Raw genomic sequence first — 288,358 nt, forward strand, 5'->3', positions numbered from 1 at the left:
CCACGCCATGACGACTTGCCCCAGAAAGAGAGAGAGAGAGAGAGAGAGAGAGAGAGAGAGAGAGAGAGAGAGAGAGAGAGAGAGAGAGAGAGAGAGAGAGAGAGAGAGAGAGAGAGAGAGAGAGAGTGAGAGAGAGAGAGAGAGAGAGGGAGAGAATTCCAGACCATGCAAAGCATAACCCCCTCCTCCATAGCCCGCTCTTCCCTGAGCTCTGATACCAATGTAAGACCTAGGGTAAGTGAACATGGGATCCTCCTCTCTACTGTCCCTTATATAGGCTAGCTCCTAGCACTTGTCCTAAGCGGATCCCCAGTCCGCACTGGTCCAGTCCAGGCCCTTGGCCTAGGTCCCTGACCCCCTAGGTTGGGTGTTGCCCCATAGGACCCTTGTCCTGACATATAGATTTCCCATTTACCTTGTTTACGAGCTTCATGGATTTTTTTGAGTTCACTTGCTTTGGCCTTGTAATGGAAATGTCCTATTAACTTTGAGAGTAGCCGAAATTAGAGAAGGTACTTTTGTGAAATTACTTTGTGAGCATAGAGGGTGAACTTAATTGATGGTAGCAATATAAACACAACATTTAGTTAGCTTGGCAACAATAGTTTTGCAAGAGAGAGAGTTTAGAGAACATGAAAACAGTTGAGGACCAAATTTATGTGGAGCTGCTCCCCCTCCAATAGGCATTTGTATTATAGTTTCTTCCATCAAGAGAGACTTGGTACAATACAATCTTTGTGTTCCTTGTGACCTAGGTGATGCAATGAAGATGGAAAGCTTCATACATCACGAGCATAACATAAAATTTGTAGAAAGCATTAACTATCCCAAGCCTCAGTCCCAAGGCCTCAAACACCTTCGAAGGTGGGGAGAGCTAGCGAGGAATGAGGGTAGGGAAGAGGAAGAAGAAACATTTCATAGAAGAAAGAATTAGTTCCTCACTTATCATCACTCTTCTTGCTAGCATACCTAATAGTATAGTAATGAAGATCGAGAAGATGGCAAGCTTAAGCATTGAAGCATGGCGCTTGGTTGGATTTGCATTCCATAACCAAGAGTGTTGGTGTAGGCTCTCAACCTCTCTAGTTTCTTAAAGAAGGAGAGGGAGCTCTTGCACTTCGCACTACACACAATGAGAGTGTGTGTGTGGGGGGGAGAGTATACCCCTGTTAGAAGCTGGACACACCCTTCGGAAATTGACTGCTCGACAGATTATTATTTTTTATAATTATTCATTTATTGAAGAAACCATACATTTTACTTTGTAAATGTTGAGACTTACAGAAGTTTCCAGATTGTATCCCAGTTTTGACATTTAGATTGAGCAGATGGTTAAATTGGAACATTAACCTTAATGAAAAACCTTTTGTCATTTTAAAAGAAGTTTGAAGTCTGTGAGTGAGCGTATTGTGTACGAGAAAGAGTGAGAGCTTCATCTTGACGCTACGCGCGCATCGTGGTCAGAATCGAGTGCGAAGAAGTGCAACGTGTTGCCCCCGACGAGAGCTATGCGCCAATACCTACATTGCGCGCGTACGCTCCGGTTTTGCGAGCTCCATCTACGAGCTTCATCTGGTGATTCGGTGAGGATACGTTGTCCGATTTTGCATCGCAGCATATCCACGTGTTTGCATTGAGTAGAGCTACACATTAGGCACTTTAGATTTTGGAAAGGAAGACCTGAAAATTTCGGTCAGACATCCTACGTGATTTTGCACTGGTTGTTTTGGGTTGGGGTTTTGGTTTATAGACCTTAGGGAGAGCGACCTATTGGTGTTAGTAGGGTCTCCTTCAAGTTCTATGGTGTTTCGAGATTGTTTGATGGGTGTTCGGCTCTAGAAAGCGTTGTAGGAAGTTTCTTCTTATGCACTCTTGAAGGCTGTAGCTTCGACATTGGGTAGAGACCTCTGTAGGAATTAGTTAGGAGTCGGTCGAGTGTAGATTGACACCCTATGCTTGCTTCCACACGCCTGCAGGTCGAGATTCTTCCTTAGATCACAAATCTTTTCAAGTGAGTTCTCGCTGTGCTGACGTCCGTCGCGGCGTATCCGTCCAACATTGGTGCCACTGCCGGGGACGAAGACCTTAGGTAGGTGACCGAGACTAGTCCTTGAGGATAGGGATTCTTTGGCTTTCCAAGAGTCTCGTTTTAAATTTAGATAGGATCAGAGGGTGGAGGACTCTCTAGGTCTTAGAGGGAGTCTAGGGAGTGTGTGTCTGGCCTAGATCCTTCGACTTAGGTAGACTGAGATAGTTTTAGGTAGACTGAGATATTTTTAGGTAGATTTAGGTAGACTGAGATAGTTTACTTAGTTTAGTTGAGTTGTGAGTTGTTGAGTAGCAGTTAGAGTGGTAGAAGCGGTGAAAGGAGAGCTAGAGAGTTCGGAGAGGCCAGGAAGCAACCAAAACACCATTATCACCATTTCACATGAGGAGTAGGAGTAGAGTAAGTAGGACATCATGATTCAGGATCTAGAGCACTTCATACATGTATACTTGCTTGTTAGAGTCATCACAAGGTTATAAAAGACGCAAAAGTGTATTTGAAAGCTAAAGTGAAGTCCAAAAGTTACTGTGAGTGTTTCTGATAGAGCTGCAGAGCATCAGGAGCATTTCTGTCAGGAAAAAAATTAATTTTAAGCCAAGAGACATCCTATACGTAGGATGTCTACAGGCTAATCTGGTGGGAATTTTGGAATTTTGAGTTGACCAGTGTGTTCACAAGGTAGGTTTTACCCTATTTTCACCTGGAAAGTGGAAATTTGACCATATCTTGACGTGATAAGGCCCGATAAACTGAAATTGCCAGAGAGCCTACCCAAATTGTGTCAAGGCATTATTTTAAGACCAAAACCATAGGATGGCTGCATGAGCATGATCTGCATGATATATTGAGTGACTGAGAGAGGTTTCATCTCATTTAGGTGAGCAAAATTGGGTTCTAAGCAGACTTTAGCACGTTTGACTGAAAAAGGCTAGAACAGCTAAAATTGGAGACTTTTGAAATCCAAACCAAAATCTAAACATACCACTGGGTTGCTGACATCAAGGGGAAGCTGTGGGCCAAGTCTGGGGTCAAACAGAACAAAAAGACATCCTACGCCTATGTGATTTTGCACTCCAAACCTAATTTTGAGCATACCAAAGTGATCAGCACCTCAAGAGGAGACTGTGCTTTGCATTTGAAGCTATTCTGAGAAAAACGACATGCTACGCATAGGATGTCTAAAGCAATAAATTGAAGCCAGATACTGACTGTGGACATAGCAAGGTGTTGTGTAGCCTGAAGCGAACCTCCTAGTCAATTTTGGTCCAAATTGGGGTTAATATGACTGATCAAGACCAACATCAGGCTGTCGGAACAGATTTTTGATCCATTGACCAGCTTATGTGTGTCCAAATCAAAAAGTAAAAACAGTTGTGGACTCAGCACATAAAGGGAAATCCATAGTGCAAGAATCCAGGGAAAGAAGAACAGGAGACATCCTACGCGTAGGATGTCTATTGGGGCTTAGTGAAGAGAAAATTTGACTAAGCTTATAGAGTGAGGTTCCATTTGGCTTAAGGGTTCCAGAACTTCTTTCAGAAGTGAATTTGGACCTTGTTTGACCTTTTGATGGAGCAAAGACTGAATTCAGACTTTTCACGTAAATTAACCAACATCCGAGGGGAAGTATAGTTCCAGATTAGTAGACCTAATCCAGAACATCAGTATTGTATAAAATACAGTAGTGGTTGAGGTTAACTCTCCAGTTATAACAATCATTACTAAGAGCATCTCTAGCAGTTAAACGCTTTGATTCGATTGCCGAAATTAAACGCTTGTGTACATGTATATTTGGCAGCAAAGCAAGAAGTTGTGCGGAGACTGATCCTTTGCCAGGTGAGTGGTTGGATTTGTGATAAATTTCATTGCTAAGTTTGATGAATTTAAGATCAAGAAGATACATTTTTAGAGACCAAAAGGTGGCAAGTGACCAAGGTAGCTTAGTGTCCACCGAGGAGAGTGTAACTCAGGCAATGCTAGATCCACTAGCACCGATTATTAAGGAGGGTAGTGATACTGACACTTCATCAGAAAAATCCTTCTTCATGATGGGTAGTCAACAGCCAGGAGGTTTCACCTATGACGGACCAATTCCAGGAGGAAGCACCTCCCTTAATCCTTTGAATGATTCCAATTTCACTGTGATCTTTTTAGAAGGAACAAACTCTAGGGGAGCCCTAGTTTATTCTGACTATCGAGGACGTAAGTGTATTTGTATTGAAGAAAGACCAGCTCAGAGACTGGAGATAATTCGAGTCTATGATGATGGAGATAGATTTCGAGACAAAAAGGGGAACCACTATCTAATAGTTAGTAACCCTGACGATTACAACAGATATAGAGATAACATGGCAAAGGGGAAAATGGTTTCAGAAACTCAAGAACCGCCTCCAAACATTGATCGACCTGGAGCAATTTTTATGTATGATAAGAAAACAACCAGGGTTTCAACTTATAATGAGAATGTGGGAATTTACAAGCATGAGAGCGAGGGAATGGTCTATTACTTTCGCTGCAAAGAACCATACCCAAATGAGTTAAGCAAAGACAAGGTTCTTTACTTATTCTCTTATGAAATCGCTATGGAGAAGGATATAGTTTTTGTTGATAGGTACGGTGTCGTGCTGTGACACGTACATAGTGGGAACGCATGCTACAAGATCTATCTTGTAACTTTTTAGATACATAATTATCTTTCCTATAATGTACATATGCATATTTAAGTATAATATTAAGCCTTTTATCTCACTCTATTATTTTTCTCAAGGGTAACCTATCCTTACTTTACCATCAAAAAATACTATGGGAAAACCTCAATAGCTCCGCCTCTTTAACTTGGGGCAAAAAGTATTGATTCTTTATTTCTACTATCTCATTATCATCTCACACCCTAGCTAGATCCTATATCTAGGGTAAACTCGAATATATATATATTCTATGTATTTTTTATACTTTCTTATATTTCTTTTTAAATAGCTACTAGGAGGGAATCAAATCCTAGTGGGACACTAGGTGGCATGATTTCAAAGATACACTTATTTTAATGCATTATTGCAAGCATGATTACAAAACTTTGTCAAGGAGCAATGTCATGCTTTCATATGGCATGAGGTGTCCTTTGAAATTAAATGAAAGTCTAGGCTAAGGGGACCACGGGAAGACTTTTGCTTCCAGAAATGGACCCTATTTTGATGAATTTTTTACACAAGGTTCCAATCCAAATTGGAAAATGATTTTAAAATGAAAATCGTAGATAATGAGCTGAAGTTTCTGCCTATATTTTTACTTTTTTATTTGGAGCCACGGTTGAGGAGATATGATCAAAATACTGGACCCCAGTCTGTCCACATCATGCAGGGACAGCTCATTTCCAACTTTTCCAATTCCTATTCACATTGGCTCCTCTCTTCTTGTGTAAACCCTTGGGGGTTCCCTTCACCTATAAAAGGGGACCTTTTCTTCCTTGAAAAGAACTCAAGCATTCAAGCCATTGATGAGAGGAATTCTTGAGGGAGTGAGTAGTAATGCCTAATTGTACTTAGCCATTAATATAAGCCTAAGCCTACACTTTCTCCTAGAGGAAGACTAGCCATCCTTGCATGCTATCCTTGGAAGATCAACTCGAATCAAAGAAGGGCGTGGAATTGGCGTATCAATCAAAGTTGAATTCTCCCCTCTTCTTCTCTCTCCATCAATAATGGTGCCGAAGGGTTTGTCAAGTAAGATGTGTTCTACATTGATGTTTTCTTGATTTCTTGTTGTTTTCATTTTCATCTCTAATCCAAAATATATATATATATATATGTATCAAGTAAGATGTGTTCTACATTGATGTTTTCTTGATTTCTTGTTGTTTTCATTTTCATCTCTAATCCAATATATATATATATATATATGTATCTCTACAGATAAAGAGAGAGCTATGGGGTATGGTTACAGCCTTGAAAAGTGGGAAAGAGTACCTAATTGGTGCATGGGTGGTTGTAGAAACCGATTGTCTACCACTTCTTGGGATGATTACAAGCTGCTCAACTCCAGACATTGCTATGTTGCGATGGATTGCCTACATTAAGTCCTTAAATTCTGAGTTTAAGCACATTGCAGGTAAAGACAATACAGTGGCAGATATGCTATCAAGGGCAAGGTATGAAGATGATTCACAAATGATTGACGAGGGAGATGATGTAGGCACAAAGTTCTATTCTATCTCTCATGTCAAAGGTAACAATGTCTGCATGACTAATCTACTTGAGTCATTCTTGAAAGAGCTTTATGAAGGTGATTGGCTTCTTATTGGAAGCTACTTGAGTACTCTAACAAAACAGGATGATTGGTCTGAACAAGAATTGAAGAGGATACGCAGGAAAGCATATGGGTACTTTTTGAGGGATGGTTACTTGTGGACGCATCCTAAACAAAAGGGTGCTACACCACAAAGGGTTATATGTAAAAAAGAGACTCAAGTAAAGCTCATGCAAGAGTTTCATGAGAGTTTATGGGCTGGACACAAGGGTGTATGGGAAACCTTCTCCAAGTTGAAAGAAAAATACTGGTGGAAGGGTATGTATAAAGATGTATCTCAGTTTGTAGAAACATGTGTAACTTGTCAAGTGTATTCAAATGTTCGACATCGTGATGGATTGCACCCTACATATCCACTAGACATGCACTATAAATGGGTTGTGGATCTAGTCACAATGCCTCTAGGACTCTGGCAGATGAGATACTTGGTTCTTGCACGAGAGGACCTAACTAACCAGGTTGAAGGAAGAGCATTAAGAGCTAAAACTACAGAAGCTGTGTGTAAATTCCTTCTTGATGAGGTGATTTGCCGTTATGGTTGTGTGAGAAAAATCACTGCAGATAGAGGTGAACTGGATGCCGAAGAAGCAAGGGCGTTCTTTTCTAGATTAGGAATCAAGCTTTCTCTTACTACAACTTACAATCCTGAAGGCAATGGAAAGAGTGAAAGAGGGCATCCTCCTATCATCAAAGCTTTGGCCAAGGCTTGCGAAGGAAGAGTTGGTGAGTGGCCAAAACTGTTACCATATGCCTTATGGGCTGATTATACAACATATAGCTCAGTAACTGGCTACATGCCTGCGGAGCTAATGTATGGTCAAAAGCCAGTGATGACGATTGAAGATACAATTTCCACATGGAATGTACTACCTTGGCAAGAGGGGCTTAGCAGGGAAGATCTCCTTGCACTGCGTATAAGGCAACTACAGAGAAGACGTGGAGGCATTGAAGCTGCAAAAGAACGACTCAAAAATGCAAGGTTGAAAAACAAGGACTACTTTGATAAGCGACATCGACTCAGGGGCAAAGCAATTGACAAAGGTGACTGGGTTTTAGTGTATGATACTAGCCTTGATAACCAGCACACAGTCATGCGTAAGTTTTCAAAAATATGGTTTGGACCGTATGTTGTAAAGCATGTGCAAGAAAATGCTACTTACAGCTTGTCTGAACTAGATGGTACAGAAGTAAAGATTCCCATTGCAGGAAAAAGGATCAAAAAGTTTAAGAGAAGAGGAGACAATGATCCAGAAGATGTTAATGAGGAAGAAGAGCAAACCACAGGTAAAGATCAAAGTGAAGATGAAGATTTGGAATCATCCAGTGAAGAAGAAAGCAAGGAAGATGTACAAGAGGGCTGATCTTACAAAGAAATAATGTGGCACATACCGGAGGATATGCAGGTTTAGAGGGGGTGGATGTCGTGCTGTGACACGTACATAGTGGGAACGTATGCTACAAGATCTATCTTGTAACTTTTTAGATACATAATTATCTTTTCTATAATGTACATATGCATATTTAAGTATAATAATAATCCTTCTATCTCATCCTATTATTTTTCTCAAGGGTAACCTATCCTTACTTTACCATCAAAAAATACTATGGGAAAACCTCAATAGCTCCGCCTCTTTAACTTGGGGCAAAAAGCATTGATTCTTTATTTCTACTATCTCATTATCATCTCACACCATAGCTAGATCCTATATCTAGGGTAAACTCCAATATATATATATATTCTATGTATTTTTTATACTTTTCTTATAATTCTTTTTAAATAGCTACTAGGAGGGAATCAAATCCTAGTGGGACACTAGGTGCCATGATTTCAAAGATACACTTATTTTAATGCATTATTGCAAGCATGATTACAAAAATTTGTCAAGGAGCAATGTCATGCTTTCATATGGCATGAGGTGTCCTTTGAAATTAAATGAAAGTCTAGGCTAAGGGGACCACGAGAAGACTTTTGCTGCCAGAAATGGACCCTATTTTGATGAATTTTTTACACAAGGTTCCAATCCATTTTTTATTTGGCGCCACGGTTGAGGAGATATGATCAAAATACTGGACCTCAGTCTGCCCACATCATGCAGGGACAGCTCATTTCCAACTTTTCCAATTCCTATTCACATTGGCTCCTCTCTTCTTGTGTAAACCCTTGGGGGTTCCCTTCACCTATAAAAGGGGACCTTTTCTTCCTTGAAAAGAACTCAAGCATTCAAGCCATTGATGAGAGGAATTCTTGAGGGAGTGAGTAGTAATGCCTAATTGTACTTAGCCATTAACATAAGCCTAAGCCTACACTTTCTCCTAGAGGAAGACTAGCCATCCTTGCATGCTATCCTTGGAAGATCAACTCAAATCAAAGAAGGGCGTGGAATTGGCGTATCAATCAAAGTTGAATTCTCCCCTCTTCTTCTCTCTCCATCAATAATGGTGCCGAAGGGTTTGTCAAGTAAGATGTGTTCTACATTGATGTTTTCTTGATTTCTTGTTGTTTTCATTTTCATCTCTAATCCAAAATATATATATATATGTATCTAATCTTATCTCCTTAACCAAACCTATCTCTCTCACTCTTAGTAATTCATCCTCTCTACAAATTTTAGGTTCTCCTTGCTACAGGTACATCTCTCCCCGCAGTATCCTTATTTCCTACGGGCAAGAATAGGACTTGGGAGGGAAACTTCTCATCTCTTCACTTCTCTCATATCTACATTTTTCTCATATCTACATTTCTCACATACTATCCTAGATGAACAACCCACATGATGATCATTTCTATCGCTTTTACTATGTTCGATCTATTAGAATTAACGTATGGATTAGCCGTAAAATACACTTTCAACAACGTATAGTGTTTCTCTTCGGCCCTGAAAGGCTCGATGAAATACTTCTATCACCGGATCCCATCATACTACCTCTCATAGACTATAATTTTTCTTTTGATGTAAGCGTAATTATCTTGCTATGAACCAAGAGGATTTGTACACACAATTAATCCCAATCACTAGATAAAATATATATATTATGGTAACCACAAAACTACAATTCGAAAGAACAATTCGTAGCCTATTTGGTCAGCCAAGATTGAATGCCATTAACTCATCTATTAACCCTTTCATATTACCCATGATACGATATGACCATAGCCTTGATGTTTTCATCTTCGTATTGTTTTGACATTCTCTTTTGTGTTCTTTCTGTGTGTGTGTGTGTGAGTGCAAGAGAGAAAGAGTGAGTCTTCTTTGATTGCACTTCTTTCCAAACCCTAGTCTTCATGGCATCTATGGTTTAACTCCTTCATATAGTTTTAATTGAGTTCTCTCAAAAACTCTCACAGCCATAAGCCCGGTGCTTTCCTGGCAAGACCGCAAATTTCTCGACAACAGGTGAGAATACCAACGTATTCTCCCAGAGGAGGTAGAAAGGACAACAGTTCCATGAGAATCAACATATGTCCCCGATGAAGTGCCAAGAGCCACCTACACCCCTAGCAAGTTGACAAATCCCTTTTCAGAGGAGTATGATGCGACCTCACATTCCACCCAACCGCAGACACTCAACAACCAAAACCAACGAGCAACTCAGCCATCATTGCAGGCATGGCTTCGACAAAGTGCAACATTAGAGCAAGACCAGAATCGAGATGGTTATCAAGCGGCACGAGGGCTAAGGGATTTACAAGAACCACCACTCTATTCGCGGTATCAAGGAGAGAGTAAGCCAAAAACTCAAGGATCAACAGAGCCTGGGAGACCACCCATAGAACGAGCTCGAAGAGATGAATCATCTCTTGCAAGAACTATTAGAAATTATGGCTTAGGAGCACCACTGGGAGAGGAAGGAGCCTACTACAGAAGACCAGAGGAGGTATATAGATTGGGATGAGGAGATCCAATGATGAGATTTGTAGACCATCATAGAATTAGACCTTCTCAAGTGCAAAAATGGGTAAACAAGAAATACATGGGAAACAGAGATCCTAGAGATCATGTAGCAGCCTTTGTACGTGTAATTAGAGCTGAAGAGGTGTTATACTTCCCTACCCAATTTGCAGGGTTTGGACTAACCCTAGAGGATGAAGTTGCTACTTGGTTCGACTCTGTGGAGCGTAGAGACTTTGAGTCTATGGAGGAGGTGTTTGACGAGTTTATCGAGGAATTCTCACAAAGGTGGATAGCTCATAATACCGTCTCACAAATCCATAAATTCAAACAGAAAGACGCGGAATCCGTGCGAAAGGCAGGCCTAAGACTAAAAAGATATGTTAAGTTCTGCCCTGTGGAAGAACTGCCAACTCAGTCCAGACTTATTCTTATATTTATCCAAGGACTAAGGAATGCAGATCTCCAGAAGGACTTACATATGAAGAGGAGCACAACGTTGAATGAGTTAACTAAAGAGGCTCTTTACCTTGTAGACAATTGTGCAGTCTACAAAGAGGGTGAGTTCAAGGATCTTGACGACAATTCATCCTCACAACAAAGTGGAAGCAAGTCTTCTAAGACAACACCAAAAGGAGAAGTAGTTGTAAACCAGGAGCAGCTTGTAGAGGAAGTGCTAAAAAAGATTAACTTGTACGCCAAACCCCAGGCTAAACAGCCCAAGTGGTGTGCTATTGAACAAAAATAGACAAACCATGGGACGGAGGAATGTTATCATAATAAGGGATATGTGAGAGAGAGACCTTATGCTCCCCAAGCTCAGGTAACATCTCCTCAAGTTCCATCGATTCCTAAGTATCAAGCAGGAAACCTACCAGGACCTGTAGGTGTCAAAAGACCACAACCAGTGTTGGGACAACCCCTACCAGGTTTACGACCAGTTGGCATAAGATACACACCAACAGTAACCGAATGAGAAGAGAAGGCTTTGGTGCCTATGCATGCATATTATGAAGATCCCAATGGATATTCGAGAGATCCTGCCTATTATCCACCGAAATAACCCTCGACACCAGAACCATGGAGCATGATGGGAGGTGCAGGACCACCAACAGCTGCACAGGCAGCAGAAGAAGGAAGATATAGCTTGGATGAACGAACATTGTTGTTCATAGCCAACGGAGGCATGGGCAGACAGAGACATGCATACCAACAAAGAGGAGCTCAAGGAGCACCTCAACAGCCTAAAGGACCTTGCTACAAGTGTGGTGGAGACCATTGGCTAAGAGACTGTCCTCATGATGAAATCATTAGAGTCAACGCATATTGCACCGAGTGTGGAGTTACTCATATGATTCTTGATTGCCCTAAGAACCCGAGCAAAGGAGCAAAAACTACCTCAAACATGCTAGAAGCAGTGCCTTCCAGTGGAGGGTCAGAAAATGAGACAATCATACCTATTCAGGCAGTGACACGAGCCCAAGCTCAAAGAATGAGGAACGAACCCATAATTGAAGAGCCAAAAACCGATGTCCCAAGTTCAGAAACGAAAAATCAGAGAAGCACTTGGAAGGCTAGAAAGGTGCGTATGAAAGCCAGGAAAGAACGAGAGTAAATTGCTGTCTCCTAGGAGTTAAAACACACAAAGGATAGATTAGAGCAGTTAGAGGATCTAGCTAGCTTAAGCTCACACACCGCGACAACCATAGCACCCAAGGAAATAGCAGAACCCAAAAGTGCAAGATCAAGAGGATCAGTACTGGCAGACAAGGTAAATGAGCAGTTAGATGCACTTCTAAAAGCTTATGAAGCCAGACTAACACTACAAGAGGTTGTGTGCTCTTGTGATGCTCTTAGCGACGGAAATACACTGGGTTTTTATAACCCCCGGCGTCGCTATAACCGTCGCTAAAAGCGTCGCTACGAGAGCGTCGCTATCTGCGTCGCTATCTGCGTCGCTATCTGCGTCGCTATAGGCGTCGCTATATAGCGACGCTCATAGCGACGCAGATAGCGACACTCTCACAGAAGAGTATAGCGACGCATATAGCGACGCTACAGAGCCATAAATAGCGACGCTTATAGCGACGCCTGAGAGAATATTTTTTTGGTGGCAGGGCATTCAATGCCCTGCCACCCATCAACCATATTGTACTTGATTCACTTTTTAAAAAAAGTGCAAAGGTAAATAATAGACCCAAAATAGTCACCCACAAGACGCATTGTTTGCAAAATTGACAATTGTACACATCATAGACAAACTGAATTGATTGGCAAATGTAATAATGACAATTGTACAACATCATAGGCATAAAGAATTGATTGGCAAAAGGAATTGCGGTGACAAATGTAATAATATACATGGTTCAAAAAGACGTATAAAATCCGTCTCATGATACATAAGCTATGAGAAACCCTAAACTAATGCTATCTAGCTACGGCTAAACTGACGTCGTCTAATCAGACGTCTCATCGCGTCCAAGCGGCGTATCTGTCGGATTCTGCAAAAAAAGACAATAAGACAGTTTTCAGTAAATATAAACATATAACGACATTTATAAAACAATACAAAAAATAAAAAAGAGTAAACCCTAATACTAACCATGCCGCCGCGAGAACTGAGAATGTCCATCAGGGCGTTTAAGCCCTTCCTGCCTGCGTACTCGCGCTCGTACGGTGTGGGATCACGTCCTGTCATCGACCACTGTCAAAACATACAAAGATTTCATTATGTTAGAACTAAAAAACTCATAAACCCTAAACTATCGAACATGCATAAAGAGCAATGTGAAAAGACTTACAAAATCGGCCTCAAATGATGCCCATCCACCGCTCCCCAAGTGGTGCGAGCTCCCTGCCTCTACTCGCGCTCTGGCTGCATCCTTTTGTTGCTTCCACTTGTCGGGATTCTCGCGCGCTGCTTTCTTCGCATTCTTCCAATCTTCTTTGGCCAGCCAATCTGGCCTATTCCACCCATTCTTGATTGCTTTTTGCACTTCAGAACGCTTGTGTTTGCAGTATTCGCGCATTCGAATCTTCATCAGGTCTTCATTGAAGCGCTGATCCCGTGTTGGAACGGGAAACTCATCATGAAGTATGCTAATGACTCTGTTTTTTAAATCACTTGGTACTTCACTCCATTTGTTTAGTATATAGTGTCTAAACAGCTGAGAGCAAAGACCACGCATGCGCGAGATCACCTTCTTGCCGTCATCATCCATGATGATGCCGCCGCTGATGTCGACGGAGTAAGGCAAGCCCTCTGGCCGGTGACGCGTGAACCTGGGTGTCCCGGCAGGGGTCTCTAGCGGCGTGTCGATGGGGGTACGGACGTCAGGTGTCTCCACCGGCGTCTGGGCCCCGAAGCGAGGAGTTTCGAGTGGGGTGGCTCCTGGCGGAGTAGGTAGAGGTGTGTAGCTTCTAGGAATAGTCAGCCGTGCAAAACCTGGCGTAGATGGCGATGCTGTGGCTGGTGTGGGGGCGGGCAAAGAAGGGGAGGGTAAAGAGCCTCGTCGAACACGAGGCGGTGTGGAGGCATCGGTGGCGGAATCCCCACAACAACCGCCACCGCCACCACTAGAGCGCCGGTGTCTAGACGAGTGTGACGCTCGTCTCGTCGACGCCGAAGCTTCGGAGCGCGCCGAATGCTCCGAAAGAGAGGGAGATGCGGATGGTGTAGGAACGCGCGATGATGCGCCAGAGCGATGACGCTCCACGTACCACTGTCTCTGCTGCGGTGACAAAGAAGAAAGAAACTCCTCATCATCCATACCTGCATTAAACACACGAATATTTAAACTTAATATTGAATGAATAGAGTAGACAATGACGCAAAGACCATTAAATACAATGTCGTAATGACGCATATAAATACAATGACGCAATGAATCGAGTGGTAGAAGAGGCAAGTCGAAAACTCAGAATTTTCAATCAAAAGATGTGAGCGCGAGTAGAAAAGAGCGTTACACACCATGGAAGCTACTTAGAGAGCTAGAGCTTTTACAGCACGGAGCAAAATTGTTCAAATACAATATTTGTGGCTTTAAGAGATCTCTCTCTCATCCTCGCATAACTCAGCATAACTTCCTATATCTATATAGAGCTCTCCGTTTAAACACATATCCTCTGTTTCATTTTGTAGCTCCTCTGCATGCACCCCATATAGAGTAGTAGCATCTTGATGCTCGTCTGGCACCACCGCAGCGGCTTCTGATTGAGCATCTTCTCTGATCTCCTCCATTGATGTCGTTGTGATTGGCACATGGTAGCCTTCATACGTCCTTGCACTACGAGGGGCTACCTCTATGACGTACCACCAGTTTGATGTAGACTTTGTAGGATGAAATACTACCTGCCAGAGCCACATAACTTACATGAGAGCTTTCAAGCACATAACTTGTAAAAGGGGGATGTTAACTATTTATATACTTACTTGTTCACAATGCTCGGGTAGTACGAAAGTGTCTCTTAGGTCAGTCCATTTCTTAGTAGAATCCACCTCAAGAAAACCAGACTCTCCTCTACGCACAGTAGCGTTTCGACCCTCCATGATTATCTTGAACCATTGCACGTCGAACAAGTCGACAAAAAATCCTCTGTAATCGATCCTCAAAATCTCTTGCAGCGTGCCGAAGTAAGTGAGTTCCGCCACCACGGGATCTGCATCAGAGGAACGTCGTCGACTAGACTGTTCAAATTTTGCCATGATTCCACAATCTTGAGTAAAACGCTTTTTGTCGATTCGTTCCACCCTAAAATGTCGACCTTTACACCATGCTGCTGTGTATGACTTATACTACAACGAACAAAGATTATGAGTGGCCGTTCAAACGTTTATAAATAAAGTCACTTGCTAGTCGTACATTGCAAACTTACCTTGGTCGCGCAACCCCGAGAGTACTCCCACTCTTCTTCAGTCACTTCGTCACCGCATTGTTGTGCGCTTTTCAATTGGTTGTGCAACCATCTTAAGCTCATGAAGGTTGGTAGGCTCTCCAGAACCGCTGGATAGTGCATCGGTGGTCGTCTTCCCCGTCTCCACTCGATTCGTGCCCTTTGTCGCTCTTGCTTTGCATCCTCATATTGTGAAATCCACTTTTGCATCACTGGATTGTGAAGCATGCAAAATCGGTTGATTTTAGCCTCTAGATCTTCCGTAGTAGGAAAATGTAGTAGGAAAATGTTTCTCAAACATGCACACAAGCTCCGCAGCATTTAGTTTGGCGAATGGTATGGAGTCTACGTCGATCTCCTTTTGTGAGATCCATTGCACCAGCTTTGCAAGTTTGTAGATTGTGTTACGGATGTCGAGAGACAAACATCCCTCAATGGCAACCGGTAAAATAAACTGTAAAGTATGTGCAGCAATGATATTAAAGTCCACATTTTATGCAATGATATTAAAGTCCACTATGAACGTACCTGACACATTTTATGCCAATCGTGTGACTTCAAACCGGTAAGCTTTCCTTCTTTAGTAAAACACGTTCGGAGCGAGTGCATTACGCCAGTGGGGGTCCGCAAAGATCGAATGGCCTCTTTTACTTTGCGTTCTTGGGCTCCTGTGAAAATCCATGGTGCTTTAGGAAGTTTTATCGATCCATCAGACGCTGTTTGCGGCCAATATTGCTCCATACGATCCACATTTCTAAGGTCAACTCTGGCTCCCAAAGTATCTTTCTTGCCGGTCAAATGGTCCCAAAGTAGATTACCCACATTCTTGAATATGTGCATTGGATCGAGCAAGTGATTGATCACGAGTCGGGGCCAGTATGGTAACTCGTACCATAGAGATAGTCTCTTCATCCCTGGAGGCAATCCGTCATCGCACATCTCCTTCTGCTCTAACCATGCTTGTGCAGACATCCTTGGTGGCTCTCTTCCCAAAAAGCCGTCGCGTAACACATGATTCTCCGGAAGATACGCTTGATGACCTTCGTAGATTTGCTTCTTCAGTGAGGGTGCCCTACGTGCATTCAGTCTAGGTCCACATGTGACACATGCTCTGTATCCGCTTGTTTGAAGCCCTGCATGTATACACATGATAATAGATCAACTATGGGAAAAACAAGATTTACAGTGTCTGAGAGAGGAGTGTCAATAGATCACCTGAGCATTCTGTTAGCCCGGGATAGTCATGCATGGTCCACATTAGAATACCTCTGATCAAAGCATTCCGTCGTCCTGTGTGTCGGCTCATATCCACCACCTCTATGCCAATCCACAATTGTTGTAGCTCTTCCAATAGTGGACGAAGATACACATCCATATTCCCCACTTTATATCGCCCTGGCACAATCAAGCTTAGCCATAGGTGCCCCTTCTTCGTAGTCAACCACGGGGGAATGTTGTAGTTGACGATGACAACGGGCCATACACTGTAAGATGTTGATCTTTGACCAAACGGATTTACGCCATCCATAGCCAGGCCTAAGCGCAAATTTCGAGCTTCCCTGGCAAAATCCGACCATGTTCCATCTATATGTTTCCAGGCTGCGCAATCTGCAGGAATTCGTAGCACACCATCCGAAGATTTATTCTCCTCATGCCATGATGCTAGGGCGGCCATGGACTTACATTCGAAGAAATGCTTGATGCGAGGAAGCAAAGGAAAATGTCGCAAAACCTTTTGTGGAATTTTTGTCCCGTGGAGATCTACTCGATATCTTTCGGAATCACATTTCGGACACTTCTCCATGTCTGTGTATTCCCCTCTGAAAAGAATGCAGTCATTAGGACAAGCGTGGATAGAATTGTAATCCATCCCCAAGTTTCGCAAAATCTTTCTTGCTTCATCTCGGGAATCTGGCATCACATTGTCAGCTGGTAGAATGTGCTCTTTCAGCAATCTACACAACATAAAAATATGATACAGTCGTGTAAAAATCTATCAGATCATTATACACCATGAGTTCTATTAAAGTAAACTAATTGTAATAGATCACCTGAAAAGCGCTGTGACGCTAGTGTCACTCCATCCAAACTTTGCCTGCATGTTGAGAAGAACCAGGAGTGCTTTCAATCTAGACATACGTGCTCCATTATACAATGATGTATCGGCTTCACTTTTCATATCATCATAGATAAGCCTTTCTGAATCCATGATCGTCTCGATCATTTCATCAATCTCGGGCTCAAACATTGTCTCGTTGGGAATGTGCTTTGCATGATCATCCCCCGAGCTGTCAGAGGCTACATCTTGTGGCCTCACATATGCTGCTTGACCAAAGCGCCTGCGAATACGTCTATTGGGTTGCAAGATTGCTGCTTGTTGGCCAGCGTCAGAGTCCGACGAGTTATAATTGGCAACAACTCGATCTATAATAGATGGATCGAACTCGCCAAATTCGCGAACGTGCTGCAAAGAAACACGTCTTGTCCGTCGCACAGCATGATTGCATTGATTACAAGGACATAAGACCCTCGTTGAGAGATAGGTGTTTCGGTTGGACGGTCCCACATCCTCGTCGCTACTCATAATGAGGATAAAAAACTTATAACCTAGACAACAAATTTAATATTCTATTGGCATTCTTTGTCTTATCTCTCTCTCTCTCTCTCTCTCTCTCTCTCTCTCTCTCTCTCTCTCTCTCTCTCTCTCTCTCTTACCTCACATTCTCTAGTCATGTCCAATCCCCGCACACCTCGGTCTAGAGGTGCACGGAGATCAGAACCACCGGGTTATAATCTCGTCTTTATTGGTCAATACCTATATTTGTGGGTACAAGAAATCTAGACACCCACGTCTACATGATACTGCATGTAGTGGACAAAATCCCTTTGCCTCTTCTCTAGCTGTAGCACTTCACTTCATCTTAACATCTTTTCACAGTAGATCTTTTCACTGTTCGTCTAACTCTAAACCCTAAACCGTAATTAATTCTTGCGTGGACTCGATCTAACGTAAATAAGCGTAAATCTAAATAAACGTAAATCTAACTAAAAATAAAGCTAAATCTAATTTAACGTAAGTCTAATGACTAGAGGTTGTCTAGATGGTCATTGTGTCGGGGATGTAGTGACTCTTGCCGCCCTGAAGATCCACCTTCTTCCCTATCTTCTGAAGACATTTCACCAGTACTTTTGGATCGACGGAGCCCACCATGAGTGAAGGCAGCAATACCCTATATTCCATTGAGGGCTTTCTTCACCCGCTTCATGCAGGCATCGCAGTCTATGGAGACCCGCATCTAATCTAATATAACGTAAATCTAAATCTAGCTTAAATAAACGTAAATCTAGTTAAAAATAAACCTAAATCTAATTTAATGTAAGTCTACATATAACCTAATCTTTAACGTCTTTTAAGATAGTTTCCTACGACGTTATAACTCTCTTCTTCCTGTGTGTGTGCGCGTGTGTGGATGTGTGTGCCAATAAAAAGAGATAAATGGTATAACCTTTCTATCACCCATGCCAAGTATGATAGATTGATTATGCCATTTCTCTCTTGAATAATAGGTCTTCAGTTCAACTCCTCGTCGGCTAGATCTTTAGGTCTTTTAATTTTAATTAGTTTCCTACGACGCTCCCTTAGTTTCTCTTTCTTTCTCTCTCAATGTGTGTGCGTTTTTTTTGGATCGTATGCATGTTTTCTTTCTCTTTTCCTCTCTCAATGTGTGCGTTTTTTGTTTATGCATGTTCTCTCTCTCTTTTCCTCTCTCAATGCGTGCGTTTTTTGTTTATGCATGCTCTCTCTCTCTTTTTCTCTCTCAATGTGTGTGCATTCTTTGTTTATGTATGTGTGTGCGTTTTTGCACTCTCTCTCGCTCTCTCTCTCTCTCTCTCTCTCTCTCTCTCTCTCTCTCTCAAAAACACTATGTGTGTGTGTATGTGTGTGTGTGAGAGAGAGAGCGAGGGAGAGAGAAAGAGGGGAAGGGAACATGAGAATGAGGAGAGGGAAGGAGCATACCTGGCTCTCCTTCCTCTCCTCGTGTGTGTGTGTGTGTGTGTGTGTGTGTGTGTGTGTGTGTGTGTGTGTGTGTGTGTGTGTGTGTGTGTGTAAAAGAAAAAGAGAGAGAGAGAGAGAGAGAGAGAGTGAGGGAGAGCGTTACCTGCTCTTTGCTTGAGGGCGCCGAAAAACTCAGATCTGAGATCTGAGTTTTTGGGCGCGCTCGGTTATTTTTTTTACCCCAGCTGGCGTCGCTATGAGCGTCGCTATAAGCATCGCTATGAGCGTCGCAAATTTCTTTGTAAATTTGCGACGCTCATAGCGACGCTCATAGCGACGCCGGGAATTTTTTTTTTTGAGCGTCGCTGTGTGAGCGTCGCTAATGTGAAGAGCCTCTTGTAGTGTAAAAAAAAACCAAACCCAAGAGCAAAGATGGATGACTTATCCATATGCTGAAATAGAAAAACAGAGGTTGAAAATGTGTAGAAAGATGATTGAAACAACTCAATCTTTGATAGAAACCCCGCTTGGTAAACCTGCAAATTGGCATGAAGTACCAGCTCCAACCCCTATCAAACCAGCTTTAGAGGAACAAGTAGAAACGAAGGAAAGACTCACGAATGCCTATGAGTCTAGGGGAGAGCCTATCATAGTGCCAAATACAACAGATGAGGCAAGTGACGGGTTCCAGCCTAAAACATTGACAGAAATGGGTAGGGATTGTAACGGTCTAGATGATCTATGGAAGCAAATCCGTAAGGCCAACGAAGCTAACAAGGAGAGTTACCACATGAACAACACGAAAAAAGAGAAAAATGAGATCTTACCTCCTATTGAAGAATTTGAGGCAAGATCACAAATGAACTTTGATATACATTCACAAGGGGGAGACTAGGGGTCAATTAGTTCGGGGCACAGCCAACCAGACTCACTAAAAACTCTACCCTCTTACCTAGGAGAGTACGAAGCCAAGTCTGAGGTGAGAGCAATCCCATCTCAAAGACTGTCTTCTAACAAAGTGATGGATTCACAAGGGTTGATTGAGTCATTGTCCACTCCTGTAGCATGCACAATCACATTAGCCGAACTCCTGAGGTTACGACCAAACATGTGGACCACAGTAGGAAAATGCCTAGAAAAATTTGGAGTGAAAGACCCCACCTCGAAGCTTCAGGAAGGGATCAGAGAATTGGACAGGCCTCAACTAAACACTAGGCCAGTACCTTTAAACAAGGTTGAAGAGTATTGCGCGGAAGAAGATGGGAACACCACGCTACCAGTAGAATTCCAAGGAGTAGTTTCCGAAGCTATTCTTGATAGTGGAGCAGGAGTCGCTATCGCCACTAAGGAAATCTGGAAAAAATGGGGAAAACCAGCTTTGAGAGCTACCAGAATGAAATTGCAATTGGCAGATGGGTTTATGGAGAAGCCTCTAGGACTCTTAGAAAAACTAATTGTCACTTCGTGCGGAATCGAGTATAAGCATACATTTGCAATAGTCGATTTCGACAAAAAGAACAATTATGAGATCATCTTAGGAAGACCATTCATGAGACAATTAAAGATGGTCCAGGATTGGGGTTACAACCACATATACCTCAGACATTGAGAGACAACAATCAAAATACACCTGAAAGACCATAGTTACAAGGATGTGAACCAGACACCAGTGGAAGAGTTTGATTCAGCTACAGTCGCAGGATCGAAACTCCCAGCACGTCAGGGCAACAAAAAGAGCTATGGATGTGCAGAGCTTCACATTGTGGGAGCTTAAAAAGAGAGGAATGCATCTTAGAAAGAGAGATTGAGGACAAGGATTATGTTCCGGAACCTTTTCCTGAAGATGCCTTGGAACCTCTGGAATGGGAACACATACTAGCAACATTGGATGTCTGTACCATTACAGATAGTCCAACAACGAAATTTTGCTATAAGGATGGCTATGATGTGCTACCCTATTACATGGTAAGCCTTATACCAGGAGGAGATGAGATGGTAGAACCACCAGAACAAGAAGAGTTTTATAACTCCTCTGAGCATTTGGAGGTAAATAATGATGCAGATAATGAGGGTTCAGACAGCTCAAGTGAGCGTGGGGAGAAAACAGAGAATATCGAGTTTTATGATTTTGCTAATCAACACCCTAGACGCCATGAATGCTATAGGAGGAAACGAGCAGAAAACAAAATGAGAGAAAACCTGATGCCCAGGATAAAAGATAAAACTCACTATCTAATGCTTGTAAAAGCAGGGGATTGTGTAAAAGATCAAATATCAGGAAGATTCTCAAAAGTTCAAAGGGAAAGAACGCGAGAGGAAATAAGACAAGTACGAAAAGCTAAAACCGAAACAAAATCTTAAAAATCTCAAAAATAAAAAACAAAAACAACAAAAGACCCAAAGTGGACCAAACTGGAGTGTAAACAGAAATACCAAGAACTAAAACGGTCTTTACGAGAGGTATGGACTACTGAGGTAGAAAGTGATGGTAAAGGGGAGTCAAAAAAAGGAAACATGAATGTACCATCACACTATCCAAAATTCACCATCCAAGACACAAAAATCATAATGACACCACCAGTCAGGGAAAGAACAAACCAGGAATCTTATGATGGGTCGGAAAATGCAAAATGGATAGACCTCGCTGAACCAGAAGAGAAGCCTCATCCGGTCTATATAGCAACCGATTTAGAGCCTGAAGAAGAAGAACTGCTAACACAACTTCTCAAGAAGTATAAAAATGTGTTTGCATGGTCCTACAAAGATCTCAAAGAAATTGATCCATCGATATGCCAACATACAATTCCTTTGAAATCAGATGCAAAACCTAGCAAACAAAGTCCTTATACATATGATGACACATTTGCTAAACGAATCAAAGAGGAGATTGACAAGCTGATGGATGTTGAATTCATCTATGAAATCAAACATACAGATTGGGTGTCACCCATTGTGGTAGTCCCGAAGAAGAACGGAAAACTGAGAGTGTGTTTAAACCTCAAAAAGGTAAATGCGGCCACCATAAGGGATAATTATCCCTTGCCGATTACAGAACGTGTACTTGAGAGGTTGGCCGGGAAACGGGCTTATTCCTTTCTAGATGGGTTTTCAGGATACAACCAACTGGCAATTGCAATAGAGGATCAACACAAAATAGCGTTTGCCACAGAATGGGAAATTTATGCGTATCGAGTTATGCCTTTTGGATTAACTAATGCCCCAGCTACCTTTCAAAGGTTAATGACGCATGCGTTCAAAGAATATCTGATATCTGAGACTATTCTTAGAAATATACATGGATGATCTTTGTGTACACTCTCTTCTATGAGGGGAACATATTGATCATTTTCAAAAGGTATTTGAGAAATGCAGAACATATCGAATCTGTCTTAACCCGGAAAAGTGTATTTTTATGGTTAGGCAAGGCCGCATCTTAGGACACATTGTCTCAAGAAATGACATAACCACAGACCTAGACAAAATCAAGGTCATAGTAGACCTACCGAGGCCTACTAATGCAAAACAAATGCAATCCTTCATGGGACACTGCGGATATTATCGAAGATTCATATATATGTATGCAGTCATCGCACAACCTCTATATCATTTGTTAGTCAATTTCGACTGGACTGAGGAGTGTGAAACTTCATTCCAAAAACTGAAGGAAAACCTTATATCAACACCTGTAATTAAAGCACCGGATTGGGAAAAGATATTCCATGTTCACATTGATGCATCTGCATATACAATCGGGAGTATTATGGCTCAACCTGGAGACGGAACAATGGATTTTCCAGTTTGTTATGCAAGCCGACAGTTAAACAGTGCGGAAAAGAACTACACAACCACCGAAAGAGAGGGGTTAGGAATGATTTATGATGTAAAGAGATTTCGGCATTTTTTGCTCGCAAACAAATTTGTGTTCTTCACAGATCATCAAGCTCTTTTGTATCTGGTAAATAAACCATGCAATACAGGGAGGATTGTACGCTGGTTTATTATATTGCTAGAGTTTGATTTCACAGTGGTAGTCAAAAAGGGTAAAACTCATCTACGGGCTGATCATCTTTCAAGGATACACAACAGGGAAGCTCTTGATGGAGTAGATGATGACATACCAGATGCTTATCTTTTCAATATTGAAATGATACCCAAATGGTCTCAGGAAATTGTTAGCATTCTTTCCTTTGGAGGTAGGTTTGATAACACGGAAGACAGATCCAAACACCAAACAATTCGACAAACAAAAAACTTGTAGGATGGCTGTACATCTAGGATCGGACCAAATTCTACGATTATGTATAAATCCGGAAGAATTCGAGTGTTATCTTGAAGAAGCGCATGTCCAGGATTGTGCATTTTATTGTTCAACAATGAAAACAAGCCAGAGAATGAAACATTTAGGGGTTTATTGGCCAACTATATACGCAGACACACATGCTTATGTTACCAATTGTACTACATGTAGTGCCAAATGACCAGTGGATCACGCTACATTGTTTCAGGTAAACATTGCACCTGCATGGAGTCAATATATCATTGATTTCTTAACCACAAGGACGTTTCCTAAAAACATAACAAAAGCACAGAAAAGAGCTATAGAGCTAGAGGTTCGTGACTTTCTGTTAATTGGGAACCAACTCTATAAGCGAGGAAAGGACAATCAACTTAGAATTTGTGCGAGTGAAAGTGAATACCTGCTGGTTCTAGAACACACACATGGAGGCATAAGTGGAGGCCATTTTTCAAGCAATAAGACGGCAAAAATTTTCTTAACCGCAGGAATATGATGGCCTACATTACATATGGATGCTGAAGAGTTTGTAAAGCGTTGTGATGCTTGTCAGCGCACCAAGGTGCCGATAAAGAGAGATGAGATGCTGATGGGGGCTTTTCACAAGCCAAGCTCCCATACCCCTCTTCTCTCGTCCCCACCCCATGAAAACCCCCTCTTAGGGAGGGAGTGATAAAAGACATTGGAAAAAGTAAGAAAAAAAAAAGTATGATTATGTATATATATGAGAAAGGTAAAATAGGCCACCTCATGCCTGCGGGGCAGCCCATTCCCACCTTGCCTCCTTTTTCTTCACTGTTGCCCCGCCGTGTGTCCCTTTTCCTCTCCTCCACTCAAAAGGTCAACCCCCTCTCTCTTCCCCTTGTCCTTTCTCCTTTCTCTCTCCCCTCAAGCTACCCCACCTCTCACCAATAATGCATTCTAACTCACCAATAATGCACCCTAACTCACATGCAACTTACCCTATCTTCCAAAATAGTATACCCCACCCCCCCTTTCTCTCTCCTATCATATCCCATGACCCAAATACCCCCCCCTCTCTCTAAAGGGCGCCATGTCTCTTGTCTTGTAGCTAAATAACCTCCCCCACACTCACACACACTCAGTTTCACTAAAAAAGGTGTCCACAGACCCATCCCCACCCGGTGGTTACCTGATTTTTCTTGTGTTCACACACATCTGCACACAGATTCACCTCTGAACACACTCCTCTCTCTCCCCTCTTGTAATTACTTTATTCTCCATGTCACCTCTCACTTTTTTTCATCAACCCATCTCTCTCTCTTAGTCTCTCTCTCATGAGACTGCTGTTCTGGCACATATACACACAGCCAGACAAGTGGGGCCCACAGTCACATGGCCTATGTAGATAATGATTTCTTCATTTCTAAATTCTAGAATTTCTCCCCCCCCTCCTCCCCTATATAAAGAGGGGTCACCATCACACAAAAACACACAACATCACCAAAGAACACACTATGCACTGTGTGTGCCTAGTGCACACACACACACCCACACCATCACCATCACCGCAATCACCATGCTTGTCTTGAGCATGACCTCTACACCCTTGGCTATGGAAGATGAAGGGCAACTAAATGAAGGATGATGGCCATAATCCTCGTGCGAGTATTCGCCATCAACTCCCACCTATCCGCCATGTGCTCTACCACTCTCTCCCTTCTCATTCCCCTACCCTATGCTCCCCATTTCATCGCCTAATTCTCTAAATAAAGCTTCAGGTTTTGTGAGTATGTTTTCTTGCAATGTTTTGCCCATGTGAGGTGTGCGGAATCGCCACCTAGTCTTGTGTTTTGGAGTGAGCTTGTGTATGTGTGAAGGGTGTGCGGATTCGCCATCCTTTTGTGATGCCTAAGTACTAAGCTGCTATACCCCCTCCCTCACTCTCTCACTCTCTCTCTCTCTCTCTCTCTCTCTCTCTCTCTCTCACTTGATCTCATTCCCTTTCCTTTTCACCATTACTCCCAAGCATCCATCTCTCTTGGATGAAAACTTTGTTATGGTGGTGTGTTGTTTGCGTCCTAGCCGCTGAAGCTAGGTGGTGCCCCCTGTTTGCTTTACCATGACAGGCTCGAGGCGCGCCATTCGGTCCCGGGTATTTTAGAGGCCGTCGGGGTTCGGGGTTCGCTTTGCTCCCGTCAATGCCAATACGCCCAATGATGAAAGCATGACATTGCTCCTTGACAAAGTTTTGTAATCATGCTTGCAATAATGCATTAAAATAAGTGTATCTTTGAAATCATGCTACCTAGTGTCCCACTAGGATTTGATTCCCTCCTAGTAGCTATGTAAAAAGAAATATAAGAAAAGTATAAAAAATACATAGAATATATACATTGGATTTTACCCTAGATATAGGATCTAGCTAGGGAATTGATACGATCTGGAAGCTTATAGCCCGGCTCATCGATTAAAATATCCACTTGGAAAATAGAAGTTGCAATATTCTTGATTCATCAAAAGAACAAGTGTTTTTACAATAAAAGCTCTCGAAAAATGCTACATGGGTTAGCTTGCTACTAACACATGTACATGGGTTATGGTGGCCATACTTCCCATGGTAGTAGTTGACACAGCCTTGAACGACTATACATAAGTCGGAGGATGTTTTTGTAGGGGTTAGTGCTACTTGCCGGTCTACATGTGCAAGTGGTGGTTGCTACTAGTAGGCAGTCAAAAGGTTAAAACTTGAAATAGGGTTTCCACGAGCCACTGTAGTTCACTATATGCGAGCTGTAATTTTCTTGGGTGGTTGTATTTTGCATTTAACTAGACAATGGTGGTTGCTAGCACTGCTGATGTTGTTGCCAACGCTGACATTTTCCATCTTGCTATTGTTACTCACTAATGAGGGTGTCCAAGTAACTCGGACGCCATGTGCATCTAGAGGCATGGTTAGCCAAAAGGAAGCTCTCTGTTGACTTGCCCTTGTCATTTTTTTTAACACCATGGAGGCGACAATGATAGCATTTGTTTCACAGTCTCGTGTGTGAATTCATTGTTGCTGTCCAAAACTGCTATTGTCCAAAGCCTATTTCCATGTTTCCTATCCATCTTGATACACATACCAAGAAAGGAATTGCATCTCCCAAGTCCTTCATAGAAAATTGCATGCTAAGTGACTCATTTAAGATGGCATCGTATCTTTACACTTCCCGACAATGAGCATGTCATCAACATAAAATATCAAGATGATAACCAATTGTGTGATTTGGAATCTATATTTTTGTGTATCTCTTTAGGGGCATGCAAGAATGCCTCACATCCAAATACACGTAATTGCTCATAGTTTGGCTTGTTGCCATTTCACATCTCCTACAGAATATTATAGTTCAATGGTGTACTAGGCAAACAATTGCTTATGTAAACTACTTTCATACCAGCCTCTCCCCAAAACTTTGGATGTGTGTTCACCAAAGACAACATTGTTGTGACTCTCTCTTGGGTTGCCTATTCATACACTCAACAATGCCATTATGAGTAGGTGTGTATGCTTAGTAAACTGGCATCTAATGGTTTTTTTTCTACAAAAATTCTTGAACTCATTGGAGATGTACTCTCCCCCATTGTCAATTCCTAAAGCCTTCAACTTCTTTATCTGAATGGTTCGTGACCATTGTAAGGAATTTTTGAAAAGTAGCAAAAAAAATTGTCCTTCCTCTTCAAGAGGTAGACCCACACCTTCCAAGCAGAGTCATCTATTAATGTTAGGAAATATAATCGCCCCCCCCCCCCCCCCCCCCCACACACACACACACACACACACAAAGATGTATGCAACATAGGCCCGCATAGATCACTATGTACCAAGTTTAGAGCATTCCATAGCTCTCTATTCAATGGGAAGTGGTAATACTAGTCTCTTTGCCATAAATGCAATGCTCAAACAAACTAAAATCAAAATAAATTAAGATAGGTAAGTAGCCCAAACTTTCATTCCTTTCTGACTTATATGACCAAGTATGCCACAACTCAGTAGAAGGAATTTCAACAAAATAAATGGAATTCTCTTTCATAGAAGAGACATACAAAGAGTACAGTGAGCCTTAATTTTGACCTTTCAAATTGACCAAATTTCCCATGAAAATCATCCAAGAACCATTGCTAAGAATTGTAGTATATCTCAAATCATCAAGCTGACCTATTGGCACTAAGCTTTTAGTCAACTTTGGCACATATTTGACACATCAAAGCATTGAAATTGAGTCCCTTAGATGTAATCTACAAAAACAATATATTGAACTCACTTAAGGGTGAACTAATAGTGCTACCCTCTGTTATGTTCAAATGCATGAACTTTTTCATGATAAGAAAGACTTTGTTTGAGGCACTCTTGCATCCCAAGCTGCACATAATGACTCACATAATTCTTTTGTAGTGGTCCTGTCCATAATGCAAAGAAAATAGACTCACCCAGGTGCAAGCGAATGGTCGCCATAACACAAGCATTAAGCTCCTCCCACTAATCATCAGTGTAAACACATTTTTTATGCCCTTTCAATGGCATTGCAAGGCTCTTATTGACCAAGACATCAAGCATACGCTGCTTCCATATCGTGAAGTTTGTGACATCAAAGTTTTTGATATAATACTCTTCTTTCAAAAAACGATCTATCCATAAATGACAAGAGAAAATGCAAAAGAATGAGACAAGGAATTTATGGTGAAAATTTGTGCGGAAATTTTGGCAGTATCCTTCAACCAAAACTCAACAAATCAATGCATAAACTATAAAAGAGTGCAAAAAAGGCATCAACTGCTCAAAAGAACCATTGAAAGACTGCCAACTTGGCATCAAAGAACCTACACTCTTTTATACATATCCTATGGTGAGGCCACGACCTAATCCACCTTACACTGGGTATCTTGACCCTCAATGTTGAGTGTTAGGGTTTAGGACATCTAGCCAGACACTGACTGTACTAACCTTATCTATTCTTTTGATCATTTAGAACAATAAGGAGAGGTGAAAGGTTAATTCTCACGATGAGCTCCACCAACACTCTATGTCTGCTCTTCTTCTCCCTCACATTGCACATGCACTATGCACTTGACAAGTGTATTAGAGCTATTGTGGTGTATCATTGCCCTATAGGCCCAAATTCAATATCTCATCGATGAGAATGCTCAACTCAAGCAATGTGTGTGCAAGCTTGAGGATACAAATGAAGTAAAGAGCAAAGCTATACTTTTCAAAATCACACAAGGTCAAAGCCTCTCTCATAGAGAATATCAAAGAGAAGCCCAAAAAGAAGTCCACAAGGCAACACACAAAAAGAACGATGTCAAAATTCAAGCAGCATTACAATAGAATTGGCTTCAAGGATCTCTTGGCCCTAAGGTTAGGATTAAGAGACTCCACTTGCCATGGTGCATAGATGGGAACACTCTTGAGGATGCAATCTCTAAGCTGTGAAAACAAGTTGTTGAACATGTGAATTGATACTATTAATCTCTTTCATGTTCAAGCGCATGAGCTTTTTCATGAGAAAGACATTGTTCAAGATACTCTTCCACCCCAAGCTGAGCATAATGACTCCCATACTTCATTTGTAGTGGTCTTATCCAGAATGGTAAAGAGAATAGACTCACCAAGGTGCAAGAAAATGGTCGCTATAACACAAGCATCAAGGTCCTTCCATTGATCATCAATGTAAACACCATCTTTATGATTTTTCAATGGCATTGCAAGGCCATTTTTGACCAAGACATCAAGTATACATTGCTTCCATATTGTGAAGTTTGCACCATCAAAATTCTTGATATAAAACTCTTCTTTCTCAAAATGTAAGGGAGCAAGACTAGGAATTTATGGCAAAAATTTTGCAAAAATTTTGACAGGGTCTCCTCTATACAGAGATCAAAATCGCAACCAAAAATTTAGCAAATCAATCCGTAAACCATAGAACAATGTTGACAAGGCATCAATTGGAATGTACCATTCAAAAGATCTATCAAAAGAATGGCAACTTGGAGTCAAAGCACCTATACTTTCTATACATATCCTATGGTGAGTCCACGAGTAGGGATCTCGAGCAACCTAATCCACCTTACACTGGGTAACTCAGCCCCCGATATTCAACTTCAAATACCTCACACAAAGACCCTCACAAAAATCTATGCAAACAAGATTAGCCACAATCTTAGGAAGGGCTCTTTTGTACTGAGTCTTAGAAACAATTGAGATTGCCAAATCAAGACAAAATCTACAATGGTATACAGTGACAATATCCCTAACATAGTATGCATGAATCGTAACACTCATTGGTAAGTGCAGGACATGCACTCAAACAAGCACCCATAAGAGTGTAGAGATTAAATGCTCTCGACAGAGCATAAGACAAAGCATAAGCACTCTCAAGTCTTATGCTCTATCAAGATATTAAATGCTCGTGCAGAGCATAATCACTCTCAAGTGCTAATCACACATAGACCATAAGATAGAGCATAAGCACTCTCAAGTTCTATTCACAGATAAACCATAAGATAGAGCATAAGCACTCTCGAGTGCTAATCACACATAAACCATATACATCCAAATTTCCACCAGAACTGAAATGCCTGTAAACACATTTCATAGCCAAAGATACTTGAAAATCTTCTATGTCAAAAGAAGTTGTGACTATCCTTGTGCATGTAAAATTGTATCGAAGAGTTGCCTCTGAGAAGCCATCAATGGATATGCATAAGCAATCAAAGAAAATCAGCCTCTAAAACCACAAAGAACATATATCATGGCCAAGAATACATATGGCAATCCAAAATTGCTCTAAAAAATGCTTGGAGAGCTCAAAACACCTATGAATTCATGAAATCTATTCCTAATGGTAAACTATAACCTGCCTCCCACTATCGACAAGATCTCTCTTAGTCTTGCTCTTTGTCAATGCTGTGGTCATTCACCGATGTCGATGTCAGGTATCATGCTGATGAAAATGCCTCACCGATGTCAAATGCCAAAAGTATCTCTCAAGAATCGCTATGCTCATTGCTTAAGACACGGAATGGGAGGTGTTTGTGTGTTCAATGCCCAAAATAGCCGCATGATACCAAGAGTTTGTGTGTATGTGTTTTGCAAAAAAAACACCTCCACCTCTATTCTTGCTCTCTCAAGGCTGAGGATGGCCAAAATTACCGATGCTTGGTCTGTAGGCCAAGAGTTTTCCTCTCTCTTCTTTTGGTTTGTGTGTCTATGTGTGTAGCTCATTGTTGTGTGTGTGTGTGTGTGTGTGTTGTTAGGAAATAAGACGTAGCTAAATAGATAATTGAGTAGATTACTTAATGGAGAGAGACAGATTTACATACACGAGATTATAGAGTAGAGAGAGAGAGAGAGAGTACACACGATATACGTGGTTCACCCAATGTGGGCTATGTCCACGGGAACGCAGCCACTCAATGGTTTTAGTACTTCAAAACAAGAAGTAGTTTACAAAGGGATTATACCCTTAATGGAGCTCCCGCCTTGCTTCACTCTCACCACCTCACACTCACCTTGTTACGTCAACTTCACACTCTATGAAATGTGTGTAGAAATGGCCTCCTTTTATAGGCCAAAAGGGCTGCCCTCTCTCATGAGAGGCAGCCATGTGTAGCCGCCCTTGTGTGAATAAGTCCAAATTGGACCCTCCAATCCGTCCATGTGTGGCCGCCCTTGTGTAGAAAAATCCGCTTTTGAATTTGGCCACCGGCCATTGACTTTCGACCACCGGCCACCGGCCAACCAACCCGTCAATTTCCGACCACTTTCCGACCGCCAGCCAACCATAATATTCCGGCGAAAAAGAAATATTCCGGCGAAGGGAAAAAATGTCTCGGGGGCTTCCGTCCCCGAGGCCCCTAAAGTTGCCCCTGATTTTTGACTGTGAAAATTTTGGTTTCCGGTGAGTGATTTACCTTCACGCACGATGGCTTCTCCTCATAATGGGGGCCTTACAAATGTGCGCTTTTACCACAGAAAATTACAAGGGTAAATCAGGCTCCATACTTAACAATCTCCCACTTGGAGAGTGATCTCCAAACCAAACCTGTGAGTGCTTTCCATTCTGGCTTCTTATCCTTGAATGCCGATTGAAGATGAGCAAAAGCTCAACTTCTCCTTGTTGACCACCTTTGTAAACATGTCTGCAGGATTTTCACTTGTATGCACCTTTCCTAACTTTAGTTGTCCCTCTTCCAAAAGAGTGCGTATGAAGTGATATCTCACCTCAATGTGCTTTGTCCTTGAATGAAAGGCCGAGTTCTTCGCAAGATGGATAGCACTTTGGCTATCACTGTACAAGACACAATTGTCTTGTTTGAATCCAAGCTCTTCTAAGAATCTGTGAAGCCACAGAATTTCTTTGCTTGCCTCCGTCATTGCTACATACTCTGCTTCCGTGGTAGAAAGTGAAACCACTTTCTGCAGCTTTGAAGCCCAGCTTACTGCTGTGCCTCCAACCGTGAACACATAGCCATTAGTGCTCCTTCGAGTATCTTTGTCACCTGCCATATCTGCATCAGCATACCCTTCTAGAAAATTATCAGTTCCTCCAAAATACAAAGCATTTGTTGTTGTCCCTTTTAGATACCTAGGTATCCACTTCAGAGCTTGCCATTGCTTTTTACCTGGGTTGTCCATGAACCTACTCACAACTCCCACTGCATGTGCAATGTCTGGCCTTGTCCAGACCATAGCATACATTAGAGAACCTACCGCTGTAGCATATGGAACTTTAGACATATAGGCTATCTCCTCTTGTGTCTTTGGACACATATCCTTAGTTAGTTTAAAGTGACCAGCCAAAGGTATAGAAACTGGTGTAGAAACTTCTTTCAAACCTGGTAGAAGCTTCTTTGTTTGAAGGATTTGCATTCCTTTGGCACTCATATGCCCAAGCCGGTAGTGCCACACCGCATTGTCAACTTCTGTAGTTGCTGCACAACTGAAGGTTGCGTGCTCATAGTACACAAGTAAAGTGTACCGACCTTTTCTCCCTTGGCAACCACCAAAGATCCCTTTGAGATCTTCCACCATTTATTTCCGAGTGCAATGTTGTGACCTTCATCGTCCAATTGTCCTGTAGAGATCAAATTTTTTGCGAAGAGAAGGAACATGACTAACATCTTTAAGCTTCCATTCATTTCCGTTAGCAGTTTTGACAGAAACTGTACCTTTGCCGACAATCTCACAAGCTTCATCATCTCCCAAGTATACATACCCAAAATTACCTTTGGTGTAGTCTTGGAAATGTTGCTTGTGTGGTGTCGCATGGAATGAAGCCCCAGAATCTACTATCCAGGAATTAGACACATTGTCTAATGAGAGAATTAGAGCATCTTGTTCTACTTTACCTGCCACATTGGCCTCCGATGTTGGCTTGTTGTCTTGAGACTCAGTCCCCTTCTTCTTCTTGGACCAGCAATCCTTCTTAACGTGGTCCTTCTTGCCGCAGTTCCAACATTCAAGAACTGACTTTGTGCGTGACTTGCACCGTCTTGAGCGATCACCACCCTTTTGGCTTTTGAACCTCTCCTTAGGCCTTCCTCTTGTTTCCACTAACAATGCAGCACTTGATGATTCTCCTGTGCTTCTCCTTCGTATTTCCTCGCTTAGGAGAACACCCACAACATCATCAAACTTAAGAGTATTTGTGCCAGAAATAGAATTACTTACAGCCATCACAAGGCTATCCCAACTATCCGGTAGAGATGATAGTATAAGGAGAGCTCGCACTTCGTCATCAAAATTGATTTTCTCCGATCGAAGTTGACTTATGTTTGTGTTAAAGTCATTTAGGTGTTCTGCAACTGAACCATTCTCTGCCATCTTAAAATTGAACAAGCGCTTCATAAGAAATACCTTATTGGATGCCGATGGTTTCTCGTAGAAGTCCTCAAGTGACTTCATCAAGTCCTTCCTGGTCTTCATCTCCGAAACATTGAAGGCCACCGTTGACGCCAAGCTTAACCGGATTGTTCCCAATGCCTTTCGATCAAGGACAATCCATGCTTCATCTACCATCGTTGCGGGCTTCTTTGCAAGACCGCCTAGTGGCAAATAGAGGTCCTTCTGGTGGAGATAGTCTTCAATCTACATCTTCCAATGTTGGTAGTTTTTGCCGTTGAACTTCTCAATCTTGAGCTTCCCTTCCTCCGCCATAACTCCCACTCAATTCAAGGAATCCTTTCCTTGAAATAATTTAGCTACGAGCAAATCTTGCTCTGATACTAGTTGTTAGGAAATAAGATGTAGCTAAATAGATAATTGAGTAGATTACTTAATGGAGAGAGACAGATTTACATACATGAGATTATAGAGTAAAGAGAGAGAGAGAGAGAGAGAGAGTACACACGATATACGTGGTTCACCCAATGTGGGCTACGTCCACGGGAAAGCAGCCACTCAATGGTTTTAGTACTTCAAAACAAGAAGTAGTTTACAAAGGGATTATACCCTTAATGGAGCTCCCGCCTTGCTTCACTCTCACCACCTCACACTCACCTTGTTGCATCAACTTCACACTCTATGAAATGTGTGTAGAAATGGCCTCCTTTTATAGGCCAAAAGGGCTGCCCTCTCTCATGAGAGGCAGCCATGTGTAGCCGCCCTTGTGTGAATAAGTCCAAATTGGACCGTCCAATCCGCCCATGTGTGGCCGCCCTTGTGTAGACAAATCCGCTTTTGAATTTGGCCACCAGCCATTGAATTCGGCCACCGGCCACCGGCCATTGACTTCCGACCACCGGCCACCGACCATTAACTACCGGCCACCGGCCAACCAATCGATCGATTTCCGGCCGCCATCCGACCGTAATATTCCGGCAAAAAAGGAATATTCCGACGAAGGGAAAAAAAAGTCTCGTGGGCTTCCGCCCCCGGGGCGAAAAAGTTGCCCTGATTTTTTACTGTGAAAATTTTGGTTTCTGGTGAGTGATTTACCTTCACGCACGATGGTTTCTCCTCATAATGGGGGCCTTACAAGTGCGCTTTTACCACAAAAAATTACAAGGGTAAATCAGTCTCCATACTTAACATGTGTGTATGTGTGTAGCAGTGCACACAAACTCTCTCTATTGCACTATAGAGAGAAAAACTCACTGATGCTACAATCAATTTTCATCTCACTGAATTTTCATTAGTGCTTGCTCATATGTACCATGCAACAAGCTTGCATAAGTATATAGGTTTTTAGCTACAAATTTATGCATGATGGCTCCTATGAATTTATGCACAAGGGTGCACACATGTTACATGCATGGCATGCTCCTCATCATGCATTTGACAAGCTTAAATACTGATTGGCACTTTTTTTTTTTAACATAGACTTTTTATGATGTTTTGGATATGGATGTTTGCTTCTAGGCATAGATTTTTCCCCTGTGGCCAAAAAAACAACTCATTTATGATTGAATCACCTCATTCTAAACACATGCACTAGATGATGGCTGCATGGTTGTGAATCATCGCACACACACATCTATGAATAGTCATTTTTGGAAAGAAGTATTTCAATAATGTTTCCTTCAGTGGTCTAATTATAGGTGGCATTTGTTGTGCCAATTGTTTATCCATTTTTAGTCAAGCATTCCATTGCTCTATTCTATTGGGTTGTGTGCTTTAGCATATGCCTTGCTATGTACCAACTCTAGTCTATTGGATGCTTAGGTGGTAGAAATCATGTAGTAACATGTAGAAAAGAGACCGTGTATATGTACCTATGAGGGGCATTGTCATTTCTAGATGGTGTGGATTCACTTAGACTTAGTAAAAGGGTGCATAAAAGGGCCTAAAAGAGTACCCAAACGTTTGTTAGTGTATCGGGGATGATTTGAATCCTCTTATGGTGTCATGCATGATGCTAGATGAGATGCCTACTCTAACTATGTATGATGAACCTCTTAATACTCACTTCTAATCAATCTAGCTGTCATTTTCTATCTACACTCTACTCCGATTTTCTTTGTGTGATTAAGCTTGTGATTACCATGATATTATCATAAATTCAACACTCTCTAAGGCCCCCCTAGTCCCTACAAATGGCATCAAAGCCATTAGAGGTGATTAGCATCTCCCAATCATCCATTAAGATCCCTATGCTAGCTCTGTGGCATCTCTTTCCTCTTGCTATTGTGATTGAATCAAACCTCTTTTGCATTTTCTTAAAAGCTATACTTTTCAATTCCATTTTTTCTTATTCCTCCTTTGATGGGATACATACACATTGTGTGCCAGTACCCACATTAAGGTGTAAAGTAGTAAAGGGGAATTGTATAAGGTTTTATGTCTTTAGAGTTACCTTATTTTTTGTGCTCAACCTCCTCTTCCAACCATTTGATTAATTTCTAGTGTGGGTATGTGGCTTCCCTTTGCCAAGTCAGAGTCAAAAGGTCACTTTCGGGGGCCTCCCACAAGGAGCCTATGTGGGGCAAGTGGTCTAGGCCACCAAATATAGGCGATTGGCTTGCCATTGGGTCCTCCTATGGTTCTGCTTTCAAAAGATCAACCATTTGATTAAGTTCTAGTGTGTGTATGTCTCTTCCTCTTCCAAGTCAAAGTCAAAAGGTCACTTTTGGGGGGACTCTCACAAAAGGAGCCTACCTGGGGGCAAGTAGTCTAGGCCACCCAATATAGGCAATTGGGCCTATGTTTGGACATTCAAAAGGTCACTTTTGAGGGGACTCTGATGAGGAGTCCATGTAGGGCAAGTGGTCTAAGCCACCAAATATAGGCCATTGGGCCCTTGTGTGGTCTTGGTTTCAAAACCACACTTTGTTTTGAAGTGGGAGCATGGGTGGGATGAGTGTGACAACGAACTTTAGTTGGGCTTATGTTTTGGGTCTACAAGGGATTCTCACCTTTGCAACATTTTTTGGGCCACACGTGGATGCAATCAAGCATTCAAAACATTTCACTTTCACTTTTAGTCCTGCAAGGATTCCCTCTCACACCTAGCATTTTTTCCACAAGCCTAAGACCTCAAGACCTCCCTCCTCCAAAGAGGAATTTTGTTAGCGGGTTTCCATGATGGATGTTTGTAGCATATCTATTTGCACTAACATAATAATGTCAATAGTCAGGTAAGTGACACAGATGTGACACAAAGACTCTTTGAGGGTGTCGACCTCAAGAAGTGAACCTAACAAGAAAACACATCAGCTGATCGCAATATCAATCTATGTCCTTTCTCACCACTCTTGGTCATCACTTTGGTGCAACTAAGGTTGGTCGATGTTACGCTCGGTTGGAGTTGGTGGGTAGTTGCGACGAAGTTACAACAGATGAGTTTTTCTGTTTTTGTGGTGCATCGTTTGAGGGCACAAAAATGTTCGATTGCAAAGCAAAGGATGTGAGCTAAGGTTTAGAACCACAGCTTTTGGGGGATTTTACAGAAGGGCAGTTTGACATGGGAGCAAGAAAGTGAAGCACATCAAAGTGAGGGAAAAAAATGATTTTGTTAAAGCTTTGAAGGAGAATTTTTTGAAGTTTTCTTTGGGGAGGGCACCTAGCAGTGCAACGTGGTGCATGGTAAATCCCACATGCAAGAGGGATGGCCACAGGTTGGTGATATATATATTAAATCAAACCATAGTTGTGGTGTATCAAACGGAGAGAGAGGGAGCTCGTAGAGCATGGCTATGGTGGCACCACCTCCCTCTTCGCGTGGGTGCATGTGGGTGCTACGTGGGCACTGTGGAGGTGGTGGCAACAACCGCTCGCTATTTTTGGTGGTGCATTTTGTAAAGTGTGAGCTTTGTCCTAATGCCTGAGTGAAGGAGGGAAGAGGAGGAATTATCCCACATGTAATGGAGTCAAGCTGTAGAGCTACTTAAAGCTCACTGTCATGAATAAACAACACAGTTCACGTTTGCACTACATGCTTGTCTATGGTGCACCTGTGCTAAGCTAAGTCAATACTCAAGATCGTGTTTATGAGTCCAAGCTAATTCTATCTTGGAACCTAATTCACTTGAGTCATAATCTTGCTTATACACACTACAACACTAAATGAAGATATCAACGCGTATAGATCGACGGCCATGCTTTTCCACGCATATATCGACGACATTAGCGGGCGTCGCTATACACGTCGCAGTGTGCGTCGATATACGCGTGGGAAGGCTTTTATTTGCGACGCATATATCGACGCGTATAGCGACGCAAAAACTTTTGGGGGAAAAAATTGAAACCCGCGTGCAGGGGCCATTTTCGCCTACTCGGGTCTTGGCCGAAACCTGTTGCGCAGGTATTATGTCCATCTCCACCCTCCCCAACCCCTCTCTCTCTCTCTCTCTCTCTCTCTCTCTCTCTCTCTCTCTCTTTCCTACACGATGTAGAGGTAGAGGTAGAGAGAGAGAGAGAGAGAGCGGTGTGTGTGTGTGTGTAGAGGAAAGAGAGAGAGAGAGAGGTGTGTGTATGTGTGTGTGTGTAGGAAATAGAGAGAGAGAGAGAGCGGTGTGTGTGTGTGTAGGAGAGAGAGAGAGAGAGAGAGAGAGAGAAAAAAAAATGTGTGTGTGTGTAGGAAAGAGAGAGAGAGAGAGAGAGAGAGAGAGAGAAATGTGTGTGTGTGTGTAGGTAATCAAAGAGAGAGAGAGAGAGAGAGAGAGAGAGAGAGAGAGAGAGAGAGAGAGAGAGAGAGAGAATTAATGTATGCTTAGGAAACTAAAATTAAAGAAAAAAAAATTAAAGAGAGAAATGAAATGAAATGTTATATTAACGTCTTCGAAAGGCCAAAGTGACCTATGAGACATGAGACAAGAAAGTTACAATGTGATGGATCTGATACAAAGTCAGAGTAAGAAGATGACAAAATAAAATATTATGGAATCCTAAACTATTGGGTGTGGACTAAACGGCTAAACGAGCTAGTTGGGATAGGAGATCTCCTCCATGGTCAGTACTCTGACCGGGTGTTGTGCATGTCGAGCCAAAGTGACCTAGCTAGATCCTCTGATGCAGCCTCTGTCAATGTTGTGTAGTCCTCCGCAGTCGTGGGCGTCTAGATCTCCCTAGATCAGTCGCTCGTTCGATCATTAGAGAGATAGGGAAGTAGAGAGAGAGAGAGAGAGAGAGAGAGAGAGAGAGAGAGAGAGAGAGAGAGAGAGAGATAGGAAAGTGGAGCTCCAGGAGTTATGGCAGAGAAATAGAGAGAGATAGGAAAATAGGGAAATAGAGAGAGAAAGAGAGATAGCGAGAGCGAGATCGAGAGAGAGAGAGAGAGAGAGAAAGAGAGATAGCGAGAGCGAGATCGAGAGAGAAAGAACGAGAGATAGGGTACGTAGACAAAGAAGAAACTATGGAACTAAAAGAGGCAAAGGGGTTTTGCCTGCTACATGCATTGCCATGTACACCTGGGAGTGCACGTATGTGTCTACCCATATAGGATTTGACCAATAAAGATGAGATTTTGACCCGGTGGTCCTGATCTCCGTACACCTCTAGACCGAGGTGTACGGAGATTGGGCAAGACTAGAGAATGCGAGGTAGTTTACATTGTGAGGAGTATGTATATATATATATATATATATATATATATATATATATATATATATATATATATATATATTAAAACAATATTCATAATCATTGTAGATGGCAACGTCATCAACTATCATGGAGGAAAAGATTGCATGCTCGTGCACGCTCTGCAAGTATCAAATCTTGCGCAAGCGTAGGATATGTAATGAGCATGTGCAAAAGTATGGAGAGTTTGCTAGAGAAACCGTACAGAATCTGCGATACGACTCCTACGGAACGGGCATTGATTTCCGCGACATAGCACCTACATCTGAGAGAGAGAGAAAAAAGATTATGTGTGAAGGTCCCGACCAATATAGAGCCACGGATGGAAGCAAAAAAGGGCTTACAGACAGAAGACGACAGCATGGAGGAGATGTTGGATGCCTTCTTCCAGACAAGCGAGGAGAACGCGAACGAAGCAGCACCAGAAGCCGTGCGCCTATCTCTTGAAGACATGTTGAGGAAGTTGGCACATCAACCAATCTATGAAGGCGCCAAAATATCTGTGCTTCGTACTTGTCTGGCGTTTTTGAATCTTCAGTCACTGTACGGGTGGTCTGATGCAAGCGTCACTGCTTTGTTTAGGTACGTAATTTACAAAAGAGATTTTTCGATTGCAACGGTGATGTGCTCGGAGAGATTTTTAATTTAATGTGGCTTAACTAGGTTATTGCGGGAGCAACTTCTCCCGGCTGGCAATGAAATGCCCCCCTCCAGGCCAGACGCAAAGCAACTTCTGACCTCCGTTGGCTTGGACTACAACAAGATTCATGCATGTCCAAATGAATGCATTCTTTTTTGCAATGAATTCGAAGATTGTCTGTCGTGTCCTAAGTGCGGAGCAATGCACTACAAACAAGATGCAGTTGGCGAGACATTGCCAACTAAAGTGTTGCGGCATTTCCCTATTATTCCTAGGATAAAAAACATGTTTCGTTGTGGTTCCATTGCAAAGTTGATGCGGTGGCATTCTACGAATAGATCCACTGACGCAACATTTAGGGTGCCCGTCGATTCGAAGGCTTGGAGGCACATTGAAGATACCTGGCCACATTTTAAGAGTGAACCACGCAATTTTTGTTTGGGCATGGCAATGGATGGAGTCAATCCATTTGGCTTGAGAAGCTCGTCATGGAGCGCTTGGCCTGTGTGCCTTATCAATTACAACCTCCCGCCGTGGCTTGCTATCAAGAAGGATCATTTGATTTTAAGCTTGATTGTACCTGGTAAGTTCAAGGCAAAAAACATGGATATTTATCTAGCTCCACTAGTTGACGAGCTCCAAGAGTTATGGCATGGGATCGACATAGCAGATGCATTGAACCAGTAGGACAACAGCATGTAAGGATCCATGGACTTCTTATGTGGGCTATGCATGATTGGCCAGGATACGGAGAAGCTTCTGTTAATGGTTATTGATTTACAAAATTCTCGCTATTCGTAAGCCCTTTGCCTTGGCCTGATTCATGCTTTGATATATGCAGGACTAACAACTTCGGGATACAATGCATGTCCAATTTGCGGGCAATCTTTGGATGTGCGCTATTCTACCTCTCTTCAAAAGATAATTTATCAAGGCCACCACCGTTATCTTCCAGATGCCCATCACTTGCGCGAAGGCCAGCTTGGTCGCGTCAAATGTCGTCCTATGCATGTACAAGAGTGGCGTCGCCGATGGGAGCAACATGAGGGGCAACCTGTTCCAGGAATGAAACGTTTGTCCATTCTCCATACGTTGCCGTACTGGGGTGATCTACTAATTAACCATTTGCTGGATCCAATGCATATATTCAAGAATGTGGGAGAGCTCCTCTGGAAGACAATCATGGGAATGAAAGACAATCGAGCTTCACGAGATGATTTACAGTCGGTTGGAAAGATGCCAGAGCTGTGGCCTTTCACCAATGCAGCTGGTCAAACAAAACTTCCAAGAGCACCATGGGTATTGCTAAAAAACGAAGAGCGACAAGTGAAAAGGGTGATTTCAGAGTTCAAGACGCCAACAGGATATATGCGATGTCTCAAGACAACATTCACCCGTGACGATCAACTGTCAGGGTTGAAATCGCACGACTGGCATAAGTTCTTGCAATTCATTCTTCCAATTGCGATCAAGGGGTGTTTAACGAAGGAAGTGCGGACCTGCATATACAAGATTTCAGAGCTAGTGCGGTGGATCTCTTCCAATGAGATACGGGAGGAATCTATTGCAGCCGCAAGGGCTAACTCCATTGAGGCAGTTTGGACTGTGGTCGCATGGAAAGCATTTCAAAACACAACAAATTGACAGCAGAAGAAACACGTTTGACAGTGGGGTAATGGTTAGTTTCATGCAAAAGAGCAGGGCCAGTGCTAGAGACACGAATGAGAGCACTAGCAACCTGGATTACTGTGGTCTGGTGTCAGATATCCTGAAAGTAAGCTTCAGGCGGTTTGAGATGTTTTTGTTGGATGTGAAGTGGTTCAAGGTGATTACTTCTTGTCGCAATGCAACGGTACGCAGAGATGGAAACAAACTTGTGCAAATAGATTCTACAAAGGTTTGGACAGATGCGAGCGACACATTTGCTCTCCCCGAACATTGCGAGCAAGTGGTCTTTGTACCGGACCCTCGAGAGCGACAGTGGTGGTTTGTGGTTCAGGTTGCTCCAAGAAATAAATAAGTATTTGAAGGGGAAGATCTCTTGGAGGAAAGTCAGTCAGACGACATCCATTTGGCCGTGACATTACGTGAGATGGACGAAGGTATGGCAGAGGAAGCTGACAGATATACGCGGGATGACGCAGACGAGCTAGAATTGACACTTGTAGATGAAGATGCAATGGATGAAGACAATCTGCCAGAATGAGTTGGGGCAGAGTTATGTTTGCAATTAGAGATAGATGATGATACGGTGCAAGATCTTATCGATGATGCCTCACTCGTCGAGGCCTAGGCCTGTAAGTGTTTGTGTGAAGACTTTGATTTAAAAATAAGCTTAAAGTTAATTTAAACAACTGTGTTTTGACGCTTTATTTTACTTTCTTTGTGCAGGACTTTAGTATGGCAGACGAGATTCCAGATCCCTCTTCCATGAGTGCAGATGCATTCCTGGGCTTCGTTACACGGATGACGCGTGCTCAGATGGCAGAGGCTTCTCAGTACTGGGTAGCCAGAGGCACGGGTACTATGCCTCCGGGCTTCACACCCGAGGGTCCGACGCCTAGGGGGGGGACGCCTACGGGGTTCTGGACGCCTATGGGTACGACGTCTTCTTCTCCCATCACGGCCGCTTCGACACCTAGGTGTGGGGCAGAGGCGGGTACATCCTCATCTCCACAGCACAGGCGCACTCGCCGATCTCGGCGATCTTCAGGTGGAGGTGGTGGTTGCTGTGGAGGAGGGTCCACAGATGCTTCGACCCCTGCTCACTCACGACCCCGGTCCTACCAAGGCACACCCCTTGACACACCTCTTGGCACACCTCGGACACCTTGGGGGGCACACGATCCTAGTGCCTCCAAGCTCTATACTGTACGGGGAGATGGTTCTGTTGACATGGATAGAGTCGGGACTGAGATGCAACAGCGGATTCGCCAGCTCGTGGAGCTGCAATTTTCGACCAGCATTCTGACGTCTTGGGATCAGCAAGAAAAGGAAAAAGTCACTTACATAGTGGAGACCATCCTGAGAGAGTACCAGCCTGCTCCGGGTTCTTCCGTTGTTCTAGTGCGGTGGATCAAGGGTGTTGCACGGGACACCTTGAAACATCGACGAGATGCGGCTCGAAAGGCTTTCAAGACCGGCTCGTCGAAGCCTTCGGCCATCCCACAGAAGACGTGGCTGCAGATCAAGGAGGATGAGCGGACAGCGGCCACGCGGTTCAGACTGCAGCGTGAGGCCGCGCAGGTACGACAGATGACTAGGGGGACATCTCATCTTGGCAACAGAGGCTTCGACACCTTTCGCTATGAGTTTGTGAGTTTCTAATCCAATCTTAACTATGGCATTTTTTAAAACACGATGAATCATGTATTCTTATTACTTTGATTTTTGTATAAATGCAGAATCTTGCGATGCATCGAGCTCCGACACGCGAGGAGGAGTCAGATGGATATCGCAGAGGTATCTATGAAGTACTAAATGATCTTGAAGCTTCAGGAGAGCCTGTAGACTGGGAGGCCTTACAGTCTCGCTGATCGCTTGAGGTGAGACGTTAATATGTGTAAGTTGATTTAATTAAGTCAATATATGTGAAGTAATATCAATACTAATTTTGTGAGTTGTCCTATGTGCAGGTTGCGACGCCTAGTCATTATGGACCAGATTTCATATATATGCTTTGTGAGACACAGACACACTTCTGTGTCTCTTTTTTGTACAAACAGTTAGAGTTCAGACAGTTATTGTTTCCCTTATGGTTATGATTATTGTCATTTTCATTGTATAGACAGTTATTGTTTCTCTTTTTGGTTATGCTTATGGTTATTGTTAATTTTGTTTATGGTTATGGTTATGGTTATCTGCATTATGGTTTTGATCAAAGTGGTTATAGCCGGTTATGGTTTTAAGTTATGGTTATGGTTCGTTATGGTTATGGTTCGTTATGGTTATGCTTTTAAGTTATGGTTATGCTTTTCAGTTGGTACGGTTGTCTTTCATTGGCCTTAAATCTCATGTGAGATCCTACATGGATAGCATGTAGGAGGCGTATACATGATATGGTTTTTTTTGAAAAGTTTATGTAAAAACAAAGGGAACTCTGCCGAAATTTTTGCGCGCGGGAGCATGGTTGATATTTTGGTGCTGCTCACTTTCTTGGGCAGAGGGCAGGAAGTCTGGTTGTGGCTATGTCCATCTTTTAACTGGGCACAGACCAGGCTACCTGCCCTCTGCCCAAGAAAAAAAATTTCTGTTATGGTCGTCGCTATGCGCATGGCAATCTGCGTCGCTATATGCATGGCAATCTGCGTCTCTATACACATCTATACGTGCGTCGCAAATAGCGACTGGTTTCACAGTGATGAGGATAGCGACGCGCCGCGTCGATATCTGCGTCGATGACACCTTATTTTGTTGTAGTGACACTCACACACTTGCACTATGTTTCTCTTTCATCTACCATAGCTAGCATGATCCCATTCCAAACAAGTGGTATCAAAGCTATGGTGTGCTAGCTAGGTTATTACCATGCTTTTGTGTTAGTATGATTATCAGTCTTTAATTATCATTAGAATTTCCATTAGATTTTTGTACCCTCTAATCAATTCACGACTAAGCTATGTGTGGGTAAGTTCATGGTGAAAGTCCACTGAGCCACTACCCTCCATAGCTAAGTCGAGTTTGATTAAGAGCTCCTTACACTAAATTATGGTTGATTTTGCAGTTATTGCATCCTCGATTGATTTCACTAAGTGACTTTTAATCTACATAGCGTTGAAGCCACACTCACAAGCTACCGAAGAGCTCTTAAGCACCTCAATTTGAGCTCAAGAGCTCCCTCATCCCTATGCCCATATTTTAGTACTTAAAATAGGTGTGTGTGTGTGTGTGTGTGTGTGTGTGTTGTGTGTTTTGTGGGAGAAGCCCTGCAAAACCGAGATGAAATATCTTCTTTTTGAACTATTCCTCACATGGAGTCCATTGGGCCCCTTGGCTTAGCTCAAACACCATAGTTTGGTGCGGATTTGGAAGGTTGTGGGTTCAATGTGGGCTCTCTTAAGCGAGCTAGCCGGGTGGCTTCCTGGCAGCAGCAAATTCACCTTTTTTGACGAAGGCAGGTCCACTACCGACTGACTGGTTTTCTCAAAGGGCGTCCGGCAACTTTGTTTGTGTAGGCACTAGCGATTGACCGCGAACGGTGGCTGTCTCCGATCTGCCGGCCACGCACTTCACCAATGCACCAAGTTGATTTTAAGGACCAAAATTGATCCTAGGCCCCCCTTCTCATGTCGCTCCACTATACTTCCCATGGGCCTCAAGAATTCCTGTTAAGCGGCCTTTCTCATAGAGGTCGAAAAGGGCCCATATTCAAAAGTTGTTCCCACCTACAATGAAACGAAGGCAACTAAAGCATTCCTATAAAAGGACAAACTCCATAAGGTCATTTCAGAGGGGTAGTCTCCACTTCCGTAAGCCTTTTTCAAAACTCCTGTAAGCATCATCAACGGAAAATTCCAATGAGCTTCACCTAGTAAAGCAAAGGGCACTACCTCCTTGTGAAGAGGAGCTTCACAAAAGGAATAGAGCTTTACTAAAGGAATTCTCACTCTCACTGTCTCATTCTCTCTGTCTCTAACTTGCAATGAAATGAACCCAACTAAGTACAACAACTTCGAATAAGTTTCAAATTCTTGTGCACTGTGTAAAGAGGTAGACATTGGCTAGGAGAGTCTCCTAAGCTAAGACCCCTCTATTGACACAAATGGGGAACAAGGGAATATGCAAATTCAACTGGGAAGGGTTTTACACCTAGAAAACAAAGTTAAGAGGATACCTCATGAAAAAATGTTTGTGGTTTGTCATCATCACTAGCTTAGATCAACAAGCCAAACCCGATGGAGAGCACACTAGGGCATCCACACTCATAGTATGCACGCAAAATTTGGCCAAGGATGAACAAGCATTAGGAATTATCATCACTTCATTCCATGACAACTATGTGCATTTCATAGACAAATGTAAGCATGCACATGAAGCCTGGCATGTCCTAGAAAGTAATGTTGGAGTGAGGACCAAAAGAAGTAAAGTTAGTCTCAAAAGGCAACTTTACAAGGTCATTATGACTGAAGGGAGGACATTGCTAACCTAGTAAATAGGTTTAAGAGCATTGTCATGCAGCTCACTTACATCCAAGTAAAAGCACCAGAAGACGACAAAGTGGCTGTACTATTAAGTGCACTTCCACCTTATTATGACCACTTAGTCACAATTCTTGAAGAAAAGGAACCCCCTCCACCTTTCCAAGATGTCATCAACTCAATCCAAGCTAGAGAAAGAAAGCAAAAAGATTCATTAACATAATCAATTGGGGCTTTTGTCTTCACATCCTTAAGGGGAAGATATTCACCATCAACATCATCAATTGGAAGAAAGTGTTATGAATGTGAAGAATGGGACACGCAGTGAAAGACTGCTACAAAAAAAACCTTGTAACAAATGCGGTAGTAAGAAGGGACACCCTCCTTCTTGATGCTACTTAAATGGAGGCAGTAGCAGTGGAGAAAGAAATAATAATAGAAGCAACAACAGAAGCTACAAAGGAAAGAGACCTAAGGAAGGATCAGCTCACATGGTAGAAGACAAAGAAGAAGAAGAAGGCAAGAATAACATTGTCTTCTATGATGACATACTTTGACGATTCAGCCTCTCTACTTGTAGGGGATGACTTTTAGTTTCCTGTGTGGTTATTATCATCCTGTGTGGATTTTACCATCCTGTGTGGATACCAACTTATCATCCTATGTGGATATTACATCTTCAGTATTTTGTGTGGATTTTACCATTTTGTGTGGATACCAACTTATCATCCTGTGTGGATATTGCATCTTCAATATTTTGTCTTAGTCCAAACCTCAAGGGGAGGATTGTAAAGTGTGAGCTTTGTCCTAAAGTCTAATTGAAGGAGGGAGGAGGAGGAATTATCCCACATGTAATGGAGTCAAGCTGTAGAGCTACTTAAGGCTCACTTTCATGAATAAACAACACAGCTCAAGTTTGCACTACATGCTTGTCTATGGTGAGCCTCTGCTAAGCTAAGTCAATACTCAAGAGTGTGTTCATGAGTCCAATCCAAATCTACCTTGGAACCTAATTCACTTGAGTGATACTCTTGCTTACACACACACTCACACGCTTGCACTATGTTTCTCTTTCATCCACCCTAGCTAGCACGATCCCATTCCCAACAAGACCACATGTAATGGAGTCAAGCCATAGAGATACTTAAAGCTCACTTTATGAATAAACAACACAGTTCAATTTTGCACTACATGCTTGTCTATGGTGAGCATGTGCTAAGCTAAGTCAATACTCAAGATTGTGTTTATGAGTCCAAGCTAATTCTATCTTGGAGCCTAATTCACCTGAGTGATAATCTTGCTTACACACACACTCACACACTTGCACTATGTTTCTCTTTCATCCACCCTAGCTGGCACGATCCCATTCCCCACACCTTTTGGCACTTTTTGGTGGTGGTCTTGGCGTCCCTTTGGGGCCAGTTCATGCGGAGGGTGCCCACGGTCCCCCTCCCCTTTTATTGTGGTGTAATGGTAGCTTACTTGGGCCCCACTGTGCCGTAAGCCACCACATGAAATGATAAGCAAAGTCAGCCGTCCAAAAGTGGCAATTCATGTGCAAGCATGTAGGAATATAGACGGTTGTCCAAAGGAGAACAAGTTTGCTAAAAAAGGAAAATCCACCCCATATAACTCCCCCCTTGCCGTTTTGGAATAGCACAGGTGCTTAAAGTTGAAGGGGGAGTAGAGGAAGCCTTGTACACAATTTTTTCTCTTGAGTTAAGCACCAATTGCTCCTTGTTGTTGTCAATTTCCTTGGCCCCCATTTCTCTTCTCCATGTTTCTACACTTTGGTGTTTGTGTCAATGTGTGTGATTTCCTAGCCCTGTTTGTGGTGCGGGGAGAGAGAGAGAGAGAGAGAGAGAGAGAGAAGTGTGTTGTGTGTTGGTGGCATGTACAATTCAAATATTGCAAGTATTGCATATACATTGATTTATTGAGGTGTGTATACGTGGTGTATGTTGTGGAAATTGAGGAGCATCTGATTGCTCGTTGGTTTGATCAAGAAAGGTGGTTTCTTCCAAAAAGAATTGATGGCAGCACGAAACTACGGGCCGATCTTCATCAACAAAGAAATCCAGGAATGGATGGCCAATTTTGATTTGTACATGTCGTATTTGCATATGTCAAATGAAGATAGCAAGATGCAAACAATTGTGATGTTGTTGATGCGGGGCAAAGTGAAGGTATGGTTTGATGCTTTAGAAGGAGAACCCATGTTGATATGGCCGGTCTGTGGGCTCATTTTTTGCAGGAATTTTGTAAGGAGGTGTCCCCTGTTGATTTGGATGCAAGGTTGAATTCTTTAGGGCAAGATGTGAATGAAGAATTTGGTGTTTTTCTTAATCATTTTTGAAAGAGTGCTGGACAGATTTTGCAGCCACTATGAAACTAGCCAGTGGGGAGTACTTCAAGTTAAAGAAATTCATGGCGTGTGTGCATCCCAAAGCTCTAGAGGAAGTGGATTTTGAGAGCCCAAATAATTACAAAGGTGCATTTGTGATTGCACAAGCAAAGAGCAGGAAAATCAAGAAGAAAATTGAGCAAGGTGCATTAGGATATGAAGCGATGGCTCCCAACCCACTCCACAGTCCAAAAGAAAAAATCCAAGTGGAGAATCAAGAAAATTGGGGAGTCACAACTATTCCTCAACATTGGGTACATACTGCTCAAAATTAGACTGAGTAGATGCAAGAGCTTTTCTTAAGTGTAATGGACAAAGGGCAACCCAGAGATCTGGAAGAGGCAAGGCTAGCCCTTTGCCTGGAAAATGCTACAATTGGGAGAAGAGCTTCACTATGCTCTACTTTACCTGCACCCATCAAGGGAGAGAGGAGGTATGTACCCGTTATTATGAAGAGGTAGAGGGCAAGCACATTTCAATAGTCAAAGGGAGAAGTAGACAATTTGAGAATCCGATACCGCCAGCTTTGCCAAGTAATAATGAAGTTCCTAGAATTAGTACCATTGGTGTGGATGTTTTGGAAAACAAAAGAACACAATGTGAAAGGGAGACATAGACTTAACAAGAAATGAGGGCTTGTAAGGGCAAAGGGGAGGGGAGGTGAGTGAAGGCAAAGAGCAACTAGGGAGGACAAGCAGAAGAAAGCATCATTGAAAGCTCAAGAAATTGGATTTCTAGCTAGGGCGGGGCCATCCAGAATATGACTTGGTGAGTGATGTCCAAAATCAAAAGGTTAACGTTACATTTGGTCAATTGATTGCATTGAATCCCAAGTTATGGAGGGAGTGGTCTACCAAACATGTGTTTGGTTGAACATAAATGTTCAACAAGCGGTCTCGACAATGATGGTGTAGTTAAAGTTGATCGATGTTATAAAGGGTGCAAGGCAAAGCTATGTGTGCTTACACGTACATGCTTAAGTGGCAAGATACATATGAAAGGCAAGGGTAGGCAAACAGTAGTGTGTGTGTATGCTTTATACGGTTTTTTGGGCCAATGTAATCTTCTAAGATGCCTATCAAAGATGGATGATCAAAGAGTTCAAAGTGTAGAATGGAAGTCCTAGAGGTGGTCCTTCAAGTGCTCTTCGAGCTGGTCTAGACGACTGATGAATCAAAACTATAGAGTGCAAGTTATGGCAATTGTCAGAAATTGCTAGATGGATAGTCAAAGAGGATGTGAGTGCATGGTCTTGAAGTGCTTGGCTTGTGGTGCATGTTGGTCTTTTTGGATCGGTAATCGGAGTTCAAACGGCCAAGTTATGGACATTTAAAATTTTGTCGGGGGGTAGGTCTAAGCCAATGCGGTTGCCTTGTTATGCATGCCCTAATTTTTGTTTTTTTTTAATTTCCAGGGTTTGCAAAGAGAGCATCATGTGAAGCCCATAGGAAGTGATGGCACATCAACTGGGGTCACATGCATCAAGTTACACTCGGTTGGAATTGGTGGGTAGCTACGGCGAAGTGACAGTAGATAATTTTTTCCCTTTTTGTGGTGCATCATTTGAGGGCATAGAAAGGTTGGATTGCACAACACATGATGGGAGTCGAGGTCTAGAACCATAGCTTTTGAGGGAATTTTGCTGAAGGGAAATTTCACATGGGAGCAAGAACTTAAAAAACAGGTCAAAGGAAGGGGAAAAAATGATTTTGTTGAAGCCTTGAAGGAGATTTTTTTGAAGTTATTTTGGGGAGGGCCCGTGGCAGTTCCATGTGGCATGGGAATAATCCCACATGCAAGAGGGATGGTGGTGTATATGTTAAATCAAACCATTGTTGTGGTGTATTAAAGGGAGAGAGAGGGAGATCGACTATGGTGGTGCCACCTCCCTCCTTGCATGGGCATACATGGGCGTTCGTAGGTAACGGAGGCATTGGCGGCATCTTGTTGTTGTTGGTAGTGGATTTTGGTGTTTTTAATGGTGTTCTTGGCGCCCCTTTGGGGCCAGTTCATGTGGGGGGTGCCCACGGGCCCCTCCCCTTTTATTGAGGTGTAATGGATGCTTACTTGGGACCCACGTTGCCATAAGCTGACCCCATAAATAGGAGGGATAACCTGCATACAATAATAAGAAAAATCAATACATCCAAAAGTGGTTGCTCATGTGCTAGCATGCACAAAAATAGACGAGTTTCCAGAGGAGAACAAGTTTGATAAAAAAGGAAAGTACACCCTAGATAAGGGGCCCCTCTTTTAATGTTTTGGAGCAGCAGATGCATAAGGTTGAAGGGAGAATAGAGGAAGCCTTGTACATGTTTTTTGCCCTTGAATCAAGCACCAATTTCTCCTTGTTTTCAACCCCCCCCCCCCCCCCCCCCCCCCCCCTCCTTTCTTCCCATTTCTCTTCTTCATTAGTTCTATGCTTTGGTGTTGGTGCCGGTGTATCTGTGATTTTTGAGCCAAATATCATGAAAGAATTATAACTCAGAGAATAGACCTGCTACTTTGGAACCATGATTTACACATAGTACAACTACACTAGCTCAAAAAAAAAAGAGTACAAATATATTAAATATGTGGTGTCTGGCTAGGTGGGCACCTGTATGATAAAATCGTCAAACACCCCCCCCCCCCCCCTTCCTAGTTTGTGTTGTCACTTGACACGACCACGTGAAATCTTGTCACGAGGATTGTCTTCAGGTTTGTCATTAAGGTTGGTACTTAGCATTGAAATTTCTTTGTAGTTGATGACACTCCCCCCTTCCTTGACTGATTTATATCTGCTATGTTCTAGTTGATACATGAGTTGGGCTTCTATTGTTGAGGCAATTTTGCAATTTGTTATGCATTCTCCTTTTTGTTGCCACTTTTGGTCGTGCAAATGACTACGAGTGTTGCCCATATTTTTGGAACTAAGCCTCTTTGGGTCGTTGAATTTATGATGGAAAGGTACACTACAATGCGAGTCCTTTGTAATATTTCACCAACTTTGAAGCACTATGTGAGCTCCTTATGATTGTTTCTGATATCTCTTTTGCTGAATTTGTCATTGCTTATCAGTTGTTTTTGTATGCTATTCTTTGACTTGCCATTGTTTAATGGAGCTTTTTTTTTTCCCTTGAAGATAAGAGTTGCAGTTGACAAGCTGAAGGGGATCGGGGAGCACCACAGACGGAGAGTGAGAGAGAGAGAAGGAGAGACACATACGATGTGGGTGGGGAGACTCAAAAGAGTGAGCAGCCCCCTATACACTTATGCTATGTATAAGGTATACAAGTCAGTGGGCGCCTAGACTCTGGGCGGCTGGGCAAGGCACAGACGCCTATACCCCAACAACCTCCCACTTAAAGGCGATTGTGCCTTTAAGCAAGGGAACCTAGTCTAAAGACTACAAAAGGTGAGAGAAAACCGCTCTCAACCGATACCCACTGGCTGGCTGTGATCGTCTACATCCGGCTGTCCTACTCCCGTGTAAGTCCATACACCACCAGACGTACCACACACGTACTGCAAGTATGTACGCAATACCTGCATATCTCCCTCGTGCACTATGCCATCATCAGTCAACAAACGACTGACAACCCCAACTGCAAATGCTCCCACTGCAGCTGCGATATCCGGTCTCAAGATCAACATCTCATACATGAGACCACCGAATGCCGATGCAATGCTAATGGGCTCTGCTAGCTCTACGGAGCATGCATCAACATATATATCCCTGGCAATAGGCATCTCTGACTGACAAGGCGTGTCAGCCACATGCATCTCTTGATTGTCCGCAAAAGACGCATCAACCTGTCGTGCAACCTCATAGCAAACCAGCTGCTCTAGGTGTCTGCTGGAAGACATATCCTGCACAACTATATCCCCATGCTCACTGTCGAGCATAGAAAGGAATGATTGCATAATCGCTGATGTCTTGGCCTCCTCTACAATCATCCACTGCAAACATGACCACTCAATCTGCTGTGACTCACGAGAGCTCTCATGCTCTAACTCCGTATGCATAGACTCTTGCACAACGTCCTCCTATCGTGACTCACTAGAGCAAGACCGCTCTACCTGTCTATCCTGCATATAAGTATCTCGCACAACTGACTCTCTGCTTTGCTCAGTCACTAGCAAAGCATGCATGTCTGACTTTGTCACCTCTCTGTGTGACTGCTCAAGTCGTGCCCCAACTGTGTGCACAACGAGCTCACTACTCTGCACTCCATGCAAAGCATCCTGCAACCCATGAGCAAAAGAGACTCGCCTACTCTCTCGCTCTCTACCTGGCTGCATGATCACAGAGACAACACCGTCTCTCGCGTGATCCACATGTAATGGGTAACCTGTACCACTGCTGGCACCTCTCGCAATCACTAGCGAACCCAAATGCATCACAAAATCTTGCTCTCGTAGAGAAATCTGACATCCACAATCTCTAAGCTGACCAATCGAGATCAAACTCACTGTCAAATATGGTACATAGCGCACATGTCGTAACAAGTAAGATGCACCACTCGGTAATGACAGTCTCACATCTCCTGCACCTGCTATTGCATGCACCGATCCATCGGTCAAATGTACACTGCCAAGCATCCCACTAGAATAGCTACAAAACCATTCACGATGCGGCGTGACATGAAACATAGCATCTGCGTCTAGCAACCACTGCGAAGGGAGTGCACTATCCACATGTATAGCATCTCGTGCATAGCTCGAGGTAAAAGTGACATCCCCGTCACTAGTATACTCCGACACTACATCTTCATCAACTGTCAAAGCAACTGAGTCCATGGCATCACTACATACATCTCTGAGATTGCCATGTCTCCTATGATGTCGCATACGATGAAAACAACGCCGTCTAATGTGTCCAGAATGACCACAATACCAACATGTCACCTGTCGGCGTGCTCGTGAATGTACATGTCTCACACGAGTCCGTGATGACTCAGATCTATCATACATATCATGTAATCTGCGCCAAAGTTCTCTCGAAGTAGTCTCATACATAACAAGAGCATATACAGATTCCGCAAGGTGCAAAGAGAGCGTAGATAGTGCCATTTCCTCTAGCTCTTGCCACTGATCGCCAGACATGTTTGAAGGTCTACCTGCATCACCACTCAATGGTCAATGCAACCCTCGCTGTGTCAATGTGTCAAGCATACACTCTCTCCATGCCGCAAAGTCTGACCCATCAAACATGCGCATCTGTGAGAGGTCACAATCTGATCGATCACATGTCTCTGCCATGAGCACAATGTAGCAAACTAGAAATCAAAACCACCTCACCAACAACACCTGAAAACTGTCTACCAATATGGCCAGAAACACAATGTAAAACCTGTGAGACACACTCCAAAATAGAGCTCCCACAATGTCAATACAAGCCTCGCATGCTCTAGTATCACACTGCAATCTGTGAGCTAATCACCAAGCCCACACTGTGCGGTATCGATGCATACACACGCACAAATCTCCCACCTGCAGAGAACGCCGCACGCAAATGCTAAGTGCAACCCGCAATCTCTACCTAGATCGCATAAATGATACACATAAAACTCCTGGGAAAATTTCGCCAGAGTTTCGACGCACAATGGCTATCAACACAAAATAACCATTGTCCTGCAAGCTCAATACAATGAGCAATCAATGCGCATCAAACTACACTCAACATACATGCATAAGCTCTGCAAAACTATGGCAAACAATGCTCGAGATCACAAGACTCTCTCACCCGAGAGCAAACCACTGTCTCAAGCAAAGAAAGATACACAACTCCTCACTCTTGCGAGAGTGGATACAAAAAACACAAAACTGTGTCCAAACTGACAAAACCTGTCAAAGTGAGAGTAAACACTCGATCACAAACTATGGCGAGAATCTGGGAAAAATCCGATAGAATTTCCCCTGAAAACTGAGCAAAAAACTCAAGTACAATCTCTACCATAAACCATAACACTACTCAATGCCAATGAGTAGAAATGCCAAAATGGCTCCACATTTTCACATACAATGGCAATCCGCACTCAACGTACATCAACGGAGTGACCACGCATAAGCAAGCGCCAAAAGATTTTCAATCCAGAAACTTATTCAATGCGAAAACAATGCTCTCAAGAGAGCTCACCGGCACTTGAAAGTGCTCGTCAAAATGCATGTATAATGGGCATCAACCATGCGCCATAACCATATGCAAACCATCCGCAAAGACCATGAATCCAAGCACAAAATCACTGCCAAAGTATCCTGTGAAAACCAGTGAAAGAAGCTCCACCTGTGTGCTCCAAAAAACTGTGTCTCTCAAGAGACTGCCTCGATGGTGTGTAAACACCTCAGTACTTCGTTGCCCAAGTCTACCAAAAAACCCTCAAACCACAAGCTTAACACAAGCTGCAATTGCATCTTCAGCTCAGAATTTATGCACTCAACTTCAAGCATCTCCCGTGCTTCCAAAAGTGCATCAAACTCGCACACAATGCGACAACAGAAAATCTGGAATTTCTGTATACAGTCAATCTGAGCTGAATATTAGCAAAACGGTGAGGAATTTGCAAAAAGTTTCTTTTGCAAAGTTGTAGACCACGTCGAAACGGATTGGTGAAGCAGATAGAATTTTCAAATCTGCATTCTACAAGGAGAAAAACGAATCTGAAAATAGTGCTGCTGCGCACACAGTTTTAGGGCAGCACATTCACTTACACACAGTCTTCCACACTCCTTTCTGAGCTTCCACAAGAGCATACATCACGCTCAACTGAGCTCACAAGCTCCCATTGCATTCTCACAAAGCTTCCAAGCTTTCTTAATCTCTCTACCGTCGAGAGCGAGCGAGCTATCGCCTCGAAGCTCTCAAAGCGGTCGTGCTCTCCGCGGTCACCATAGCTCTGATACCAATTGAAGGGGATCGAGGAGCACCACAGACGGAGAGTGAGAGAGAGAGAAGGAGAGACACATACGATGTGGGTGGGGAGACACAAAAGAGTGAGCAACCCCCTATACACTTATGCTATGTATAAGGTATACAAGTCAGTGGGCGCCCAGACTCTGGGCGGTCGGGCAAGGCACAGACGCCTATACCCCAACACAAGCATGTGGAGACATGTACTTGTTGCTCTTATTTTTTGACAATTGATATGGGTAGCAATTTGCTTACTGCTAGTACTTTATGTAGAAGAAATATATACATGAGGATAATGATGATTGTTCTAGATTAAGGTCTAAAACCTAGATGACCAAAGGGAAAAAACCCAATGGGAGAAAAGTGCCTTTGGTATATGCTCTCACTCGATTTTGATAAATTGGACTTTAAGTACTTGCTCATGCAAGGTGAGTGCTTGGGAGAAACAAAGGAAGAGTGTCTAATTGAAGTGTCAATTATGGGACATTCTATATGCATATGGTAAATTTAACAAGCAAAAGCATGCAGTGTGAAAGATGGAGTTCATGGATGCTTCAAGGAAAAACTATAGCACATGTGACATCAAAGGATGTCACAATAGCTTCCACATTTCCCAAGAATGGTTTTGGATGTAGAAGCTTCTCCACTCATACGTCATTGTGCTTAGTGCGTGAGTGTCTTTTGGACTTTGTCCACTTCACCAGACTTAAAATATATAGACTTCGACTCCTATGCTCCCCTATACCAGCATGAGTGAGATAACATAAATATGCTCAACTCTTCTAACTTGAGCAATACCTAGAATAGCTAAGACTCTTAGATCATAGAGAATATTACTTGAGGCTTTGTGAGTAGCACCTAGCTCATTTAGTGGCTTAGCTTCCTAGCTCTGACTCTTATGCCATGTATTTTTAATGGTAACTTGGATGTATCTGTTCAAGGCCAAAAACCCAATTCCATAGGTTCTTGAGATTTAGACCTCTTTCATTGTTTTGTTCTTTGGATGCTACCATTTTGTCCAATAGGTTAGCATACTTTTTATCCTCTTGATTTGTTTATTGTATGTTGAGCCGTATATCGATACTGCTTTGTGAAACAGGTTCTACAGCTATAGTAGGGATTGATTCAGCCTTTTCTTTATCCCCCATGAGACGCGGTTGTAGATGTTTGTGGGCTCTCTATGATTGAATTTCCAATATTAGATTCTCAAGCCCACCATGTTTTATTTGTGTGATTTGATGGACTCTAAGATTTTGTACCCATAACTGATTATTAGAATTATATGCTTGTATACACAAAATCAAACACTTTGCCTCTTGGCCATTTGAGTGCTTCTCCAAAAATTTTCTTCAAAACCTTCATTGGAATTTACAAAAATTGCAAAAAGTTATAAAACTCGGGTCAAATTTTGGAAAGTCAAGCCCTAACTTTCACAAGGCCTTTAAGTGTGATTATACATTCTATTTAACTCACCCAAGCTATTTCTGGAAACCTTGTAAGATGTTCTGTGTGTTGGTATGGTCACAACCTAAATCTGAGCTTGCTGACAATGATCGCGGTCATTGACACTGGTGAGATTTTTCAGTCTAGACCCCTTGCCAATTGGCCCCTCTCTGGTGAGTTTATATACACCCTGTATGAAGTGTTTTGATGCCTGTTGGTGTTTTTTTGGCCCAATTATCAGTATTTGGCTTTAGAATTTAGCTTTTGGTTGATTGTAGGGTCTTTTACTTGTCCAAATGAGTCAAGGAAGGTATATATGGGATCCTTGTATTGCTAGGAACCAACTAGAACCAATCTGGCCATTGGTTCTAGTTGCCATTGGTTTGTTTTTTAAGTTTTGACACTTCATGTAGCTTCTCTATCACTTATATAGACTGTTGCACCTATGAATGACATGAAATTTTGAGGTTTATCCTATCAAAAGGCAAATTTTTTCTCCAAGTCTCGTCACTTAGGAAGTTTTGGATCTACCCAATTTCTAAACCTTTTTTACCTATGGAAAGTGGATTTGGCAAGTACAGAGCTTGAGGATCATGATGGTATGCTGTGAAGATGAAATTGTATCGGGTGCGAGCAGCCGCGATTGTTGACACTTTGATGATATGTTTGGACCAGGATTTGTTCTGTAGCTTCCCTACTTCTTGTACTACTCAATGACACCCTGCACCACCAAAAATGACCACTTAAAACTGGTTTAGATAAGTTGGTTCTTCAACTTAGCCCTAGTTGAAAAAATGTTCTTTTGGCACATCTGATGGCTTCAAAAATCAACCAAAACTTCCAGATTAGTCCTTTTAAGGTACATGCAAGTGCACAAACAAGAATTTTTCAATTTGCACTTCCAATTCTCAGGTTATGCACATTTCTTGCATGTTCAGTCACTTTAAGCTGTCAAAAGTCACAATATGGTACTCAAAAGCAACTCTGACTAATCTATGCAACACAAAAACTAAGTCTTAACCTAAATACTACTCATATCTCTAACCTAAAATAATAAAGCAACAAAACACAAAACAAAATAAAATAAAATGAAGTGATAGCGGGGTAAAAGATAATATAATTTTTTATTATGATCACAGCTTGCGCAACCACCTACTAGACACAAACTACGACAAGACTCAAAGCGTGGAATCAATGCACAATACACTTAAACCAACAGCTAGGGTCATCCTAACATATATGGTAACCAAGGGAGAACACTCGACTCCTTAATCTACCTGAGAGCTCAGCATGCCTCAATGACTCTCCTACCTAAAGATAAATATAATTAGCAATGACACTCTGGGTAAAGAAGAACCTCAATGTGACTCCTCCACTAGTGTAAGTCCTACGTCCTTGAAAACGGGCACCAATGTTGGCGGGCCTCCGCGATCGAATGGAGTAATCTAGGGAGAACTCAAACTAGCATAAATATGACAATCCAAGGACGTAGTTGACTCGATTACTGCATGGAAATGTTGAACGCAATGTCCATATGACAATGCATTCAAGAAAAATCTGTCGCTCTCAAGCCAGGAAGCAACTAATGGGATAATGCCTAAGTCTCCTATGCAGTCTATCTCTCACTCTCATGGTCTTTACAGTGCCAAATGAACTCCAAATGACATGAAACTTGAGATTCGTAATCTCTAGGCTACAAGCAATAGGTTCCTATCAAACCTACAAAAGCCATCGTCAGGTAGGTGACAAACCGTGACTGTTTCCACCTCTTACCTTCACCAAAAATGACGAATGAGGAGCCGTTTGGCTTCATTTAGGGCCTACTTACCTCTGTCCATTATTAGTTTCACTTAAAACATCATTAACAACTCACAAAAAGTAAATAAACACACGAGGCGACCTAGAGCTAATATTGCTCATTGCGTTACACACACGCACTCAAACATAGCACACAAGACATGTACAAGATGCTAAGAGAGAGAGGAAGCAGCACAAGAAGTTTCATTAGCAATGCTCACATGTAAAAAGAGTAGTGAGTGCACCAACGTGCCTCATAATATCAAACTTTTGGCTTATATACCCATGGTTAAAATTGGGTATTGGCTCGGAAGAGATAATTATTACAAAAAATGTGGTGGACTAATCTATCTAGACTCTTATTAAGTAAATTGTTTTTTTCAAAAAGATCAAATTTTGATCGAGTTCATGAAGGCAAAAATGAATAAATAAGTAAATGATTTTTGTTGACTAGTCGGACATGGCATGAGCTGATCCTTTGCTTCAACAGCTCTTATTTTAATTTATTTCTTTATCAAATTCCTCCTAATCCCATCCTTTCCTTCAGAGCCTACCAATTGTCTTCTCTTACCTTACAAAATTGTGGGGATAAATTCAAAATTGACCCCTAGGATAGTAAGTCGTAACCACTTGAGGCCAAACAACTCGCTGCTCCTCACACTACTACTTATATTGTGCATGTTCTTCTTCATGCAATTAGAAAACATATGGGGAAATAATCTGCACGAAGCACATGCACAAAAATCATGGGAAAATAGACCGATGATTACTTGGTAAGACCCCAGGGTGTTCACTAAGTAAAATTTTATTATATAGATTTTAATTAACCCTTATATCCCTCTTGTACACATGAAGCCATAAATTAACAAGAAATAAAAATCCCTTATGCTGAATGCACGTGCTATGTTACATATACTTTAGTAAACTCCCCGAGGGTAAGACTAATGAAGTTCTAATGAATTTTTCTAGTTTCTTGAGCTTACAAATGGCTGCTTGGCATGATCTAGGACATTGCCCTTGACAAAAAATCACATGAACAACAATAAAAAGAAGACGATTATGATAAACAACGCTTGCTTTTGGTTAATTGTTTATCAAGTGATACATGGCAGGATGGTGACACCAAGATACATGGGCCGGATGGTGGCATCAAGGTACTATTGGAGGGGGCAGTGGAGGGGGTGGTGAGATTGCAGCGAGACAACTGGTCGATTGAATGGGGTTGAGGTGCTAGTCTAGGTTGTTGAGCAAAGGTGGTATGGCCAGCCTGAGCATGTATATTGGGTGGTGTAAGTGAACCCCCCTTCCCTCCCCTCAAGAGGCAAGGTTGTTGAGCAAAGGTGTATGGACAACCTGAGCATGTATATTGAGCAAGTTTCAATCTGATCTTGTGATCACAAGTGAAGATTGCAGATTGCTAACTGTTGGTAGAGCACTCCCAAAACATTTTCAACACAAGAACATGTTGAGAGTTGGTTGTTATGGTTTCATCCCTCAATGCCTCTCTGACCTTCAGAGCCCATCAAATGATTGTTGGACCCTACTCAATTCACAACTCACTAGAGCCTATGCACATAGTCACACTGAATGAACTTGACAAGGGACGTCCCTAATTGAGTAACTTGCTAGAAATCTTGCTTTACGCTCACTCTGTAGCAGCACAAACAAGTGATTAATAGAGGAGTTTGTAGGTAAAATGTCATGTGTTGGTAGGGAAGTCCCCAATTGAGCAACTTTCTAAAAAGCTCGCTTTAGGCTCACTCTGTAGCAACACAAACAAGTGATTAATAGAGGAGTTTGCATGCAAATTGTCATGTACAGGGAGAGTACAATGATTCAAAGCAGTAAATGTGACAACCATTGGATCTTGAGCTATTAATTCAATGTTTACCAAGTTAGGGTTTCACATGTCATGGATTATAGATGCTTTGTGAAACTTGTGGGATTTCATGATTGAAAGGAAGGGACTAATCATGTGTAAAAGAATGCTAATACAAAAGATGTTGTGAGAGATTGAAAAGTAGCTCTTTGGATGAGGAATATAATTCCTCTAGTATAAATCAGCCTTCAATTGGACGAAAAGGCTTTCTGGAATTATCATTATAGAGGAGGATGGAAATGGATTATGCATGCCTTTCAGCACTTAGAAAGGTGAATGTCGATGATGGGTTGAAAGCATTAGAGTCCTTGTCCCTTGTTTTAAAGGTCTACATAGAGTTGGAAGCCAACATCGGTTGTTCTCACAAAGTGTTGGTAGAGCTCATCATCGACCTCCCCCAAAAGAGTGAGAACTAGGAAACGTTGGTCAAAAGTCTCAATCAGGATGCACACTACGCTTCCTAAGTACTTTATCTAAAGCTTTTACACCCATACTCATGCTATTATTCCCCCTAAAAGAAAGACTATAGACAAGGAGAAACACAAAAGTAAGCATTGATTCAACCTTCCCTCTACTTTTTGTCCTTGATGACAAAACAGAGATCTGTAATAGGGGCAAGTGAGCATGAAGCTAAGATGAAAGAAGAGGGAACGCAAGGAACTCCATTGATCAGCCACCTATAAAGATATTTCAGATTCCAGATGATACATTCCAGATATCATCAAAGGACCATACTAAATTCCATAAAAAAGAAGCTTTGTTTGATATGTATGCCAACTTTGGTGCCCTTAGAAAAACACATAAAAGTTCCAAGCATGCATACACACCTAGACTATCACTCACACACACACACACACACACACACACACACACACACACACACACACACACACACACACACACACACACACACACACACACTAAAAGCATAGACTTGACAAAGACAAGTTGTAAGAGGGTGTAAGAACATGGAAGAGAGGATGTAAACTTAATTAAGGAGTACACAGCAAACATAGAATAGCTTAAGAGAGGAGAGATGGAAAATTGAGAGCATCTACACAAGAAAGGTCTAAAATCATAGCCCCAAACTCCATGGCACCTCTCTTGTGGAGTCAGTATTTGATCATTTGATTCATTATTGGTGCCAAAATTGGAGGGCCCTCTTTTACACTTTAGTTCCACTTTAGTTATGAGAGTGTATACATTAGTTATTGCATGACCCTCTTAGGGTGGATTCTCATTGTCCTATTTACAAAGAAGCCATAGTGGCTTATTTCTAAAATACTGTGCTATGATAAAATTACAGAGAATTATTATTTGACGGTGCCTCCTTGTCAACTCCTAGAGTTCCAATCTACAAACCATCATGCACTCACTGTTAGTAAAATTCAAATAGACAATACATAATTAACCATTAAGCCAGCTATCCCAATTGCAGCTAACCACATGCAACAAGAGGGTGCTCAGTCTCATAACATCCCTCCCACTAGGGATAACAAACTGTCCTCAGTTTCTCACTAAAGAATCAACTAGACCGCGAGTGATGGAAAGTACGGAGAAGGCCTGGGAAGTTGCCAAAAAAAAAAATCAGGCATCCATTTGGCATCCTCTTAAGGGTGGCCTTTAACGGTCAAAAGATAGTGGTTATAAACCATGCCAGTGCGTGTGGTGGTGGTCTCATGATCAACTATTTGTGCAGGGATGAGTTGTTCTTCTTGGTCCACAAGTGAAGGTGGATCCTCATAAATGTTATGTGTAGGTAGGGTCCTCTGAAAGGTCTTAAAAGACTAATGTGGAAAGCATTGTGAATGTGCCAATGTGAAGGTAGGTCTAAACGAAATGAAACATCATTGATCACATCAGAAATTTTGAAAGGACCATAAAAACGAGGAGCAAGTTTAACAAAATCATTAGTATCAACACTTTTGATCCTTCGTTTTTCCATGCAAAGCATAACATAATCACCTTTTTGGAATTTGCGTGCCTTGTAATTATCATGCTTTGTGTAAAGTTCTTGTGAGTTTTTAATGGAAGAATGCACACTTGCATAAATATCATGAAAATTAGCAGTAAAATCACCGACAGGTACAATATTGGAAAGACGGGAAGCAGAAGTAGGCAGAGAATGACCATAAACAATTCCAAATGGAGATTTACATGTGGTAGTGTGAGTGGTGTTGTTATATGAAAACTACAGAATTATGCAGATAATCATCCCATTCTTGGGTTAAGAAGAAACATAAGCTTTTAACGAGTCAATGATGGTGCGATTAGTGACTTTGGTTTGACCATTAGACTCAGGATGGAATGCATAAGTAAAATCAAGTGTGGTTTTAAGATTTTCAAAAATAGTAGTCCAAAAAGCACTACAGAATTTAAAATCTCGAACAGATATTATAACTTTAGACAAACCATGATGTGAAAAGACAACTTTAAGAAATAGAAGTGTAGCTTGATGTGCTGTGAGTTTTTCTTACAAGGAATGAAGTATGCTTGTTTGGAAAAAATGGCCAATGAATGTCCAAATCAATCATGCTTGTGAACAGTGAGTGGAAATCTTGTGACAAAATATATTGAAATATGTTGTAATGGAATTAGCCTATTCAATTTGAGAGTAGCGGAATTTAATGAGAGTACTTTCAAGAAATGATTTTGTGAGCATAGCGGGTAGACATAATTGAAGATAGCAACATAATTATAGCAATTAGTTAACTTGGCATGGATAATACTTTTGCAAGAGAGAGAATTTAGAGAACATGACAACAGTTGAGGACCGGATTTATGTGGAGCCGGTCCCCCCTCCAATAGGCATTTGTATTATGATTTCTCCCATAAAGAGAGACTTGTTACAATACATTCTTTGTGTTCCTTGTGACCTAGGTGAAGCAATGAAGATGGAAAGCTTCATGCATCACCATCATAGCATAACCTAAACTTGAAGAAAGCTTTAACTATACCAAGCCTCAGTCCCAAGACCTTAAACACCTTCGAAGGTGGAGAGAGCTAGCAGGGAATGAGGGTAGGGAAGAGGAAGAAGAAACATTTCATACGAGAAAGAGCTAGTTCCTCACTTATCATAACTCTTGTGCTAGCATACAAAATAGCATAGTAATGAAGAAGAAATAGATGGCAAGCTCAAGCATTGAAGCATGGCTCTTGGATGGATTTGCACTCCATAGCCAAGAGTGTTGGTGTAGGCTCTCAACCTCTACTTGCTTGGAGAAGGAGAGGGAGCTCTTGCACTTTGCATAGTACACAATGAGAGTGTTTGTGAGTGTGTGTGGGTGAGTATACCCCCTAAGCACCCCCCTAGCTTGCTTGGGTCGACCCCCCCTTGTAGCTCATGCTTGAAGCTCATTGGACCCCTCCAGGCCTAGCCAATCACAAGAAGGAGCCATTACAAGCAACATGGGTAGCCTTGGGACAAGTGTCCCCCTTTCCCCTTTGAGAGAGAGGACTTGATAAATGCAAAATCAATTAATTAAATATCCTAAATTATCATTGGACCCCTTGGGTGGCCAACCAATTCAGGCACACCATGAGGGCAACATGGGGAGGAACTTGACAAGTGTCCTTGCTGCCTCTTCAAGCTGGGGCTTCCCTTGTGTGTGTGTGTGTGTGTGTGTGTGTGTGTGTGTGTGTTCTCTCTCATCCCCCCCCCCCCCCCCCCCCTGTAGGCTCGCCCCCCTCCTTGTAGGGATATTTTTGACTTTGGATGAGCAAGCCCCTTAGTCATCAAGCATGACTAAGCACTTGAAGTAGGGGGTGTTCCCACAAGCATCTTAGGCAAGCTTCTCAAGGCACCTCAAGCACCTTAATCATGCACCAAGTCAACCACCTCAAGCATGGAGCCAGTCAAGCACCTCAAGCATCTTAATCAAGCACCTCAAGCATGACAAGCACCTCAAGTAGGACAAGCACCTCAAGCACGACAAGCACCTCGAGCTTGGGCCGGGTTCCCACCTCAAGCTCAGCCCTAGCTTACCTAAGGTCAAAGGACTTTTACACACATTATTGGAGGTCTTCAATGAAGCTAACCCTAAGGTCTTATGCTCCATTGGTTAGCCTTGCTCTTGATAGACCATCTCCCATTTGGGCCCCTTTATTATTGGCCCCGTGTTGAGATAGATCTATAAACACATATCTATATCTTAACACTTGTTCCCATTTATTCTCCCACATTAAGTGATCAATTTAATATGAGAAAATCATTTGGGTTGGTTAGATATTAGATTTTATGACATATGTTCCCTAGGTTTTTAAAGAATAGGGAGAGGGTGTAAAAGTCCCAATTTCTTACCTGTTGTTGCTTTGACCTTTTGACAAATTAAACAAGTTGAAACATATTGTTTAACATCAGTTTTCATAGTAGGCCAAAAGAAATCACAACATAAATTTTGAAAAGTAGCAGCAAATCCTCTATATCCAGCATAGGGTGGTCTGTGTAACTCTTTTCAATGAGCAAGGTACAAAAAGGTTTAGTTACACACACTTTTTATTTGAAATAAAGAAAGTTTTCTTGAATAGTGTATTCCAAAAATGTGTGCACAGAGTTCTCAGTCATATGCAACCAGGTGGTTTTGAAGTCATCATCTTGTGCATAACTATCAGGCATTGAATTAAATGACGGTACCCGTAATGGTTGATAGACTATTAAGAGAGGGTCTTCGGCTCAAAGCATCACGACAACATTCTCCTTCCCTTTTTGGTATTGAATGTTGGGTTGAAAATTTTGAATGAAGGCAGCCCACTTAATATGTATATCATCTATTAAAGTTTGAAACAGTAAATACTTGATACTTTGTTGATCAGTTTGATGATTAAATCAGTATGCATAAATAGTGTTTCCAAATTTTCAAAGCATGTACAACATCAGTCAACTTTTTGTCATATGTACTAAATTTTGCTTCAGATGGTTTAAACTTACGACTTTCAAATGCGAGTGGGTGGTTATCTTGCATAAGAACTACATCGGTACCTTTTCCACTAGCATCAGTGACAATGACAAAGAATGGTCTATCAAAATCAGGCAATTGCAGTACTGGTGCATTTATCAAAGCATTCTTGAGTGCATCAAAGGAACTTTCTTGCAAATCAATGCATACATAAGGATAATGTTTCTTTAAGGAGAGTGAGGTAATGAGATTTATAAGCAAAGTTACGCACAAACTTCCTGTAATAACTGCATAGACCAATAAAAGAACGAAGTTCATGCAAATTTTTGGGTGTAGGCCATGATTGAATGGCTTCAATTTTCTTATGGTCTACATGGATTCCCTTGTCTGATACAATGTGTCCCAAATATTCAATTTCACATTGGAAAAATGAACTCTTTTTAGGATTCAGATATAAGTAGTTGTGTGCAAGTAGTTCAAATACATGTGTTAAATGCTCTTTATGTTCTTGTTTTGATTTACTAAATACAAAAATGCCATGAAAGAATACAATCACAAAATCTTGATGGTCAGTGAAAATTCTGTTCATCATGCGTGTGAATGTGGCTGGTGCATTTGTCAAACCAAATGGCATGACAAGAAATTCATAATGTCCCGTTTGTGTTCTGAAAGCAGTTTTGTATACATCTTGATCAAACATTTTGACTTGGTGATCCCTTGATTTGAGGTCAATTTTGCTAAAGATGTATGCCCCTTTTAGTTTATATAATAGATCATCCGCTCTAGGAATAGGAAACCTATTCTTGATGGTGATCTTGTTTAAAGCCCTATAGTCAATGCACATACAAAAAGTCCCATTTTTCTTCTTAACAAGAAGTATTGGAGCTCCGTATGGTGAATTACTAGGTCTTACAAGTCCTCGATCAATCAAGTCAGTGATTTGAGTTTGTATCTCCCTGTGTGTAGTTGGATTTACACGATAAGGTGCTCTACAAGGAGGTTCACTACCCGGTATAATATCTATATTGTGATCTTCTGGACGTGAAGATGGTATTCCATGTGGTAGATCATGCATGAAACAATTTGAAATTATGAGAGAAAATCATCATGTGAAGAGTTATGTGAGGTTTTTTTTTATTTCAGTAAAATTTTGATTTACCAACACTAGATATGTTTTCCCTTGTTTTGCTAGTGTTGCTTGGATGGAGAAATTTTTATTTATGAGTGAGAGACATAGTACGTGTTTTATAATTAATCGACGGATCAAAATCATGACGAAATGGAATTCTCAAAATCATATCAAGACCATGCAATGGTGCTACAAAAAATGTACGTGCTTGTGTAAATTCACCAATGCAAACTTCAATAGTGACTTGGGTTTTGCAATTAAAACGTTGATTATTAAAAACAGTTTTGACTTTGTGAGGTGAAGAAATTTTAGAGAGAGATAGTTGTTATGATAACTGTGCATAAATAAAATCATGGCTACTACCATCGTCTAAAGAATGGTGACACTTTCACCATTGATTGTGCCTTGCACTTTAAACAAAGTTGAGGAGATATAGGAGTACCTGAAGATGAATTGTCATCGTGATCATACTCAGGATCATATCCCTCATCGTAATTAGCTTCCACTTCATTGTTGTCGAGATTAGCATCTTCGATGAGGTTAACAGTAGCACCGTTGGAGCGATTGTTGTTGAAGGGTTATTGGCTTGGATTTCGGTTGACTCCATTGGATTGGCCATTGCTCTTAGCGGGACTTTTTGGATACTTATTTGCATAGTGACCATATTGAAAACATTTGAAACACTTCACCTTTTTATTACCTTAGAGTTTTGAGCAGGATGTTGGTTGAAGAATTTTGGTTGCCTCGTTGTTGCATGTTGTTGTTGCTATGAAGTTGAGAAGTTGTAGCAGAATTGTCAAATCTGCGTCTCTTGAAAAAGGTACGGCTTTGATGTTTGTTCTTGTCAAAGTTAGAAGAGAAAGAAGCACTGTTGTTACGGTTAGTGTTAGCAGTTTGTTCGGTGTTAGAGGGTTGTCGACCTTTCTTCTTCTGCACATTAAGGGCCAAATTAATAACATTTGACAATGAATCCAATTCAAACATATCTACCTTAGGACCAATTTGTAGTGCTAAGCCAGATATATATTTATGCTTTAATTTCTTGCGCCTGACATGTTCAATAGCTTGCAACTGAATTAATCAGTTCAAAAAACGATCAGTATAGCCTTGGACATCTTCATTTCGACCCTGTCAAATTAAATCCCAATGGCATCGTGCTTTAGCTTTATACTGTGTGGGCAAAAATTGAGGTAAAAACAACTTTTTGAATGCATGCCAGGTACGTGGTCTTTTCCCGTGTTGTTTAGTGGCATTCCACCACAATGCAGTGCTACTAATGAGATGATTTGATGCACATTTTACCATTTCACGTTTAGGAAAGTTTTTATCTTGAAAATAATCATCTAATTGACTAACCCATGCTAGAATCGTGCTAGCATCTTTAGTGCCATCAAAATCCTTGAAAGTGAAGGCTTTTCTGCTAATTTTGTTTTGCTTGGGTGCCGGTGCAGATTCTATGCATGCAAAATGCAATAATTTATCTTGAAGCTCTTGCCTTTGCATGCGTTCATACGTGAGAGACTGTTGCAGATTGGCAAGTTGCTCAGCAATTGTGGGTGCTTGTGGAAGGTGTGTCATGATTGCTTGCTTTTTTTTTATTAAAAAAAGCATTTTGAAACTTAAAATGGCAATATGGAGATTTTTACAGATGTAGTATGCAAAATAAGTGAGAGAGAGTAAAAGTAATGACAGAAATAAAATGTACTTAGCTTAAGATTGCGTTGGCATCCAGTTCAGAATGGCGATGTGCAAGGAAATTGCCAAAAAGGTGAGTGGCCAGACGATTGGTCTATGAGTCGGTCGAGTTCGCGGCGTCCAATCTCCCATATCCCAAAGATAATGGCAATATAATTGGCAATTTATGTTACTGTTCATTGTAAAATTGAATTGGCAAAAACAACGGTAGTTGCAAACGGTGTAGCTCGAGCAAGCTTGGACAAACGAGGTTGTAAGAGCTCAGAATGATATCTATATGTGTGTGTGTGTGTGTATACATATATATTTTTTGATTAGTGGTTTCGTGGTGTAGTGGTTGGCACTTTGGAATTTGAATCCAGCGACTTGGGTTTGGATCCCGGTGAGACCTTCTTGCTGGAGTGGTTAAGGAAGCTGTCCCAAGATTGATCTTGCCAAGGTGAGAGTTCGAACCTTCTTTGAAAGGGTGCGGAATCCATCAAAGGACAATAAGGCCCAGAAGGGATTCCTTCGAAACGGTATGGAGGTTAATAGGCGACCAACGATCGAGGCTAAGGAGCTTTAGGTGAGGAAGGGGTGAATGGGTTTTAATAGGTTTTTGTTTTAACCCTTGGACAAAGGGCGGCCATTCTTCTTTTTTTTAAAGCCCACCTTTTAAACCAAAAGGTATGAAAGCAAGGCAGCAGCGAGCAGTGGAAGATGCCGACGGCGCGAGAGGGAGAGATGGATAGGGCGGCTTCTGTAGGCCGTTTTAGGCTTCGAGGCAAGAGAAGATGTTGATGGCAAGTAGGGGGCGCTCCTTTGACACCTCCCTACACAATTTGGTGATGGTCACTTCTAGCCAAGATGTGTGTGTAAGCCGTTGTTCCCACCCATTTGTCTCTCCTTATTCCTTCTCTTCCTTTACACCTCCCGATGCCGAGTTTCTTGTCTCAACTTCCTCTCAAACTCCTTCTAAGCCTTCCCAATCTCATGCCCGAATCACCGACTTGATTCAAACTCCTCAACATTCAAAGTCTTCTCAAATCCTTCTTTGAAAACCCTCGCAATTTCATCTTAGTTTACAAAGTCGATGTCGTTGATTCATTAAAAAATTGACTTTGATTGCCAATTCTTTTGAACCCAAGGCTCTTTCAAATCTTTAAGTTCCTCTGCTTTCTTCGACTCTTGCTCTCTCTCGCCTTCACAATCGGCAAGAATTAGCCATTAATAAAAATTTAAATTGAGCATACCGGATCTTGATGTCGATAATCAAATTAATTTGTCAATTGATCGCCGATTAGCTTTAATTTGCAGATTTGATATTGCCAATTGGAAAATTCCTCTTCGGATTTGAAAATTTGATTGCCGATTTCCTCGTACTTGAGGCTTTGATACCACTATTGGTAGGAAGGGGGGGGACCGATTGCTTAAAACAATTCAATACTTGCTCACAAACATCACCATCAACCTGTCAACCTCTTTCTCCAATTTCCAAGCATGCACACATACCTAGACTATCACACACACACACACACACACACACACACACACACACACACACACACACACACACACACACTAAAAGCATAGAATTGATAGAGACAAGCTATAACAGGGTGTAAGAACATGGAAGAGAAGATGTAAACTTTATTAAGGAGTAGGCATCAAACACAAAATAGTTTAAGAGAGGATAGATGGAAAATTGAGAGCATCTACACAAGAAAGGCCTAAAATTATAGCCCCAAACTCCACGGCACCTCTCTTGTGGAGTGGGTATTTGATAGTTTGATTTATTATTGGTGCCAAAATTGGAGGCCCCTCTTTTACACTTTAATTCCACTTTAGTTATGAGAGTGGTACACATTAGTTATTGTATGACCCTCTTAGGGTGGGTTCTCACTGTCCTATTTACAAAGGAGCCATAGTGGCTTATTTCTAAAATACTGTGCTATGATAAAATGACAGAGAATTATTATTTGGCGGCACCTCCTCGTCAACTCCCAGAGTTCCAATCTACAAACCATCATGCACTCACCTGTTAGTAAAATTCAAATAGACAACACATAATTAACCATTAAGTCAGCTATCCCAATTGTAGTTAACCACATGTAACAAGAGAGTGTAAGAACAGGAATTAACCATCATTTAAAATTCGACAGGAATTAGCCATCAATTAAAATTTTCATTGAGCATACCGCATCTCGATGTCGATAATCAAATTAATTTATTGATTCGTCAATTGATCGCCGATTAGCTTCAATTTATAGATTTCATATTGCCAATTGAAAAATTCCACTTTGCATTTGAAAATTTGTTTGCCGATTTCCTTGAAGAGGCTCTAATACCACTATTGGTAGGAAGGGGGGCAGGGGGACCGGTTGCTTAAAACAATTCAACACTTGCTCACAAACATCACCATCAACCTGTCAACCTCTTTCCCCAATTTCCAAGCACGCACACACACCTAGACTATGACACACACACACACACACACACACACACACACTAAAAGCATAGAATTGACAGAGACAAGCTGTAAGAGGGTGTACAAACATGGAAGAGAAAATGTAGACTTAATTAAGGAGTACCTAACAAACACAGAATAGCTTAAGAGAGGAGAGATGGAAAATTGAGAGCATCTACACAAGAAAAGCCTAAAATCATACCCCCAAATCCCACGACACCTTTCTTTTGGAGTTGGTATTTGATACTTTGATTGATTATTGGTGCCAAAATTGGAGGCCCCTCTTTTATACTTTAGTTCCACTTTAGTTATGAGCGGTGCACACTAGTTATTGTATGACCCTCTTAGGGTGGATTCTCAATGTTCTATTTACAAAAAGGAGCCATAGTGACTTATTTCTAAAATACTCGGCTATGATAAAATGACAGAGAATCATTATTTGCCAGCGTCTCCTCGTCAACTCCCAAAATTCGAATCTACAAACCATCATGCACTCACTGTTAGTAAAATTCAAATAGACAACACATATTATCCATTAAGCCAACTATCCCAAACCATCAAAGGCAGCATGCATATGGTACGTTTGCACAAGGATTGTGGCAACCTTTTGCTTTCGCCACAACTCCTTTATCTTGTAGTTGCAAATGAAGCTTTGTAACTCTACCAAAATTGGTTGATTGCGCTAACTACACCTCTCTCTCCCTCATCCATTTTGCCCTATCACTCTTCTCTTGCTCTATGTTCTCAGTGCACTCAAGAACATTAGACAAGCCCATTGTCATCACCCAAAACACTGACGTCGTAACATGTGAATGCGTCTTATACCACTTCTCATACACACAAGTTATAATCTTCAATTTCATGTCAGTTAAATTTTTCATCATTATAATGTTCTCTATTTTAAGTCTACTAAATCATGTCTTCTATAGTAAGGCCTAACAAGCAAAAGAATAGTTAGTAGTTGGTCCTACCAACCAAGGTCCAAGTCTTTTATGGCTATGAAAAGCTAATAAACGTTGTTGAACCTATTAGCTTAACGCTTTCTGTCGGAAGCGCACGTCATGCCAATCATACCTGTGAGCTCGCTGCTGCTTCTCTGCACGCTAGTCCTCCTCGCAGGTTTTTCCTCTTCCCCGTTGAGAGAGAGAGAGAGAGAGAGAGAGAGAGAAAAGATTACATAAACACCTTTGCATAATATATTGCATGGCCAAATGGTAGTGGAATACACTTATCATACCAAACAAGGGCTGGTTATGATCAATTGGACTTAGAAAAGGCTTTCGATCACTTCCATTGGTCCTTCATGGCCCAATTAATGGAGCAAATGGGTTTTAGGCCTCTAGTTTTGCAGCTTATTTATACGATTGGCCGAGGTTCCATACCCAGAGTGATGCTTAATGGAAGGGTTCAATATCCAGATTGATGCTTAGTGGAGGGCTCCGTTCTCCATCTGCTACTCATTTTGGCACGGGTGTCTATTAAACCCTTTACTATTTGCCCTTACCACGCATCCAATTCTGACAATGTTATCTCACTTGGCTGTCAATGGTGACATTGTGGGTTCGACTTTTCTTTCTCCATAGCAATTGGTTGGTAAAGCCTTAGCTGATAACACCTTTATGTTGCTGAGGACTAATAGGAATGATATTTGCCTAGCTATGGAGATTTGGGAAATGTTTGCTTTGGCTTTGGCTGCGTATTAACACCAAAAAATCAACCCTTATCAGTTGCACTCAAAAATGATTTGATGGCAAGGAGAAGTGGTTGCACGAGGTGAGATCGCTAGACACTTGGGATACCCCGTGGGTGTGCAAGTTTCATCCCAGCAACGTTTAGATCAAGTCGCATTATGGACAAATTTGTGCTTTGGAAATCACAGCCTGGGCCATTTTATCAACGTCTAAAGGTTTCTCAATCCATCAAGTTGCCTATGATTTCTTTCCATTTGCCAGTGCTGCCCTGGTCAAAGCTCTTTTGCAAGAACTTACATAGTCTACACGGTTTATGTTATGGAAGAAAGATGCTAAACGACTAAGGTTTGCTTAGATTTGATGGAATGAGATATGTACGTCTACAAGAATGGGCGGTGGAGCAACCTTGAATGTAGAGGCTCAGATTATAGCTCTTCATTGGCCACCATTTAAAGACATGGGAACTTGTGAGCAGCCTTTGGTCTCTATAGCTAGATGCTTCCTAGAAGATGTGGGTATATCAAATGACAAAACTTTAATCCCTGCATTCCAGTGGCATGTTCTTAATCACCCTTGGTCACTTGTTTGAGCAACTTGTTATCAGCATGGAGAGCCTTTCTGATCTCTCTCTCTCTCTCTCTCTCTCTCTCTCTCATGCCCAGGCTTTATCCACCTCGGTGATCTCTCTTCTCCATAGGTGCCTTGTTCATGTATGTGGCATTGTAGGTGTTCTAGATTGGAGTCGAGGCGTCCACTGGATCACGAGCCAGTTCTTGTCGTCTGTTGTCACCTTTGACATTCACCACCCCTTCCCGCTCCCCCAATAGACTTTCCACCAACTACTTAAACCAAAAGCATTTGCTCTTAAAATCCCACGCGTAAAAACAACAAAATCTGCTAGTGCAAATTACGGAAATCCGTACAGCCTACCGCATGGCACTGTAAGCACAAAACATATGTTTGTACAATCATGCCATGTTAGCAGTCTATATTGCCTTGTCACATCAGCACTCAACGCGATTTACGGGATTCCTCTAGAGATCAAGCTTTTTTGGTTTCCTTAGGGTTTTAGACCGGTGCTTCACAAGTTCTTTAAGTTATAGAGTTCAGTTTCTTTTCTAATCGGCCATTACTCTTCCAATTTGGGCATGCCACGCCATCCCTTTGTGAGAGAGAGAGAGAAAGAGAGAGAGAGAGAGAGAGAGAGAGAGAGAGAGAGAGAGAGAGAGAGAGAGAGAGAGAGAGAGAGAGAGAGAGGGTGCCACCGCCAAGGCAGCGCCTTTGTACTAGTATCTATAGTGCTAGATAGAGATTGTCATGGGGAGGGCACCACATGCCAATAGAAAAGAACATACTGAACAGACTTTTAGCACTTCAATAACAACTGAACTGAAAGAGAGAGCACATGCGACAAGGAGTGGCGGAATTTGACCCCAGAGAGTACTGGCCCCAAAACGTTGGCGCCCCTTTGGGTATTTCTTTATATTGCTTCAACTAAGTACAATGCAGATACTCCACTCCTTGCACCTTCACATTGAAGCATGCCAGAGAATGAGCCTTCTACACAAATTAAAAGCCCTCGGCCTTGAAAAGCAGTTACATGAAAAGCAGTTAAACTCAAAAGCAATTGGTCCCAAAAGTACTAGTGCCAAAAGCTGCCAGCGCGGTTTGCGGAAATCCATACAGCTGTCCCGTCAGCATGTCAGTGCGAATTGCGAACGTCCGTACAACTGCCAGGTTAGCATGCCAACGCGAAATCTGGGATTCCGTACAGGCTACCACGTATCAGTTTTTACGCTTTGTGTGTGTGTGTGTGTGCGCGCGCGCGCTGGAACGGAGGAAGCAAACTTTCTCCCCCGCACGAACCCCCTCTCTGCGTGTGAGTTGGCCCCCGCACGTTCGCAGCTGCTAGCATGAGCAGCTAGTCTCTGGAGGTCTCCTCGCTGCTCCTGCTGTCGCCCTCGTCAACAGTGTTGGGTAGCCAGTAGCCTCTAGCAGTTTTGTACGCGTGTGTGTGTGTGTGAGAGAGAGAGAGAGAGAGAGAGAGAGAGAGAGAGAGAGAGAGAGAGAGAGAGAGAGAGAGAAATGAAATAATATATTTACGTCTTCAAAAGGCCAAAATGACCTATGAGACCATCAGATACAAAGTGGTGAATCTAATACAATGTCTGAAGTACAAGTACAAAAAGTACTAAATATAAAATGTGAAAAATGAAGTGTGAAGTGTGAAATGTAGAATAGGCCCTCAATGACACTCTGGGTGTCATGCTAGAATGCCTCTGATCCTCTGCTGGAGTCTCCGTTGATGGAGTGTGCTCCTGTGTCTCGGTCGTGGTCGTCTTGATCTCCCGAGCTCAGTTGCCCTGTCAATGAGAGAGGATTTGTGTGTGTGTTGCGGGTGTGAGCGTGTGGTGTGTGTGCGGGTGAGCAGTAGTGCTATGTGTGTTGGGTGTCTGGTGGTGTACGGGTGTGTGGTTAACCTTCTGCCGCTTGTCTGTCGCATGAACCTGCCTGTGCAAAATCTACCCTGCGCAGGCTCTATGCAGTGCAGCGGTGGCTCTAGAGTGCTCTCGCCTGCACGCGACCCATGTTTCAATTTGTGAGAGAGGGGTGTGTGTCAGTGTGTGTGTAGCAGGTCGTTTTGCATTAAGTGTGTGCAGCAGCGAGGGGGAATTTTTTAGAATCGTGTGCTGTAGGAAGGCTTTTCGAGGAAGTGTGTGCAGCAGTGCTTTTTCAGAAAGTTTGTATAGAGGAGCAGGGGTTTTGTTGTTTTCTCGTTTTCGGGTCTCCTAAATTTATTATATAAAAAAAAAGTGTGAGTGTGGTTTCTGATGCATGGAAGATCAGCCTTGGCAACAACAAGACACAACAGAGCGGCCCTAGCGTTAGCAGATTCCACAGCAGCAAGACAGCAGATCCATAGTGCTAGCAGATTTCCCACAGCAGACAGAATTCAGCTCTAGCGTTTTTGGTTTGTAGATCAGCCTCGGCGTTTTGCAGATTCATCACGACAGTTTCAACATATAGATCGGCGTTTTCAGTTTTCAGCATCAAGACTCCGCAGAACAAGTCCCAAACCTCGCAGATCTCACCTTCCCGCAACAGATCCTCGCCGCACGGTCAGATCCCGCGTAGTTTGCAGTTTCAGCCTGGAAAACGCAGATTTCAGCATCTGCATTTTGAGCGCATCGTCGTCATCGCCGTCGTCACCGACATAGAGTCAGAACTCAGGAGATAAAGATCTGCAGATTTTAGCCATTAGCATTTTTAGATTTTAGCCAGTCTCGTCGTCGTCCTCATTGTCGTGAACATCGTCGGCAAGTCCAAAGCATTTTAGAGATTTGTGCAATCAATAGTAGACCGCTCTCGCCATAGAGAGTGGGGCCTTCGGAGGAGGGTTGACAACTATTCTGGTGTCGTATTCTTCTCTTTCTATCTCTCAGTCTCAGCAGCTTCATTTACAGTGTTCATCCACTTTGTTTGTGTCCATTGCACTCTCTCACTAAAGGAACGGAAGGCTCTCCCTTTCGTAAGTAAAAGGAACCTTGAGCACAGTTCGGAGCACTCATCTTGAGCAAAGTTCAACATTCACTTCCGCTGCACCTTACAACCTTGGTGTGAACGCAAGGCAGCCAAGGGGTGCGCCCGCACGAAAGAATAGAGGTCGGTTAAGAGAAGATCCTTCTCCAACACAGATTGCAAGCTAAAGAAAGACTTCAAGAACCTCAAGAACTCAAGGACTCAAGAACCCAAGAACCCAAGAACCTCAAGAACCCAAGTTCCTTGTGAACTTAAGAACCCAAGATCTTAGTGTATGGTCATCACCCGAAGCGGAATGGATACTTTGCATGAAGGTGGTGAAGAAGAATTTTTCCCACCAGGAGGTTTTTCCGACCCTCCCCCTTCCCCATCTACACCACGGTTTGCACCAAATCCGATGGAGGCTTTGGTCAAGTCGATGATGGACATGATGCTACAACAAGAGGCGCAACGCGCTACCTTGGAGTGCGAGCGCGGTGGACGAAGGTTAGCCTTTGAGCGTGAGCGTGAGCACGAGCGCTTGGCGGCCGAAGAAAGACGAGCGGCCTTGGAGTTAGAGTGTGAGGCGCAGAGAGACCAATGCATGCAAGAGTTGGTCCTACAGGTACTTACCTCGAAGCCCGAGCCGATCAAAGATTATGTAGTTCATCAAGTAGCAGAGACTCGAACTCCAGCAACCCCGTTACAGAGAAGATCACGTTCACTAAGTATGACGATAAGATGGATGCTAGTGTTATTCATTCTTGGTTGCATCAATTTAATGCTTATTTTGCGATAACTAAGAAGACAGGGGATAGCAAGGTTTTGACGGCAACCATGTACCTTGCCGGTGATGCCATTAATTGGTACCACGCATGGCAAGAGACACAGTTGGCCGTGCACCTAGAGGAAGCCGACGAAGGCGCGTCCCTTTTCTTCAATTGGGCCGACTTTCAAGACAAGCTCAAGGCGCGGTTTATGCCACCACAGTACCTAGCACGGTTGAAAGGCGATTGGCGCAGTCTCAAGCAAAATGGTTTGCCAGTTATGTCTTTCTCTAATCGTGTTTTGCAGCTCAGCACCCAATTATGCAAATCGGATGATGAGCGCAAGGACGCTTTCATTTTCGGGTTGGACGACTATATCAGTTTTGATGTCGAAGTCCTTGACCCAGTAGATCTCAACAAGGCGGTAGCGATTGCCCTCACGCAGGAGATGAAGCACAATAAGGGAAAGCGGAAGGAGAACAAGACTTCTCAAAGTACCTCTCAGACTCCTCAGAATCCTCAGAACGGTAAGAATGGTAACGCTTCTAACCAATCTTTCTCTAGTCTCTCAGAAAAGAACACTCACAATGAATCTAAGGGTAAAACTAACACAATTGCTAAACCTAAGCTCACTCCTTATGAAAAAGCAGCACAAGGAAATTTAGGAGGATACATCGTCAGAAGAACAAAGCATTTATTCTAAGGAAGGTCAATGTTATCACCCACATCCTCTGTTAATGCCATAAATGAGAATACGAGTGTGACCCAAGTTTCTCATGATCCTCCCATTGATGAGTCTCTCATTAAGTGTTATGGTCATGTGAAGGGTCAGCGTTTTGTCTTATTGTTTGATCCAGGCAGTATGCATGATGTGATTAGTGACTCGAAAGAGCCCGCTTGGAGGTTAGCAAGACATCTCCTTTTGAGGTGTCTGGCTTCGCTTCTCGTATGGACTCTCTCATCACGCAAGAGTGCTTTGATGTGTTGTTCACTGTTCAACAAGCGTGCTTCCGTAGAAAATTTGTAGTATCTCCTCTTTTAAGATGTGATATGCTTTTAGGCATTCGATGGTTTCGTGAGCATAACCCTCGAATTGATTGGGTAGCCAATACTTTCACTTTCAATACCAAAAGTGACTCTCCCATTGTCATTCATGGGGAGGAAGTTGTTCATTCTTCATCTCTCATTTATAATGTGTAGGCGAAGATCAAAAGAATCAGGAGAAGGAGACTCTCTCAGTCTTTTCTTCTCCAACGCACAACATACATGTTTTGCATGATAAAGATGTGATTATTTACAATGATGACGATTCGCAGGATAAAAATGTGATTGTTCACAAGGATGATGGTTTAGTTGATGCTTGTTCTAGTGAAGCTAACCTCATTGCAGATTCAATCAATCACGAAGAACCAATCTTGGCTCTCGAGTCAAGGTCCAAAGAACCCCCACAAGAAGTATTGTGTGTGCACATGATTAGTCAGTACGCATTGTTTGAGTGTTTCATTCGTGATGGTTTCCTGTATTTTCGTCACCGTCCTTATGTGTTCCCTTTTCATAGGCATGCTATATTGTACGATGAACACGATTCACTCATGAATGAGCACGAATGTATGCGGATTATTCATGAAAAGATGAAATGTTGGCATTCAAGGTATTCACATTCCATGTCTCTTCCTTGGCATGACACAATCTCAGAAAGAGCACAAGAAGGATTGAGCATCAAGCATCGACATTTCCATTGTGATTTGCCACAGTTGATAAATTATAAAAAGACAAGTTTCGAAAGACTATAATTTTTCCAGTCACTTTACATGGAATGGGTATGTTCATGTTTTTGTGTTGGAAGTGGTTTTAGGAATTTTCCTCCTCGGAGATTCTTGAAGAAGGTAGATCCACGACTATAGCTGAAGTTGGAGCTTTGACGCAGCCACAAATGACTTTGTGTCGCTTTCGGCGCGGCCCAAAGAAACAAGCGTTGTAGACCTTTATGAAGTTCAAGTATCGCATGACCCACGCATGAGAGTGGGCCGGCGAAGAGTCCTTCCCAGGATTCCAAATGCTGTTGGCGATCTCCCTCGACGCCATACAATTCGGTATCAGTACCTCACTTTAAAAAAGAGGGGATGCCACGTGCACATCTAACCCTATGTGCATGTGGACAAGCTACTTCATTCACAGTGTATATCCACTTTGTTTGTGATCATTTGCACTCTCTCACTAAAGGAACGGAAGACTCTCCCTTCCATAAGTAAAAGGAATCCTTCAGCACAGTTCGGAGCACTCATCTTGAGCAAAGTTCAACATTCACTTCTGCTAGCTCCTCAAGAGGAGAGATCCTTCTCTCTTCGACAAGAGAAGTCTCCACATCAAGAGGCTATGGACCAGATCAAGCGGGAGCTAGAAGAGCTCACTACTATGCAGGAGTCTAAGGCTACGGTCTGGTGTAGCTCATGTTGCTGTCTAGGGCGTCCTCCACACAAATGCCCCTTTTGGGCTTATTGCCACCTTTGTGAAAAATCTGGACATGAAGACAAGGATTGCTATTACCTAAAGGGATTGCGGCCACTACATCAAAGTCTTGCTCCTACTCTTCAACAAGGGTTGGCACCTGCATCCAACATGGTTTCCCCCTATGGCCATCCAAACTACATGCCACCTTTGGTGACTACACCCCCTATGAAAGGTATGGAGAGCACTTTTCCATCTCAGAGCTTTTATCATGCTGATGCTTTCTCACCCCTCAGAGCTTCTACACCTCAGCCTCCACCTCCATGCAACAGGCACCTCCATGCAACAGGAGCAAAGACCACCTCGTCCCCGACTCGCCCCGTCCAATCGGCCCATTTTGTGCTACAGAGGCGGGGAATATGGGCATTACCAAAGCAAATGCCCCTTGCCAAAAGGGTTGATCCATATTGTACCAAACAGCATATAGAACAAGATTTGCACGTACACATCGATCTGTATGTGACCTTTTTTGGTTTTTAAAGAAAATGTATATTTGTGCATGGGCAATTTGGCTTCGTGAGTATTTTGGGATACTTGGGTGTCCAACCTCGAGTTTTCAAAGCTTTTCCCTCTATAGTTGAATGTCACACAGAGAATCTTTCGATGCAAAGTGCTCAAGCTTCTTTCCTTTGTACATTCTGAATCATACCATACCAAAAGGCTCTACTAAGTTGGATGTTTTTTTGGGTAGGCACTATGATGAGCCTTTTAGAGGTGACTGAATGTGGTACTTCCATTTTAAGCTTTTAGTGTTGTTGTGATATTGGTAGCTCTCATTTGACGACGTGATAGGTGTCTGATGTGTTGCACAATAGTCAAGCTTTTGGCCCTTGGGATCTACTTGAATTGTTTGATGTTCTTAAAGTACTGTATCTAAATGTCTTTTGAAATTGTTTCAGATTATAGTTAGTTTTTTTTCCAATGGTACATATTTTTGCGTAATTAAAAAAAAAAAAAAAAACGGGACAAGGTACAGTATGTACGGATCCGTACAGTACACATCGTACACATCAACCTTGACCGGGATACTATGTGCTTTCCATATCATTTCATGATGTGTCTAGATCTAAGTTACAGTCAATTTTATCAAAATAGATATGATTGTTGTGTTGTTCTTCCTGCAGCCAGAGTGATACATGGAGCAAACACCTTTGATAAACAATGCGGAATTCTGATGGAGGATGAGCTTGGAGACTGTCATGGACAGTACTCCAAGGTTATAGAACCTACATTGTCACCATCACATCTACAAGGTTGGCTTTTTTTTTAAATTTCTGTTGGTGGAAGCTGGTTGCCAACATTTTCAAATAAACAATTCTGGAGTTCACTTTAAGAAGGCATAATCAATTCTCAAAACGTTTCCATTAGGGAAGGGATTTTCTTTTATTCTTGGGAGAATTACCAAAAGGCCACTGAAGTTTTTGAAAATTGCTAAAATACCCCCTCCAATCTCAAAAATCCCTAGAATACCCCTCATAGTTGGCAAATTTTGGGAAAAAAATCAAAATGCCCTTAAATTTGACCTAGGATATTTGATGATATTGTGGGCTTATGGGATGATAAAATTCAGTATTCATAGACACAAATGCCACTATATGAGCTCATTATTGAAAAGTTTTGTTTAAGGCTCTTAAAGACACATCTCTATTATCAAACGAACAAAATATGTGTAAGTTGGAGCAATTCATCCAAAAGGAGGCAAGGGTAATTTGGGATTTTGGAAAATTTTAGGGGTGTTGTGGGAATTTCCACAAAATGCAGGGATATAATTTTCCCTTTTTTCTCTTAGTGTTAAAAAGTTGTTTAAGATTTGGTCACACTTGCTTGAGAAGTTTCTAGGATGTGTAAGATGATGCAGACTCGTTTTACTGTAGATACTCTTTAGACACAGAAATCAAGGTATCCATGTTGGAGTTAAAGATATAGTGCTCATGACAACCGTGTAGCACTTCTTATACTGTGGATAAACGAGATACATTACAAGTTGGTTGCTTGGTATTATTGCAATGGCAATATGCTGTAAATAGTCATTGCATGATTGTGTCCTATCTTACAGTATGAGGCTCGTTTGCTGTAACCACTGAACTTAAAGTATCTCTCAAATGTTCAGCTTTGTGTTCATGCACAAGAAAATTCTAAGGTTTGCTCTATGATTGGTTGGTGTAGATTTGCCAGGCTTTACCAGGAGCATGTACACAAGAGATCATGCTCTTATCACACCAGAAAGTCAAGTTTTTTCTTCTTTACCGGGCTGGTTGATTTGCTTCCTTCTTTCCCACAAATAATTATCATTATAGCAATGTAAAGAGATTCGATCAGTGAAGTATATTGTATCTCATTATCACTGTTTTCTTGATCTAGGCAGAAGACAACTGCAGCCTACTTGATTTCTCCAGCTATGGGATCCCATTTTTCCATGTACCTTGCAAAGATGGAAGGCACGTCAAAAGATTTGATTAGCTCGTGCGTCATGGTTGAGTTATTGTGGTTTTTCTTTTGATTTGTTTATTGACAGTAGCTACCTATTTCTTTCGCGGCAGCTGATTCCTTATCTGGCTTACCTGCAATCGATGTAGAAAGGTAGGCATTAGAATTACAGTAGACTCATCTGTAGTGCCTTCAAATGTTTATGCAATCAGATTAAGACATATTGAAAAGGAAATTCTATCTCTATTTTGTTTATTTTTTAATATTCATTGCTATAAGCTTTCAATCCAGGTTCATTTTTGTGCTAAAAGGTGATGTGATGTTGTTTACAAGCTCGGAGGGATCTCAAAAGCTTTCTGTAAGTGTTCGGTTAGGTAGAGGTAGAGAGTCCATTTAAATTAGTTGATTTGGTGTTAAAAAGAAATGTGGCATGTTTATGGCTTTCAGGTGGACTCATTTGTTTATCTGCCACCTAATGTTGCACATTCACTGCAATGCAAATCTTCTGCAGCTATTCTAATCTATGAAAAACGGTATGATCGTTGATTATATAAATGCTGAGAGTGCTAGGTAAAGTTGCAAAAAACAGGATGCATATAAGGGAAACGTACAAAAAATTTCTACAAAGACTCATTTTGAGTCGAGCTATAAAAAACTGTCACGTACAAAGAATCAATTGAGTCAAAACTTCTGTAGAACCCAATTCACAAGTAGAAACCGGCAAAGAAGAGCTCGGAAGTTTGTAGACAGATATCTCACTTATTGTAGCACAAGTTACAACTATGTGTTCTATACTCTCAAGTACAGTGGGTCACTCTAGCAGGATGCAGTGAAGTCACTACTCATAATATATACATAAAGCAACAGCAAAGAGTGCAACACACTGAAGATTGAGAACGAACATCATAGACTATACACCCGACGATTGCTTACACCCCAAGACTGAGACCGAACACCATAGGCTACACCCTACCATTGATTACACCCCAAAGACTGAATGAAACAAGACCATGTAACTGATGTGATGAAATGTCTACTCTCAATACATGACACAAACGCAATGTCACTGGTCTGGAATAGACTCAGCTCTAGATTGAGTTCAATACCAGGAGAATGGAGAGGCTATAAGACGACTGAATTTGAAGATAGGGTAGGGTGATGCCACTGTGAAAGACAAACACAGTGCAATATTGTTCATCTCATGACCTCTATGAAAAGTAGATTTTGCATTGATTTCAGGATCCTACGCTGATGTGCAGGGTGATAGGTATTTCGCACCTGACAGGTGTGCCCATCAAACTCTAGGTCTACTGATCCAAGAGTTGTCGGACAGCACCACTGGCACCAACTGAGCACGGTCATAGAAGAGATAGCCTTCATGGGTTGCTTGCCTGTAATTCAATCACTTCCCAATGAGATGGAAATTGAAAGGAAACTGCAACAAAACAGAGACTATGTAGAAGACGACAACTTGCAGGAGACTGTACAAAGTGGAGGAGACCACCTGAACTAGTGTCGCGTGTGGGGTGGAGGATGCAAAAACTGAGAGGAAGTAACCTGATTAGTGAAGTGGGGCTGAGAATGATGAGGACGGAGAGAAGAAACTAAGACTTGCTGCCAGGCTGACAGGGAGTTTAGCTGAGAGCAAACTTTGCATAAAGAAGCAGCATGTGCCAGTGTGCTAGAAGGGACCCGTCAAGGAGCGCCTCTGTGAGAAAACACCATAAGACAATCCTCTGTTCGAGAGGCAATTTACACGTCCACATGCTTTGTAAGATACTTTTGAGCAACGGAGGGTTTGTGCAAGTGCCATAACTGATTGCCATGCCTCAAAATCTAGGACGGGCGAATGAGCAAGCGATATGCATTGGAAGCAGTAAGTGCATGAAAACCAAAGGAGTAGCCCAGACGATCAAAACATCAAACATACAGGCACTCCGCAATCCAAGTGGAGGAACTGGCTATAAAGGTGTAAGAAGCTGAATAATAGCTCTGCATAGTGACGCATCCTCAAATACCTTTTTCAAAAAAGAAAGAACCATACTATCCGGAGTGACCACATCATCAATTGTGGACAAAGTAAATGCATTTTATGAATAAGTCAAATGTGATTGCCAGCCATATAAAAAGAGCGAACGAAGTGACTTTGCAAAGTTGATATGTAGACCAGCAGCAAGGCCATATAGTGACACTGCATCCATAGTTGTTTTGCAGGTAGCAATTTCACTGCCCCCCCCCCCCCCCAAACCAACACACACACACTTTTTTTTGTAAATCTGCTTTGATTAATTTACAAGTGGGAAACCTCAAAGCGAAGAAAACCCACGAAAAGAAAGGGATACAAAACACGGAGTACTATGAGGCTCCGAAGGTTAGAAACAGTCAAAGTAAATCCTGTAGGCTTAAAGATTGATGTCTCCAGCGTCATAGGCGAAATGTAGTGCTTGACCAACACACACACACACACACATATTTTTTTTTGTAAATCAATTTGATTTAACTATCTGTGGGAAACCTCAAAGAGAGGAAAACCCACCAAAAAGATGTACAAGGAAAGGAACACAACAGTGTTCGGCGGTATAAAATATCTAAAAGCATTCATAAGAAAGCTGATGTATCTCTGCTGTGATATCACCAACTTCCAAGGCAAACCGCAAAGACTGTGGAAGGGAAATCTTGAAGAAAGGTAGTGGATCTGTATGAATGCGATGGAACATATAGCCATTACGCTGCCGCCACAGGCTCCAGTATGCCCAAAGCCTGACCCACATGAAGAAGGCTGCAAAGCACTGCAACGCCGGCGAGAAGATACCGAAAATCCAAAACCGCTTATGGAAGACCGTCGTGGGAAAACGTAGCCGCATACATGCAGAAACCCGACGAAGAAATTCTCGAGTGACACAGCAATCCCACAAGAGGTGACAAACATCCTCCTCGGCAGATAAGCAACGGACACATGATGAAGAGCGGATACGGCGCATCCTAAGAAAGGTACCCACTGGGAGCACACCAAGTAAACACCGCCAAAGAAACAAATGCTCTTTCAACGGCAGACGACTTTCCCATAGTGCAGATATAATCCTGCGCCACCAAATATCTGATTTATGCATGTGCCAAATAGCGTTGCAATGATCAGCAATCCATGGACGAGGCAGCAGAAGAGCATATGCCCGGCCAGCAGAAATATCTCGAAATGGCATTTCCCCAAGCTTGCAGTCAGACATGCGATCACCATCAGCCAAAGGTGAAACCGGCAAGAAACCTGTCAACATTTGTTGTAATTCTCTCCAAATCTGGTGATAGTGCATGCCCAATCCAAAGCGGCGAGCGGCAAATGGAAACTCGAAAGTGAAACCATCTGCATCCACCACATCCTCAACCACTCGAATGCCACGGCAAGAGAGGAAATACGCCTGGCGAGGCGAGCGGTCAACCAAAGTAAGAGAAAAAGCCCGACTCCAATGAAGACTCCGCACGAAGCGAGTTTCCTTCCCTCCGAGCATTCCATGAAAGATGAATCGTAACCTGTTTCCATGCAGAAAGCAAGGTGGAAGAAAGTGGGCATCCAGGAATACGACCATCCATCTTACCAAATACTGCCTCCCACATGGATGATTGCCAGTGACCAAATGAAGATGTAACCACATGCTGAGTCAAGTGTGCAAACATAAGAGTCCAAGGCTGAGATTGTTGCACAAGTGTAGGCAAAAGCATAGCCTTCCTAGCAATGACATGCCTACGCAGGTCCAAAATATTCAAACCACCAAAGCGCTTTGGTGTACATAGTTTTGCCATCGATATCAAGCGCAAACCTTTTTTGCGAGCACGCGTTCGCCACAAATGAGACAAAATGGCCAACATGAGAGAGTCAAGACAATGACGGGGCCAATGCAACAATGGCAAAAAGAACTGAACATATGCCACAAGGATACTATGAACAATTCGTAGGCGAACATGTAGCGGCCAGGTAGAAAGCTTCCAGTAATGCAGTTTAACATTCAGGCGATTCATAACCCAATCCACTTTTTGTGTGTGAGTAACATTCCATCCAATTGGATAACCCAAATGCCTAGTGATTACATTTGGAGGAACAATCTCTCCTGGCCACAACAGAGCATGCCATTCACAAGAACGAAGCGGCAGAAGCTTTGATTTACGGAAATTGACTTTAAGACCAGCCGCAAGCGCAAACATTTCCAAAGCGTTCATAATCTCTTGAACATCGTTTTGCTGATTGCGGGGCATAAATAGCGAGTCATCTGTATAAGCCTGCCCAATAAAAGTATGACTTGATGGTAGCTGCAAACCATGAAGACGATACGCAGAGGTCAAGTGATCAAGATACATCAACAAAGGATGAGAAGCAATTGTATACAGCAAAGCACTAATAGGGAAACCTTGCCTAACCGAACAACCAAGCGGCCATGATTCTGTCAATTCCCCGTCCAGGATGCCCGAAGACGTACTACAATCATACAAGAAATAAACCACATTTGCTAACTTAGGACCAAATCCTAGACATCTCATTGTGGTAGCAATGAAGTCCCAATGCACAGTGTCAAAGGTCTTTTCAATATCAACTTACATGATGAGCACATCTTGTTGCATATTCTTCGCATATTCCATGCCAATCATAAGATTGGCCAAATTGTCCATGATTTGACGACGAGGAATGAAACCATACTGAGCTTGATGAAGTCCTGTAAACAAATAGTCCTTGATGCGGTGGACCAACATTTTAGCCAAAATCTTGTATATCACCGGCATCAAAGTTATGGGCCGCCAATGAGAGAATTGCTCGCAAAGCGCTTGCTTGGGCAACAACTTAAGTAAGCCCTCTTTCCATGAAATTGGCAGATCCCGTTTTTCCCATACCACATTTATCATGAAGACCAGGGGTTGTTTAAGGGCATCCCAAAACGAGAGAAAAAATTCCACATTAAGTCTGTCCCAACCAGGAGATCTCCACCGGCCCAATGCAATCAAGGCACCATGCAATTCAGCGACAGAGAAAGGATCCTCAAGGCATTGTGTCTCTTGCGAAGACAGGATCGGACGAACATAAGAAAGTAACAATTCACGCGCTTGACAAGATGCCGAAGAAGGGTGAGATGGGGCAGCAAACACCGTACGGTAATGTGAAACCATAACCTCAGCCAATTCCTGCTTCGAAGAAGTCCAAGCACCCGAGGGAAGCATAACCTGTTTAATCTACTACGAGACTCTCGAATGATGCAATTGCTTAAAAAATTTCTTCGAAGCACAACCTTTATCCATAAAGGCCTGTTGTCGGGCACGCGTCTGCCACTTAGCAAGCTTCCTCTTATCATTTTGCTGAATACACACTTGAGCTTCACATAACTCCGTCATCTCACAGTCAGACAATGGGCAAAAATCAGCCAGCTGATGTAATCGTCGACTAACCTGTTTCACATCACCGACATTCTCCCGAATACGCTGCATATGCTGCCTACCATAGTCAGAAATCACAGTTTGTACTCTCATGACAAAACGATACCAAGCAGCATCCAAATCAATATGCATTTGAGCCAACAGCGGGGGAATAATATCAGCAACCATGTGACGAAAAGCTTCATGAGTAAGATAGGCATTATTAACATGCAACAAACGTTTCCTGTGAAGAGGCCGATCACAAAGAGACTGACCAAAAGACAGTGACAGCAAAAGAGGATAATGATCCGATAACTGCAGAGCATAATCTATCCTCATGTCACATACAAATTCATCATACTGTTGCCCATTAAGCAAATACCAACGATCTAATCGTGCTCTGTAAGAGGAATGATTAGCATGCTGAAAGGTAAAACCAGAGGCATCAGGATGCAAAGAAGGCCATATATCAATCATTTGGGCAGAGGCAACAAGAAGATCCCAGTTATGCTTCTCCGCAAGCAACATATGCGAGTTTCCTGTGGTGCTGTCAAGCAACTCAGGAGTATTATTGAAATCTCCACACAAAAATGCATTCGATGTCCATGGGTGAGACGAGATTTCTCTCCACAAAGCAGCTCTTTGCCTAGAGGCCGTATATGCATAGGTACCGCCAAATTCATGAACTCGACCATTCAACAAACACTGTACAACCATCCACCGACCATGCGGATCATGGTATAACAAAACAGGGTGAAGCTCATATCGAATCATCATCAATATACCAGAGAAATCTTGCAAGCCGGCATACGCAATCCAATATCCGGCAAAATAGGAACATTGACCAGCAAACTCGTGCCGATTGTGCTCTTGCAAAACAACTATGTCTGCCCTACATGTATGTACATAGTGCCAGGTCATCCGCCATTTGTCCAGGTTGCATAACCCACACACATTTTATGAGATGCATTTAATATGACTTTGCATTGGAAACATATGTACATAAAGCAACAAATTTCAAAATCCAGTAGAGGTGCCCATAGACACGTCTCCATCCACTGCATCCGTGCGAGGACCCATACTCTGAGTCAAGGCAGGAAACATGTCCATAGTGTTCACATGCGATGTGGAAGCCTCACCAAGGAGTACATCTTTGTAAGAGTGCATCGCTTTATCCCATTCATCAATCAGCGTGCGATTGTCATTGCATGGAAGTTGCTTAAACGATGCATTCTTGTTAGCATTAACAGAAGGAACATAATTACGAGCAGAAAGTGGCGTGCGAATCTTCAGTGCTTTTTTCGGCACCACCGATGTATTGACATCCGCAGGTCCAACATTTTTGCCTTTAACAGCAGTCCCAGTCCCAAGATCAGTAACTTGTTGTACCTTGCCTTTCCCTTTGTCCACAGTCGAAGCCACTTTAGCAGTAGAAACTCCACTTCGCTTGGCTTCACTTGTGGGTTTTCCAGTAGCGAGAGAGGTGGACAAAGGAACAGCAGAGGGAGGGGGTTGCAAGACCGGCTCTGGACATTCGGATTGCATATGACCAAATTTGCCGCATCGAAAACAAGAATTCGCAAATTTTCCCCATTTAAGTTTAAAAGGGCGCTTGCCTATCCATGGATCACCTGAGTCAACCATAATACCATTAGGGGTAATCTTATCCGTGTCCCAGAGAATACAAAACCTGTTGGTATTCGCATCCAATTTTGGAGGACAGATAACCTTCCCAAGATGCGCAGCCAACAACGGCAGGAAATGTCTCCACGTGCGAGGGAAATCAACAATTTCCACCCACACCGGGCATTTGTGACGAATAAGACTCTGGTAGTCTTTAGTGAGTGCCCACGGGAGAACATGTGTCATCTGCGTATTAACAAAGAGGGGAGACATCTCAAGCAAAAGATTTCGAGCTTCTATATCTGCGAGAAAAACTTCATAAAATCCACGCGCCCCAAAGTAGATACCATGGACAGCTTGCCGCTTAAGGAGAAAATTGATCCATTGGCCGACATCTTGCGCAGTAGACATTTTCCCCGGGAAAAAATAGAATAACTGCATTCATAGCGTACTGCGCAACTGGGTCCATAAGATCCTGCACAGGAATGCGCACCTCAAGAGCAGGCGCCTGACCATTCCATGCCTGTCGAGCCTCCTCAAAGTACACACACACACACACACACACACACACACACACACACACACACACACACACACACACACACTGGTATACTGTTCATAGGTTGTACTTTTTTTAAAAAAGAAACTTCCCAAAAGAAACCCCCCCCCCCCCCCTCCCCCCCTCCCCCCCCCCTTTGTTGCTCTTTTGCCTGGACCAGACTAGGTCCACTTAAGAAATGGCATTAAAAAAGTTGAACCACTAAATTTACTACTACCGGGGGGCCTAGCCCTTGAATGTATTATGATATTCTGTACTTCTGGAGAGTCAAGCGTGTTCAATGTCGTTTGCTTTTATGGCGTAGTGGAGGTGGCTTTCTTCCCCCCCGACTATCGATCGCCATTGATGGCCATAGGCATGTAGCTCTATGCTATCACACACTCATGGTGGAGTGCGGCCTAACTCTCTCGTTACCTTGGCACAACATATGGACAAACCGGCCTCCTCCTGCTATAAAAACAGGTGAGGGGGCATCTCTGCCCCTTACTTAGCCATTGTGTTTGTGTTGAGTTATTTTGTGATCGCCTACTATCTGCGTTACTGCCAAGGAGAATGGATCTCACCACGCAGGTGACTCAGGTTTTTTCTTACCCTTGCTGAGTTAGTTGGTTTACTGCACTATGTTTTGCTTGTCTGACATGAGTAAACACTAAAAGGCATTATCTTAGGAAAGGTGGTACTACCTTATGCTTGTTTCAAGCACGCATACTGTGCAATTAAACCTACGGCTATGTTGTTCTTGTAAAATGTTTTACAAACGGATTTTTTTGTTGATATTATATCAAGGAGCTTGATATGGTAACCTAGGGCATGATAACCCCCGCCTGTTATAAACTGACAAAGTATGGTATTTACATCATGTATGAGTTGCTCATGACCTTGTACTGGTTAGGTCGCCTCTTATGGGTTACTATCGGGGGCTGTCTGGCTCTGCATACTAGGATTGGCTGGCACATCTTGGGCTGGTCAATGGTAAGGAATGGATGTAATGCTGTGGCATATATTGGTGGTCAGTGGGTGTTCTGCTTCTTTGTATGGAAAGATACTATGGGTAGTTGAGCTCATTACTGCATATGATCTTATGAATGGGTTCTTACCATATACAGGCTCTACCGAATCTCTGTGTAACTGTTTTTTTGAAAAGGGTAGTTGATTACTTTGGTAAACTGTCGGGGCCTATCGGCTCTTCATATTATGTATAGTTGGCACCTCTTAGGCCAGTAAAAGAGAAATTGGCTGGAATGATTTGGCATACATTGGTAGATAGGCTTTTTTCTGCTGTGCTTTTGGAAAGGAACTATGTGCAGTAGGGCTTAAAAGCTGCGATATGATATTATAGATGTGTTTCCTTTTAAACCATTGCAGGGCATTACCGTCTGCATGGTGTACCTAATTTCGGCATGACTGGTTTCTTTCTCAGAAAAATGGGGTTCTAATAACCAAGGTGCTGTTTAAATTTGCATTGCTGTGGCTTCTCACAGTCTCGGCATAACTGTTTCTTTTTTTAAAAAAAATGGGGTGACTCCTAGATTTTATAGCAAAACTGAGGCACTAAGTACTCTTTATCACGGTGCTTGCTCACATTCTGAGGAAAGGATCATGATCTATATTTGAAAATAAAGTTGGATATAAACCAACATTTTGGGTTTGCTTATGGTTTATGAAATGGTTCTCTATTCAAACGGTTGGTGAAGGTAAGTATATGGCAGTTTTTGGCTTCAACAGAAGCTCGGAAAAGAGTATACCTAGCAGTCTTGCTACTTTGCTAACCGGTTATGCTAGCATCTTATTGGTGGTTTGTTTAAAAAAAAGTGAGATAGGTATCATCCTCATTTGATGCCATTGGTTGACAAAAAGTAAGTCGGATTTCACATCTCCTTAGCTAAAGTGTAGCAGGGCTACAGTCACTTCACCGGACATACAATTGGACAGTGGGTTACACTGGGACTGGTTCACATTGGACGGACCCTCTCGATGGACCTCTGGTCTGGGAGTGACACGTGGTAGGGTACCTACCGACGACCGATGGTGGTCTAGCGGACCTCGTGGCCAGGTCACCACATGGCTGACATTTAGGAGCCGTTGGTGGCTCTTTACGGTGGTACATATGAGTAGTAGCTGTCGGTTATCGTAGGATCTTCTTCACCTTTGGTCCAGCATCGTTCTCGTGGGAGCAGCGAGTCTTACACAGAGCACTGCTTCACCATCCCGGCACATCTGAGCCTCGACACCCCATTTGTACCTGTGAGTCCTGGGCTGGAGCTGAGTGTGGTGCCACGCCAGAGTCTGTACATGGTTCTTTGCGCTAGTCGAGTCCACATGTTCTGGTCCACTGTTGTGTCGACGTTGTTATCCATTGTTTCTGTGTTTCATTCTGTTTGAGAGAGTTTCCATCTGTTTGAGTGAGATTGTCATGCACATTGCATTGAGGGGCACCCACACTGTAGAGATCACGACACATTATCTGCGCTACAGGTGCTCTTATTTTGGCGATCACGGTGGGACCTCAACTAAAGTCTCACTCTGTTGAGTAGCTGGTTTCTTCGCTTCGCCTGTGCAGCTTGTTGGTCTGGTCGAGTTTCACCCTTGACAACTTAATCTAGCTGGTCTAGTCTCTCGCCTAGTTGGTCTGGTCCTCTCTTGCCCTGGTCCACCCAGTCCTCGTCTTGGTCTAGTCCTTCTCGTCCCTGGTCTAGTCCCTCCTCGTCCTGGTCCAGGCCAGGTGGTCTAGTCACTCGCCCTAGTCTAGTAGAGTCTAGACCAATGTTCAGCCAAGTGAAGGTTGTCTTGCCCAAGTGAAGGTCTTCTTGCCCAAAGCTTGGTGGGGTTGGCGGTTACTGCATGACACATACAAGGAGGTCTTTGGAGCGTCAAAGTGCACTACTGAGTCCTCTGAAGTACTACCACAGACGGCGTCAACCCTTGGTGCCCAGTAGAAGCATATCAACCCCATCACCCATACCTACTCATACGGCTACCTCCATTCCTTCGACCGGTTCTACATCCTCTAGGTCACCTTCTCCAGTAAGGCTCTCCCCCATTTTGTTACAGCAAGTTGGTGAGCAACAGACTCAGGAGCAAGAGGCCATGGAGGAGCTCACAAGTGTTCTGGCAAAGGTGAACATCAAGTTCCCTCCCTTAAAGGTCTCTCCGCAGAAGATGCAGACGACCATGCTCGGAGGTTTGTCTCTCTTTGCAGAGGTCGTGGCCTCAACAGAGAAGACGCATACCTGGTGCTCTTCCCGTCCACCTTGGATGGTCTTGCAGATAAATGGTATAGTCAGTTTGCTGAAAACCACTTTACTACTTGGACCATGTTAAGACAGCAGTTATGTGAAGCTTTCCGACCAGGGGATTATCAAGAGAAGATTCTAGATGAGTTGGCCAACCTGTTGCTACAGCCCAAGGAGACATTTGCAGAGCTCATGACCAGAACAAGTCCCTGGTCGCCAAGCTGCCTTAGCAACCAGGGGAATTCATGGTGAAGAAGTGGGTAGAGAAGGCTCTACCTAAGACTTCTCAACAAAAGCTCAGAGAAAGTCTCCGTCCTGAAGTCAGTCTGGAGGACTTTGTTGCTACTGCTACTAGAATAGAGGGAGCAAGAAGGCAGTTCACTGACTCTCCTCAGTTAGATACTCTCGTGGACAGTCCATCAGACCCCTTGACATCTTTAAGAAGGGAACTGGAAGCCCTAAAGTTACAGCGGGCCCTTCACGAAGAGAGATCCTTCTCTCTCAGACAGGAGAAGCCTCCACATCAAGAGGCTTATGATCAACTTAAAAGAGAGTTAGAAGAGCTCAGGGCTGAGCAGGAGACTAAGGCTATGGTATGGTGTAGTTCATGCCGCTCTCCAGGACACCCTCCACAGGACTGTCCCCTTCACTCTTATTGCCACTTCTGCGAAAAATCGGGTCATGAAGATAAGGATTGCTACTATATAAAGGGATTGCACAAAATACAACAAAGTCTTGATCCTACTCTCCAACAAGGGTTAGCACCAGCATCCAACATGGTTTCCCACTACAGCCATCCCAACTACATGCCACCTTTGCTCAATACCCCCCCTATCCAAGGTATGTCAAGTACTCTCCCGACTCAAAGTTTTTATAATGCTAATGCCACCTCAACCCCTCAGAGCTTCTACACTTCAGCCTCCAACTCTATGCAGCAACCACCTCGTTCCCCGTTTCGTCCTTCCAGTCGGCCCATACTTTGCTACAGATGCGGAGAATATGGGCATTATCAGAGCAAATGCCCTCTGCCAAAAGGCTCTTCTCCGTGCCAACTTTGCCCTGAGGCTCAGGATCACTACACTAAGGATTGTCCAAAACAACGCGTCTCTACCTCTGAGAGCCCAAGTCAGAGCCGACCCGAATTCACCTTTCCCAAGATAAATTTGATAGCAGTTAGTACCAACCCCAAGCCACCACTTTCTGCCCATATGATTGCCTCTCAAGACAAGTTGCTTGTGGTAGAGGAGCCAGCTGGTGTCCTCACACGAGCTCAGAGGGCAGCCCTCGGCCTCAATCTTCCAGCAGGTACAGCCCTTTCCTCCCCAATGCCTACACCTCCTCCAGCAGCTGACATGCCATCCCCTAGTGCTAAGAAAGGATCTTTTACTATGCTCTCCGATATTGATGGGGCTTTCTTAGAAGCAGTTGCTGACTTACAAAAGATCAAGGAAACTGAGAAGACACTGATCCCAAGAGAAAAACCTACAGCAGAGACTATATTGAAGAATACCTTTCAGCAAGTGTCATTGTATGACATGCTTCGACTAGATGCGAGTTTCAGAAGTGACACCCTTGCAGTTATTCAATCACTTTACCCTGGAGCAGGTCCTAGTGGCGGGCACCTCCCAGTGCGACAGTCAAAGTCCTATATGATATCCAATCCTGCTGCTCCACTCATTGATTATAGAAGCCCTCGCCTGACAGTGTCCGTTTTTGGTCGGCAATTCTCAGGAGTGACAGTGGATGGTGGATCTGGCATCAACCTGATGCCCGAGTTCACTATGTTAGCTCTAGGTCTACAGCCTACTCGCCCTGCTCCCTTCACAGTTACATTGGCCGACCAGCGGACAGTCTACCCAGTGGGCATAGTGGATAATGTGCCTCTGCAGGTACAAGACTTTACTTTTAACTTGGATTTTGTGGTGGTTCGTCTTCCCCAGGTTGAGGGCGGATTTCCCTTGCTTATTGGAAGACCATGGCTACGACACACTAAAGCACTCCACGATTGGGGAAATGATGCAATGTGGATACATAATTCTGGCTCCTCGATGCAACCCATTCTCTTAGAAGGTGGTATGGATCCCGTGGTGCAGCAAGTTTCTTTGTCAATGGAAACCAAACCTGAACAAGAACAGCCTACTACACCTGAAGGGTCAGATGAAGATCTGCTGGAGTGGTTAGAGGCTACCAAATCTATGCCTTGTTATGGAGTCTCTATTCACTCTTTGCATGAAGGTACACCCTCTTCCATTGTTTCCACAGTAACTAACCCTAATGAGCCACTTGAGCCAGCTCAAAGGTTGAAGGCCTTAGAAAAAACTCTGGATGCGCCCTCGGGGGAAGTCTTTGAATTTGGTGAGCCTATGGAGGAAAATAGAAGTGGGAAGAAATCTCCTCGACAGAAGTTCACCCAACATCAAAAATCAGCCCCATTGGTGTCTGCTTCTCCCAGGATAAAGCTCCCTTCACAGAGCTTGTCCTGCTTGATGAATTCCATTCTCTTTATAGTTGTCCTGCTCATAGTGGCTGCGCTCTGTAGCATCTCCTCTTTCAACCAGGGGACCATGGATTTCATCTACTGCCCTAACCCTCCCCCTCCCCACTCTCGCCCCTACCCTCCCCCTCCCCATTCTCGCCCCTACCCTACCCCTACTCGCCCCTACCCTTTCTTGCCCTCGCCCCTACCCTATCCCTACTCGCCCCTACCTACCCCCTCACTCCCTCTCGCCCCTACCCACCCTCTCCCTCCCCCTACTCGCCCCTACCCACCCCCTCACTCCCTCTCGCCCCTACCCACCCTCTCCCTCCCCCTACTTGCCCCTACCTACCCCTCTCGTCCCTACCCACCCCCTCACTCCCTCTCGCCCCTACCCACCCTCTCCCTCCCCCTAACCAGAGATACATACTTCTGGCTCCTCGCCCTACCCTACCCTACTCGCCCCTACCCTTTCTTGCCCTCGCCCCTACCCACCCCCTCACTCCCTCTCGCCCCTACCCACCTTCTCCCTCCCCCTACTCGCCCCTAACCACCCTTTCTCTGCCCTCACCCCTATCTAGCCCCCCAACCACACCTTTCCCCCTCGCCCCTACCTAGTCTCTCCTCCCCCTCCCTCACCCCTACCTAGCTACCTAGTGAGCATATCACTTTGCTGTGGTGTACTCATCTTGTTCCAGTTGGGATTCTTGGACTACGACCCTGTTTGCGGTGTTACTCGGGCTTATGGTAATCCATCTTTTCGAGAAGAGTGTTGTTGCAGAAAAGTATGGCAAGGTTCATCTGCAACTGCAAGCAAGGACCAGGCTATGCAATCATACATACTGGGTTCCTACTTAGTACAAGCTTAAGGCGATGCAATCAAGAAAGACGTACGGATGCAGTAGCTAGTGGTTTTCCTTCACAGTTTTTCAGTATTCCTCTCACCGAGACGGTGAGCGGTCTTGTGGCGGGTAACCTGTAGCAGGGCTACAGTCACTTCACAGGACATACAGTTGGACAGTGGGTTACACTGGGACTGGTTCACACCGGACGGACCCTCTCGATGGACCTTTGGTCTGGGAGTGACACGTGGTAGGGTACCTACTGGCGACCGACGGTGGTCTAGTGGACCTCGTGGCCAGGTCACCACATGGCTGACATTTATGAGCCGTTGGTGGCTCTTTACGGTGGTACATATGAGTAGTAGCGGTCGGTTATCGTAGGATCTTCTTCACCTTTGGTCCAGCATCGTTCTCGTGGGAGCAGCGAGTCTTACACAGAGCACTGCTTCACCATCCCGGCACATCTGAGCCTCGACACCCCATTTGTACCTATGAGTCCTCGGCTGGAGCTGAGTGTGCTGCCACGCCAGAGTCTGTACATGGTTCTTTGAGCTAGTCGAGTCCACATGTTCTGGTCCACTGTTGTGTCTCTGTTGTTATCCATTGTTTCTGTGTTTCATTCTGTTTGAGAGAGTTTCCATCTGTTTGAGTGAGATTGTCACGCACATTGCACTGAGGGGCACCCACACTGTAGAGAGCACGACACATTATCCGCGCTACATAAAGGGGTACCTTTGATACCATGTGTTTTAATTCTTAAGGTAAGTATATGGTTACTGAGCTATGGCTCTCGAAATAGTTTTGACTCTTAATGGACTTCACCATGTAAGAAAGTACACTATAAACACTCATTTGTGAAATAAAGATTGCTAAAAATACCAGCTCTAAATAACCGAGCTTGTCTAAAGTAACTAAAACCTATAAGATGGACATGGATAACAACTGATATGGTCCATTGATACCTGTAAAACACATCCAAGGCTAACTGAATTGTTGTCTTGTTTGGATGGATGCAGGTAAGGACTCTATCTTATCTTGTATGGCTTTCTTTTCTTTGGCAAGTAACCTTTCTGTAATGAAATACTCACTGAGGAACGGGGAAGTTCTTTTACTTCTAGTCTTACTGAAGGAGGATCTCTTCCTTACAATCATTGTACCTAAATAATTCTAATACTGAGTTATTTTTGTACATATCAGTTCATTATTCCTTGGCCAGCTGTCTTTTGAATGTAAAAATTCTATTATGTTTTATTAGTTAAGATTTAAACAGCTACACACACATCCTATACATAAGGTTTCTTCTCTTCGAGGGAAACTGGGATACTGGCCTAGGAAATTATCTTAGGAATGGAGCTCTAAATTGGACCCACAGTCGGTAAATCCTTCATTGGTAGACTGGTGTTAGGTGGCCCCTTTTAGACTCTTTTTCTGGTTCCCTGCTCACGGCTACCATAGTCTCCGACTTTGCCGGTTGAAGGTTTGCAGGACCAAGTATACTTTACAATTTAGACACTTTGCTAATCTTTATGTCACTTCTGTTTTAAGACTGGTCACGTTATAGAATGACAACTCGCATGAGCACTAATCACAACTCTGAGAATCATGCAAAGATTATTGATCAGATTAAGCTTTACATTAAAAACCAAACACCAAAGAATGCCTTGGCTACTAGAACTAGACCTTTCCTTGCTAGGAAAGCCAAATTATGTATTACATAATATGGCAAGAAAAAGTAAACCTGACCTCATTGTTTTTGCAGACTTTTGCCTTATCTCAAGGATTGGAACTTACCTCGGAGCCCCTCTCTATGGCCTCCTCTCTTGTCCTCAGATGTATTAGCAGTTTGGATGCTTCACAGCTTATTTATGATTCAGCTCTTGTCTCGGATAAAAAAATATCTATCTTACATATGTTATCATTTAATGACTGGGTAAAGATTTTGGCTACATTGGACAAAGACTCCGTAGAAGGTGTTAACTTGTTGACCCAATATATTTCTCAACTTCCTGTCCTTGCTTCACAATATCAGCAAGAGCTTGCCTAGTTCTCCTCTTCTGGAGCTGAGCTGTCAAACTTCCTCAGAAAACTCTGTGGGCGTAATCCCTCGTTTGTCTGCACTCCAAATACCTCCTCCATCCCTCCAACCAGTGGCGTTTTCTGTAGAGATAGTGCAACACTAGAAGCAGTAAAAGAATTCCAAAATAATCTTTACTCCCTCAATGATGTTAACCTCCTTGAGATGGTACCAAAAATCTCTAAAGTGTTCCCTGCCTTACCAATAAGACAAATAGAAATTGAATCTCTCAGAGTTTACCATCAACTGTGGGTTCTACCTAACAAACCCTTCCTAGCCCCTATTCTTACTGAAACTTGGGTGTACTTGGCCAATCTCCCTGCCTCAACAGTGGAAGATTGTAAACTCAAGATTCTTAAAGGTGGCAGTTCTTGGACAAGGGAGAACTGATTAAAGCACCCTTTAATCTTCACCTCATCGACCACTCCAAATGCCCCTCAAATGCTGGATTGTACATACGTACTAAAGGTAGTATGGAATTTGCAAAAAGTAACCCAGATTTCTACACAGAGTCCATCTGGAATATCTTCCGCCCCTATGTGAAATGTGCTTGCAGGTTTCTTGACCCCAAAGCTACCTGTGAATCAAGCATCATGTGGTTTGATCATGCAATATGGTTTATCCTCAACCATTTGGATCTGTTATTCCCAGAGAAACCAGTGGACTTTCATCTATCCCTCATCTGCTCTTGGCTTGGTAAGCAGATTGTGATTGCACAAATTGCCTTTAATATTTTCCGTGGTCTTATGCATGATATTTTGAAAGAGCTTAAAGCAGATGAGCCCGGTCTATACCTCACCACTTATGCTAACTTTAAAGGGGTCAAGTTCATCACTAATCTGCTTAAACCTTGTATTGAAGATGATGATTCTCCTGCTCTGAAAAGAGCCAACTCTTTAGCTACTCCCAACTCCTTCACCTCATTTTTTACACCTAGCTCCTCGTCTAATCGAGGAAAATCTCGTAGCTTTACAAGAGGGAGAGGCAGATTTCCTGCAATCAGAAACTTCCCTGAAATCTAACCCATGGATATATTGCAGGTCTCTACAAACCCATGTGGAAGAAGAATTCTGAGCAAAGATGATTCGAATTGTGATGCTATCTACATATACTGTCTGTTTCACAATATCCTTCTCGATTGGATCTTACCAAAAAATCTTTTTTGTGAGTGCTTTGACTTATTTTTTTGTAATCAACTTGCTTGCAAAGCAGCTCGGGATCGAGTATCAGGTAAAGAATTCTGTCATACTAACAATACGCCACAAGATATCTCTAACAAGATCTCTTAACATTTAGGACACCCTGGTTATTCTCTTAGTAACACTAGGTTACCTGTACTATTTCCTACATATAAATTTCACAAACATAAATTCAAATGGATATCTGATGCCTCTAACTGTATCTTCACAGATATCACCAACGATATTACTCTTTGCCTTGATATTATTCTCACAGAATTTGAACTCATTTGTGTAGAGAAGCAGAGAATCTGCAAGGATGTCCTAAATATCCAATACAATCCTATCTGGTCAACAAAAAACGCTACAGAAGTCACACTTAACCTTCCTCAACATATCTTCCACATCTTTACAGCTGATATTACACAATGCTATGAAAACATTCCACTTAGTGGAGATCTCGGCCTTAAGACTGTTTTAGCTAAGGTTATTAATTTAGCCTTTTCCAATGCTAAAAAGAGAAAGTATCATTTTATCTCCCTATCAGATGGACTCAAGCATCTCACCCCATACACCCTCTACACTTCAATGAAACAAAGCTCTGCTCCTATATTTTCTGATTGTTGAATAACTGCACTGCTATTGCAGGCGGCTGTTGCTTTAACCAATGCCTTGGCATCCCTATGGGCTTCTCTTGCTCACCACTTATGTGTAACATTTACCTGGCTTTTTTCAAATACAAATGGTGTTTTAAGAATATGGAAACTAACCATAAAATACTTCCATTATTCAATCATACTTTTAGATATATGGATGACCTGCTTAGTGTTAACAACAGAATGTTCTCTAAAGAGATTGATCTGATCTACCTCCACTGCCTAAAAATTGAGCCTACTTCCCTTCCAAATAATTCGACTGTTGTTGAAGACTTTTGCAAATCAACCCAATTTCTTAACCTTTCAATATCCCTTCACTCCCCATCTACAGGTGGATATGACCTTAGATTTATATGGAGAAACGATCTTCTTAAGCTTCCTCATATAGAATTCATAAAAGACGAGCAATAGGCCATACAAAGCCTCTATTTGCTCTTGTATTGGCCTTCTTTACTTAATTTGCTACTCTTCATCTACCTCCTCTTTGGCCTGGGAAGAGATATCTATACCAATTAAAAAATACTGCTAGAACGGATTTAACCATAATCAAATCCGGAACACCATCATACAAGCCCTCATTCGGCATAACTGGCCTGGACATTGTTTCAAAAAGAGAGTCTCATCTCTCTCATAAGGTAGTAGGCCCATACACAATGGGCCTACTACCGACCCATTGTGTGTGGTGCCTGGGTTAGGGCGGGTACACACACACACACACACACACACACACACACACATATTTTTTTGGTAATGCTTTATTACCAATGGGAAACCTCAAAGAGAGGGAAAACCCACCAAAAATGGAAAAGTATACAAACGATAAAGGCTATGCATCAAGAGTATGCATGCTAAAGCAGAGCTCTAAAAGCAGGTGAAGAAGATCTCGAAAGTGTTCAAAGATTCGTCACATTTTCCTCAAGAAAGCTTGAATGTAGCAAAAATATCCGATTGAGGCTGACGAAACATTGACTTGTTTCTGAAGTTCCAGATACCCCAAAGTAACTAGAAGCGTACCCAAGTGAAAAAAGAGTTATAAGATCTTAGAGAAGCAGGAAGCACTCCAAACAGCCAAAAGTGCTTTCCAAAATGCTAGGAGGGAAAACGTAATCTCAGGGATAGAGTGACTTTGCAAACAAAGTCCCTAGTATGCTGACAATGCCAGGGCAAATGAGGAAGAGTTTCAGCATGACTAGAACATCTTACACATTGAGTTGATACAATGTGACGGGCTTCGAGGTAACATCCAAGAAGTAATACCCTTGTAAGGCCTCTCCATAAGAATAATCTCTCTTCTAGAGAAAAACCGCTGTTCCAAACTTCTCGCGGCCTTTCCCACGACCAACATGTTGAATTATTCATGTTCCATAGTGCATTGCAATGATCAGCGATCCAAGGATCAGGCTGCATTTTTTGATAAAGATGTTTAGCTGAGATTTGCATGAGGGAAATACCCAGAATACGCCAACCTTGATCCCAATCATCAACAACAAGAGGATATATTGGTGAAAAGGGAGATAGAAACTCCTGGATAATGTGCCATAAAGACCTATAATGCAATCCAAGGCCATATCTGCTCACAGCATTTGGAAACGAAAGCACCCAACCCTGATCACATCCTCAATTGTCCTTACATTATTTTAAGAAAGGAAGTAAGCCTTATGAGGATGTTTTCCAGTCAGAGCTTCGGAAAAGATGGCACTCCAATGTATGCTTTCAAGTCTCAAAGAGTAAATTGTGTGAGCATCTCTCCCATGCCAAGTAATAAACTTTGTGACCACTTTCCAATCTGCCAATAGAGAATAAGCAAAGGGATATCCTCGGATATGGCCCTGAAATCGCCCAAAAAAAACCTCCCAAACAGACGTCTGCCATTTTCCTAAACTACATGACGTCAGTCGCATACACATTAATGCCAACGTTTGTGTCCAGGGTTGTTTTTGCTGAACAAACTGGGCAACAGTCACTTTCCGTGCCAAAACATGTATGCAGATATCAAGAATGTTCAGTCTTCCATGTTTTCTTGGAGTACATAGCTTCTCCATAGACAATAATCTCAGCCCTTTCTTTTGCTGATTTGTTTTCCAAAGCTGCTCCAACATTTCAGACATGAAGACATCAATTTTATGCTGAGATCAATGGATCAATGGAAGGAAGAATTCCATATATGCAATGAGGATTGATCGAACAATTTGAAGCCTCACATGCAAAGGCCAAGTGTTTCCAAAAGTGTATCTTTTGTCGTATCTGTTGCAAGACCCAACCTGCTTGCTTACAAGAGGAAGCAGACCATGCAAATGGATACCCTAGATGTCTGATTATATCATTGGGAGAAATCACTTCACCTGGCCGAAGAACTGAATGCCAATCTTTCTTCCTAAGAGGGAGGAATTTGGATTTGCAAAAATTCTCTTTCAATCTGGTTGCCAATGCATACAAATCTGAAGCATCCATAATTGCTTTAACATCATTAGGAACATTTTTAGGCATAAACATTGGGTCATCAGCATATGCTTGTCCCGTGAGATGGTTACCTGATGGAAGAATCAAAGCATGCAATTGGTCTGTTTTTGTCAAGTGATCCATATACATAAAAAGAGGATGCATTCCAATTGCATACAACAATGCACTCAAAGGACAACCTTGGGGAACCGATCGACCCAAAGTCCAGGCATCTGTAAGCTCACCAGCAATGATTCATGAGGATTGACTGTGCTCATACATCTAGTAAACAACATTCCTCATTTTAGGATCAAAGCCCATGTCACGTGACACATCTAACCCTATGTGCACGTGGACAAGCTACAGCATGACCAGGGTTTAGTTCAGTCAAGTCAGTCTAGAATAGGAAGTGATCTGGCACTTTTGTGAGTCTGTTCGTAGACCGTGCATGTCCAGACACTTAGATTAGATGCATATCCTTTGGTTGCACACAGCATGACCATCAGATTCCAGTCAGATCCCATCAGTAGCATTTTTATAGTGCATAGACCTATTTTCCCTATTTTTGACATTTTTCACTTATTATTTTTAAGTGACTTTTGTTGGAAAGTAGGTAGGGCAATTTTGCTAAGTTTGTATAAAAGCAAACCTAGCGCTAGCACTTTCTGGCAGAAGAGGCAACAGGAGCACATGCTCAACAGGCAACTTCTCAGCAGAACCCCCAAGAGGCCTAGCGTTTTTGGACCAGATCAGCCAGCATTTTTGGATCTTGTAGATTCCTGGCGATAGCAAGAAGCAGAAGCCCCAGTGTTAGCAGATTCACCGCAGAAGCACCATTTTCAGCCTAGCGTTTTTGCCTCAACCTGAAGCCATTAGCGTTTTTGCAAACCTTCGCGACAGAACCTCCATTAGACTCAGCGTTTTCAGTTTTCAGCAGTCAGACTTCACAGTAGAACCCCCGAACCTCGCATATCTCACCTTCCCGCAACAGATCCTCGCCGCACGGTCAGATTCCGCAAGGTTTACAGATTCAGCCCGGAAAACGCAGATTTCAGCATCTGCGTTTTCAGCGCGTCGTCGTCTTACCGTCGTCATTGACATAGAGTCAGAATTCAGCAAATAAAGATTTGCAGATTTCAGCCCTCAGCATTTTTAGATTTCAGCCGTCTCGTCATCGTCCTCATCGTGTCGACATCGTCAGCAAGTCCAAAGCATTGTAGAGATTTGTGCAATCATAAGTAGACCGCTCTTGCCATAGAGAGTGGGGTCTTCGGAGGAGGGTTTGACAACATCTCTAGTGTCGTATTCTTCTCTCTCTATCTCTCAGTTTCATACACCTTCATTCAGAGCGTTCATCACTTTGTTTGTGTCGCGCTGCAACCCCCTGCCTGCTCGTGTCACCCCCTGCTCACGCCTGACCCCCTTGCTCGCACCCTGTCTGGCCCGCCCCTTCCTGCCTGCTTGCACCCTGTCTGCCCAGCCCCTACGTGCTCGCGTCACCCCCTGCGCGCTGCCCCCTGCAGCCCCGCCCCTTGCGTGCTGGACCCCCTTGCCCCTTGCTGTTGCCCCCCTTCGCGGATGCTGCCCCTTGCATAAAGGCTGGACAACAGAAGCTGGTGGTCAGATACGCAGGCGGAAACAATGCAAACAGAGTCATCATACGCGTAGACGTCGGCAAGAGCGCACGGGCGGCATCATCATACACGTAGGTGGCAACATCATTCACACAGGTAGGCGCTTTTATTCCATACGCGTAGGAGGGTTATCATACGCGTAGGTCAACAGACACCATACACGTAGGTCGTCATTCTACGCGTAGGTCAGGCATCCTACATGTAGCTGGGAAGACATCATACGCGTAGCTCAGCTGGGCATCATACGCGACATCATACGCGTAGGATTCAGTGCAAACTTCTGTGTGCGAAATGGTAAGTGAGCCCGATACATCTCTTGAACAACAAAACATGGAAGCAATCTCTCCTACAAAGGACATGGAAGCCGTCAGTGTCTCACCTGTTTGCAAGTCGCGAGCAAAGGCAACCTTCATGCTCACGAACAAGCGGATGGCATAGATGGAGAGGGAAATGAAGGAGTGGAAAACAGAGATGGAAGGATGGTGGAAGGAGAAGGCCAACCTCCTTCAGGTGGTCTTCAATGAAGGCGCACAATGGAAGAAGGAGAAAGAGAGCCTTAACGAAGAAATACAGACACTCAAAGAAGAAGTCTCAGCCCTCAAACAGGAGAACCCAAACGCCGAGATACGGACACTCAAAAAAGAAGTCTCAGCCCTTAAACAGGAGCTTGCTGATAGAGTAAGCTGTGGACTAGAGGAAGGCGAATTTCAGTCCTCGGTAATAGATGAAATCAAGGAAATCAAGGAACAGGTAAGGATGATCATAGAGGAAGAGAAACTGAGTGTGTCAAAGACATCTTCATGGGCGGAGATGATAACAAGGACACAAAAAAAGGCAGACGAGGCCGAAAAATGGATTGAGGTCGCCAAGAAAGGGAAAGGTCAAGAAACTCCTTGTACACCGACGCTTATCAACATGACCCTCGAAGAGGAACAAAGAAGGCGGATGCGAGCACTGCATGTGAGAGTGACTGATCTCAAGGACATAAACAATGTGGAGAAAGAGGTCACAAGCCTTACATCCATGATGGGGATGGAGAAGCCTCTACACACAAAGGCATGGAGGGTAGGTAAGAAAAGTGATGGCATGGGAGAGTCTTCAAAGTGGAGAGCTCTCATACTACGCTTTCCCTCGTTGGAAGAGAAGAAGGAATTCTTGAGGAAGAAGCCTACTCTCAAAAAGACAGGTATTTTCCTCGGTGATGACCTGACTCTCTCACAGCTCGCACATAGGAGAGAGGTAATGCCAGAGATTACAGCGGCAAGGGAGAAGGGGAAAATGGCCTTCTACAGAGATGGACGGGTGGTGATTTTAGAGCGGCGCACTGCATGACGGTGCGAGACATATGGGACCACACTGAAGATGGCTACCTGGAATTGTAATGGGTCTATGAGGTTGGACGTGGGTGCATTTGAGGACAGTTTCAAAGACAAGGATATTCTATTCTTCTCAGAGACTCATTAGGCCCCTGGACAGGTGATGCCACATGTGGTGAGATACAGATGGGAGACAACTCACAGGACAAATGCGAGATCTGAGCATGGGATTTAGAGGTTCAGGAGTAGCAGTGCTATTCAGAGAGGAACTACAACCATTATTGCATATTGTACAAAGAGATGATCATGCTAGATATATGTGGGTGAGACTGAGAGCTGACACAGGTCGATTCCTATATATTGCCATATGTTACTTTCCTCCCAGTACATCAGTGTATGCTGCATCCAGAGGGTAGTCGCCTTTCTCTATACTAGATGATGACATATGGGAGTTTTCTAGGGATGGTGATATCATTCTCCTAGGGGACTTCAATGCCCGAACGGGCAACTCGCAAACAGTCTTCTACGACACTTCAGATGAGATGCTTAGAGAGCTGGATGTGGGTGAGTTGGGACTTGACAGATGCTCAGATGACAGAGAGCAGACGGAGTATGGGAGATACCTATGGAAATGACGACTACACATGGATTAGCTGTACTTAATGGCTTACAGCGATTTCCTGGAGCAGCCGATTTCACATGCTTTCCACACAGACATGGGGCCAGTATAGTGAATTATGTTATGACACAACCGAGCTTTGTCCCTTGCATTCAGGATTTCACAGTGGGAGCCAGGCCAGTGGGCATAGCAGTAGATCATGCTCTCTTGACATTGTCCGTCAAATTTCAGTATAGTACAAACCAGACATCAAGAGGCAGGTCACACACCCGCTATACATTTACACCAGAAACTGATTTCGTTTATACAGAGGAGATCTGGGACCGTCTATTGGAAGGCGCAGCTGGCACAAATGGTACAGGCCTCTCAGTAGAGGAGTACACCACTCTACTGACTGAGACACTGCATGGGGCCGCATCAGTGACATTGTAAGGATTCTAGTCGCTAATCCTTAATTAAGTACTTAAAACTCATGATTAAGACTTAAGAAACTGAAACTGAACTTAGAACAAGACTTAGAAGACTCTGTGTTTGATTGATTGACTTGTTGAAAACTGAGTACAATAGGCTCCTTATATAGGAGACGAAGAGACACAAATGAAAAGACACGTCTCATGGTGAAGAGACGTGACTTTAGACGTAAAGACACATCCTTTCGGCGAAGAGCTGCAACCATTGGGTGAAGAGTCGCACCCGTAGAGCGAAGGGTTGTGACCAGTCGTCGAAGGAGTGTGGCTTTTGGCGAAGAGGCACGTCTCTTGAGCGAAGGGTCGTGACCATCCAAGCGTAGGGATTCTCCTTGGCATGGCACTTTGCGTATCTGCAACTAGGAGTAGATGTAACGCTGTTAACATAGTCACAATCGTGACAGGCATATCCACACACTCAGCCGGGCAAGAGACGACATTCTGAGAGCATGCCCCAGAATATTTGGTATGATGAGGCCAGCTTCAGAGGGATCTTCTTTAAGGAGTCATCACTACAGACAGTCTCGGATTGCTTTCTGACGCCTTGTGCGACGGAAGAAGCGAGCTTACCTAGCTCAGATGGAGCGAGACTTATATCAGATGTTCTTGAGTAGGGACTGAGGAGAGGCATGGCGACTCTTCCATGAGCACTCCCCTCCCACAGTGATTACTTCACCTGATGTGTGGGGCCAATATGCAACATCATTATATACGGTTCCTGGACAGTAACCCCTTCCAGAACCTACCAAGCCTTGCCCAGCTACGAGCACTTTCTTTACATCTGAGATGGTACAAAGGGCCATTGACAGGATGAGGACCCAAAAGGCATATGATCATGACGGTCTAGTAACGGAGCACTTTATACATGCCAAGGATATACCGATGGAGGTTCTCACAGTGTTGTTCAATCGTGCCATGTGTGAGGGATTACCTGAGACTTGGAGGTTGTCTAATATTGTGCCCATCTTCAAGGTTGGTGACCCTACAAAGCGTGGGAACTACCGCACTATTATGGTTGGACACACATTGGCATGGTTGTATGCATCTATTCTGGAGCAACACTTGAGTAATTGGGTAGAGGGCGAGGGTGTACGAGCAAAGGGTCAGGCTGGCTTCAGGAGGGGTTTCTCTACTCTTGATCATATTCTGACACTTAGGGCCATCATTGAGGAGGGCAGAGCACATGGGAGACGGATCTACTGTAGCTTTGTGGATTTTTGCAAAGCATTTGACATGGTACCAAGGGCTCGATTGATGCGCAGATTGCAGGAGATGGGGGTGCCCATAGAGGCGATTTGGGGGATTATGGCTTTGTACAGATCAATGATGGGACATGTACGCACTCCGGAAGGGATATCTGATTTAGTTCAGTCTACTATTGGAGTGAAAAAGGGCTGCCCATTGTCTCCTACTCTATTTGGTATGTATGTTGATGAGGTGTCTGATTACATTGACAGAGATGGTGACAGGGGTGCCCAACTGGCAGGGACGTGGATCCCATTGTTGCTATATGCTGATGATATTGTGCTGATATCTAACTCACCAGAAGGTATGCAACGACATTTGGACGCACTACGCAGTTTTGCAGAGGATAGTGGATTGTGTGTAAACCTAGGTAAAACCAAGGTTATGGTGTTTAACACCACACCGCAATGGGTCAAGAGATCAATACCTACTTTCAAATATGGGCAGGAGATTGTGGAGTATACAGATGCATACACTTACCTGGGGATAGTCTTTACTGGGCCGAGATTTTCTTTGAGATGAGCAACAGAGACTAGACTAACTAGAGCTGGTGCGGCTCTGGGAGGAATGGAGAGGATGTGTTCGCAGGTTCAGTTCCATGAACCTAGGACAAAGTTATGGCTCTTTGATACTTTGGTTGCCTCTACTTGGTTATATGGGGTGCAGGTTTGGGGACCTTCTGTAGGCCAGGATGGTTGGAGGCGTATGGAAAAGCCCCTGGTATCTATGATCTCTCGGCTGATTAGAGCCAAGGTTTCTGTACCGCATGATATCATTCGAGCGGAATTAGCTGCCCCTCCATGGAGATTGATGCGCTTACCAGATCAGTCTCCTTTGTACACAGTCTGTGGGATACTACCAGAGACAGATATGCCAGGGTGGCTCTAGAGTCCTCCAGACAATTAGCTCTTAATGGGGATACAGCATGCTGGTATGCACAGATGGCATCATGGTTTCAGACACATGGTTTCACCATGGACAGGTTGCCTCCTTTTCAATACTCTCTACAGGCACCCTTGAGGTCTTTGACGCGGGTAAAGATTAATAGACTCATTCGTCAGGATCTGATCCAGCTGGACACGAGGAGGACATGGATAGAGCCGATACAGGAGTTGGGCACAAAGATGGCTTTCTATAGAGAGCATCTGTCATGGATGCTTGAGAGCCAGTCGCTGCCAAGAATCTAGAAGTTTCTGGAAAGCTCTAGAAAGTTGAAGAAGGATCTAGAAGGTTCTAGAAGAACTAGAAGGATTAAGAAGTTTCTAGAAGCTTGGAGAAGATTCCGGAAGAATCTAGAAGTTTCTGGAAAGCTCTAGAAAGTTGAAGAAGGATCCAGAAGGTTCTAGAAGAACTAGAAGGATCAAGAAGGTTCTAAAAAGATTCTAACCTCCTCAAGAAGAACCTAGAAAGTTCTAACCTCCTCAAGTAACCTCCTCAAGCACTAGTATAAATAGGGGTCTTGGGCCACAAGACCCTCAGTCTTGCCAACACCAGTTGTGAGGCTCCTATGAGGAAATCCCTCTTCTAGTTCTTATGTTCAAGTCTTGTCCTTGCAATCAAGCCTTGTCTTGTACTCAGGTCATGCATTCCAAGTTTTGTATCTAGCTCTCTTAATAAAGTATTAAGTCTTATAATCAATATTAAGCTTATCATCAAGTCCAAGTTCTTGTACATTGTGAGCGCCTCCTCTGTTAGGTGCAACGGAATGATTGTTTGCGCTTTGCTCAAGATGAGTGCTCCAAACTTTGCTCAAGGTTCCTTTTGTTCTTATGGAAGGTAGAGCCTTCCGTTCTTAATGAGAGGATGCTATGATTACAAACAAAGTGAATGGACACTGTGTGTGCAAGTATATGAGACTGAGAGATAGAGAGAGAAGAGAGATACGACACCAGAGACGTTGTAAAACCCTCCTCCGAAGGCCCCACTCTCGTCGGCGAGAGTGGTCTACTTTTGATTGCACAAAGTGGTACAATGCGTATGCAATGGACTAATGCAACCTGGGACTATGCCGATGACGACGACGGTGATGACGACGACGACTTTAGGGCTGAAATCTGTGGTCTTCTATCTGCTGAATTTCGGGGCTGTTTCGGTGGCTGAAAAGGACTGTTTTGGCTGCGTTTTCGAGGGCAGAAAACGGGGGTGTATCTGCAACCAATTAGGCTGAATCTGCTGCGTTTTTATGTGCTGTTGAATCTGCGTTTTTGAATGCTGAAAATCTGCGTTTTTTGTGGCTGTGGTCGAATGCTGAAAACGCTGATCTGTAGCAGGTCTGGGACTGCGTTTATGGCTGAAAACGCTGCCACTTGCAGGCTTTGCTTGTGATAGCAAACGCTAGGGTTGGGGCTGCCTGTTGTGGGGGAAAACGCCAAGAAGAAGGGCCTTGTTGGCGATGGCCTGCTGGTGGGAAAACGTCAAGGGTGACGAAGGTATGGCGATCCCAAAACGCTAGGGCTGATGGGGGTGGCCTCACCAAGGCAAGCTTGAAGAGGGTCTTGTTGAAAGAGGGAGGGAGTACCTGTTGCTTGAAAGCCTGTTGTGCTCCTTGCTCATCTGCCCAATTGTGCTAACTTGGGTTTGCTTATATATTAACTTAGCAAAATTGCCCTACCTACTTTTGTTGGAAAGTCACTTAAATATAATAAGTGAAAAATACCAAAATAGGGAAAATAGGCTAAATGCACTGGAAAATTCCCCTGACTGAATCTGATGGATTCTGAAGGGAATACTGATGATCATGCTATGTGCAACCAGAGGATATGCATCTACACTAAGTGATTGGGCATGCACGGTCTACGAATAGACTCACAAAAGTGCCAGATCACTGCTATTCTAGACTTGATTGGACTGAGTGAACCGTGCTCAGGCTGTAGCTTGTCCACGGACACGTAGGGTTGGATGTGTACGTGACATGCTCTTGTTCTCTTCTAGCTCTATATGCGCTCATAACAGTTTGGCAAGACTACCATCTCTTAATCTTCTCAAGCCATCATGGAGCCGACGATGGAAGGTCTCATGAACGCATTGCAAAGCATCCAAGCTCAGTTACAAGAACTTCGCGAGAGTAATGCTCAACTTCAAGCAGGGCAACCCCTAATCTTGGGACCGGTGCTGCAAGATCTTCAACGTCAAATTCAAGAGCTTCAAGAGACAAGCACACATCAAGCACAAGCTGCAAGATCCAGCTATTCTCAACAACATAAGAAGGAGCCGAAGGTCAGCATGCCTGAAAAATTTGATGGGACTAGATCAAAGTTTAGAGGTTTTTTCCAACAAGTGCATCTCTTCATTCGAATGCAACGAGAGCGTTATCGAGATGATGCCTCTCAAGTAGGCCTTATTGGGACCCTTCTCTCGGGTACGGCTCTCTCTTGGTTTGCTCCCTTACTTGAAAAAGAATCTCCTCTCCTTCATGACTTTGAAGCTTTTGTGCAGGAGTTCTCTGCAATATTTGGGGTTATTGATAGAGCAAGGGTTGCTGAAACCAAACTTAGAAATCTCCGCCAAGGATCAATACCTGCATCCGTCTATGCATCCAAATTTCAACAGCTCACTTGTGATCTGACTTGGCATGAGGAATATTTCATTAGCCAATTTCGGTGGGGATTAAAGGATGATGTAAAGATCTTTTATTGACTATGCCAAAGGTTCACACACTAAGCGAGTTCATCTGTCAAGAAATAGAATGTGATAATCGGCTATTTGAGAGGAGACAAGAGAGGCGTCTTGGGGTAACATTGTGACCCCAAACAAAAGTGACACATAATGGCTACACACCTCAATGAATCAAGCATTGAGCCCATGCAAATTGATTCAGCACGGTTTCAACCTCTCTCAGCCCAGGAGAAGCAAAGGCGACACATTAATGGCTTATGTATGTATTGCGGAGAGCAGGGGCACATAGTTCAACAGTGTCCAAGGAAGAGAAGGATGAAGGTTCATGGTGCAATGGCCTCAACGTGTTCGGGAAACATGGACGTCCAACCCCAATAGAGACCGACCGGTTTGACAAAAGACAAGAAAAAAAAGGTCTCTTTCTTCCCGCTGATTTCACTTCAAGTTTTATGCTACCAGTCAAGATCCACATGCCAAGTAGGCACATGGATTGTGAAGCATTACTAGATTCATGCGCAACGGTGTGCTTCATGGACAAAGAATTTGCAAAAGAACAAGGCATACCACTTGTGGAGAAGTCTAGTCCAGCAATTGTAGAAGTCATTGATGGTCGTCCCCTCGCTTCAGGGGATGTCAGGTATGAAACTCGCCCCATAGAAGTAACATTGCAAGAGCATGTTTCAAGAATAGCGTTCAATATTATACAAAGCCCAAGCAGTCCAATTGTTATTGGGCTACCGTGGCTTGAATTACATAATCCTGACATCGATTGGAGGGCTCGGAGAATTGAACCACGAAAAGTCCAAAAGAAGAAGGGGAAGGCATAATAGGCCTATATATCTTGGAACCAAGGTCTTCATGCGTGCAGCCAAAAAGTATCCAACTTTCCTGATATTTGCAACACCAACCGACACGTCGACAACAAAAATCATGGAGGCATTGCCACGTCAATATCAAGATTACAATGATGTTTTTGAGAAGAAGAATGCAGACCTCTTACCGGAGCATCGACTATATGATTGTGCTATAGAGCTTCAGGAGGGAACCCAACCCCTTTTGGCCCAATTTACAAGCTATCTCAAGATGAATTGGTAGAATTACGGAAAAATATTGACGAGGATCTTGCTAAGGGGTTCATACGGCATTCAAAGTCCCTAGCAGGAGCTCCAATACTCTTTTTAAAGAAGAAGGACGGAACTCTCCGGATGTATGTGGATTATAGGGGCCTAAACAAGATCACCGTCAAGAAAGGCTATCCCCTTCCCTTGATCCCAGAGCTTCTTGAGCGCCTTGGCAAAGCAAGAATATTTACAAAAATAGATCTTCGTGGTGCTTACAACCTAGTCAGAATCAAAGAAGGCGATGAATGGAAAACAGCCTTTCGGACAAGGTATGGCCACTTTGAATATACCGTCATGCCATTTGGTCTCACAAATGCCCCACCTGTTTTTCAACATTTAATGAACGATATCTTTCGGGAGTATTTGGATTATTTTGTGGTAATATATTTGGATGATATCTTGATATTTTCAAAGGATCAAGAAGAGCATGAGCACCATGTACGATTAGTGCTTGAAAAGCTTCGTGCATCAGGATTATATGCAAAGTTGGAGAAGTGCTCTTTTCATCAATCTAAGGTGGAATTCCTTGGTTATGTAATTTCTGAAAAGGGACTCTCCATGGATCCAAAGAAGGTTCAAACCATCCTTGATTGGGAGACACCCACCCCGCTAAGAGATGTTCAATGTTTCCTCGGATTTGCAAATTTTTATCGTATCTTTATACAGGGATACTCCAAGGTGGTTACATCACTCACAAGGTTGACAAGCCATAATAAGTTTGTCTGGGACTCAGGGGCCGCGAAAGCATTTCAGACTCTCAAGCAAGCTTTCACGACCGCACCCATTCTAATTCACGCAGATCCTACAAAGCCTTTCATCCTAGAAACACACGCTTCAGATTTTGCCCTTGGCGCTGTTCTATCCCAAGTAGGAGAGGATGGTCGAGTACATCCAGTGGCTTTTCATTCCCGCAAGTTCTCAGTTGCAGAAATCAATTAATGAAATCCATGACAAAGAGCTCTTAGCAATCATCGACTCCTTTGACACTTGGCGTCACCTACTTGAAGGAGCTCCTCATAAGATCACTGTCTATACAGATCACAAGAATTTGGAATACTTCATGACATCCCGCGTCTTGAATCGTCGCCAACAAGCCAGGTGGAGTGGTTTCCTATCAAGGTTTGATTTTCTTATCTCTTATAGACTTGGCCGTCAACAAGCTAAGCCAGATGCCTTATCAAGAAGATCCTACCTTGCACCTAGAGAAGGCGATGCAGCATTTGATCAACAACAGTCAGTGATTTTGAAACCTGAGCAGCTTAAGCTAAACGCCACCATGAGCCAAGCTCCTGAAGATTCTACTTTTCTTTCTAAGGTGAAGACGCAAATTGCCAAAGACCCACTTGCTTAGAATATTAGACAACAACTACAAGGACAAGAGGTTAACGAGGACTTTCAAGAAATTGATGGACTAATTTACTATAAGGGTCTTCTCTATATTCTGCCAGGACCAACACGCTTGGAGGTACTTCGGCAACGGCATGATCTTCCATTAGCAGAGCATTTTGGGGTTAATAAGACAATTGAGCTTCTCTCCCGTGACTTTTGGTGGCCTCAAATGTGGAAGCTTGTCAAGGAGTATGTAGGCACTTGTGACACTTGCAATAGATCAAAGACCCCTCGTCATCGTCCTCATGGGTTACTCCACCCCTTGCCCATTCCAACCAAACCATGGTCATCCATCTCCATGGATTTCATTGTAGAGCTACCCTTGTCACAAGGATTTGACTCCATTTTAGTAGTCGTGGATCGGTTTACAAAAATGGCACACTTCATTCCAACCACTAAAACCATCACCAGCGAAGGTACAGCCAAACTCTTTCTACAACATATCTATCGTTATCACGGATTACCGGATGACATAGTTTCTGATCGAGGCCCACAATTCATCTCTAGCTTTTGGAAAAGCTTATTCAAGCTACTCGGAGTATAAATCAACCTCTCCTCGGCCAATCACCCACAAAGTGATGGACAAACAGAGAGAGTAAATCAAGTTTTGGAACAGTATCTCCGCTGTACTATCAATTATCACCAGGATAATTGGATCGAGCTCCTACCGCTAGCAGAATTCTCCTATAATAACAGTTTTCAGGCCTCCACCCGTCACACTCCATTCTTTGCTAATTATGGCCAACATCCCAAACAGGATATCCACAGGCACTATCAAGTCAAGAATCCAGCTGCTATTCATCTTCACAACAATTATCTGCAATTCACAAAGAACTTACGATTCATATCAAAGAAGCTCAATCCAAGTATAAGGAAAGTGCAGATCTCCATCGCATGCAGCATCCAAAATACAAAGAAGGGGATAAAGTGTGGCTCCTCCGACGTGATCTGCGTTCATCTCGTCCCTGTCAAAAGCTTGATTATCGAAGGCTTGGCCCGTTTAAAATTATCCGTCAAGTCAATCCAGTCACGTATCGACTCCGATTGCCCTCATCCATGAAAATCCATCAGGTCTTTCATGTCTCAGTCCTAGAACCTTGTCACACATCTAAGATCCAAGGAAGAGCCCTACAACCAACTCCTCCGGTTGAGATTCAAGGACATGACGAATATGAGGTCGAGAAAATCCTAGATTCTCGAGTTTCGCATGGCAGGTTACAGTACTTGGTGCATTGGAAAGGCTATGATGTTAGTGAACGAACCTGGGAACCAGCACACAATCTACAGCATGCATCTCTCAAAGTCCAAGAGTTCCATCAACAACATCCATGGAAGCCCAACTCAAGGAACACCACAGCTCCTCGTGGAACTCGTCGCTAAAGGAGGGGGTAATGTCATGGATGCTTGAGAGTCAGTCGCTGCTTGCATCATCACCTATGTCATCGCCTACATCATCGCTAGAAGGCTCTAGAAGAATCTAGAAGGATCTAGAAGATTCTAGAAACATGGAGAAGATTCCGGAAGAATCTAGAAGTTTCTGGAAAGCTCTAGAAAGTTGAAGAAGGATCTAGAAGGTTCTAGAAAAACTAGAAGGATCAAGAAGTTTCTAGAAGCTTGGAGAAGATACCGGAAGAATCTAGAAGTTTCTGGAAAGCTCTAGAAAGTTGAAGGATCCAGAAGGTTCTAGAGGAACTAGAAGGATCAAGAAGGTTCTAAAAGATTCTAACCTCCTCAAGAAGAACCTAGAAAGTCCTAACCTCCTCAAGCACTAGTATAAATAGGGGTCTTGGGCCACAAGACCCTCAGTCTTGCCAACACCAGTTGTGAGGCTCCTATGAGGAAATCCCTCTTCTAGTTCTTATGTTCAAGTCTTGTCCTTGCAATCAAGCCTTGTCTTGTACTCATATCATGTATTCCAAGTCTTGTATCTAGCTCTCTTAATAAAGTATTAAGTCTTATAATCAATGTTAAGCTTATTATCAAGTCCAAGTTCTTGTACATTGTGAGCGCCTCCTCTTGTTCTCTTCTAGCTCTATACACGCTCATAACAGCATCTTCTCCACCTCACAGGGGATGGGTTTGTGATTCGACCTAGCTATATGGACATGCATCTTTCTCATGGTTTGCGTTGTGCCATTGGCCAGATACGCACGTCCTCACATCAGCTCGAGATTGAAACTGGCAGATTCAGAGGGACACCAGCAGATAGCAGGATATGCCGCTTATGCCATCTAGAGCCAGAGATGATAAGCATGATGATTTGAATGATAATGATGAACATGATGATTTGGATGACAATCACAAGCATGATGATTTGCATGATCACGATGTGATTTTGCACGAGAATGATGATTTGTAGGAAAAAGATGTGATTGTTCACAAGGATGATGGTTTAGTTGATACTTTCTCTAGTGAAGCTAACCTCATTGCAGAGACGATCAATCACAAAGCACCGATCTTGGCTTTCGAGTCGAGGTCCAAAGAACCCCCTCAAGAAGAACCGATCTTGGCTCTCGAGCCTAGATCCACAGAACCCCCACAAGAAGTATTATGTGTTCGAATGATTACTCAGCACGCATTGTTCGAATGTTTCATTCGTGGTCGTTTCCTGTATTTTAGTCAGTGTTTTTATGTGATCCCTTTTCCTAGGCATGACATATTGTACGATGAGCATGATTCACTCATGAATGAGCACGGATGTATGCGGATGATTCATGAAAAGATGAAAAGTATGCATTCAAGGAAGTCACATTCCATGTCTCTTCCTTGGCACGACACAGTCGTAGAAAGAGCACAAGCAAGTATGAGCACCAAGCATGGGCATTTCCGTTGTAAATTGCCACAGCTGATTGATTTAGATCAGAAAGACAAGAGTAGACCCCATTGTTTGCATGGATTTGATGAACGGTTTGGCAATACGTCTCTATCTTCATCTACATTGCATACACAGTCTTTAAAGAAGACTAGAATTTTTCCAGTCACTTTACATGGAATGGGTATGTTCATGTTTTTGTGTTGGAAGTGGTTTCAAGAATTTTCAGCCTCAGAGATTCTTGAAGAAGGTGGATGCATGACTATAGACGAAGATGAAGCATTGAAGGAGCCACATATGATTTTGTGTTGCTTTTGGCGGGGCCCAAAGAAGCAAGCGTTGCAGACCTTTATGAAGTTCAAGTATCGCATGACCCATGCATCAGAGTGGGCCGATGAAGAGTCCTTTCCAAGATTCCGGATGCTATTGGCGATCTCGCTTGACGCCATACAGTTCGGTACCAACACCTAAAAGGAGGGGATGTCACGTGACACATCTAACCCTATGTGCACGTGGACAAGCTACAACATGACAAGGGTTCAATTCAGTCAAGTCAATCTAGAATAGGAAGCGATCTGGCACTTTTGTGAGTGTGTTCGTAGACCGTGCATGTCCAGACACTTAGATGATGCATATCCTTTGGTTGCACACAGCATGACCATCAGATTCTAGTCAGATCCCATCAGTAGCATTTTTACAATGCATAGACCTATTTTCCCTATTTTTGACATTTTTCACTTATTATCTTTAAGTGACTTTTGTTGGAAAGTAGGTAGGGCAATTTTGCTAAGTTTGTATATAAGAAAACCTAGCGCTAGCACTTTTTGGCAGAAGAGGTAGCAGGAGCACACGCTCAACAGGCAATTTCTCAGCAGAAACCCCAAGAGGCCTAGCGTTTTTGCTCCACAACATAAACCTAGCGTTTTTGGACCAGATCAGCCAGTATTTTTGGATCTTGCAGATTCCTGGCGATATCAAGAAGCAGAAGCCCCAGCGTTAGCAGATTCACCGCAGAAGCACCATTTTCAGCCTAGCGTTTTTGCCTCAACCTGAAGCCATTAGCGTTTTTGCAAACCTTTGCGACAGAACCTCCATTAGACTCAGTGTTTTCAGTTTTCAACAATCAGACTTCACAGTAGAACCCCCGAACCTCGCAGATCTCACCTTCCCGCAGTAGATCCTCACTGCACGGTCAGATTCCGTAAGGTTTACAGATTCAGCCTGGAAAATACAGATTGCAGCATCTGTGTTTTCAGCGCATCGTCGTCTTACCGTCGTCATCGACATCATCATTGACATAGAGTCAGAATTCAGCAGATAAAGATTTGCAGATGTCAGCCATTAGCATTTTCATATTTCAGCCGTCTGGTCGTCGTCCTCATCATCGGCAAGTCCAAAGCATTGTAGAGATTTGTGCAATCATAAGTAGACCGCTCTCGCCATAGAGAGTGGGGCCTTCGGAGGAGGGTTTGACAACATCTTTGGTGTCGTATTCTTCTCTCTCTATCTCTCAGTCTCATACACCTTCATTCACAGTGTTCATCACTTTGTTTGTGTCCATTGCACTCTCTCACTAAAGGAACAAAAGGCTCTCCCTTCCGTAAGTAAAAGGAACCCTTGAGCATAGTTCGGATCACTCATCTTGAGCAAAGTTAAACATTCACTTCCGCTGCACCTTACAGCCCAAGTGTGCCATAGTTACCTTATTTGCTTTATTGATTCATCTAGTGTAACTTGATGCAAATTTTTGAAAAATTGCTTTGAGGAACATCCTTTATCCATGAATGCAGCTTGCCTTGCCCTTATCTGCCATTTCCTTATCTTGCAACGATCATTAGTCATCAAATAGGACCTTGCTTGATTTAATTGCTGGAGTTCCCCTTCAATCAAAGGTCTTACATTGGCTAATTCATTTAATTGTTGACACACATGTTTTGCTAAAGTAAGGTGCATAAACCACCTCCCATAATCTTCAATGACAGATTGCATTCGCATCACAAAACAAAACCATGCATTATCGGGATCTAGACATGTTTGATTTACCAAAGGAACAATTACAGCTTCCACCATCCATCAAAAAGCTTCATGTGATACATAAGCATGATTTACATGTAATAACCATTTCCTTTGGAGGGGAGGATCATCCACTGGCATACCAAAGTAGGGACCCAACCATAGAGCACTATGATTCGATAATGAGTAGTCCACCCACATCTTACATACAAAGTTATCATATTGTGATGCATTCAACATGTGCCAACGATCTAATCTTGTTGTGTAAGAGACAATTGTTGTATGCAAAATGGTAAATCCTGAGACATAAGGCTTTCTATGCTATTCTTTCGTTAGCGAGCATATGAGAGTGACTAGAAGTATTATCATGTGACGATGGAGCATTATTGAAATCGCCTGCCAAAAAAGCATTGTGGGACCAAGCATAACACATAAAATCTGCACAAAGCTAAGCTCTTTGCATAGAAGCAATATAGGCATAGATCCTAGCAAATTCATATATCTCACCATAATGATACATTGTATTACTATCCAACAACCCAATGGATTAGGGAAGGCAGCCACAAGATTCAAGTTTTGTCGCGCTAGTATTGCAACTCTGGAATACCACAAACAACCGGCATACATATCTCACCTACAAAGTGAGAGAAAGGGAAGGATCACGACTACAAAGAGAGGAAGGCTCAAAACAGTTCAAAGTGAAGGAGATTGATAATGCCCATACTTTATGCTTTGACGGAGCCTATCAACGCCAACAAGACAAAGCAGCAGGGGGGATCCTCATTTTAAACCCACAAAAGGAGGTAATGGTTAGAAAAGGTATCACTCTACCCAATGTTCACTCTAACAATGAGGCTGAGTATGCTGCTCTAACCCTTGGGTTAGAAGAATGCAAAGAATTAGGCATACAAAGACTTATTATAAAAGGTGATTCTTTGCTAGTGGTCAGGCAAATCCAAGGGACTTGGAGGTGCAAGAATCGTACATTGTTTGAGTGGCTTAGTAGTGTAAGAGCTTTGATGAAGGGTTTTAAAGCAACACAGGTACAACACATTGTGAGAACTCATAACAAGGAAGCAGACTTACTCGCAAATGAAAATCTTCAAATGGCGGTAGGAGGTGTGAAACTATATGAACCCAAATATCAAGGTCAAGAGGAGCTAAAAGACATTATCTTCTTTCTACAAGCAGGTGAGTGTCCCAAACACTTAGACAAGGTGCAAAGACATAGACTAGTTAAGAAGGCCACACCTTACCAGTTGATAGGGGATGATTTATATCACAAAGGGAAAGATTTGGTCTTGAGGAGAGTACCAGGTGTGCAAGAGATAGAGAAAATTCTTCTTTCATGTCATGATGATGTCTGTGGTGGTCACTTTTCTCAAGATATTACAAGTAGGAAGATTTTACAAGCAGGGTTTATTTGGCCGAGCTTACATCGTGATGTCCAATATTGGTGTAAAGCATGTAAGCCATGCCAAATTGCTGGGGATAGACGACTAACATATGAGCCTCGAGTCCCAATAATATCTTATGGCCCTTTTGAAAAGTGGGGTGTGGATGCAATAGGTCCCCTACCTCGTACTTCTACAGGGAAGGTTTTCATCATCATGGGTGTTGACTACATGACACGATGGGCGGAAGCAACAAGCACAACCCGAATCACAGCTGAAGAGGTATCAAAGTTTATTTTTGATCATATTTGTAGTAGGTTTGGAACACCCCTAGAAATCTTATCAGATCGAGGCCCGGGTTTTAGGGCTGACCTTCTGAATGATCTCTTGAGGAGGTTAAAAGTGAAACACCTGCATTCCACACCCTACTATCCTCAATGCAATGGATTGGTGGAAAAAGTGAATGGAATGATATGTAAGATCATTTCTAAACAGGTTGTGGACCGGCCTAATGATTGGGATCGCCATTTGACGGCTGCTCTTTGGGCGTATAGGACATCTTTCAAGGTATCTACCCAATTCACCCCTTTTCATCTAGTTTATGGACAGGAAGCACTTCTCCCCATTGGTAGAGCTCTCAAGCTTGCGCGTTCTTGCAAGAGTGGCAAAAAAACCAAAGGAGGTTCTACATGAAAGGATCTTAGATCTCCAACGACTTGAGCTAGATAGAGAAGAGTCCATTGATCACTACATCACCAAAGCGACAAGCCCAAGGGATAAAATCAACAAGAAGCTCAAGGGGAAAGGATTGAAGGAAGGTATGTTGGTTCTTCGCTATGATAACCGACTTGATACTCGACTTGACAAAAAGTTTTTGCAAAGATGGGAGGGACCTTTCATGATAAAAACACAGTTTGGGAATGGTAGTTACAGATTAGCAGATTTATCAGGAAAACTCCACAAGACCAGAGTCAATGGATGGAGATTAAAGCCCTACTTTCAACGTATCAATCCGTTGATAGGCAGTCATCTGCCTACATCGTCTAAGCTCCAAATTGGCATGGCTCCTTTCGGCTTGGCAAATGCTCCACCTATTTTTAAAGCTTTGATGTGCAAAGAAGAACTAGACTTGGAATCTGAACATACCCAAGGCAACCCTCCCATCTCCGATTTATGGGATTGAGGTAATGAAAGGCAGGTCTAATGAAGTAAAAGAGTGCATGACACTCCTCCTATTGAAAAAAAAAAAAAAAGTGGAAAAGGAAAAATGACAAAAAAAAAAAAGAGAAAAAAAGAAGAAAAGAAGCAACACCGTCCTCCTAAAGATATGAATATCTCTAGGCTTGGGGGAGGGCTAATATGAGTGGCATAAAATGGTAACCATCTTTTTGCAACATTTGTCAGCCTACTCAACGTCCTCTTCCTCATATGTGTATATATTTTTCTATGCTATTAAGTTATCTAGAGTAAATTCCCCCTCTTCGTTTAACCTTTGTGGCGACACATACATTATACTCTTCCCAAAAATGTCACCTTACTCATATATTTATATTACCACCCTTTTCTTTTTTGCTTTGTAAATAGAATAAGCATACAATAACCAACTATATACCCCCAAACTTTCTTACCTCTTGTGAATTAGTAGTAGAAAAATAATATATCCATCTTCCACCCCTTATAGATAAATTCCCATGGAAATCAACTCTCCACTTGTCTTTACCAAAGATTATGGTCCCTCTCTACAAGTCTTCTATGCCCCCTACATAGGTGGCCCAATATCTCTTAAGAATATACATATAGTTTCTCTCCTTTCAAAAAGACTCCAATTGTATATTCTTTTCACAAGCAAATAATATTGGGCCCTCCTCTATTTGTTTAAGTATCATAGCCTTTTGAAAAAGCATGATTCCCCTTGGATGCATACAAGCAAAGGGCCCATACAAGAAGACTTTGAAGCAAAAGGTTCCCTAGCCTAGTGTGGACCTTCCAAACCGAATTCCTTGGTGCATGGGCGTGAAGAATAGTCCAAATTCATATCAAACATGTTGAGAAGGTCAATTTTGCCTTTTGAAGCATGTCATTCCGAGCTACAGGTAAAAAGTTATGGTCAAAATAGTGTAAATCTGTCAGATTCGCAGCAAAAGGGAAACTGTAAATCAAGTAAATCAAGAGAGTGAGATCTTATTTTTCCCCTACTCATCTTCTAGAAGAGCAATGAGTGTTCAAGGTTACTTGCATGTGATGGGACCAACCTAAAGATGCTTTCTAAATGCCAAGACAGACAAGTTGAGATACCCCGCAGGAGCCACCCGTAGGGCCTCATGGTGGGGCCCACCTACATTATGCACCCCTATGGAGCCTTCACGGTCTAAAATGATATTTTTGGTGAATAAATAGTCCCTTTTATGTCCAATATTCAATGAGTGGTCAAAGGACACTTAATTAGGTCCAATCACTTACTCTAATTAAGTGTAGCATAATCCCACTCCTACACAACTATAAATAGCCCCCCTTGGAGAGACTCAAGGACACACACACCTATATTTTCAACTTCATGTTGTTTCTTGATCAATAGTAGAGAAAACCCCAACTCTCCCTCTTTCACATCCTCCCTTCTAACCCTCCTCTTTGGAGGAAGTGCAACTCTATTCTCCACTCTCTCCATTCTACAATCTCTTACTCCATCAACCCAATAAATCATTTGTAGCACCTCAATAACTTATAAATACATCATGATCTCTCTCATGGTTATGTTAATGATCATGAAATCATCTTCAAAAACTTTCAAGTGTCGCAATTCGTGATGGTTAGCCAGCGTCTGTCCTCCCCTTAAAAGGTGTGCGAGAAATCAAGTAAGTGTTCTATTCTCAATTTACCATTGGTTTGTTTCTCCACACTTATTCAATTGGTCTAAAGAAATTTCTCACTCCAACTCTCTTTTGCTTCATTACATATGCATGTGGCTACCTCTCATGGTGATTTTATTTGTGTCACGGCATTGCATAGATGGAGATGAGCTCTCTATGCAAAGTGTGTTAGTTTGATATAAGTGATTCTCTTGTGTGTTTGAGAGGCAAGTCTTGCGCGCATGATTTTTTTGATGAGTGCTTGAGAGAGGAAGAGTTTGGATGTATTATGGGTATTCTTATGGGGAGACGGTGAATGCTATTCCACAAATTGCATATTTCATTTTGATGCACGGCATTGGGTTGCATAATCGTTGATGGTGTTCAAGTGTCCAAAGTGTATATAGAGTAAGGGGGTTTTCAAAGTGTGTTGCTTGGGTGGGTGAGTGCAAGTGTTATTTTTTTGATTGGTTTCCTTCTCCACTCCCAAAAGAAGGTGGTGCCCCAAGTAGTGTGCGTACCTCTTTACGAACATTTTGTGAGGGTAGGCCCATTGGTTTGGGTTTAGAGGCCCCATTTCAAAAAGCTCGCCCTCACCTGCTTTATTTAAAGGTGAGGGTGCATCTCTGCCCCTCACTTAGTTTTGGTTGTGCTCTGCGTGACTGCTTGAAACTTGCTACTACGTTTTTGTTGCAAAGTATGGAGCTCTCTACTCAAGTTACTCAGGTCGGTCACTGCTATTCTTTGCTTCACTTAATGCATACTTAGGTCTCTTTCCGCATGGGTTAACACTTTGAGAAGAGGATGTTTTGTTGATTGTATTAGTGATCTCCTCCTGATAGTTCTGTAAAAACTGGCATGGGGCTTTTTTACAAATCTGTTTTATTGCATATACAAAAATTATGGATCTTTACAAAAGATGTAACCTATTGCAGGATGGCGGGTTTGGTGCCCTGATTAACTAAAATAGAGGGGGTGTGTGGTGCTCTACCCTCCGCACAAAAACTTACTGCTGGTTCTGCCGGATTGTTTACTGTCATGATGACGGAACGTGGCTTATATTATATGGCCATAATGGCGCATTTGAGAGGTAGCATGAGGCGCTTGCTCTAATACTGGGTTATGTTACTCCTTGATGAAAATCACATATGGCCTATCATACCATGACATGGTGGCTATGGTAAATGTCACTGGCATTATTACTGGTTAATGTTTTTTAGTTGCATAGTACATAAAATTTCTGTGGTCCTCTTTTTGAAATAGCTTTACTGACTACTAATTTCTCTTGAAAAACATTTTGGTTTCCTACCTTATCAATGGCTGCACCGCTTGTTTGGGCTAAGGCCTTTTTCTAATAAACTGGTACTGACAGGTTGTTTTGGTATACAAACTAATCTATTTGCAGGCTGGCCGGCTAACAGGTGTTGCCTTGATTACATGGGCTTTGGTTTTCTTTTTGATTGGTTGAACCATAGTTGGAATTGGATGAAGGGGGTTTGGTATTCCACCCTCTGTACACCGATTGTGTGTTTTACATTATGCCAATATACGTTAAGGCTGTTTTTGAGCATACCTTGCTATACGTTTTAGCCTGCCCACTAGTGGTTGATATTTTTTTGGTATTATGGGTAATTACTGTCGGCATTTTAAGAATGATGATTTTTTTTTATACTACTTTGACATCACTTTGGTAAGGAATGCTACTTGAAATGCATTCGGTTACATCTTTTGTAAAGATCCATAATTTTTGGCCAATATACTGTTTTTGTGCTTTAAACATGATATATGTTTTGTTCATGGTTCGGAGTAAGGTCTGGTTTTTTTAGTAAACACTTCTTGTTACTTGGAATGCTTAAGAGAAGTATATGGTAAATGATGTACAAGGTAAAGGATGATTTGAAGTCCATGATGAGTTTCTAACCTAAAAAAACTAGCTTGAATTTTATACACAAACTGTAATTAAAACTTCATTTGGTGGTGCTTTCATAAACTGATAAAAATTGATGAAAATATATGGATAAGGGGACTCTGCCACTTGGATTAGAAGGGGTGGTGGCCCTCTAATCAAAATGATACTCTTTGACTAAAAAAAACTTTGGGATTCTTTTAGGTAATTACAAAAAAATATATATTTCCTAACTTTGGACTTAGCTTGTAAAGTTTTAAAATTTTTATAAGATGGACATAGATAACAACTGGTATAGTCCATTGATACATGTAAAACACATCCAAAGCTAAGTGAATTGTTGTTTTGTTTGGATGGATGCAGGTAAGGACTCTATCTTATCTTGGAAGGTTTTTTGGACTTTGTACTTAAATGATTCTAATACTGAATTTGTTTTTGTATTTATCTATTCTTTGTTCCATTGCCAACTGTCTTTTGAATCTTAAAGTTCAATTATGTCTTATTATCTAAGATTTAACAGCTAGCTATACACACACACACTTTTCTTTTTTTTGTAAATCTATTTGATTAATTTATTGGTGGGAAACCTCAAAGCGAGGAAAACCCACCGAAAGGGTAATATACAAGGGGAAGAACACAGAACTACTAAGTTGTACAGAGTAGCTAGAAACATTCATAGGAAAGCCGATGTATCTCTGCGGTGATATCACCAACTTCCAAAGCAAAACGTAACGAGTGCCTGAGGGAAAGCTTGAAGAGTGGAAACGGGTCTGCATGAGTACGATGAAACCTGTAAGCACTACGGTGACTCCACAGGTTCCAATAAGCCCAGTATCTAACCCACATAAAGAAGACCGCAAAACGCTGTAGTGTCGGGTGAGAAAATGCCAAATATCTAGAATCTTTTGTGAAAAACAACCCTAGGAAAGCATAGCCGCATATTGGCCGATACATGGCGAAGGAAGTCTCTAGTAATGGAGCAATACACACACACACACACACACACACACACACACACACACACCATCTCTCACAAAAAGAGAAGGATGCAAAACAATAGATTGAAACAAAATGATAACCTCAAAATGCCAACAAAGCAAAAGAAAAAGAACTTTCAATGACTAAAACAGAAAGAAAAGCCAAATATTGGGAACTAAAAAGAACCTTAAATAATTTTAACCCATGAAGATGGAATCAGCGAGTGACAAACATGGGGCTATAAGTGGTCCATTGCATTGTAAGAAATATACATTACAAGATCAAAGAATAATTGTAGAGCAACCCACGAGACAACACAACGAACCAAGAAAATCCTATGACGGGCCAAAACATGCCAACAAGATTGACTTGGCAAACACACACATACTTTTTTTTTTGTAAATCTTGGATTAATTTACAGATGGGAAACCTCAATGTGAGGAAAACCCATCAAAGAGATCAAATGCAAGTAGCACCATAAAAACAGACGTTCCTTGAGAGGCAAACGACTCTTCCAAATTGTAGTAAGAGCATTCCTGCACCATTGATTTGATTTGTGCAAAGACCATAATGCATTATAATGGTCAGCTAGCCAAGACCGAGGCAGTAGAGACGCATAAACCTTGCGGACAGAAATGTCAACAAAAGGTGTGTCCCATAAAGTCTAATCCAACATGCGGCATCCAGCTGCCAACGGTGGAACGGGCAAGAAATCAGCCAACATGCGCTCAAGCTCACCCCAAAACCAAATATAATGCATGCCCAAACCAAATTGTACAGCTACTTGAGGATAACGAATCAAATTGCTATACATGTCGACTACATCATCCATCGTGCGCACGCCATGACAAGAAAGGAAGTAAGCCTAGAGTGACAACTGATCTACAAGAGTAAGAGCAAAAGCTCGGCTCTAGTGAATACTTTCCAGGCGCAATGAATTCCCATCTTGTGGTTGGCTACCATTCCATGAAAGATGAGCCTCTCTCTCTCTCTCTCTCTCTCTCTCTCTCTCTCACACACACACACACACACACACACACACACACACTTTTTGTGTAAATCTTGGATTAATTCATAGATGGGAAACCTCAACGTGAGTAAAACCCATTAGAAAGATCAAATACAAAGAAGAACACAAAAGTGTTCTGAAAGGGGAAGGCAATTAAAGCACAATAGTAGAGCTATAGGACATCCACGGATATGTCCCCAATATCAAGTGCAAAATGTAAGGATTGCCCAAGTGAAATCCGGAACAGAGGAAAGGGATCCACATCTTGCTGATGAAATATGCGAAAGTTGCGTTGGTGCCATAAGGACCATAGCGACCAAAACCTGACCCAGGTGAAGAAGGCTGCAAAACACTGAAGGAGATCCGAGAGGATGCCAGAGAGCCAAAAACGTATGTGGAAAACCGCCAATGGAAAACGGAGACGCATGCAGATGGATATGCGGTCCAGGAAGGCCTTGGTAAAGCAACAATCCCAAAGCAGTTGTCTGATTATCTCATCAGATGTTGAACATCTGGCACAACGAGAAGAGCTGATGTGGCATGCACTAAGGAAGGTGCCAACAGGGAGAACTCCCAGCAAGCAGCACCATAAAAATAGACGTTCCTTGAGAGGAAAATGACTCTTCCAAATTGTAGTAAGAGCATTCCTCCACCATCGATCTGATTTGTGCAAAGACCATAATGTATTACAATGGTCAGCCAGCCAAGACGGAGGTAGGCGAGAAGCATAAACCTTGCGGGCAGAAATGCCAACAAAAGGTGTCCCACAAAATTCAATCCAACATGTGGCATCGAGGAGGTCATAAAAATTCCGAAAAACGACGAGCTGCTCGGCCGCTGCTGTTTGCTGCCCCCGGCCATCGCTGAACACCCCCCCCTTCCCCCCTCGCGCTGCCTCCCTTCCCTGCGATAGTGCTGTCCGTCCTTGTGCGCAACCCGCCTCTATCTGCCTCCCCCGCTTGCTCCTCTGCCCTTACGTGCCAGTCCTCCCGACCCCCCGCCCGCTGCCTCCAACCCCCCCCTCCCGCTTCTTCCTTGCGCAACCCCCCCCACCCCCCCCACCCCCCCCGTGCCGTCGGTTTCTCCTTGCGCCTCGACCTTGAGGGCTTGTCCTTCACTCATTGGAGTTCCTTAGAAGTCGTGTGGTTCTTGTCATTTGCCGCACTCACAGCAGTAGACACAGATGGAGGCTCATGCTTCGCCCGAGAGGGACTCTCCAAAAGACCCCTCGCCCGACCCTGCAGAGCCCACTATCCAACGTGCTCTCTCGTCGACAGAGCAATTGAGCCTAGCCGCAGAGGTGGAACGCCTCCAAGTGACCTCCGTCATGTGCAAGATCATTGGCACCCGACCTAGTAGAGGAGAGGTGCGTGATCTCCTCCAGGCCCGCCTTTTAGCAGAGGTGGGTAAGATCCTTGATGCTCAGCTTCTCGGGCGTGGCTACTAACCAGATAGAGTGTGACTCCCGAGATGGCGTCCAAGGTCCTTGCGATGAGCCCCCTTGCCATCCGAGCAGTTCGAGCACACATTCGACAGTGCCGTCATGGTTTTGATCCAGCTATCGACGTTCTTGTTGAGGAGGCAGACCTGCCTATCTCAGTTTGCTCCACGGCCTGAGGAGGGAGTACCTTTTGCTTTTTTCCAAGATAGGCTCAGAGATTGGGACTATCCTAGAGACACCTCGCATTGCAGCCTCTGTAGCTTCCAAAGCGGCCAGCATTTCCACAGTACACGTTTTGGTTCGGGACACCCACACTCTCTCGAAGGTCATCCTACTACCTCGGGTGGATGGTGTTGGTTCTGTTAGAGCGGGGAGTATTCGGGCCTCCCGAATCAGTGTTTTATTTGTCGTTAAATGCGCCATCTTGCAAAGGCCTGTCCACGGAGGAGACCCCGACCTTCACCTCAGGCTCAGCCCCAGCCTCCAAGGGCTGGCCAACAACAGCAGACAGAGTCACAGGGTACTTAGGCAGAGCCGCCCTTTGAGCGTGGGGCTCAGGCGGAGGAGGGCTGGCAGTAGGTTCGGCCTGGCACTCAGAGTGGTCCCCAGTTTTCAAGCCAGCAGCAATGGGTTCCCACAGGGAATCGTTTCGGCCCTCTTCAGCAGGACGAGGTCCGAGCTCCACCCTCCACCTCAACCTCACCTCCGATAGCCCCTCCCCCCCGAGTTCCCCTCTGCCCTGTTTGGTTATGCAAGCCCAATATGTCAAGTGTCTAGCCCGTGGGAACACTGTTTATAGCATGCGGATGAAACTTTAGTTACCTTTTTTAGTTTGCATGGCAAGTATTGCTATATATTATAAGTTTTGTTTTACAAAGAAAGAATGAATCAAGCATCGCGTGTAGTTGTTATTCTTGTTGAGTATCGACTTCTCTCTCTCCTCTCTAGCTCTTGTTTTGCAATTCTACTCTTCTCCTCGCCATGGCACCTAACCGACTGTACCCCCCATAGCCTCGCTCCCATGAACTAGTATCAGAGACGCTCGGTCTCTACTTGAGTCGACACGGCGCGAGAGCAGCCGCTTATGTAGAGAAACAGGAGGAGATCGACCTACAAGTTTTTGCCCGTAATCAACAACAGTAAAATCGCCTTGGCCTAAGGAGCAATTTTTGACACTGGCTGCTCTCCTGGTTCGGTCTCCTCAGCCCGCTGCGAGCAAATCTGTCATCCACACCATCGCCGCCACTGCTTGTTCGTCTGCTCGTCAAATTTGGTTGTATTTCACACTGTCTTTTACATTTGCCAACCTAAATTAACCTTTTAAGCAAGTGGACAGTCACCCTCCGATTCCGTGCTCCGTGCTCGATGCTCATAAGCATAAGTAGATAAGCAAGGTGCAGATTGCGGTAGGCGAGCTACCTGCATATCAAAATGCAGCCATTGGAGATCTTGTTGGTGACAACCAAGAACTTAAGCAAAGCTTTTCAAAACGGCCTTGTCAACTACGGTGGTTGTAGCCTTCAAGGATTTGGACGAGCGTAGCAGATAAAGAGCTATACTTGTCTTGTGCACATTTATCTTGATATGTATGCAAATATTTATTATGTTCAAGGATTATGACATGTTCGAAGACATCGACAATTGCAAGAACAAAGAAGAATCTGCTTCGAGCCAATCTACATCGACATCATTTCTGTTTTGTCTTATTTCTATGACACTTTTTCTACAGTTAGTTGTTGTCTTGTCACACTCAATAAAAGTCTTGTACGGGTTATAGACACTGCCATGAAAATAAAAGGTGGTAAGATTGCCCTTTTGTTGTTTGGTTGAGTTCTGGTTTGTCTCACACTGATGGTTGTTTGAGAGAAGTACACACACACAGCTATGTTCTTGTCAAGAGGGGGACTTCTACTCATGGTTTCAGGTGATTGGACTCTGCCATGGTCTGTATCAAGTCCATAGTCAGTGGTTTGGGCTTGAGGGGGGGGGTGTTGGGTATACAAGCCCATTATGTCAAGTGTCTAGCCTGTGGGAACATTGCTTATAGCATGCAGATGAAACTTTAGTTACCTTTTTTTATTTGCATGGCAAGTATTGCCATCTATTGTAAGTTTTGTTTTACAAAGAAAGAATGAATCAAACATAGCATGTAGTTGTTATTTCTGCTGAGTATCGACTTCTCTCTCTCCTCTCTTGCTCTCGTTCTGCAATTCTGCTCTTCTCCTAGCCATGGCACCTCACCGACTACACCCCCCATAGCCTCGCTCCCATCACCCCCCCCGGCCTCCTTCCTCCTTCCTCCTCCCCACCTCGCCATTCTCCCTCTGCCGCTCCCCACTCCTCCACTCCTCCTTCTCTTGATAGCCCCCTTGCTTCCACATCTCCTCCCGCTCCTACCCCGTATCCGACCCAGGGGGCACGACCATCCTGGCTGCTAGGAGATCTCTTGGCAGCGCTTTTGCCACGAGTTGCTTGGTGAGAGAGGGATAGCCTTTCTTGCGAACCCCCCTTCTGGTGCAGACGTCTCCCTTTGCAGCAGTTCCTCGTGGATTGACGAGTTCCGACATTCGTTGTTGGTGGGACTTCTTTGCCTACGACTTTACACATTTTCTCGGCAACCCTTCACCAGACTTTGAGGCAGTTTGCTTGAGAGTTCATGTACTGTTCCTTGCAGCTAGAGGGATAGAGACTCTGGACTCGGCGGTTGTCACGTGACACATCCAACCCTATGTGTCCGTGGACAAGCTACAACACGACAAGGGTTCAGTCACTTCTCTTTTTGTCACGTGACACATCCAACCCTATATGTCCGTGGACAAGCTACAGCACGACAAGGGTTCAGTTAGTCCAGTCAGTCTAGATTTAGAAGTGATCTGGCACTTTTGTGAGCCTATTCGCAAACCGTGCATGTCGAGACACTCAGTGTAGATGCATATCCTCTAGTTGCACACAACATGATCATAAGCATTCCCATCAGAATCCATCAGAATCCTTCAAGCAAATTTTCCAGTGCATGTAGCCTATTTTACCTATTTTTGACATTTTTCACTTATTATTTTTAAGTGACTTTTGTTGGAAAGTAGGTAGGGCAAATTGAGTAAGTTTGTATATAAGCAAACCTAGACTAGCACTGTTTGGCAGAAGAGGCAGCAGGAGCCAAGCTCAATAGGCAACTTCTCAACCAAGACCCTTGGTGGACTTTCCTCCAAGCAAAGACATCATCGCCAAAGACCCCCTTCCCTAGCGTGTTTCTCATCAGCATCAGCCTGGCGTTTTTCATCATGAGGATCATCGCCTAGCATCACAGATACATAGCGGTTGCAGCAGATCTTCACCGCAAGGAGTCCCAACACTAGCGTTTCCAGATGGAAGCCCTAGTGTTTTGCAAACCAGATCGCCCTCCCTTCCTGGCTGGCGTTTTTCAACAATGAAGCGACAACAGATTCAGCCCGAAAAGACCGTCAGTTTCAGCCCTTAAGAACCTCAGTTTTCAGCCCTAAAACCTGCAGATTTTCAGCGACAAAGATCAGCAGAATCAGCCCCAAAACCAGCATTTTTGGATTTGCAGCAGCTTTCAGCCCATAGCGTTTTTGGGACAGCAGATAAAAGATTGCAGATTTCAGCACTTAGGTTGGTTTTGCCATCCCCGTCGTCATCGTCGACATAGCCTAGACTTGCATCAGTCACATGCATTCAGTTTGTGCCAGTTTGTGCAATCAATAGTAGACCACTCTCGCCGACGAGAGTGGGGCCTTCGAAGGAGGGTTTTACAACGTCTCTGGTGTCGTATCTCTCTTCTCTCTCTATCTCTCAGTCTCATACACTTGCACGCACAGTGTCCATTCACTTTGTTTGTGATCATAGCACTCTCTCATTGAGAACGGAAGACTCTACCTTCCATAAGAACAAAAGGAACCTTGAGCACAGTTCAGAGCACTCATCTTGAGCAAAGCGCAAACATTCATTCCGCTGCACCTAACATTGGTATCAGAGCTTTGGTAGTGTTCTGTATCACTCAAGCACAAGAACCACATAATTTTTTTGCTTGTTGAGGTCGCACGAACGCTTGGGCGTATCGTGTTTTTAAAGAGTGACAGGAATCCCAAGAAAGAAGGGCTTGTCCAACCTCCCCTTGTGCCTCTTTTCACTCATTGAGAGCGGTCCGTGCACTTAGCAGCCGGCCAATCGACGTGAGGTGGGAAAAAGCAACCTTGGTGTGAGCGCAAGGCCACCAAGGGGTGCGCCCGCGGAAAAGAGCAGAACTCGGGTGAAGAGAAGATCCTTCTCTAACACAGATTGCAAGCGAAAGAAGAACCTCAAGAACCTGAAGACCCGCAAGAACCTCAAGAACTCAAGAACCCCAAGAACCAAGACTCCCAAGAACCCAAGTTCCTTGTGAACTTAAGAACCCAAGACCACAAGAACCCACAAGCCCACGACTTCAGAATGGTCATCACTCGAAGCGGAATGGATACTTCGCTTGGAGGTGATGAGCATGAGAGAGGCGAAGAAGAATTTTCCCCACCAGGAGGTTTTTCCGACCCTTCCCCTTCCCCATCTACGTCAAGGATTGCACTAACGCCCCGGAGGCTTTGGACCAGATGTTTATGGAAAGGAAGTTAGAACGCGAAGCACGAAATGCAGAAAGAAGGGCAGAATTTGATCGCGAATGCAAAGAAAGAAAAGTAGAAATGGATCGCAAACACGCAGAAAGAAGAGCAGAAATGGAGCGCAAACACCAAGAAAGAATGGCAGCCGCTGTCAAAGGAAAGAGCGACCAACACATGGAAGAGTTCTTGCGACTCTTTTCTCAAGTGCCGGCAGAGATGCAAGAGATTCAGGAGACGGAGACTCTCTCAGTCTCTTTTTCTCCCAAGCATGACACATAGGATTTGCATGATGATGAATTGAATGATAATGATGAGCATGATGATTTGAATGACAATGATAAGCATGATGATTTGGATGCTAATGATGAGCATGATGATTCGCATCATCAAGATGTGATTTCTCACAAGCATGATGATTTGCATGAAGATGATGTGATTGTTCACAAGGATGATGAGTTAGTTGATGCTTTTTCTAGCAAAGCTAACCTCGTTGCAGATTCGATGAATCACGAAAGATCGATCTTGGCTATCGCGTCGAGGTCCAAAGAACCCCCTCAGGAAGTATTATGTGTTCGCATGATTGATACGCACGCATTGTTCGAGTGTTTCATTCGTGGTCATTTCCTGTATTTTAGTCAGCGTCTTTATGTGATCCCTTTTCCTAGGCATGACATATTGTATGTTGAGCACGTTTCACTCATGAATGAGCACGAATGTATGCGGATTTTTCATGAAAAGCTGAAAAGTATGCATTCAAGAACGTCACATTCCCTATCTCTTCCTTGGCATGACAAATTCGTAGAACGAGCACATGAAAGTGTGAGCACCACGCATGGGCATTTCCGTTGTGAATTGCCACGGTTGATTGCTCTAGATCATAAGAGAAAGATTCGATCTCATTGTTTGCATGTGTTTGATGAACGGTTTGTCACTCCGTCTCTATGTTCATCTACATTGCATACACAGTCTTTAGAGAAGACAAGATTTTTTCCATTCACTTTACATGGAATGGAAATGTTCATGGTTTTGTGTTGGAAATGGTTTCAGGAATTTTCAGCCATGGAGAAGAAAGAAGCATGACACTCGACAAAGTTGAAGCATCCAAGGAGCCACATACGACTTTGTGTCGCTTTCGACGCGGCCCAAAGAAGCAAGCGTTGTAGACCTTTATGAAGTTCAAGTACCGCACGACCCACACATCAATGTTGGCCGGCAAAGAGTCCCTTCCAGGATTCCGGATGCTATTTGCGATCTCCCTTGACGCCATACAGTTCGGTACCAGTATCTCACTTTGAAAAGGAGGGGATGTCACGTGACACATCCAACCCTATGTGTCCGTGGACAAGCTACAGCATGACAAGGGTTTAGTCAGTACAGTCAGTCTAGATTTAGAAGTGATCTGGCTCTTTTGTGAGTCTGTTCGCAGACCGTGTATGTTCACTTTGTGTAGATGCATATCCTCTGGTTGCACACAGCATGATCATAAGCATTCCCATCGGAATCCATCAGAATCCTTGAGGGGAATTTTCCAGTTCATTTAGCCTATTTTACCTATTTTTTACATTTTTCACTTATTATTTTTAAGTGACTTTTGTTGAAGAGTAGGTAGGGCAAATTGAGTAAGTTTGTATATAAGCAATCCTAGACTAGCACTATTTGGTAGAAGAGGCAACGGGAGCCAAGCTCAACAGGCAATTTCTCAAGCAAGACCCTTGGTGGACTTTCCTCCAAGAAAAGACATCATTGCCAAAGACCCCCTTCCCTAGCGTTTTTCTCATCAGCATCAGCCTGGCGTTTTTCATCATGAGGATCATCGCCTAGCATCACAGATACATAGCGGTTGTAGCAGATCTTCACTGCAAGGAGTCCCAACACCTAGCGTTTCCAGATGGCAGCCCTAGCGTTTTGCAAACCAAATCGCCCTCCCTTCTTGGCTGGCATTTTTCAGCAATGAAGCGACAACAGATTCAGCCCGAAAAGACCATCAGTTTCAGCCCTTAAGAACCTCAGTTTTCAGCCCTAAAACCTGCAGATTTTCAGCAACAAAGATCAGCAGAATCAGCCCCAAAACCAGCGTTTTTGGATTTGCAGCAGATTTCAGCCCATATTGTTTTTGGGACAGCAGATAAAAGATTGCAGATTTCAGCCCTTACGTCGGTTTCGCCATCACCGTCGTCATCGTCGACATAGTCTAGACTTGCATCAGTCACATGTATTCAGTTTGTGCAATCAATAGTAGACCACTCTCTCCGACGAGAGTGGGGCCTTCGGAGGAGGGTTTTACAATGTCTCTGGTGTCGTATCTCTCTTCTCTCTCTATCTCTCAGTCTCATAGACTTGCACGCACAGTGTCCATTCACTTTGTTTGTGATCATAGCACTCTCTCATTAAGAACGGAAGGCTCTACCTTCCATAAGAACAAAAGGAACCTTGAGCACAGTTTGGAGCACTCATCTTGAGCAAAGCGCAAACATTCATTCTGCTGCACCTAACACATTTCCCCTATGTGGCAGGGACCAGCCTGAGTGGCCTTTGAACTCCCAGTGTTGGAGTGGCTGCAGGCACAAGCCCTCGATTTCTCTTGCCACATGGGAGACCTAGGGGTTACAGACCTTGTTGAGACTCTGCGGCGGTTGGCCAAGTTCTCAGTGACACCTTGAGACTCAGCAGGATATAGACACAATGTGGTACACTTCTTTGCTGACACGCAGAGCCCGCCATTGTATGTACACATACATGAGGACTCCTGGACAGAGGAGGTTGCCATGCGCACGACTCGTTCTTCTTGGGCCTGGGCTAGACACTCTTTGCAGTCACGTCTATCTCGGGGTTGCTTGGATGCAGATTATTTCTCACCCAAGCCAGCCTCGAAGATAGCACGGTTAGCTGTTGCTGCAGTATCAGCTCTGTCCCTCTCCATGAGGATCATCTCATGGAACGTGCAGGGATTGGGTGGGCCCCAATTTTAGCGCCAGAGGGTTCGATTACGTCAGGAGCTTTAGCTATGCCTTGCGGGAGGAGAGATGTCTCAAACTGCTGACATGTCAAAGCCCTGAAGAATGGAGCCACTGTGCAGATCACCAACCGAGGGGCCTAAACCCTAAGAAGAATAAGTAAGAGAAGAAGAAGTCCTACAACCTTATGGGGACCCCGTCTGATGGGCCCCAAGTGACATAAAGGATTAAAATAGAGTAGGACCCGCACACATGCGTAGCAGCTGATGACGTGGCAATTTCCGATTTTTTTGCTGACAGTGCTGACGTGGCATATTTTTGCAAAAGGCGTCGACAGTGCTGACGTGGCAGTTGTACGATTTTTTTGTTTTTTTGTAAATATGATTTGATTAATTTACAAGTGGGAAACCTCAAAACGAGAAAAACCCACCAAAACAAGGTCACATACAAAGAGAAGAACACAACTGTGTTCTGTGATATAAAATCGCTAGAAGCAAACATAGAAGAGTTGCAAGATTTCCAAGGATATGTCCCCAGTGTCAAAGGCAAAATGTAACGATTGCCTTAACAAAATCTTGAACGAAGGAAAAGGATCCGCCTCATGTCGGTGAAACATATGGAGATTACGATGATGCCACAGGGACCACATCTGTAAGGTGCAGCGGAATGAATGTTGTATTTTCTCAAGATTAGTGATCTTTATTGCTCAAGGTTCCTTTTAGTTCTTAGGGAAGGAGAGAGCCTTCCGTCTTATGGAGAGTGCTATGATCACGAACAAAGTGAGTGGATATTGTGCGTGCAAGTGATTGAGACTGAGAGAAGGAGAGAAAAGAGATACGACCCCGAGGGGTTGTAAAACCCTCCTCCGAAGGCCCCACTCTCGTCGGCGAGAGTGGTCTACTTTGATTGCACAAAGGTGTACAATGCGTATGCAATGGACTGATGCAACTTGGACTATGCGGATGACGACGACGGTGATGATGACGACGACTTAGGGCTGAAATCTGGGATCTTCTAATCACTGAAATTCGGGACTACGGTGGCTGAAAATGACTGTTTTGGCTGCGTTTTCTAGGGCTGAAAATGAGGGAACTTCTGCAACCAATCTGGGGCTGATGTGCTACGGTACCATAGGCTGGAAACACTATGTCTCTGCTGCAGATTAGGGATGAATCTCAAAAACGCGGATGTGCTTTGATGCTTGCAAAAACGCTAATGCTGATCTGGGGAAAAACGCTAGCAAAGCTGATTTGGAAAACGCTAGCAAATGGGACTTCTAGCGATGCTGGGGATCTGCTATGGCTAGGATGGTGAGGGTGATGGCGATGGTCTGCAAATGAGAAAAATGCCAAGAATCTGGAAACTTGCCCGGCGAGGATGGGGATCCAAAAACGCTGGGGGTGCTGGGGGGTACTGCTGAGAAGTTGCCCGTTGAGCGGGAAGCTCCTGCCGCCTCTTCTGCCAGAAAGTGCTAACTTGGGTTTGCTTATATATTAACTTAGCAAAATTTCCTTACCTACTTTTGTTGGAAAGTCACTTAAAAATAATAAGTGAAAATAACCAAAAATAGGAAAATAGGCTAAATGCACTGGAAAATTTCCCTGACTGAATCTGATGGATTCTGAAGGGAATACTGATGATCATGCTGTGTGCAACCGGAGGATATGCATCTATTGCTAAGTGACTGGGCATGCACGGTCTACGAATAGACTCACAAAAGTGCCAGATCACTGCTAATCTAAACTGGCTGAACTGACTGAACCCTGCTGTGGTGTAGCTTGTCCACGGACACATAGGGTTGGGATGTGTCACGTGACAACATTGACCAAAATCTGACCCAAGCGAAGAAGATGGCAAAATGTTGGAGGGAAGTCGGAAGAATCCCAAATAGCCAGAAACGTTTGTGGAAAACCGCCGAGGGAAACCGAAGATACATATAAGTAGAAACACATCTAAGGAATGCAGCTACAATCCCAAAGCAGATGTCTGACATTCTCATCAACAGCAGAGCAACTGACACAACGAGAGGAGCTAATGCGACGCGCGGCAAGGAGAGTTCCTACTGGAAGAACTCCCAACAAACAACGCCAAAGAAACGGACTCTCCTTAAGAGGCAAGCGACACTTCCAAATCACAGTGAGAGCCTGTCTCCACCATCTTTCAAATTTGTGCAAGGCCCAGAGCGCATTACAGTGATCAGCCAACCAAGAGTCTTTCACAAGGGAAGCATAGATATGTCGGGCAGAAATGGCATTCATAGGAGTGTCCAATCCTACATACGACAACCACCTGTCAGCGGTGGAACAGGGAGGAAAGCAGCCAGCATATGCTCGAGCAGGCTCTAGATCTGACGATAATGCATGCCCAACCCGAAGCGTGCCGCTGCCTGAGAAAAAGTAAGTAAATTCCCAGAATGAATCCACCACATCATCCAGTGTGCATATGCCACGACCAGAGAGGAAGTATGCTTGACGAGGCGATTGATCAACCAGGGTAAGAGAGAACACCTTACTCCAGTGAATGCTTTCCAAACGTAACGAATTCCCATTTGTTTGTTGCGTGCCCTGCCAGTAGAGATGATCCGTAACCTCTTTCCAAGCAGAGAGTATGCTAGAGGTGAATAAGCAACCAGGAACATAGCCATCCATTTTGCCAAACACAATCTCCCAAAGGGAAGTCTGCCAACGACCAAAAGCAGGAGTTGTAACATGCCGACATAGATCAGCAACCATAACTATCCACGGCTGAGATTGCTGCACAAGAGTAGGCAATAACATTGCCTTCCTCGCCAATGCATGCCATCGAAGGTCCAAAATATTCAGCTCCCGAAGACACTTCGGAATGCAAAGTTTCTCCATTGCTAACAAACGGAGGCCTTTCTTATGAGAACTAGTGCGCCACAAGTGAGATACAATATTAGACATAAGCAATGAGAGACGGGAGCGAGGCCAGTGCAACTACGGCAAGTAAAATTGAACATATGCCATCATGATACTTTGCACAATACGAAGATGAACATGTAGCGGCCATGTAGACAGTTTCCAATAGGGCAATGTGACATTCAAACGTTGCATGACCCAATCAATTTGCTGTGTATTAGTTACATGCCAACCGATAGGGTATCCTAAGTGCCTGACCACCACATGCGGATCAAAAATCTCGCCACGCCACAGAAGACGATGCCAGTCACAAACATTCAAAGGCAAGAGTTTGGATTTGTGAAAGTTAACCTTAAGGCCTGCAGCCAAGCCAAATGTATCTAGTGCCTGCATTATTTTACGCACATCATCCTGGTTATTGAGAGGGATGAACAACGAATCATCAGCATAGGCCTGTCCTGCGAAATCTTCCCCGTTAGGTATTTTCAGCCCATGAAGACGACCGAGCGAAGTCAAATGATCCAAATACAATAACAAGGGGTGAGTGGCAATGGCATACAAAAAGGCGCTAAGCGGGCAACCCTGTCTCACAGAACATCCAAGAGGCCAAGGTTTTGTCAGCTCTCCATCAATAAGGCCTGAAGATATACTGTGAGCATACAAGAAGTATACCACATTGACCATCTTAGGACCAAATCCAAAGGCCCGCATCGTGGCAGCAATGAAATCCCATTGTACCGTTGGAGAGGGGGAATGGGGAACACACCCGACACACACGCAATGGCCCCTATATAGCTCAGGATATTCACAGCACCCCTGTCCTCTCGAAAACACCTTCAAAGAAAGCGACTCACACTAGCAGGGCCTCGTCTGCACTGCGCCCAACGCACAAACACTCTGCACAATCCTCAGACAGCTACCACACCGATCTTGCCCGCTTCTCTCACTTCCACACCTCGACACCTCTCTCTCTTTCTCTCTCACACACACAGGGGGCCCGGGGGACGCACACGCTCACACACACCGGCACCACACACCCTGGAGACGAGCAAAGAAGAAAGGGGGGAAGGGGGGAAAGACGACGCTAAAATCGGCAATGACAACTTCTTTACACACCATATACAAAATTCATATGGCCTGCTCTATGTCGCACCATGGCCATCACCAATCCGTACTAAGGGGCATACACATCCCTTGACACTTGAATTTGTCGGCACACACCTCGACAAAAAACTTCATTGTTGGCTTCGCTTCGACAGAAGCCGTTTCCTCTTGGCAGCCCTCGTTGGCTTATTCTCTACAGAGCTCTTGCTCTCCAGAGCCGCTTCACGAACAACGCATCTCGGCTTCGACCGCTGAGCGCGAGCGAATGGAGATCTCCTTCCGCCTTCAACTCCCCTTTCTTTTTCCAAGCCAAACAACTCCAGCGAAAACTTGTCGAAAGAACTCCTTCCTTCTTTTTCCCCCTTTGTTTCTTTTTCAAGGCAAAATCAAAACATACTTTTTTTGGCAGTGGCGCCTCTCAATCTAAGCTTTTACTTTCTTTATTTTTTTGCCTTTGCTCCTTATGGCTTTATAAGGCTTACTTGCTCTTTTTTTCCCCCAAAGTCCAGCCACCCCTTTGCCTCTTTTATTACAACCAAGAAGTTTTAGTCTTCGTTTCCCATGCATCGGTGCTTTTTACGCACATGCTTGCCGGCCACCCCTTTGGTTCTGCCATACCAAATTTCATCTCGGCGAAGCCATATCCAGCTATCTCACATCCTCGAACAGCAACCCCTAATGCTGGAGAAAAACCCGACCCACCTTTTTTTCCCTGTGTCCGCGAGCTTGGCTTGGAGGTATCCTGACGTCCACAACTCTGATCAGCGAGCCGTAAACTCTGGTTGACTTTCCATATTGCATGCCACTTTCTAGAACTCTCAGAGACCTCCACATGGCACGTCCACCAAGACGGTCACACCATGCCAAAACTGCCCCCTGACAAATGTTCATCGGCCCATAACTTGCACATCCGGACCTCGATTGACAATCCGAAAAGACTGGCATACTCCACAGCTCAAACACTTCACGTATTCACTGATCCCAGTTCTTGTCGCCTGTCTGTATCTACCCTGTCCGTCGAGGTCTGCAAAGCCTTCTAACTTCGGACTGACATATCTTTCACACCGTGGCCCCGTTTGACGAGTCATCTGGACGGGCTCCTAGAGCATCTTGAGCACTTCATTCTAGGGCCTATCCCCACACTTTGGACACCTTGACGTGCCATCTCAATTATCCCAATTTGGAGGCCCCCTCTGGCCTAAAGAACCACTTTGAGCATACATTTCCGATGCCACTCTCCTGCCCAAGGCCTTCATACCTGCTTTAGCCCTTTGCTATGCGCTTGCTAACACCCATAGCTTGGCATAGAGCGCGTTCTCGCACAGACCGACTTTGGCTGCACCATCATTGCCCACCCCCTCGTTGAACATTTATGTTCAACCACAAACAGGCTTATTGCACTAAAAAAACTTCCACACCAAAACAAACTCTCTGTACGTCACAAAACCACCTAACATATGTACAAAACCTGGCATCTGCTAACCGCTGCCTTTGTTCATGCGGGTTGCCCAACCCCCTGCTTCACAACATGGACACCACCTGGGTCAAAAACTTGGCACTGGTCACGTCCATCCATCTGTATCAGGCTCACATAGTGCCACATCAAGGTATCTTGCCAACCATCTACATAAGTTTCCCTCGGCATACTTTCACTACTCCCAACATCCGTAGGCATACTGTCCAGTTCTTCCAAGAAAACACCACCGAATGCATCACTACTTCCATCAGACATATTGAACATACCATGCCCTCCCTCCCAACCATATAAAGTGAGATCCTCCTCAAGCAAATCCTGCACTTGCTCGACAGCCCCCTGCACAGCTGCGTTTATCAGCATCCCCTTCAACCACCATATGCAAACTTCCTTTGACAGCTCGAACAAGTCTACACCCTTGGACTTTTCTTCATGTTCAAAAGGACCACTCCGCTTAGCGGGAAACTCTTTTAACATAGGCACTCCGGTCACTATTGCTTCCATATTCTCCTTCGTACCTGTCTCTGTCGGTACCATCATAGCAGCAGGCTTTTGCTCTTCCAAAGAAACTGCCAACTGGAGAGGGATAGACCCTCGTATCACCTGCATTTTGGTCAAAGCTTTCCCAGCCATCACCTGTGTCTCTTCATCCATCTCACCCACTGGGTCATCAAAACCCCAATCAACCTCATCTTCAATGCATTCCTGGCCAAAAGAACCTGTATCCAAGGCCCTACCCGTGAAATCCATATGCGATTGTGGCTGCTCTTCCCTTCGACAAGTATCCGATGCCTCGCCCTTGCCATGTTCTTCAACTTGTTCTTCTTTCTTAGCCACAACAACACTCTCTTTCTTGGGAAACCCTTGTATCTGTCGTACAATCAAAGCACCTTCCACAACTACCTTGATGAGCATCATCATTAGCATGGTGCCACACAACACCCTCACCTGCATGTCTTTATTCCCAAGCTCTGATGCTATCACCTGCTCATCCTTTATAGCGGCAATCACCACATTCTTATGCGCACAATAGGGTAACTTCACCTTTACCAACATAGACCCTTCGGATTTTGTCTCCCAGCTCGTATCTCTATCCTCCTCGCTCGTTTCCCAAAAACTCGAGCTTGTAGCCTCATCATCTTTACCATAGGCCGATTCGGCACCTGCATCATCATCCTCTAGCTGCTCCACAAAAGTTGGACCATCATCCTACCCACTTTCGTCATCTAACCCCAACTTTTCTGCACCTACCATTTGGCCACGATCTGTTACCCTTTCATACAAGCACTCCACAAGAACAGGCTCCACCTCTTCATGTTGCACTGGACACTTGGCATCTGCTAACTCTTCTACACACAAGCTCTCTTCAATACAAGGCTCATCTTCGTTGACGAGCTCCTCCACAAACGGCATAGACGCTTCACCAACAGGTAATTCCCAAGGAACATAGTCAATCATTGGCCTTACTCTAACAGGCTCCACACTTGGCATCACTGGCACCATCCTCGACGGGCCCATAGAACAAATTGCTGCTTCAATATGCACACAATCTGTAGGCTTTAGCAAGCCTAACTCCAGCTTTCTTTTCATTTTCTTGCTCTTCGTCCGGGCAACCTTGACTGCCTCGGCATAAGTCTTTGGCTCTTCATCATCGACTTTATCTCGAACTTGAGGACACAGGCAAGCTAGGAATTTCTCCAGCTTGAAACCGTCCGCATTGACCACTTGGGTGGTAGCAACCAGATCACTCCAACAAGCTTCAAACTTATCAACAAAAGCACCAAAATTTCCACTTACTTCTTGTTGCAGCCCTTTAATCTTTGCATCCGCTTCAGCACAGCCGACACCACTTTGTGAAACTTGCAGAGAAACCGCTCTCGAAAACCAACCCAATCCTGCTTACTTACAGCTTCCAGACCATCAAACCAAGCTTTTTCTTTACCTCGCAGCACCAACGGAACTGTCTCCATCTTTTCTTCATCACTCCACATTTGCAATGACAGAATAAATAACTCGAAATTTGCTAGCCACTCATCCGCATCTTCTTCACCGCTGAAAATTGGGCCAACACTGCCACATTTTTGCTTATAAACACATCACCAGGGAGCATTCAGTGTGCTCCTCCGTGGAGGCACCAGAAGATGGAGAGGGGGAATGGGGAACACACCCGACACACACGCAATGGCCCCTATATAGCTCAGGGTATTCACAGCACCCCTGTCCTCTCGAAAACACCTTCAAAGAAAGCGACTCACACTAGCAGGGCCTCGCCTGCACTTCGCCCAACGCACAAACACTCTGCACAATCCTCAGACAACTACCACACCGATCTTGTCCGCTTCTCGCACTTCCACACCTCAACACCTCTCTCTCTTTCTCTCACACACACAGGGGGGGCCCGGGGGACGCACACGCTCACACACACCGGCACCACACACCCTGGAGACGAGCAAAGAAGAAAGGGGGGAAGGGGGGAAAGACGACGCTAAAATCGGCAATGACAGCTTCTTTACACACCATGTACAAAATTCATATGGCGTGCTCTAGGTCGCACCATGGCCATCACCAATCCGTACTGAGGGGCATACACATCCCTCGCCACTTGAATTTGTCGGCACACACCTCGACAAAAAACTTCATTGTTGGCTTCGCTTCGACAGAAGCCGCTTCCTCTTGGCAGCCCTCGCTGGCTTATTCTCTACAGAGCTCTCGCTCTCCGGAGCCGCTTCACGAACAACACATCTCGGCTTCGACCGCTGAGCGCGAGCGAATGGAGATCTCCTTCCTCCTTCAACTCCCCTTTCTTTTTCCAAGCCAAACAACTCCAGCGAAAACTCGTCGAAAGAACTCCCTTCTTTTTCCCCCTTTGTTTCTTTTTCAAGGCAAAATCAAAACATACTTTTTTTGGCAGTGGCGCCTCTCAATCTAAGCTTTTACTTTCTTTATGTTTTTGCCTTTGCCCCTTATGGCTCTATAAGGCCTACTTTCTCTTTTTTTCCCCCAAAGTCCAGCCACCCCTTTGCCTCTTTTATTACAACCAAGGAGTTTTAGTCTTCGTTTCCCATGCATCGGTGCTTTTTACGCACATGCTTGCCGGCCACCCCTTTGGTTCTGCCATACCAAATTTCATCTCGGCGAAGCCATATCCAGCTATCTCGCATCCTCGAACGGCAACCCCTAATGTTGGAGAAAAACCAGACCCACCTTTTTTTCTCGGTGTCCGCGAGCTTGGCTTGGACATATCCCAACGTCCACAACTCTGATGAGCGAGTCGTAAACTCTGGTTGACTTTCCATATCACATGCCAATTTATAGAACTCTCAGAGATCTCCACATGGCACGTTGATAGACCGCTTTTGGCGTGTACAAAGTAGCGTTTATATGCATGGTCATATGTACAAAAATATGTAAATACATGCATTTGGGAGCTTTGCAAAGTGGTTTCAAGTTCGAAAAAAGGTGCAACGTGTGCACATTGTAAATATGCGTGCTTGCGTGTCGGCAGTCGAGTATATGTACATGCTTGGATAGGGTATCGGGGCCTTGGATATGGTTCTAGGTGGCTTATTTTGGCTCTATATAATGTGTTTGAGCTTTCTAGAATGTAAATAATGCAAGTGACAAGTGTGGGTACTGTCATCCCGCTCGAGAAGTTTGACACATGCGGTAACTGTCTATTTGCGGCGCCTGATCTGCGGTGATACGTGCATCGCCCTAGAAGTGGTCAAAAATGGAACGTGGGGATGTGGAAATGTGCTTTGGGTATTGAGGATCAAGCGTGCGAAATTTGGTGAATTTTGGAGTCTGTTTGGGGTTTTTGCTGCGAAAAATGCCCGCCAAGGGTCAAAACTGGCCAAAACTGGGCCAAAAAAGGTCAAAAAATGGTCAAAAAAGGTGTGAAATGGCTTCAAATTGCCACATCACTTACGGTGCCGTGATGGTCCAGGCTGAGGGAGGACTTTTAAAGAGCAATATCAACACTTTCACCCCTTTGTGTGTGGGAGGGAGCAGGGTTCCTACAGGTGGTCTAGTGCAATCCCGTTGCGTTCGCGTCCTGTTTTCGAGTGTGTGGAGGAGTGAATGAGAGCTTTCTCTCTTCAATTTTGCACTTGGGAGAGTCTATGGGAGTTCTGAGGTTTCCATGGATGTGTGTGTGCAAGGAATTGAGGAAAGAAGGTGCCATTAGGGTTGGCGCTACTCCAAAGAGTTCAACAGAGTGGTGTTTGGTGAAGCTTTTGCAATGGTTTGAGAGTGGACTTTCGTGGCTAGAGTTTTTGGTTTTTGATGGTTTTTCTTGTATATTTTGGTCACTATCAAGCGTGATTTCAAGTGTTGATCACCTCGACTCACCTTGTAGTGTCTGCGGGCAGGCAAGGGCTTGTAGGTCGAGGCGTTTGGAGTTTGAATTGAGCTTGTGGGTAGAGTTTTTAGGGAGCTTTTGAGTGATAGTAAGTGAGGTGAGGAATTCAAGTAAATTCCTTGTGTTGTGTTGAGTTGTTTGGGTGTGTGAGTGTGCGCACAACATCTTTTGCTCCATCAACGTCCACCAAGACGGTCACACCATGCCAAAATTGCCCCCCGACAAATGTTCATCGGCCCATAACTTGCACATCCGGACCTCGATTGACAATCCGAAAAGACTGGCATGCTCCACAGCTAAAACACTTCATGTATATCCACTGATCCCGGTTCTTGTCGCCTGTCTGTATCTACCCTGTCCGTCGAGGTCTGCAAAGCCTTCTAACTTCGGACTGGCATATCTTTCACACCGTGGCCCCGTTTGACGAGTCGTCTGGACGGGCTCCTAGAGCATCTTGAGCACTTCATTCTAGGGCCTATCCCCACACTTTGGACACCTTGACCTGCCATCTCAATTATCCCAATTTGGAGGCTCCCTCTGGCCTAAAGAACCACTTTGAGCATACATTTCCGATGCCACTCTCCTACCCAAGGCCTTCATACTTGCTTTAGCCCTTTGCCATGCGCCTGCTAACACCCATAGCTCGGCATAGAGCGCATTCTCGCACAGACCGACTTTGGCTGCACCACCGTATCGAAAGCCTTTTTAATGTCTACCTGCATCAGAAGAACATCCTACTGAGTATACTTGGCATATTCCATTCCAATCAATACATTAGCTAGATTATCCAAAATCGGGCGATGAGGAATAAAACCATACTGCGCGGAATGAATACCAGCCATAAGAGGTTCCTTGATACGGTTCACAATGATTTTAGCCAGAATTTTATATATAACCGGCATAAGAGTTATGGGCTGCCAATGCGAGAACTGCTCACAAAGCGCTTGTTTGGACAATAGCTTCAGCAAACCCTCTTTCCAAGACAGTGGCAAACACTGTTTCGCCCATGCAATGTTCATCATGTAAAGCAAAGGTTCTTTCAGAGGCTCCCAGAAGGAGATGAAAAATTCCACAATGAGCCCATCCAAGCCTGGCGAACGCCATCTTCCAAGAGCAAGCAATGCTGAGTGCAATTCATTTTCTGTAAAATCCGCCTCCATGGCCAAAGCATCGTGAGGCAAGACAATTGAATGCACTGCAGATAACAAAATGTCGCATGCATAAATAATTCCAGCAGAAGCTGCAGGGGGGGCGGCGAAAACATTCGTTAAATGTGACACCATGGCATCCGCAAGCTCGCGCTTTGAGGTTGTCCAGGCTCTAGGTCGGAACATAACCTGCTTAATAGTTTGAGAAGCCTTGGAATGATGCAAATGCTTAAAAAACTGTTTCGAGGCACATTCCTTGAATTCACACACACACACACTTTTCTGGGAAAACTTAATTTCTGTTGACTAGAGGAATGTACAATATATGGCCACCCAAGATGGGTAAACCATGCCAAAAAAGTAGAAACAGTCATATAAAACCTCAACTGCTCAAGTGAGATGTCTCCCAAATGGAAGCAATCACGATGGAACTGAAGGAGCTAAATATAGAAGTATGGACAAGGTAAAAGGGAAGAACTTCTGCCATGGTGGAAAGCCTGCTCAAGGTGTTTGCATGTATGATAAACAGCCCAAAAAGCCCAGAATCGCACCCATGCAGGAAAGTACTCGTACGCACGTGCACACACCCAGATTTATATGTGGAAAAGTGTGCATGCACTCAGCAGCAGTTGTGAAAGCTGACCATCACCACCAAAATGGCGCTTCAAATGCATAATTAATGTGGTGAAATCACGTAACTTGAACAATAACTATTCTATGATCTCAAGGTATCAAAGAGTGGGAAACGAAGATCCTAAAGTGATCGCTGGAACAACCAATGCACAGCCGCTTCTAGAAACTCCAGGAGAGGTGAGGGAAGTCTTCATTAGCCTGCCTGATTATTGTTGTCCTTTTTAACCTTGGATCTCAAATCTTTATTTATGCTTCAATATCTGTGTTTGGATTTTTTTTTTCAATAAATGAATGAGTGAATTTTACTCGTGCTCAGGTCTTTGTGCTTCGCAAGCTTCTGCCAACAAGTGAAGTTTATGACTTCAATATCCATGTATTCTCTGAACTTCTTCATCTACCTTTTTCTATCATATTAAGAAGCTCGTAACTGGATGGCGTCCTAGAATGTTTGCATACTTTCAATAATGTATGGGAAATCTTGATTGAATTGTTGTCTTGGCTTGAATTTTTTCCATTCCTTATGTTCATAATTGAATTTTGCAAGCTAGCCCTTGGTAGTTGCCAACCAAGAAAAATATATTATTTTATGGTCTTGTAAGCTTCTCAACAAATAATCAATAACAGGGTACATAATCATGCCTATCAAGTCTTAATGGAATATGTTTGGCCCTTTCTCTTGCCTGCTACCCTATATTAGGTTGTGCTAGCTATCTTTGTACTACGAAATGCTATTCTGTAGTCCCTTTCAAATTGTTGCAAAGATAATCTCCTAGAGTCTCAATTTTGAGAAACTTCCATCCTTTGATGTTTTAAGTAGTTTCAAGATTGTTATGAGTGTTAACACAAAACAATAGACCGATTCTATTCGATATTTGCAAGCTCAACTGATTCTATTAGCATTTCACATCAAGTAAAATGTAAGCGCCATTGTGCATATTTTTGTTTAAGGAAACCACTTCAATGTAATGTTTGTCACGGGCCTTACTTTGTTGGATGTGTACTTATAGGTGATGGATTTTGAGCCTGGGGACTTCTTAAATGTAAAGGTGAGGATTTTATCAAATTATTCATGTCTTACTATACATGTTAAAGAGCATGGAACGATTAAACATGTCCGCTATGAACTGTTTCACATTTGCCAAGAAACCCTCAGCTCTAATTTTCTGGATAGCACTGATATCATTCAGGTGCAGTCTTTTTGTTTGAAGACCTCCTTTTGACTAACTTAACCTGAATGCCTCTGGGTGAACAATCATCGAGTCGGTTCTGTAAAGTGGTAAGTTTTCACAAGGCTTATAATTGGGTGGAATGGCGTTTTGATGGAAAGTACGCTGTAGCAAGAAGTTTTTTTTTTCGCACAATGGATCATAAGCATCAATGCTTTTGTACATTTTGCATCAATATTGTAAGCGTCATTTCCCCTTTGCAGATCGCTGCCCTTTTGCTCAATGATTTCTGTTCTTTGCTGAAGCTCTCCCTGTTTTCTAGAGAGGCCCTATTTCTCAGCTTCAGAGCATGCAGCTCTGTCGGAGTAGAGGGGAGAGGAACCTTTTGATGCTAAGTATGTGAATCTCATGCCCCCATGTCCTATCTTCTTAGAGGCAGACATGGACAATTTGCGGTCGTATCAGTTTATCCTGCCAAAATCAACTGGGATCATGTGTGTTAAGATACCTATGCTTAGGGTTCAGAGATTGGTTTCACTTGGTTGCAGCCGCGGGACAGTCTTGTAGATATCTTGGTTTTCACATGTTTGTGCTGGTTCTAGTTTTAATAATGCACAAGCTATCATTTTCATGCTGTGAGAACCAGAGTGATAAATTAGGTGCTTTGCTTGGTTAACTGCTTCTTGCTGTATGTGGCACTTCAATGTTCTTTCTCTGCTGAGACATTTGTGCACATATAGAATAGAAACTAATCATTAATGAGAAGACAGATCTTGGCTACCGATGGGGCACTTTGGCCTTGACCAGACACTATACATGCTTTTGAGCCACACCCTCTTTGCCTCTGGTTGCAGTCACTTTGTGGATGATTTGGAAGGCCTGATGCTTGCATGTTATTAGCGGTCAGCCTTCCTGTCACGGGAGACGGGCACCACGTGCCAATGGAAAGGAAGAGACTGAACAACTTTAAGCACTTCAAATAACAACTGAACTGAAAGAGATGCACGACACACGAGACGGGGAATGGCGGAGCTCCACCCCAAGAGAGCACTGGCCCCAAACGTTGACGCCCCTTTCGGTAGTTTGTGACACTTCACGCCGGCAGTTTGTGACACTTACATTTCCACGGATACACTCAGTAGTATCTGGACAGAGCTACTTCACAGTCCTTGCAGTTAGTGAGATACCTCAATGGGCCCCTCCAGAGTAGCAGGAGAGCATCGTCACGCTTTCTTGGCACGGTGGCCAGGGACTTCTACATTCCTTACAGTGTTAGAGGATCGGATACCTGGCACTATTCGTCACCACACTCGTTCATTTTGTACGACTCCTACATGCCACCATGACCTAGGAGTACTTGTACATTTGTGCTGATTTGTATGGCTCCTTGAGGACAGGCTGACCCTAGCATCTTTAAGTACCCACAGTACTTATTAATACAACTCTGTCTTTTCAGGGGTGGGCAACACTAATGTAACGCTTGAGATACAAGTCGAGATTACCTGGACAGCTGAGAACATCCCAAAACTTGATTGCACTTTGATGAAAATGAAACCATTACATCGGTTTTCAGAAAAGGTTATGAGGAGAGAGTAAGTATGATAGCAATCGGTAGATACACACCAATTATGGGGAATAGGTAGAACTTGTTGTAAAGCGAGAACAGGATGAAGCTGGGCAACTCTTGTGCTTGGCTCGCTCTTGGTCTCTACGCTTCCACCCTGCACCTCCGCCACAACCAACAACCACCAACAACCCCCCCCTCTTGGGGCCTCTCCCCCTCCTGCTTCCCCTCTTACTGCCCTTCGCTGCTATCGGTTCTTTAGTCCCGGAGCTTGTACTATGTCCCTTCCATTTCCTCGACTGTTGACTTTGCCCTCGTCCTCGCCTCTCGCTTCGACGTAGCAGACACAATGGTGCCAGGCAGGGCCCAGTGGATCACCATGCAAGTTCAAGGTAGCCTTGTAAGCTTCTTGAGCACCCAACCAAGCGAGTGCATGGGCTGAGTTTTGGTCACACATTTTGGAGTCATTGCCTTATGCAGAGCAGTGGTGCATTGGGGGTGATTTCAACATGCTTGAGGACCCTATGGATAGGATTGGGGGACAGCCATGCTACAATACTTGGAGCCAAGTTGGCTGCTTGAGAGCATTGTGTATGACTTTGAGGATTTCGTATGTATGGTAGTATGTAGACTTTCTATGGACTCGAGACAGCCTCTCTTTCTCTCGGTCAATGAGAGCGTAGAGTAGGAGTGAATCTATCGTGGATTGATCGTTTCTATGCTGCGATCGCATCTATGGCATGGGCGGATCATTATGCATTTTGGCAAGAACTACTTTCTCAGATGATGCGCTAGTGATTCCGATAGATAGTGGAGTGGCAGTTTGATGCTCCACATCCTAGAGAGGATTCTGCTGGATATAGAGCTCCGCGAGCAGGTTGAGGCTCTTTGAACAGCGAGTATGGACACCCTAGGCAACCTTGCTGCTCAAGTGGCCACTGTCCTTGTGGAGCTTAGTCGTTTCTTCCTCCAGGAGTCAATAGTTTGCTTGGCTGGGGCCTAGAAGGAGGGGAGTGGCTCCGATGGGGCATTGCTTCTCTATAACAGATGCAGGAGGGTCACCCAAGTAGCCCTTGGATGGAGGATCGGATGTAGTAGGCTCATCCGGAGCTGATTTTCATTGAGGAACAGTGCCACAAGTTTGCCTTCCATCGTCAGGCATCTTAGTGGACCTAGATGGAATACAGAGTTACTGTCAGCGAGCTCGATGATATGCATGCAATTGCTATTGAATTTTACTATGAGTTGCTCTCAACAGAGCTACAGTCGGAGCGCCGAGATGCATGCAGAGATTGGGTGTGGGCATAGATGTCTTGCTTGCTTCACTGAGTAGATGCGCCAGAGGATTGAGAGCCCACTCCAGCCAAAGGAGCTTCAAGAGGCTCTCAGGGCATTCCTTCGTGATAGCTACCCAGGGGAGGATGGGTTTGTTTTTTGATTATTGGGAGGTTCTTGGTCGAGACTTATGTAGTGCATACCAGCACATTCTGCACGCTGGGGAGATGCGAGATAGCATGAGCAAGGGCTTTATTTATCTTATCCCCAAGGAAGGGGGCTCTTTGAATGAGATTCGGCAGTGGTGGCCCATCACGATATTCAACTTAGCCTACGAAATTCTAGCAAAGGCTCTAAATTTAAGAATACAAAGATACACAAGAAACAGACAGGCTTTGCCAAGGAGCAAAGCATCCTTGACAACAATTTCACCTTCTGGGAGGTCACTCTCTCGCTCGTCTCCGAGGAAAGGATCTTGTGGTGCTCCTTCTAGACTCTGAGAAGGCCTATGATAGAGTTGACTGGGACACTATGTGCATGATGGGGCTTTCAGAATTCAGATGCTTGCATTGGAGGGGTGTCAGCTCTCTATGGATGTGTGCATAGTCGGGTGCTACTGGTAGGGAGAAGAGGGGAACACTTTATGCTCTCACGGTCAGTATGACAGGGATGCCCTCTTTCTCCCTTCTTGTTTCTATTCTATGCTGAGGCGATGAGTAGTTTTTGATTTTGCATAGATTACAACTACTTTATTCAAAGAGATGACTTTTTGGATATGAAGTTTGTTGATGACTCAGGCATGTTTTTGGAGGGTCAGGATGCCAATTTTCATAGATGTGAACAGACTCTTGAGGTGTTCTTTTGTGCATCGGGAGCATTGATTAAATGGTGGAAGATAGTGGCATTCTGGGTTCGTTGCCCAATTGGTCACTTGGAGAGGGCTTTAGGTGGATCCCCCCAGGGACACTAGTACGATACTTGGGCTGTGAGGCTGGTTTGGAACTGTCACCAGAGCAGTAGATTATGCCTCTCCTATTTATCTGGAGGAAATTGCTCCATTGGAGCTCGACACAGCTCTCAATTGCAGGCAAGGCTGTAGTTGCCAACCAGGTGCTCTTGGCTACTATGTGGTACTTGCTCGATTTTCTCGAGTTCTTGTACCAGCCAGTTGGAGAGGTTGATTAGAAACTTTTTGTGGTCAGAGAGGGACACTGAGTCCGCTCGGTCCAAAGTTTCTTGGCCGGTCATTACTACCTTGCTCAAAGGGAGGGCTAAGGTCATAGTTACCGGGGAACGCGTTCCGCAGGCCCTAGAAGGCCGGAACGCCGTTCCCTCCCCCTCTGCCAAGCTGGAACGCCCCGGAACGTTTTGCCGTTCCGGGTGACCACGTGATACCGGAACGGCCGGCCGGAACGGCCTCGGAACGGCCAACTCTCAAAAATGGGAAGAAATAGGCAGTTTTTTGCAAATTTGCAATGAACATTAGGTGTTTTTTTAGTGTGCAAGGACTCAAAAATTAAAATGCACCCCCTCACACCCATTCCCTTCTCAAGCATTATTTGGGTGTTTTTTTATGCCTCCCGTTCCGGACCCCTCGCCGTTCCCCCGTTCCGCGAGGGTCCCCATCGCCGTTCCCGTTCCGCGTTCCGGGTAACTATGGCTAAGGTTCATTGACCCAGCATGGCATAGTAGAGCTCTCCTTGGAAAGCTCATTGTCAAAGGTCTCCTTCTAGGGGAGGATCCCTAGAACTCCCCTAGAAGGAGCTGTTGCTTCACCGGATTCGTGCCTAGGTCCCACAGATGGGAGGCCCATGGAGCCCTTCCACTTGCTGGATTTTCACAAAGATGCACAAAGTGGGCCTGAGCAGAAGATGGGAGGACGGTTTTTCTTTCAGCTTGCTTCGGTCTAGGAGTAGCTGCGGAGTGGCCTTGAGCAGCATCATCCCACACTCATTGAGGAGCGCTTGAGATAGCCACTTACATGGAACCCTTTGGTCACACAGAATGCGGTCGGATGGTTGGTGGCCAACCTCATGTCTCTTGGGGTCCCATGGCAGAGGGTCCAGCCGACACTTTTGGGGACTCGTTGCAGTTTACAACACTTCTTGAGGAGGTACAAAGCCATTGGTTGCGAGGAGAGGGCCGCCTCCACAGAGTCACTATTGAGGCACCAAAGGTGGCCGAATACTGTTTTCAATTGATTGTTGTGGGCATCAGTGCTTGTGAGATAGACCCAGACCCGTCAGCTCTTGAGTGAGGACATTGGCGATTATGGGTGTGGGAGAGCTGCCCCCTGGTGCGAGTGCACTGGGACCGGGGGGAGTGGTTTTGGCGGGATCTCTTTACTCCAGCCGATCACTTTCCAGTACACAACACGAATTGGACGTCACATACGGACAGCGCAGAGAGAGATTCGTCCTGCTACAGCAGATCATTGGTAGGAGCAGGGTCTCACGACTGAGTTCTTGGCAGATTTTTGGGGTCGTCCACGGGACACTAGGCAGCCAAGGGGACTCACTATGTTCCAGTGGCTTGTTGCCCATCGGGCTAATATAGTAGGGAGTTGGTTGGTGCACAACGGTCACTCTGCTGCATGTACCGCGTGTGACCATACACTCAAGACACAGAGACAGTGTCTATGAGATGGCCCCATGGCACAACAGGTTTGGTTACAGATTCTTTGATTGATGCCTGTACTTTTGATAGCTAGCCAATACACTTGGGGTGCTGCAGCTTGGTCCACCCTTACGCCACCTTAAGGGCCCAACATTTCCTTTCGAGATGGCTTCAGTCAACATGATGACTGTGATCCCAGAGGGCTTGCCTAGACTCCAGCCCGCCACAGAGCTTGTACTCATGCTTGGTTGGGAGCTCATCTACAGCCTGACACTTTGGTTTATATGGAGAGCCCGGTGCTTCTATATCTTCGAGGCGCGACCACTTGCTCGGTGGAGATTGTACGAGACATCTGGCTAGAGCTGATTCACACACTCAGGGGACAGTCTGAAAGGCTTCAGGGTTGCGACGAGGGCCTTCCTTCACCATGGCTTAGGGGGCTCCTAGATGGCACTACCGCCACCAATGTGGTTGTTTCCTCCTCCCATACCTTGATTTAGCCATCATTGTACATATCTAGTCTTCTTTCATTGGGAGAGTCTTCCCACTTTTTGATGTAGCCCCCTTGAGTAGGGGCGGTTTGTAGCCCATTGGGCAGGTTTTTTAACTACTGGAAGGATCTTTTTCTTGGGAAGAACAAGATAATTCAGCTTTACATATGACATTACATTTCAACATCCCCCTTAAGGGCGGATTAAGATCCCCCCTTCAACAAGCTACAAGAGGTGTGTCCAAGCACCAATCTCGTGTGAAAATCTGCCCAATTGTTACCTGTTAGAACATAGATGAGTCGAATGAAATGATGGGCTATAAGTTCTATAAGAAAATGGTAACTGATGCAAACATTTTTTATTTTGGGAGAAAATTTGGGGCTCTCCAAAAGAGCAATTGCCGATTTATTGTCAGCTAGAGGCTAGGCAAGCACTAAGGGGTGGATAAACCACATTCATGTTGACATTACTTAAGCTAGAGGCTAAGTAGTCAGCAAGGGGGGTGTTGAAGAAATTGTGTGATGCCTATAGGGAACAACCTCTAGAGGAGGAGAGAAAAGGACCATTTATCCCGGATGTAAAGCATCTATGCTACTGGCCTATATGAGTCACTGTCAAGCATCAAGCTCTTGATTCTGATGTAAGTATTGTGTGTTTAGCATATTCAGCTTTTTGTTGTTCAGTATCTGCATCTTCTGTGGGCAGTCCTTTGAAGGTAGGAAACTTGATGTTAACTCTTGCAAGGATGGAAGTAGGTCATCCTCCATTGCAGTCGTAGGAGGAAGAATAGACCCACTGGATGGAGATTCCAGAGGGGTGGGAAACAGGGAAGGGGGTTCTGGGTGGAACCATTGACTTCTTGAACGACAAGTAGAGTCACACCTTGGTCCTGATCCTGCAAAGTTGCCTTGTAGCTAATCAGCATTCTAAAATTGTTATTCGTCAACAAATAGTGGTTTTCCAGTGAGATAGGGATAGCTTCGTCAAGTTCATCAAATAGTGGTTTTCCAGTGAGTTAGGGATAGCTTCCAGTGAGATAGGGATAGCTTCGTCAAGTTCATTCCATGGGGACGAGGTAGTTTAGTTACCTATCAATAAAGGTGTTCCCCTGACATGGATGCTGGCATCTGAAAGTATTTCTGATTGGTTGTCTTGGTCTCCATCGTTGAAGCTTCCCTTTGTGAAAACATTTCGACCGCATGGCTCTGCTATGGTGTACCCTTCAATATATCTACATGGCTCCTTGTCTACTTTGTGGCACTCAACCATGTTTATGGCTAGTATCTCATACAGTAGAATCTAGATGCACTCGGAAGCATTTTGTAGATAGTAATCCAGACTGATTTGTCTTCTTTTATACTTTACATAGTGGATGCTTGTTTTATGAACATATATACTAGATTCTCTCTAACGATTACTCATCCTCTTGTTGAGAAGTAGGAGTAAAATTGTTTTTGATGTAATTCTTTAACAACTTTCGCGAGAAAATCAGTAAGGCATTCTACCTATTTGACCATTGGTTTTTTGGCTTTTAGGAAGTACATTACAATCAGCATGGCCTGTTGATGCTGGAAGGTGGTGGTATATACCGACTTGGAGATCATTGGTAGTTGTCTACTTGATCTGCTAGTGACAAAAGGCTTCTCTGCTTTTATAATGATTGCTGTTAGTGGTCTTTGCCTTTTAGAAAACTTAGAATGCCCTTTGCAATTTTTTCTGTGTATCTTTGTGATGATTTCATAATGTATCATAAATTTCTTCCTGCAATGCATCTTTGGATAATTTGAATCAGCCTCTCATACTTCAAGGGAAACACACCACACATATATTTAATTTTCTAGCTCTGGCCTTATGTTGTTAGTTTATGTGTAGATTGTGTAGCGGAGACAATGTGTCGTGCTCTCTATAGTGGGTGCTCCTCAGTGCAATGTGTGTGAAATCTCACTCCAACAGAATGAAAACACTGTAGACAATGAATAACAGAGCAAACACAGCGACTCAACAGCAGAACCTGAACAGCATGGGACTTGACTAACATAAATGAACTAAAAGGTGGGCATGGGAACTCCTTCGACACCTAGTTTAGGTTTGGATGTGACACATATTAGATATATGTGTGTAGCCATTTGAAAAGGCACCTGGAGATATGAGCTGCTGGATATTGCCTATGAGACCTTTTGTACATAAACCCTTTCCTTTTGTATATGAGAAATAACATATGCTGTATAGGTATTGTACTTTTTTGTATTGCTGAGTACTGCAAGGGTGCACTTTTCTTTATCTCTCTCTCTCTCTCTTCCCCTCTCTCTCTCTCGCTACTGTATGAAGCCATGGCTGCTCTAGCCTTCAAACCTCCTTAAGCTTCACTGCACCTATCCACCCGATTCTAACAACCGGTATCAGAGCAAGGTCTGCTTCACGCTTCCCACTCCCATCTCTCTCATGCAGGCCCTCCAAGTCCAAGCAAAGGATTTTTGAATTAAATCAAGGGGAATCGGGCAAGCCAAATCGAGCAAGGCACTCAATACTGAGTGTGTTTCGGCTGCAGAAGAACGAGCTTGCAGGCTTGGAAGAAAGCGAGTTGCAGCGCTAGGAAGTTGAAGCTTTCCGGGCAGCACTGAACGAGTGTCATTTTGGAGAAAATCGAGTGCAGAGAATTGACGAGCAGCTTGTCAAGCAAGTCAAAGGAGTTTGCAAAGCTCCCTCTCCTGCAGCAAAGCAACCATTGCTCTCCTCGGCAGAGCTGCACAAGGAAAGCCTTCAATTCAATTGCCATCTGCATTATGGTGCCCTGTCCCAGCTGAGAACTTGTCAAAATCCTCGGCCTCTTTTTTATCGTTTTTTGTTTAAATTATAAAAAAAAAGGAGGTTTTATTTTATTCCCTCTTAAAGACAGGTTCCTGCATGCATCTTAAGTCGCTATATATAGCCCCACCTTGGGAGGCTTTCAAACATGCATCTTACCTTCTCTTGCAATGTTTCCCACTTGCTTCAAGCTCGAAAGACCACAAAGAGCAGTCGAAAGGCTACTCCAATAACTTCAAAAGCAACTCTTGACAAAACGTTCAACGAGATTCAAAGGGGGAAATTTCGACTTCAAAGCTTCATCTCGAGCAAGCATTCAAGGGCAATCTTGTTAACCGAAAAAGAAGCTTGGCTAAGCATCAAAGCAAAGCACCACATCAAGCTTTGAGCTCTTATTCTTGTATGACTTTAACGGGTACTTTTTCACTTCAAGGCTTTAGTGAAGGGGTGCTTCTCAGGAGAGAAGAGTGACTTCACAATCGAGATTATCAAGCTTGCACCTACATTATTTTGTAAATTGGGCAAGACACTGCCATAGAGAGAGTCTCTATATCGATAAGACCAAGTCCCTGGCATCTTTCATGAGCGCTTGCACCATGAAAGAGAAAGGAATCATAAAATTTAATGGGGAGGTTTCCATACCTGGCAAACTAAAGTAAGGGGATACTTAATGAAGAAAACATTATGGGGCGTAGTAAAAACATCTCTCAGTGATCACGAGGGCACACAAACCAGGGCCTCTACTGCATTCAATCAAAAAAAAGATGAACAGGCACCTGACATCATAATTACTGTACTCGATGATAATTATAATTACTGTACTCGATGATAATTATGTACATTTTTTAGATAAGTGCACACATGCATACGAGGCCGGGCAAGTTTTAGAGGAGAATTTTGGAGCTAAAGCAAAATTAAGTAAAGTTATCTTGAAAAGACAGCTTTACAAACTTACTATGCTCGAGGGGGAAGACATAGCCAGTTTGGTCAATAGGCTTAAAGCATGATTACACAATTGACCTACATCCAATGCGAAGTAGAAGAAGAAGACAAAGTTGCAGTCCTTCCAACAACGACCATATAGTCTGAAGAAAAAGAGCCAACTCCAACACTTCAAGATGTGGTAAGCTCGCTTCAAGGAGAGGAAAAGAAGCAGAAAAAGTTCATTTACAGCGACAAACGGAGCTTTTTTAGCAAAGGTAGGGCAGTCGTCCATAGATTTCATATTATCTTCCATAGTTGAAAGTGCTAGGAATGTGGTAAAATGGGACTTATAGCTAAGGACATCTATATCAATAAATTTTGTAGCAATTGTGGAAAGAAGGGGCATCCTCCTATTGGGTGCTATTCAAAAGTTCAAGATAGCAGCGGCAACAATAACAACAAAGGCAAGAAGCCAGTGAGAGAGGCAGCTCATATAGTAGAAGAAGAAGAGGCTGAGGACGAAGGGGAAGTTTCTTTCGTTTTACAGATTTACTTTGAAGATCCGTTTCTACTTTCTCTAGTTCAAGGGCAGGTATTTTCATCAACTTGTGTGCATAGATCTTGTCGTCCTGTGTGGACAGTGTCATCGTGTGTCGATAATTGGGTTTTCATTATGTATTACATACCCAAGGGGAGGATTGAAAGGTGGACATGGGAACTACTTTGACATCTAGTTCAAGTTTTGATGTGACACATATTAGATATATGTGTGTAGCCATTTGAAAAGGCACTTGGAGATATGAGCTGCCGAATATTGGCTATGAGACCTTTTGTACATAAACCCTTTCCTTTGTATATGAGAAATAACATATGCTGTATAGGTATTGTACTTTTTTGTATTGCTGAGTACTGCAAGGGTGCACTTTTCTTTATCTCTCTCTCTCTCTCTCTCTCTCTCTCTCTCTCTCTCTCTCTCTCAGGATATCTAGCGGATATATACTTTGTACATTGATTTGTCTCATAGGCCAGTTCTCTTTGGCCTTTTGAAGACGTAAATAAAATCTTTCTTTCTTCTTTCTCTCTCTCTCTCTCTCTCTCTCTCTCTCTCTCTCTCTCTCTCTCTCTCTCTCTCTCTCTCTCTCTCTCTCTCTCTCTCTACTGTATGAAGCCATGGCTGCTCTAGCCTTAAAACCTCCTTGAGCTTCACTGCACCTATCCACCCGATTCTAACAATTGGTATCAGAGCGAGGTCGGCTTCACGCTTCCCACTCCCATCTCTCGTGTGCAGGCCCTCCAAGTCCAAGCAAAGGATTTCTAAATAGAATCAAGGGGGAATCGGGTAAGCCAAATCGAGTGGGTCAAGAACTGCAATCGACAGCAAAAGAACGAGCTTGCAGGCTTGGAAGAAAGCGAGCTGGAACTATAGGAAGTTGAAGCTTTCCGGGCAACACTGAGCGAGTGTCATTTTGGAGGAAATCGAGTGCAGAGAATTGAAGGAGCGTCATTTTGGAGCAAATGGAGTGTAGAAATTTGAGCAAAGCACCAAGAATCAACGGGCAGCTTGTCAAGCAACTCAAAGGAGTTTGCGAAGCTCCCTCTTCTGTAGCAAAGCAACCATTGCTCTCCTCGGTAGAGCTGCACAAGAAAAGCCTTCAATTCAACTGCCATCTGCATTGCGGTGCCCTGGCCAGCTGAGAACTCGTCAAAATCGTCCACCTCTTTTTTATCGTTTTTCCTTTAAACAATTAAAAAAAAGGAGGTTTTATTTTATTCCCTCTTAAGACAGGTTCTTGCATGCATCTTAACTCGCTATAGCCCCACCTTGGGAGGCTTTCCCACGTGCATATTACCTTCTCTTGCAATGTTTCCCACCTGCTTCAAGCTTGAAAGACCACAAAGAGCAGTCGAAAGGCTACTCCAATAACTTCAAAAGAAACTCTTGAAAAAACGTTCAGCGAGATTCAAAGGGGAAATTTCGACTTCAAATTTTCATCTCGAGCAAGCATTCAAGGGAATTCCCGTTAACTGAAAAAGAAGCTTGGCTAAGCATCAAAGCAAAGCACCACATCAAGCTTTTAGCTCTTGTTCTTGCATGACTCTAAAGGGTCCTTTCTCACTTCAAGGCTTTAGTGAAGGGGTGCTTCTCAGGAGCGAAGGGTGACTTCACAATCGAAATTATTAAGCTCGCACCTGCATTATTTTGTAAATTGGGCAAGACACTACCATAGAGAGAGTCTCTCTATCGGTAAGACCAAGTCCGTGGCATCTTTTCCGAGCGCTTGCACCATGAAAGAGAAAGGAATCATAAAATTTAATGGGGAGGGTTTCCATATCTGGCAAAGTAAACTAAGGGGATACTTAATGAAGAAAACATTATGGGGCGTAGTAAAAACATCTCTCACTGATCACGAGGGCACACAAACTAGGGCTTCTACTGCACTCAATCAAGAAAAAGATGAACAGGTACTTGGCATCATAATTACTGTACTGCATGATAATTATATACATTTTATAGATGAGTGCACACATGCATACGAGGCCTGGCAAGTTTTAGAGGAGAATTTTGGAGCTAAAGCAAAACGAAGTAAAGTTAGCTTGAAAAGATAGCTTTACAAACTTACTATGCTCGAGGGGGAAGACATGGCCAGTTTGGTCAATAGGCTTAAAAGCATGATTACACAATTGACCTACTCTAATGCGAAGTAGGAGAAGACGACAAAGTTGCAGTCCTCCTTAGTGCACTTCCTTCCAACTACGACCATATAGTCTGAAGAAAAGGAGCCAACTCCAGCACTTCAAGATGTGGTAAGCTCGCTTCAGACAGAGTAAAAGAAGTAGAAAATTTTATTTACAGCGACAAACGGATCTTTTGTAGCAAAGGTAGACCAGTCGTCCATAGATTTCATATCATCTTCCAACGTTCAAAAGTGCTACGAATGTGGTAAAATGGGACATATAGCTAAGGACATCTATATCAATAAATTTTGTAGCAATTGCGCAAAGAATGGGCATCCTTCTTCTAAGATAGCAGCGGCAACAATAACAACAAAGGCAAGAAGCCAGTGAGAGGAGCAACTCATATAGTAGAAGAAGAAGAAGCAGAGGACGAAGGGGAAGTTTCTTTCATTACAGATGTACTTTGAAGATCCGTTTCTACTTTCTCTAGTTGAAGGGGAGGTATTTTCATCATCCTGTGTGGATAGATCTTGTCATCCTGTGTGGATAGTGTCATCGTGTGTGGATAATTGGGTTTTCATTATGTATTACATACCCAAGGGGAGGATTGAAAGGTGGGAATGGGAACTCCTTTGACACCTAGTTCAAGTTTTGATGTGACACATATTAGATATATGTGTGTAGCCATTTGAAAAGGCGCCTGGAGATGTGAGCTGCCGGATATTGGCTATGAGACCTTTTGTACATAAACCCTTTCCTTTTGTATATGAGAAATAACATATGTTGAATAGGTATTGTACTTTTTTGTATTGCTGAGTACTGCAAGGGTACACTTCTCTCTCTCTCTCTCTCTCTCTCTCTCTCTCTCTCTCTCTCTCTCTCTCTCTCTCTCTCTCTCTCTCGCTAGTGTATGAAGCCATGGCTACTCTAGCCTTGAAACCTCCTTGAGCTTCACTAGAGCTATCCACCCAATTCTAACAACTGGTATTAGAGCGAGGTCGGCTTCCCGCTTCCCACTCCCATCTCTCCTGTTCAGGCCCTCCAAGTCCAAGCAAAGGATTTTTGAATTGAATCAAGGGAGAATCGGACAAGCCAAATCGAGCAGGTCAAGAACTAAAAAAATCGAGCAAGGCACTCGATATTGAGTGTGTTTTGGCAGCAAAAGAACGAGCTTGCAAGCTTGGAAGAAAGCGAGTTGCAACGATAGGAAGTTCAAGCTTTCCGGGCAGCACTGAGCGGCGTCATTTTGGAGCAAATCCAGTGCAAAGAATTGAAGGAGCGTCATTTTGGAGCAAATGGAGTGTAGAAATTTAAGCAAAGCACCAAGAATCGACGGGTAGCTTGTCAAGCAAGTCAAAGGAGTTTGCGAAGCTCCCTCTCCTGCAACAAAGCAACCATTGCTCTCCTCGGCAAAGCTGCACAAGGAAAGCTTTCAATTCAACAGCCATCTGCATCGCGGTGCCCTGGCCTAGCTGAGAACTCGTCAAAATCGTCCACCTCTTTTTTATCGTTTTTTCTTTAAACAATTAAAAAAAAAGCAGGTTTTATTTTTTGCCCTCTTAAGACAGGCTCTTGCATGCATCTTAACTCGCTATAGCCCCACCTTGGGAGGCTTTCGCACGTGCATCTTACCTTCTCCTGCAATGTTTCCCACCTACCTCAAGCTTGAAAGACCACAAAGAGCAGTCGAAAGGCTACTCCAATAACTTCAAAAGCAACTCTTGAAAGAACGTTCAACGAGATTCAAAGGGGGAAATTTCGACTTCAAAGCTTATCTCAATGAAGCATTCAAGGGAAATCCCGTTAACCGAAAAAGAAGCTTGGCTAAGCATCAAAGCAAAGCACCACATCAAGCTTTGAGCTTTTATTCTTGTATGACTCTAAAGGGTCCTTTTTCACTTCAAGGCTTTAGTGAAGGGGTGCTTCTTAGGAGAGAAGGGTGACTTCACAATCGAAAATATTAAGCTCACACCTGCATTATATTGTAAATTGGGCAAGACACTGCCATAGAGAGAGTCTCTCTATCGGTAAGAGGAAGTCCCTGGCTACTTTCACGAGCGCTTTCACCATGGAAGAGAAAGGAATCATAAAATTTAATGGGGAGGGTTTCCATATCTGGCAAAGTAAACTAAGGGGATACTTAATGAAGAAAACATTATGGGGCGTAGTAAAAACATCTCTCACTGATCACGAGGGCACACAAACCAGGGCTTCTACTTCACTCAATCAAGAAAAAGATGAACAGGTACTTGGCATCATAATTACTGTACTCCATGATAATTATATACATTTTATAGATGAGTGCACACATGCATACGAGGCTTGGCAAGTTTTAGAGGAGAATTTTGGAGCTAAAGCAAAACGAAGTAAAGTTAGCTTGAAAAGATAGCTTTACAAACTTACTATGCTCGAGGGGGAAGACATGGCCAGTTTGGTCAATAGGCTTAAAAGCATGATTACACAATTGACCTACTCTAATGCGAAGTAGGAGAAGACGACAAAGTTGCAGTCCTCCTTAGTGCACTTCCTTCCAACTACGACCATATAGTCTGAAGAAAAGGAGCCAACTCCAGCACTTCAAGATGTGGTAAGCTCGCTTCAGACAGAGTAAAAGAAGCAGAAAATTTCATTTACACCGACAAAACGGAGCTTTTGTAGCAAAGGTAGGCAAGCCGTCCATAGAGTTCATATCATCTTCCAACATTCGAAAGTGCTACGAATGTGGTAAAATGGGACATATAGCTGAGGACATCTATATCAATAAATTTTGTAGCAATTGCAGAAAGAAGGGGCATCCTCCTTCTAGGTGCTATTCAAAAGTTCAAGATAGCAGCGGCAACAGTAACAACAAAGGCAAGAAGCTAGTGAGAGGAACAGCTCATATAGTAGAAGAAGAAGAAGCTGAGGATGAAGGAGAAGTTTCTTTCGTTACAAATGTACTTTGAAGATCCGTTTCTACTTTCTCTAGTTCAAGGGGAGGTATTTTCATCATCCTGTGTGGATAATTCGGTTTTCATTATGTATTACCTGCCCAAGGGGAGGATTGAAAGGTGGGCATGGGAACTCCTTTGACACCTAGTTCAAGTTTTGATGTGACACATATTAGATATATGCGTGTAGCCATTTGAAAAGGCACCTGGAGATATGAGCTACCGGATATTGGCTATGAGACCTTTTGTACATAAACCGTTTCCTTTGTATATGAGAAATAACATATGCTGTATAGGTATTGTACTTTTTTGTATAGCTGAGTACTGCAAGGGTGCACTTCTCTCTCTCTCTCTCTCTCTCTCTCTCTCTCTCTCTCTCTCTCTCTCTCACGCAGCCTGGCTCCCCATCACGCAGCCCCTCCTCGCTCCCCATCACGCAGCCATCTCTCTCTCTCTCTCTCTCTCTCTCTCTCTCTCTCTCTCACGCAGCCTCTCTCTCTCTCTCTCTCTCTCTCTCTCTCTCTCTCTCTCTCTCTCTCTCACACACACAAACACACACACACATACACACGGATACATACCCACACACACACTACACACATACACGCATACACACACGTACTCCCTCTCTTCCCCTTCTCCCCTCTTCTTCACAATATGAAGAGAGGGTAGTTACGAAGACAACCATGTCTTCCCCCATCATCAAGACGCCGACATCGACAATGAAGACAACCTTCATGCTCACGAACAAGAGGCTTGCACAATTGGAGAAGGACATGAAAGAATGGCGGATGGAGAGAGAGATATGGAGGGAGGAGAAAGCCACCTTCATCAAGCTATGGAACGAAGAGAAGGAGGACATGAGAGCGGAAATCCAAAATCTCAAAGAGGAGAAGGAGAGAAGGGAACGGGAGAACGAGAAGGAGAGGGAGAGATGGAGGAAAGAGCAAGAAGAGATGAAGGCACAAATCGATCTCCTTCATGCTTCCATCACATCCCTCACCCCCGAGGAAGGAGAGATTAAAGAGGAGGCTAAGGAAGCCCTCAAGGAGGAGATCACCAAAGCCCTCACCGCAAGCATTGAGGACAAATTAGAGGCCACCAAAGAAGGATGGGTCGAAGTGGTCAAAAAGAACATCAAGAAGGTAGCAAGAGAGGAAGCCCAAAAAGATGAGGTACTCATCGTACACACAACCATCGAGGAGGAGAAGATGCGACAAGCTCGCCGTCTCAATGTGCGAGTGACCGGCATCAAAGAAGAAGAAGGGTCTACACCCGAGAGCGATGGGAAAGCCTTATGCAAGAAAGTGGGATACAAGGAAGAAGAGATCCCTTTCTCCAAAGTTTGGAGAGCCGGCAAAGATCCAAAGAAGAGAGCTCTCATCCTCCAATTCGCCTCCGAGGAGTCTCGAACTTCTTTCCTCTGAAAGAGGGTCATCTTGAGAGGGCTAGAAGGCCCCCCGATTTATCTTGATGATGACCTCACAAAGATGCAACAAGATCACCGTCGCGCGTGCATGCCTAGAGTCCACCAAGCCCGCAAAGAAGGGAAGAAGGCAGTATATCGAGATGGTAGGGTTATCATTGATGGCAAGACCATCGCATAGGGACTCGCGGCCTGTGGGACACACGAGGAGATTCATGTCACGGTTTGGAATTGCAATGGAGACCTATGGACACACCTAGAGAGTCTTGAGGAGGTGATGAGAGGTCGAGACATCATTCTACTTACAGAGACGCACGAGAGCCCAGAGAGAGGGTTATCACGGATACATGGATTCCAGTGGGAGTCTCTACATCGGGGATGTATGCGCCAGCACACCACTCGCGGCTCAGGAGGAGTGGCCATACTCTTTAGACAGGGGCTTCACAGCAGACTACAGATTGTTGCTCGGGACCCACAGGCCCGCTACATGTGGATTCGCCTCGAGCTCTCACGAGACAGGATCGTCTACATTGCCCTTTGCTACTTTGCTCCCACAGGCTCCAGATTCGCCCCTATTGAGCAGGAGTCACCGTACGCATGCCTCACGGAGGAGATTATGGAGTACTCCACACTGGGTGAAGTCTTCCTTATGGGAGACTTCAATGCTCGTACGCGCAGTGAGCAGTGTGAGGCATATGACTACGAGGACCGAGAGGCACTACACACTCTAGATGAGGAGGCTACTATGAGAGATACAGCAGACAGAGCTCCAGTCACAGCCTACGGACGACATCTACTTCGACTTGGCTCCCAGCACCGTCTCGTTATTTATAACGGGATGGTCCAGTGGCCCACCTCAGGGGGCCTGACTTGTATGCCACATGGAGTTGCAGAGGGAGGGGGGAGTACAGTCGACTATATTCTGGGACCCAGGGAGGCTACACACCTTATCACATCCTTCACCATTCCACCCATACCCATCGGAGCCGACCACACATACCTCTCTTTCTCCATCACCGGAGATACCATCCCACACAGCTCCACAGCACACACCCCACACACCACCATCCATTTCACACATGAGCTAGCCTCTCTTTACTCGGCCGAGGTCGAGCATGGCCTATGCCTCCTCCACCCATCCACACCACTCTGAGTTCTCACATCACATATCTCTTCCGTTCTCCACACTTCAGCTATTAGCTCTTTTCCACACACCACTCACACAGGACGCACTCCCCCCCCCCGGGACTATGCCTCAGAACCGTTGGTATGATGATGAGTGCAGAGAGCTATACCGACGCCTCCGTGCACGGCGAGCCTTAGGAGAGATCACAGAGAGAGAGGCCAGACGGCATATGAAGACGCTGACACGCCAAAAGCGGCGAGCATTCGAAGAGGCACAGGAGCTTGAGCTATACCGCCTATTCATGATCATGGATAGCGCGACGGCATGGCGCACCCTGCGCGAGCCACGTCCGACTACAGCTATTGAGGATCCACAGATATGGCATGATTATGCAGAGCGACTTTATGAGGTGCCAGGGCAGCCTCCTATCCCACAGCCACACGAGCCACGCCCCACGTGCTCCTCCTTCTTTACAGCAGAGATGGTAGAGAGGGCCATACGCCGCATGCAGCACAGACGATCAGCTGACCATACTGGATTACAGAGTGAGCACATCATTTATGCGGCCTCCACTATAGCCCCGTTGATTGCACATGTCTTCAACCGGGCTATAGGGGAGGGCTTCCCAGAGGAGTGGACACAGCACACCATAGTGCCTATCCACAAATCTGGCGACACCCTGGACCCAGGGAACTACAGGACTATCATGATTGGCCACACGATGGCCAAGCTATATGGAGCAGTACTTGAGGCACAGCTCAGCTGCTACGCAGAGATCGAGGGTTTACGAGCTCCAGGCCAGGCAAGTTTCAGACGAGCTTTCTCCACCACTGATCACATCTTCGTTCTACGCTGCCTCATTGATGGGGCAAAGGCGCGGAAGAAGAGGCTTTACTGCTGCTTTGTGGATTTCCTCAAGGCCTTTGACATAGTCCCACGCGAGAGACTCTTCCAGCGCCTTCACAGCATTGGGGTACCAACAGAGATGATTTGGGCCATATATGCTCTCTACGAGAGGGTGACGGGTCGAGTTCGTTGCCCAGGCGGTTTTTCAGAGACCACTGCTAGCACCATTGGTGTTAAGCAAGGATGCCCACTCTCCCCGACACTCTTTGGGCTCTACATCGATGAGATCTCCGACTACATACTGCGAGCAGGAGGAGAGGGGAGCGACTTGGCAGGTACTCCGGTCCACATCATGTTATATGCTGATGATATTGTGTTGATTTCAGAGTCACCCGAGGGCTTGCAACGCCATCTTGAGGCCTTGGACGAATTCAGCACACACAGGGGGTTGACTGTGAACCTTGGCAAAACCAAGGTTATGATCTTTCACACATCCAGTGCAGTGAGGAGCGCTGCCACCTTAACAGCAGCAGGAGGACAGGTTGATGTAGTCACCTCCTATGTCTACCTTGGCATCACATTCACCAGCCTACCAGGACCCTTCACTATGAGGCAGGCTGCTGCTGACAGGCTCACCCGAGGATATGCAGCTCTGGCCATGCTAGAGCGGAGATGCCACCAGGCACACTTTCAAGAGCCCCGCACGAAGGGGTGGCTTTTCGACACCTTAGTCACCCCGGCCTTGATGTACTCGGCGGCAGTATGGGCACCAGGATTGACAGCTGACCAGTGGACACAGCTTGAGAGGCCACAGGTATGTATGATCTCACGCTTGCTCCGCAGCAAGAAGACAGTGCCACATGACATTATTAGAGCCGAGCTCGCCACACCACCTATGGTTGTAGAGGCACTATTCCAAACAGTCTGCTTCATCCAGAGGATGAGAGAGCTACCTCCTGACAGACTTACTCGTAGAGCATTTGAGGCAGCTATACAGCTATTAGAGAGTGGGCATGAGAGAGCATGGTACTCACAGGTCAGAGCATGGTTTGAGGGACACGGTCTTGACATGGAGAGCCTACTACCATTCCAGTACGACCCCCACTCACCATATGTTCACCTCTCTCGCAGTGAGAGGAACTTGGTATTGAGACAGGATCTGTGGCAGCTATACACTAGGAGAGTCTGGGAGTCACCTGGCTTGGGGACGAGGATGTCAGATTACAGAGACCAGTTTCTCACCATATTGTCTGAGGGGTTCATACAGAGACCACGCTACATGGACACATATATGCCACATAGCTCACGGGTGGCGATTGGTCAGCTGAGAGTGGCTTCACACGGGTTAGAGATTGAGATCGGGAGACATACTGGTGTTCCCAGGGAGAAGCGAGTCTGCAGAGCCTGCACAGAGGAGGTGGAGAGTGAGGAGCACTTTGTATGTAGATGCAGAGCATACACTGAGATCAGAGGCAGGTATGAGGCCTTATTCAGAGGACAGCCCACTCTCCGAGAGATCATGGACTCTCGAGATCAGAGACAGCTCGGACGTTTCTTACTAGAGATACAGAGCCATCGGGACACACTACTACAGCCACACACAGCTACACAGACAGAGGGGAGACAGTCGCAGCTCACAGACTTCTTTCAGAGGATTGCCGCCCCTCCCTCACCAGACACTCAGAGGGGAGTGACACTCCCACAGGCGGAGGTGAGCCGAGCTAGACGACGACCACGAGTCACAGGCTACAGGGGCGCGAGCTCCCACCACCGACAGATCGAGGAGATCCGAGCCCGGGAGCGCCGTGCCACTGAGGAGCGAGTGGCTCAGATGAGGGCCGACCCGACAGCTTTCATCCGGGTAGCCTTGGCACCAGACCCGCCCATGTACCACATCTTACATCCCCCCATTAGTACAGGATGGAGCTAGATAGCTTGATGCATTCTCATGATTGTACTACCTTGAGCATATAGACATGCATATACCCCTAGAGATAGAGCTCCATCCCTCCTCAGATACTCCACTACCTACATTCAGTTCAATTCAGTTTTGTATCAGTTTTGTTTCATTTGTCTTTCCGATAGACGGATGACATACACATCATGTACATTTGATTTGTCTCATAGGCCGATTTCGGCCTGACATAGACGTTAAAAATCTTTCTTTCTTTCTCTCTCTCTCTCTCTCTCTCTCTCTCTCTCTCTCTCTCTCTCTCTCTCTCTCTACTGAATGAAGCCATGGCTGCTCTAGCCTTGAAACCTCCTTGAGCTTCACTGCACCTATCCACCTGATCCTTACAACTGGTATCAGAGCGAGGTCGGCTTTACGCTTCCCACTCCCATCTCTCGCGTGCAGGCCCTCCAAGTCCAAGCAAAGGATTTCTGAATTGAATCAAGGGGAAATCGGGCAAGCCAAATCGAGCAGGTCAAGTACTACAAAAATCGAGCCATGGCTGCTCTAGCCTTCAAACCTTGTTGAGCTTCACTGCACGTATCCACCCAATTCTAACATGAACTAATATAGACTCTAGCATGGCAGCACACTCAGCTCCAAGCCAAGAACTCACGGATACAATGGGGGTGTCGAGGCTCAGGGATAGTGCAGACGTGCTGTGCATGAACTCGAGACTGGAGACGCTCGACCATACAAAGTAGATGATGATGATGATGATATGTCCAACGACATATGTATATCTCCTAAAGAGCCACCAACGGCAAGCGGACATCCCAATCCAGCTAAGCCTATCTCCAAACTGAGGTGGTGGTGATCTGGCCACGGTGTCCACTAGACCACCATTTGTATCACCCTCCACATGCCACTGCTGCCTAGGCGCCAGTGTGAATTGCTGGCCAACTATAACTAATTGCCAGTCCTATGCCCGTGACACGAACTGCCCATCCTATGCCCATGACACTGTAGCCGTGCTACAGGTTGCCTGCCAAAGAGCACTCATTTTCCCGGTGAGAGAGAATATTGAAACCGGCAGAAAGGAAAAAATGTAACCCAACCAGACTGAAGAAGCTGATGTGTAAAGAAGATATTTAAGTTCTAAGGGAAAAGCACAATCATGAAATGTAAGTATTTGTAGGAGATGATAAGGAAGGACGGACAACCCCACCACAATGAGATAATCTGTCCAGAACACAGAAGCTGAAGAACACCCAAGCATGAACAAAACCCTGAAAGTCACAAAGCTAGTGTAAATGTAGCCAAAAGGGCGAGGACAAAAGGTCTGCACAGGAGAAATTTCTGAAATGTGCAAAACAGTAAATAGGGGGCTGATGGAGAGGAGCAGGCTGGAAAAATACATTTTCCTGATCGAAGAAAATAAGGGAAACCGGGTTAAGGTCAGTATTTGAAGCTGTTGCATGGAATTACACTAAAACTTTTGAAAATCTCCCTGTTTTCTTCCTGGCAAGCTCAAAAAACCTGGGATTTCAGGATTTCAACCAGTTTTCTTCCAGGCAAGCTCAAAATTTAACTGGGATTTTAGGATTTCAGCCAGTTAAAATACCTCGGACCAAGGAGGGGAGGGTTGAGGAGGTGGGTAGAGGACTAGGGGTGGTGAGGTGTCACAAATTGGTGACGTGGCTTCCCGGTACACACATACATTCGCTTCAGGCTTGGGATAGTCCCGGTGGACAGTACAAAGCTGACGTGGCATGGCTGTACTACAGCCCCCGCAAAATGCGGCGTAGAACCCGGAAATGGCGGAAAGGATGACACGTGGTAGTTTGTACGGACGCCCGCTTTTTGCGGAACTGAGGGCTACCTTTTGGTCCACGCGATGCTGCCTGACAAGTCCCACGTTGAAGCTTTTTGGGCATTGCTTTTTGCTATGCATTACATGGGAGAGAGAGACTCTTGCTTTATTTTTATTAAAGCATAAGAGAAAAAAGAGAGAAAGAGCCTTTGCTTTATTTTTATGAGGCTTTTAAAAATACTCAAGCTTTTGATTTTCAGCTTTTGGGGCTCTGCTTTTGGCATCCCTTGTACTCTTTAAATAAGCAAGCAGGGCCTCATAACTCAGGGCATCTGGACGCAGAATCTGAGTGTGAGCGCCTGCCCGCACTCTTGTACTTTGAACACAGATTAATACAAAAAGAAATACCGAGAGGGACGCTAGTCTTTGGGGCCAATATCTCTAGGCATGGAACTTCGCAGGGCCTGTGTCGAATCAATTGTGAACTGTGAACTGTTTGAAGTGATTATTTGTGGTGTCGTGGTGGATTCTTGACTTGGAGTGTCCAAGTCTATTACAGTGGTATCAGAGCACGGCCGATTTCTCTGCTACGGGAAATCCGATCCCTAATGTTTGTTTTGTTGTGGCACCTATGGCTTCTGGCAAAGATCAATCCTTCGGCATCCGAAGATGCGGGAAGGGATCACAGCGAAGATTCAGGCAAGGAGTACGGCCCGCCTCGGCCTACTCAGGCGGAGCGTCAGGAGATGGAGTGCCGTCAATTGATCGGCGATGCAATAAAGATGATGCTTAATTTTGCGAAGTACCCGAAATTTGCAAAATATATGAGCCAGACTTCTTTCGAGGAAGTGCACATGCAGTGGCAGAAGACAACAAAACCACCCCCAAAACCCGCTCTCAAGAAACCTCCTACTCCCAAGAGGTATACAGAGAAAGAATTGGAAGAGGTGGTTGATGCATGAATTGCTCAGCTTTTTGACGCGTAGAACAAAGTTAAAAAGCACGACAAAAAGCAGAAGAAAGGCACTGACTTCACAGGTTATTTGGGTCGTCAGTCTACTTTTGAAAAGGCAAGAAAGCAAAAGAAGCGTGTTCGACTTGAAGGAGTACCCAGTTCTTCTTCTTCTTCTTCTTCTGATAGTTCGTCTAGCTCATCTGACTCGAGCGAAGAAGACAGAAAAGGCAAAAAGCGAAGCAAAAAGCAACGCTTCGGAAAGGGCAAGACAAAGGCAAAGAAGTCTAAATCTTGCCCCGTGGTTGACAGTTCTACAGAGGACTTGTCTAGTTCGGACTCTGATGACAGCGGCTTTAATGCAAAGAAGAAGAATTTTTATAAAGCCAACCAGTATGACTTTCTCGAAGACAAAAGCAAGAAAGTCGAGAGTTTAAGGAAGGTGGACGATCAATTAAATTTGACATGTTTTCTGGTTATAGAGATGCTTCGAAGGCTTTGTCTTTTGTACAGCAGTTTGACGTCGCTTTCGCGGGAGGGCGTTACTCAGAGCACTCTAAGATTCGAAGAGCTGCCGCTTACTCTAAGGGGAATGCTCGAACTTGGTGGTCCACGCTTCTATTAAACAAGACTGCGCTAGTTAAATGGCTGAAATTCAAGAGGCTTTTTATTTCTTCTTGGCTGACTTGAGAGTATGAACGTGATATACGAACTGCTTGGAACCATCTTCGGATGACCAAGAAGGATGCAATGGACGCTTATTGCGAGAGATTCTGGAGCTCTTTTCTACCTGCCTCTTCATTCAAGAAGATCTCGTTCAAGGAACAGATGGAGCGATTTACCTTGGGTATTTGTAACAGACTTGGACACTCCAAGTCAAGAATCAACCGCGACAGCATCAAATAACCACTTCAAACAATTCACAGATCACAATAGATTTGCATTGGCCCGGCGGAGTTCCGTGCCTAGAGGTATTGGCCCCAAAGACTGGCGCCCCTTTCAGTATTTCTTTTTATATTAATCAGATCAAAGTACAAGAGAGTGGCTAGGGTTTCACTCTCAGATTCTGCATCCAGATGCTCTGAGAAGTGAGACCCTCCCCACTTATTTGAAGGTTACAAGGGATGCCCAAAAGTAGAGCCCCAAAAGCTTCAAAATCAAAAGCATCAGCTTTCTCTCTCTCTTAGAGAGTCTAAAAGCAAAAAGACTTTCTCTCTCTTTCTCTCTTGCTAGTTGCGTAGAAAAAGCAGAAAAAGCTGCCAGCGTAATTTCTGCCGCAAATTACGGAAATCCGTACTGCTGCTACCACGTGGCACCCCCGGCAGAGATTAGGGTTTTCTGACAGAAATTAGGGTTTGCTGAATTAGGGTTTCAGCCAGAATTTAGGGTTTGCTGCAAATTAGGGTTTCTGGCAGTTTTTAGGGTTTGAGGGATTTTAGGGTTTCAGCCTGAAATTAGGGTTTCAGCTTCCCGTAGCCACGTCATCACTTTGTTACATACCCCCCTTTTGAAAGCATTGTAATCGACCGCGATTACGCCTGCAAAACCGACAAAAGCCATAAACCGTCTTAGCAGACACTGACTGTTAGTACCTACGTACTAGGAACACACATCTAGCACATGTACAAAATCGACAATCACATCACAGGACATCACCAGACATCACATGACATTCAACATTCATTCGGATCTTAGACCATGATTTATCGGCAATGTAGCTAGCAATCACATCTAGGTCCAATCGAGACCTCATCGATGTCCGATTGACTAACCCCTATTGCAACCATGTCTATTCGAGATCAATCAGACCAAAATGCTCAATCATTTCGGCTATGAGTTCCTGTACTCAAAAGAAGTCAAGAACATCAGTATTATTATCAGGAATTCCATTTCATAAAGTCATACAGCAGAATACTGTCAGCTCTCAGTATCCCTGAAGCTCAAAGAGACATTAGTGACTCTAGTATCTAAATCAAGGCATCTGTTGACAAGGGAGTGGAGTGACTCCCCTCTTGTGCATCCCACTGCACCAGATCTCCGGCCAAGCTGAATTCTGGGTTCCATTTGGAGTAGACTATGCTAAACCAAAAGCATCGAGGTAAAGTTTCACAATCTGAGGAGTATCTGCTAGGTCCTCCTCCTCCATCCACTTCGCATCAAGTGCAGGATAATTCTTGAACTTAACCAAGAATCACCTTCGGAATTTACCTTTATTCTTCGTATCCTTATGTGCCAAAATCTGTTCAGGAACAAGGATCTCCTCGTTTTCTTCCACTTCGGGTTGCTCATCAGGCTCCCCATCATCAGGCACATCACCTTTAAAAGGTTTCAAGAGACTCACATGAAATGCATTGTGAATCCTCCAAGTATTTGGCAGTTTCAATCGGAAAGAGACATCATTTATCTTTTCAGTAATCTGGAAAGGGCAGTAGTATCGCATACTAAGCTTTGGAAAAAGCCTCTCCTTCCCTTTTTCTTTCGTAGGCGTGCCTTCTCAAAACGTAGGAGCACCCAATCATCCTCCTTCAATTTCATGTCGCGACGATAGCGATCTGCTGCCTTTTTCTGTCGTTCTTGAGACTTCTGCAAAGTCTCGTGAACCTTGACAAAAGCCATATCCAGATCTCACGTATATTCATCCGCTTCAAAGATCTTATCTTTCGTGCTCAGGAAGGGTGGAACCTTCGCAGCACCTTCAACAATCTCAAATGGCGCCTTCCCCGTCGAAGAGTGTATTGTGTTATTGTAGGCAAATTCCACCAAAGGTAAATATCTTTCCCATTGAGTCTTCTGATCTGAGATATAAGACTTCAATAAATCTAGAACCACTGAATTGGCAATCTCGGATTGCCCGTCAGTCTGCGGGTGGAACGATGACGAGAACTGCAACCGCGTGCCAATGTTCTCCCAAATTGCCTTCCAAAACAAACTCGTAAATCTGGGGTCTCTGTCGGAGACAATCGTCTCAGGCATGCCATGTAATCTGAAAATCTGGGCCACAAACAGTCTCGCTAAATGATCCGGCTTGACAGTTTTCTTCACTGGAATGAAATGAGCCTGTTTGCTAAATCTGTCAATAACAGTCCAGATACCATCATGACCACTCTGTGTTCTCGGGAGATCAAAAATGAAATCCATCGTTATACTTTCCCAGGGGCGGGTGGGTATGGGTAAAGGCTGTAACAATCCCTGTGCTTTATGCCTGTCAAACTTGACCTTCTGGCATACCAAGCAACTGCGCACAAACTCTTCCGCATCCTTCTTGAGTTTCGGCCAAAAGAAGTATCTCTCTACCCCTTTCATGGTGGTAGCAATGCCGCGGTGACCCGTAAAAGGTGGACAGTGGCATTCAGTCATAACCTTTTCCCTTAGCAGCTGTGTAACGCACAACATAGTCTTTTTCATCAAGTAGCCTCCCTGAAGGGAGTATCCAGCTACTATCTTTTATTCCCGTATCCGTGTGAAAAGATCTGCAAAATCTGTATCTGTGGCATACTGATCGACCATATCCTCGAAGCTCCTATGATGTATCGCGGAAATAGCCAGAACCAACGGTTTCCGAGACAAAGCATCTGCCACCACATTCTTCTGTCCCTGCACATGGACAATATGGAAGTGGAACTGTGACAAGATGTTCGCCCACCGCATCTGCTTTTCCGAAAGCTGCTTCTATGACAAGAAGTAGGGCAAACTTTGATGGTCTGTAAAGACAATAAAATCCACTCCGAGTAGGTAATGCCGCCACTGAGTAAGAGCATGGATAACCGCCAAAAGCTCTTCTTCATAGATCTGTGCTGTCATCTCCAGCCTAGAGAACAAACGGCTCTCGTAAGCTATGACATGGCCTTCTTGCATCAAGACCGCACCCAGACTACAACCACAAGCATCACAATATACTTCAAATGACTTCTGCAAGTCCGGCAAAGTCAAAATTGGTCCCGTAGTCAATTTCTCTTTCAATGTCTGAAAGGCAGTCACCTCTGTGGGTCCCCACGAAAAAGGTACTCCTTTCTGTGTCAAGATATGCAAAGGGGAAGCAACCTCTGCAAACTTTCGTATGAACCGCCTGTAGTACGAACACAGTCCGAAGAAGCTTCTAACTTCATGGACATTCCTCAAGTCGGGCGAATCACGGATAGTCTCTTTCTTGGCCGGATCCATTTGCACTCCTGCTGCTGACACAATGTGTCCCAAGAAGTGTATCTCTGGTAGGAAAAATTCACTTTTCTTTGCATTAATCACTAACTTGTGATCTCGTAATGCCTGAAAGACCTGAAGCAGATGATCTCTGTGTTCTGTCTCATTCTTGGAGAAAACAATGATGTCGTCAAAGAAAGTGCCAACAAATAGCCTGTACTCTCGAAAAATCATGTCCATCATCCGGTTAAATGTCGCAGGAGATTGGTTAAGCCAAAAGGCATCACCAAAAACTCAAATAACCCAAAAGTCGTCCGAAATGCTTTCTTGTAGACGTCTCCCGGCGCTATCCTCATCTGATGATATCCACTCTTCAAGTCAATCCTGCTAAAGCATGAGGATCCCTGTAACCTGTCGAGTATATCATCGATCCTAGGAATCGGAAATCTGTTCTTGATGGTGATTTTGTTGAGAGCTCTATAATCGATGCACATTCTCCAAGATCCGTCTTTCTTCAAAACCAACAACACTGGAGAGCAATACGGTGAAGTACTAGGCTGGACAAGACCCTTTTCCAAGAGGTCTTTCACTTGGTTCATAATCTCTTCATTCGGGGCTCGGCCCACACCGTAAGGTGGCCGCTTCAGTGGTGTGATTCCAAGTATCAGAATTAATGGAATGATCCTCAGGACGAACTGGTGGCAACTCGCCTGGCAAGCCCTCAGAAAAGCAATCGGCATGAGTGTGGAGAAAATCTTGGCGTTCTTTATCAAGTTTAGACATATTTGTCCTATCATCATCTCTCAACTCTTTCATAAAGATCGAGTAAACAAACAGACTGGATTTTATTAATTTGGAAATGGCCGAAGCCGATACAATAGGGACAGACTAGCCCTTCAGTTTAATATCAAGTACAATTGTTTTGCCCTTTTCTGTAGTCAAAGTCGCTTTTCTCGCCCGATAATCGACCACGGCCTTGTTCTTGTGGTACCAGGGAATCCCTAAGAGAACATCACAACCCTCCAAAGGCATTATGAAGAAGTCCTTATGCCCCAAATACCTCTGACAATGCAACCGAAGTTTGCCAATGACAGGTGTAATGGCTACGTCCCTGCCGGGTGCCGCTAGAACTACCTCTGCAAGTGGTCCCATCCGATCGGGAGTAATCTCAAGCCGCGCCGCCAATTCCGGTGAAATGAAGTTGGCCTTGGCTCCTCCATCAAAGAAAATCAAGGCCTCTTGATCTTTCACTTTGCCCCAAGCTCGGCAAAGTTCTGTACTCTCATTCATGGTGTCGGGATCAGTACCCACACAATTTGGAACCAGTCCTGTTTTCATCTTGCCTTTTCGTACACGGTCCTCAGCTGCTCTCGAACTCTCAGGCCTTTCGTCGTCCTTGTCATTTCGTTCTTTTCGTGCCTTTTTAGGGCACTTCGCGGAGATATGTTCAAGTTCCCCGCATCCAAAGCATTTCCCCTCCCTGATGAAGCGAGCTCTCTTCTGAGGAGTAAGCTTGGGTCGTGCATCCTTTCTCTCTGGATTGCTCTTTCTCTTTCTACTTTCATTTCCAGAAGTCTGTCCGGTTCGTTGTGTCGTGACCTCATCTGTGGGGTAGGTCAGACTACCAGCGTGAATTGCAAAGCCCCGCTTCGCATGACTCATCAACTCCTGAATAGAAGCTTGCTTCGCTTTTTGCTTTTCTTGTCTTCTTTGCTCGAGTCTGAAGAGCCAGAAGAACTGTTAGAAGAAGAAGAAGAAGAACTGGGTAAGCCCTCAAACTTGACACGCTTCTTCAGTTTCTTTGCTTTGTCGAATGTCAACCGATGATCCAAATATCCCGAGAAGTCAGTGCCTTTCTTCTGCCTTTTGCCGTGCTTTTTGTCTTTCTTTTGCACGTCGAAAAATTGAGCAATCCTTGCATCAACCACGTTCTCCAGTTCCTTCTCCGTATATTTCTTGGAGGCAGAAGGTTGCTTGAGAGCGGGTTTCGGGAGTGGTGTTGTGGTTCTCTGCCACTCCGTATGTACCTCTTCCAAAGAGGTCTGGTTCATATATTTTTCCATCTTCGAGTTCCTGGCAAAATTGAGCATCATCTTTGTTGCATCATCAATCAATTTACGACGCTCCATCTCTCGTTGCTCCGCTGGAGTAGGCCTAGGCGAGCCATACTCCGTGCCGAAATCTTCGTTGTGATCCCTGCGTGCATCTCCAGATGCAGAGGGAGTCGACTGATCATTGCCTGAAGCCATAGGTGCCGCGGAAAAAAAATTCGGGGATCGGATTTCCGGTAGAAGAGAAATCGGCCGTGCTCTTATACCACTGTAACAGACTTGGACACTCCAAGTCAAGAATCAACCGCGACAACACCAAATAACCACTTCAAACAATTCACATATCACAATAGATTTGCATTGGCCCGGCGGAGTTCCGTGCCTAGAGATATTGGCCCCAAAGATTGGCTCCCCTTTCGGTATTTCTTTTTATATTAATCAGATCAAAGTACAAGAGAGTGGCTAGGGTTTCACTCTCAGACTCTGCGTCCAGATGCTCTGAGAAGTGAGACCCTCCCCACTTATTTGAAGGTTACAAGGGATGCCCAAAAGCAGAGCCCCAAAAGCTTCAAAATCAAAAGCATCAGCTTTCTCTCTCTCTTAGAGAGTCTAAAAGCAAAAAGACTTTCTCTCTCTTTCTCTCTTGCTAGTTGCGTAGAAAAAGCAGAAAAAGCTGCCAGCGTAATTTCTGCCGCAAATTACGGAAATCCGTACTGCTGCTACCACGTGGCACCCCCGGCAGAGATTAGGGTTTTGCTGAATTAGGGTTTCAGCCAGAATTTAGGGTTTGCTGCAAATTAGGGTTTCTGGCAGTTTTTACAGTCTGCAAGGATTTTAGGGTTTCAGGTACGTCATCACTTTGTGACAGTATTCCTACAAAGATCCGAGATCACTGCTTGGAACAAAAGTCAGCTTCCATTTAGGAGTTGATGAATTCATGCGAAAGGGGGTTTTTTCATTCACTCTGGCAGTTTGACCTATCTCATCGATCAGATCATGACGCAAAGAGCCGAACAAACTTCGACAAATGAAAGTAGACAGAGGAAGAGCAACCCAAAACAGAAAGAAAAAGATGCACGACCCAAGCTTACTCCTCAAGAGAGGGCTCTCTACATAAAGGAGGGGAAGTGCTTTGAATGCGGGGAAATTGGGCATATTTCCGTGAAGTGCCCTAACAAGGCACCGAATGAACAGGATGAAGAAAGGCTAGAAAGTTCCAAAGCAGCTGAGGGACGTGGCAGAAAAGGCAGATAAAAAGCAGAACTAGTACCACATTGCGCGGGACCTGAACCGAATTAAATAAAAGAAAGAATAAACTTTGTCATTTTCAGGGCAAAGCGAAAAGATCAGGAAGCTCTTTTGAAGGAGCCAAGGCCAACTTCTTTTGAATTGGCGGCTCGAATTGGAATTATGCCCGACAGGCTGAGGCCACAGGCGGAGGTAGTTCGAGTGGCACTCGGACGGGATGTTGCCATTACACCGAGCATTGGCAAACTTCGTTTGCAATGACAGGGGTGTTTAGGGCACGAGAAGCTCTATGTAATTTCCTTGGAAGGTTGTGATGTTCTACTCGAAATCCCTTGGTACCACAAGAACAACGCCGTGGTTGACTACCGGGCCGAGAAAGTGACTTTGACAAATGAAGGGCTCAGAGATTGTACTTGATGAACTTCAATTTCTTTACTCATTTTTTTGGAAGAGAACTGAACGATGGATGAAGGTCAAATATGTTTTGACCTGAACAAAAGAACGCCAAGATTTTCTCCACACTCATGCCGATTGCTTTTCTGAGGGCTTGCCAGGCGAGTTGCCACCAGTTCGTCCTGAGGATCATTCCATTGATTCTGATACTTGGAATCACACCACCGAAGCGGCCACCTTACGGTGTGGGCCGAGCCCCGAATGAAGAGATTATGAACCAAGTGAAAGACCTCTTGGAAAAGGGTCTTGTCCAGCCTAGTACTTCACCGTATTGCTCTCCAGTGTTGTTGGTTTTGAAGAAAGACGGATCTTGGAGAATGTGCATCGACTATAGAGCTCTCAACAAAATCACCATCAAGAACAGATTTTTGATTCCTAGAATCGATGATATACTTGACCGACTTCAGGGATCCTCGTGCTTTAGCAAGATGACTTGAAAAGTGGATATCATCAGATCCGAATCGCACCGGGAGACGTCTACAAAACAGCTTTTCGGACGAATTTTGGGTTATGTGAGTTTTTGGTGATGCCTTTTGGCTTAATGAATGCTACTCCGACATTTAACCAGATGATGGACAGGATTTTTCGAGAGTATAGACTGTTTGTTGGCACTTTCTTTGACGATATCATTGTTTTCTCCAAGGATGAGGCAGAACATAGAGATCATCTGCTTCAAGTCTTTCAGCCATTACGAGATCACAAGTTAGTGATTAATGCAAAGAAAAGTGAATTTTTCCTACCACAGATACACTTTTTGGGACACACTGCGTCAGTAGAAGCAGGAGTGCAGATGGATCCAGCCAAGATAGAGACTGTTCGTGATTGGCCCGATTTGAAGAATGTCCATGAAGTTGGAAGCTTCTTGGGATTGTGTTCGTACTACAGGCGGTTCATTCGAAAGTTTGCAGAGGTTGCTTCCCCTTTGCATATTTTGACACAGAAAGGAGTCCTTTTCTGGTGGGGACCCACACAGGTGACTGCTTTTCAGACATTGAAAGAGAATTTGACTACGGGACCACTTTTGACTTTGCCAGATTTGCAGAAGTCGTTTGAAGTATATTGTGATGCTTGTGGTCGTAGTCTGGGTGCGGTCTTAATGCAAGAAGGCCATGTCATTGCTTACGAGAGCCAGTTGTTCTCAAGGCCGGAATTGACAACACAGATTTATAAGAAAGAGCTTTTGGTGGCTATCCAGCTCTTATTCAGTGGCGACATTACCTACTCGAAGCCGATTTTACGGTTTTCACAGATGATGGGAGTTTACGCTACTTCTTGTCACAGAAGCAGCTATCGGAGAAGCAGATGCGGTGGGCAAACATCTTGTCACAGTTTACTTCCGGATTCTCTATGTGCAAGGACAGAAGAAATTGGTGGCAAATACTTTGTTCCGAAAGCCGTTGGTTCTGGCTATTTCCGTGATAGAAACTTCGAGGATATGGTCGGTCAGTACGCCACAAATACAAATTTTGCAGATGTATTCAGTTGAATACAGAAAGGGGAGATAGTAGCGGACTATTCCATTGGGGATAGCTACTTGATGAAGAAAACCATGTTGTGCGTTACACAGCCATTGAGGGAAAAGGTTATGACCGAATGCCACTGTCCGCCTTTTACGGGTCACCGCGGCATTGCTACCACCATGAAAGGGGTAGAGAGATACTTCTTTTGGCCGAGACTCAAGAAGGATGTGGACAAGTTTGTGCGCAGTTGCGTGGTATGCCAGAAGGTCAAGTTTGACAGGCATAAAGCACAGGGATTGTTATAGCCTTTACCCATATCCACCCGCCCCTGGGAAAGTATTGCAATGGATTTCATTTTTGATCTCCCTAGAACACAGAGTGGTCACAATGGTATCTGGACTGTTATTGACAGATTTAGCAAGCAGGCTTATTTCATTCTAGTGAAGAAAACAGTCAAGCCGGATCACTTAGCGAGACTGTTTGTGGCCCAGATTTTCAGATTACATGGCACGCCCGAGACGATCGTCTCCGACAGGGACCCCAGATTCACGAGTTTGTTTTGGAAGGCAATTTGGGAGAACATTGGCACGCGGTTGCAGTTCTCGTCAACTTTCCACCTGCAGAATGACGGGCAATCTGAGATTGCCAATTCAGTGGTTTTAGATTTATTGAAGTCTTATATCTCGGATCAAAAGACTCAATGGGAAAAGCATCTACCTTTGGTGGAATTTGCCTACAACAACATGATACACTCTTCGACGGTGAAGGCGCCATTTGAGATTATTGAAGGTGCTACGAAGGTTCCACCCTTCCTAAGCACGAAAGATAAGATTTTTGAAGCCGATGAGTACACGCGCGACTTAGACACGGCTTTTGCCAAGGTCCGCAAGGCTTTGCAAAAATCTCAGGAAAGAAAGAAAAAGGCAGCGGATTGCCATTGTCGCGATTTGAAATTGAAGGAGGATAATTGGGTGCTCTTACGTTTTGAGAAGGCACGTCTGAGAAAGAGAAAGGGAAAGGAGAGGCTTTTTCCAAAGCTTAGCATGTGATAGTACGGACCTTTCCAGATCTCTGAAAAGATCAATGATATCTCCTTCCGATTGAAACTGCTTGACACTTGGAGGATTCACAATGCATTTCATGTGAGTCTCTTGAAACCTTACAAAGGTGATGTGCGTGAAGATGGGGAGCCCGATGAGCAACCCGAAGTGGAGGAAAACGAGGAGATCCTTGTTCCTGGACAGATTTTGGCACATAAGGACACAAAGAATAAGGGTAAAGTAAGAAGGCGGTTCTTGGCCAAATTCAAGAACTATCCTGCATTGGATGCGGAAAGTGGATGGAGGAGGAGAACCTAGCAGATACTCCTCACATTGTGAAACTTTACCTCGAAGCTTTTGGTTTAGCATAGCCTACTCCAAGAGGAACCCTGAATTCAGCTTGGCCGGAGATCTGGTGCAGTGGGTTGCACAAGAGGGAAGTTACTCCGCTCCTTTGTCAACAGATGCCTTGATTTTAGAGTACTAGAGTCATGATGTCTCTTTGAGCTTGAGGGATACTTAGAGCTGACAGTAATCTGTTGTATGACTTTATGAAATGGAATTCCTGAATATGAAACTGATTTGTTCTTGACTTGTTTTTAAGTGCAGGAACTGATAGACGAAATGATTGCACCATTTTGGTATGAATGATCTCGAATATAGACATGGTTGCAATAGGGGTTAGTCAATCGGGCATCTATGAGGTCCTGAGTAGATCTAAATGCGATTGCTAACTGCATTGCTGATAAATCATGGTCTAAGATCCGAATTAATGTTGAATGTCATGTGATGTCTTGTGATATCAAGTGATGTCCTATGATGTCGTATGACGTGACTCGATTGGTACATGTGCTAGATGTGTGTTCCTAGTGCGTAGGTACTAAGAATCAGTGTCTGCTAAGACAGTTTATGGCTTCTGTCTGTTTTGCAGGCGTAATCGAGGGTGATTACAATGCTTTCAAGAGGGGGGTATGTCACAAACTGGTGACGTGGCTTCCCGGTACACACATACATTCCCTTGAGGCTTGGGATAGTCCCGGTGGACAGTACAGAGCCAACGTGGCATGGTTGTACTATAGCCCCCACAAAATGTGGTGCAGAACCCGGAAATGGCGGAAAGGATGACACGTGGCAGTTTGTACGGACGCCCGCTTTTTGCGGAACTGAGCGCTGCTTTTTGGTCCACGCGATGCTGGCTGAAAAGTCCCACGTTGAAGCTTTTTGGGCATTGCCTTTTGCTATGCATTGCATGGGAGAGAGAGACTCTTGCTTTATTTTTTTTTAGAAAAAGATCCTTCTATTAGTTAATGAAAACTGCCCATAGGGCTACATCCACCTCTGCAAGAGAGGGCTACAACAAGCATGGTGGGGAGACTCTCCCAATGAAAAAACAGCATATGTACAATGGGGCTAAATCAAGAGATGGGAGGAGGGAAAAGCCACACAGGTGGACAGTAGTGCCATCTAAGCACCCCCTGGACCATGGAGTAGAACGGCCCAGGGCGCCAGAGTCGAAGGAAAGCCTCGCGGCGCTCCCGCATGCGGTCAGAGCTGCCCTGTAGTCCCTCAAGCTGTCCTTTGAGAGTATGGATCAGCTCTAGCCAAAAGTCACGAACAGTCTCTGCTGGTGGTACAAGGCGAGCCTCAAAGATGCGGAAACAACGGGCCCGCCAGATGAACCAGAGAGCTAGGCTGCTGATGAGCTCCCAACACTCCGCTCTCTCACTGCTCCACTCCTGTGGAGTAAGGTCTGTAGCAGGCTGGAGTGTAGGTCGACCCCCCTGTATCACTATCATCCTGCTGGTGGAAGATAGCTCAAACTGAAGTGCCGGGCCCGTGAGGGTGGACCAAGCCGCTGCCCCCCAAGTGTATTGTCGAGCCGTGGAGAGGGCAGGCATTAGCCGAAGAACTCGTAGCCACACCTGCTGGGCCGAGGGACAGTGCCAAAGACAGTGACGCTGACTCTCCACCAATTGGTCACAGGCTGTACATGCGGCCGAGAGACCACTATGTACAAGCCAGCTCCCTACTACTGTGGCTCTGTGTGCAACCAACCACTGGAACAAGGTGACGCGCCTCGGCTGTCTGGAGTCCCACAGCCTCTGCCAAAAAGCTACCAAGAACTCAACTGTGAGACCCTCCTCCTGCCAATGACGTGCTGCAGCGGGGCGGGCCTCACTCTGTGCTGCAAGTATATGACGTCCAAGCCGAACAGTGTACTGAAAGAAAGGGACTCCTGGGCGGTCTGCAGAAGAGAATGGGTCCCTCCATAGCCACTCACCAGGATCCCACTGTACTCGTGCCAGTGGACAGCACTCCCAAGCCCATAGCCTCCAGTGTCCTGTCTCAAGAGCTGCTGGGTCAGGGTCTATGACGCAAGTCCTCCCACAGATGCCCACAACTCGGATCCTCTGGAAACAACACTCTGCTACCTGCGGGGCCTCTACTGCAACTCTCTGTAGTCGTCCCCCACCCTGAAGCTCGAAGAACAGGGCTGGGACAGTCTCTGAGCAAGCCCTGACTGAAATGAGAACCTCCAGTCGTGTGAAGGCTCCCATCCACCGGGGTGCCACTGGCTCGAGAGGCGTGAGCCAGTCAGCTGGAACTGACTCTGAGATGTCCTGACACATGCTATGAACCCCTCTCATGCCCTGTAGCTGGACAACCTGCACCTCCTCTGACAAACCTGTGAACTCTAGCCAGTCACCTAGAGAGCGCGCTGGACCTGCTGCCATGGGACCCCAAGAAACATGAGGCCTACTCCCAACCAAGTGGCCTCGCTGAGTGCTAACCATGGGGTTCCAGACGAGGGGCTGCCGTAGGCGCTCCTCCGTGCACGTCGGCTGTCTCTGCTCTAGGCCACACCGTAATAGCTCCCAAGAACGAAGCAGACTCACAGCGAATCGGTCCTCCAGTCTCCTGCTCAAACCAACTCGACGCAACTCTGTAAAGATCCATCTGGTCGAAGGTTGCCAAGGGCCTCCTGATTGAGGCACCCTGGCACGAAGCCTCTGCAACAAGAACTCCTTCCAGGGCTCCTCGCCTGGAAGAAGTCCTCTGACGACGAACTTCCCAAGAAGGGCTCTGCTCTGCTGTGCTGGATCAATGATCCCAAGCCCTCCCTGAGAACAAGGAAGTGTGGTGACCGACCAAGCCACCTTGGCTCGGGCAATCTGAGTGTCGCGACCTGACCAAAGGAAGTTCCTGATCAGCCTCTGTACCTGGCTGATGCAAGAACTCGAGAAGATCCAGCAAGAAGTGATGTACCACATAGTCGCCAACAACACCTGGTTGGCAACTACTACTCTACCAGCCAGCGAAAGTCGGGCTGAGCTCCAATGTAACAGCTTTCTCCTGATGGATAGGAGAAGAGGAGCAATCTGCTGCTCGGGGGACAAATCCAAACCAACCTGACAACCCAAGTACCGAACTGCAGTCCCTGGAGGAATCCACCTAAAACCCTCTCCTGGCATCCAATCTGGCACAGGAGCACTACCAACCGAGAAAGCCACTGTCTTTCTCCAGTTGATCAATGCACCCGATGCACAGCAGAAGGTCTCCAAAGCCTGCCCACATCTGTGTAAATTGGCCTCCTGGCCCTCTAAGTACAAGGCTGAGTCGTCGGCAAACTCAGCGTCTAGAAGCTCATCTCCCCGTAGAGGGAGTGCTAAGCCCCTCAAACCAACCTGTTGTGACACCAAAAATCTGCTCATCGCCTCCGCATAGAACAGAAAGAGAAAGGGGGCAAGAGGACAACCCTGTCTGACCGATCATGTGAGCATGAAGCGCTCACCTCTACCTCCTGCCAAAAGCACCTGACTGTGAGCCAGTCTGTACAAAGCTGACACCCCTCTGATCCAAGCCTCTGAGAAGCCCATCCTGCGTAGCGTGCCCTCTAGAAAGTCCCAGTCGACTCTGTCGTATGCCTTCTCAAAATCGAGAAGAAGAATCACAAGGTCCTCCCCACGGAGCCGTGCAAGGGTAGAAGCCTCCCAAAAAGTGAAGATGTTGTCAAGGATACTGCGTTCCTTGACAAAACCTGTCTGAGTCCCATGTATAAGGCTCTCCAAAAGTTGCTGAATCCTCAAACTCAGAGCCTTGGCAAGAATTTTGTAGGCTGAGTTGAGAATGGTGATGGGGCGCCACTGTCGAATCTCATCCAAGGAGCCACCCTCCTTTGGAATGAGGTAAATCAGGCCCTCACTCATGCTATCCGGCATCACTCCTGTGTGTAGAATGTACTGAAAGGCACTACAAAGATCTGGGCCAAGCAGGTCCCAGTACTCCAAGAAGAAGCTGGGAGTCAGCCCATCCTCACCTGGACAGCTACCACGAGGGAGGGCCCTAAGAGCCGTGTGCAGCTCCTCAAGCTGAAGAGCTAACTCAAGCCTCTGCCGCATCTCCTGAGTCACAAGACAGGGCATCTGTGCCCAAACCTGCTCCCTGCATACATCCTGTCTCTCTGACTCGGGCTCAGCCGACAGTAGCTCACGGTAAAAGTCAGTAGCGACTGCACGCATATCCTCAGGCTCACAAACAACTGACCCATCGGGTCTCCTCAACTAATTGACCTTGGCATGCGAGTGCCGAGGTCCCACTGTCTCAAAAAAACCACCTGTCACCCTGTCACCCACCTGAGTCCACTGAGATGCCTGTCGATGAAAGGCAAACTCATGGCGCCTCTCCTCTGTGCAAGCAAGCTCCTGTCGAGCTTGCTGTAATTGCTCCTCCAACCATGGACTGTCTGGATGTTGCTCCTGCATCCTCTGTAGTGAAGCAATGCCTCGTCTGAGACGCTGCTCCTCCTCTCTCGCTGCAGCCCGTCGAGCCAGAGACTCCTGGAGAAAGAAGTGGCTAAGCTGAGCTAGGCCTGAGGCCACTCTGTCTGCAAGTGGAGCCTGGTTGTCCATGCCCTCTGTCCATAGAGCCTCGACCCTCTCTCTGAGTGCTGAGTCCAACAAGACCCGCTCTGGGATGTGAAGCATCGTGCTCCCACTCTTCTGCCTATCTGCCACTGTGAGAATCACTGGTGCATGGTCCGAGAAGGATGTCCCTGCCAGGATGCCCACTGATCCCCCCAAGTCACTGAAGTGGTCACTAGTGTAGAAGCGATCTATGCGCGATAGATTCACTCCTCCCACTCTGCGGTCCGATCTAGAGAAGGCAAGACTCTCTGGAGGCCTCACAAAGCCAGAATGCTGCCATGTATCCGAGACCCTCAGCGTCATACAAAACCTCTCCCAAGCTGCTAACTCGACTCCATGCACAGTAGCATGGCTGCCTCCGATCCTGTCAGAAGGGTCCTCCAACATGTTGAAGTCCCCTCCTACACACCACTGGTCAACCTGTGGCAAAGACTCAACAATCTGTGACCAAAACTCTGCACGAGCGCTCGCCACATTGGGCGCATAGATGTTCAGGAAATCCACAAGGCTACCCTGAACCTGCATAGTAATCCACTGAGCCCTGCCTGGTACAATAATCCCTCTGCCCACAATGGCCTGCTGTAGTGAGTCCGCAATAGTCATACATACCCCACCCTGGATGCCTCCAGGTCCAAAAGCAGCTGACCAAAAGGTATCATAGCGTCCACGCAAAATCTGACCACATCGCCGAATGCGGCTCTCAGACAAATGGTGCTCCTGAAGCATAAGGAGATCAATCTCTCCTCCCACAAGGCAACGCTGAAGCTCCTGACGCAATCGGCCCCGCTGTCGCTGAAACTGGGGCCCACCTAGTCCCTGCACGTTCCACGAGACGATCCTCATGGGGAGCGAGAGAGAAGAGATGCTGCCGCAGCAGCAAGACGAGCTATCTTCGAAGCAGGCTTAGATGGGGAGTAATCCGCATCCGAGCGTCCTCTAGATAGGCGAGACTGCAGTGAGTGCCTGGTCCAAGCCCAAGCAGAGCGAGCCGTGCGTAAAGCAACCTCCTCTGTCCAGGAGTCCTCATGAATGAATACATAGCAAGGCAAACACTGCGTATCAGCAAAAAAGTACACCACAATGTGTCTACATCCTGCTGAGTCTGGGGGTGTCACCGCAAACTTGGCCAGTGGCCACAACGTCTGTAGAAAATCTGTAACGCCAAGTTCTCCCATGTGGTGAGAGAACTCGAGAACCTGTGTATGCAACCATCCCACCACTGAGTCGAGGGACCACTCTGTCTCAGTCCTGCCATAGAGGGGGAAGGAGAAACCAACTGCTGAGTCCAAGGCCTCTGTCCCCCTAGCGGCGAGGAACAAAGCGTGGACTCTGAAGCAGGCTGCCTCGTGGTCTGCTGCGGAGTCGCCAAGAAAACGAGTAAACCCGTAATCGAAGAAATCCCAGCGGCGTCGGAGGTCAATGCTCGTCAAACCACGCGGGATATCTGCAAGAGAAGATGTCTGAATCTGCAGAGGGGGCCGCAAGAAGGGCTGACCCTCTCTCGCTAGGCGACTCGTGGCAAAGGCGCTGCCAAGAGATCTCCTAGCCGCCGGCGAGGGTCCAGTCTCCTGAGCCGACTGAGGTACTGAAGCAGGAGGAGGGGGAGAAGGGGCTGGGGGGGGCAGGGGAGAGGAGAAGCGGGGTGGGGCGGCAGAGACATGGGGGGGGCGAGGTGGGGGGTGAGCGGTAGCAGAGGGCGGGGGAGGGCATGAGGAGGAGGAGGGGAGATCGGAAGGCGGAGCGGCTGGCGAGGGTGAAGCGGAGGTGGAGGCTGGCGAAGGAGGCTCCTCCTGCTCAAGAGGCCCAAAGCGGTTCCCCGTGGGAACCCACTGCTGCTGAGTAGGCACCTGGGGGCCACTCTGAGTGCCAGGCTGACGCTGTGGCCCCTGGCGTCGACGGCCACGGGCCTGCTGCCACCCCTCCTCCGCTGGAGCCCCATGCTCGAAGGGTGGCGTTGAATCTGTGCTCTGTGTCGCTGGCTGTGGCTGCGGCCCAGCCTTGGCAGGTTGGGGCTGAGGCTGGGGTGCGGGTCGTGGTCTCCTCCGTGGACAGGCCTTCACTAGGTGGCCCATCTGTCTGCAAATGAAGCACTAGTTCGGGAGACCCGAGTACTCCACACTCTGTCGAAACCAACCCCCACTCACCCGAGGCAAAAGGATGACCTTCGGGAGCGTGTGGGTATCTCTGACCAAAACTCGAACTGAAGGGATGCAAGCCGCCTTGGCAGCTACTGATGCTGCCGTACGAGGTGTCTCCAGGACTGTCCCGATGGCGGAGCCAATCCTGGAGAGAAGTGGAAGGTACTCCCTCCGTAAACCCGGAAAGCAGACTGAGATGGGGATGTCTGCCTCCTCTACTAGCACATCCGAAGTCGGGTCAAAACCATGTCGCCACTATCGAAAGTGGGCGCGTGATGCTCGGATGGCCAGTGGACTCATAGCAATGACCTTGGAAGCCATCTCGGAAGTCTCGAACTCAATCTGGTAGTACCCCCGTCCGAGAATCTGGACATCCAAGATCTTGCCCACCTCTGAGAGAAGGCGGGCCTGGAGAAGGTCTCGCAGCCCTCCTCTGCTAGGTCGAGTGCCGAGAACCTTGCAGATGACCGAAGTCGCCTGCAATCTCTCTACCTCTGCGGCAAGGCTCGCTTGCTCTGTAGGCGAGAGAGCAAGTCGAATGGTGGGCTCAGCGGGGTCGGGCGAGGGGGCTTCATCAGAGTCCCTCTGTGGCGAAGCTGGAGCCTCCATTTGTGTCTGCTGTTGTAGGGGAGGGACGGAGAAACGTAGTCGAAAAACGAAGCTCTTGCAGGACCGAACCCGTCACTGGTACTGGCGAGGCCCGACAAGCAGGATGGCCGTCATGAGGTAGGATTGGGAGGCGGGGCTGGGGGGCTGAGGCAGAAAACAGGGCAGCAGGCGGGAGTGGGGGAAAGCTGGCGAGCAGGTGGGCAGGGCGGGCATAGGGTTGCGGGCAGGCTGGGCAGCGCGCTGGCGTACGCGCAGCAGGTGCGGGCGGCGAGGGCAGGGGGAATGGGCAGCGGTGGTGCGCGAGGGCAGGGGGGGGGAGGGGCAGGGGGAGGTTGCGATGGCGAGTGGGTAGCGCAACAACAGCAGCGAGCTAAGCTCAGTCATCACTTCCTTTCTTCATCCTCATCCATAACATGTTCATCACTCTTGCTTTATTTTTATTAAAGCATAAGAGAAAAAAGAGAGAAAGAGCCTTTGCTTTATTTTTATGAGGCTTTTAAAAATACTCAAAGCTTTTGATTTTCAGCTTTTGGGGCTCTGCTTTTGGCATCCCTTGTACTCTTTAAATAAGCAAGCAGGGCCTCTGGACGCAGAGTCTGAGTGTGAGGGCCTGCCCGCACTCTTGTACTTTGAACATAGATTAATACAAAAAGAAATACCGAAAGGGGCGCCAGTCTTTGGGGCCAATATCTCTAGGCATGGAACTCCGCTGGGCCTGTGTCGAATCAATTGTGAACTGTGAACTGTTTGAAGTGATTATTTGTGGTGTCATGGTGGATTCTTGACTTGGAGTGTCCAAGTCTGTTACATGAGGGCTAGGGCAGAGGGGAGGGGGTGGGTAGGGTTGAGGGAGGAGAGAGGGAGGGTAGGGGCGAGGGGAGAGAGAAGGGGGTGGGTAGAGGCAAGGGGGGGGTGGTGGGGGCGAGAGGAGTTGGTGAGGGCGAGGGAGAGAGACAGAGGGGGGGGCGAGGATAGGAAGGGAAAGGGTGTTGAGGAACGAGGGATGGGAGTGGGTAGGGTGAAGGGGGGTAGATAGGGGCACTGGATATCTTGCGAAGCTGAGAGAGAGGATGCACAGAATGATAGAGAGGACGTGGAGAAAGTTTAAGGTCACCTGTTCCAAGGTTTGAAAGCAACATACCCTCGGGGGGGCGGGGGGGGGGGGGGGGGGGGGGGGGGGGTGTGTGACGGACGAGGGAAGAGGGGTGGGAGGGTGGTGAGGGAAGAGGGAAGGGGGTGGTGATGGACGAGGGAAGAGGGGAGGGGGGTGGTGAGGGGCGAGGAGAGGGAGGGTAGGGGCGAGAGGGGGAGGGGGTGGGGGTGGGTAGGGGCGAGAGGGTTTGGTGACAAACGAGGAGAGAGGATGGCGAGGGGCAAGGGGGGTAGGTAGGGGCAAGGGAGGAAGATAGAGGGGGGTGGGTAGGGGCGAGGATAGGAAGGGGAAGGGTGTTGAGGGGTAGGTAGGGGCAAGAGAAGGAGATAGAGGGGGGTGGGTAGGGGCGAGGATAGGAAGGGGAAGGGTGTTGAGGAACGAGGGATGTGAGTGGGTAGGGCGAAGGTGGGTAAATAGGGGCATTGGATATCTAGAGAAGCTGAGAGAGAGGATTCACAAAATGATAGAGAGGATGCGGAGAAAGTTAAAGGTCGCCTGTTTCAACTTTTGAAAGAAACATACCCTCTGGGGTGGGGGGGGGAGTAGGGGAGGGTGGTGAGGGACGAGGAAGTGGGAAGGGGGTGGGTAGTGTCACAAGATGGCACCACGTGCCAATAGAAAAGAACAGATTGAGCAAACTTTTAGCACTTTAATAACAAATGAACTGAGAGAGAGAGAGAGAGAGAGAGAGAGAGAGAGAGAGACGACACGCGACACAGAGTGTTGGAATTCCACCCCAGAGAGTATTGGCCCCAAACCCTTGGCGCCCCTTTCGGTATTTCTTTATATTGCATCAAGACAATACAAGCCGGTACTCCAATCTGTGCACCTTCTCCAGGTAGTATGCCAGAGAATAAGCCCTAACCTCATATTTGAAGGCCCTTGGCCTGAAAAGCAGTTACAGTGAAAAGCCTTCAAAACTCAAAAGCTTCTGGTCCAAAAGCAATGCCAAAAAGCTGTCAGCGTGTTTTGCAGAATTCCGTACAACTGCTACGTCAGCAGTCACAAAACGTGGAGCGTCCATAGAGCTGCCACGTCATCATTTTTTTTGCGTGAGTGTGTGTGGGTCCTACTTTATTTTACTACCTTTATGTCACTGGGGACCTGGGCCCCATCGGATGTGGTCCCCATAAGTTGGTGAGACTTCTTCTTCTCTTACTTGTTCTTCTTAGGGTTTAGGCCCCTCAGCCAGGATCTGCAAGTTGGCTTCATTCTTCGGGGCTTTGACACGTCAGTAGTTTGTGACATCCCCCCTTCTTGAAAGAAAGTAATCGTTACAGCATATCTGCATAGCAACTCAAGTTAGCTCAAAAATTTCCGAGGGTCATTCCAAGGGACAATCAGTTTGCTCTTTTTGTTAAGGAGTTAGCTTCTCCTTTCGGCTCTTTTCATCACGGAGTTGGCTTCTCCTTTCGTCCAAACCAGAACTGTTGATATGCTGGCATAGTAAAATTAGCCATCACACGCAGGCCGCAGTGATCTTCCACAGGTGTCTTGATGCACTAAAATTACATACCCAGGCAATCTCATCTAGTTAGGAATATTCAATAGTTGGCACATCACAATGCAACACAAATGCTTACATATGCATGCTACAAGACACAACAAACAGCGCCACTAAGCACTCCCTCGAGAAAAACGGTCTGCGGTATGAAGCTACTCAACGACTACCTCGTCACTCCTCCCGTAAATAACCTAAAAAGGTCCGGGCCATGAGCTCAGAGGACTGTACAACCAAACGCTCCCCGGATTGCAGTCTGCGTCGCTTAGAGGTTCAAGCATACAAGCAAAGGCTCCCCAGGCATCGGCTTTTCCATGGTAATCTTGTATAGTCACTGGAAGTGCACCAATGAGGGGTACCACTTTCCGAGTTTGCCCCGTGGCTAGCTCAGCTTCAATTTCTCCACCCTCTGCATCATAATCAAAGTGCATCTGCTTCAAGAATTCTAGATGAATGAAGTTCTCCATAGCTCCGGGGTCAAAGAAAATAAAGGCTTTCAAGCTGTTGACTTTTCGATAAGCTCTGCATGATTCATTAGAACTCTCAAATCCCTTGTAGACCCAAAACATAAGCCCAACTAAAGTTCACCGTCACACTCATGCCTACCCATGCTCCCACTTCAAAACAAAGTGTGATTTTGAACCCAAGACCACACAAGGGCCCAATGTCCTACATTTGGTGGCCTAGACCGCTTGCCGTACATGGGCTCCTTGTCAGATTCCCCCCCAAAAGTGACCTTTTGAATGTCCAAACATAGGCCCAATTGCCTGTATTGGGTGGCCTAGCACACTTGCCCCCAGGTGGGCTCCTTGTGAGAGTCCCCCCAAAAGTGACCTTTTGACTTTGGCTTGGAAGAGAAAGCGACATACACAGGCGGGAGCAGAAGGTTTCACTAAGGATGTCGAGGCTCGCTCAAAACATGTATTGAACGTATGCCTTGTTTGGAAACATTCGAAGCATCGGCCTTCTTGTAACAAGGCGTCTCGTTGACGTTGTGTTAGACGAGGCCGTTGAGGTTGGTTTTCACGGGATTCCCGAGAATTTGTTTGTTGTTGCCGGGAGTTCTAGTTAGTGGCCGGAGGTTCTTCTGTGGTAAACTCCAACTTTCCTTTCATGAGCTTGTAGGCGACCAGGCATGGTCCATAAGCTCTTGCATGGTAGAGACTTGCTTGGAGAGACAATATTCTTGCAATGGTGATGGTAGTCCAATGGTGTAGCGCTCGCACTAGTTCTCCACGGAAATGAACTTAAAGGAGGACACTGGAAGGTACACGTCGAGAAACCTTTGGTTATAGTCGTCCATGGTTTCGGTGGCAAGCATTTTCAAGTTGACCCACTCTGCCAAAATCCGGACTTCAAAGATCGAAGTCATGCTACTACGTGCAAAAACTGTCTTGAAAGCTTGCCAAGTCCTTGGAGCATGCGGTTGTGTCGCGATTGAACTCCACCATTGCATAGCATTATCTTTAAGAAATCCCGCTGCTCGAAAATCTTGGATTCTTTTGTATATTTTTCCAAAGCATAGATGTTGTCGAATTGCTGTAGGAATTGCAATGCTTTCTTGCGATCTTTCACCTTGGAAAAAGTGAAAAATTTGATTGTCGTGTTGCCATCTTTGAAATCTTTGGGTTGGTTAGGCGCATATGCTGGGTATGGATAATAAGGGTATCCATATGGGCTCCAACCATTGTAGCTTGGTGGCAGCGGCAGTGGAGGTGGTGGCAATGGCGATTGCACTGGATCAAGGTCAGATGGCTGTACCATATTCCTGAAGAATCCCCCGATTGGAACGGCTGAGAAGGTTGCCAGTTGGAACCTCTCGTACTTTCTAATGCCGGAGGAGGAGGTACCACCTGGGGCATTAGAGGGGGTAACATGTAGTTCAAAAATTGTTGAAAACTTTGCAGCATCGGAAGATTCTGCGGAGGATGCCGTGAAAGAATGTCGTGAAGCTCGTTGAGCAGAAACTGCAAATATTCTACTGAATCCATGAATTCTATGTCTTGGGTTCTTTATGACTTATGCCCTGTAAGACAGGGCGATGAAGACGAGAGTGCGCCCGATGCATGATGAAGTAAGGCTGGGAGTAGCTAATAAGTCCGGGGTCGGCACACAAAGATACTTCAAGTTAAAATTCCAATAGCTCTGTCTGCTCTTTTGTAGGACCAGTGTGCTTTCAGAAAAGCACACGCGTGATGCTCTGATACCACTGTCACAAGATGGGCACCACGTGCCAATAGAAAAGAACAGATAGAGCAGACTTTTAGCACTTCAATAACAACTGAACTGAGAGAGAGACGACACGCGACACGGAGTGGCGGAATTCCACCCCAGAGAGTATTGGCCCCAAACCTTGGCACCCCTTTCGGTATTTCTTTATATTGCATCAACACAGTACAAGCCGGTAGTCCAGTCTCTGCACCTTTTCCAGGAAGCATGCCAGAGAATGAGTCCTAACCTCATATGTAAAGGCCCTTGGCCTGAAAAGCAGTTATTGTGAAAAGCCTTCAAAACTCAAAAGCTTCTCGTCCAAAAGCAATGCCAAAAATCTGTCAGTGCGTTTTGCGGAATTCCGTACAACTGCCACGTCAGCAGTCAGCGCAAAACACGGAGCTTCATCTATCGGAGAGCAGAGATGAGGATCCTCGCTTGGCACTAGGGGATGGCTTGTCGACAACTGGAAGTGAGGTATTCACTTGTCACGTGACACATCCAACCCTATGTGTCCGTGGACAAGCTACAACATGATCAGTTCAGTCAAGTCAGTCTAGAATAGGAAGTGATCTTGCACTTTTGTAAGTCTGTTCGTAGACCGTGCATGTCCAATCACTTAGTGTAGATGCATATCCTCTGGTTGCACACAGCATGATCATAAGCATTCCCATCAGAATCCTTCAGGGGAATTTTCCAGTCCATTTAGCCTATTTTACCTATTTTTGACATTTTTCACTTATTTTTTTAAGTGACTTTTGTTGGAAAGTAGGTAGGGAAAATTGAGTAAGTTTGTATATAAGAAAACCTAGACTATCACTAAATGGCAAAAGAGGCAACAGGAGCCAAGCTCAGCAGGCTACTTCTCAAGCAAGAACTTGGTGGTCTCCCCTCCAAGCAAGAAGAACCTTCCCCCATTGGTGTTTTCTCTAGCAAGTAGCCATCGCCATCAGATCCTTGCCCTAACGTTTTTCCCAGCAGCTAGCGTTTTTGCAGAGCTACAACCCTAGCATTTTTTAAGATCCCAGCCTTTACAGATTTCAGCATGCAGCGTTTTCAGCCATGAAGGACCTGCAAGTTCAGCCCCTAATGAATAGCAGATTCAGCCCCAAGAAACCTCAGTTTTCAGCCTAACACCTGCAGAATTTTAGCAACAAAGATCATCAGAAAACAGCCCCAAAATCAGCGTTTTTGGACTAGCCGCAGATTTCAGCCCATAGCGTTTTTGGACAGCAGATAAAAGATTGCAGATTTCAGCCCTAGTGTCGGCCTCATCATCCCCATCGTCGTCGTCAACATAGCCCAGACTTGCATCAGTCACATGCATTCAGTTTGTACCAATTTGTCCAATCATAAGTAGACCACTCTCGCCGACGAGAGTGGGGCCTTCGGAGGAGGGTTTTACAACGTCTCTGGTGTCGTATCTCTCTTCTCTCTCTATCTCTCAGTCTCATACACTTGCACGCACAGTGTCCATTCACTTTGTTTGTGATCATAGCATTCTCTCATTAAGAACGGAAGGCTCTCCCTTCCATAAGAACAAAGGAACCTTGAGCACAGTTCGGAGCACTCATCTTGAGCAAAGTGCAAACATTCATTCCGTTGTACCTAACATTGGTATCAGAGCTTTGGCAATTTTCTGTATCACTCAAGGAAAGAACCACAAGAATCACAAGAAATTTTTTTTGCTTGTTGCGGTCGCACGAACCCAAGTTCGCTTGGGCGTGTCGATTCCTAATTGTGTTTTTGAAGAGTGACAGGAATCCCAGGAAAGAAGGGCTTGTCCAACCTCCCCTTGTGCCTCTTTTCACTCATTGAGAGCGGACCGTGCACTTAGCGGCCGGCCAATCAACGTGAGGTGGGAAAAATCAACCTTGGTGTGAGCGCAAGGCCGCACCGGCGGAAACGAGTAGAACTCGGGTGAAGAGAAGATCCTTCTCTAACATAGATTGCAAGCTAAAGAAGAACCTCAAGAACCTCAAGACCCGCAAGAACCTCAAGAGCTCAAGAACCCAAGAACCCAAGTTCCTCGTGAACTTAAGAACCCAAAACCACAAGAACCCACGACTTCAGTGGATGGTCATCACTCGAAGCGGAATGGATACTTCGCTTGGAGGTGATGAGCACGAGAGAGGCGAAGAAGAATTTTCCCCGCCAGGAGGTTTTTCCGACCCTCCCCCTTCCCTATCTATGCCAAGGATTGCATTGAAGCAGTTGTTTCTGGAAAGTTGTTGTATTTGCCACCATCCCTTGAGGTAGTAGCAATCCTTACGCTTGTCAGCTCCTCCATGGCTATGTGCTCCTGAGCCTATTGCTCAAGAGGTTGTTGTAACATAGTGGGCTAGAACTGTAGTGGGGAAGGTGACCTGGGAGGTGAAGAACTCGTTGAGGGAGTGTAGATAGCTGTGTAAGAAGGTAGGGGTAACGGGGCTCGTGGACTTATACTGGGCACAAAGGGTCGGCGCTTCCGATGGTTGTACTTCAAAGGACTCAGTACTAGACTTTCTCGATCCTTGGATTGACCTCGTATGTGTCGTGCACTAGTCAGAAGCCCACCCAAGATTTGGGAACGAAGACCTTTAACTTAATGAACACTGGTCTAGATTCCACTAGACCGCTTGGCTAGACTTGGACGAGAGACAACTAGACCAGCTACTAGACCAGGACAAGAGACTAGACCATGACTAGACTAGGACGAGAGACTAGACCAGTTGGTCTAGACTAAGCTAGTCGAGGGGAAGTTGGACGAGTCACGTTGGACTAGAGCAGTCCAGACTAGCAGACCAACACATGCAAGAGCTTCAACCAGCTAGCTCCTCGACCAATAGGCTCAACGGAGTGAGACTTCAGTTGAGGTCCTACCGGGCATGCCAAAAATGAGAGCACTTGTAGCGGAGATAATGTATTGTGCTCTCTACAGTAGGTGCTCCTCAATGCAATGTGTGTGAAATCTCACTCCAACAGAATGAAAACAATGTAGACAATGAATAACAGAGAAAACACAATGACTCAACAGTAGAGCCTGAACAACATGGGACTTGGCTAACTCAAATGATTTAGTATAAACTCTCGCATGGCAGCACACTCACCTCCAAGCCGAGAACTCTCACATGTGCAAGGATGTTGCAGGCGTGCTACGCATGAACTCAAGACTCGAGATGCTCGACCATACAAAGTAGATGATGATGATGATGATGATATCTCCAACCACATAAGTATATAAAGAGCCACCAACGGCGAGCGGATATCCCAATCCAGCTAAGGCTATCTCCAAATTGAGGTGGTGGTGATCTGGCCACAGTGTCCCCCAGATCACCATCCATATCACTTGCCACGTGTCACTGGTGCCCAGGTGAGAGTCCATCTAGTGTGAACTCCTGACCAACTGTAACTAATTGCCAATCCTATGCCCGTGACACTAACTGCCCGTCCTATTCCCATGACACTATAGCCCTACTACAGATTGTCTTCCTCTTATTGCTCATTGGCTTTGCCATTCCCATATACCTTTTTTGCCAGAACTTATGTAGCAGAGTAATCTATACAAGGTGCTCACTACATGATGTGGGTTACCGTCTAAGGAGTGTGCTTGAAGCCTCAGGAAGGAAAATGGTGTTTGGCACGTTTTTGTGTCTCACGCGCAGACTCACATTTTGCACTATTTGAGAAATATTTTAGGTTTTTGATTCTTCTTCATATTGATCATTGCAAAGAAAAGGAAGGAGAAGAGAGGAAGAGGAGTATTCATCGTATTTGGGTTGTTTTGGTTTGCACTTGGCGGAGAAAGAAGAGGAGGAATGGGAGGCTCGTCCGATGAGCTTGTTCTCTCGTTCTCTCTCACATGGCAGTTTTGGGACGTAAAGAGCCAAGCTCTCTCGCAAGGAACCTAGAGGTGAAGAGGAAGAGACGATTACTCGCTTTCCATGAACTCAGAGGTGAAGAGGTCGGGAATGGGTGTGCTCTCTCCAAAAGTTGTTATTTCTTCGGTTGGTTTTTGTGCGAGCTATCAAAGTTGGATATAATTGAGTCTGATTGGGTTTAGTTTCTATCAGTCGATTCAAGCACTGATTTTCGGCTTTGGAGTGGAGTACACACTCAAGGTGTACATGGGCCATTGCATGTATGGTCGAACTATGTATTTTCGGCTTTGGAGTGTACACACTCAAGGTGTACATGGGCCGTTGCATGTATGGTCGAACTGTGTATTTGGGATACCAAAATCATTAATTGGAATTTATTATTGTTACAAGCTTAGATTCTTCTCTATTGCTAGATAATAGGTAGTCTATTGCATAAACCTACCCTCACTTCTGTTTGTTTGTGCTTCTCTTTCAATTCTCTCATAGCGAAAGGCCAAGTGCCTTCCCGCTGTTCCATTGAGAACAACGCACTCTAACATCTTTTTGGTGAAACCGAAGAGAAACAAACATGCAACCTTCATGTTAGGTTCACCAAAAAGATGTAGGAGGACGTCGTTCTCTAGGGGAGACCGAGAAAGCGCAAGGCCTCTGGTTGTGATAGAATTGAGAGAGGAATTTAGGTGAATTTCTGGTGGGGAATTTTGCCAAGGTGGAGTACAAACGTCCACTGGAGGTTGACACGTGTGTGAAAGATTGATCAAGTACTCGCAAAACCGGTCATCTAGTGGAATGTCAACAAATGTTTACTCTGGAACTGCTCATAGGCACAATAGATTTGGCTTGACATTATGTGCAAATCTGGGTGTTTTCTCATATTTTAGGGTTGTCCATTGCTTCGGGTTGAATTCATGTACAACCTATGGCTCATATTCATTTACACCCTGTGTGGCCAACACGACAGTCTCCAAAGAAACTTTGTGTAGCAGGGCTACAGTGTCGCAGGCACTGGACAGACAGTTACCAGACAGTTACTTGCAGTTGGGCTGGAGTTCACACTGAACGGACTTTTTCGAGGGCAGTGACACGTGGTAGGCATACGGGTGGTGGTCTAGCCGACGCGGGTCAGACCACCACGACCACAGTTTGGAGATAGTCTTAGCTAGAGTGGATATTTGTGAGCCGTTGGTGGCATGGTTGTATATATCCGTAGCTGTTTGGGGCTTTATGGATCATCCACTTTGTATGGTCTAGCCTCTAGTCTCGAGTCCTGAGTCTAGAGTTCTGCACGACACTGCACTGGCACTCTCCCTGCACATTAGAGCCTCGACCCCATTGTACCTTGAGTCTTGAGCTTGGAGCTTTGTGTGCCAGCCAGAGTTGTATGGTTATTTGAGCTTGTCGAGTTCCATTGAGTTGAGTCTGCAGTTGTGTTTTGAGTCGTGTCGTGTCTTGAGTCATATTCCACTTCTGTGTTTGAGTTATGTTCTTGTGTGATGTTTCTTCTGTTGGAGTGAGGTTTCATGCATACTGCACTGAGGAGCACCCACTCTAGAGAGCACGACACCTTTTCCTCGCTACAGGTGCTCTCATTTTTGGCACACCCTGTGGGACCTCAACTGAAATCTCACTCCGTGGGAAGTCCAGTGGAGGAGCTATTGGGTTTCACCTCTCTGTTTTGATTTGTTGGTTTCGATTTGGTTGGACTGCTTCAGCTTGGTCCAGTCTAGTTTCACCTTGTCCTGCTTATTCTAGACCTGCTGGTCTAGTCTCTCGTCCTAGTCTAGTAGTCTCTCGACCAGGTCTAGTCCTCTCTCGTCCAGGCCTAGCCAAGTGGTCCAGTAACTCGCCTTGGTCTAGTGGCGTTTAAGCCAGTGTCCACTAAGTTACAGGTCTTTGTGCCCAAGGCTTGGGTGGGCTTCTGATTACTGTATGACACATACAAGGCAGTCAAAAGAGCAACAAATCTCACTACTAAGTCCTCTAAAGTACTACCACAGGAAGCGTCAACCCTTCGTGCCAAGCAGAAGTCTACCAGCCCCATTACCCCTACCTTCCCCCTCAACCAGTTCTACACCGCCCTTGTCACCCCCATCAATAAACATCTCATCCCCTGTGTTACAGCAAGCTCCAGTGCAACAAGCTCCTACACAGACAGACATGTAGGAGCTCACAAGCGTTCTAGGTAAGGTGAATATTAAGTTTCCGACTTTCAAGGGTCTCTCCTTAGAGGACGTCAACGACCATGCTCGAAGATTTGTTTCTCTCTGCAGAGGTCATGGCCTCAACCGAGAAGATGCCTACTTAGTACTCTTCCCATCTACCTTGGATGGTTTAGCAGACAAGTGGTATAGTCAGTTTACTGAAAACCACTTTACTACTTGGGGGGCCACACTAAGACAACAATTCTATGAAGCTTTCAGACAAGGAGACTTCCAAGAAAAGGTTCTGGATGAGTTGGCCAACTTGATGCTTCAACCCAAAGAGACTTTTGCAGAACTCATGACCAAAACAAAGTCTCTGGTACCCAAGCTTCCTCAGCAACCAGGTGAGTTTATGGTCAAGAAATGGGTAGAGAAGGCTCTTCCAAAGACTTCTCAACAAAAACTCTGAGAGAATCTCCGACTTGGTCAACCTGGAGGAGTTTGTTGCTGTTGTTACTAGGATAGAGGGGGCAAGGAAGCTGTTTACCGACTCTTCTCAGGTGGAGACTGCCTTTGTACTGTTGGAAAGTCCTTTTGATCTTGACTTTACAGAGGGAACTCGAAGCCCTGAAGTTACAACGAGCTGAAAGATCCTTCTCTCTTCGATAGGAGAAGCTTCCACATCAGGAGGTTTTGGACCAAATCAAGTGCGAGCTAGAGGAGCTCAGGTTGCAACAGGAGACTAAGGCTATGGTCTAGTGTAGCTCATGCGGCTCTTCAGGGCACCCTCCAGAAGAATGCCCCTTGCGGGCTTATTGCCACTTCTGTGAAAAGTCTGGACATGAGGACAAGGATTGCTACTACCGCAAAGGATTGCGACTATTACAACAAAGTTTTGGTCCTACTCTTCAACAAGGGCCAGCACCTGCATCCAACATGGTTTTCCCCTATGGCCATCCAAACCACATGCCACCTTTGTTAACAGCCCCTCCTACGCAAGGTATGCAAAGTACTTTTCCCTCTCAGAGCTTTTATCATGCCCATACTCCCTTATCCCCTCAAAGCTTCTACGCCTCCACCTCCAACTCCATGCACTAGGAGCAAGGACCACCTCGCCCTTCGACTCGCCCATTGAATCGACCCATTTTGTTCTACGGATGCGGGCAATATGGTCATTACCATAGCAAATGCCCTCTACCAGAAGGGTCCCCTCCCTACCATTATTGCCCTGAAGCGAAGGATCACTACAGTAAGGATTGTCCCAAACTTCTGCATCCACGGCTTTGAGCCCAAGTCAAAGCCAAAATGAGTTTACCTTTCCCAAGGTCAATCTGAAAGCAGTTTGCATCGTCCCTCAACCATCACCTTCTACTCATGTCGTGGCCCCTAATGACAAGTTCAAGCAGGTACAGGAGCCCGCTGGTGTTCTCACTCAGGCCCAGAGGGCATCCTTGGGTCTTAGCCTTCCGAACAATTCCCCCTCTTTCGCCTACGTTTCCACCCATGGATACCCCGCTTCCAACTATCGACAAGCCCTCCCCTCATGCCAAGCAAGGATCTTCATCTCTGCTCTCAGATATTGATGAAGCTTTCTAAGAAGTAGTAGCCGACCTACAGCAGATTAAGGTGCCTGTGAAACAATCTTGAAGAACACCTTCCAACAAGTGTCGCTCTATGACATGCTGCGGCTAGATGCGAGTTTTAGAAGTGAGACCCTTGCAGTTATTCAGTCACTTTACCCCATAGTAGGTCCTAGTGGCGGGCACCTCCCAGTGCAACCATCGAAGTCCTATATGATATCCTATCCAGCTGCTCCCCTCACGGATTATAGAAGCCCCGTCTCACCATGTCCGTCTTGGGGCAGCGATTCTCACGAGTAATTGTGGATGGTGGATCTGGCATCAACATGATGTCTGAGTTCACTATGTTGGCTTTAGGCCTGCAGCCTACTCGTCCTTTCCCCTTCACAGTAACATTGGCCAACCAGAGGACAATATTGAATATACCCTATGGGCATAGTGGAAAAGGTGCCTCTGCAGGTACAAGATTTCACCTTTAGTTTGGATTTTGTTGTGGTTCGTCTTCCATAGGTTGCGGAAGGATTTCCTCTGCTCATGAGTAGACCATGGTTGCGGCACACTAGAGCACAGCATGATTGGGGAAATGACTCAATGTGGATACATACTCCTGGCTCCCCTATGAAACCCATTAAACTTGAAGGAGTTGTGGATACAGTGGTGCACCATAGTTCCTTATCAATAGAATCCAATCTTGAACTAAATCAGCCTACTCTACGTGATGGGTCAGAAGAAGATAGTGCTGGATTGGTTGGAAGCTACCAAGTCTATGCCTTGTTATGGGGTCTCTATTCAATCTTTGCCGAAGGATGCAGTAGTGTGGAGGTCACAGAGTTGGATGAACTACTACCCTTCGACAAGCTTCCGCAAAGCAGGTTCCAAGCACAAGGGTATATTTGGACATTCTTTAGTTTCTGCTATTGTTTTTGCTTTCTGACAATCGACTCCTTTGTGGCCTTCCCTCGCCCCTCTTCACACACTCTCTCTCTCTCTCTCTCTCTCTCTCTCTCTCTCTCTCTCTCTCTCTCTCTCTCTCTCTCTCTCTCTCTCTCTCTCTCTCTCTCTCTCTCTCTCTCTCGCGTTGTGCTGCTGCTGCTGTCGCGCTCGCGCTGTGCTACCCCCCTGCACTGCCTCGCGCTGTGTTGCTGCTGCGCTTGCACCTGCACGCTGCGCGCAGTGCTGCTCGCCCTCGCCCTTGCGCGGTGCTGCCCCCCCTGCGTTGCCTCTGCAACCCCCCCCCCCCCCCCCCCGGGCTCTGCCTGCAGCTGCGCCACACACCGCTCCCCCGCGTAAGGCGTCCCCTCCCCCCCTTCTTCTACGTGTAGATTCCCCCCCCCCCCTCTTTTACACGTAGGATGTCCCCCCCCCTTCTTCTACGCGTAGGAAGTCTTTAAAATTCATTTATTAATTAATTTATTTTTATTTTTTTAATTTTTTTTTCTCCCCCCCCAACATGGTATCAAGCACACTACACTATGTTGTATCGGCTTAGTCTCATAGCTCAATTTGGCCTTTTGAATTCGTTTTGAATACGTTAATATATCATTTTATTTCCCTTTTCTTTTTGACACCCCCTACCCCCCCCCCCCCCCCCCCCCCCCTTCTTCCCCCCCCCCTCTCCCTCTCTCTCGTCTGAACTCTATCACTCCCCCACTTGCCCAGCCACCGCGCCCGCTGCTAGTGTGGGTGCACACGTACGCTTAGGGACCCCTTGACGGACGGCGATCGAGCATGAGGAAGCTGAACGATAAAGCCCACCCCCTAGAGGATGCCATACAAAAGTGCAAAGAGGAAATGACAGAGGCCACTACCAAGATGAATCGCAAGCTCTGGGGCACAATAAACATACTCGAAGGACGCATGCTGATCCAAGAGAGCAAGATAAGTACGTTGGAAGACCGAGTGACGACTCAAGAGGCAGAGATTGCATCGCTCAAGAAAGATCTCTCCGAAGCCCGATCAAGAAACACACTGGAAGAGGGCGAACTGCAACCCTCAGTAATCGAAGAAATCAACACAATCAAGGAGCAAGTATGGGCCATCAAAGAGGGAGAAGAGCAACACAAAGAAATGATGACTTCTTGGGTGGATGTTCTTACCAAAACTCAACAGAAGGTTGATGAAGCCGAGAAATGGATCAAGGTGGCCAAGAAAGGAAAAGGCAAGGAATTAACGCCCACGTCCACACTCACTATCATTAATCAAACACTAGAGGAGGAACAAAGGAGACGGATGCACGCTTTACATGTGAGAATTTGCGGTCTTAAAGACAAAGGCAATGTGGACGAAGAAGTAAAAGAACTCACAGCCTTGATGGGGGTGCATGAGCCGACGCACACAAGGGCATGGAGAGTGGGCAACATAAAGAAAAATGGAAGCAGTGGAGAAACCTCAAAAGAAAGAGCACTCATCCTCCGTTTTCCCTCCATGGAAGCGAAGAAGTACTTCTTGAAGAAAAGACCAACTCTTAAAGAGACTGGCATCTTTCTCGGGAAAGATCTCACTCTCTCACAGATTGCGCATATGCAGGAAGTAATGCCGGAAATTAGAGCGGCAAGGGGAAAAGGCAAGATTGCCTTTTACCGAGATGGAAAAGTGGTAATACTAGAGCGACGCTCCACATGACGGTGCGAGACTTATGGGACCACACTCAGAGTGGCTGCCTGGAAGTGTAATGGATCTATGCGTCTTGATGTAGGTGCTTTTGAGGAAGCTATACTGGAAGAGACATCATCTTTTACTCTGAGACACACCAGGCCCTTGGGCAACCCATGCCTCACATCAGTGGATACAAGTGGGAGACAGCTTACAGACAAGAGACACGCTCAGAGAACAGAGGACGGAGCTCGGGGGGAGTGGCAGTGTTATTTAGAGAGGATCTGCAGCCACTGATACATATAGCCTGCAGGGATGAACAGGCTAGGTACATGTGGGTGAGATTGAAAGCAGAGACAGGCAGATATCTCTACCTAGCTATTTGCTACTTTCCCCCGAGTACATCAGTTTATGCATCACCCAGAGGACAGTCCCCTTTCTCTATTCTAGATGATGATATATGGGAGTTCTCTAGAGATGGTGACATTATCATACTAGGGGACTTCAATGCTAGGAATGCCCATCACCAGGCAGTGTTTTATGATACTTCAGAGGAGATGCTAAGAGAGCTAGATGTCATGGAGACGGGCTTGTCCAGACTATCACACGATGTGGAATATACTGAGTATGGGCGACACCTGATAGACATGGGCACTGCACATGAATTGGCCATCTTGAACGGCCTACAGAGATTTCCTGCTCTGCGGGAGGTTTTACATGCTTCCCACACAGGCATGGAGCCAGCACAGTGGACTATGTCATGGCACAGCCGAATCTCATCGCTAGTATCCAAGATCTCACAGTTGGGCCCAGACCGGTCGGGGTAGCAGTAGATCATGCTCTGGTGTCGATGACCATCTCTTTCCAGTTCAATGTAGCACACAGGCCACGGGTAGCAGCCCCTACTCGCTACACATTCGCACAGGAGACGGATTCTGTATACATGGACGGATCTACAGACGCCTATGCACTGAGGACCCGGGGCGACCTTTGGAGGAGCTAACTACTATACTGACACAGACATTGCATGAGGCAGCAGCAAAAGCATACCCACACACCCAGCCTGAGCAGAGCCGCCGATCAAGAAGCATGCCCCAGAACACCTGGTACGATGAGGAGTGCTGCCAGACTAGAGCCAAACTTCAAAGGGAGGTGCTATTGGGGGATGTCACTCACATACAGTCACAGATTGACTTCCGACGCCTGGTACGGTGGAAAAAGAGAGCTTTCTTGGCTCGACTCGAGCAGGATCTATATCAACTATTCTTGAGTAAGGACTCGCGGGAGGCAAGGCGGCTCTTTCATGAGCAGTCCCCCCCCCCCCCCCCCCCCCTGCAATTTCCTCCACAGAGACTTGGGGTCAGTACGCATCATCCTTGTACACAGTACCTGGACAACCGCCCCTCCCCAACCCCCCCGACCTATGCCCACACACATGTGCTTTTTTCACCGCTGAGATGGTGAAAAAAGCTATTGACAGGATGAGGACTGGGAGAGCATATGATCATGATGGCTTAGTCGCTGAGCATTTCATGCATGCCAAAGACCTACTAGCAGAGCTTCTAGCAGTTATGTTTAACCGTGCCATGTGTGAGGGCCTACCGGACACTTGGAGCCTATCTACGATCGTACCTATCTTCAAGGCAAGAGACCCCATGGAGCCTAGGAATTATCGCACTATTATGATTGGGCACACACTAGCATGGTTGTATGCATCCATTCTTGAGCAACAGCTGAGTAGATGGGTAGAGAGGGAAGGAATGCGTGCAACTGGGCAGGCAGGGTTCAGGAGAGGCTTCTCTACTCTTCACCATATCTTCACACTCAAGGCCATCATTGAGGAAGGCAGATCTCATGGGAGACGGATCTATTGTAGCTTTGTGGACTTCCGCAAAGCTTTTGACACAGTACCCAGAGCTAGATTGATGCGCAGATTACAGGAAATGGGAGTATCCACAAAGCTCATTTGGGGGATCATGGCATTGTACAAATCAGTAGTAGGGTATGTACGCACCCCGGAAGGACTCTCTACACCGGTTCACTCCACTATTGGGGTGAAGCAAGGCTGCCCGCTCTCTCCTACTCTTTTCGGTATGTATGTGGATGAGGTTTTTGACTACATTGACAGCGATGGGGATAAAGGTGCACAGCTGGCAGGGACATGGATTCCACTTCTCCGAATCCCCAAAGGGAATGCAACATCAATTGGATACTCTGCATACGTTTGCCCACGAAAGTGGTTTGTCTGTCAACCTTGGTAAAACCAAGGTTATGGTGTTTAATACCACCCCACAGTGGATCAGGAGGTCAGCATCTACATTCACATACGGCCAGGAGACTGTGGAGTACACAGACGCTTACACTTACCTTGGAGTGGTTTTCAGCGGACCCACATTCTCACTCAGAAGAGCAGCAGAGACCAGACTGACTAGAGCCCACGCAACACTGGGTAGATTGGAGAGGATGTGTTCGCAGGTTCAGTTTCAGGAGCCCCGGACGAAGCTCTGGCTCTTTGACACCTTGGTGGCCTCAGCATTGCTCTATGGGGCCGAGATATGGGGGCCCTCTTTGGATCACCACGGGAGGTCGGGTCGCACAGACAGATGGGGGAACATGGAGAAACGTCTCGTCTCTATGATCTCGCGGCTCATTAGAGCCAAGGCATCAGTACCACGGGCATTATCCGCGCAGAGCTAGCGGCCCCCCCCACTAGTGGTGGAGGCGCTCACCAGATCGGTCTCCTTCATAAACCGCACATGGGAACTTCCCAGAGATAGATATGCTCGCATAGCACTTGAGTCCTCTCGACAATTAGCCATACAAGGAGATACAACATGTTGGTAGGGGGAGATGACATCATGGTTTCAGGCGCATGGGTTCAGCATAGACAGGCTGCCACCATTCCAGTACTCATTGGATGCACCATCTCTCATTCTTACACGATCGGAGATCACCAAGCTCATCCGCCAAGACCTGACCCAGCTAGACACCAGGAGGACATGGATACAACCAGCACAAGAATTGGGCACGAAGATGGATTTCTATAGAGACCACCTTCTCAAACTTACGGAAGATGGTTTTGTGACGAGACCAAGATACATGGATACCCACTTGTCTCATGGGATACGATGTGCTATTGGCCAACTACGCACATCGTCTAACTAGCTGCGGATTGAAACTGGGAGATACAGCGGAGTACCAGCAAAGGCCAGGACATGCCCCTTGTGTGACATGGAACCGGAGACAGAGCTGCATTATACATGCCGCTGCCCTGTCTACTACGAGATACGAGGCCGCTTCCATTGCTTGTTCAGAGAGGGTTTTGGACCACTCGCAAGAGTAATGGGATACGAAGATCAGAGATGCCTAGGTTTGTTCTTGCTCGAGCTACGCAGACACAGAGAGAGCCTGATGAATGGCAGGGCTAGCCAGTCTCAAAGACGGATCACAGACTTCTTCAGAGCAGACACAGGACAGCCGCAAGAGCCACTCCCACAGCAGAGCTCCCCCTCGCCTCACACCAGCGGCACATTGATCGACCGAGCGATTGAACTGGGGAAATCCAGGCGCCCACGACTGCGAAGGACTACACAGCACCGACGGAGGCTACGTCAAAAGATTCGGAGCACGCTGGCCAGGCATGCACGACACCCAGTCAGACTACTAACCATGGAGGAAATTGATGAGATTCGCCAACGACCGATGCTAGATTTTTTGTAATAAACCGTCCACTTTTGCTTAGTCTTTTGCTTAGCTCACATCGATCAACCTAGGATCCCATAGTATATATCTTTGTTTGTACTGTTGTTAGGTTATTTTCGTTACTCTGACTTTGTATCAGATCCACCACCTTGTAACTTTCTGGTCTCATAGGTCACTATGGCCTTTTGAAGACGTTAATATAACATTTCATTTCATTTCATTTCTCTCTCGTCCCTGCCCACCCCCTACACCCTACCCTCGCCCCTACCCACCCCCCTCTCATCCTCACCCCTACCCCACCCCCTCAACCCTCGCCCCTCCCTACTCCTCTCTCACCCATACCCACCCATCCTCGCCCCTCACTACCCATCTACTCACCCCTCCCTCCCTCTTGAATCCTCGCCCCTACCCACCCCCTCTCGTCCCTCTCCACCCCTCTACTCAACACCCTCGCCCCTACTCACCCCCTCCTTTCCTCCTCGCCCCTACCTACTAGTGTTTACAAGAACCTCCCCTAGCCCCTACCCACAAGTGTTCACAAACTTGCTTTAGTGTAGTTTCTCAGGGCAAAAAATTGGCAATTCCAAGCAAGTTTGGAGGGTCGCCAAGACAAAAACCAGCTAAATTTGGAGGATTTTTCCAAAACCAGTTTTAACCTGGAACGGTTTTTTTCCTTTTGATTACATTTCCATTACCCTCTCCGTTTTGAGCTTTTGCTGCAAACTTGGGCCTTCTTAAGGTTCTACTTTCTATGTAGGCTATCTCACTATGGCAAGTTGCCGGACTTAAATACCTACATTTCATCATGTCTTCTCCACATTGGTCAGTCGGGTTGACTGCAGATTTCCTGCTAGTTTTAATATTCTCTGATAGTTTCAGTATCCTCTCTAGTTTCAATATTCTCTGTCAGTTTCAGTTTTATCTCTCATCGGGACGGTGAGTGGTCTTGTGGCGGGCAACGTGTAGTAGGGCTACAGTGTCGTAGGCACTGGACAGATAGTTAGTTGCAATTGGACTGGGGTTCACACTGAATGGACTTTTACGTGGGTAGTGACACGTGGCAGGCATACGGGTGGTGTTCTAGCCGACGCGGGTCAGACCACCATGACCACAGTTTGGAGATAGTCTTAGGTGGATTGGATATTTGTGATCCGTTGGTGACTCTTTATGGTTGTATATATCCATAGTTGTTTGGGGCTTTATGGCATAGTTACTCGGAACGGGGAATGGGGAACGGGGACCTATTTCAGATACTCATGTTTGAAACACGGAATGGGGATTTGGAACGGGAAATTGGGATGGGAACAGGGAACGGGGACCTGAAAATGGCCATTCCCTGCTACTATGCAAGTTTATGGATCATCCACTTTGTATGGTCTAGCCGCTAGTCTCGAGTCCTGAGTCTAGAGTTTTGCACAACACTGCACTGGCACTCTCCCTGCACATTGGAGCCTCGACACCCCATGGTACCTTGAGTCCTGAGCTTGGAGCTTTGTGTGCTGCCAGCGAGAGTTATATGGTTCTTTGAGCTTGTCGAGTTCCATTGAATTGAGTCTGCAGTTGTGTTTTAAGTCGTTTCGTGTCTTGAGTCATATTTCACTTCTGTGTTTGAGTCATGTTCCTGTCTGATGTTTCTTCAGTTGGAGTGAGGTTTCATGCATACTGCACTAAGGAGCACCCACTCTAGAGAGCGCGACACCTTTTCCTCGCTACACTTTGACGGCGGCAGCAGCGCCACCGTGTCTGCATCTATCCCTGGCAAGTAGAACTATTCAACTACAGACCACCTGTTTGGCTCTCCCCTCTCCCCATTACATGATATGTTCACAGAAGAGTTTTTTGACATTTTTAAGAGATAGCTTATTGGGCTATTCTTATAAGTAAAGATCCTTATTGCAAAATGGAACATTCATCTTATCGGTGCAATAATGATTTGTTGCCTCTATGTAGAACTTTCATGATTGAAAAAGTGCTACAGGTTTTAGCGTGTATAAGGCCCTGATCGGTGAGAAGGGTAGGTATGTGTATCCATGTTTTGGAAAAAGCTGGCGAAGAAGTAAAGGATTTATTTCTAATGCGGTTGTGCCAAACATCCCTCTCATCTGTTGTTGTCATCCACTTTGTTTTAGAGCACTTGAGAATGTAAAGTCAGTGTCCAATACTTCTGCGTTGACTGCAAACTCATGCCCAACCATTAGGGTGTCACTCAAATCGTAATGGTGACCGGCATACATGGGAGCATCGCTACAGTCATTATCACTGGATGCGTTGCTGTCATCTAAATTTCCCACCACCACATGTTGCCAGAGAATGCATTTGAGCATGCACTGTCGATCTACAGGTAGTACGGAACCTAACTGCACCATGGATTTGCTGCTTTGACGGAGATCGAGTTTGATAACATTATTAGAAGTTTCTTTGCTGAGACAATCAACAGGTTTACACAAAGTTAGAGGTGATTTGGCCAAAGAGCAGCCCATGAATCGATCTAGTATTAGTTAATTATTTGGCGAAATATTTCTGCTTTGCAGCATGATGTACGGTGTTCTCTCTGGCTCACAGATTTATATGGCTTCTAACAGTGCTACATAATTTTTGTTACTCTAGTGCAACATTACACTACTTGTAAGGGAAAAAAGATAAGGTATGCATAGCAAGTACACAGGAGTAACTTGAGAGGGTTCAAAGAGCTCATCAGTTCAAGTGATTTGGAGGTGTGTCCTTTGATTGCTTGCTCAATTGTTTAGCATCGTTTAGTTTCCTTCTTCATTCAAATTTGACTGTTAGACGTACAAGATCTTTTATGAAGATACGGCAAAATTTTGTAAGAGCCGAGTCCCCAAATGGGTTAATGAGTTGAAACGCAGGCTTTGATTTTAGCAACATGAAGGGGGCAACTCCCTTAGTGCTCTTAATGCACACAATATTACCTTTAGAGCTGTGTCTCCTATGCATTGGGGGTATTAGTGGAAATAAGCTGTTCAATTTGTTGAAAAGAACTCTAACAAATGGAAAGAGAGTAGTCAAACTAAATTTACTAAAAACAAGGGAAGAAGTGACTGTGCAAGCTTCTTTCCAAAAATGGACTCAATTCTCGTTGGCTAGTTTTAATCTCAAGCTCGTAATCCGTGTATTCAATCAGGTATCCAGTCCAAGCTGGTGATGCTATTTGGATGGCACCATTTGTTCCACAATGGTATGTTGTCATGTAGTTTCTCTAATTTCTACGCATATTTTGTTTAGAGATATGTTGCTTGTGATCATTGCTCAATTCTACGCCTAACCATTGATAAAGAGTGGGAAACACACACCACTCTTAGGCCTCTATGTGGACTGCTACTCTTTATCTCGAGTCTTTTGCATAAGCATGCTCAAAACACGAACTGGGTTTTTCTGATTTTGCGAGCTTTTGAGTAGTAAGTTCACAACTCTTTGAGAATGAATAAGCGAGCAATTTGAAGGGTCGCACACCAGCTGCTTCTGAAGGTTACCCTAGCCATATTTCAAAGAACCTTAGAGTTTCTAAGGTTCAGCAAGGATTTAGGTGAAAAAAACTTAAACAGAGGGCCTATTTGTGCTGGTTAAGCAGGGAGGCTGCCTGCTTTCAACAAGCATAAGGGCTGCTTGTATTTAAAACAGTAATTCTCAGTTTTATTAGTAAAGGCTTTGTGATGAAATAACTTAATTTCTGAATGCAGGACAAGAAGATGAAACCACCTTCCGTGCTCCTCCAATAGCATCCATCCAATGCATGTATGGGTTTAACTGAGCATTGAGTAGATTGTGGTTGTCTCTGTTGTCTCCTGGTCATTGTCCATACAGTTGTTATTTCTGTTGGTCAATGTTGCTCGTTGTCTTAGTCTCTTAGCATCACTAGTTGAGAATGGGAGGATGATGTAGAGGCTGTGGGAGGAGGAGGTAGTACCGTTGTGGTAGTGGGGTACTTTGAGAAGCCACAACAGGTTGACACCTCTTGTGGTATACTTGCAAGTCATCCAACTAAGTAGACCGACTAGAGGACCAACACAATAGAAAGAACTAGACTTACTGCTCAAATCTCAAGGCCTGTCCTACCTAGCAATCGGACAGGCTTCCTAAGGGGCATGCAACAGAAACCTCCCAGGCCAAGAGATGAACCAAGGGGGGTGACCAAGCAATCCAAAAAGTAACTGTCTTGCACGAGATGATCAGCACACTTGAAGCTACACAATAGTCTCAAAAGCCCATTGGCCCCTGTGAAGATGGCCTCGTGGCCATGCAAGTTTAGTACATTATCATGAGCAAACTCTGCATTCAACAGCTGCTCATCACGAATAGGCAGATCATACCTCTGAGCCCATAGGCCTGTCACCATCCTTAACTCAGCCTACACAATTCTAGCGAAGGCTTTTAGTTTGAGGATCCAGCCAATCCTTGGAAACCTGATTTATCCCATGTAGACTAGGTAGTGCAGTATCCTCGACTATATCCTCCCTTATTAGGATTGATGATACGTCTTCTGGACTTCGAGAACACACACAATTGAAGAAATTGGAGTTTTATACTGAGGATGGGTGCGGCAACATTGTCGCTGCTCATAGTTAGGTACTGATTGCAGGTGGGCGAGGGACGAAATTTGCTTTGTCCAGATCTGTCATACAGGGCTGCCCCCTTGTGCCTTTCCTATCCCCCCCCCCCCCCCCCCCCCCTCCCTTTTCTTTCAGAGGCCTTGAGTACTTATCTCATGACTCAAGCGATTAGTGTCTAATATCATCCAGCTCTCCCCCTTCCTTGGAGATAAGTCAGCCTGCCCTCTATCAATCTCTTGAGGCATTGCACCTAAATTCATCACGTTTGAAAATCTCTCCAATAAGAGGCCTTTAGCTCTAGACTCGTTGGTTAAATCTTTGAGCTCTCTTGGGATTGTTCCTACGACGTTAAAACTTATCTTCTTCTTCTTCTTCTTCTCTGCTAAGCAGGGCCGTGAAACTCCCATTCTCACATGAAGAAACCTGGAGTGAGGGCATCCTCGCTCAAGCAACTCCAACGTGTAACCCCGCAATGCATCAGGCAACTCTAACCGCTAAGAAAGGCCTTTCCAAATGAGTCTGCATATCCTCCATGACACCGTACCTAACATGGCCCACATCTCCATTCGATAGGCCTCCTATGTCTTCGAAGGCTATTTTGCCCAAAGGAGGTCACTGCAGAGAGATAAAGCTATCTCTCTGATCTGCATGTGGCTCTGTCACAAGACGGGCACCACGTGCCAATAGAAAGGAACAGACTGAAAAGACTTTGAGCACTCAATAACAACTGAATTGAGAGAGAGAGAGAGAGAGAGAGAGAGAGAGAAAACATGCGACATGGAGTGGCAGAATTCCACCCCAGAGAGTATTGGCCGCAAACCTTGGCGTCCCTTTTAGTATTTCTTTATATTGCATCAACATAGTACAAGCCTGTACTCCAGACTTTGCACCTTCTCCAGGAAGCATGCCTGAGAATGAGCCCATGGCCTCATATTTAAAGGCCCTAGGCCCAAAAGCAATTTACATGAAAAGCCTTCAAACTCAAAAGCATCTGGTCCAAAAGCGATGCCCAAAAGCTGCCAGCATAATTTACAAAAATCCGTACAACTGCCATGTCAGCACCGCAAATCTTTGTGTGTGTGTGTGTGTGTGTGTGGGTTCTGCTTTATTTTAATCCCTTTGTCACTTGGGCCCCATCGAACGGGGTCCCATAAGTTGGTAGGAGTTCTTCTTCTGTTGTTGCTTGTTCTTCTTAGGTTTCAGGCCCCTCGGCCGTGATTTGAAGGTTGGCTCTGCTCTTCAGTGACTTGACACGTCAGCAGTTTGTGACATCCCCCCTTCTTGAAAGAAAGTAATCGTCTGCGATTACAACATATCTGCAAAACAATTCAAAATTCCGAGAGACAATCTGAGGGATAATCAAAAAAAAAATTTGGTTAAGAGTTGGCTTCTCCTTTCGGCTCTTTTGATCAAGGAGTTGGCTTCTCCTTTCGTCCAGATCGAAACTCTTGATATTCCGACGTAGTAAAATTAGCCATCATACCCAGACCGCACTGATCTTCCATGGGTGTCTTGATGCACTAAAATTACATACCCAGGCAATCTCATCCAATTAGGAATATTCAATGGGTGGCACATCACAATGCAACACAAATACTCACATATGCATGTTACAAGACATAAACATAAAGTCGTCGATAAACTCTCCCCGCGCAAATAACCATCCGGGTGTCGTGCCGTGGCACGTACATAGTGTGAAATAAAAACATTCGCCTCACTTTTGACAATTCTCGATGTATACAAATAAAAGCAATCATGTATATATTGTGATATATGTTGAAGCGTCTACTGCAGTCATTATCATGTACATACCTATCCGGGGAGTCGTGGCCCTGGATGTGGCACATTTGCGTACTTTTCCACTTGATAAGATGCTTAATTTAGTTTGACAATGTACATAGTCCAAGTGTTTCATGGTGGCACACTCATCTCGCCTATAAAGACTAATGCGGGCAAAAACTGCCAAAAATAGCAACTAATAGGTGCCGTTGCAGAATTGCATAGAAAGTGACCCAAAATGGTATATTGATGAAAAATGATGCATATGTATGCTTTTTATGCTTATGCGAGTGATCCCACAAATTTAGGGATTTTTCTGACTCCGTTTGGGATTTTTCGCATTAAAAAATGGTATTTTTTGGGTCAAAAATGACTTGAAAAGACCTAGTTTTGGTCCAAAGTAGAAAAATGGCACAAAAATTGACACATCAGCTGAAAATGCTGTGGGTAAGAGAGAGAGGGCTGAGAGAGAGGGCTGCTTTTTACAGAAAAAATCTGCAATTTATCACTACTGTGTAATAGCTTCCATGGTTGCCCAATCTATGTGTACTGCAGTCCCACCTCTTCGCAATCTTGTATTTGAGCTTGTGAGGGAGTGAATTAAGGTTTCCCCTTATCAAAATGGTGTGTGGGCTTCACTTTAGAAGCTCATAAATCTCTGCAAAATCAGAAAATTGTCGTCGTGAAGGTGGAAGCTCGAGCATTCCTTTCAATCGTTTGATGTTACGACTATGAAATTGGGGGCAAGGCTACATGATACCATGAAAGAGGTTTGGGTTTTGATTGAGAATTGTGCTTGTATGAGCATCGAGGTTTCATGGCTGAAACATTAGTGTTTTTCAATGGTCTTTTTAAGTGAAATTGAATGTGATTTGGTGATCCTCTCATCATAATCTCGACCTTAAGAACAAGCAAACTCCAAGCACGATAGGAAAGAGGGTTTGTGACTTTGCTGTCACGAACGCTCTTAGATTTTCTGTCACCCTTAGAAAGAGGGTTAGTGATTCTCCACAAATGCTTTCTCACAAGTGTTTGTGACTCTCATCACGAACTCTCACAGCCAGAGGTTCTGCACCTTCCCAGCTAGACCGCACACATTCCGACATCTTTCTGGTGAACCCGACGCGAAGCAGGTGGGGTGGGGGTTCAAAAACTTGTTTTGAAAGGTTTAATTACAAATAATTAAAGCTATGGATCAACAAGAGCAACAAGGCATGCATTTTGATCAAGGCACAATGCAAATGTTGTAAAGAATGAGGATGCAAGAGAGCTACACAAGACAAGCACAAAGCACAAAGCACACAGAGATGGAAAGCTTCTTCTTCTTCTTCTCAGAAAAGAGAGTACAAAATGACTAAGTGCTAAAGCTGAAAAGTAGTACATATGTACATGCGGTCACTAAGTGTGAACTCGCTAGAAGCGTACTAGGCTGGCACTATAAGTGTAGTCCAGCTGTAGAATCACTGGCAGAGATCCTCCGTGTCGGTCACCTAACGCGCCAGTGAGTAAATGCCGTAAGCGGCCAAGACCCGTAGTGGATGCCAGCTCAAGGTGTAGAGCTCGACATCTCAACACTCCCCCTCGAGCTCTGCATGTCGCAGAGTCCAAGCATAGTCCGGAAACGTCGAAGCTTCTCAGCTCCGAGGGCCTTGGTAAAGATATCCGCTATCTGCTCCTCTGTGCTGACGTAGACCAAGTCGATGTCGCCCGCCAACACTCGCTCTCGAACGTAGTGGTAATGGACCTCTATGTGTTTGGTCCTGGCATGGAACACTGGGTTCCTAGCCAACTGCATGCTGCTGAGATTGTCACAATGGATGAAAATCTGCTGGTCCACCTGCACTCCCAAGTCCTCAAGTAATGTGCATAGCCAAGCTACCTCGCACGCCGCAGCTGCTGCACCTCTGTACTCGGCCTCTGTGCTCGATAAAGCAACCGTAGGCTGCTTTTTGCTGCTCCAAGTAACAGCAGCACTCCCAAAAGAGAACATGAAGCCACTCGTAGATCTCCTATCAACAATGCTACCTGCCCAATCTGCATCTGTATACCCATACAATGGTAATGGTGCATCTGCTGCATAGAACAATGCGTAGTCAAGAGTACCTTGCACATACCTAAGTGTGCGTCGTACTCCATCCAAATGTGGCTTCCTCGGAAGTTGCATGAACTGACTCTCCAAGCCTACTGTGTAGCTCAAGTCTGGCCTCGTGATAGTCAAGTAGATTAGACTACCCACAATCTTCTTGTACATGTTGACATCCTCAACAACATCACCCTTCTCTGCACTCAGCTTTGCATTCACATCCAAGGGAATAGAAATTGGCTTACAATCAGCCATACCATACTTTGACAACATGTCCAAAGCATACTGTCTCTGTGATAGCCATACACCCTCTGGAGTCCTGATCACTTCAATGCCAAGAAAGTAGCGCAACTCGCCTAAATTTTTCATTTCAAACTCCTGTTTGAGAAGACCCTTCACATGGTCAATCTCCATAGCATTGTCACCGACAATAATAAGGTCATCTACATATATGGTAATGACCACAATCCCCACATCACTCTCACGTACATAGAGTGAATGATCAGCATGAGCTCTCCTAAAACCAATACTGACAAGATACTTGGCAATCCTGTCATACCATGCTCTAGAGCCCTGCTTCAAACCATACAAAGATTTGAGAAGTCTACATACATAATCTGGGTAACCTGGATCGACATAACCAGGTGGCTGATCCATATACACTTCCTCTTGCAACTCACCATTCAAGAAGGCATTCTTTACATCCATTTGATGCATAATCCATCCTCTAGATGCAGCCACTGCTATGACAGCTCTCACTGTCGTCATCTTTGCCACTGGAGCAAAGGTCTCCTCATAGTCTATGCCATACGTCTGTGCATAACCCTTTGCGACCAGCCTTGCCTTGTGACGCTCAATGTTACCATCAACCTTATGCTTGGTTTTATACACCCATTTGCAGCCAATAGCTTTCTTGCCACTTGGCACCACTTGGCAATGGCACCAACTCCCATGTGTCATTTGCTTCCAATGCAGCCATCTCTTCATTCATTGCATCATCCCAATGCACATTTCCAACTGCATCCTCAAAACATGTGGGCTCCACATCCTGTATCACCTTAGCCATGTAGGCTTGGTGATGCGCTAGATACCCATCATAAGTCAATTTCTGAACTGGATTTCTGACTCTATTAGATCTGCGCGGTCCTGGGTCACTCCTTTGCCCTCTAGCATCTTCTTGTACTTTCCTTACACCAGGTGTCCTAACAGCCGGAATTCCAAATTCCTCATCAAGACTTTGTTCAGAACCATTTGAATCCATGTCTACATGTGAAAAACCTGATGATGCATCAACCATAAAGGGAGGTTCATCAACCTTTTCCTTTCCTTTTCGTGATACATTCCCTGTACCTGTTGGTGGAGTAACCTGCGTACGTAGTCTACCATTCCATGGTTTCTCAACAGAGCCACGAGAAGAGGACTCTTGTGGTCCACTCAAAACCTGTGACTGTGGCCTCACATTTTGTACAACCACATCATCTTTTACATCAGCCCCAATAGTGCCATGTGCATTGCTGTACCAGCTGCTCATCTCATCAAAGACTACATCTCTGCTCACTCGTAATTCTCGTGTAGTAGGATTGTAGCACCTGTACCCCTTTTGTTCAAGGGAATATCCCACAAGAATACATTTCTCTGCTTTAGGATCCAATTTCCTACGCAACTCATCTGGTACATGCACGTAAGCTATGCAGCCAAACACTTTCAAGTGTGCCAAATCAGGCTTTGTACCTGTAAACTTTTCCTCAGGTGTTACATCATGCACCGCAGCTGTAGGTGTCCTGTTCATAATGTACACAGCTGTATTTATAGCTTCAGCCCAGAAATGATGAGGCATGTTCTTCTCATTCATCAATGCACGTGCAACCTCTGCAATGTGCCTGTTTTTCCTTTCTGCGACCCCATTCTGCTGTGGAGTATATCTGCATGTAAACTGCCTGTGTATACCATGCATTCGCAGAAAATCTAAAAAATCATTGGAGAAGTACTCTCCCCCTCCATCTGACCTCAATGTCTTGATTTGCATATCTGTCTCCTTCTCAATCATGACTTTGAAGTCTTGAAAGTGACCAAACACTTCACTTTTGTTACGCATGAAGTAGACCCATACTTTCCTTGTATGGTCATCAATGAAAGAGACATAATACCTGCAACCATGTATACTTGCAGTATCGGTTGGACCCCAAACATCTGTGTGCACCACCTCAAGTGGCTTTTTACAAATTGCGCTCATGTGGAAATGAGCCCTTTGACTGTTTTCCAAACTGGCATGCTGCACACACTTTATGCATACCATCCACCTTGAATTTGGGCAAACCTTTTACAATCTGTTTTGATTGCATGCTGCGCAATCTCTGCTCATTGACATGGCCAATGCGTTTGTGCCAAATGTCAACATCAGCCACAACACCTGTGTCCTGTGCAAATAATGCAGCTTTTACCTCAGGCATGTCTACATTCAGCGTAAACATTCTGCCCACACATTTGCCCTCTGTGATCAGCTTACAGCCATTCTGGAAATCTTCTACATAACAGCCATTTGGATTGAAGCGAACCTGCAAACCCTGCTCAACCATTTGTCCAACAGAAACAAGATTCTTTGTAATGTTTGGGACATGAAGTACATCTGCTAAGTACTTTGATTTCCCACTCTTCGTATTTAGAGGTATGTCCCCTACATGAGCAATGGGGTGAGCTGTGTCATCTCCTGTCTGCACATAGCCTGACACATCTGGTTTGCGCATATCTCTAAACCACTCTCCACGAGACGTCATGTGATTAGAGGCACCTGAATCCACATACCAAACATCATCTTGGGTGGAATTCTCTGCAGTCATTGTATTCATTACATGCTGCATAACAAACATGCGCTCGTTTTTGCTGTCATCTGCATCTCTGCTAGTAGATGCATAGTTGCCCTGTTCTCTCTTTCTACTTGCTTTTCCCTTTGGACAGTCACGTGACATGTGACCTCTTTCACCACAAGTCCAACATTCTCTACTATCTGGAGTATGTTGCTGCCTGCTTGATCCTGCACCATGACCTCTTTGACTCCCCCTGCCTTGAGACTGGTTTCCCCTGCCACCTGTATTGTTTTGATTTGATTGACCTTCCAGAAATTGGCCCCTGCAACCCCTTGGGCCTCGACCACGACCTCTACCTCTACCTCTGTTGGAGTTAGAATAGAAGGCCTGTTCAGAATTATTTCTGCCATGAGAAGAAGATGTGTCAAGGTTCTTCTCCTCAAGAATAAGCATAGAAATCAAATCTTGGAACACGGGGATGTCGTCTCTTGTATTCATGGAAGACCTAAAATGTACATACTCATCTCCTACACCATCCAAGCATGCACGGACAATGTCATCGTCTTCCACTGAGACTTTAATAGATCCAAGAGCCTCAATGATACTCTTGATCTTCAAAGCATAATCATTGATGGAGAGGTTGTTCCTCTTAACCTGATTTAGCTCCGACTTTAGTTGAAGCTTCCTGGCCTTTGTGTTCACCTCGAACACTCTGCCTAAGTTTTTCCATGCAATGGCGGGGGTTTCAGCATCCTGTAGATAGCCCATCATGCCATCTGTGATGCTCATAGAAAGCCAATACATCACTTTGCTCTGGCCTTGTTGCCAGTCCCTCAAAGCTTTCCTTTGTTCTGCTGTAGCATTTGCCTCGGGAATCTCTGGTTCCTTTTCATTGTCTCCTTCTACATAGTCCCAATAACCTTTTCCTTTTAGGAAATTTGTTATTCTGAACTTCCATGCAGGGTAGTTATTTTTCTCAAGCTTCTCAGTAACAATCTGACTGAAACCGTCAGACATCTTGAAGCACTAAGACAAAATAGCTGCAATCTGCAAAAACCTGCAAATCTGCTGAACCTGCTATCGTGGTTCCTGTAATGCTTTCTACACTCAACGAGTATCCACAATCAAGCGTACATACAACCACTGTACTTGTACAGTAAATCTCTGTATACTGCACTTTGGAGACCTGTTCAGAAACTTGTGCGAAAAACCCCTAAAAAAATTTTCGCTGCGCGAGGCGCCTTCGGCATCTGGTCGTGGATTGCGAACGAAGGGATTGTGATGCTCTTGCTCTCTTAGCCTCTCTTGCCTGCACCAGGCTCTGATACCATGTAAAGAATGAGGATGCAAGAGAGCTACACAAGACAAGCACAAAGCACAAAGCACACAGAGATGGAAAGCTTCTTCTTCTTCTTCTCAGAAAAGAGAGTACAAAATGACTAAGTGCTAAAGCTGAAAAGTAGCACATATGTACATGCGGTCACTAAGTGTGAACTCGCTAGAAGCGTACTAAGCTGGCACTATAAGTGTAATCCAGCTGTAGAATCACTGGCAGAGATCCTCCGTGTCGGTCACCTAACGCGCCAGTGAGTAAATGCCGTAAGCGGCCAAGACCCGTAGTGAATGCCAGCTCAAGGTGTAGAGCTCGACATCTCAACAAATGTTTCAAGCATTCGCGATGTTTATGCAACAACAACAGGCTCCCGAAAGAAGGGAGGTGTCAGCAACGAAATCCCTTCAAGCTATTGTGAACAAAATGGACCAATTTGAAGGGAAAGATGTCACAAAGTTTCTGTAAAGGAGATGAAGCTACAACGGGTTCCAAAGGTGGACATGATTCATAGTTTAAAGCTTGTTGTGGTCCCCGAGATTAGAGACCATGTAAGCGGAATCAGGGAGAAGCATGGAGAAGGTTGGTAGCAATTTAAGTTAGCCCTAAAGGAGGAATACTTTATGGAGGACTCTGAAAGGGTTACAAAAAGGACTGGAATGGGTTGCAAAGCCAAAAGGACTTTCCTTCACCGAACTGTTGAGAGAGTTTGAGCGGCGCTATGCTCAACTGTCAGGAACAGAGCGGGCTACTTTGGATAGTGAAAAGACCAAATTATTCCTTCAAGCTGCAGGTCATGAGCTCCAAGAAAAGCTAGAGCTACTCCTTGAAGACAAGAGTACAGAAAAGGGTCTAAAGGCTGAGTGGAAAGAGGTTGAAGACGCAGTCTCATTGCTTGCTAAGAGGCAACGTCGTAGAGACAAGATAGTGGTGAATGGTACTACCTCTCCTCCTAGCACATCAGAGATTCCACCAAAGATAACTGTTGTTAGTCCAAAAGGTGATAATTCAATGCTTGATGAGCTTGTTAAGGGCATGCGAGAAATGAAGCTAAAGCTAACAAGGCTTGAACAGAAAGGACAACCTGCTGCTGCAGGACAAAAATCCCAAAGCAAAGAAGGATTTGTGCACAAATGCATATAGTGTGATGGCACAGACCATGGCAGAAGGGATTGTGATAGCTTTAGTGATGCCTTAAAAAGAGATCTTGTGTTTTTTAAGGATGGTAAGATCCATCTGCGGGAGACAGGTATGCCATTAGGAACTAACTTTGGAAAAGAAGGTATACGGAAGTTAGTGGAGGATATGGCAACTAGTCATGCTATTTCTGCAGTGGGGACTGCTACCTATGGGGAAAAGATAGAGCTAATTCCAAAGAAAGTGTTAAAGTATACTCCATATGATTTTGAGGAGGTTGATAGCTTGTGGCCATATGCAGTAGCCTCAGCCGAAAAAGGGAAGGTAACTAAACAGGTATTACATGAAACTGGTGATTGCATACGCCATACAACAGGTTGGGATGACCCTATAGACTCTTTATCTTTACATGCCTATCTTGCAAAATACTATAACAATGAAGCAATTGTGGAAGAGAAGCGCAGACGTGAGAATTGAGATGCAGGTCCTTCTACTTCAAAGAGGGTTACAAGAGCTGGTGGAAGAAAGGGAAGGTAACTAAACAGGTATTACATGAAACTGGTGATTGCATTCGCCATACAACAGGTTGGGATGACCCTGTGGACTCTTTATCTTTACATGCCTATCTTGCAAAATGCTATAACAATGAAGCAATTGTGGAAGAGAAGCGCAGACGTGAGAATGGAGATGCAGGTCCTTCTACTTCAAAGAGGGTTACAACTAGCCTCAGCCGAAAAAGGGAAGGTAACTAAACAGGTGTTAAATGAAACTGGCGATTGCATACGCCATACAACAGGTTGGGATGACCCTATGGACTCTTTATCTTTACATGTCTATCTTGCATAATGCTATAACAATGAAGCAATTGTGGAAGAGAAGCGCAGACGTGAGAATGGAGATGCAGGTCCTTCTACTTCAAAGAGGGTTACAAGAGCTGGTGGAAGAAAGGATCCAGGACCTTCTTATGAGGCTCCACCACATGTGCCTCCTCCTCCTGAGATTCCTATGGAGGAGGCATCTACAAGGAAGAAGAAAGAGCAAGGAAAAGCTAAAGCAAAAGGCCCTGCATACAAACTACAATCTGACATTGAAGCTGCCACAAACTTAAAGCAGATATTGGAGGAAAGGATTTTGAATAGCAAAGTTGAGTTTACCTTGGGTGTTTAGAGCACGGCTACATACAAGCTCTGTCAATTGGGGGCAGTCTTTTGGCTTCTGCAGGCAGAGGCTTCAAGGGATTTTAACTTGATATCGATGGTTGTGTGTACAAAATTCCATCAACAAGTCCTTATGATACCCTTCTGTGTGACAGAAATTAGTATATCATTTACTCAAGCAACATGGACTATAGTGATGATTGAAGTTAAAATGAAAAACCTGTCCATCAAATGTGTCCTGAATTCCATTATAACATAATAATGTTTGAAATGTGGAAATAACACAACATTTGGAAATAATTTCCCTATTGCCAGTGGGTATGCAATTACTATCAATACGTGAGACGAAATCTGTATGTAGGAGCTGTTATGTGTTGGCTAGGTGGTAGCTCTTCTGTGGTAGAGTTTTTTGTTGAGCTCCATCAGTAGTAAAGATTTCTGGATGCAGTTCAAGGGATTGTGACTTATCTCTGATCATGTGTGGTAGAGTACACCTTTCTCTATTTATCAGGAGTTGCCACTCAATGTTCGTATCAATTGTGTTATTTGGGTCTAGAAGCCTTTGAACTGCATGTGCACCATGACTAAGCAGTTGTTTATGTATTATGTTAAAAGTTCCACAGTACACGGGTGATGCTTATACATGGTGGGATACGCACTCCCAAAACAACTCTGCATGGATGACAAAATTCTTTTTACCACCAATAGACCTGGGCTCATGAGGTTCTGGAAGACTTTGAACTGGGTACACCACCATGGCCAGGAACCATGAGTTGAAAAAACAAGACTCTGGTGCACATGGGATGCGTCTAGCGTCATGGGATTCTTGCTGCATTGTCAGCGTCCCAAAAGAAACACTTTTGACGAAAGACAAAATGTTGTCAGAAGTAACCTGGTCACCAAGGGACCTGATTTTCAATCATATCGTATTGAAGTGGGTGAGCAGGTAAGATTCCCCACATGTGCAGCCGAAATGAAGAGAAATAGAAATACTTTGTATTGATAAGCACTAATTTGCATTGTACATGAAGTTTCATATGAATGGATTGAAGTAGCACAGCAATAGCAAATAGTGCTGTGTGTAAACCGAAGGTCAAGTTTACTCTTCTTATCCTCTCTATTTTTGTTGACGAACAGGTATGGTGCACTTGGCCGTACAAGAACCCGATATTTGCTCTACAAAGATGTCAACAGGGACCCTCTACTTAGTTTCAGCTAGGACTGCAGTGATGCAGGCCTTAGAAACAAGCTTACATAGTTTTTATGTTAAATTAAGAGGAGTTTCTTTAAATTAGTCCTTGTATGTTTTTGTTTTTAGTAGGCTCTATCAAAGCTATATATCCATATTGGTGTGCTGAAAATGACGTCGCTGTTTCTCGATCTGTCACATTCATTGGCAGAAACTTTGAGGAGCCATCTGACAGCAATTTAATCATTAAATTGAAGTTTCTTATTTATGACAATCAAGTTCTTAACTTCTTGTTCATTTTATTGTTTCATTGGTCATTTCAGGTTAGCAGACATCAGCTATCATGATTTCCAGCATATTGTGTTATCTAGTACACCTTCGTGATGCATTGCCTTATAGAGTGGTTGGTAGTATGATGAGTGCAGAGAGACTCGGGTACACCTACAATGTCAGGTGGCACTCAGTGCGTGTACCTATAGGAATGCACATACCTAAGTGTACTTTCACCGGTGGAAATTCCAAAATTCTGGCTAGATTTCATGCTTGTCTTGAAGAAAAGCGGCAAAATTTTATATATTTTAGTGTAGAAGCTAGAAAATCCTTCAAATCCGATGCAACAACCAGAAAAACTTTAATTGTGCTGTGTGTGTTTATTGAAACTCGTTAGTGTTTTGTGGCTTGACCTCTTTATTGCTCAATGAAGGAGCTTCATCTTCCCTAGGGGACTGCATCATCATCCCTCAATCAAGGGTTCTCCATCAAGCAAGGATTTACCCTCTCTCGATTGATTCAAGGGATACAAAATGGTGCACAAAACGGTGGTTAAGTCCTACCACAACATTCTGCAAATCTTTAACCCCCTGAAGGAAAGTTAGATAGAGCACATTGTTTCCTAGTTTGAGGAGGGCTAAGAAAGCCATCTCTCACCAAGGATGAGCAAATGTATGAAAGAGTGCAAGAATTACAACATTCAAACTCTGAAAGAAGAAACACGCACTCCAGGAGATTTTGAAGTTTTTTAATAACCTTTGTTGCAGGGTTTTAGAGTGTAGCTGATTAGGATGTAGAAGTAACTTGTGTCTTCTGGCCATGGACGGTGACAGTACTACAAACCTTCATGTTCTTGAGGGAGGGAACAAGGGACGAAGAGGGAAAATAGAGTCTAGGTGGTGATCAAAGCTGAACCAAAAACAAGATTGGATATGGTGCAGGAAATGTAAGAAGCTATGGAAACTTGAAATAACAAAATGTACACCCGTTTAAGAAAGAAATGCTAGAAGAAATGTGAAATGAGATGTATGTAACACCAAGTTCTTTTGAGAATAGAGTGAATGTATTGCAGTGACTTTCAAAAAAATGGATGAGACATGTGCTAGCTTTGACTCTTGGAATAACATGTATGGTAGATGAAAACATTGTAATCAGAAGCAGGATTGATACATGGACAAGGAAAAGTCTATACAAATACCATAACCCAAATAACAAGGTAATTATAGGAGAAATGAAAGAGTCAACATTGCATGTACAGAGAGGGCTAAGTCTTTCCCTAATGTTGCCTTGAATAAGATGGCTAGTGTTTTCATTTAAAAGAGGCGGTCAAGAAGTGATGCCAAAGAGCTTGCCGTGCTTCTACAAAAACACCACACTTGGTGTACATGTCAACCATTACATTGCCAAGCACAATCAAGATTTCTTGAAAACAATCTTATTCTTAATTTTACCCATTTCAACCTATTACAAAATAGCACATGCTTTAGACATGCAAACGCACTCGGATAGGGATTCTTGCTTCACACAAATCCCATGTAGATAATCAAGAGCTTCTGTAGCAAAGAAATGATATTGCAATGGTTGTGTAACATCACAAAGAAGATCTTGAGCATGAGAGCAATGCCATAGCATGCGCAATAATATCACAACACGTTGACATCATGGCAACATAAAAAAGAAACAGTGTGAGGACATGCTAAAATGGCCCAAGGCATCTATGAAACCATTGTTTGAGAGGCAATTTACACTTTCAAGCCCTTTTCAAATGCTTTTCCACCAAAAATAGGTTTGTGAAAAAGTCATAAACTGATTATCATGGCGAGAAATCCAAGATGGAGAATGAGTAAGTGATATGCATTGGAAGTAATAAGCACATGAAAGCCAAAGGAAGAATAGTCTCAAATGGAAACATCGGACACCAAACCTAGATGTAAAAACATTTTTAATGAAGTAAATAGTCATCTTTCTTTCTCCATAGTATCCATTAAAGTTTTTAAATTTTAATATTTGTACTCAAGAAGGCATGCTTGTGGTAGACCATGTTCCTCAAGTAGGATGATGATGTGTAGAAGCTTTGAGAGGTTGAGCGATCATTAGCATGATAAAAGCCTTGAGATGGTATCTACTTTGGATGGCCATAGGGGAAAACCATGTTGGATATAGGTGCCAACACTTGTTGCATAGTAGATGCAAGACTTTGTTGTAGTTGCCACAATCCCTTTAGGTAGTAGCACTCGTCTTCGTGTCCAATAAGCCCATAGGGGGAATTCATGTGGGAGGATGACCTAGAGTGTGAGGTCTCGCTTGATTTGGTCCAAAGCTTCTTGATGTTGATACTTCTCTTGTCAAAGAGAGAAGGACTTCTCCTCTTGAAGAAATTGTTGTAATTTCAATGCTTCGAGCTCCTTGTGCAATAAAATCAAGGGGTCAAAGGCACTTACCGTTAGGATTGAAGGGTTCTTATATAACCTCCTTGCTCCCTTGATTCTGGTAGCGTCCGTGACAAATTCCTCCAGAGTTGCTTCAGGTCGGAGAGTCTCTCGTAACTTCTATTGAGATGGCTTGGGGAGAGCCTTCTCCACCCACTTTTGACGATAAACTCTCGTAGTAGTTGGGGAAGCTTGGCTGTCAGAGACTTTGTTCTTATCATGAGTTCTGCAAATGTCTCATCAGGTCGGAGCACCAAGTTTGCCAACTCATCCAAGAATTTCTCTTGGAAATTACATGGCTTGAAGGCTTCATAGAATTGTTGTCTTAGAGTGGCCCAAGTTGTAAAGTGATTCTGCGTAAACTATACCATTTATCTGCTAGGTCCAAGTTTGACAAGAAGAGCACTAGGTATGCGTCTTCTTTGTTGAGGACACGACCTTTGTAGAGAGATATAAATCTCCTAGCATGGTCGCCTACATCCTCTATGGAGAGTCCTTTGAAAGTCAAAAACTTTAAGCTCAACTTAGCTTGAATGCTTGTCAGCTCCTCCATTCCTGCCTGCTCAAGAGCTTGCTTCTCAAGAGCCTACTAAAACACAATTGGTGGGAAGTGTAATGGGGAAGGTGATCGGGGTGGTGAGGAGCTTGTGGAGCGAAATGCCCAAGAGGGTAGGGAAAGCAGAGAGGTGGAGGAATTCTATTTGGGAAGAAAGATCGACACTTCCAGTGGCAGTACTGTAGAGGACTCTGTAGTGGGCCTTGTTGATCTTTAGACTTCCTTATATATATCATGTAGTAGCAATAGACCCACCCAAGCTCTGGGCATGAAGATCCTTGAACTTGCTAGATAGTCTAGGCCCACTGGATCAGACTCAACTAGACCACTCTAGCTAGATCCTGAGGGATTCACTCTATATACAAAACGAAACGCCACCTGTGAGCGGACAACTTTGATAAAACCCCTATATATGACTCATATTAGGGAATATGAACCCCCTTTTTACGCTTTTACGACAATCAATGAAGAAAACTGTCATACCCCTATCTTACATAAAAAAATTAGGTCTCACATTATCTAATTGAGTAAAACTAGTAAATAGTGTGTAGCATAGTGACTGAAAATGTACTAAGGAACCACTCTAGTTGATAACTAGATGTACCCTCAATGTGTCTCAGTTTGAAGTTCAAACTATGTGTTCGATCAACCTGCACTCTAGCTACTCGTCCAATTCTCATCCATCCAAAGGTAGTGTAAATCAATCCTTAACCTACTCCAAATCAACCCTTATCTATGATTGGCTTGATGCAAAATTTGATGTGTGACCGGATAAAAAAATTTCTCTAAATTCATCCGAGTTCTAGTGCACATTGGTGACCAATCACTACAAGTAATCAACCCGGGTTAGTCCCCCCCCGCCCCCCTCAAATATGATACCCCCCTCCCTTATTTATAAGCTTGGGAGTAAATTATTGGGGACGTGTCCCTAACTTATACGCTTATGTAACTTGTAAAAAAACCCCCCTCTCGTGCACTTACGTGGTGCGGTAAGTTTTCCATGGTGAATCCCTCGGGAGCTAGATAGGGACGAGAGACTAAACCAGCTAGATCAAGCTGGACGAGGTGAAGATGGACTAGACTAAGCTGGACGAGGTGAAGGTGGACTAAACCAAGCTAGATGAGGACAAAGGTAGACTAGACCAACAGACTAGACAAGGCACAGGCTAAACTAGCTAGCTCCTTGACCATGTATGCTTAGTGGAATGAGACTTCAATCGAGGTCCCATCAAGCATGCCAAAAATGAGAGCACTTGTAGCAAGAAAAGTGTGTCGTGCTCTTGCCATTGAGTTGCTCATTCATTTTCTCTATCCTTTTTTCTTTTTTTTGGAGTGACATTTCATGCATATTGCATTGAGGAACACCCACAATACACTCAGAACTCAATGGAACTCGACTAACTCATGAAACCAATACAGACTCTGGTTGGTAGCACACTCAACTCCAAGCCCAAGACTCATACGTACAATGGGGGTATCGAGGTTCTAATGTGCAGGGAGAGTAAAGATGTGTGATGCTAAACCCAAGACACGAGGCTCAAGACGTGAGACCATAGAAAGTAGATGAAGCATCTAACGACTAGAACCAACTATGCATGTATACAATCATAAAGAGCAACTAACGATTACCAACATATCCTTGACAGTCCAACTACGTCTATCTCTGAATTGTAGTGGTGGTAAAATGGCCACAATGTTCGCTAGACCACCATCCGTGTCTCTATCGCACGTCACCGCCCAGGTGAGAGTCCATCGATTGTGAACCCAAGACCAACTCTAACTGTAATTTCATGTCTTGTGCAAGTGACATTGAAGCCTTGCTACAAATGCATAAAGCTCAAAGAGGACTTTCATTTGAGCCTTGGATTGTGAAATTTTGACAATCGATATGGAAGTTACGGCCATTTTTGTTAAAGATTATCTCGTAAATGTATCTCGCTATTTTCTTAGAGCTCTTCGACTTCTATTAATAGCCTTCTCTCATCTTACGTGCTATTTTGCTCAAAACCATGCAAAGTAGTCAACCTTTAAAAAGCCCTCTCTTAACATTCATTGATTTCACATATGGGAATAGATTGTTGATCATGAAATAGTCTTGAACAAAAAGGGTCCAAATGCACTCTTGATTTTTAGAAAGGGCTTTTGCAATTATGAAGAAAATGTCTTTTGAAACTTACTCTAACTATAGCTATCATAAATAGCTTTAAAATGATTTAAAAATGCAATGTAAGAAGAATAATTGGACATTTTACTTCTCCTTTGAAATCATGTTCCTTTCAACTATTTTCACTCACCTCTTGGGGAACTTGATCCTCTTGTGAATGCTTCAAGTCTTCTAGTATTTGCAAGCTTTTGCATATAGATAACAAAAAAATGCAAAAAATGATTTAAAAAATTCATTGTAAGAAGAATAATTGGTGATATTACCTCTCCTTTGAAATCATGTGAAGGAGTACGAGCGGAAGTGCGACGCGAGAGAGAGTGCGAGAAGAAGAGCACGACGATATGGTGAACTCGCTCCACTGTAATGTGTAGAGCATAGTGAGTTCTTATTAGGTTTTTACAAAAGAATATGTGTACATACCTGGCGGCCCGCCCACTTACCTGGGCGACCACATTGGGCTTTATACCCCAACAACCTTCCACTTAAAGTCCAATGTGGTACTTTAAGTGTGAGAGAAGCTACTATACAAGCTAATATACAAGAGATGTAGAGAAGTGATGTACTACCCTACACCTAACTGCTTGCGAAAATGCGCAAAGCTCTCTGAGGGAAGTTCTTTTGTAAGTAGATCAGTAGGATTTTCTGTAGTGTGAACTTTGACAAGCTGAAGTTGCTTATCCTCGAGCATTTCCCTGATGAAATGATACTTCACATCCACATGCTTTGTCTTTGAGTGATAAACTGGATTGCGAGCCAATTGTATAGCACTTTGACTATCACAATATAACACAAGCATCTCTTCTTTGATTCCCAAATCTGTTACTAGTCGATTAAGCCAAATTGATTCTTTGCATGCCTCTGATGCTGCAACATATTCAGCCTCTGTAGTAGATTGAGTAACACAATCTTGTAATCTAGAACGCCATGATACTGCTCCACCAGCCAATGTAAAGACATACCCTGACGTAGACCTTTGGTTGTCTAAGTCACCTACATAATCTGAGTCTGTAAAACCCTTTACACTTAGCTCCTGACTCCCATAGCATATGTGCATACTCTTTGTAGCTTTCAGGTATCTCAATATTCCTTTCACTGCCTCCCAATGTTTCTTGCTTGGGTTTGACATGTATCAACTTACTACTCCCACTGCAAATGCAATGTCTGGGCGAGTAGCAATCATTGCATACATCAAACTACCCACTGCAGACGCATATGGAATCTTATCCATTTCAGCCTGTTCTTCCTCAGACACCAGACAATCTTGTTTGCTAAGTTTCACATATGGTGGCAATGGAACACTCAATGCCTTTCCCTTCTCCATATTGAAACGTTGCAAAACCTTGTCAATATACTCTGTTTGAGATAACCAAATCAACTTCTTTGATCTGTCTCTCTCAATGCGCATACCAAGTATATGACTTGCCTCACCCATGTCTTTCATGTCAAACGATTTTTCCATCTTTGACTTCAAAGCTGAAATTTCTTCCAAGTGCCTGCCAGCAATCAACATGTCATCCACATACAAAATAAGGATCAACCAACTGTCATCCTTAGCCTTCTTTGTATATAGACAGTGATCGAACTCACTACGTTTGTAGCCTTGAGAAAGCATAAACTTGTGGAACTTATGGTACCATGCCCTCGGTGATTGTTTTAAGCCATAAAGACTCTTTAACAACTGGCATACCAAATCTTCCTTGCCTTTCTCAACAAACCCTTCTGGCTGCTGCATGTAAATTTCCACATCTAAATCACCATGCAAGAACGTTGTCTTGACATCCATTTGGTGCAACACCAAATCTAATATGGCAACCAATGCAAGAAAGCATCTCAATGTAGTCATCTTGACCACCGGAGAGAAGACTTCATCAAAGTCAATGCCTTGTTCTTGCTTAAAGCCATTGGCAACAAGCCTTGCTTTGTACTTTGGCTAACTATCATGAGCGGTGATCTTATACCTGTAAACCCATTTACAAGGTAGAACCTTTTTGCCCTGTGGTAATTTAACTAGCTTCCATGTCTGGTTTTTATGTAGAGCTGTCATCTCTGACTGCATGGCCAATTGCCAATTCCCGGAGTCCTTCATTTGCACTGCTTCCTTGTAACATGAAGGCTCATTGCAATCAGTCAACATGACATAGTTCATAGATGGAACAAACCTATCAGGAGGTCGCGTGATACGTCCAGATCTACACACAATAGGTGGCTCAGGCTCAGCCACAACCTGTGGTTCCACTCTATCCTGTCCTTGCTCCGCTTGAGCCCTGACATTTTGTCTTGCACGTGCAGGTCCATCTTCTTGGAAGACAACTCTTCTAATCTCCTCAACCCTCTCTGGTTTAGAATGATATTTGGCTTCATTAAAGTGAACATCATTGCTGCGGATAACCTTTCTGGATTCGGGATCCCAAAGTCTGTACCCCATCTCACCAGAATTACCATAGCCTAGAAAGATGCACTTTCTACTCTTTGGCTCAAGTTTGTTCCTAAATTCCTTTGGAACATGAGTATATGCCTCACAGCCAAAGACTCTGAGATGCTTGTATGAGGGCATTTTGCCTGACCATACCATCTTTGCCACTGAATCCTTGTGCAAAAACTTGCTAAGAGATCTATTTATGAGATGAACAGCTGTTGATACAGCTTCGGCCCAAAACCCATTTGGCAGTTGTGCATTAGACAACATACTTCTGACCTTCTCTTGTATGGTCCTATTCATCCTCTCAGCAACACCATTTTGAGGAGGATTGTAAGGAGCAGTAAGTTCACGTTTTATACCTTTTGACTCACAAAAGTCCTGAAAGGCCTTTGAAACATACTCTCCACCATTGTCAGTGCGTAAGCATTTAAGCTTCTTGCCACTCTGATTCTCCACAAGTGTCACAAGCATTTTGAAAACACTAAACGCTTCATCCTTGTGCTTGAGAAAGTAAACCCATACTTTCCTCGAGTAATCATCTATAAATGTCATAAAGTAAGAAGCTCCCCCTAGAGATAGGTTAGGCATAGGTCCACACAAATCACTATGAACAAGTGCCAACTGTGTATCTCTTTTACTGCTTCTATGCTTATGTGGCTCTTGTGTTTGCTTACCATACAGACAATGTTCACAGAATTCAAAATCATTGAATGACAAGCCAGGCAAATAACTAGAACGAGACAAGATTTCCATTCCCTTCTTGGACATATGTCCTAATCGGCTATGCCACAAAGAAACGTTCGGCTGCTCGGTTACATTGATTACATTTTTAGAGACATTTGATACATAAATCATGTAAAGTCCTCCAGACTTTACGCCATGTGCTACTGTCATAGAACCCTTGGATATCTTCCACATGTTCTGTCCAAAAGTGGTGACGTAGCCAGCATCATCAAGTAAACATGTGCTGATCAAGCTCTTTGTAATTGCGGGAACATGTCTCACATTCTTCAGCGTGAAAGAAGAGCCATTCTGAAACTTCAATTGAACATCTTCAATACCTAAGATCTCACATGTTTGCCCATTGCCTAGCCGAACATGATCTTTAGTGGTCACATAAGAGGTAAACCACTCCTTGTTTGGAGACACATGAAGTGATGCCCCTGAGTCTATAATCCAGTCACTCAGTGCATGTCCATCAGATGCTGTAAGAAGAGCTGAGTCCATTGTATTCTTCAAGAAGTAGATGTCTCCTGACACTAGACTGTCATCCTTTGCAACAGTGTTTGTCACATTTATTTCTTGAATCTTCACTGAGGACTTGTTCTTCTCACCATGGTCTTCTGCTTTCTCTTTGCCTTTTTCTGCTTTCCATTCTCTGCAGTCTCTTTTCATGTGACCCTTCTTGCCACAATGGTAGCATTCTATGTCACTCTTGCCTTTAGCACTGTGGGACTTGCTACGAGACCGATCCCTCTTTCCACCTTTGTACTTTTCTTTGGTCCTTCCCCTGACAACTAAGGTTGTTCCTTTGCCTTTGTCCATTGTCTTTCTGTTGGTTTCTTCAGTAAGCAGACTGCCTTCTACACCTGCTATGGTCAAACCATCTGGAGGTGCAGAATTACTCAAAGCTGTGCGAAAAGTGTCCCAACTTTTCGGCAATGTGATCAACAGGAACATAGCTCTAACAGGTTCATCAAACTTGACACCTTGAGCTGACAACTGATTGTAGATGGTGTTGAATTCATTCAGATGATTGGACATAGGTGTCCCTTCTTTCATCTTCAAGTCAACAAGCTTCTTAAGCCAATATACATGTGAAGCTGCACTCTGCTTCTCATAAAGATCACTCCGCTTTAACCATGCTTGATAAGCCGACATCTCGTCTGCTACATTGAAGTAAACGCTTTCTTCCAAAGTCAGCATAATGGTAGAAAGTGCCAATTCATCCATTTCGCTCCATTCATCTTCGTCCATATCTTCTGGTTTTATCCCCTTGAGCTTTATAGGTTTTATCTGCTTCTTTTGTACCAACACGTGCCAAATCTGCTTCTTCCACAATGGGAAATTGGTTCCATCCAGCTTCTTGATATTGTAAAGAGCAGTGTCCTGTGATCCAGCCATAGCTACTCTTCACAGTAGTTTACTTTCCTGGGAAAAATTCGGCAGAGTTTCCCCTGTAAACTGACCTCTGAACCAATATCAACCTGATGAACTAGTGGATGTCGCCTACAATCTGTGTGTAGATGCGCCCGTGTCGTATGTGACACGCCTCCAAGAACTGAGAGCCGTCCTTCGATGTGTAGACAGCCACAAATCAGCACTCTGGGAGTGCCGATATCCTCAACACCTGCAGTCGTAGGCCGAAACCCCAAATTTGCAGAGTCGGATCTGCACCCGCCGAGACCACGTAGTCGAAAATGGCCTGTGCAAAACTTTGTCGAAGCCGAACGGTGGCCGAGATGACCTCATAATGAAAATCTGAGAACACCAAGCCCTTCTGGCTCTCACACAGGATTTGGGGCCGTGTCTTCGCCTATCGAATCTCACTCCAATCTGAGCAGGTGACTCTGGCTACCTGCAAATGCTGCCCCGAGCCTCGATCTGAGCTCTGATACCATTTGAAGGAGTACGAGCGAAAGTGCGACGCGAGAGAGAGTGCGAGAAGAAGAGCACGACGATATGGTGAACTCGCTCTACTGTAATGTGTAGAACATAGTGAGTTCTTATTAGGTTTTTACAAAAGAATATGTGTACATACCTGGCGGCCGGCCCACTTACCTGGGCGACCACATTGGGCTTTATACCCCAACATCATGTTCCTTTCAACTATTTTCACTTACCTCTTGGGAAACTTAATCCTCTTGTGAATGCTTCAAGTCTTCTAGCATCTGCAAGATTTTGCATATAGATAACAAAAAAAATACAAAAAATGACTTTAAAAAATGCATGAAGAATAATTGGTGATATTACTTCTCCTTTGAAATCATGTTCCTTTCAACTATTTTCACTTACCTCTTAGGGAACTTAATCCTCTTGTGAATGCTTCAAGTCTTCTAGTATTTCCAAGCTTTTGCATATAAATTTCATAGCTCTTAATTAAATTTTTTACACAAATATTGCCTCTCTAAATCAAGTGAGAACATAATATTTAAATTATCTTTAAATACATAGATATATTCTTCATGGCTTTTGAATGTTTCAACAACATTTTGCTCATTGGTATGACCATTCCCATTACATTTGTAGCTCCAATTTAGGCATTGTAGAATATTTTTTTCTCTAGTCTAGAGGGAGAAAATCATGTTTTATGCCTTAGACTTAATTCTAAATTCCTTGAACGTTATACAATGTTTAAAAATGAATTTCATTAATTAAACTTCAATGGGAATCTAAACAAGTTGCTAACTTCTTAACATTGTTACCTAGCCCTTATATCGAGCTTATGCCATATTTTTTCTTGACTACGAGTCATCTTAAGGAAAATAGTGATGTAGTGCTTGTGGATTCTCATTTAAGCAACCATACCATTCTGTAGTAGGAGGATATTCTACTCAATGCGAAGGCACATACTCTGTGTTGGAATTAGGGTCCATACTCAAACAGTTGGTTCAGAGTTCCGAAGAAGAATGGTGCTCTACACTTCATCCAAGATATGCAACCAGTGAACAAGGTGACAATTAGAAATGTAGGTACAGGACCGATTGTGGATGAGTTTGCAGAGGCATTTGCAGGAAGGACAATCTACTCAATGGGGGATCTCTACTCAGGTTATGATCAATTTCATCTTGCAATTGAAAGAAGAGACTTGACAACCATGAGGACACCTTTAGGTTTGGTAAGGATGTGTACCTTGCAACAGGGAGCAACCAACTTGTTTGCACATATGATGAATAGGATGAATAAGGTCTTACGTGACTTTATTTTCTTATCAAAGTATGTGAAGAAAGTGAGAAAGATGAAGCTTTGGATCTCAGGGGATGTCGCAGGTTTGTGGTAAATCACATAAATGATTGTGATAAAATTCTATCTAGGTTGGAGGAAGTGAATCTTACTTTGTTAGGGAAAAAGTCTATGTTTGGTGTCAATGAAGTGCTCATTGTGGGGCATATGTCCGGGCCATATGGAAGGAAACCTTGTCCAACAAAGGTAGATGCCATCCAAAGAATGAAAGAAACATGCACTAGCATCACTGAGGTTAGAAGGTTTCTGGGAGCATATGTCTTTTATGCTATTTGGATTCCACATTATGCACATGTAGCTGATCCTCTTTATCAATTGCTTAGAAAGAATCAAAAGTTTAAATGGACAAAAGCACATGTAAAATCCATGAAAAATCTAAAGGAGTTTCTCCAGTCAGCACCAACTTTGAGTGTCAAAGGTCAGTAATTGTGATAGTAGACACCAATCCTACAGGAATTGGATGGCAATAGGGCAAGACAACGAAGAAGGACACATGTATGTGGTGAGATTTGGAGCAAAGGTACTAAGTGCTCTCCAAAGAAACTATCCACACATAAAGAGAGAGTTATGGGGTATGGTTACAGCCTTGAAAAATGGGAAAGAGTACCTAATTGGTGCATGTGTGGTTGTAGAAACGAAGTGTCTACCACTTCTTGGGATGATTACAAGTTGCTCAACACCAGACATTGCTATGTTGAGGTGGGTTTCCTACATTAAGTCCTTAAATCTCGAGTTTAAGCATATTGTAGGTAAAGACAATACAGTGGCAGATATGATATCAAGGGCAAGGTATGAAGATGAGTCACAGATGATTGACGAGGGAGATGATGTAGGCACAAAGTTCTATTGCATCTCTCATGTCAAAGGAAATAATGTATGCATGACTAATCCACTTGAATTGTTCTTGAAAGAGCTTTACGAAGGTGATTGGCTTCTTATTGGAAGCTATTTGAGTACTCTAGCAAAACAGGATGATTGGTCTGAACAAGAATTTAGGAGGATACGCAGGAAAGCATATGGATATTTTTTGAGGGATGGCTACTTGTGAAAGAATCTTAAACAAAAGGGTGCTACACCCCACAAAGGGTTATATGTAAAAAAGAGACTCAAGTAAAGCTCATGCAAGATTTTCATGAAGTCTATGGGCTGGACACAGGGGTGTGTGGGCAACCTTCTCCAAGTTGAAAGAAAAATACTGGTGGAAGGGTATGTATAAAGATGTATCTCAATTTGTAGAGTCATGTGTAACGTGTCAAATGTATTCAATGTCCGACATCGTTATGGATTGCACCCTACATATCCACTAGCCATGCACTATAAATGGGCTATGGATCTAGTCACAATGCCTTTAGGACTTTGGCAGATGAGATACTTAGTTCTTGCATGAGAGGACCTAACTAACCAAGTTGAAGGGCGAGCATTAAGAGAAAAAACCATAGAAGCTATATGCAAATTCCTTCTTGATGAGGTGATTTGTTGTTCTGGTTGTGTGGGAAAGATTGCTATGGACAGAGGTGAACTGGATGCCGAGGAAGCAAGGGAGTTCTTTTCCTGATCAGGAATTAAGCTTTCTCTTACTACAGCTTACAACCCTAAAGGCAATGAAAACAGTGAAAGAGCGCATCCTCCTATAAGCTTTGGCCAAGGCTTGCGAAGGAAGAGTTGGTGAGTGGCCAAAATTATTGCCATATGCTTTATGGGTTGATCGTACAACACATAGCTCAGTAACTAGCTATATGTCTGCGGAGCTAACGTATGGTCAAAAGCCAGTGATGTTGATTGAAGATACAGTTTCCACATGGAATGTACTACCTTGGCAAGAGGAGCTTAGTAGGGAAGGTCTCCTTGCATTGCACCTAAGGCAACTTGCGAGAAGACCTGGAGACATTGAGACTGCAAAAGAACGACTCAAAAATGCAAGGCTGAAAAACAAAGAATACTTTGATAGGTGACATCGGCTCAAGAGCAAAGCAATTGACAAAGGTGACTGGGTTTTAGTGTATGATAGTAGCCTTGATAACCAACACATAGTCATGCGTAAGTTCTCAAAAAGATGGTTTGGACGTATGTTGTAAAGCATGTGTATGAAAACGCTACTTACAGCTTATCTGAACTAGATGGTACAGAAGAAAAGATTCTCATTGCAGGAAAAAGGATCAATATGTTTAAGAGAAGAGGAGACAGTGATCAAGAAGATATTGAAGAGGAGGAAGAACAAAACACAGGTGAAGATCAAAGTGAAGATAGCTTTGGATGAAGCGTTGGAAGCTATCAATGAAGATGAAATCATGGAAGATGTACAAGAGGACTGATCTTGCAAAGATCAAATGTGGCACATACCAGAGGATATGCAAATTTAGAGGGGGTGTATGTCGTGCTGTGACACGTACATAGTGGGAACAAATGCTACAAGATCTATCTTGTGACTTTCTAGATATATAAGTATATTTTCTAAAATATACATATGCATATCTAAGTATAATAATAAAGCTTTCTATCTCATCCTATTATTTATCTCAAGGGTAACATATCCTTACTTTATCGTCAAAAAGTACTATGGAAAAAAGTGTCAATAGCTCCGCCTCTTTAACTACGGGCAAAAAGCATTGGTTCTTTCTACTATTTCATTATTGTCTCACACCCTAGCTAGATCCTATATCTAGGATAACTTTCAATATATATATTTTTTATGTATTTTTCTTATATTTCTTTTTAATAGCTGCTAGGAAGGAATCAAATCCTAGTGGGACACTAGCTTGCATGATTCTCAAAGATACACCTATTTTAATGCATTAGTACAAGCATGATTACAAAACTTTGTCAAGGAGCAATGTCATGATTATTGCATGAGGTGTCCATTGGAATCAAATGAAAGTCTAAGCTAAGGGGACTACAAGAAGACTTTCGTTGCCAAAACTATACCCTATTTTGATGATGTTTTTACACAAGGTTCCAATATGAATTGGAAAAAGTATATGAAATGGGAGTTATAGCTTATGAGCTGAATTTTTTGCCCCTATCTTCAATTTTTTATTTGGAGCCACGGTTGAGGAGATATGATCAAAATACTGGACCCCAATCTGCCCACATCATGCAAGGACAGCCCATTTCAAACTTTTCCAATTTCTGTTCACACCGTCTCTTCTCTTCTTGTGTAAACCCTTGGGGTTCCCTTCACCTATAAAAGGGGGCCTCTTCTTCCTTGAAAACCCTTCAAGCCATTCATGAGATGAATTCATGAGGGAGTGAGAGTAGTAATGCCTAATTGTACTTAGTCATAAACATAAGCCTAAGCCTACACTTACTCCTAGAGGAAGTCTAGACAATCTTGTAAGCGATCCTTGAAATATAAGCTCTAATCAAAGAAGGACTTGAACTTGGTCCATCAATCAAGGCTTGAAGTCTTCCCTCTTCTTCTCTCTCCATCAAAAATGGTGAATAACTTCCGAAGGGTTTGTCAAGTAAGATGTGTTCTACTTTGATATTTTGTTGATTTCTTGTTTTATTTTTCATCTCTAATCCAGCATATATCCCTAATTTCATCTCCTTCTCTAACAAAACCTATCTCTCTCACTCTAAAAATTCATTCTCTCTACAAATTCTAAGTTCTCCTTACTACAGGACATCTCTCCACGTAGTATCCTTATTGCCTACGGGCAAGAATAGGGCTTGGGAGGAAAACTTCTCATCTCTTCACTTCTCTCATAACTACATTTCTCACATACTATCCTAGATAAATAATCCAAATGGATGTGAATCTCTATCGCTTCCACTCTGTGCGATCTATTAAAATTAACTAATGGATTAGCCGTAAAATACACTTTCAACAACGTATAGTGTTTCTCCTTGGTCCAAAAAGGCTCAATGAAATACTTCTTTCACCAGATCTCATCATACTACCCCTTATAGGCTATAACTTTTCCTTTGACATAAATGTAGTTATCTTGCTATGAACCAAAAGGATTTTTACACACAATTAAATCCAATCACTGGACAAAACATATATTATGGTAAGCACAAAATTACAATTCCTAAGAACAATTCGTAGCCTGTTTGGTCGGCAAAGATGGAACTCCATTAACTCATCTATTAACCCTTTCATATTACCCATGATACGATATGACCATAGCCTTGATGTTTTCATCTTTGTGTTGTTTTGATATTCTCTTTTGTGTTCTTTCTTTGTGTGTGAGTGCAAGAGAGAAAGAGTGGGGCTTCTTTGATTGTACTTCCTTCCAAATCCTAGACTTCATGGCATCTATGGTTTAACTCCTTCATATAGTTTTTGGAGTTCTCTCACAAACTCTCACAGCCAAAAGCGCGGTGCTTTCCTAGCAAGACCGCAAATTTGTCATCAATGTATGATGTCTACTGATGAATTTTTGGCCATAATTCATTCACAGGCATTCCCAAGTCTCTAGCACTGGTTTTCAAGCACCTTTACCAATATTTATGCAAAAATGTTATCAGGATCACAAGTTTCTCTTTTTTTAATTTTGACATTTCGTCTTTTGTCTTTTGGGTGTCATGGGTGAAAACACTAGTCTCAAGGTATACTTAGGGTAAAACCAGCCCTTTTGAACACTCTGGTGCAGTCAGATTTCTCAAATTTGGTCTTGAGATGCCCCTTGAGACTTCATACGCGCATGATATCCAAGTTTACGGAATTGCAATTTTTGTACACAGAACTCTTGCACATGTCCTCTTATATGCTCAACACTAATCAGTCATGCAAAAATATCAACAGAAGTTCCTCAAAAGCAGACTTTTCAAAGATTCTCAATGCAAGCAAGCACTTCAACAAATAAATCAGTGATGAATAGCTTCACTTACCTAAAGCTACTCCTACACATCATATGGGGTTTTGCATTTATGAGTAGAAAAACGCTTCACTTCCACATACGGACTAGCAAACGGTTTTATCACATCACAAATCACTCGATCACCAACAACTACTCTAATCTACAAATCCTAACTAAATCTATCTAGTCACAAATCCTTGGCAAGACAAATGCTTTCTCAGCAAGGCACTTCAACAAATAAATCAGTGATGAATAGCTTCACTTACCTAAAGCTACTCCTACACATCATATGGGGTTTTGCATTTATGAGTAGAAAAACGCTTCACTTTCATACACGTACTAGCAAACGATTTTATCACATCACCAATGAATTGACCACCTATAACTACTCTAATCAAATCCTAACTAAATCTATCTAGTCGCAAATCCTCGGCAAGACACACGCTTCCTGGCTATCCACTTGATTTCAGAATAACCTCTTCCGAATCCACTTGAGAAAAATGTTTTCTTTAGCCAAAACTAAAGCAATCAACCATCACATGACTATTAGTAGGAATACCTACGTAAGTCCTTGTATCCCCAGCAACAACACCAATGTTGCGGGAGCGAATCACACCATCCATAAAGTGCATGCAACACAACCTAGATCAACATAATGTCAATCGAGGACACAGATGACACGATTGGCACACGGAGGCAATCTCTTTAGCTTGTCAAATGAGACCATCCCACACATACAACACTCTGGAAGGCCAACTAAACCACAATCTAAAGTCTCACTGCTCTCAACTACACCACCAATCCCACATACACACATATGGAAACTCACCAAACCATACCAGAATTGTACAAAACTTAAGGAACACCATCCCCTCACTAGGATACACCTATCCCAAAGACTCTACACTCAAAACCCTCACTCTAGACCCATTTGTGAAAAATGTGTATGAAGACTGAATCGAAATTCTCTCGGGCATCCACTAGGAAATATGTAAGATAGCACGTGTGAACAAAATAAGGGATTTATGATTAAGTACATTTACAGAAAGATGTAATTACATAAAGGTTTTTTTAATTAAGAAAGTGAAAATTTTCATTACATAAGGGCTAGTTTTTTTTACAAAAATGCATACATAGGGGGTACATATAATACTTGAAAATATACAGATAAGGGATTATTTAAATACCTCTTGTTCGCACATGCTATATGCAATTTCTACATAGTGAACTCCTAGGGAAATTCGGAAGTGCCCGAAACTGACATCTGTGAGTACTTTGCATAGCTTACGTTGCCACGATTCTAATGACTACTTGCAAGCAAAAAACAGACATCGTTAGATACACTTACGACCACAAATGGATCGTAGATGTCAATGTGCATGCTCCATCTTATGTGGAATGCTTGGTGTTGTCACGTAGCTCTTGCCGAGTCTAGTGTGATGGTGTTGTCGGATCTCCAATGTGATGAATGAGCAAGGAGTAGCGCCAGGATGAAGCTCACGCTCTCTCTCTTCCTCTCTCACACACAGTCGATGGCAGCTTAAAACTTGATTATGGTAAACGTTCTTTTTACAAAATGACCTAGGTACCTTATATACTAAGGCTACCATAGGTTAAAAATAGAGTTGAAGGGGTCAAATGGCTTTGTATTTACAATCTGGAAGTGCCATTGCACCCCCGCTTCTTCAACTAGACTACCTACTTATTTACAAATGATGTTTAGAACCATAATCCTCAACATTTCATAACTCTCAAAAAATAAGGCTTTGTTGAGTTATGATGTGTTGTTGACCCAATGGTCAACAATAGAGAAATATGTTTTCCATCTAAATGAACAAACCTTTCGTATTTATCAGACAGCCAAGGTGAAGACCCATAGTGTCTTCAAAGCATGTGGTATGCCTGGCAATTCCTATATTGGGAAACCTGCATCCTAGTCCACCCTAATGCACAAAAGGTCTGGAACAAAGCTACAAGGGAAGTAGCCGAAACCATTAAAAACACTGAGCAAGTCCAAACTGAAGGCCAAGAAATATACCAAGACATTATGGACTGAGGCACTAAACTGGCCCTAGTCAGAATAGTAGTAAAGAGGACTGCAACACACGTCGAGGCCAACACGGTTAAGCGTGGTTACTCAGCCACCAGAAAAGAAGGAGAAGACCTTGGATTTTCTAACCCAGCTAAAACTGAAATAGATAGCCTCAACCAAGCTTTTTGAAGTGAGTTAGGACAAAGGCACTTTAGCAGATCAACATATTGAGTTGTCCCAGACATCGATCACCTACTGAGAAAAAGAAGCCTACTGACAATGAACAAACTCAGTCAGCTTTGGTAACTTCTAGCCAACCTAAATGGATAGGCCGCAAGGCTACAAAAAAGGTCCCTTCATGTAAAAATGCTTGTTCAATAGCCAGAGATAAGGCATTAATGCCCTATCAAATTCCTCTCATAGTCTATGAAAGCTCTCAAAGTGATGTGGATACCATTACAAACGGATGTGTTGCAACGATGATGTCTAGATGGAACTTTATTGTTAATGCTATGGGACGGATGATGGAGGCTCAAAACATAGTTTTCAGTTCAACAACAACTGCCCTGTAAACAGAACTTCAAGAAACCAAGATTGAAATGGAAAAGGCCAAGAAGGAAATGGAGTAGCTCAAATCCAAGGTATTAGAATTGTCCATTGAGCAAAACAAGGATGCAAGGTTGATGGATGCACAATAGAAAGCAATCGAAGAATGACAATTGATTGCTAATGGGGATGAGAAGTGGGTAGCAGTCAAGGCAAAAGAATAACTTCAAGGGAAACTAGATCAGAAGAAAACAACCCTAAAGTAGTTTCTTGCGAATCATCACACTCTAAAGCAGGCCATCAATGAAAAATACATTTATCAATCCTTGGTTGATATAGCTAATATTGATGGTAGCCTTACCTTGAACATGGAGGAATTACAAAATTTAGTTGAATATATGAAATATGTCTTGGAAGCTAAATCTAAGCAATACACAATGACTCGTGAACCCTGTACTGGTGGAATACATTGAGGACCAGGATGTCGATGAGGATGAAGACCAAGATATCATGAGCATGGGGCCAAAGCGGGTCATGATAGTGATCATGATCATGATGATGATCAGGATCAACCTCCACCTCTAGGTTCAATGACTGGCGGCCACCAAATAGACACTAACATTGGTTCAGACAACCAAAATGACACTCAGCTTGGTAATCAGAGGTAGTAACAGGATCATACCCAGTCTGGTAAAAATTAGCAGCAAACTCGATCAAATACCCGACATCAAGAGCAAATACAATCTGGCTCCATTGAGCTAAACAAGTAGCAAACCATTGTTTTATACATGCCATCTTATTAGCCCATCGATAAGGGTAAAAGTGTTGTGATCGATTCTAGTTCTGATTTAGATTCAGACTCAGACCCCCATCACTCTACTACTCTACTAATGCTCAACAAAAAACTGAGGAAGCAAAGGGCTCTTCAAATTCAAGAATTTCTCCATGATGAGATAGTATATACTAATGTGGATAGGTTCTAGATGTTGTTTGTAGGAGCTCACAAAATGGTTCAAGAATGGAAGGTGATAAACTACTATGATCACCAGGTCTACCGATTTCCACCTCATCCTAGTTGTGTCCAAGTGTTGGATCGTGTCTTTAAATGGTTCCTCACGACTGAGGATGTTATGGTAAATCCGCACATCAAGGATCCCTCCACTGTCGAGAGTTCAGGCATACAGTTGGACATGCTATTGGGTGATAAATCAACATACAAATGCATGAAAGATATCAGAACTTAGATCAAGGACATGTTGGTCAAGCTGCAAATTGCAAGGGGTGTTCTCGACAACAAAGTCAAGCTGACCTTGGAGAGCAATGCCACCACTAGTAGAGGGCAACAAACCAAAATGACCCTTAGAGAGCATGAGATGAATTTCAGAAGCCTCTTTCATTTAGTTCGCATTACCAAAAATATGATTCAACAAGAGAATCATATAATTATGAACTTCATCAAATTTGTTATAGATTCTCCAGTACTCATGTATGCAATACCTGCTAAAGAGGTTGAACTATACCCCAAATATACTAAGCCGATTGATCAACAGAATTACATCAAGATAGTTGACAAATTAAGGGACTAGTATGAAAGATCTACGAATGAATGGACAACATGGAACGATGAAGCTCTCAAAAGGACCAAGCGGATGATCTATTACACGCCCTACAGACATTCAAGCTGAAAATGGACAGTGGTGTATTTAGATCTGCTAACTCATAAAGATCACTAATGAGCTTCTCCACCTCACAGTTTAGGATTCCAAAATCCTAGAGAAGAAGAAATCCAAAGGGGCCTCTAAACCCCAATTTAAGGAGATAACTGAGATTCTCTTTGAAGCCCTCATCAAATGCAACTAGCCACTTACTGAAGATTAGATCCATATAGCCTCTTACTGTCACAATTTCTGGCCAGGGCCAAACTCACCAGAGGCAAAAGAACATTATATGATCCTGATACCAAGACCTTGAATTCCTTAACACCTCTATGAGGTAGAAATGAAGACGGTGCACAAAGATCTTTATAGGCCTCCAAGGAAGAAGGCTCCCAATAAACGAAAGACAGTCAGGTGAACTGATACTGCTTGAATGATCCTGGGGTCTACTGAAATTTTGGAAACATTCCAAAATTCAAAGAAAAGGGGGAAGGAAATGTCAATGGTGGGAACAAGCTCCAAATGAAGATATAGATGGGCGGTTGGTTACTGTAGTAATTGATACAATACACAGTTGGTCAGAGGCCCAGTCTGGTGGATATAAAAAGGGCTCACTACTCAATTTTATGAGACTTATCACTATGATTTTTGTTGTTATGGGACTACTCACTAATATTGCTTAGTGTCTTGGAGCTCTTGATGCTCTTGTACCTTTGTAACACGAATCATTAAGCTCAGAGTAGACTTGGCTCACATTGCCGTACTTTGCTTATACTGATCTGAATATATTCTAGTTCCAGTCTTCAGTCCTCCTTTCCAGTTCAGTTTTCGACTCTAGTCTTTATTTCAGTTCCAATTTTTTGCATTTCATTTTAGCCTTATCTGATTTGAAGTCTGAAGTCGTAATCTGATATGAACTAACTCTAACTGACCAATCTCGAATAGTTGTCTTAAGTGATCATCTCATTCCATTGTATCATTACACCTATCTTCCATGTATAAGACTAATTTTACGTTTTGTTTGTGATAATGACAGGTGCTAGTATTGTTTACAATCGTTCACTCTACACTTGCAATATCTTATAATAAGTAATTGGCTTGTTGAATTTAGTTGCATGGAGTACTTTCAATAATCCTTTAGTATAGTCAAAGTTGAATAAATTACTTCTTGTTGCCACTTGCTCAATGCAGCCCAGCTTTGCACTACATCGTCCTCATCCCCTCGTACTCATATCCATTGTTCATTGACAAGGACAAGACGATATACAAACCCCTGGCCAAAAGGGGGTCGTTTTTATGTGAAAGATGTCATTTGACATATGTGTAAAGCAAAATTATCTTTTGTTCTCCAATTATACAAACACCACAATGCTACCTATGGAACTCTCTCTCTCTCTCTCTCTCACACACACACACACACACACACACACACACACACACACACACACACACACACACACACACACACACACACACACACACACACACACACACACACACACACACACGCACGCACGCACCACGAGGGGGGGGAGAGAGAAAGAGAGAGAGAGAGAGAGAGAGAGGGAGGGAGGGAGGGAGGGAGGGAGGGACAAGGAAAATAAAATATATTCTCTATGACCCAAGTATGGTGGATATCCCATTTCCCTCTTGAGTTAGATACTCTTTCGATAGTCATTTGTTGCGGTCTCTTGCGTTTATTCCTATGGTATTATTATTTTTGTCTTCCTTGTCTCTCTCATCAAATGGTTGAAACCCTATACCATGCCAATTCATGCCTGGGTTGTGCCACTTTAAAGTAGCCCCTATGCCCTTCTACTCTAAGAGACTTAAGCTTCGTAGCATAGAGCAATGGCTTTATAATGGAATGGTGACTTAAGCTTCGTAGCATAGAGCAATTTGACTTCATGCCAACTTCACGTTGTACTCAATTCAAATGAGTTTTCTTTGAGGTCACATAGAGACTAATATTAACCTTGCATCATCCCACTCCATTGTTCGCTCGAGAAAGGTTTGCCTCATTTTTGCTTCCAGTTGATTAGTCTGTTTCAAACGAGAGCAAAAGGTAGCAAAACCAATAAGAAATACAAGAAAACAGCTCAAAATCTTTCAGGTTTGAGGGCAGAGGGCTCCCCCATAGCAATGAGGCAAGTTGCTGACATCATGATCCGGCTACTGTCAGGGAGGAGGTGCCAATTTGTCATATCGGTATGACGAGGAAGGCCATAGCAGGCCGAAATCGCCGTTTCATGTTGGACGAGCAGCTCCTAATCCCCTGAGAAAGTAATGACTCAATGAGACTTGCCTTTCTGACCTCACTGAAAGCCTGTGCTAAGAAGAAGGATTTGTACCAAGGCAGCCGGATACATGATGATATTCGCGTTAGTGGGTTACTCGAGAAAGACACGTACGTAGGGAACGCGTTGGTCAGTATGTATGCCAAGTGCGGTGCGCTTGTCAGAGCACAACAGGTCGCTGACGAGCTTCCTGTTCGCAACGTTGTCTCTTGGACTGCACTTATTTCAGGGTATGTCCAACATGGGCAGGGTGAGGAAGCTTTGGGCTGTTTCCATCGTATGCAAAGTGAGGGCTTCTCTCCAGATGCGGTAACCTATGCTTGCATTTTGAAGGCGTGTGGCATCCTGCAAGATGTGGGCATGGGCAAACAAATTCATGATGACATTGTTAGTCAGGGTCTGTTGCAGAAAGATGTTGTACTTGGCGGAGCTTTGGTCGACATGTATGCCAAGTGTGGTGTACTTTTGAAAGCACAAGAAGTTTTTGACACGCTTCCAGTGCGGACTGCTGTCTCTTGGACTGCACTGATTGCAGGGTACGTCCAACATGGACAGGGCGAGGAAGCTTTGGGCTGTTTTCATCGGATGCAAAATGAGGGCTTCTCTCCGGATGCTGTCACATATGCTTGCATTTTGAAGGCATGTGGCATCATGCAAGACGTTGGCATGGGCAAACAAATTCATGATGACATTGTTAGCTTGGGGCTGTTGAAGAAAGATGTCGTGCTTGGCAATGCTTTGGTCGACATGTATGCTGAGTGTGGTGCACTTTTGAAAGCCCAAGAAATTTTTGACCTACTTTCAGTGCGGAATGTGGTCTCTTGGAATGCATTGATCACAGGATATGCCCAACAGGGACATGGTCAGGAGGCTCTTGGATGTTTCCAGCAGATGCGGAGCCAAGGTTGCTCCCCAAATGCAATCACCTATGCTTGCACTTTGAAGGCATGTGGCATCATGCAAGATGTTGACATGGGGAAACAAATTCATGATGACATTGTTGGTCAAGGTCTCTTGCAGAAAAACGTTGTGCTTGGCGGAGCTTTGGTTGACATGTATTCCAAGTGTGGTGCACTTCTGAAAGCACAAGAAGTTTTTGACACACTTCCAATGCAGACTGCCGTCTCCTGGACTGCACTGATTGCAGGGTACGTCCAACATAGGCAGGGCCAGGAAGCTCTGGGCTGTTTTCGTCGGATGCAAATCGAGGGCTTTTCTCCAGATGCAATCACATATGCTTGCATTCTGAAGGCATGTGGCATCATGCAAGATGTTGTCATTGGCAAACAGATTCATGATGACATAATTAGTCAGGGGCTGTTGAAGAAAGATGCCGCGCTTGGTGGAGCTTTGATTGACATGTATGCGGAGTGTGGAGTTACTTTGGAAGCACAAGAAGTTTTTGATACGCTGCCAGTGCACAGTACTGTCACTTGGAATGCATTGATTGCAGGATATGCCCAACAGGGGCAGGGCCAAGAAGCTCTGCAATGTTTCAAGCGAATGCGGAGACAGGACTTCTCTCCAAATGCGTCCACTTATGCTAGCGTTCTGAAGGCATGTAGCATCATGCAAGATGCTGACATGGGCAAACAAATTCATGATGAGATTGTTAGTCAAGGGCTGTTGAAAAACAACGTTGTGCTCGGCAATGCTTTGGTCGACATGTATGCCAAGTGTGGCAAACTTTTGAAAGCACAAGAAGTTTTTGATTTGCTTCCTGTGAGGGATGTAGTCTCTTGGACTGCATTGATTGCAGAATATGCTCAACAAGGGCAGAGCGAGAAAGCTCTGGGCTTTTTTCATCAGATGCGAAGTGAGGGCTTCTCTCCAAATGTAGTGTCTTGGAATGCGCTTATAGGAGGATATACCCAGCATGGGATGGCCAAGGAAGCTTTGGAGTGTTTTCAATGGATGCAACAGGAGGGCATCTCCCCAAATGCAATCACTTTTGTTAACGTGCTCAATGCGTGTAGTCACTTGGGTCTGATCGATGAGGGCCAAAAGTATTTTGATAACATGAGGGAAAAACATGGCATTGCACCGAAGGAAGAGCACTACACTTGCATGGTTGATCTTTTTGGACGTGAAGGGCTTTTAGACAAAGCTATGAGAGTTATTAGGATGATGCCATCGTCTGATTATCCTCCAGTTTGGTCTGCTCTTCTAGGTGCTTGTCAAAAATGGGGAAATTTGAAGCTTGGAAGGTTTGCTTTTGAGCGTGCAGTACAACTAGACCAATGTGATGCAGCACCATATGTCTTTATGACTAATATTTATGCAGCTGCTGGCATGCAGGAAGAGGCAGAAATGGTTGAAGGCATGAGACTAAAAAATATCGCCTGGAAGCAGCAGGGATGTAGCTGCTAGTTTCATGCGTGTGAAAACGCTGTTGAAGCTAAGAAATCTGGGTGAAGCTGCAATATGTTGAAATTACATCGCTCCAACAAGGATACTCCCCAAATCTTTTTGCATTGGGTGTCACAAAACCTTTCTGTTGACATTGGGTTGGCCATCGCTTGTGAAACATCAATGCACCATGAAAGAGAGATATACGCATCGCAAAGAACATGCAGGTATGTGGGGATTTCCATGCTGCTACCTGACCACTATGGGACATAGAGATGATACATCAATGGTAGATGATACATTAATGGTATGTGGGGATTGCCATGCTGCTACCTGACCACTATGGAACATAGAGATGATACATTAATGCGAACTGCCTAAAGATTTAGTGGGAAGTGTTGTTGCACAAATTTCTACAAGAGATGCTTCTTGCTTGCTTCTTTTCATGTCCTGTTGATGGGAAAATGACAAGCTTTTGAATGTGGAAGTGGTTTTGCTTGTGATTTCCAGTAATGAACGTTCTGGGAAGTTGTGTACAGGAAGAAACCTCAACCCTAAAGGGATGCTTCTTCCTAAGGTTATGGTAGCTAGACGTGCTTTCTTCTATTCATGTCTTCTTGATGGGGGAATGAATTTTGCTTGAAATGCAACTCTTGCCAGGAGATTATCAAGTATGAACTTATGCCGAAAATTGTGAAAGCAGGTAAAGTGAATTTTGTAGATGGGGAGGCTCGATGACATGTCAGGTTTTGTGGTGCTTCTATTGCAGGAAAATGTTGATTATGCGATTCAAGTAATGGTTCTTTTGTGCTTGGTATTACGTATATTTAAGGGGTGGGTGCCTTCCCAAAGGTCAAGGTTTTCTGTAACCGGCCTGTACAACATAGAGGGCGGTACTATTTCAATTACCTGTTAACTTTACACAGAGCACTGAGAAGGGAAGAGAACACAGTTGCGTCCAACGACTAGAATGTCACTGCGTGCACGAGACAGACACCCTGTAGGCCCCAAAGATTGGTGCTCCTTTCGGTATTTCTTTATTCAAATTAAGGTAGACGATCCAACCACTTCGCACAAGCTTTCACAAAGCTGTCCAAACCTGGCGAGGGTTGAAAATGCAGGTTTTCGGTCTGATTTTAGCAGCGTAACGGCGCAAAAACCCCTGTAGGTCAAAAGCATCTATCTAGGACGGATTCCCTCGCTATCTAGAAGCTTTCTGGTGAGCTGTCACAGAAATTCAACGGGCTGTAATTTCTTGTTTTTCATTGTCGGGTGTCCAAAAGCCTGTACACGCATCCCAAGGCTCTCATGAGGCTCCCCCGGTGTTCCCTTGCAGTTTAGGTGCGAAACCCTAAACCTGCAGAAAAACACAGCAGGTTGTAATTCACTGTTTCGGATTGTTTTTAGCGGAGCGAACATGCCTAGGCGTGTCCCAAGGGCTCTCGCACGCAATGAGATAGTTCCTTTGTGAATTGGACGAGTTTTCATGCGAGAAAACTCTCCGAACTCGCAATCTTTCGCGATGGAATTGTGCGTATCTGTGGGGGATTAGTAATTAGCTAATCCGATTCCTGTTCAGAAGGCTCTTGCCTTGGCAAACGCGCATAAACCCCCAGAACTGTAGATGTTCAACTGAGTAGTCCAACTAGTGGGGCATTACCATATGTGCCAAAAGGGAGAGAGAGATGCACGAGAGCAAATCATCGCACTATATGAGACAGAGGAGAAGACAAGCTTTCTATTAAAGCTGTAGACTTGCACCCACTACTTACACACACATTGTAGGTCACTTATGAGTCAAATTAGCCTCCTCTCTCAAATTGGGTGTCCCCTCTTGCTGACGGAAGTGGAAAACTGCACCAGGAGCCGCCATGTGTCCAGTTTGCCCCTTTTGAGTTAATTCTCTAGTTTCCACTAACTTATAAAGTTGTAAGTGACTTTTCGAGTGGCCCAGATTTCATTTGGCGTACACAGGCTTCCATACTCATCAGAATTAAGTGCTAACTGGCTCGACCAGTCTCAGACTGATCGACCCAGACTCTCGCTGTGAGAAACCTATTCGGCCGCAGTCGTTTCACACTGGCCATGCAATGTCCACTTGCACCTTTTCAAGGGTTCCGGGGAAAACAAGTAAAAATATAAATAAATAAAAATATCTAGTACTTATTTACGGAAGGCAACAGGAAAAATACACCTCTTGGTGACACACCCCACCCTTGAAATACTGCAAGCGATCTCGCTTGCATGCCAATAATACATGCAGTATCTCCTGATATCACATATATTCTATGATGGGAATCCGAGATATACATGCTTCTGAAAATGTAGCGTTGGACGATTAAACAATCCCACCAACCTGGCTATGACACATATATCAAGCATAGAAGCCTTCTAATGTAATCTGAAGCACAAACTTCTCTAGCTAAATTCTGTATGGAAAGAGTAGATACAATTGCTTAACTACTCTCTTGAGCATCATGAACCATGCTCTTGCCTTGCTCCAAAAAGGCTACATCAAGTCACTGTGGGTTCCATCTGAAAGGCTTCAAGATACAATTGCAATAGCTGAGGTGAATCAAGCAATTCAAACTCTTCCATCCATTTGGCATCCAACGATGGATAGTTCTTGAACTTCACCAAATAGCGTCTTGCAACCTTTCCTCTAACCTTTCTTTCTTTATGTGCCAATATTTGTTCAGGAACAAGGATTTCATCCAATTCTTCCACTTCGGGTTGTTCCTCATCAAGCATATTCTCTGGCACATCACCAACAAAGGGTCTTAGAAGGCTGACATGAAAAGCATTATGTATTTTTCAGCCTTCTGGTAGCTTTAATCTGTAAGCTACATCGCTGATCTTTTCTGAAATCTGAAAAGGACCATAATATTGCATACTGAGCTTAGGAAACAAGCGTTCCTTGCCTTTCCTTTTTCTTAACCTAGCCTTTTCAAAGAGCAAAAGCACCCAATCACCAAGTGAAAATACAAGTTCACGATGGTGACGATCAGCAGCTTTCTTTTGCTTAGCCTGAGTCTTCTCAAGAGCAATCTTTATCTTCCTGTATGTTTCATCCATATCTTGCACATACTTGTCTGCCTCAAAAATCTTGTCCTTAGTCTGCAAAATGGGCGGGACTTTCTTCCCTCCTTCCACTATCTCAAATGGTGCCTTACCTGTTGACGTATGCACAATGTTATTGTAAGCATATTCAACCAATGGAAGATGGTGTTCCCAAGTTGCCTAGTGCTCTGACACATAACATTTGAGCAGGTCCAAAACAGTAGAATTTGCCTCTTCTGACTGTCCATCAATTTGCGGATAAAACGAAGAAGAGAACTTTAGCATAGTGCCCATGTTCTCAAACAATGCCTTCCAGAAAAGACTCGTCATACGTGGATCCCTGTCACTGACAATTGACTGAGGCATCCCGTGGTATTTAAAGATATTGCTCATGAATATCTTGACCATGTGTTCTGGCTTTATCTTCTTCCTCACAGGAATGAAATGGGCCTACTTACTGAACCTACAAATAATAGTCCAAATCCCATCATTGCCTGTTTGCGTCCTTGGAAGATCAAAGATAAAGTCCATTGCTATGCTTTCGCATGGCCTATCTGGGATCAGCAATGGCTGCAACAATCCCGGTTGCTTTTGTCTGTCAAATTTGACTTTTTGGCATACTAAGCATGATCTTACAAATGTGTCAACATCTTGACGTAAAGTTGGCCAATAGAAGAATGCCTCAACCCCTTTCACTGTCGCATCAATTCCACGATTCCCAGCATAAGGTGGAGTGTGACATTCCATCAAAATCTTTGGCCGTAACTGTTTAGTAACGCATAACTTTCCATGCATCATGAGAAAGTAATTCTTAAGCATATAGTGCTCATGATGTTGCCCATCAACAAGCTGGTCATAGATCCTTGCAAAATCTGAATCTTCAACATATTGTGTATTCATTTCGTCTAGTTCACAATGGTACAGAATTGACACTGTTGAAATTTGGGGCTTTCGTGACAACGCATCAGCCACCACATTCTTTTTCCCTTGCACATGCACAATCTGAAAATGGAACATTGACAAGATGTTTGCCCATTGCATGTGCTTGTCAGACAACTTCGTCTGTGTGAGAAAATATCGCAAGGTTTGATGATCCGTTTGGACAACAAAATCAGCCCCTAGCAGATAGTGTTTCCAACTAGTGAGAGCATGAATTACTGCCAGCAATTCTTTCTCATAGACTTGCAAGTTCCTTTCAATCTTCAAAATAATTCTGCTCTCATATGCGACTACTCGGCCATTTTGCATTAGAACTGCACCAAGACTATGGCCACACGCATCACACTGAACCACAAAAGGTTTTGAAAGATCTGGAAAAATGATTACCGGATCTGAAGTCAGCTTCTCTTTCAAGTGTTTGAACGCTAAAATTTCCTTGGCTGTCCACTTGAAAGTAACTCCTTTTCCTTGTAGTGCATGGAGTGGAGAAGCAATCTCAGCAAAATTTTGGATGAACCTCCTGTAGTAGGAACATAAGCCTAGAAAGCTTCGAATGTCATGTACGGACTTCAAGTCTGGCCATGATCTAATTGCTTCCACTTTAGCGGGATCCATGCGTACCCCATCCTTTGAAACAATGTGCCCAAGGAAGTGAATTTCTTGCAAAAAGAATTCACTCTTCTTCGCATTAATGAGTAGCCTGTTCTTACGTAACTCATTGAAAACTGCAGTCAAGAGATCCCTATGCTCCTCTTCAGACTTCGAATAGACAATCATGTCATCAAAGAAGGTACCCACGAAGTTTCTATGTGGTCTAAAAATTATGTCCATCATTCTATTAAACGTGGCAGGAGCATTTGTGAGACCAAATGGCATGACAAGAAACTCATAGAGACCAAATGTTGTCCTGAACGCAGTCTTATGGACATCTTCTGGCCTAATGCGTATCTGATGGTACCCACTCTTTAGGTCTATTCTTGTAAACAATGATGCTCCCTCAAGCCGATCAAGAATGTCATCTATCCTCGGTATGGGGAACCTGTTCTTGATAGTATTCTTATTCAAGGCGCGATACTCAATGCACATGCGCCATGAACCATCCTTCTTCTGCACTAAGAGTACAGGCGAACAAAAAGGGGATGAACTGGGCTGAATCAGCCCCTTCTCTAAAAGCTCGTTGACCTGACTCATAATCTCTTTCTGCTGGGCTGCACTAACCCTGTATGGTGGTCTCTTCGGTGGACTAGAACCTGGCACAAGATCTATAGTAGGATCCTCGGGTCTCTCAGGGGGTAACTCCCCTGGCAAAGAGTCCGAAAAACAATCACTGAAACCACTCAAAAAAGTTGACCTGTCTTTATCTAAGGTAGACAAATTAGATACAACTTGAGGTACTTCTTTTGCAAAGATCAAGTATGCAGAAAGATGATTCTTTATTACAGATGAAATAGCAGAAGTAGAAACAACTGGAACAGACTCGCCTTTAAGCTTTACATCAAGGACATGAGTCTTTCCTCTATGTACAAGGGTAATCTTTTTGTTGTAAGTATCCACCATAGCATGCAACCTGTAACACCATGGGATACCCATTAACACATCACAGCCCTCAAGTGGCATAATATGAAATTCTTCCGCATCCACATAGCTCTGAATGTGTAGACGAAGCTTTCCCAAAATGGGAGTAACGGGCTCTAAATGACCTGGGCATGCCAAACCTGCTTCCCCTGTCATACCCATCTCCTCTGCATGAATGCCCAACTTTGATGCCAATTCTGGTGATATGACATTTGCACGAGCTCCTGGATCAAAGAAAACCAGCACTGTCTGGTCTCTAACTTTGCCCCAAGCTCTGCACAGCTCCGTGGCATCTGTGTTTGGTTGGTCTCCAACCAAATCTGGAACAAGTCCTGCACTTGGCTTTGGCTTCTTCCCTTTATGGTCTGACTTGTCATCCTTATCCTGTGACTTCTTCTGTGGGCATTCATTTGCAAAATGTCCTTCCTGTTCACAAATGTAGCATTTCTTGGCCTCCCTAAGAGCTTTCCTTTCTTCAAAGGTTTTGCCAGAAAAATGCCTTTTTTGTCCTTGTCCTCGTCCCGAAGAAGACTTAGACTGCTTCTTGGACGTATCACCTTCTTTAGTGGAGGGCTTCTTTGTGGGAGGCTCAGAAGGCTTTGCTGCAACATTGCCCTTGGCTGAAAACTGTTTGCCCTGGGACCCTTTCTTGTGGCTATTAAATCCATCGGAATCTCCTTTCGACAGATTGCTGGCCACTCTTGCATTTTTTATCAACTGAAACATATTCATGACAGTAGTCTTTGTGCAGTAGTCCCTGATTTTCTTGGGCAATCCGCAACAGTACTTCTCAATCTGTTCTGACAATGGCACAAACCTGTAAGAGGTGACTGGCAACAACACGGCCCAAAACTTTTTATTGTACTCTTCCAAGTTCGCACACTGTTTAGCATTCAACTCGTGCCATTCTGTCATCACATCCACTTCAAAAGTGTTTGTCAACCATGTAGGCGCAAAAATCTATTTGAATTGGACCCACGTTGTTGGGGCTTGACCCTGGTTCAGCAATGGGGTCCACCATTGAAGCGCATTCCCTTTCAAGAAAGTGGCAGCCTTGTGTATCTTTGAAGATTCCGTGAAGTTTCCTCCAGCATAAGCTGCATCGAACTGCTGTATGAAGGTCAAAGCCTTCAATTGATCCTCAGTTCCTCTGAAAGTTTCAAAACTTCACTCCCTACCCACCTTCCTTGTAATCCTTTAGCTGACTCAAAGGAGCCACATTATCATAAACAGGTGCCTGTAACAGTGGTGCTCCATGAGTGTTCATTCCAGCACTCGCATCAACTGTTTTCCCTGTCATATCTGCATTTTGTACGTATGGCTGCGAAAAACCAGCCATACCAAATTGTGTTCCAGGCACTCAAAACTGGCCATAGGCACCTTGAAAACCTTGTTGGACACCCATGTTCGCGTACATAGGGTTACCCATGCCTGTTTGCATTGTCCCGAACACATTCCTTGGCATATAACCTGTGGAAGGTCCAGCCATAGCTCGAAACACTGAACCACCTCCACGATAACCAGGATAAGAACTAGGTAATGGAAGGGTCTGACGCATAGCGTGTTCATTACTCCCTTGACCATTCACAATTGGTTCCTGTCCAACTAAAGCAAGTTGCTTTGGATCATTGGACACCGCTTGTTGCTCAACCACATGGGCTTTCCCTCGAGCATCATGAGTCCTCTACGCATTGGAAATCTCCTTTTCCTGCGATGGCTCAGTCATGCCATGTGTAGGAGGCTGAAAACCCTGCGTCGGAGCCTGTAAAAACTCCTGCATCCTTGGGTTGTTAGCCAACTGCTGAAACATGTCCATGCAGCAACGCAGTTGAGTTCTAAACAACCTGTCCTCTTCTTGAAGAGTTGAAGGAACTTTTGCCGTGCCATGTGAGGAAGATCCCTCTTCAGGTACTTGGTCTCTCTTCTCTGCCATCACGACAAGCTCTGTGTTGCTTTCACCCACAACAATCCACGCTGCACTTTTTGAAGAAAAAGTGACTATCCCGTCGATGGAACCATGTAACCGGCCTGTACAACGGAGAGGGCGGTACTATTTCATTACCTGTTAACTTTACACAGAGCACTGAGAAGGGAAGAGAACACAGTTGCGTCCAGCGACTAGAATGTCACTGCGCACACGAGACCGACACCCTGTAAGCCCCAAAGACTGGCGCCCCTTTCAGTATTTCTTTATTCAAATTAAGGTAGACGATCCGACCACTTCGCACAAGCTTTCACAAAGCTGTCCAAACCTGGCGAGGGCTGAAAACGCAGGTTTTCGGCATGATTTTAGCAGCATAACGGCGCAAAAACCCCTGTAGGTCAAAAGCACCTGTCTAGGACGGATTCCCTCGCTATCTGGAAGCTTTCTAGTGAGTTGTCCCAGAAATTCAGCGGGCTGTAATTCCCTGTTTTTCACTGCCGGGTGCCCAAAAGCCTATACACGCATCCCAAGGCTCTCATGAGGCTCCCCCGGTGTTCCCTTGCAGTTTAGGTGCGAAACCCTAAACCTGCAAAAAAACACAGCAGGCTGTAATTCCCTGTTTCGGATTGTTTTTAGCGGAGCGAACACGCCTAGGCGTGTCCCAAGGGCTCCCGCACGCAATGGGACAGTTCCCCCGTGAATTGGACGAGTTTTCACGCAAGAAAACTCTCCAAACTCGCAATATTTCTTGATGGAACTGTGCGTACCTGTGGGGGATTAGCAATTAGCTAATCCGGTTCCTGTTCATAAGGCTCTTGCCTTGGCAAACGCGCATAAACCCCCAGAATGTACATGTTCAACTGAGTAGCCCAACTAGTGGGGCATTACCATATGTGCCAAAAGGGAGAGAGAGATGCATGAGAGCAAATCATCGCGCTACATGAGACAGAGGAGAAGGCAAGCTTTCCATTAAAGCTGTAGACCTGCACCCACTACTCACACACACATTGTAGGTCACTTATGAGTCAAATTAGCCTCCTCTCTCAAATTGGGTGCCCCCTCTTGTTGATGGAAGTGGAAAAATGTACCAGGAGCCGCCATGTGTCTAGTTTGCCCCTTTTGAGTTAATTCTCTAGTTCCCACTAACTTATAAAGTTGTAAGTGACTTTTCGAGTGGCCCAGATTTCATTTGGTGCACAACGGCTTCCATACTCATCGCTAACTGGCCCGACAAGTCCCAGACTGACCAACCTAGACTCCCGCTGTGAGAAACCTATTCGGCCGCAGTCGTTTCACACTGGCCATGCAATGTCCACTTGCACCTTTTCAAGGGTTCCGGGGAAAACAAGTAAAAATAAACATAAATAAAAATATATAGTACTTATTTACGGAAGGCAACAGGAAAAATACACCTCTTGGTGACATCTTCCCTAAAAAAAGAGCAGTGCAAGGTTTTTGTTTTGACTTATTTAGGACTTGGATGAAAGTCCTGTTGTACAATGCTACTGATGTATTGACTTATGGAAAGGGTCATGGCTCTGCAGTGATGTATGTATTCACTTTTGCGAAGGAACACCACAACAGGCTGACAAGTGAGATTTGAAAACTTCCACTAGGTCTTTGTGCAATTGCACATCCACCTTAATCACTACCGTACACTCCCGTCGGTGCACATTGATGGAATTGTTGCACAATAAAGTGCTGCTCTTATAAAATACTTTTGGGCAAGTTCTAGATACTTTTTTGAGGTCAATAATTCTCAAGTTTGGCTCAATGTACATAAATCAAGCAAAATGAGCTCTATTTCTTCCTTCTGACTTGACAATTAACCAAGTTGAAGTGGGTGTGCTTTTGGAGACAATGAAAAAACCTTTTAAAAACCAGCTAGAAGACACCGCTCTCATCATACAAAGAGAGGGTCTTGTAAATAAGGTGTAGTGGAAACTTTAGCTATATTGACCCTCCTCCAGAAGTGGTAACCAAGGACAGAACCTTTACTTCTCTGGAACCTTAGAAAAACTTGGTCCATTATTATCTCTACTACAATTTCTCTAGCAAGCATTAGGCATGCCTCTCCCACCCTTGATTCATGTCTACCTTTTTTTCCACTTTTGGGTTGAATCTTTTTATGCTTCACACATCTCCAATAGTGATGGTGCTTTCATTCTGAATTGGGCATTCTTAAGGAGCTTCTTGTCAGGTCAAAAACCTTTTGTGCAAAGGACAAAGTTGTGATAGATTAGGGATTGGATCCTAGTGCTAGTGACATAGATCTCGAGTTCATAGCCATAAAACACTCTTATATATTGGTCTTGTCATGATATATTGATCTTTAGTCTATAGAAATTAATAAAAAAATGCCATATCTATACTCATGAGTCCTCCTCACTTTACTATTTATGAAGAACATTATGTGGCTTCGACGTTGTCAACAATTTTTTAATAGCCTAAGGTTTTGGAAACAAAAACTTCTTGGATAACACTCTTGTGGATAGCAATCTTGTAGCTAGCAACTTGTTGGTTGAAATCTTGTAGAAAACAATTAAAGCAGAATTACTTGCTGAGAGCAATTTATCTATGATAGCAATCTTGTGGCTGGCAATTTTGTAGAACACAAATAATGCAAAACTACTTGAGACCAATTTATCTATGATTCTTGCTACTATCAATAGAAAGTTTTGCATCGACAAAGCAACAACATTCAATCATGTGTTGAAAAGTAAAACTAGCAATTCAAAGATAAGATAAAAAATAAAAGTCTAGCACTTATCCTTTACAGATTTGTTCCATGGACATCTCAATCTTACAACTATAACTGTTGAGATGAAGGGGATTTAGTTTTATTTGCCAGTCATGAGAATATCCATTTTGGTCATGTTTTCGAGTAAACTTATTGAGACCTCTAGTTTACCAGAACGAAGAGGTCTCTATGTCAATCTAATGGGGTTAATGAGTGTCTTTTTGTGCAATCACTCATGTGGGAATGGCACTCTCTATAGTGTGAAGTAATAACTTGCATTTACAACAATTTTCATAATCTACAAATTGAACAGATCAAGATTTTCATTGCAAATTTTCAACTTAAAATAGTTTATACCATCTCATCCTTTGCTAAATTTCATTTGTACAAACATTGTGAGAGTAGGTGCTCCCAATTCATTTTAATTAGAAATTTCTTTGAAAGTGAATGACAAAAGGTTAGAAACCTTAGTAAGAAGTGTGATATCTCGTATGGAATATGAATACACTTGAGGATGTGGAAAGTCAAATGTTGGGGGAGATGAAACATGAAAAGTTGTTTAAGAATATGGAAAGTCAAACAATGTAGAGGAGATGAAACGAGGAGTTTCATTTGCCTGTAAAAGAGAAACCTTGCGCACGATTATTCTCTCTCTCTCTCTCTCTCTCTCTCTCTCTCTCTCTCTCTCTCTCTCTCTCTCTCTCTCTCTCTTTCTCTCTCTCTCTTTGAACCCCCCATACCCAAAAGTCACGTTCCTGAATTTTTGGGTGCATTGTCAGTGACCATTGCTTGGAGGAGTCATTTAACAAATTATTTGATTTTCTCAAAAGTAGATCTGTTTAGGGAATATTTTTGTTGAAATTAGGGTTGGAGGGAAGCACACATGGCTTGGAGAAGACGAATGAAACTCAAGGCACACAAAAAAGAGTGTATTACTTAGTGTGCAATGGAAAGATAAGATTTCCCTAGAGTGATGGGTGTATAAACAATGCACGAAGAAAAACCTCCTAGTGAGGGAAAAATTACCCCGACGTTCCTAACTGTGTTCACACACATCACTACCAGATGTGTATATGGTAACAAATCCCCCATGGGAGTGATACAATAAACGAGAGCTAGCACATAGAGTATAGGGAAATGCCATCCCTTGAGGAGAGAATCAGTTCACAAAGGGGATCAAGTCCAAATCTTTGAGGAAAGATTTGAACTTCTCACGAGACAATGCCTTTGTGAAAAGATCTTCAAGGTTGTCCTGTGTTGGCACATAAGCCAAGTTGGTCTCTCATGTTGAGAGTCTCTCCCTGACATAGTGATAATGCACCTCAATGTGCTTTGTACAAGCATGAAAAATTGGGTTCCTCGCAACTGCCAATGCACTTTGAAAATTAGTGTAGATGATGTTGGTAGTGTCTTGTCCAACACTCTAATCAACCCTACGACATATGAGCCATACACATTCAACCGTAACTGTGAAGGCTGCCCTGTACTCAGCCTCACAACTAGAAGTAGCCACAGTAGGTTGCTTCTTTCTCAATCATTATATGCATGAACTATTGAGCATGAAATAAAAACCACTCATAGACACTCGCACATCAAAACAACCAATCTAATATGAATCCAAGAAATCATGTAAATCTGGCGGCAATGATTCCCCCTTGGGATAAAACAACCCACACTCAAGTATCGAAAGAATCTCTTGACAGCCTGCCAATGCTTAGACTTGGACTATGCATAAATTTGCTGACCTGACTGCAAACTGAATATCTTGCTCGATGTTGCATACATAAATAAGGCATTCATCAACAGTTTGGCAAAGAGTGACATTGGCAGGATTACAAACATCATGAAGACTCCATTTCAAACCTATTTCCATGGGATTTGAAATAGGTTTACAATCCTTGCTTCAACCATACAAAGCTTTCTTACATTTGCAAACTTTATCCTCTTGTCCTTTCTTGACAAAACCACGAGGCTACGTTACATAAACTTTCTCAAATATGTCAACATTCAAGAAAGCAATAACAATGTCTGATTGATGTACATCCCAACCAAAATGAGATGCCAATGCACATAGAAAACGCACAGTAGTCATACAACAAGTGGGAGCAAAGGTCTCTTCATAATCTATGCCTTTTTGTTGTGCATAGCCTTTTGCAACAAGTCGATCCATATAGCAATCAATTTCACCATCCTGCTTATGCTTTAACTTGTAACTCACTTTGTACCAATGGCCTTTTTGTCGACAAATCATATAAAGTCCATTTGTCATTTTCTATAAGTGCATCATATTCTAATTGCATGGTAGCCATCCAATGTTTTGAAGTCTGTGCTTCTTTAAATGATAGAGGTTCCTCAACATCACATAAACTAGAAATAGCCAAAGCATAGCAATCTGATGCATAAGATGCATGGTAAGAACCTAAACGAACACGACTAGACAAAGGTGCATCCAATTTTTTGTCATGCAAAGTATGCACCAGCCATTTTGGCATACCTCTAGCCTGCTCATCCTCAACCCTTTCCTCATCAAGTACATCATGTACATCTGCATCAAAAAATGGATGATCTGTAAAATTTCTAGAAACCCCCATAGACTATACATTTGCCTCATTGGAATTTACATTCAAACTTCCACCATTGAAAAAGACTTAGCTAGATCAAGACAACTATGGTAAAATTCAAACAAAGATCTTCAATAAAACCTCCAGTGAGAATAGCTATAGTCCTCAGTAGTGTAAATGGATCTAGCATCAGATGCAATGCTCTATTGGATAAAGAAGCAGAGTGCAATATGGTTGCAGACAACATCCAAAGGATCCTCCATATCAATCGAGGATAACAGGATAGCAAAACAATGCTAGGTATGCATACAAGTCAAGAAGAGATGGTTGCTACCCTTAGCATCTAGAAGCATGAAGAGCAGATAAAGATTTAAGTAAAGTCTTCATAATACATGCTTGCAGATGTCATCCTTGGACATCAATGGTTAGACCAACACAAGGCCTACAAGGAAGAAACAATGTTGATACTCTCTTTTCCAAGTAGTAGCAAGCAACAATTACATGTACCATTGCTAGATTCAGAGTTGCAGAATTCACAAGAATCAAAGACAAATCTTGCACACAAAGGTAAAGGCAAAGTGGACCTTCCACCGACTAGCACAGAAGGTGTGGCAACATATGCCTCTCTATCAAAGAACCCTAATGGATCAGCTTCTTCTAGCAAGTCAGGCTTTCAAAACTTCAAGTAAATTGGTGACCCAATTGAAACCTCTGGGGAGACACCCAGAAAAACAAACATATTTCAGCCCAAGTACTCAAGAGAGTAACAGACAGCTATGGGTACCAAAACCACAGGTTAGAGCATATGAAGTGAAATCAAGACCCTCCTAGGAAAGAAGGCCCACAAAATATTAACCTCAAAAATATTCCAAGATACCTAAGAAGCAAATGCACAAAAGGACAATATCAAATACTGATGAATTCTACCACTACTCTCAAGAGGATACAGAACAGAGACGGATCTCAAAGAATCTTCCTCTTGGACAAGGATTCTACATAGGTTATACAAAGAATTGGGTACCGGTCAATCATAAGTCAATTGCAACAACAACAAATCTACATGAAAATCTCAAGAGCTCAACAAGACATAGTGCCAAGGAAAGAACAAAGAAGCTATGAAGGTAATGGAGAGATTTGGATTCCTAAGTCTTCCAATGCTCTGAGTCAAAAGTCAACTGAAGACAATAAAAAAAGGGCTACATCAACATCAAAGTCTCCTTACAACAAGCCTAATTGTAGAATCAAATAGACAATGGAGTCTTCACAGTCAAAGAATGACAACTCAACCAACAAAGCTACAGATTCCAAGATGAAACAGGTACGGCAAAAGAAACCTTCAATGGCAACTTGGTCCTTCAATCATCCTCTTTTTGAGGATTCAAGAGTATTTTCACCTGAAGAAATGTATGTAGTAAGCTCAAGAATGTAAAAAGTCAAGTCGCAAGGGTGCAAAAAATACTCTTTGGCATAGTCAGAGCTGGGTTGCTGAGCCAAAAAATGAGCAAAGCGTTAGTCCCAAAGCTTCAAGTCATATTAAACTCTATGCTAAGAGTCGTAGTTATTAAGCTTACGCTCAAGCTGGAAGAGTTGAGCAGATCTAAGTCGTGTCGCTCATGCTGGATGAGATGAGCATAAGAGGTAGAGTCTATTAACTTAATCATGGTGGAGTGACGTAGAGTTCAACACTCACACACAGTGCACAGTAAGATGAGAGCACATATCCTTGACAACAAAAACCCTTCTTAAAGGGGTACCAACTTGTAAAGCCATGTCATATGCTATTATAGCTACGCCTTCTTTTTGAAGAATCCATCAAAAGTCTTTCTTGCACAACATATTGCTTTTAGTGCATTTTTGTGTATGCATATATAGGATGCCCCATCATTGGACATATGCGTTAGACACTCTTTTTTGCTTCCACCTATGCACCTTGAGTGGACTACAATAGGCAAAAAAAATTTCCATCATGCTACTGATATATTTGCTACCCTTTTATTCCATATCCATCAAGAAATAATCCCTTCAGTTCTCTATTAATATTTCCCATGCTAATAAGTACTCCAATAATGCGCGTATCTCAAAGGCACTTTGTTCCAATGGGGTTTTTTCCCTATTGGTCATTTAGGTATTAGACCCTAATTTGCATCCTCATCATTATGCTTTCCTGTACATACTCTTAATAAATAAATAAATAAATCCTCGCCATATGGTGCTACAACGGACAAATGTGACATCATCTCTCACATCAAAAACAAGTTTAGACCAACGAAAATGCTACAGTGAAATGAAATTCAACAACAAAATCCACAAGAACTAAAGACAACCCATCAACAACCAATCAAAAACCTTCCATGATCTCCATAGACACTTTTCAACAATGCCCAAGGACAGGCACTAAAATCGAAATGGGGGAACGTTAACTGAGTCAATGTCAATTAACAAAAGCTGCTAAAGACAGAAGCCGTACCAAGGCATATTAAAGATAGATGCAAAGAAGTAGTAGAGATTGGAGCTACACATTTTTTATGATTTCCCAAAATGGACATGAATTGTAATTTCTCGATTTATTTCAAGCCATTGTAATATTTGTAATGGGTTACGGGCTCAATGGGAGTTCCAAGATGTAAAGAATAGATCAGTTAGTGTGCCTAGGTTGCAAATTTAGTATGTGGTTGATCCCTGAAGGCCTTGGGCGCCCAAACATTGCATTTATTTACCCTAGGTATATAAGGCAGTGTGTAAATGAAATTAGGGTTCTCATCCTCATTTGTTGAGACCACTCTTTGGTGAGAGCTCATGAGGTGTGTGGCTATGGAGTCCTTGCGCTTCTCCTTGCTTATTGACTTGATTAACACTAGTCAAGTCTTAATTCTCTTTCATTATGCCTCTCTCATACTTATTTTGTTGTTAATGATGCTCTGATTAGCTAGATTTTAACTAATTAGTGGTTAATCTTGATCTAATTTTGTGTGATTGCCCTCTAATCTTTGTGTGTGCATGTAGGTTTGATTGGCGTTCGGAGGCTCAATAGATCTATGTGTGTGTGTGCTTGTGATTACTGTGTTGCATGACATGATTAGTGATGTGTGCATCTTGCAATCATTTGTGTGTGTGATTGGGTTGATTTGAGGTGGAGAGAAGTGGATGTGGAGATTTCCAAACATCGTGTCTTAGCTTCTTTATAGGCCGAGAAACCCACTTCATATAGTTACTGTTTGTGTTGCCATCATTAGCTCACTAATCGTTGAGTGTTTACATAGCTCATCCCTTCCGATTGACAATTATTGTTGGTCAGGAGCTATGCTACGATTGTACCCTCAAAACCACCTCGTCTCGGCATCTCCCAGGGATAAGTGAGAGGGAGTGAGGGTTATTTTGTGGTTGTGCCCTACCTAGAAAGGTATTTTTCTCATTTGGGTCACTTCCACCCATGTGTAGCCTACAATATTAGTTCTTTTTATAGGCATGTAGACTCTTGCAGTTCTAGAGGATTTCAAAGGTCTTTTGGGAGGTCATATATACCCTATGGGTCCCGTTTTATATTTTTCATTTATAATTGGCCTATTTTTAGGTCATATTTGTGGGTCAAGAAGCTTGGAAGAGGGCCTATAAATAGGCCTAAGTGGAATTCACATCATGTGTGAAGTTTAGTCCCAAGATAGCATCATTTGTGGGTAGCCCTTTGCGACATGTATATCAAGAGATAGAGAAGTAGAGATCTTAAGATCTTACAAGCACACACACACAAAGATGGAGGCAAAAGACTGTACTTCTTCTTCTTCACTAACTCAATATAAGAGGTCTACAAAACATAAGAAAAAAATACAACATAAAAAGGAATTAGTACAATGTTTTAGTGTCAACAAGTGCATCCATCTCTTCATCCACAGCTTGCTGCCATTTTCCATCTTTGACAACATCCTAACACGTGGATTCTACCTCCGTTGTAATATTCACCATATATGCACAATGACGAGCCACATAACTCTCGTAAGTCAATCTCTACGTATGATTTCCTACTCTTTCAAACGTGCATGGTCCAAGATCACTTTCAATTGTTCTTGTTCCTTGATTGCATCCTTCATGTACCTAGAGTTTTCACAAAGGGTATGCCAAACTCCTCATCTAAACTCTACTCGTATCCGCTACTATTGCCATCATCATGACCAACACTCAAATTTGGAAACTTAAGGGAATCATCAACTTTTTCCTTCCCTTTCCTTGATGCATTTGAAGCGTTAGTAGGACTCACTCTTTCATGTAACCTGCAACTCCATGAATTCTCACCATGATCTGCTCTAGAATGAAGGTGCCGCGGGAAGAGTGTGCAAGTGCAAGTGTGAGAGCAAAGAGAGAGAGATAGATCTGCTTTGGGTGGAGCTCACAGCAACGTAATCTTGTTGCAGCTCTTTATTCTTTTTGTGTTAAAGAATAAGTGTATACATGGGTTAAGTTAGTAGATGGGTTAGTAGTAAGTGGGATGTCCGGTCAGTTGGCCTGAATCCCAGAAAACTCCCACTTGAAGGCCAATGCAGCCCAAGTGACTTGGTATGTACAACCGTGAAGCAATCTTGTGGCTTTAACCTATACCCATCACTCACTACGATGTGTAAACGACTCCAAATCTAAGCTTTTTGGCAAAGCATCTACTGGGTTGTCATCAGTGTGTACCTTGACCAAATCAATGAGCTTTTTGGCCAAGAAATCTCTCACGAGATGATACCTGACTTCAATGTGTTTCGATTTGGAGTGAAACACGAGATTCCTTGCCAATGCAAGGGCACTCAGACTATCACAATATATCATTGGAGTCTCATCAATGCCAAGATTTTTGAGCAAGCGAGATAACCATACAGCCTCTTTACTTGCATTCGACAATGCAACGTACTCTGATTCCGTAGTGGAAGACGACGTAAATCTTGAAGACATGACCTCCAAGATATTGTTGCTCTAGCAAATATGAAGACATAGCCAGATGTCGATCTCCTATCGTCGACACAACCCACATAGTCTGCATCCGCATAACCCACGATGGATGCATCACTGTTCCCAAAGCGTAAACACCTGTCGACCGTACCTTTGAGGTACCTAAGAATGGTGCTTCACTGCTTCCCCATGCTTGCTGCCAAGATTTTCCATATATCGTCTCACCACTCCCAATGCAAAAGCAATGTCTGGCCTTGTGGCTACCATAGCATACATGAGACTGCCCACTAACAAAGAATATGGTACCTTAGCCATTTTAGCTCGCTCAGCATCAGATTTGGGTGTTTCTTCCTTGCTGAGTTTCAAGAATGCCTGCATTGGGGTACTCGATGCTTTCCCCCCCTGCATATTGAAACGCTCCAAAACATTCTCAATGTATGTTTCCTGAGATAACTCAAGAATACGACGTTTACGATCTCTTTTGATTCGCATGCCAAGAAAGTGTGTAGAATCCCCCAAATCTTTCATTGCAAAATTGTTATTAAGTGTTTTCTTCAAGTTGGCAATTTTCGCAATGAATTTCCTAGCTATAAGCATGTCATCAACATACTAGAATGATCAGGGAGCCATCATCTAGCTTTCTTGTGTACAAGCAGTGATCCTCTTTGCTCCTTTTATACCCTTGAGACCTCATACATGCATCAAATTTATGATACCACTTCCTTGAACCCTGCTTTAAGCCATAAAGTGCCTTTTTGAGCTTACATACTAGCTCCTCACGAGATGCGTTCTCTTGAACAAACCCTTCAGGTTGCTGCATGTAAACATCCTCATCGAGATCCCCGTGAAGAATTGTTGTCTTCACATCCATTTGGAAAAGTTCCATGTCCTCAATTTCTACAAGACCAAGTATGGTTCTAAGTGTTGTCATCATGACCACAGGCAAGAAGATTTCATCAAAATTGACTCCCTTTTGCTGTTTGAACCCTTTGGCTACAAGTCTAGCCTTGTACTTTGGATTTGGATTTCTTCTTGTAAAACCATTTTCAAGGTAAAGATTTCGCATCATTTGGCAGCTCTACCAAGTCCCAAGTGTCATTAGCTAGAATTGAGTTATACTCAAATTCCATAGCCTGCTCCCACATCATCCGTCACATCATGGCTTCTTGGTAGCAGCTTGGCTCACTGCAATCAGTCAACATGATGTAATCAAGACCTGGCTCGAAATGCGCAGGTGGACGAGAGACTCTAGTAGACCGTCTCACTCCTTGACCATTGCTATCCGCTCCCTCTGGAGCATTGCTAGTGGAAGGTACATCACTAGCCTGCTGAGTTGATTTCACTGTCTCTGAGGCCACATCCTCAAAAGTGACTCTCCAAATCTCTATTTCTTTGATAAATTGTTTATGCATCTTCGACTCATTGAAGATCACATCTGAACTACGGATGGCTCGACGAGATTCCGAGTGCTAGAGATGATATCCCATCTCTTCATCTGCACCATATCCAATGAAAATACATTTGTGTGACTTTGGCTCTAACTTCTGTCGAAGTTGTTTAGGCATGTGAGCATAAGCTTCACAACCAAAAACACGTAGATGGTCATATTGGGGCTTGCGTTTAGACCATAACTCTTATGGAATCTCATAATTCAATGGCGTACTAGGCGAACAATTTATAATGTGCACTGCGGTTAAGACGGCTTCTGCCCAAAAGCCCTATGAGATTTTCCCTAGAAAGCATGGCTGTGACTCTTTCCTGAATCATACGATTCATGCACTCAACAACTCCATTCTAAGCTGGTGTGTATGGTGCACTAAACTACCTTTTAATCCCCCGTTTAGCACAAAAATTGTCAAATTCCTTGGAGACATACTCTCCGCCGTTCTCAGTCCGCAACCTCTTGAGTTTCTTGCCGGACTGATTCTCAACAAGTGCTAAGAATTTTTGGAACACAGGAAGAACTTGATCCTTATGTTTCAAAGAATATGCCCACACCTTCCGAGTAGAGTCATCTATGAATGCCACAAAATAGCTGGGCCCCCTTAGAGATTTGGTTGACATAGGACCACAAACATCACTATGTACTAAATCTAGAGGTTTAGCACGCTTTTGACCCGATGATTAAGTGCACGGACCTAGTCCGTTTGCAATAGATACAATGCTCAGAAACAAGAAAGTCAACATAAGACAAGACAGGCAAGTAGCCAAAACGAGTCAGAGTTCTCATTCCTTTTTGGCTAATGTGACCTAGCCGACAATGCCACAACTCAGTAGACGGTAGCTCGGCTATAGATTTATAATCATGACCAACATCTGACACATGCATGGAATACAAGGTACCATGCTTTTGACCTCTGAGTACAACAAGATTATCTTTGCATGCTATCCACGAACCATTGCCAAATGTGGTGTTGTAGTCCAAATCATCAAGCTGACCAACAAAAATCAAGCTTTTAGTCAACTTGGGCACATGTCTGACATTACATAAAGTAAAGTGCGTGCCATTTCTTAAATGAAATTTTACATTTTCGACACCCTCAATGTCTAGTTTGTACGCGTCACCAAGTCTCACTTTGCCACAGAGTGAGAATAATTAGAGAACCACTCTCTATGTGGTGTCACATGGAAACTCGCACCAGGATCTAGTATCCAATTCTGTGCATACTGCGCATCTTCTGCAACAAGAGGCTCAATAGGTAGATCTGTTGTGAAGACCAATACATTAGAGGTAAGTGGAATAAAAATCGTTGGAAGAGTCTCTACAATAGGATATTTTGAAGACTCTAGCACATTGATCTCCTCTAACTTTGCTTTGCCCTTGTTTGAATCATGAGACTTAGAAGTGTCACCGGATTTTTTATCCTTCTTGCTTTGCTGCCATTTCTTGCAATCCTTCTTCACATGCCCTTTTTTATGGCAGTGATAGCACTCAACATTATGCATAGAACCCCGAGACTTACTGCGTGAGCCCCCACGTTCCTTGCTTTTGGCACGACTTTGAGTGCGACCCCTCTGTCTATCACTAGTAACATACGCATCACCATCCTTCTTGCCTTCGAGAGATTTCCTGCAAATCTCCTCAGTAAACAGACTCCCAAGGACGTCATTGTACACTAGGCCAGTCCTACCAGGTGCTGAGTTGCTAATCGCGGTACAGAACATATCCCAAGACGAGGATAAACTGCATAGCAAGAAGATATATTTGATTTCCTCATCGAAGACCAAACCCTGAGTGGTCAATTGAGTGAAAATGATATTGAACTCATTAATGTGAGTAGAAATAGTGACTTCTTCCTTCATACGAAGGTCAAACAGCTTCTTCATCAACAAGACCTTATTAGTGGCACTTTTGTTCTCATACCTGGAACACAACTTATCCCATACATCTCTAGCAGTCCTTTCTCCAACTATAGTAACGTACATATATTTGCCAAATGTAAATGGAGTGTAGATTTGGCCTTAGCATCAAGTCTCTCCCACTCAAAATCTATATACTCGCCCTCTGGGCGCTCCATGATAGGATCCAGCTGGCCTTTTTGTATAAGAACATCTTGAATCTGCTCTTTCCAGATAGCAAAATTTGTCCCATCAAATTTTCGGATATTATAAATATCCTTTTCATGGCTAGATGACATGGCTTCAAGCTAAAGATAATATGGTGATAAACACTGGTAATTCTGGGAAAGTTTCGGTAGAGTTTCCCCAAAAAAACTGACAGAATCTCAATCCAAAACTGTCACAAGAGATCAGTAATGCATCAAAAGTAATGATCTGAGAGCATAAGACAGGCGCATCAACCACTAACTGTGCATAAAAAGTCAAAAGTTGACCCAAGACTGCCAACAGAGCTTCAAATGCACCTAGCCCTCTCTATACATGTCCTATGGCGAGGCCACAAAAAAGGGGTACTCCAGCAACCTGTATGACCAAAAGGATCTCAACATTCGAGTATCCCCAAGCTCAAGAAAACCTCCTGCTATCGACCCTATGCAAACAAGAAACCAGCCCAGTCTGGCCTCCGAACCGGGTCTCAAAAACGGTCGGGACTGCCAGAAACAAGCCAAATTCGCTCCACAAAAGGTACATATGGTAGTTTTCGCAACTCAACGTACATTCACTGTCAACAATACTGCAAGGTGCAGTACACTCGCTCAAACATGCGCCAAACAAAATGTGAAAGCAGTAAATGAATCCCTATGGGGAGTGAAACCGCTCTCAAAAGAGCTCAAGCACTATCAAAAGTGCCAAAACAATGCATATACACACCAAGTACTCCCACTAAAATCTGTGTTGATGCTAAACACTACAACTTGTAAGAAACCTTGATATCCTGTATGTATGCAAGAACCTGTGAGGAGATGGATGCCTGAAAAAAACGCGAGACAATGTCGATGCCGAAAAGTGCTCCTAATCATCCCATAAACACAGTCTCAATAGCACATAATAGCCATAAAATGGCTATATACAATCCCAAAATAGTCTCTGAACAACCTGCACCTGTACCTGTAGCAAAAGTGAAGTTGAAAAAATACAACTCCTGAAGTGTAGCTCGGATGAAGCTTTCGACTGCAAAAACAGCTCCGAAATCACAGTAAAATCCTAGGACATTTGATGGAAACGCTCTCGAAATGCTGAATTTGCCAATGCCAAAATTGAAAACATGTTTGCACTTTTGAAAGTACGCACACGCACGGACACAAAAACAACACAAACCCTGCTCTGATACCAGTTGAACGTGCCGCGGGAAGCGTGTGCGAGTGGAAGTGCAAGAATAGAGAGAGAGTCAAGAAATTGGTCATTTTTAAACTTCCAAGCATGGGATTTGTTCTTGTCTAGCTTGTCATTGACAATCTAGTTAAGGCCATCATTGTTGGATGACATTCTAACCCTTCACAAAGTCTTTGAGCAGCCTGCTAAAAATAGTTGGTTACCACCTATAACCATAATCTACATACATACACCTATTTCATTGTGCTAAATAGTATATGTGCACAATACAGTCAAATCAAATCTTTTGGCAGAGTGCAAAGGACTATATAGAACCCTGAAAGGCACAATCTCCAAAATAAATCACCTCAATTGGAGATCGTTGTTGATGATGGCTCTTGAGAATAGAGAGGCTGCTTCCTAGGCTACTCTTGCTTGCTGCTCCAAGCTCCTCAGAAACAACCATGCCCTGATACCATTTCAAGAGATAGAGAGCAAGAGAGCTTTAGATCTTGCAAGCGCACATGCGCACACACACATACACACTTTTCTTTTGTAATGTCGGATTGAATTACAAATGGGAAACCTCAAGGCGAGGAAAACCCATAGAAAGTATTTCAAACTATAACTCAAAAACAGTCAAAGTAGAGCTGCTAGTGGGTAGCTGTTAGAGCAGTGGCTAACACAGGCTACACCAATTATGCATCAAGCTGTGGATGTTCTATAGTGCACAATATTTCATGTTCATTGTATAAGGCCTTGGGCTCATTTAGGAGTTCCAAAGCTGTATAAGTCTAGGCTAAAGAGCTCAAATTTATCCCATAGTTAAAAGATTTGAGGCCCAAAGCTATAAAAGAGCCCTATGCTTAATGAGAAGTCATTCTTGGGTGAGTTCTCCTCTTTGCAGAGTGGATGGTCATGAGGCTCATGGGCTTTCCATGCCCATGTAGGTCTTGATTTCTAATAATCAATTGCACTTTCTTTCTTATTAGTCTTCTTTGTTTTGATTATGTGGAGTGAGATTGTAATAGTGTGATGGTAGATCTCTAATCCCTTTTTTGAGTTAATCTCTTCTATCCACACCATTGGCCATGGTGTGTGAGGGCTATGTCTTCCTTCTCTTCCTCTCTCTCTCTACAAGGTGTGGGGTTAGTGTGTGTGCATACGTAGTCGCATTGAGGGGATGTACCGGAATGGACACACTAAGGCGGAGTAGGTATGTTAATTGCATGCTTGTGTAGTTGTGTGATTAAGAGTTTCAATTAGAGTGATTGATGTGAGAGTTTAATTTCAATCACATGATTGTGTGCAAGTGATTAGCAAGTAGGAATGTGTGGTTGATTATAGAAAGCCCTTTCCATGGCTCCTCTCTATGATGAGTAGAAGGATACCTTGAATCCTCTATTTCTATTCATCCTATGCTCGTGCTTCCATGCCCTAGCCGGGTTGCCAATCCACGGATTTGACAATTTTGTGGGTTGCGATTAGGTCATGCTAAAACTCCACCCAACATTTGGCACCGTTTCTGGGGATTGATGACCTAAGGTAGTGAGTTTAGAATGTGTAGAATAGAGTAATTTCACTACTAATTTTGTTGGTTTTTGAGTGTGTAACTCAAATTTTTTGGTTTGATTTGATGATGTTTGTGCAAGAAGTTGATGCTAATATTGAGTTATGAATATCCCAAACCCCCAATTTCACTAATTTCATACTAACTCTTGCTAATTTCACTTCGTTTCCATGCTAATTGTACTAATTTTATGCTAAATTCTACTATTTTTGACTAACCTTGCTAACCTAACCGCTAACAATTGAAGTGCAATGTATGATTAATCCCCTTGCAAGAGGTGGAATCATCACTCTAATCAAGTTAATTGTGCTAATTTATGCCTAATTTGATGATTTGAGTATTTGATTTTTGACCTACAAATGGTCAATTTTGGAGCCGATTTGATGATACACACACTTGTGTGTGCAATGATGCGTCTTCGCGTGGAGCAAAGCAATAGCTTGGAGAGTAATTACAATGTAAGTGCAGTCACTTGTTATCACTTCTTCATTGTTTAATAAGATTCAATGTTACTAATTATTTGCTAAAATTAGGTGTGTAACATAAATTGACCTACACTTTGCACCTAATTTGATTCACTTGGAATGAAATTGATAGTCAAATTTTGACTAATGACCTTTGTGTGTGTCAAAATAATGCTTAATTCTCATCACGAATTCATGTGTGTGCATAAAAATCATTGTGTGTGTGTGCATGCACCAAAGACTCAAAGAGGGAAAAAAAAATGTCAAAAATTTCAAGTGTGTGTGCACCTAATCTTGAATGTGTGTATAAGTAAAAATTGATGGAATTGATGATTTATGAGTATGCGACCATGTAATTGATGTATATGCTAGGCTAATTCAATCATTGGATAACTTAATTGCCAAAATTTGGGCAAAAATTGAGTGTGTGTGCCTATCCAAGACCACTTGATTTTGTATGATGGATGGTCAATTAGGGCACCTAAATGATTTTTGATTGAAAAGTGTTCATAAAAAGCGTGCAATCATTAGGTGGAAGCCTAAATGCATTTCCAATTGAGCCAAATTTGATCATTTGTGCTTAATTTATGAGTGTGTATTACTTGATTGGATTAAGACAGTGCTTTTTTTTTGTTGAAATTAAGCATGCATGCATTCATTTATGCTTGATTGAGTGTGCAATTTGAGCATTACAATGTGAAATTGTTGGAATAGCAGCATAAAATTTTGGCCTAAATTTGGGTGTGTATGCCTACTCAATGGCATGTACAATCCGGTCCTTGGATAAATAATTGGTAGCAATTATCAATTATGATGATTATTAGACCTAAAAGTTGGGATGTATGATTGACTTGAGATGATTCAATTGATGCAATTGAAAGTGATTTTATGAATTACTATTGCTATGTATGTCAATGGGGTATGGTAATTGGTGAATGCCATATGAATTAAAAATGCGTAGCCTTACAAACCAAATGACAATCCGATTGGATTTCGATGATTCGGACCATGAGATATGAGCAATTAAATTTGCGATGATTAAAAATCGGGTTTAAATTGACCAATGTTTTGTACCAAATTGGTATGCGTAATTATGGATAGTGATATGAGTAACACGAGTTGCAATGATTGATAAGTTGGATTGAAGTGGCAATTGAAAGAAAAATTGCGCATTAATCAAGCATGAGGGAATCTCCCAATCGATTATAAATTGATTTGATTTTGAAATTCGAATTGCAATTTCAATTGAAGTGGAGCATGATAGACTACATGTTGATATATACAAAATTTTGGTGCATGGCTAATTACTTGTACTAGTGAATAACCAAATGATTTTTGATGAGAATATTCAGCCGAATCTTTGATGTGGGAGGTCTCATTTTCGTGAACATGAAATTATGTGATCAAATTTGTCAAAATGGTGTTAAGCATGGAAACTATTTGTGCATTCCATATTGCATGAGAGTGTCCCCCTAACTGCCTATGGCCTACCGTGAGAACAAGCCCCAAATTTCTCACACACACACACACACACACACACATTTCCGGATTGGCCCGCCAATCCTTGGCTCGCAATAGGAGCCACACATCACACCTTTGGCTCGACTGCATCTTGACTGTCACCTTTGGCTGGACTGGCCCGCCACTTTTTGGCTCTTCCTTCACGACCCCAAACGCACACATGCACGCTCATCACTCATTGTTTAGGCTGAAGTGGCACTGCAACCAACCCACCCTCTCCAGCTAATGCACTCACTTTTTACATGAAATGGCCTTCATAAGAGCCAAATCACCGATCAACCGCCACATCGAGCACAGTTGTGCAGTAACCAGTGGCATGATTGCCGTGGAAGCCGGAACCTGCTTGTGGTGGGTAAAGCAAAGCATGAGTCTTGATTGGCCAATGAAGGCACAAGCAAATAACTACAAATAACTACACTTGCCACCTGGCTTGCGAGCTAGACCACACACACACAGCGTCACACAATTTTCGTGTCGGATCCTGCACTGACCAAGCATGCGGCCATATGTCTTTTCTGCAGGCCTTCAATACTATCGGCGGTTGATTGATCATGCTCACCCACACTCCTTCCCTACACCCTGAGCTCCCCCTACCCACTTGCTCGTCCTTGCACAGACCGTTGCCCTTGGATTTCTACGTTTTTTTTCAATAAAAAACACACTTCAATAGAAATCCCATAAGAAGTTGTTCTCACCTCCTTCCCCTTTTTGAAATTAAAAACAGAAATGGAGCCATTGATCTACAAAACTCGACTTATCAACCCGTGGAAAGAGGAATGATCATGAAAAAATAAAAATAAAGCAATCACCTTGACCTCAAAATGCTCGCAAATCGTTCGGAGTCATTGTTCCACGCCCGGCCTAAGTCAAAATTTGTACCTTGAAACTCAATTTGGAGCCATCAAATAACTTGAGAGATTGATTAATAGGAGTTTCCCTAAATCAAAGGTGACAATGTTCATCGTCTCAATTTTTTGTTTTTTCACCTTGCTCTCTTTGACATGTATGAAAACTATGCTTATTAAGAGCATTGGTTTCGCCCATTGAGCTTACATCTTGCATGGGATAGCATTGATGTTTTGGATTTATGCTTGTGCTTGACATTTTAGTGCTCGCTTGAATGCCACTTCGATTCTAAACACTAGTAGTTGGGCTTTATCTGGAAGGTTTGTAGATAGTTGAGCTTGTACTGATCAAGAGGCCGGCTTTATATTGCATCATAAAATTTTCATGTTAAGAACTGGCATCTTGGTTGCAGTCATCTCTAAGTTTCTCATTTGACTTAGGTTGTGAAAAAGATGTGAGCTTTCAATTAATCCAGAGAGAGGATAGGAATTATAGCATATTGTAAATTGGTCTATCCAAGAGCCATGACATTTTCTTCAAGTGTACTATTGACTTTCAATGCACATAATCTTGGCTTATGCATAGGGGAAAAGTTCTTTGTAATTTGCATGAGAAACTCTTTGATTTTGAGAGTTACATGTGATGAGGAGTTGTGCTTGGTTGGATTTTATGTTAAAAAATGGCACTGGATATGCATTTCAATGCTTTATTTGAATGCAAAAGTCACTACAAAGCACTAACATTGATCTTGTTTGATGGACAAAGGAGAGCACCAAAACTTTTGGGCTTGTGAGTTAGCATGCTTTTAGTGCTCGTGTTAAAAGACCAAATGCTTAAAAGCACTAACAATTGAGTTGTTTTTGAAGAGTTGTGGCAAGATTGGATTACAGATATGGGAGGTCATCATTGCAATATATTGCAAAATTTGTCTAATTAGAGCCATTCCAAGTCTATGGATTAAAAATTCTATACATGCTTGCTCATAGCTTGGTTTAAAGTGAAAATGTTTTCATTTTGAGCTAGTGTTTACCCAACTTTTTTGAGCTTTCAAGTACATAATTTGGCTATTGAGAGCCATTCACTTTCATTCCATTAAGAGTTGCAGTCATCTCTAGCTCATAAATTGCTCTTACATTGAAAATTTCATGTGAGCTAGTTGTTAGCCAACTTTTTGGAAAGCTTTAAATTGTAAAATTTGGCTATTGAGAGCCACTTCATTTCATTCATAAGTTGCATTAATTTCAGCTCTTGGCTTGTTTTAAATTCCATACTTCAAGTGAGCTAGAAATTAATCCACTTTTGAAACATGCATGAGAGATTGTAAAAATTGCAAAATTTTCTTATAAAGAAGCTCATTCTCTCTCATCGTTGTTATGTATGCATAAGTTTGCTACAAAGAGCATCATATGCGTAACCAAAGGAAATTTTTTTCCCTTGGGTTTTTTTTGTTTGGCAAATTCAGGTATACAAGACCCTAGCTTTAGGTTTTCATTAATGTTTTTTGTGTGGCTTTTCAATAATTGGCTTTTGTAGCTTGTCTTTACACTTAGCTTCAAAAATCTTCTTTTGCAAATAAAAGTATCAAGAGACTTCTCTACACAAAGGGGATGCTTGCTCAAGGATGCACAAAGAGCATGAATAGTTGTAATCCTTCTATGATTTTTCTATTCATGCACAAAGAGCATGAATAGCTGTAATCCTTCCATTCTCTATGCTTGGCTTAAGTGAAATTGTGCTTCTAAGCTATGTTTCTTTCATGTTCGAAAGCTAGGCATCCTAAAGTTTCAACACTTTGCTTTGTGAATATTAACTCATCAAAAAATTAGGTTTTATGTATGTTAATCATAGGTAATTGTCCTTGACCTTGGATTAATGTAGGTTCATCTCATTAGTCCTAGACTCTTAGTGATAGTCTTAATACTCCATTCATTTTTAACATGACCTATGGCTATGATTAGGCTTTAGTCCTTTAGTCCAATTGCCATAAGCATCTCATAAAGTAAGCAATAAAAAAGTGTTAAACAATGAATCAATGAAGCAAAAAAGTGTCAAGAAGAAGAAGCAAAAATGCTATTAGACACATGAAAAGAAAATCTCTATGTTATGTTGTGTCTTTGTGAGGCCTAGCCCGTTATTGGCATTTGGCAGGCGAGGGGAATCACCTTGGCTCACTTGGTAAAGGCCCTAAACCAATGCCCTGGGTGTTAGGAAATAAGACGTAGCTAAATAGATAATTAAGTAGATTACTTAATGGAGAGAGACAGATTTACATACACGAGATTATAGAGTAGAGAGAGAGAGAGAGAGAGAGAGAGAGAGAGAGTACACACGATATACGTGGTTCACCCAATGTGGGCTACGTCCACAGGAAAGCAGCCACTCAATGGCTTTAGTACTTCAAAACAAGAAGTAGTTTACAAAGGGATTATCCCCTTAATGGAGCTCCCGCCTTGCTTCACTCTCACCACCTCACACTCACCTTGTTGCATCAACTTCACACTATGAAATGTGTGTAGAAATGGTCTCCTTTTATAGGCCAAAAGGGCTGCCCTCTCTTATGAGAGACAGCCATGTGTAGCCGCCCTTGTGCGAATAAGTCCAATCAGACCCTCCAATCCACCCATGTGTGGCCTCCCTTGAGAAGACAAGTCCACTTTTGAATTAAGCCACCGGCCATTGAATTCGGCCACCGGCCATTGACTTTCGACCACCGACCACCGGCCGTTGACTTCCGACCACCGGCCATCGGCCATTGACTACCAGCCACCGGCCAACTGACCGGTTGTTTTCCGACCACTTTCCGGCCGCCGTCTGGCCATAATATTCCGGTGAAAAGGAATATTCTAAAGTTGCCCCTGATTCTTGTCCGTGAAAATTTTGGTTTCTGGTGAGTGATTTTCCTTCACGCACGATGGCTTCTCCTCATAATGGGGGCCTTACAAATGTGCGCTTTTACCACAGAAAATTACAAGGGTAAATTAGGCTCCATACTTAACAATCTCCCACTTGGAGACTGATCTCCAAACCAAACCTGTGACTACTTTCCATTCTGGCTTCTTATCCTTGAATGCCGATTGAAGATGAGCAAAAGCTCAACTTCTCCTTGTTGACCACCTTTGTAAACATGTCTGCAGGATTTTCACTTGTATGCACCTTTCCTAGCTTTAGCTGTCCCTCTTCCAAAAGAGTGCGTATGAAGTGATATCTCACCTCAATGTGCTTTTTCCTTGAATGAAAGGCCGAGTTCTTCGCAAGATGGATAGCGCTTTCGCTATCACTGTACAAGACACAATTGTCTTGTTTGAATCCAGGATCTTCTAAGAATCTGTGAAGCCACAGAATTTCTTTGCTTGCCTCCGTCATTGCTACATATTTTGCTTTCCTGGTAGAAAGTGAAACCACTTTCTGCAGCTTTGAAGCCCAGCTTACTGATGTGCCTCCAACCGTGAACACATAGCCAGTAGTGCTCCTTCGAGTATCTTTGTCACCTGCCATATCTGCATCAGCATACCCTTCTAGAAAAATATTAGTTCCTCCAAAATACAAAGCATTTTTTGTTGTCCCTTTTAAATACCTAAGTATCCACTTCACAGCTTGCCAATGCTCTTTACCTAGGTTGTCCATGAACCTACTCACAACTCCCACTGCATGTGCAATGTCTGGCCTTGTCCAGACCATAGCATACATTAGAGAAGCTACCGCTGCAGCATATGGAACTTTAGACATATAGGCTATCTCCTCTTGTGTCTTTGGACATATATCCTTCGTTAGTTTAAAATGACCAGCCAAAGGTGTAGAAACTGGTTTTGCATTTTGCATTGCAAACCTTTCTAGTACCTTCTTCATGTAATCTTCTTGAGATAGCTTTATTGTCTTCTTCGTCCTGTCCCTTGATATTTTCATACCAAGTATCCTCTTTGCAGCACCTAAATCTTTCATTGAAAAAGATTTGGACAGCTCCTCTTTTAGGTCTTTGATGTCCTGCATGTTAGCACTTGCAATCAACATACAACATTAGGATGATGAATTTCCCATCTCCCAAATTCTTCGTGTAGATGCAGTGATCCGAGTTGCATCTTGTGAATCCATTATCCAATATCCATCGATCAAACTTCAAGTACCATTGTCTTGATGCTTGCTTTAAACCATACAAGCTCTTCTTTAATCTGCAAACCATTTTCTCCTTACCTTTTACTTCATACCCCTTTGGTTGAAGCATGTAGATTTCCTCCTTTAAGTCACCGTGAGGGAATGCTGTATTTACATCCATTTGCTCGAGATTTAGATCATGAGTAACCACAAGGCTCAAGACAAGCTTAATTGAGTTCATTTTTACAACAGGAGAAAATATTTCATTGAAGTCAATACCTTTCTTTTGAGAAAAACCTTTTACCACAAGCCTAGACTTGTACTTTTTCTTCCGACCTTCTTCTTCCTTTAGCTTGTACACCCATTTGTTTTGAAGTGCCCGCTTACCTTTAGGCAACTCAACCAACTCCCATGTTTGGTTGCGATGTAGTGAGTCCATCTCCACTTGCATGCTCTTCGTCCATTCTTCTTTGGATTCATGTTGCAAAGCTTCTTCGTATGATTCCGGCTCTCCAGAATCTGAGATCAACAGATGGTTGAAGGAAGGAACAAACCTTTCTGGAGGTCTACTTGCTCTTGTAGATCTTCGGGGAATAGGTTGAAGCTCCTCATTTGGTTGACGTTGTTGCACATTGTCACCGTTTGCAGTCCTTGAGTCTTCACCGTCCTCAAGCTCCATGTACTCATTACCTGTTTCTTTTGTTTTTTTTCTTTCCAAGTAATCTTTGTACATATTTTGTTCGTTAAAAATTACATCCCTACTCCTTAACATTTTACCATCTTCAGGATTCCATAGGCGATACCCAAAGTCACCTTCTCCATAGCCAATGAAGAAACACTTTTTGGACTTTGCATCTAGCTTTGATCTTAGGCTTCTATCTATGTGCATGAAAGCCTCACACCCAAACACTTTGAGAAATGCATAATTCACCAGTTTACCTGTCCATGCCTCTTCTGGAACTCCCCCATCCAATGCCGTTGAGGGTGACCGATTGATTAAGTACACAGACGTACTTACAGCTTCCGCCAAAAGATCAAGCGATAGGGTGTGGTGTAGTGTGATCATGTGATGATTTACAAGGGAGAGAAGGGCTCTATTTATAGGTTTTAGAAGCCCCGATTAGGATTAAGCCTAATCAAGTTTATTTGAAGGAATAAAAGATTATGCATATTTTTATTTTTTTTTAATGAGGGTGGGTCTCTCTTGTCCTTTGAGTCACATGGATGTGGGCTCAAGGGAAGAGAATTATTGAGGATGAAAGGAGAGAGGATTGAGTGAATATTTGGGAGTGCCTACTCTAGTAGAGGGTGCATTTTACAATAAGCTTAGTGGTTAGTAGTTAGTACTTATCACTAAAAGATATTTACAAAATCATTCACCAAATGGTGAGATATATGATGAGAAAAGTTAGAGAAGGACTGCTTCTACCACTCCAACTCCTACTTAAGAACTCGACTACTACCTAAAACTATCTTAGTCTACCTAATTCTACCTAAGTCGAAGGATCTAGGCCAGACACACGCTTCCTATACTCCCTGTAAGACCTAAAGAGTCCTCCACTCTCTGATCCTACCTAAATGTAAAACGAGACTCTTGGCAAGCCAAAAATCCCTATCCTCAAGGATTAGTCTTGGTCACCTACCTAAGGTTTACCTAAGGTTTTCGTCCCCAACAGCGGCGCCAATGTTGGACGGATACGCCACGATGCACGTCAGCACAGCGAGAACTCATGTAACATATAATGTCAGCTAAGGACAAAGATCGACCCGCAGGCACGTGGAAGCAAGCATAAGGTGTCAACCTACACTCGACCGACTCCTAACTAATTCCTACAGAGGTCTCTACCAATTGTCTAAGTCACAGCCTTCAAGAGTGCATAAGAGGCTTCCTACAACGCTTTCTAGAGCCGAACACCCATCAAACAATCTCGAAACACCATAGAACTTGAAGGAGACCCTACTAATACCAATAGGTCGCTCTCCCTAAGGTCTATGAACCAAAACCCCAACCCAAAACACCCGGTGCAAAATCACGTAGGATGTCTGGCCAAAATTTGGAGGTCTTCGTTTCCAAAATCTAAAGTGCCTGATGTGTAGTTCTACTCAATGTGAACGCGTGGATATGCTGGAATGCAAAATCGGACAACGTATGCTCACCAAATCACCAGATGAAGCTCGTAGAAGGAGCTCGGAAAACCGGACCGTACTCGCGGAATGTAGGTATCAGCGCGTAGCTCTCGTCGGGGGCAACATGCTTCACTTCTCCGCACTCGATTCCGACCACCGGTGCACACGTAGCGTCAAGATGAAGCTCACAATCTCTCTCGTACATAGTACGCTCCCTCACAGACTTCAAAACTTGTTTTTTGTAAATGACAAAAGGTCCTTCATTAAGGTCAAAAAGTGGTATATATACCTTACAATTCTCAAACCCTAAAGTTCCAAATCAACCATCTACTCAATCTAACTATCAAAACTGGGATACAATCTGGAAACTTCTGTAAGTCCCAATATTTACAAGGTGAAAAATCAGGTTTCCTCAATAAATGAATAATTACAAAAATGATAATCTTCCAAGTAGCTAGTTTCCGTGGGGTGTGTCCAGCTTCTAACAGTAATAATGGAATTTTATCCATAGAAATCATCACATTTGTGACAAAAAAATGGCAACAACTCATGTTCTCATGGTCAAAACTTCACCCCAATTCAAAATTGGGAATTACGAGATTCCCAAACTCTCCAATAAGGTGTTTATATGAATCTCATGCTCCTCATTATGCGGGGCAGAGAGGGATTCGATCTACCCTAAAAGGGATAGAAACATATTTCTATTGGCTTGCCGTGAAAGCAAAGATACAAGAGTATGTTTCAAAATGTATGGTATGCCAAAAGACAAATTTTGATAGAGGGAAGCAACCTGGATTGCTTCAACCTTTGCCAATCCGTAATTCACCATGGGAGAGCATATCCATGGATTTTATCTTTGGATTGCCCAAGTCTATCCATGGGAATACAGGAATATGGATGATAGTAGATATGTTTAGCAAACAAACATATTTTATACCTGTCAAAAAGACTATCAAGGCCCATTAAATGGCAACCCTCTTTATATCACAAATCTTCAAATACCATGGCTTGCCAATGTCTATAGTGTCGGATAGGAATCCTAGAATGACCAGTAATTTCTGGAAGGGTCTCTTCGAGAATTTAGGTACAAGGCTAAACTTCTCTTTGGCCTATCATCCCCAAATGGACGGCCAAAGTGAAATAGCTACCTAACCATTCTTGATCTACTAAAAGCTTATGTCACAGAAGTAGATCAAAAGTCTCAATGGGAGAAGTACTTACCCTTAGTGGAGTATGGTTACAATAACACTGTACATACTTCCACCAAAAAGAACCTTTTGAGGTGATAGAGGGAAGATAAAAAAGTCCCCTGCTACTCAAGGTACATGGGAAGATCTTCATTTTGTAGATGAATATAGCCGAGACCTGCAAGAATCTTTCCAAAAGATTAAGGATGCTATATCCATCTCTCAACAAAGACAATAGGTTGCTGTTGATAAGCACAGAAGAGCCCTAACCTTTAAACAAAATGACTGGTTCTTGCTTAAATTTCTTAAGGCTCAATCAAGGCACACAATGGGCAAGAATCCTGCGGGACACCAAAAGTACTATGCTAATTAGCAAAAAGGTACAATGGCCCCTTTCAGATTCTTAGGCAAATCAATGAGATGACCTATCAACTCAAGTTTCCCAACCATCCAATGCTTTCCACGTGAGCCTATTAAAGCCTTACAAAGGAGAGCCACCTCAAGAAGCAATCATTGAGGACCCACTGGAGATCGAGGACCAAGAAGAGGTGCTGCAGCTCGAGTCCATTCTCCGACACAAAGACAAGGTATTATGAGGCGGAAAGACTATCCGACGATACCTTATCAAGTTTAAAAATTATCCTTTTGAAGACGCTAGATAGATGCAAGGCATACATTTAAAGGATTACCTAAACCTTGTCAATGCTTACAATGATTCCCTAGAGTAAGCAAATGTAAATATGTATAAATGAACAAAGTTGTTTTCTTATAAGACTCTCTTTTTTATTATTGTGCGCATATGTTAATAAGTATGCATGCTTAGGATCATGTTTGTGGGGACGACATCTCCTAAACACCAAGTAGATTTTTCCAATCTACTATGGAAGATTGATACGGACTAAAGTACAGGCATGCTTGTAGCAGCTAATCTCTCAAGAACCAAATGGACTAGTCATCCATTTTGGATGGTGTCGTAGGGTAAAATAGGGATCCTCTACCTGCCGCTAGCAAATGGGCTAATGACTAGGCTTTATCTTCTCTATCTCATACTTGAGGACGACTATGATTTCAAGACAGAGGTAATGTCATCAAAACTAATATTTTATACTCCCAAATAAATCTCTCATGTTAAACTGATCATTTAATATGGGAAAGTATCAGGGGAGTAAAAGCTAGAATATTGGTAAGGCTGCTAGACCGGTCTCTGTCAAGGATCCAAAGGAGAGAAAATAGGGATCCAAAGGGAGACAGTCTACAAAAGAGAAATGTGCTTCAATGGGGCTTAAAAGACCTAAGGTTCAGCTCCATTTAGACTTCCATAGGCTAAGGTTCCAAAAATTAACTCAATTATCCAATGGACAAAGCAAGGGGAAAATTGGATGGTCATGGGAAGACTAAAAAGTCTTTTAATCCCTATGAAGGAGGGGCTGAGTCCTTTTAGTAATGGATGAGAGAGAAACACACACACACACACACACACACACACTCCACGGCTCCCCCTTTACACAAAGGGAATATTGGAAACATGTCTTTCTCCTAGGCCAGTTGTCCCCAATTTCCCCTCAAATCCTATTGGATGGCCATAGAGGTGGACCAATGAGAATTAGGCTAGAGTAAATGTAAGATCTCTAATTCTTGGGTCTCTTCTAAAAATAAGAAAAATAGCTTACAATGTCTATTTTGCCAAATTTTGACTTAAGATACTTGATTGACAATATCGGAAGGTTCTTTAGTAAAAAACAAGGTCGTTTCCATGTTCCGAAAGGTTAGATTGATGTTTGGTTCAGCTTTGAAAAAATCCGCTATTTTTAGCTTTTTCATGCTTTTTATGCTTTTAGGTGCTTTTTTGCAAAAAGCAAGGTCGGATCCTTAATCTACGTGTTCCAGGGAAGCTATGGTTTAATTTTGTAAAAATCTGATTTTTGAGTGCTTTTCACTCTATTTTTAGCTTTTTATGAATTTTAGTTCTTTTTAGTGAAAAACGAGTCTGCTTTATTATTCTAGTGGACGAGGGGATCCCGTGGTTCAATTTTAGTTTTTTTTTCTTTTTACGCTATTTTCAGCTTTTCGTGCTTTTTGGCCTTCTTGAAAAGCAATGTGCTTTTTATGATGATCTAAACCTAAAAATATTAATTTTAGTCTCCGTCGCATTTAAAAATGATCATTCGGAGCAAAAACGGGATTTTTACGGGGATTATTTTTATAAAAAGCGATATCGTAAATACGCGGAGGTAGTACAAGAAATTCATAATAATGTCGGGACATTACGGTGTGGCATAGTCTAGCTACGGTTTTCATTAGGTAGCCAGATACTGCTTAGATAGCCAATTTTGTTGTAAAAATTGCATGGTAAGTGGCAAAGTTGACCATTAAAAGCTGTGCCATGTTTTTAGAAAAGACTGGAGTCTTTCCCCAAAAGCAGGAGGCTATTCCAGGCTGAAACCTAGTGCTACCTGTAGCTTGGACATCACTCTGACCATTTGCAGAACCTATAATTTGGCATAGAGTGCTCAGTTTTCAGTGCCGTCTGTTGCGTCTACTACCGCAAGGCTATACGTATCTAGTATACGGAGTGGTGCAAGCTCTTCATCACCATCTCCATAAGCTCTTCTCTCTCGGGAAGAAGAAGAAGAAGAAGTAGAAGAAGGATATTCTCTCTCTACTTGCTTATTATCTTCTCTCTCATTTCACGGTGTACGCGCTCTCCGGAAGCTTTCGTGGCGGATACCTCTACGTAGCTCTCACCACCGCTCTCTTGAGACAAAGCAAGAAACCTTTTGACATCCCCTAATTGATTCTACAGAACGATGAGAAGCTCTAAACTCCATAGCCATCATCTCTCTCTCTCTCTCTATGTCGTTTTTCTGAGTAATCACCCTCTCGGTGATTGTTTTTTCGGATAAGAGTGCATGTATGGATCAAACCGAGTACGTACAAAGTTGTCCAATGATTATTTCATCATGTTTAACATGTTGATTTATGCACATGATGCGTTTATGGTCACATGTGTGCATAAAAAGCGTTTTTTGTTTCATGTATAGAGAGGCGGTAGGAACATTGTTTTGGTCATAAATCACAAACCACTATGAATCAGCCCGAACCCTTGATACCAAAGATAAAACACATCATGTAGAAAATTTTCTCTCTTTGGTGTCATGTGAAAAACACGCATGAGCTAAGAGATATGGTCAAAAAATAGCTTGCTACCCATTGCACAACCAATTTTTTTTGGCTCCAGGCTCCTTGGAAAACTCCTATATAGATTCACCGGATGGGCAAACCCACTTAACCAATTGAAAATCTTGATGAAACTTGATGATAAATGAATTTAGGTCTCCGTTATCACCTCGAGAATACGAGTTATTAATCGCTCTATAACTGGTTTTACCTACACGAGTAGGGGTGCTACCAAGGGGGGGTACCATATGACGTCGTGAGTTAACCGAGCTATTTTTTTATGTTTTATGGTATGTTTTGGTGAGTTTAGTAAAACTATTAGATAGTCATAAACTTATGTGAGAGTATATGGTTAAACATCCCGAACCGCATAGACATATATGATTAAAGTGGCTTTCTTTTGGGGTTACCGTTTGTTGTGTGAGTACCATATGGGTAAATTGATGTGATAGAGTGATAGTCTATATTATGAAGTTGAGCTTGATGCATTGTTTTGAGGTCCAATACGTTCAATTGCATGTTTTGCATGCTCCCAAAAATTTGTTTTTTGCAAATGTGTGAAGTTATGGTTTATGGTTGACCTAAAGGTCGGAGCTGTTTTGCATCATGTTTATGGTGATGGAATGTTATCATATGATGTATGGGAAGTCATGGATTGATGTGGATGCCTTATATGCATGGTTGTGATTGCTTTCCACCTTCCTAGGTCAAAACTAGCTCCATGTGCTAGAAAGGTATAGTGCAAATATAATGCATCAACTTTGCATGGCTGGATGTTGTCAAAAATTGATTTTTATATCATGATTTGTTGTTGTTCGGACACTTTTTATGCATGAAATAATCACGTCTTAAGGGTCACATGTGTGTGGAGTCCAATTGATTGCAAGAGATGTGTCAAACTCCAAGTGTGGGAGTTGGTTTAGTGTGATTGTGATTCATGATTAAGGGCTGAGATTCCCTTATGGATTATGGTTGATATTCTATGGTGTAAGCCGGTGTGGCTCATGTTTTTTTTTTTGATATGGTTATGATGCCGAAATTTTTGCAGCCATGTTATGTTCTAAAGTCGTTATGCAGGATTGGTCGTGCCTCACCCAAGTTGGGTGTAGTGCTCACCCATGTGATGTGATTGGATTAAGGTTATGGTTTTTGGGATTGGATCATGAAGTAATTTGGATGGTTTATGGCAGACGTGTAAGGGTAGAGACCATGTATAGTCTAACTGCTTGGAAAAGATTGTTTGTGCATATGGGAAGTGCTATTGTGATTGGACTCATGTGTTTTCTCATGGAAGCGTCGCTACAAGACTAGGATCACCTACATTGCTTAGCCTTAGATTAAAGGGTCATTGAGCTGGTGCTTTGTTGGATCGAGGGTGTTGCCTAGGTCTTCTACTTTTTGTTAGGCTCATCTACATGGCTAGTGCGTCAGGAGTTGAATGACCTACATGGCTAACGC

The 288,358-nt window shown here is 43.8% G+C and overlaps 2 protein-coding genes across 7 annotated transcripts; both read left to right on the forward strand.

The window, feature by feature from the left end:
- The first annotated feature begins 71,283 nt into the window (after window positions 1-71,283).
- Window positions 71,284-224,276, forward strand: UGLYAH (ureidoglycine aminohydrolase). Of its 6 annotated transcripts, none has more exons than XR_015185628.1 (14): window positions 71,284-71,422; window positions 79,913-80,041; window positions 80,955-81,042; window positions 81,150-81,226; window positions 81,329-81,368; window positions 81,507-81,573; window positions 81,663-81,748; window positions 146,749-146,830; window positions 146,970-147,026; window positions 147,661-147,699; window positions 155,301-155,371; window positions 209,596-209,713; window positions 211,098-211,151; window positions 223,951-224,107. XR_015185628.1 is itself a non-coding variant. In XM_086493117.1 (14 exons), the coding sequence occupies exons 1-13, from the start codon at window positions 71,365-71,367 to the stop codon at window positions 211,664-211,666; spliced, it is 861 nt and encodes a 286-aa protein (XP_086349243.1). In that variant the 5' UTR covers window positions 71,284-71,364; the 3' UTR covers window positions 211,667-211,708; window positions 223,951-224,276. The 6 variants fall into 6 exon arrangements, 5 of the variants coding, with proteins under 5 accessions (XP_086349243.1, XP_086349241.1, XP_086349242.1 ...); XM_086493117.1 differs by lacking the exon at window positions 209,596-209,713 and adding an exon at window positions 211,654-211,708 and having other exon boundaries at window positions 223,951-224,276; XM_086493115.1 differs by lacking the exon at window positions 209,596-209,713 and having other exon boundaries at window positions 223,951-224,276.
- Window positions 224,277-246,737: 22,461 nt separating this feature from the next.
- On the forward strand, window positions 246,738-250,747 carry LOC147430499 (pentatricopeptide repeat-containing protein At3g02330, mitochondrial-like). Its single transcript, XM_086493120.1, has one exon. The coding sequence runs from the start codon at window positions 247,133-247,135 to the stop codon at window positions 249,503-249,505; it is 2,373 nt and encodes a 790-aa protein (XP_086349246.1). The 5' UTR covers window positions 246,738-247,132; the 3' UTR covers window positions 249,506-250,747.
- The last annotated feature ends 37,611 nt before the right edge of the window (window positions 250,748-288,358 follow it).

This window comes from Adiantum capillus-veneris, chromosome 21 (assembly GCF_014529385.1).
Source record: "Adiantum capillus-veneris isolate H3 chromosome 21, ASM1452938v2, whole genome shotgun sequence".
Taxonomy (NCBI): domain Eukaryota; kingdom Viridiplantae; phylum Streptophyta; class Polypodiopsida; order Polypodiales; family Pteridaceae; genus Adiantum; species Adiantum capillus-veneris.

What these genes read in the sequence shown, in the direction of transcription:
- LOC147430499 (XM_086493120.1), top strand. Translation starts at nt 247,133, where the DNA reads ATGAGACTTGCCTTTCTGACCTCACTGAAAGCCTGTGCTAAGAAGAAG.
- UGLYAH (XM_086493115.1), top strand. Translation starts at nt 71,365, where the DNA reads ATGCCAATCATACCTGTGAGCTCGCTGCTGCTTCTCTGCACGCTAGTC. An exon ending in CACGCTAGTCCTCCTCGCAG is followed by an intron (nt 71,423 to 79,912) that starts GTTTTTCCTCTT and finishes TTCTTCCTGCAG; the next exon opens with CCAGAGTGATACATGGAGCA. An exon ending in GTACCTTGCAAAGATGGAAG is followed by an intron (nt 81,227 to 81,328) that starts GCACGTCAAAAG and finishes CTTTCGCGGCAG; the next exon opens with CTGATTCCTTATCTGGCTTA.